Genomic DNA, 248,101 nt, shown 5'->3' with positions numbered 1-248,101 from the left:
CTGATGAAGGGTTTAGGCCCGAAACATCAGCTTTTGTGCTCCTGAGATGCAGCTTGGCCTGCTGTGTTCATCCAGCTTCACACTTGGTTATCTTGGATTCTCCAGCATCTGCAGTTCCCATTATCTCTGATCACAATGAAATAGTAGTCATTTAGGCTCATTAAGACCAATCTAGCACAGAAAGTAATCACCATACCTTTAGTTAAATGTTAAACCAAAACTGTAGTTTCCATGTGGACTGAATTTGACAAATATTTTGAAATCCTGAGTTACTGGTAGGCTTATTTAAACGTAATTGATTGTATTTCCTGTTTGACGAGAATGAAAAGCATTTCTGTTCAGCTGGTCCATGTATATCATTAGAATTGTCATTAAATTATTAAAACTCTGTGAACTAATACAAAGACAATTCAACAATTATATGGATTAAAACTGATTTAAATTCACAAAAGTCTGAGGTCTCTATGACTCTTCATACACTTAATTCATTACACATGATGAAGCAGTCCAAACCCAGAAGTCAACAAGTTCAATACAATCACTAATAAATCCAACGAAGAACTCAACTGAAAAGTCTTCACCCAGAGGCTGGCCAGAACATGGAAAGATCATGTGATGTAGATGAGGCAAATTATACTGGTGCTTTTAGCGGAAAGTGCAAGTACATGAGTGAGAAAGGAAGATGCTGTGGTTTCTATATAAATCACCACAGCCAGAATGAGTGAGTGTCTGTGCGTTCCCTTTATGTTAGCACTTGTAACATATGCCATAAAGACCAGGTTCTTGTTCAGACAGATGTCTTGAAGTTTATTAATGATTTTATTTAAACAGCTCTAAAATCACAGACATGTGTGTCAGCTGGGCTTCATGCTTCCTGACTACAAAGAGCAAAGATTTAATTGGTTAAGTGAGAATTTCATAAAGTTTCATTGCAGGTTTCTCTCCATGAACTCTAGTGATTTTGATTTTATTTGATTTATTATTATTTATTATTTGATTTATTAAGTACAAAGTGAAAAGTTCTGTTTTATGTGCAGAACAGGCAGATCACACAACACAAAGCACATATGAGTAATAGAACTGAGCGAGAAGTAAAATGTTATGGCTGCAGACAATGTGGACAAAAAGGGAGGTCAACATTAAATTTGAAATTTGAGAGGCCCATTCAGACGTCTAATAATAGTGAGGAAGAAGCTGCCTTGAATCTGCTCATACACATGTTTAAGCTTTTGCATCTTCTGCCCAATGGAATAGGTTGGAAGAGATTGTAACCAGGGCGGGAGGGGTCTTTAATGATGCTGACTGCCTTTCCTGAGGCAGAGGGAAGTATAGATGGAGTCAATTGATGGAAAATTAGTTTGTAGATGGACTGTGTTCACAACTCTCTGTAATTTCTTGTGGACCCGGTCAGAGCAGTTATAATACCAAGTCGTGATGCATCTATAAAAATTTGTAAGAGTTATCTTATGCAATTTTATGCTGCTCACCTCAATACATATGCATTACACCACACCACACCTCTACAGCAATATTCTTATACTATCGCGCATGGACCAGTATGGACATCCTCAACTGCTGGGATCTTTTCAGGTTCTACCAATGGACCATATTTAAAGGCCAACTGTGCAATTCATGTGCAGACTGCAGTATCTGCATTGGGGCAACAGGGGTGGTGCTGTTAAATCCTACTGCCCAGCCTGCAGCACTGACTTTGTCATAGGGAGGTGAAATGGTGTGATCTGCTACTGGTTGCATCAGGAACGCCCTTGGCACATCTGTAAGTTGAGGATTGAAAGAACCTCAATGAATCTTTGGAGCAGCATTTGCAGAATGGCAGAACCCATAGGAGCATTGACATTCAGAGGGATCTGAGTGTGTAGGTCCACAGATTTCAGCACAGGTATATAAGGTAGTAAAAAAGTCTTATGGCAAGCTAGCCTCCGTTGGAAGGGGCAGTGAATATAAAGGATAGATAAATAAATGCTGCTACTTTATAGAATGTTGTTTAGACCACACTAAGAAAATTACCTACAGTTTTGGTTACCACAGCAGCAGGAGGTGGATGCTTTGGAGAGGGTACAGTAAAGGTTTACCAGGATATTGCCTGGTATAGGGGATTTTAGCTTTAAAGAAAGGTTGGATAGATTGGGTTTTTTTTTCCACTGGAACACAGGAGGTTGAAGGGAGATTTGATAGAAGTTTATAAGACTGTGAATAGCATGGGTAGAGTGGAAAGTACAAGGCTTTTTCCCAGGGTGGAGGGTCAATTACTAGAGAGCACAGGTTATAGGTGCAGTGGGGGGGCGGGGGGGGGGGGGGGGAGAGAAGGGGGAAGGAAGGCAAGTTTTGCACACAAAACATGGTGAGTGCCTGGCACATGGTGCCAAAGGAGGTGGTGAAAGTAGACACAATAGAAGCATTCAAGAAACACCTGGACGAATACACGAATAGGAAGGGAATAGACGGATACAGATCCTGTAAGCGAAGACAGTTTTAACATGGCGGGACAAAATGTGTTGGCGCAAGCTTGGAGACCTGAAGGGCCTGTTCTCGTGGTGTCCTGTTCTTTGTTCAGCTAGTTGCGTGAACGTCGAGCACAGCTGTCACTTTGATGACCACCAGGAAACAGGGGGTACCCCAACCCTTTAGGTTGTCTGCCTGCCTCCAGAAGAGAAGACAATTCTGTGACAGTGCCCTAGGATCCCTCAGTACGTGGCAACAAAGTGCGTCACTCGTCAGCAACAAATGGCATTGAGAATGATAAACTCGGGGCCTCCTGTACGCCCTCTGCATTGTATGGGACTTCCAGCTGTGACCCTTTCATGTAGAAGCTATTCAGTAGCTGTTGGAGGTTACTACCAGCCATGCACGTGCTGATGCATCTGTTCCTCTATTTGTTTTTAGCACCACAGCTACAGTAATACTAACCCCTGCTATGTCTGGGTGGACTGGTGACATTTCCAATGAACCTATGGAATGAATATCAAAAACAGAACGGGCCCTTAGTAATGTGAGCAGTCAGCATTCATATCACACACAAATGATGGTTTAGAGTAAACCCTCAAACAGGGTAATATGAAAAGATTTGCAGGGTAGGTCATGGAATGCTTATACGTAGCAGACCTCATCCCAACATATGTAACACAAGATGTGCTGCATCAATACTGTAGGGGATTATAAGTACAATAGGGTTAATGAAACTTTGTTCCCATTCCCCCACAACCCCAACTCCTATCATCCCATCACCCAAGGAAGGCACAACTACATACATAGCACGTTGGTAAATACTTAACAGGTCAAGGTAAGAGGGAATCAGCTATATGCTTTTAAGCAGTTTATGACATATTGTGAATCATGGCTTGTAGGTGACACTTAAGTGGGGATTACTGTGAGTTCTTCTGCATCACAGAGATGACGATGATCAATTTGTAACAATCAGTGATCTGGTCCACATTACTTGCGATCAAGATTTGTACCCCATATAGTTCGCTTCATATCCAGGGAACAACGAATACATATATCATGTACTGTATAAGTGCCTGATTAATGCAATTCACCTTTGAAGGGCCTCACAAGTCCAGCTTGTGTTCAGACAGAAAATAAAATACATCTATTCCATTCACTATGTTCACAGCTATTTTCCATTGTTGTTGTGCTTTTGCAGTTGACAGGAGGAATGAGGACAACACAGGTCATGCTTCGCAGTCTCAGTCTCAGCATAATATTCTAACCCTTCATTTTCTTTTCTCCATTGCAATCCTTATTGACCCCATCCCCATCAGTCCTCAGCTTTTACACGTTGCCACCCAAAATTTACATCTTCATTTTCCAACATTAACTGGAACTTTGGGCCTACAACTTAGCCAACATCATACTGCAACTGGACTGCCTGTGAGCCACTCTGCCAGCCCACTTGAAAAGTCCGCATGACTGATTAGTGACTTGAACCCTGACTGACATAGCTCCCCAACCTACTTCCTACTAACCCTTGGGCTGGCTGCACTGGACCTGCAGGACTGAGCGCGGTCCATACAGGGGGTCAGTGATATGAGGTGCATAATTGTGACTACTCCAAGCAACCACTGGCCGTGCCTAAACTGCTGGATTGAGATTGCATGCTACTCTTGACTGACCACGACAACATGCTCTGACTGGTGACAAAAAAAGCAGCCAAATAAATGTTGATGCTGGAAATCAAAAAACAAAAACAGAAATTGCTGGGAAAACTCAGCAAATCTGGCAGCCTCTTTGGAGAGAAAGCAGAGTTAACATTTTGGGTCGTGACCGTTCTTCAGGGCAAGCAGTTCTGGAGAAGGGTCACTAGACCCGAAACGTGAACTCTGCTTTCTATGCGCAAATACTGCTAGACCTGCTGAGTTTCTCCAGCGAATTGTGTGTCCACTTTTGAGCAGTTGCTTTTGTTGAATACAGCTTTTAAATGAATGACTGTTCAGGATGATTTCTCATATTACTGAAGTTCATCTAGATTTTTGATCAGTGACTTTCTGAAAACAGTGAGCCATGCTCCACATCCAGCTAGAGCGGTTCCTGACTTAGAGCATCCGCAGTTTTTTCGGTTCTTATTTGGTTTATTTATTTATTTATTTTGTAGAAGTTTAGTCTAATGAGTGACTAACAGGCCATTTCAAAGGCAGATAAAAGAACATCAGTTAACCAGATGAGCATTCACCTTAGGCAATGGTCATTGTCACCATTTGACTAGGTTTTTAGTTCAAAATGTTTTTATTGAATACTTTTAAAGCAAATATGCTGCACTGTTATACTCATTGCTCATAATGAAGTCAAGGAATGCAGATTTGCTCTATATGAGCTTGCTGACATGAACAGCTCACACAAAGCCATTCTTCCCAGTTGCCAACAGTGCTCACGAGCTCACTCCTCAGTCTAAACGATTCCCAGACAGCCCAGAGAAGGTCAGTAACTCTATCTGCATTCTGTGTAGCCCAGTCAATTCAGCCAAGAAACTCAACAATATCATAATTTTTTTCTTATTTACTTGGTTATACTTAAAAGAATATATTTCATTAAGCCAAATAAATAATTGAAAGTCAATAAAGTTCTTGCAAAATAGTTCAGTATTTGGAACGGATTTTAAGTTAACTGGTTGTAAATCGAGATTTAATTTCCTCATAAATAATCATCTCACTCATTTGTATAATACTGTACAATATGCTTTATTGCCTGCTAGGAAATAATGATTAAGAATAACACTGCAGCAGCATACAGCATTATAACAGAGGAAAAAGGAAATGTGTTTCAATCACAAAACTAAACAGACAGGCAATAAACAGTACGCAATATAAAATGATCATCTGTCAAATTATGCAACTTTAATATAATTAGTGGCTTTAAACTCTTAATTATCAGTAGTAAAATTTCTGAATTCAATTTCTACAGAGCATATTAGTAAGAAATATATAAGGGACTCTGCTCAAAGCAATACAAAGGAGCTATATACACAGGCACCTTCTGTAACAAGAACTGATTCTCGTGTAATGGGGATATCCGAACATAATCATGAATTTTACTTCATGTCTTCAAAATTATACTTCACTGAAATTACTCTTCTAGGAACATCAAAATGAGAACTTACAGCAGTCTCCCAGTTACCATGAGTGTGTTTAACCAAATAGCTTACAAGATTAAACTGAAGATGCTGTTCAAGCACACCACATATCCTTTCAGTTAATGTTCTGAATTGTTGTACACTATTGATCATACAAATAAAGGCTCTATGTTATCTACTTTGTTGCCTGCAACAAGGAGTAAAAGGCAAATATTTCAGTAGAGCAATGATGTCACTGAATATTTAAAGTCATGACATCTGCTCTGTGCATGCCTAACAGTGTACTAATCCTGCAAGTAATTTTTAAATACCACTGCAATTGTTACCACACTTAGCTAGTCCTTTTCAGATAGAGTGGGGTTATCCAGAACAAAGTCTGTGATGACACGGGACCTTTACATCTTAATGGTTTCTGCAACAGATCTCAAGATCTCACGCTTGATATTACGATGGTTTGTTTGTCATTGAACAGCCAGCTCTTTGGAAGTGCACTGACTTGGACAGCTCAAGAAATCTGTTAAATAAGTTTATACAATACGAACAACAGCAGAGAATTAAATAAAAATCACTGGGCAGCCTCAGCTTGTGACATTTAGGTCTATATAAACAGACTTATTATGTGATGTAATTACATTGCTAATTTGGTACTTTTGTGAATTGTGATTTTATTAAGTGTTGGATGCATGAGTTTGATTAATGCAATTAGAGGTTTCAGCACCTTCCTGAGATATCAAACTGTGATGAAACATTTGCCACCAAACACTGCCATAATGACACTACTGGTATCTATGGTTACATTTACACATCTGAAACTTTTTTTTACATTTTATGAACATAAATAATTTGCAGCATACGAATCATCAAAGGCCTCCAAAAACTGAAGAACTGTCAACTGTGATCCGACTCATTAACAGAGGGATATTTGCAGTTTTGCTCTGTCGCTGATCGAGTTTTTGCATCAAACCCATTGGCTCATAGTGGACAGTTGTCCAGCTCCGTGAACCTCACACCCAAATAATTAAATCCCAGTGAACTAGGAGGATTTTTCCAACTACATCAGTAAAAGTTCACTTGCTGTGAATGTTCAAAGGAAGCATTCTATATTGTTCTATGCATTTGCAAAGATTAAACAGTTGGCATGACAGTTAAGATCCAAAATACAGTATGATAATAGCACTGTTGAAACAAGAACACCAATCTAGGCTTGAATCGAAATCAAAAGTTTGAAAATAGTATAAAAAAAGAGAATGAATGTCATTTTAAAACATCACAATGGTGACCTCCAAATGAGTATCTGCTGCAACAGATGTCAAGGCCTCAGACTTGATATCAGGATGGTTTGTCATTGAACAGCCAGCTCTTTGGAAGTGCATTGACTGGGACAACATAACTCAAGAAATCTTAAACAAGTTTGAACAATACGAACAATGGCAGAAAATTTGTTTTTAATAAAATAATCACCAGGCAGCCTCAGTGACAGACTTTTAGGTCTGTATAAACAGCCTTATTATGTGTGATGGTATTATGTCGCTAATTTAGATTTAAAAGATATAACAGTTAATATAACAGAAATTTTCTTCGCGATAATAGTTATTTTATTCACTGTCGGCAGACACGTGACTATATTGGGCATGTAACGGGGCAGTCAACAGCCAGGAAACAAGTGTAAAACTTAAAACTAATGGTGCTCCACTTTTCTTTGTTTTTACAAACTGAACATGTTTTTCTCTGTACAGTTTACTTTTATTTCCAAGTCAGACTATCTGACTGTTCAATTTTGAGCATTAACATCCCACCTTGTTGTGCTATTGAAATCTCTAATATGGCAAACTGAATAATTAAGTGCAAACATATGGCTGAATTAACAGAAGAGTGTATAACCCTATGTTTGTATGGAACACGTTGGGGTCTTCCTTTAAATAGTCTCAGTATTAAAATCAAAGCCTCGAGGTCACAGACATTCATAAAGACTAATGTTGATTTTCTGGGATAGTCAACATGGTATTGACCACCTTCTGGAATCTAATTATTTATGTCTATATTTTGTTTGTATGAAATATAATTTGCTTAATACTTGTGAATCAGGAAACATCCCTGCATTTTTTTTTTGGTTTTAAAATTAAAATCAATAATACATCATTAAACTAGTTCACCCCACCCTTCCACAAACATTAAATATTTCAGTCTATCAGTCAAACCACCATTTAAAAATATACTACTGGAATCATTTTGTTAATTGCTCTACAACAAACTTGAATTTATGAAATATTAAACTGTATCATACATTTGGTCAAAAATACAGGTGCATCACTTAGTTCTCTGCCAACCCCATGTAGGCTACATTCTACTGTTTCTAATGGTGGGCTATGCTTTATTACTGCATACCATTTCCACCATTATTTAGGTGCTCTACTGATCTTGCTACTTTCACCATGACTTGAAATCATGACTGAAAGGGTATGGCACAAACATTTCAGCTGGTACACATAACTGGGTCATTAGAGTTATTCTTAATCTTCCAAATCTCTTTCCCAAAAATTAAACTTTTTATTTATTTGGAATCAATATGTAGGAAATGCAATTATGAATGATCTCTTTGGCCACAAGTTGTTACTGCAGCAACTATATCCAGCACAATAAAAAAGTTTAACTTTTGCAAAGCCATCTTTGTCTCCAACACCAATTCAAAAAAATAGTTAAATATCTTACTAAACATTTTTTAAGGCCAAATAAAACAGTATCCTAGAATATGTTGCACATTTTGAGTTTGTTAAATGTGCCTTATTCTCGTTCATAAAAAAAACTTTACTCAAAGTTATATTATCCATTCTGTTATAATTCTAACTTCATTTAAAATAAACATCTACACTCAAAAATTGTGCATGTTAGATTTGAGTTCAGAAGTTACATCCACACAGCATATTTTTGTAACCACTATGAAAGAGTGGATCAACATCCTAGGTTCAGTTGGCTAAACAAAACAATAATTACATTGCAGCAATAATCTGTAGCTATTTCATTAACTACTCAAGAGTATGGTTTAAGGACAAACTAACTTTTGGCTCAGCAGTTGTTTGTTTGTATGACAGATGAACTGAGCAACTAGAAAACCTGGCCTGAAACAAAATTAATTGCGCTGTTAACAATCAGAATTTGTCAAATTTCCATTCTCAATTTGTCAGAAATGAAGTTACACCTTTAAGACTGTTGCACTGTCACCCCTTTTTCTGTATCCTACAAACAAAATTTGGAAACACACACACCATGCCATTCTTAGAACAGTCACATACCATTGTGCTCACTATGAACAGCGATGATGAGGGGCTGCAATAAACGGCGAGTTATTGCATTTTCTAATAATTAAAGCTCTCTAACTAGAATTCATCAGTACAAGTTAATTGGATTATGCTTTGCAAATAATATTTGCGTCAAAAAAATCAGATAAATCCTTTCTGTATAAATTGAGCTGTAACTAAATAGTCTATTCCCATATAGAATAACAGCAACTTTCAGGTGCAAATGGTCTTTCAGATGTAACCAAACTTGCATTAAAACTTTTCATTTTAGCTAATTCTCTTGAAGTCATGATCAGTGTGAATTAGTGACAACTTCAATGATATTTTAGGCTGCACTTTTTTGACAAGAAAAATATGACGGCGGCTTGGGAACTTTTGGTTGCCAAACATTTTTTTTGCAGCCCGTATCACTAACCAGCTGCAACTGAGTTTTGGCTTCAAATGCTTCCAAGTGACTCTGAAGAAAGTTACATTAAAAGAAAAATGAAACTGCGGCAGAATTCTCAATTTACCACGGGAATGCTATTAAACATAACATGTTGTTCACAGCTCTGCTGTTTGCAAGAGTAAAAGAGATTTAGGTAAAACCAAAACTGGTACTTCATCATGACAGTCTCACCAACAATTACAATTTGACTCTGTTGCCCAGTATATTCTTACAAAGAAAAAGTCCGTGATTTTGATATCCATCTTGCTGATAATGTATCGATTAGGGGCGTAAGAATTTAAAAATAGCACGTCAAAGTAGACAATCCAAGTGCCTGGCAAAGCATCATCCTGTAGATAGTTATAGATTTACTTCCTCTAATCTAATACTTCACTTGCAAATGAACGGTTAGACACTTATTTTCCTCATTAGACAGTAGGAAATTACACTATATAATGTAATGCTTGGTTTAGTGCATTTAAATGACTTACTCTGTGAAAATTCAACACAGTTGCTATAACTAATTATGTAACTTGTAATGCCAGCTGTCAAATGCAGCTCTATGGTCTTTATGTTGGGTTAGTCACAGCAATGTCTGTGGGGGCACAATCTACAACATGGATACAAACCATTGTTGGTGCCACATTTAACAGGGATATTACAAAGTTATTCCCCTGCAGCAACCTATTAAATTTAACTTTTAATGACAGGGCATGTATTGTCCAACAAGGTAAATGCATGGTTAAGTTTAGTTAGACAACCCTTATCTATTTAATGTTCCACGAATACTTAATTCTGTATTAAACATTAAAACATCAAAATAGACTCTAAGGACAAAATTATCCTGTTTGGAAACAACAGTGAACACTGAAAGCCCAAAGGGTTAATCTCCTGTTTGTTAAATTTCTATTTTGGGAATTTCTACAGGGATTTCCCTTGTTCTTCAGCTAAACAGACTTCATGCTTAAGCAAGATTTGTGGTAAATATCTGCTAACGTAATTGTTTTAAAATAAGAGAAACCTCAAGGAAATTTCTAGCACAGATCTTATCTTTTCCAAGTCTTAATTGGCATATCCATTTAAATCTGTCCAAGCATAAAATTTAAGAGTTTATTAATGTTTCAAAGAAAGGAAAATAAAGTGAGCCATTCCTGTAACCCAACGATATAACTCTTCTTGTCCGCTTCAGTGTTGAATGAATAATAAATTCACTCTGTGGTAACTCTTGCCGTTTTCAATGCTTCTGACACAATAAATTATCGCAGTAAAAACAAACTGTAGAACATGTAGATGAATTATCAATTCTCCTTGTTCCTCACTTCCCCATCCATGAATGTTAATGTGCTTCAGTATAAGTAAATGGGCACACTCCCATATTAAGCTGATACATATTATAGTAGCGCTTTTAGGAACTCACATCTATGTTCATATCCAAATCTTAGGACCTTTTCACATGCTAAAAAGTGATATCAAGTGCAACAAGCTATACTTCAATATCATCACACGCTCTTGTTACAATTCAAAGAAAGGAGATCATAGTTAAACTCCACATCCCAACTATTAATCTAATGGAAATGTCACTTAAAGTCAATTAAAGGTAAAGGAAACAAAAATAAATGCAAAAATACAACGAATTGTATTCTACTTGGTCAGGCATAAAAAGTAGACACTTTTTCTCATTATACTCAACTTTTGTGTAAAAGCATTATGAACATTTAAATACAGTAATGAGTGTACTTTTCCCATTTTTAAATATTAGCTAGACTTTGGGCAAAAGCTGGTTTCTACAACGAGGAAAAGACATTTCTAATGACAAGTAAAGGATGGCAATTGCACAAAAAGTTAACAAAACGTTCTTTACAGCTAGAATGACAGTGTAATGAGTAATTGTATAAAGCAGTCACACAAGGATCATGTTACCAGGATGGGCATTTCTGTTCTTATTTCAAGCCAATGGAAGAGATGTGCAAACCCCAAAACTAACTGAGAAACTGTCCTATCAATCTTGAAGAAGTTGAGTACAATGCAGCCTTGTTCCAATTAATTCTACATAGGTTGTGGCAATAAGTTACAATATTTCACTTCCATTTGCCTTAATTCTATAGTTTAGTTTAGACCCTGAATCCCGTTTAATTAATTTTACATAACTCAAGATTGATGTAAAGATCTCAGCATGGTTTAACAAAAACATTTCAGGATCTGTTTACATAAACAAACAGAAATTTTATGCCTCATGATAATTTGTGCTGTTCAGTATTAGTTCCTGGATAAATTAAAAGCACACTTCAGATACAAGTCAGGGGAAGGATTTTCACTTACAAGTTTGTAATGCTTTAAGAGAGGTGTATCCATTTCCTGGTATTCAACCGTGAAAACCAAAACTTCGAAATAAAGCAGATCAACAATACTGCAACAACTTTCTCAAGGTCCAAATGCCTACTTTGCTATGGAAATCTGAATATTCAATTCAGTGCTTTATCATGTAAAAGTTAAGTATGGATGGGCTGAACAAGGAGGAGAATATGGAGTATGGGGAGGGAGTAGGCAAGTAAATGCACCTTCTGAGCATTAATGTGTAAAAGCTGACTATTTTCACATTGTCAGCAAAATTGACAAGTTCATTCTCTGAATGACACCTGGAGATTCAAAGTGAAATGCTACAGTTCTTTGCAGTTTAGACTCTGTTTGGATCTAATGGATACCTATTCTTGCTTCTCCTCTCTATGCAAAGTTTGAGTATGAACTACAAACTGGCACAAAATTGCAGTGAGACCTGTATTAGGATGAATGCCTCTAAAAATAAAACTGTTAACCTCATGAACAGATGATTCTTTAAAGACAAAGAAGTAAACATTGGCCCAATCTGAAATAATTAGACTTATCCAGGTTTTTATGTTCTGCACATTTTAGAAAATTTACTCCTGCACATTGCTCTCTTCATTTTTCTGTCCTACTGCCCTATCCTGGTCAATTGCCTTGCTATTTTACACTGCGGACAACAGAGTCGAGGGTCAGTTTTGGTACCAATGAGTTCATTTACAGCAGTGCGTTGGACGCGCCCAACAGGTACAGGTAATCTCTGGGGCACCAAGGAAAAACCAGATTACTACAGAACACGAGGGAGATCAGCTGATGCAGCCCAAGATCGCAAATGAAAATTGCATCTTAATTCAATGGTGATTCATGAAGCCACAAAGCCATAATGGAAACTGATTTCTGTTTTAAAAATCCTGATCACGACTAATACTGACGTATTATTTGTATTTTCATCTTCTTCAGGGCAACCATTACACACCTTCCAAGTATCTATACCTAGAAACTCGTTTGAAACTAAATCAAATCCAATCCCCGAGGATCAAAAAACCTATTTATCTTATTGTCAAAATCAGGGTTCAAAGCAAGGCATTTTGAATAAATTTATAACGGTCATCATAGAGCTAAATGAGAGAAAAGTATATTGAAAAGCACTAATAAATTTAAAACTCAAAAAGGTGACTGTGTACAGATAGCTTTCTCTCCTACCACTACACCCTTCGAGATATTATTTTTTGAAGCACAAATCTGAACTGAGAAACCAACATTTCATAGATTTTTCATATCAGATTTACCAAAACTTTAACACAGCTGTAAATATGACAATTTATCAAAAATATTCAAGATTAAAATTAGACTAAATCTGAATCTGTTAAGAACATCTTGCCTGAGTCTGATTTTGCTCAGGTTTAATATGTGTTCAATCCAGACAGAAATAGATTTTGTATATCAACTATAGATTTGTTTAGTTCAGACGGCAGCATCTAATACATGTTTCATTATAACTGTGCCATGGTACTTATTATTAGCTTTCTAATGCAAATTCCAGTCACAATCTTCTGAAAGAACAAAACATTTCTGATGTGAACAGCATGTACTAATCCTTATGTGCAGCTTATAAAAACTGGGTATATTACATACAGAACACCAAAAAATAGACTTTGTCTTGCACAATTAATATCTTGTATTTGTTGACGTCAGGATGTTGCACTAACAATCACAATATCCATGCACCAACTGGTCTTATATTATTTCATGGCTTCATGGAAGTGAAGAACTGTCTTTGTGTGCTGCTGATTACTTCATTGACCCTCAAAATTGTGCTACTGCTTTGAAACTTCATTTACAGTCCATGTTGTTTGCCATTCTGGTAACATGATCTTCAACCAAATGGGAAGAAAGATATTTTGTATTCAAGCTAAGCAGTATGAAACATCAGTAATTCTAGCTGTTGGTCTGACAGAAGACTTTTTTTCCTTTGTGCTGATATACTTCTGCAACCTGAAATAAAACCTGAATATCTTCTCAGTAATTTGTTGAATTAGTAACCCTATAACCATCATAATAATCATTCACTGTAAAAAAAACACAGCAGTGCAACAGTTGGGACCTAAAAAGCTTTGCAGGATTTCTGCCACTATTAGTGCCTAATTGCTTAAAAAATAAGCAAATTACTTTACACATCTTAACAGTATATTGGAAAACAGTCACGTCCAGTAAACTGTCCCCTTGCAGGGTCAGTGAGGTTTAGCAAGAGAAAGCAAAAATAATAGGTACTAAATCATCATTGAAAACAAAAAAAGGAAAGCACAAAGATTGTGTGTAACAAAAGGTACTTACTGTCTGCACAGAGACATGTTGTGCTATTAAACTTAACTACAGATTAACAGAGATTTCAACTAAATAATGGTGCCATTGAAATAAAATATCTTAATGCAATGGGCAAATGTAAAGAACTTTCAATAATATTTTTCCTGCCATATCATTTCAGTAATCAGGCAGAAGTTCATGATTAAACAGTTTCCATGAAACTCAAAATCATAGTATGCTTTCAAAAAAAAAGGAAAAACAGAGGTTGACGATATCTAGTCACTAGCACAGTGCATCAGTGTTACTTAAGAAAAGCTAGAATTTGCAGCAAACGTGAGTGGCTCACACTGATCGTGTAGCGTGCAGTGGCAAGAATTGCCAGTAGGTTTCATGGGCAGTTGTTCTGTGTAACAGCTATTCTTTTTATATACCAGGTTGCCTTCAGATAGGGAACCAAAAGCTGAAGAAACTGGTTTAGCCCCATTCGTAAACGTTTGATGCCCAATTTCTGAGCCTGTCCATGGGGCTCCGCTGAACCAGTGTTTCCCAGCTGTTGTGTGAGGTACCCAGTCACGAGAGGATGACACTCTGACAACGCAGTCAATATTAGGTCGAACTGACCCATCTTATGTGTTCCAGGCTTTGTAGAGATACAAAATAATAATGCATTATTGGTCTGCACAGGGGATAAGTACTGAGGTTTGTGCCATTTCCTTAGGCTGTCCATCATGGTTTAGAGAAACTGCACGCTGGCCTCTGCAGATGGAAGAAACAAAGGTAATCAATACTACAGATATACACATTGATCAACAAAATCAAATGCCAGCATTAATGCCAAGCTTTTCCTGGAGACATGCATGCTGTGAAGGTGTATCTACTAACAACCCTTTTGTATTTGGACTGAAGTGAAGTACTGTGAATAGCACATTTACTTAGTATGCAAATCATTCACTTAGATGGGATAAACAGACCAACACTACAAAGACACTATGAAAGCTAGACTGCGAAACTAGAATCTTCTCAACAACTTTTAAAATGCCCCAATAAGATTGTCAGGCATACACTCTGTCTCCACGTGGACCATGCATTATAAAAAGATAGAATCTTAGAACCCCCTAAAATGTGGAAAGAGGCCACTCAGTCCATCGAGCCTGCAGCAACCCTCCAAAGAACATCCCACCCAGAGCCGGCCCTTACCAAAACACTAAGCCCGCATTTCCCATGGCCAATCTATCCAACCTGCATCAACTGGAGCACCCAGAGGAAACCCATGCAGACATGAGGAAAATGTGCAAGCTCCACACCTGGGTATCTGGCATTATGAGGCAACAATGCTAACCACTGAGCCACCACAAGTGGGCCCTCTTCATTGATTTCCTATTATTCTTCCTTAAACAGCCAAAATAATGGTACTATTGGAAACAAAGAAATAAGAGGCAGAAAATAATAAAAGTTGACAGGAAATGCTCACAGATGCAACACTGTTAATAAATGGGGGTTAGTTTCGTAACCTTGCCCCGAAGGAAAATTGATTTTTTAAAGCCCAATGACTAAAGAAGGAAGACTGTTGTATAGGACTCCTGCTTCCTTCAACTTGCTCATTGATTTGTTGGATTTTGGGGAGGGCGTGGGCATGACATGCGGTGAGTGTGGGCTGGGTGGTGGCGGGGATGTGGGCGATGAATACAGTTGGGACAAACTGGAAGATGAACCTGGTCTCTTGCCTAGTTTTCCTGGGACAAGGCTGCCCAGTGGAACCTGACATTACAGCTTTCCCATCTATTCCACTAACTAAAGACTAGAGGCTGATTTTTCATTACTGTGAAAACTTGCACCAGGTGATCAAAGGGAAATTCTGGGGCCTCAACTTTACATTTATCAGGCCATTGCTACTGTTCGCCTGTTTTCCCAGTTTGGGTAGTGGGTTGCGACCTGGCACATGCTTCAAATGACAATAGTGCTGCTATTTAAATTGTGTGTTCCGAATACAAGTGCCCCTTAAGTTACTATTTTCATTGGGGTGGGCGGGTTCTTGAAGATTTTGAGAAGCACACCAGATAAGCCAGTTTATGAACACTGGCAGGAGCCTGTAACGGAGACAGGATATTTTCAACAAACAAGTTTAAAAGTTCTTGCCAACATTAATTGCCAGAATTCGTTTTAAATGTTAAAGATGTCATTTATGCAGTAATGTAGTATGTGGCCTTCCATTCAGCTGGTTTTGTTGAAACAGTTGTGATACTCCTATAAGGTATAGGGAATGTTTATACAGCTGCAAAAGAAGCGGTTATCTTGTTAAAAGATTTCAGCACCTTTTACATTTCTTACCTTACTTTTGAATGTTTTTTCAAACACCTGTTTATTGCCTTTCTCCAGCAGTCCAAGCTTGCCTCTCTTATCTTTTAGATATCTAAAAAAACTTTTATAATTTTCTTTTATATTACCAGTTAGTTTACTCTTACATTTCATCATCTCCCCCTCACTGTTTCTGGCTTCCCACCACATTTCTTCACGACATTGCTTGCTTTTTCTTTTGGTTTTGTGCTGTCCCTGACTGCCTTTGTCAGCCATGGTCTCAGCACTGATCCCTGTGGAACACCACCGGTCGCAGATCACCAACCTGAAAATGACCCCCTTATCCCACTCACTGTTTCCTGCCCATAAGCCAATTCTCTTTCCATTCTAATGCATGACGTCCAACTTCATGGGATCTTATCTTATGACTTAACCTTTTGTAAGGTACCTTGTTGAACGCTTTCTGGAAGTCCAAGCACAACACATCTATTGGTTTCCCTCTATCCATTCAGGTTGGGACTTCTTTGAAAATCTCCAATAATTCAGACAAATGTAATTTCCCTTTCATGAAGTTGTGCTGACTCTGCTTGATTAGATTATGATTTCCCAAATGTTCTGCTATAACCTCCTTAATAATTGATTCCAGTACTTCTCTAACAATCCTGACTGTTTTTCTATGAAATAGCAAAGCCTTATTAGTCACCTCACCTATGTGCATTCTCCATTGCTGCAACTTCTGCCAAGGCAGCTAGACTGAAGAATGCTGGGATTGCAGAGGTTGCTTGTACTTCTGGAGAAATGCTGCATGCCTGTTCAGTTTCTGAATGACTATAGTTGACTCCACCAACAGAAGGGTCTGTCTTTAGTGGCTGCTTTTTCTTTTCTTGCTTACATTGTATCTTCTCCTTTGATAGATCTGCAAAAAGTGAAATGCAATGACGGCTTAGGCAATTTGTAAAGAGAGAAAAGCCAAAAACTGTTGATTCACTTAAAAACAAACTACTTTCATTGTTTTAGTTAGTAATTCCATTCTATACATCCATCTTTGACAGAGGGATATTGACTAACCTGGAGGTGTCTTCAAATTATTGCATAACCAACCAACTGCAGAAGGTTTTTGGTTTGTTCATGACCTTTTCTGTTAGGCAACTACCTCACTTTTCATGATTCCCTATACATGAGAGATCTGGAACCCAGATAGGTTTCTGCTACTATTTTGCTCTTTGTCCAGGATGGAGAAATATCTACCAAAAATACATTGTGGCACTGTCTTAGAGTTTCTAAGTACGGCCAGAGGATAGCACACTAATGCTGTAGCTTAACAAAAAAGAAATCGGTATACATTGGAAATCAGAGAAACAAACAGAAATTGCGAGAAAGCTCAGCAGGTCTGTGCAGAGAAATCAGAGTTAATGTTTCGGGTCCAGGAACCTTTCTTCATAAGGGCTCCTCTCAGGGTCACTGGACTCGAAACATTAACTCTGATTTCTCTGAACAGAAGCTGCCAGACCTGCTAAGCTTTCCAGCAATTCTTGTTTTTGTTTCTGTAGCTTACCAATCCTACTTACTAAGGTTATTTATATAGAATTCTGCAGTTTGGGTTCAACTTAAGCATTTTACTTCTGACCTTTTTGAGAGACTTACTCAGCAATTTTTAACTTAAACAGGTTCTACTTAAACATTTTGAGAAATAAGTGCATTTATCTGGCTTGTGAACATGTTTAAAAACTCACCATCTAGGAGCAAAGAACTGCTCAGGTTAATGTGTAAGCACAAGTAGTGCAGAGGGCATAATGCAGAATTGGTAATCCAGAAGTCTGAATCTAATAATCTGTGGACTGTCAGATTGTTGAAAATATCCAAAACCTCATGACGATCCTTCAGGATGGGAACCTGTCATTGCTATTCAATGGCATACCCGGAGTCATATCTCTTGCGTTATTGGCAAGTAACACAGATTAAGAAGAGTGGATTCAGTTTATGTGAAAACTCAGATTTATTCAATGGCTCAGGCTACAACTTGCAGTCACTAACAACAATACATGCAACTCACTTTTGCCAGACTGCATATGGTAGTTGGTCATGTGTTTCATCCTGGTCCCTGACTCGTCAGCATATCCAGCACTTAAAGCAATAACAAAAGATTCCGTCCTCAACCCCACCATTAAAGGATAGAGTGACATGTATTAAGAATGAAAGTGTACATACATTTGAGTAGTTGCAATGCTATTTACACAAAAAATAACTAAAAAAACTGAAGTGCTTTACAGTCAGTTTAACTTATAAGTAGCTTGACAACTCTCTGGATGGTGTAAGCGTCCAGACAATTAGACTTCACACATGGGTGTTCTCAACTTGTGAATGAGGTGAAATTTTGCCGGTTGTTTGCTGTCATGTCTGTCTATCTTCCTCACCTTCATTGTCCAAGCTTATTTTTGCATGCATTTTGTGCACAATTGGAATATTTTAGAGATCCAAGTTCTGTCTTTCTTTATGGTGCCCATTCGATGCTGTGACTTTATATGATCGAGGCTTAGTGCACACTTTGGGAACCTCTCTGGATATCCCTTGTGTAATGCTGAACACTTGTCAAACTTATGATTAGGCATGTGGATCATGTGCCATCTTTACTTTCTCGTTTTGTGAAAAGTTTTCACTCTGTGTCTCCAAGAACCTGGGACAGGATATGGCTTGAAAGGTTTATCCTAACCTGGTTTCCAAACAGGATCTCCCATATCCAAAAGGCAGAATGCAGTAACAAACCCTACACTTCGTAATTAGTGCTTAGAGAATGTGAACCATTCATTCAGCGAGACTACTGGTTCTGAGATAATGGGATGAGGCTGGTTTACACCCCATAGGGTTTACAACCCTATCGCATACATGATCCTGAAAAGTCTGCCTTTACAATGTAGCACATTGTCAGATATGATCTCTTCAGGGGTAGTGGTCAACATGAACACTGCACTCATTTTGTCTGCAATGGATATGCTTGAAATGTCTTTTAATTGACAACTGCAAATTTAGAAAAATAGCTGGGAACTAGGAGAAAATCATCACTATCTACAGTGAATAAATTAGTTTTAGGTTGAAGGTTCTTCCACACTAACTGGTCCATCTTGCTGATAACATCATGTATCTGGTTTATACTTTCGCAGGTCTCTGGCCAACTCCCTATTGTTGCTGCTACAATGATACGCATGGTTTTTCTGTGGCCATGTCTTAGCGTAGCCTCTATTTATATTTTTGGAAGCATATTTCTTGCACTGGCAGATCCAGTGTTCTTTGGCATTGCATAATTTGTAAAGATCTTGGAATGCAGGACTGTGGCTGCAACAGATTGCACACTGTCCAACTCGTCTCTGCACCCGCTGATAAAATGGTCAATTGATTCTCTTGCCTTAAAGAGGACCTCTAGGAGTAGAGAATTGTTTTCAGCTTTTATATTTATGTGCCCACACAGCTCAGTGTCTCAGAAAACAGTGAGGTGATCATACCTCAGTGTGCAGTAAAATGTGGAAATGGCAAAGTGCTTTCTGATTTATTGTGGTCTTCCTCAAGCTTTGCTACACCAGCAGCTCACTGACAGACATGACATTTGAGTATGTGAAAGAAACGAATATGTAGTGCTCACTTACTACTTTACTAAACATATGAGAGAAAAGTAGGGCTTTGCACATTCAGACGTCAGTGAATTTTTAATGGCATGCTAAGCTTTAATTACTGTTGGACAAACTGGAAATCTAGGTTCACAATATGGAGTCCCATTCTTTCAAACTTTAATTATTCCACACAAGCTGAGGTTACCTTGAAGGACTCTCCTTCTCAATGTAACTTCTCCCCTCCCCTGAGATGTAGAGATCCTCAGATTAAACCATCAGCAGTCATCTCTTGCGTATGAGAACATAGCTCTATGGTCTGGTAGAACTATGAAGCTTTATCTTCATTGTCAGAGAACTTAAAAATAAACCGTTGAACTTTTATTTTTTCATTTCCTCCCCAGTCCCATTTTTCCTCTAGTTTATTTTGTTTTCTGTTCGTGACGTAATATTAAATTCAATTGTCTCATTTATATTTCCTGGCTTACAGTCGGTTTGCATCAAGAAGGATTGTTCTACCTGATTGGTCTGCTTTGTTAACCTTATTCACAGGCCACAAATCCCCAGTAAAGGACTTGGCACGGGAAATGATATCTAAGAGAACTGTCACTCAAAAACTCACGAAGTCTGTATGCAGTTATTAAATTGTGAATGGTCAACGCTACTCCTACACAACGGATTACAAGATCTAGCCATTTTCCACTTACCCCCTGCAGGTGACAAGCGCCCGTCAGCTGTTCGGATTAAGTGCGTTATTTTTGTTTTTCTGGCCTTGCGCTTCTGGCTACCAACGAGGGGTTCTTGTGTCACAGCTGTTAGTGGGCTGCTTGGAACCGATGAAGCATGGTCAGACTTCTCCACATGTTCCTCGATGTTCAAATCTTGTGGTACTATGGCTGAAATGTAAGAAACAATTAAGACAAAATCTACCACTCTAACAGTATCCATTCACATAAGAGACTTCAGTCAGCTTGTTTGCAGAATACTGCTATTTATTGACCCAACTTCTGTAGCCCAGATATACATACAGTGGTTAAGTTTCCTTCTTTGATGCAAGTCTGTCTTTTGATATTTATTTATGGAGCACTCTGAACCACTTTTAACGTGCTCTATACCACTAATAAGTTTTATTTGGGTGGCCATGATGAGATACTCGCCCTGTTGTAACCACCTCACTAGTAAATCCCTGGACGACCCTCTTGGCCTACTACTAACCCTATCCTGTAGGAGAAATCAACACTTAGGTTTTCATTGCTGGATACCAGAGGAGCAGATTTTGATCTACAGTTTTTGGGACTCAAAAGCTGCCAGTCTCTGTTTGATTGGCAGTTACTACTGTCCTGGGACACTGTTGTCAAGGCTTATGATAGGCTCATAAACATAGTTATGCTCTGCTTGCTCTTAATAAGCTGTGTGGCACATGATGGATCTTGTTTACTTGAAGGTGGACGTGAAGAGTTAATCAAAATGGGAAATGTGCACAGAGTGTCTACAGTTGAATAAATGGCTTGATCTGAAAGGTAAACATGAAGTTCATGTTAAAAGAAAATTCACTGAGGTAACATGGTGTGAGGCTGGATGAACACAGCAGGCCAAGCAGCATCAGGGGAGCAGGAAAGCTTGATGTTTTGGGTCAGGACCCTTTTTCAGAAATGATGAAAAAAAGGAGATGTCCTTTGCAGGTCTGGGAGAGGGAGGCTCTGAGCTGGGGTAGGCGTAATTGCAATATTTGGAGACGCCGGCACATTGCAGCGAGTGTGTATTTCAGGAGTCGCAGCAAAAAACGCTTCTGTAGGAGATCAACTTTCTGATTGTAGCGGTGATTGTGGTTGGGGCCAAATTTGGAAGGTTTAAATGTAGACTTTAGTCCATTGGCGATTATCCGGTTCCGTAGGCAGGTACTGGGAAATGAAATGTGGCTGTAGTACCTGGTTTGCTTTAAGACGTGGTCAAGCAGTTTCAAGGCCGAAGAAAGTACAACAGTGTTGCAGTGGGAGACGGATGAACTGAGGTTTTTTTGGAGGGAGGAGGATAGCTTCTTTAAGGAAGGCATCCTTAGATGAGGTTTCGCAGCAGGGTTAAAATTGTTAGAGATAGTAGGAACTGCCGGTGCTGGAAAAGCTGAGATAACCCTTCTCCAGAAGCGTCCCGACCCGAAACGTCAAGCTTTCCTGCTGGCCTGATGCTGCTTGGCCTGCTGTGTTCATCCAGCCTTACACCATGTTATCTCAGATTCTCCAGCATCGGCAGTTCCTACTATCTCAGTTAATTGACTAACTGTCTTTCAAGTGCAACCTCATTATCCAATTCCCTCACTATTAAACAGAGATGTCAGAAACTTGCAGACTTTTTTTTCCTAGGTTCCAGCAAATTGTTAATCCTTCTAAGTAAATCCTTATAACACAAATACATGCCAGAAATAAAGGATTATAACAACCCTGAAATCTATAAATGACAGAGGAAGCCAACGATATTCTGTACAACATCGGTGACATCATTGATGACTGAAAGCACAACTTGCTGGATGATTAGAGCTCACCTTGGTCTTAGCACTTACAGCATCAAATTTAAAGACAAAGGCAATATCATATTAGCTATAAAAACTTAATGTAATATGTAGTGTTTGAAGTACATTCCAAATTTCACCAACATATAGGAAGAAATGTGGTTACTTTTATACTTCCGGCTTTATTCGATGACTGTGACTGAGTTGTTGAATGATTCAACAAAGTGTGATTCAAAGATTTGCCATATATTTTACGGTAAGTTAACTATGTGCTTACTGGATTAATTAGAATATTAGAAATTGTTAAATGACTGTTTTAATTGGATGCTGAGACATTTCTGAGAATGTAAGATTTGAGTCTTTTAAAAACACCATATCTGTTTTCGGAGCAGAGGCTGCACGTTTACATTTTAGCCATAATGAGGTAACCAAAGGATTTTAAGTAGCAAATATTTTATTAATAGGTCACTGAAATTGGAGAAACCTCAAACTAAATTTCAACTAATTTTATCTAGTCTGGTCTATTTAATTCACACAGGGGAGGTACTATAATCCTTATTTGCAATACCTAGACACTTGGCAAGGTCTATTAATGTCAAGAGAGTTTTATTGTAAGAATATCACTGCAGTAATCCATTTACTAGCCTTTACACCTGGAAGTTAGTTTAAACTCTTTCACAGTTAGTTAAATTTATGATTACGGTAATCTAAAAAGATTAACTGGATATTATTAACATGGATTTAATTATATTCCAACAGGCCACCATGCCACAAGATTCAACCCAACAGTCTCACTGGGGCACTTAGGCCATTATATACAAATTTACATGCATGCGTGACATCCTCTGGGAACAATTAAGGCATTTTATGTGATTTCTGTCCATGCTTCATTATGTGAACATCTGCAGTTATAGCTCTTACACAGAAGCTAGATCATACCGTAACAATGAAAGAGTTTAAGAGCTGAGGCCTCCTCTTCCCTTACCCCCAGTCTACATCAAGAAACATTAGTTCCACCATGTAGCAAAAATGAACCTTTATTAGTACCTTTATCAGTTAAATGATGTGTTCCCTTTTGGTGTTTACACTTGCTGACTATTTTCTGAGATGGAGATGATCCTAAAAAATATAAATAAAAATATATATATAAAAAAAGAAAATGCTGGCTTTCACCAAATGGGCTCCTAATTCCAACAGAATAATGGTAATTCCATAATCTGTTCTTGCTAATGGAAAATTAAAATACAGCTATGTCTCGCTCAATTTAACTCAATGCTTCAGTGTTGATACACTGGTCAATTTCAGAGGAGTGTACATCTGCTGGAGGAATTGGGGGAGATGATAGTGATAGCAGTAATAGCTGTTGTCAGATGTAAACATACTCATATATTTAACTTAGGATAAGTCAGAAAATGCAAAAAAACCAAGTGTTTTGACTACATCCACTGCCAGAGAAGAAAATCTGGCACTGTCGGTACCTAAGTACTAAGTTCATATACGTTCTTGTTCCTGTGTGGACACAAATGAACCAATTTTGTACAACATTGCACTCCAAACGTTTCAACAAAAACAAACTTTTCTGTTATGTATTAAGTTCTCCTACCTGAACTCACAAATATGTGAAAAGTCACAAAGTGTTGAGCAACAATGTTGTTCATCACTGGACAAAAGACAAATAATCCATTGAGAACAGTAATAGGACACTCCATCACAGTCACACAAAAGAAAACACTTTGATTTCAGCTATAAGGCTGCTAATATTTTCCATCTGAACCAGATGAAAACACACTATGCGCTGGCAAATTGAAATAAAGTACAGCTCATTCATTTTGAGTCTGATTTCAAGTTGCCACAAATTCAAGTTTATTACATTTCAGTCAGCACATACATGGACACAAATGTTACTTTTGACCTTGCAAGAAATTTGCTAGTAATGTTTGAGGTTTTCCAATACTCTGTTTTGAATGGTACCTTACTTCATTTTCACCCTTCCCTCCCTGTAGAATAGTTGACATTCCTCGTAGCTAGTTGACACTGTAAATTACTGTCAACCCTCAAGTACTACACTTTTCACCTCCAAAACTACAATCATCAAATACCTTCTCCAAAAATCCCTCTCACTGTGCTTGAAGTCTTTTGCTTTATCTTTAATTTCAGCTCACTTATGTATTTGCCAATCGTATTTTTACCAAAAGCCAAATGTTTGAACTCCAATTACATTTCTATCCCTGTCATAGTATAGAAACAACACAAATCAATGTCAAAAATAATATCCTTATGGCTTTGATGACAGTGTGATGAGATCCCATCTCCTTCTTGCCAACCCTTTGTGGAGTCTTTGGCATAATCATCCAAACCATTCTCCTTCGAAACCTTTACTTCATTATTGAGCTCAATGATAATGTCTTTTGTTACATCCTTATCTATCATATCAAAGTCAGAATATTTTCACCGATAGCTTTGATTCTATTCTTCACATCTCCTCAATCCATGAATCTCCTCTCAACTACACTGGCATATTAACCTCTAAAGGCAATGGAGTTAACATCCATATAGTTATGACACCTATCTCTGTCCTTCCAGCCCCTCTCAATCCCAAACTGCTTCTGTCTTATTAGATCCTGTTTCTGTTCCTGTTGAATATCAGGAAGGCCGAAAGCATCATCTGTAAACATTATCCAATCAACCTACTGACAGATGTTATTACACACCTATGGAACAGGAGCGACTTCAACTGTCTCCGGGCTCTGAGAGAGGAACACAATTGTGCCACAGGAACCCCAAGCCATCATCTTTCTTTTTATAACCAGAAGTGCTGTTATATACAACTGAACTACTTTTTGACATCACCAAATTACTCATGATATTTTTATTAGCAACCACCAGTAATTCACCCATGTTTCTAATTGAATAAAAAATGTAATGGAAAGCAAAGGTGAAAGGGAAGCAGGGAGAAGGGGAGGGGTTAAACCAAAATGGAGTTGGAGCAGAAGCTATCATCTTTGACCCACATCTCAAATCCCAAACACCTATCATTAATGTTAATCACACTTCCTGACAGTTTTTGATTCAGACTTGCTTGGGATCTCAGAATTCAAATCACACCCTCTGCTGATCTTCCAACCTCATAATCTATTCATGACAAAGACTGTTGACTTTGACCTCCATAAGCTCACCCATCTCCACCGCTGCCCCGAAAACCCTCGTCTTTATCACTGCCATCGCCTTTGGCACAAGGAATTAACTTCTCTCCTGGGTGGACTCCAACACCCATGATCTGTAAACATCATTCAAAACTGTGCTGCTTTTCTCTTGTCCCGCATCACACCTACTCACCCATCTCTTCAGCCTAATGTGAACGATCACGTCTTCTGTTTTGTAAAAGCTGTGTTTGGGATTGCCTGTCTACATTCCTACAACTCCCTTCCCAAATTTAAAACCATTGTTAAAACATGCCTTTTTGACTAAATCTTTGGATATTGCTGCAAGTCTCTTTTTTTGGGTAGGCAAATATTTGTGTCCAAGTACATCACTGTAGAATACATCAGGGCTCTCTATGTTGAAAGGTGTGAGAAGAAAACAAATTGCTTTTGTAGTTTTTTTCTTTGAAAAGGTGCAGTTTCCAGAAAGTAACCAAAATGTCTAATTGTTGGATATAAATGCAAAAGTGTTGTGGAAGCTGGAAATATGAAATAAAAATAAAATATGCTATAAATACTCAGCAGGTCAGGCAGCATGAGTAGAGAGTTTATTATTCAGATTGGTGACTTGTTAGTATAGACCTTATCTATTGTCTATTCAAGAAAGAGATGGATAGAGCTCTTAAAGATAGTGGAATCAAGGGTTATGGGGATAAGGCAGGAACAGGATACTGACTGTGGATGATCAGCCATGATCATAATGAATGGTGGTGCTGGCTCGAAGGGCTGAATGGCCTACTCCAGCACCTATTGTCTACTTAAAATGTCAATTCTGATTCTCCCCCTGCAGATGTTGCCTGACCTGCTAAGCATGTCAAACAATTTGACAAAACAAGTAACCTGAAATCAAAGTGGCTTTGGCATCAAATAGATGGCACATTCACTTCTATACAATTAAAACTAAAATATATCTAGACTGCTTTATGTTCCCCAGTCCTACCTTTATCACTTTTTTGTTGATCAGTGGATCCACTCCTATTCTTTTTCTTTTTTCTTGTCACTGTTGTGTTCTTGCGGTCAAACGTTACTGGACTGTATTGTGGAAGGCTGTTGAATTTCTTTGCAAACTCCTGCTCTAGATTCCCCAACCTAGAAAGAAGACAAGAAAGTTCTCAAGTACATTATTTCCACGCAAGAACAACACAAAAATTGCTAGTAAAACCCAATATGGAGCTTTGAAGAAGGGTCACTGGGCCGAAATGTTAATATTGATTCCTCTCCACAGACGCTGCCAGACCAACTGAGGTTTTCCAGCAATTTCTGTTCCAATTCTGATTTCCAATATCCATGGGTCTTTTGGTTTTACATTATTTCCACAGACTTGATCAGCCACAGATTTTCAAGACTTTTCCTACAGTTCCAAATAGACAAGATAAACTGCTTTTTTGGAGGGAACATTCAGCACAGAGCAATTGTGGAAAACAGCGCATGGGAAACAGTGTGCGATAGTTGGAAATTTGGTGCAAATAGGAATTCAGGGCCGGGAGAAAGGAGGTGTTTGCTGCTTTTTGCCTCTGATGTAGTGGTTTGTGTAAGTTTGCAATAGTTTAAAAAAATTATATAAATATATAAATAATCTGGAATAAGATATGGCAGAACGGGCTGTGGGCCTGGATATTATGTGGGAATTTGTGAGCACAGAGGTCAGCCTTGGGCACATCTAAAGTAGGTATTTCCATTTGGTTCTCTGGGGCTCCGAGTAATGGAGCTGGAGTATAGAGTGGAGAACTTGACTCAGGAGCAGTACCTGGACAGTTTGCTCCAAACACTGTTGGTTTACCCAAACCAAATAGATTACAGCAGTTCAAAGTAGCATCTCACTAACCAGGGGTGAATAATAATTGCCCATAATGCCGATGAATACCAGGAATGACTTAAAAAAAGACTTTGGTCAACTCTCTGGAGACATGCGGGTTTATGAGGGATTTGGAATGGCTGACAGTGTACAATGTAAGAGAATAAGATAACCCAGTCAAAAAAACAATGAGTTTATAACAAGTATAAATGCTACCTGTGAGATAAGCATAAAGATTTTCAGAAGGATAGCCAAAATGCAGACATGGCCGGTCAGAACAGGCGACTATCCACATAGGCAAGGAAAACAAGTGCAATAGATATTTGTCAAGGGTTCATTATTGTAGAGACAGTGTGTTCAAGAGCCTGTGCCAGGGTGAGTAGTCTCTATAGAAATAATTGAAAGGATAATGGCAGGAAGGGGATGGATCCAATCATTGTGATCCATACTGGGATCAACTCAGACAGAAAAGTAAGCACGGGATCCTGTTCAGAAAGTACCAGGAACTAGAGGAGCTAAATTAAAAGATCTGGTTATAATATGGATCATTTCCAGTGTCATCTGCAAGTTGGCGCAAACAAATTAGAGAGGTGACCATGTGACTAGGAAAACAATTCCATATGGGACATCGATGCCGGAAATGAGACATAAAGGAACTATTCTATTAGATTAGGCTCGAGCTGAGAGAAGCTGGTATCAGTATCCAGCCATAAAGGTTAAATAGAGTGATGAAAGAATTTTGAACTAGTGAATGGACGGATTGGGAGGCAAGAAGATTCAAATAGAGAAAGTAGTAGCAATAATGGTTCAACAAAACGTGACAGAGATTAGAAACTATGCTCTAGGCAATAAAAGTAAAGGGAAAAGTTCAAGATATAATATGATTAAACTAGGAAAGAGAAATAAGAAACATGCTTAAAGGTAAGAGTTTAAGAACAGATGAGGGTGTGTAATCCAAATAGGTGTCCTTCACAAAAAACATGGAGAAATAAGAAACAGACTGAATGAAATACAGTTGCAAATTCAACTTGGAGTGTATGACATCATAGCCATTTTTAAAGACATGGCTATAAATGCGGTCAGGACTGGAAGCTAAACATACCAGGGTGCATGGTCAGTAGAAAAGTAAGGTGCATTCTAGAAGGGAAGCAGCAGTGATTAAGGGCTTGTACAATGAGAGGTTATGAGAGATAGTCAGGCAATGGAAACTTTATGGGTAGAGGTAATCAAAAAGGTTTTAAGAATGTTGAAGGAGTTGCATATAAGTCCCTCCTGGTCATTGCTGTAAAGTGGTAGATTACATAAATGCAGGAATTAACCAAACATGCATCAATTATGGAGTGATTTTAATAGTTACTGGTTCAGAGGCATGCCATACTAGATTCAGTATGGAATTGTAAACCAGATTTAGTTAATACTGCATGAACACTTAGGTGTAATCATAATATTGTGGAAGAAACACCAAACAGATTGATTTAACAATACAAATGGCCATCAATGACTAAAAAGGTGGACGACAACAAAGAACCAAAAGAAAAACCACACAAAAATGCAAAAAACAAGAGAACAAATGTGAAACAACAAAGGGTAAGAAAACAGATAGAAAAGACTACAAATTGGAATTATGAAAATAAACTTGTGAGGATTATCAAAATCAACACACTTTTACAATTATATTAAGAAAAGTGAACTTCCACCAGAACACACTTTATAAAATCTCATGATTCAGTTATGGTTTACCAATATCAGTGGATATGTATTAAAATGGATAGTGCTAATACACAAAATAGAAGAAAGTTAGAAATACAGTGTTATTGTCAGAAGTGAGAAACTTAATAAAACCACAGGCAGAATTTTCTCCTCAATAAATAAATGCTAAATATTGTACAGTTGGAAGTCACACCACATCAGGTTTTAAAACGTAAGGTTTATTTGAAATCACAAGCTTTCATAGCACTGCTCCTTCTTCGGATTACTCAGTTATGGAAGGCAAAAACAACTTGTGCAACACTTTTCAAAATTATCTTGATGGCAAGATGATCTAAAAAAAACCTTTAACAGCTGACATTTTATTCATTTGCAAAAAAAAATTGCATTGTACGAGGCTGTCAGTCACAGTTATAAGCAAGTATCACAAAGAGATTCATGGTGTCAACGATATATTCTTATTTCCAAGATTCACTGTAAATCAGAAATCAGTGATAACTCTATTTTATAATGTTACAACTTGCAAGTCAGACACAAAAGACTGCTTGCCATACAAATCCATCAGCTAAACATGAATGGAGACAGGCTGCCAGGTTAACTCTCTAACATGAGTAGAGAGAAAGCAGAGAAAGAAATTGACTACTTACCCAAGAGCAGATTCATCTTTCTGTTTCAACTTCTTCAACTTCTTGGTTCCACTTGTCCCAATATTCGAGAATGACCAATCTTCCTCCTTCCAACATCCCTCATGGTCAGATGAACCCCCTTTTCCTGAAGCTTTCTTACCTAAAAGAAATGCAAACCCATTCTTATGTCATTCAGTAAATACACCAGGGAGTGCATCGATATTCCACCATAGCAAACCATCACTCCTTCAAAACCCAATACTTATTCCCAACATTGATCCGGCTTATGTCCTTTCAATATAAACTCTCCAAGGTTTTCTTTGTAAGCAATTGCTTCGATAGAGATGGAAATAATGTTATTAAAATAGAGGTTTAAACTGCCATTATTCCAATTTATTTGAGAATTCATTTGCAAACCTTTTAAGCCATGCAATAAAGGAATAATATTAGCTACATCTTCTGCCTTGCACTTTTGAACTACATAGATTCATCAGCTATGGTCTGAGATCTACAGTTCTCCATTCAGGAAGACTAACCAGCGCTGCAACCATTGGCCATGTTACACACAATAACTGTCTGCCAGCTGCCAGATCAGCAAAACACTAGGAACCGGTAGACAAAATGTTCCTATTAGGTGAATCTTGCCTCTTTCATTCAGCTATAAAGGTGAGCATTAAAGTCAGTACATCTTTGCCTTCAGTGACTTCTTTGGTAACCTCTGGGTCACTGATATCAGCAAAGTAGATAGTTAAAATTTATTCAGGGCACTCCGTATGTTTGAAAGCAGTCACCTGCTGATAAAAAGGGCAGGATCAACAGGGTCAGTTCCAAAAACGTCAGATTACAGCAAGTATTACTGGAGATAAAAATTTAGATTTTAGATCCTACCTCTGCAATTTGGGGACAAACGTTACCTGGGAAATATCTTGGGTGGCTCTTGTGATCTTTAAAACTTTACTTATTCATGGGATGCGAGTATACGATAGGACAAGGCTACCATCAACTTCTTCAACTTCCTGGTTCCACCTTGTACTTGAGATGGTCTCAGTGAACCACCTTCATAAACTGTTGCAGCTTGTATGGTAAAGGTACTCCCGCAGTGCCATTAGGAAAGGGGGTTCCAGGATTTTGACCCAATGAGTAACAAAATATTCATAAATGACCTTATGGAGGTTTACAAAGTCACAAGGAGCACGGATAGGGTGACTAGCCAAGCCTTCTACCCAGGGTAAGGGAGTACAAAACCAGGCAGCAGACATTTAAAATGAAATGGGAAAGATTTAAAAGAGACCTAAGGGGCAACTTTTTCACACAAAGGGTGGTGATGTGTGTATAGAATGAGCTGCTAGAGGAATTGGGGAGGCTGATACAATTACAGCATTTACAAGTCCTCTGGAGGGGTATGTGAATAGAAAGGGTTTAGAGGTATATGGGTCAAATGCTGGCAAATGGGACTAGGTTTATATAGGATATCTGGTCAGCATGGATGAATCGGACCAAACAGTCTGTTTCCATGCTGTATATCTCTATGATTCTAAGTTAGTTTGGTGTACGGCTTTGAAGAAAATTTAAAGGTGCTGATATTTGCATGTGCTGCTGACCTTGCCGTTCCAGTTGAGGGGGGTTTTGGAGTTGAAACAAAACCAAAACTTGCTGAAGAAACTCAGCAGGTCTGGCAGCATCTGTGGGAAGAAAGCAGAGTTAACGTTTTGAGTCCAATGGCTCTTCATCAAAGGATTCGGATTTGGTAGGTGCAGTCAAAGGAGCCTTGCTGAGTCGCTAGAAGGCATCTTACAGGTGGTACACACTGAAACCATGATGTGCGTATGGAGGAGGGAGCAAATATTTACATGATAGATGGGATGCCAATCACACAGGTTGCTTTGTGGTCCATGTTACTGAGATTCATATATATTGCTGGTGCTGCACTCTAAATGTTTAAGAGTCAAGCAATTTGTGATTTGTCACAAAGCTGGGATGCACAAACTGGCTGAGTAAATAGAGATAAATTGTGCCTGTGATAGCTTTTGCTCATGGCTGACTGTTTCAGCAAGTTAGGATATCTTGGTTCTTTGTCAGCTGGGATCATATTCATCTTATTAAATCATTGAAATTTCACTATAGCATTTTATGTCTTTAAGCAACAGTATTATTTTGTATTTCTATCGTTACTTTAACATAGTAAAGGGTGACAAAGTCAATCAGAGGACTATATTAAAAAATAGATACATAATCATCAACAAAGAGATGTAAAGAGGTAAGAACGTAAGAAATAGGAACAGAGTTAGCCCTTTGAGGTTGCTTTGCTGTTCAACATGGTTGATCTGCTACGTCAACCTCAAGTACCACATCATTTCCACATCTCTTGACTCCCTAAGCATAGAAAAAAAAATATCAATATATAGCCTAAATAAATCATGCAAATAAAATTCTCCTCATCCCTGCCCTAAGTGGCCAATGTGTTCTCAGACCGTAGTTTCTAGTTTTTGACTTGCCAGCCAAAGAACATATCCTCCTAGCATGAAGTACCCTAATAATTTTCTATGTTTCAATGATGATTAATTTCTCAGCCTAATTAATATGATTTAGCAGGACAATCCTCTCATCCCAGAAATCATTCAGGGTGAAACCTTGTTGCACTGCCTCAGAGGCAGATATATCTTAGTTAAGATGCCCAAAGCTGTACATAATACTACTGTTGCAGTCTCATCAAAGTCCTACACAATTAAATATAAACTTTACGTACCTAATATTCCACTCCCTTTGTAATAAAGGCTAATATGTACTTTCTCAATTGATTGCATGCCTGATATGATGTAATTGGGATCATGGAGACCTAGCTCCAGGGTATCCCAGGATGGGAACTCAACATCCAGGGTTATTCAATTTTCAGGAAAGATGGATGGAAAAGGAAAGTGAGATGGGGTACCGTTGCTGGTTAGAGGAGGAGATTAGCACAATATTAAGGTAGGACATTAATCTGGATAACGTGGAATCAGCATGGGTAGAGTTGCTGGGCACCAAAGAGAAAAAGATGTTAGTGGGAGTTGTGCGCAGACCACCAAATAGTAGTTATGAGGTTGGGGATTGTATCAAACAGGAAATTAGAGATATATATGCTGTAAGGGGATAGCAGTTATTACGGATGGCTTCAATCTACATATTGATTGGACTATCCAAACTAATAGCAATGTGTTGGAGAAAGATTTCATGGGATGTAGGAGGGATGGTTTCCTTGACCAATATGTTGAGGAACCAACCAGGTAGGAAGCCATCCTAGACTCAGTGATAACAAGGTGTTGCGCTGAATGAACACAGCAGGCCAAGCAGTATCAGAGGAGCAGGAAAGCTGACATTTTGGGTCTGGGCCCTTCAGAAATGGGGGAGAAGAAGGGGATTCTGAAATAAAGAGAGAGGGCGAGGTGGATGGAAGATAGATAAAGGAGCAGGTAGGTGGGAGAAAAGACGGACAGGTCAGGGAGGCGGGGTGGAAGCCAGTAAAGGTGAGTGTAGTTGGAGAGTTAGGATGGGAATTGGTCAGTCAAGGGAAGATGGACAGATCAAGGAGGCGGAGACAAGCTAGGCTGGTTTTGGGTTGCAGTCAGGGGTGGGGAGATTTTTAAGCTTGTGAAGTCCACACTGATACCATCGGGCAGCAGGGTTCCCAAGAAAAATAGGTGGTGCTGTTCATGCAACCTTTGGGTGGCATTGTTGTGGCACTGCAGGAGGCCCAGGATGGACATGTCATCCAAGGAGTAGGAGGGGGAGTTGAAGTGATTCACTACTGGGAGGTGAGGACATTTGTTGTGAACTGAGCGTAGGTGTTTCACATAGCGGTCTCCAAACCTCCGCTTGTGTTCCACGATGTGGAGGCGGCAGATTGGGAACAGCGGATACAGTATACCACATTAAACAGATGTTCGCCTGCACATTTGCCAATGTGGAAAGTCTTCTTAGGGCCTGGGATGGGGGTGAGGGGGGAGGTGTAGCAGCAGGTCTAGGACCTCTTGTGGTTGCAGGGAAAAGTGCTGGCGTAGGTGGGTCTAGTGCGGAGTGTGGGGCGGACAAGGGAGTCACAGAGAGAGTGGTCCCTCTGGAAAGCAGATAAGGGTGGGGTAGGAAAAATGTACTTGGTAGTGGGTTCAGATTGCAGGAAGCAGAAGTGGCAGAGGATGATGCTTTGAATCAGGAGGTTGGCGGGGTGGTACAAGAGGACGAGAGCAATTCTGTTTTTGTTGTTATTGCAGGGAGGGGAGTGAGGGAAGAATTGCAGAAAACACGAGGGGGTGATTTCTACCACTTTGGAGGTAAAGTTGCGGTCCTTGAAAAATGAGGACATTTGGGATGTCCGGGAGTGGAATGCCTCATCTCGGGAGCAGATGCAGCAAAGGCGAAGGGATTGGGAATAAGGGATGGCATTTTTGCAGGAAAGTGGGTGGGAGGAGGTGTAGTTGTGGGAGTCGGTCGGCTTGAAACAGATGTCGGTTTCCAGGTTGTTGCCGGAGATAGAAACAGAGAGAGGTATCAGAGATGGTCCAGGTGAACTTAAGGTTGAGGTGCAAGGTGTTAGTAAAGTGGATGAACTGTTCTAGCTCCTTGTGGGAGCACCATGTGGCACTGATACAGTCATTGATATAAAGGAGGAAGACATGAGGGATAGGGCCAGTGTAGCTTCAGAACAGGGATTGTTCCACGTATCCTATAGAGAGGCAGGCATAGCTTGGGTCCATGAGGGTACCTATGGCCACCCACTTTGTCTGTAGGAAATGGGAGGAATTGAAGGTGAAGTTGTTAAGGGTGAGGAGGAGTTCAGCTAAGCGGACAAGGGTGTCAATGGAGGGTGCTGGTTGAGCCTGTGGGACAGGAAGAAGCAGAGGGCCTTTAAGCCTTAAAGACTGGGCGTCAACGGTGAAGATGAGGTGTTGAGGACCAGGGAATCGGAAGTTTTGGAGATGGTGGAGGGCGTGGGTGGTGTCATGGACACAGGTGGGGATCCTAGGCTCAGTACTGGCTTATGACAGAAAATTAATTAGCAACATTGTGGTGAGAGATCCTTTGGGGAAGATTGACTATAATATGTCAGAATTCTCCATTAAGATCGAGTGACAGTCAAATCCGAGACTTGGAAAGCTAGGTTTGATGGTATGAGGCATGCAATGGCTAGGATAATCTGACGCAGGATACTTAAAAGGTTGCTGTAAAACAGGACCAAAAACTAGAAAAGCTCAGCAGAGTCTGGTAACATCTGCAAAGAAAAAAATCAGAGTTAATATTTTCGGTCTGGTGATCCTTCCTCAGGACACATGGAACGCCTGAGGCTCTGAGGAAAGGTCACCAGACCTGAAATCTTAACTGATTTTTCTTTACAGGTCCTGCCAGACCTGCTGAGATTTTCCAGCAGCTTCTATTTTTGTTCTATAGTTAAGGAGCTGATGGTGGCAATGGCAGATAGTTAAAGAACACATGGATGAATTTCAATGATTGTACATCACTGTCTGGCTTAAGAGTCATCCAGGGAAGGTGGCTCAAGCATGGCTAACAAGGGAAAGCAGGGATAGTGTTAAAGCCAAACAGAAAGCACACACTTTGGCCACACAAAGCAGCAGACCTGACGACTGGGTGAACTTTAAAATTCAGCTGAGGATGACGAAAGGGTTTAAATTGGGAGGGGAAAACAGAATATGAAAGTAAGTTTGTGGAAAACATAAAAACTGACTGCTGGAGCTTCTGTAGATATGTGAACAGAAAAAGACTGTTCTTCTCCTCTATCCATATTCGGTCCGCCTCCCCTTCGCTCCCTTTTTATTTCAGAATCCTCTCCCCAACCCCCTCTCTGATGAAGGGTCTAGGCCTGAAACCTCAGCTTTTGTGCTCCTGAGATGCCACTTGGCCTGCTGTGTTCAATCAGCTCCACACTTTGTTATCTTGGGTTCTCCGGCATCTGCAGTTCCCATTATCTCTGGCGAAAACAAATGTAGGTCCCTTGCAGTTAGAATCAGGTGAATTCATAATGGACAGCAAAGAGGTGGCAGACCAGTTGAACGAATACTTTAGATGTGTCTTCAGTAAGAAGGACACAAATAACCTTCAGGAGAGAGGGTGAAGCATGAGGAGGAAGTGAAGAAAATCCTTATTAGTCAGGAAGTGGCATTTCGGAAATTGATGGGATTAAAACCCAATAAGTCTGCAGGGCCCAACACTTTTTGCATCCCTCTTAAGGAAGTGGCCCTAGAAATAGTAGATGCACTGCTGATCATTTTCCAGCATTCTGTAGACTCTGGAAGAGCTCCAATGGACTGGAGATTAGCTAATGGAAACCTCTCCCACTTGTTAAAAAGGGAGGGGGAGAGTACATGGGAAATTACAGGTTAATTAGCCTGACATTGGTAGTGCAGGAAACACTGCAGTCAATCATCAAGGACGGAATAACTGAGCGTTCGGAAAGCAGTAACAGAATCGTTCCTAGTCAGCATGGTTTCACTGAAGGAAAACCATGATTGACCAATCTTCTGGAATATTTTGAAGATGTGACCAGTAGAGTGGGCAAGGATGAATCAGTAAATGTTGTGTATCTGGACTTTCAAAAAGCTTTTAACAAGGTTCCAAACAAGAGATTAGTAAGGAAAATTAAAGCTCATTGTATCGGAGGTAACATTCTGATATGGATAGAGAGCTGGTTGGCAGATGGGGGAAGGGGGGGAGCAGGGAGTTTCAATAAATGAAGACACAGAGGAAGCAGTGAATATCCACATTTCCTAGATTCTCATCATTTAATGAGGAGTCCACTTTCCAGTTGTCCAACCAGGTAGGCCAAGAGGAGTACTGGGCACGTTAGAAGACCAAACCTACCGAACAGACCTGCGCTGCCGATGGCAAGGCCTAAACAACATTACGAAATTCAAAATGAAACAGGCAAGATAGTATACAAAGATACATCACTCCCTAACACGCTCATTACTTTCTATGCTCAGTTTGAGAAGAATGCTGGCAGCACATTGGCACCTTCCTTGATAACCACAGACACACCAGTTGCCTCAGTCACCGCTGCAGACATCAGATCGGTTTTCCTGGGACACAACCCAAGGAAAGCGACAGGTCGAGACAGTGTCACCGGCCGAGCATTCAGATCCTGTGTGGATCAACTGGCAGAGGTTTTCATCAACATCTTCAATCACTCCCTCCTACAAGCCAAAGACCCAACTGCTTAAAGCAAACCACCATCATCCCTGAACCTAAGAAAAAACATGCAGCATGCCCTAATAACTACCTCCCAACAGCTCTAACCTCTATGATCATGAAGTGCTTCGAGAGTCTAGTCATGGCCCACATCAACTCCAGTCTCCCTGCCTGCCTCAATCCCCTACATAACAGGTTCACAAAGGATGCCATATCTCTAGCCCTGCACTCATCCCTGGAACATCTGGTCAACAAGGACACCTATGTCAGACTCCTGCTCTTTGATTACTGCTCCGCCTTCAACACCATTACTGCCTCCAGACTGATCTGAAAACTGAGACACCTTGGTCTCAGCTCTGCCCTCTGAAACTGGATCCTCAGCTTCCTGACGCATAGGGCAGAATCAGTGAGGAGGGGTAAGGACTGCACCTTGCTCCACAATAACACTCAACATTGGAGCCCCCCAAGGATGCATCCTCAGCCCCCTACTGTACTCCCTGGAAACCAAAACTGTGTTGCCAAATTCCAAACAAACATTATCTACACATTCGTTGACGACACCGTTGTAGCAGAACAGATACGTAACAATGACCAGTCAAAATACGCAAGGGAGATAGAAGGCTCGGTTACATGGTGCGATGAGAACAACAACTCTCTCAAAGTCAGCAAAATTAAAAAAACTGATCGTTGACTTCAGAAAGAAAGGAGGAGAACACATTCACTACTCTTTCAACAGAACTGACGGTGAGAGGGCAGAGAGTGTCAAGTTCTCAAAGTGATAATAACTGATAACCTGTCCTGGATTTCCCATGTAGATGCGACAGTCAAGAAGACATATCGATGTCTCCTCTTCCTTAGGCGGTTCATGAAATTTAGCATGTCCATAAGGTCCCTCACCAACTTCTACAGATGCACCACTGAAAGCATACCATCTGGGTACATAATGGCCTGGTATGGCAACTGCTCTGTCCAGGGCTGTAAGAAATCACAAAGTGGAGTACACAGCCCAGGCTATCACAACCTTCCATCCTTGGACTCTATTTACCTGGCTTACTGCTGTGGGAAGGCTGCCAACATCAAAGTCCCATTGCTCCCCGGTAATGGTCTCCTATAACCCCAACAGTCAGACAGAAGATACAGAAGCCTGAACACATGCACCAACAGGTTCTGGAATAGCTTCTTCCCAGCTATGATTAGGCTGATGAATGGACTCTCTAGACTGACATAATACTGATCTTGTTAACATAGATCTTGCCTAGCACATGCCCTTTGCGATGTAACCCGTTTACCTCTGCTGAAGTATTTTTACAACTAGTGATCTGTGCATCCTTGCTTACAATGATTTACCTGTACTGCTTGTAAACAAAGCTTTTCACTGTGATCCAGTACACGTGACAATAAATCAACCAACCCAAGTGGCTGAGTGCACATTTCTTTATAGAATGTGCCATTTGCCACATTCCTATCCATTTAGTGAACATATTTTTATACCTGTGCAACCTCCTTAGATTCTTCTCAATATTAAATTTCTCTTGGACTCATCACAGTCAGAATTCCCTTGTAAGTCAGGTTGCTCCTGTAGCTACAACCTGCCAAATCAAATTTGACCAAAAATCAAACAATCTAAGGATGCTGTAAATCAGGAACAAGAACAGAAGTTGCTGGAAAAGCTCAGCAGGTCTGGCAGCATCTGTGAAGAAAAAGTCAGAGTTAACGTTTCAGGTCCAGTGATCCTGAGGAATGATTGCGAAACATTAACTCTGACTCTTTCTTCACAGATGCTGCCAGACCTGCTGAGCTTTTCCAGCAATTTCTGTTTTAGACTCATTCATTCCTACTCTGCAGGATCACCAGAAGTTTGATCAACGGGGCAATTTTGAAGGACCGTAGTAAATAAGATTTTAAAAAAAGGTAGAGGTCAACAGGTTTGGGGAGGCAGTTCCAGGGGTTAGGATATCAATGATTGAAGGAAGTGTCAAAGTTGAAGCAAAAGAGATTAAATATGGAATAAGAGATATCTCAGAGCATTGTAGGAGCTGGAGGAGATTTCGGAGGTAGAGAAAGGTGAAAAACTGAAGCAGATAACAAAGTTTAAAATTTAAAATTGAGACATTGCTTGAAGGCTGCCAACGTAGGTCATTAAGCAAGTAATTCAAGGTAGAACACAGGCAACAGAGATTTCGATGATTAAAAAGGTCAGAATTTGAAAGGGGTCAGAGTTCTGCTGGAATAGTCAAGTAAATGTAACAATGTCACAAATAAGTGTTTCAGCAGTAAAAGATTGAGTTGCAGTGGACTCAGGTGATGTGGAAACAGGCAATATTAATGATGTGAGATTGCAAGCTCATCTCTGTTTCAAATATACAAACAAAGTTGCAAAGAATCAGAGACAGCAGGAACTGCAGATGCTGGAGAATCTGCAATAACAAGGTGTGGAGCTGGATGAACACAGCAGGCCAAGCAGCATCCGAGGAGTAGGAAAGCTGACGTTTCAGGCCTAGACCCTTCTTTCAGAAGAGACCTTCTGAAGAAGATTCTAGGCTTGCAAAGAATCAAGCGGTTACCAGAAAGAGGGATGGAAATGGAACAGAGAATGGAGTTTGCGGCTAATTGTCCAGAAAACCCTTTAACATTTGTCACACACAGGTATTATGATGAAAACATCTGTAATACTGCCATCTATTGGCCATTCTAATACTGGGTTTAGCAACACTGCAATTTCTGGAAGCTGCAGCATCATGGTCCTCAGTAATTATGAAACACAGGGAAACAGCTCCATGTTTTTAAAACAGCTAAATTTGAGGGAGAAACAAAGCTAGTCAGTGACAACCTTGGGAAAAATTGGAGCTGAAAAATCAGTACAACTCACTGTAGATATATGGAGCTACACTCACTGGAGTTTTACACAAATGAGAGGCACGGTGGCTCAGTGGTAAGCACTGTGCCTCACAGCACCAGGGACCTGGGTTCATTTCCAGCCTTGGGTGACTGTCTGGGTGGGGCTTGTACATTCTTCCTGTGTCTGTGCAAGTTTCCTCCGGGTACTCCAGTTTCCTCCCACAGTCCAAAGATGTGCACATTAGGTGGATTAACAAGGCTAAATGGCCTGTAGTATGCAGGCTAGATGGGTTAGTCATGGGAAATGCTGGGTTATAGGGATTGGGTAGGCAGTGAATCTGAGTGGGATGCTCTTTGGAGGGTCGATGTGGGCTCAATAGAGCAAATGGTCTGCTTCCACACCTCAGGAATTCTGTGGTCTATGGTTATTGAGACAGATTAGATTCTGAGGGGGATTGACAGGCCGTAATGGGGAGGATATTTCTCCTTGTGGAAGGATCCAGGAAAACTGGGCATAAGCTCAGAGTTAGGGGTCACCTATCTAAGACAGAGATGCAGAGAAATACTTTTTCTTGCAGAAGGTAGTGAATCTGTGGATTTTTTTTAAAACAGTAGAAGGTTGATAATGCTGGATCATTAAGTATATAAAAGGGGCTGAGATAGACGGATGTTTAATATGTAAGGCAAGGACAGTAGGGTTGAGATTACCAGATTGGTTATGATCTCATCGAACGGCCGTTTTTCACTCCTACATCTTATGGCACTACAGGAATTCCACGGAATGGAAGCAAGTGATGTAACATACACTAAAAGTGGCAAGTCAGTCCCAGTCAATATTTGAAAACAATCCGCAGGGGGTGAGCCCTGCAGTCAATGCAGCAGTTGATGGAAGAGAGTCCAATCATTGCATACTACAGACAAGAATTGCACAAGAACAAATACACAGCAGCTAGGGACCCATCCATGAGCAACACAACTGAGAGATGAGACAGGAGGAGACCATGGCAAATTAAGGGGTGACAGAAGGGAGAGAAGTTGAGGGTGTAATTTGGATTGAAGAGGAAAGAACAATGTCAGCATGAACTGACAGGGAATAGGGCGAGTGCACATCATACGATGGAAAGTGTGTGAGGAAACAGAGAGCGCCATCATGGCCGGACAACATTCGGAAGGTTTCAAGGCCAGGACAAAAACAGAACCAAAGAAGGACCAGCTTAAACAGGGTCATGCAAAAGGAAGAAGAGAACAATGCCAGGTTGAACTGAGAATAAGTTCTTTTTGATAGTGGAGTGGAGTGTCATGAAAGAATTGCAATGAAGTCTATTAGATTTAGCATGGTGATACAGCCAAACAACACGATGGAGGGTATATTCCCAATGTGAAGAGAGGATCTTTTTTACCACAATGACTGTGCGATGCTCACTCCTGATAATATCATTGGTAGAAGCATCCTGCCATTGGTAGATTAGTAATGATAAAGTCAAGCAGATTTGTCTCTTGTTCCCCATCACCAACAGATCGTTGCTAGGGAGAGGAATAGAACTGGTAGGAAGGAAGCAGGACTTTGAGCAAGGACTGAAAATAGTCTTCCCAATACTTATCTACAGAAATTTCTGCTAAATCCACATTGGATGTTTATCAAGGAATCTGATCATTTAGCAATTGGGGATGAGACAAGAGATATGGTAATCAGGTAGAATTAGCTGTCACCAAAACCAATATTATGCCTTCAAATGATGTCACTGAGGTGTGCTTTGCAGATGACAAATAGGAGCAGCCAAGGATAGACAATGAAAGTAACAGTGTGGGACCTGACAGAGAAGCCACAATTGATTCTCTGACAATGGTGAGACTGACTATAATGCAAGCAGCGCTGTTCACAGTGGAGAGTAGAGAGGTACTACAGGCAGATGATGTGGTCAACCATGTCAAAGGTTGCCAACAGGTTGACAAGGTAGAGCAGGGGAAATTTACCTTCCCTCATGATCCCACGGGGCATCTTTTGAGATTGATAAAAATTCGCAATTATCAATGCTTCATCTCATTACATATAACTTACATTCAACATGTCAAGCACAACACCTTGAGTAAAATTTTGACAAAGCAATCAATTCTAGATGAATACAAACTGACTTTGTGAATGGGTCTGGCTCCTAAGCCCATTTGCAAGTTAATTTAAGCATAAGTCAGAACACAATGCAAGACAATATACTGTAGTCATTTGTAAGTATAAGCAATGTTCATACATCAGATCTTTATAATTACATGCATGTACGAAATCACTTTCATGAGTGTTCATGAATTGAATGTTCATAATTTGGGGAGCCCCTGTGACCATCTTGCTCAGTAGAAAGTGTAAGACAATACTTGCCCTCGAAATTTGGTTGCTCAATGTGGAAAAAGAGTTCATTTCTTTTTCTGCCTCTCCGATTGAGACCAAGAATGAGCAGCAAACATATCGCTGCCTCATACATTATCGAGTGTATCAGCACATACAAGCAGAATCTGATTTTGAAACGTCATCACTTACCTCTGTCAACATTAGCCCGTAAAGATGTCAACATTCCTTCTGACACCAAAGTCTTATACAGAGCACCCTTACATGATCGCTCAGATTTTCTGGACCCAGATGCTTCTGTCTTTTTACTGATTTCCTTGTTTTCAGCTTTCACTTCACTTAGTGCATTATGGGAAAGTAGTTGCTCAGTGACAGAAAAAGTTTCAGTTTTGACTGGGCTGCTGGTAACTTTCTCAAGATCAGAAACCTTTGAATGTTTGTTGAGTTCTGAAATCTTTTCAGCAGGTAATTTTATTGGTTTTGGTTTCATCTTTTTCTTTGGTGGGCTGGAGACAGAGTGTAACAGATTTTCCGTTGACTTTGCTGAGCATCTGGCACTTTTCACTGGGCTTCCTGAAGGTTTCTCAGTGCCCCAGTCTCCCTTAGCAACAGCATCAATCGTGTACATTAAGCTTTCCATGTCAGACTCTGATGACTTCCGTTTCTTCCCGCTTTTTTTAAATGTCTGTTTTTCAGCTTTGGTAATTTCAAGTTTAACCTTTTTCTTTTTCTTCTTCTTAACTTTTTCACTTTTATTAAGACTTGTCACAGAAGTGTCAGTTAACAACGACAATGATTTGTCATTAGTAATCCAGTCCTGTGGCTTAATACCATTATTATCCTTTGTAGTTAACCCAGGATTTATGGTGGGCATCTCAGGTGTATGGCTATCCTTTGAGGTACACGTGGTGGGCTCTGATTTTACTCCTTCTGTTACCAACCGGTCCGAACACATCTGAAGCAAAACCAGGAGTTACAATTAAACAGAACTGCAGAGGATGATGCAGGGGAAAAAAAAAATCAGTCATTTAAAATAATTGTGCAAAGATGGCTGTTCACTCAGGTTGAGTCTATTATTGCAGCTTTCATCACATGATCGCGCATCTCCAGTCATCTCACCAAGTCTAAGAGCCTCCCGACCACTTTCCTCACCACATCACTACCCTTATCGTTTATAGCTAATTAATATGCTTAAACAATGAAGACTCTATGTGTCAATCGAGAGTCTGTTGATATCATCACATATCTGAGTGAGTTCAAGTTAGAGTCTAGAACGTCAATACAAAAAAGTCATGGCTGATGCTCCAGTGTGTTACTGAGAAAACACCGCACTGTTGGGAGTGCCATCTAATAATAAACCATAAAACAAGGCTCCATTTATCTTCATAGGTGGTACTCCTTTGAAGATGATCAAGGGAGGTGTCTTGGCCAATATTCTATACTCAATCAACATCACAAAAACAGATAGGTGATTATTTTGTTGTCAACCTTCTGTGCTTGACCTATATTACAAGGAAATAAGTCGTACTTCTTTGGCTGTACTGCTTTGAAACATTTTGTGGTCATAAAAAGCACTCTATAAATGCATGACCTTCTCTTTTCTCTGATGTTACGTCAGTTCATTGCACTAGTTCTAACTAACATCATTGTAACAACAATGCATCGTAATACCACTGTTAGATCCAATAAATTCTTGTTCAAAATTATGCAAGGATGATTGCGAAATGACATTTTTATGAACTCTGAGGAATTGGAACTAACCTCACTTCAGGATAAAAAGATTAATTCCAAACAGAGTCAACATCACAGGAAATATTTACTTAGCAATTGAACTGGAGGAGGAGCAGAACCATCAACCTACAAGGTGATTTTATATTGGGTAACAGCTAAGTTTAACTATTTTCTTAAGCATTTATGATCATAGCTAAATCAATAGAAGCTACAAACTATCACCTAAGGTTGATGAAATTTGACGTTCCTTTGCATTTAGTATATGCATTGCCAAAACCACAATCTAAGTCCAAGAAGACAAGAAAATAAAAAGTGAATATTCAAAACACATCAAGGGTTTACTTGACTTAGGTAGTCAAATTAATAAATTGAATATCAATCCAGTATTCCACCAATTGCAAACTACTGCGAAACATTTTAGATTTTATTTCTGATCTGTGTTTGCATAGGAAGATTTTCTTCTCGTAAGAGTGCACAAATGCGCAATCTCTTGAATCTTATGACCTACAAACCTCAAATGTGAGCAGTTTACATACTGACAAGGCAACCTACTTTCTTTTAGAACACTATAAATTCACACACTCATTTCAATAAATCAGAAGCCATTTCTGGGATTAACGTAAACGTCTTTCTTTATATGTTATTCAAGTGTCAGGAAGCATACCTCTGCTAACTGAAACAATGCTGAATTCCCACACTGCTTGGTTGAGTCAGGGACTCCTGACTGTGTTGTATTGGAGGAAATCTGTACAAAGAAAAAATAAGTTTCAGCTGAACAATTATAGCCTTCACTACAAATATTACATTTCTCAGAAGAGTAAAGAAAGAATCATAGACTGTGTCAGGAAATAGAAGTAACATGTTGAAACACTTAATCATCAGGATTGGCTAAGTGGGAGCTCAATTACAAAACCTTATTAAGAGCAGGCAAAGTCTTTATCAAGTGCCATCTATTATTTTGACACTGCCTTTGCAACTTCACAAAGAGAATTTGTAATGTGTAGCAATATTCTTACATTATGCTCTGAAGACTTCAGAGTTAATCATTTTTGTGAGCTAGCGTTTCAAAGATTGTGGATATCTAGATTATTCTTTTTCTTTAAAAGGGTCAATGAAAGGATACTAGAACACTATTTAACAAGGCATTTCTAAGTACTACATGTTCTGTGATAACAGCTTCAGTTTATATGTCAGGTTTCAGTGTCCACTTTGGGCATTGTTTGAAATAGTTGGTGATGAGTTTGTGACCAACAAAATCTTTGCTGTGAATCTAGTGTGAAATCTGATTGTTTAACTGAAAAGCACCCAAAAGAACTCAAGATACCGTGTTTCCCAGGGAAGCTGCATTTGCAAAGTTCCCAAGGACAATTGCCTTTGTTTGGTGACATCCAACTACACATAAGGGCACGGTGGCTTAGTGACTAGCACTGCTGCCTCACAGCACCAGGGACACGGGTTCAATTCCATCCTTGGATGACCATCTGTGTTGCAATTGCCCATTCTTCCCCTATCCATGTGGGCTTCCTCTGGGTGCTCTGGTTTCCTCCCTTGGTCCAAAGATGTGTAGGTTAGGCGGGCTGGCCATGCTCAATTATCCATAGTGTCCAGGGATGTGCACACTAGGTGGACGAGGCACAGGAAATTCAGGGTTACAAGGATAGCGTGTGTCTGGGGTGGGATGCTTTTCAGAGGGTTGATGTGGACTCAATGGGCTGAATGGCCTGAATCCACACTGTAGGATTTCTATGATTCAACACATGTCAGAACATCAGACTGATAGACATCTTTAGTCATTTCACATTTTATACTTTTTTGCTTTCAAGATCTAACCTTCAGTGGCCAAAAATGCTTTTACCCCTAAATCAATTACTGCAGAAAGGGAGGCATCCAATTTTTTGGCCTTTCCTGGTGTGAACAGGTTTGCAAATGCTTTGCAATATTTAGAAGATAGATATTTGAACTTTCGAACCATATTTTAATCAGCTTTACATTTTTGCCAAATAAATCATATCTTCACAATACCCTTGTCATTTGAGAAAATTAGTCATGAATCTTTTTATTCTAAACCTAACACAGATAAAATTGGCCATGGTGATAAAACAACACCCCAGTCACCCTCCCTGCCTTATTTCCCAGGAGTAGGTTACCTTCTCTAGTAGGTGCACCCACATACTGAATCAGAAAAGTTTCTTGTACACACTTAAAGTCTGCTCCATCAAAGCCCTTAACACTATGGCAGTCCCAGTCGATGTTTGGAAAGTTAAAATCCCCCACCATTACCACTCTATTATTCTCACAGTTATCTGAAATCTCCTTACAAATTTATTTCTCAATTTCCTGCTGACTATTGAGGGGCCGTTCTACAGTACAATCCCAATAAGGTGATTATCCCTTTCTTATTTCTCAATTATACCGAAGTAACTTCCCTGGATCCATTCTCAGGAATATCCTCCCTAAGTACAGCTGTAATGTTATCCCTGATTAAAAACGCACTCCCCTTTCTATCCATCCTATCCAATTATAGACCTGTGAGTGTTATATCTGTTATAGGAAAAATTTCGGAAAGGATTATAAGTGATAGGATTTATAATCATCTAGCAAGCAACAATTTGATTGGAGATAGTCAGCATGGATTCGTCAAGGGCAGGTCGTGTCTCACTAACCTCTGAGTTTTTTGAGAAGGCGACCAAGCATGTGGATGAGGGTAGGGCAGTTGACGTGGTGTACATGGACTTCAGTAAAGCCTTTGATAAGGTTCCACGTGGTAGGCTACTGGAGAAAATACAGAGGCATGGGGTTGAGGGAGATTTAGCAGTTTGGATTAGAAACTGGCTTTCTGTAAGAAGGCAACGAGTGGTGGTTGATGGAAAATATTCAGCCTGGAGTCCGGTTACTAGTGGTGTGCCTCAGGGATCTGTTTTGGGACCACTGCTGTTTGTCATTTTTATAAACGACTTGGACGCAGGCATAGGTGGATGGGTTAGTAAGTTTGCAGAAGTCAGTGGAGTGATGGACAGTGTGGAAGAATATTGCAGGTTGCAGGGAGACTTGGATAAACTGCAGAATTGGGCTGAAAGGTGGAAAATGGAGTTTAATATAGATAAATGTGAGGTGATTCACTTTGGGAAGAATAATAGGAAGGCAGAATACCGAGTCACTGGAAAGATTCTTGGTAGTGTGGATGTGCAGAGGGATCTTGATGTCCATGTACATAGATCCCTGAAAGTTGCCACCCAGGTTGATAGTGCTTTTAAGGCGGCTTACGGTGTGTAAGGTTTTATTGGTAGAGCGATTGAGTTCCAGAGCCATGATGTCATGCTGCAACTGTACAAAACGCTAGTGCGGCCTCATTTGGAATACTGCGTACAGTTCTGGTTGCCCCATTACAGGAAGGATGTGGCAGCATTGGAAAAGGTGCAGAGGAAATTTACCAGGATGTTGCCTGGTCTGGAGCGCAGGCCCTATGAAGAAAGGCTGAGGGACTTGGGTCTGTTCTCATTGGAGAGAAGGAGGCTAAGAGGGGATTTAATAGAGACATAGAAGATGATTAGAGGATTAGACAGGGTGGATAGTGAAAGTCTTTTTCTGAGGATGATGACATCAGCTTGTACAAGGGGGCATAGCTACAAATTGAGGGGTGATAGATTTAAGACAGATGTCAGAGGCAGATTCTTTACTCAGAGTGGTAAGGGCGTGGAACACCCTGCCTGCCAATGTAGTTAACTCAGCCACATTAGGGGCATTTATACGGTCCTTGGACAAGCATATGGGTAATGATGGGATAGTGTAGCGGGAGGGGCTTAGATTAGTTCACAGGTCAGCGCAACATCGAGGGCCGAAGGGCCTGTTCTGCGCTCTATTGTTCTATGTTCCATGTTCTTTTCCAGTGATGTTGTAGGCAACATAATAGTGGGATTAAACAGGGATACAGTGCATTCTAATTACCTCAGTCATAGTAAAATTTTCTAACACCCAGGAAATGACTGAACCATGAAATATTGGTAATTAGACCAAAATTTGAAACAATTCTGAATTTCTAGATGCCCACCATTCGAAAGTACTGAATACCCTTGAATCTTAGGTAGTAAAGAGTGGCAGGGAGACTGATGTGCAAAGGTTTTAGCCTGAGTACCTGCATAAATAATGACAGCACTACAATATTGTTAAGGCTATCAGATTCATACTGTCATTTTATACCGGTATCCTCAATCCCGCCGGAATAAATGAAGACTCTGTTAGCTACTGAAAAATCATTTCCAGTGGAAAATATTTAACAACCTTTCCTAAAGTATTAGTCAATGGAGGCTACATCTAGAGTTCAGCACAATCTGTGTTTGGCCATAAACCACAGACAATTGCCCTAGCACCTGCTGACAAATTGAATTTTTTCCATTTTCTTTGTTACTGAAAACACATATCAGTAAGCTTCAAGATTGATAGAGTATGAGTTTAAATTCCAGCAAATATTCAAAAGTGGCAAATCTTTCTGCTGCGTGTTGACAGATCTGCTGTTCTTAGTAGGAAAGGAAAAAAAAACTCCAAGAACAGGGCATGTTTCTTGCAGTGGAATGGAGAAACAACATCTGAAAACTGAGTGTTTTAAAAAGACAAAGTAGCACCCTCTACTAATTTATTTTCTTTATTCATTCACAGGGTGAGGGCGTTGCTGCCTAGGCAGCATTTATTGTCCATCCCTAATTGTCCAGGGAGTAATTAAGCGTCAACCACATTGCTGTGGGTCAGGAGTCACATGTAGGCCTGACCAGCTAATGATGAGCAGTTTCCTTCCCTAAAGGGCATCAGTGAACCAGTTGGGTTTTTTCTGACAATTGACGATGGATTCACAGTCATCATTAGACTGTTAATCCCAGATATTTTATTCAATTCAAATTCCACCATCTGCCCATGGCAGGATTCAAATGCAGGTCCCCAGGACACTATCTGGAACTATTAATAGCTGAGTGATAATACCACCAGGCCATCACCTCCCTATTGGAACTGTACTGCTCTACTCTAGGCAAATAAAATTAAAAATAAATGATGCACAATTTTAACAGCAGGAAAATGTAGTGCACGCACTGAAACAGTTGAACAGTGTGCAGACAGGGAGTTGTCCGGAGCTAGAATTAGATTTCCAAGAAATGTTTGAGAGCAACAAGTTTATCATCAAGGACACAGTTTGTTTAATGTGAATTTATCTGTAAAACAACTGTGCCATCATAATTCAAGGTTTCCCTTTATTATTCAGAATCATGAGCCACTTCAGTTGTTTTTACAGTATTTTTAAGTTTTAGACTAAAAGGCAAAACTAACTGCATAATGAATGCAGCAACAATGTATGCTTAAGTGCAGAAACGAATAACATTAGTCCATCTCACGTTCCAATACCAACTTTGAAAAGTAGTTCGTGTGTACAACAATGTCAAAGTCAATCGTATCAAGTTACCTCCTTTGCTGTCAAGGCATGTTCTCCTGCTAAGAGCAGCATGCTGAGTCCTCCCATTTGAGTGGGATCTATCAGTAAAGAGATATATGCATCTGTTAATCTTTCTTTAAGTAATTCCATTTTGATATGACCTTCTATCTCAAAGCAATGCTTTGATGGCCTAAAGTACATCACTAATGTAAAGAAATACAGCAACCATGCAGGGCATAGACAAGACAGACCACAAGTTACATTCTTCACTCAATTGACTGAACTTTGCCAGGAAAGTTGTGGGTGTCAGTGGATAGGAAGGGGGAAATCTGAGCTCAGAATTGTCACTCATTATTGTAATCTCACTACCTGTGTTAGAAAAGCGTTACGAAAACACGCCAGGCGAAATCAAGATTAGATCATGTCATGGATGCCCATCAGGAACAGCTTTCAAATACAGATTGCTATCTGACATTCATAAATAATACAACAGTCACTGAAAATAAACAGGTCACCTTGTGAAAACGTACTCTCATGTTCTGGGAGATTCTACTTTCTGTCTCATGATTACAAAGAAGTCAGTGCAGCAACTAATGGCTAAGGTGTGGATTCCAATCTTTTTATTCTTTTCAAAGACACGGACGTCAATGACGAGTTCAGCATTTAATCTCCAACTGCCCTTGTTAAATGGTGGTAAGTCAATTTCCAAAGTTTCGTACACATCACTGAAATTGATTCATTTGACAAAACAGTTTTTCTGATTCAAAGCACAGGAATACGCCATTCAGCCCATTGAGGCTGTTCTACTATTTAATGCAATTTTGGCTGATTGAAATTTTCAATCTTTTTACCTACACTATCCATATAACTCTATACACCCTTGGTAATCAGTAACCTATAAACTTGTACTTCAATTTATTCAAAGACTGAGCTTCCACAGCTCTCTGGGGTTGAGAATTCAAAAGACTCCCAATCTTCCAAATATTTTAAAAAATATCCACTCACCTTGTTCCAAAATGGCATTCCCCTTATTTTCAGGTTGTATGCCCCGCTTTCAAACTCTGCAACCAGGGAAATATCTTCCCTTGTCTAGCCCTTTAAACACTTTTTAGGTTTCAATGAGATCACCTTCTATTCTTTAAAGCTCGGGACAATACTGGCCCAGTTTGCCCAATCTCTCTTCATAGAAAATCTGGCCATTGCACGAAACAGTCTGGTAAACCTCTGCTGCATTCCTTCTCTGGCAATAATATTCCTCCTAAGGTCAGGAAACCAAATGTGCACACAGGTGCAGTCTAACCACGCTCCTGTACAATCAAAGCAGGATTTCACTTCTCATGTACTTAAATCTTGTGATAAAGCCTAACAATACCACTAGCCTTGCTAGTAGCTTGCTGCGCCTGCATGTTAGCCATCAGTTTCTGATTGACAGGGGCACCCAAGTCCCTTTATATAGCTACAGTTTATAACCTCTCACCATTTAATAAATACTTGACATGTCTGTTCCACCTATTAAAGTAGATAACCTCTCATTTTTCCACATCATGTTCCAGCTGCTATATTCTTGCTCACTCACTAAGCTAATACAAATTCTCCTGAAGCCACTTTACATCATCTTCAAAACGTACTTTCTCACTTAGCTTCGTATCATATACAAAGTTAAAAATATTAGATTTGATCCCCACATCCAATCATTGATATATATTGTGAAAGCTGGAACACAAGTACTGATCCTTGCGTTGCCCCCACTAGTCATTGTCTGTCAATGTGAATGGGCAGTTTGTCCCTACTCTGTCTGTTAACCAATCCTTAATCCATGCCACTAAACAACCTCCTGTAGGGGACCTTATCAAAGGCCAAATTCAGGTATATCACATCCAATGACTTCACATCATCAATTTTGAAAGTAACATCATCAAAAAAACTCCAACAGCTTTCTCAAACATGACTTCCCAACCACAAATCTACGCTGATTATGTCCAATCACATTGTTATTAATCAAACATCTGTCTATCCCATTCTTGATCATAGATTGTAGCATTTTCACTATTACGGAGGTAGGCTCACAGGTGTGTAGTTAATGTTCCTTTCAACTGTTTTTCCCACTGCATGGACCTCTGACACCCGTGTACAGCAGTGGTTTCCAAAGGAGAATCCAGTGCCTCAGCCTGTCAATTAGTGCATATGCAATCTCCAACTTACATGGAACATTGTTTGTAGTTCCTCATTTTCTTTCTCACTCACTTCTTGAATAGTGAGGTGACATTTGATAGTATCTAACCCACAGGGACCATTCCAAAATCTACAGAATTTTTGAAAATAAACACCAACGTACCAACTGTCTCTATAGCTACCTCTTTTAACATTCCTGGGACAAAGTAACTTCCGACCTAACTCACTGCTGCAGTACAACCTTCTTACTAGTACTAATTTCTTTCAAATCATCATTTTCCTTAGTGACTTGGATCTCTAATTCTGGGAGACTTTTTGTAACTTCTTCAGTGAGAACAGATATAAAATAATCATTTAGCTTCCCCACCAATTCAATTTTGTTGGTTCAGCAATGCTAAAAAGATTTTTTGGAGGGGGGGAAACAAGAGGAAAACAAAATGAAGAAACAGCTTTAGAGATCTTTAATGAAATGCTGAATTTATCATAGGTTTCATACATGTTTTATGGCTGCAATGTGTTAATGCACTAAATGTCTGTATTAAACACTTGAAGCTAGTACAGCTATGATTGGAATTCTTTAAGTTACAAAAGGAGTCAGGATTTAAGTAAACTCATATCAATGTTGACTCAAGTTAACTCTTTAATGGCATGGAACTGTCCTAGTCTTAAACATTTATGCACTTGTAATATGGTGTCATGTCTTAAGTATTAAATGGGAGAAGCGAGCAGCAAACCTGGAATTTGTGCCTACATATGTTGACAAAAGGTTCCTGTGAACTGAGCTCTGGGTCCAATTTTCTATAAAGTCAACGCGCTGCCGCTGCCACATTTGCGTCTATGATGCAGTGGACACCTTGGTGGTTTTCTCAAGATTGGGTACCAAGGGTAGGTTGCAAAAGATCTGGAAATTCTGAGCAGTGTATTCAAAGTGCATAATCCCTGCTTTAGGCAAATTACTTCAGGCTTCCAATAGGGCACTTACAGGAGTAGGATTTGGGCAGAGGATATCGCTGAGAGAAACTCATCCCACAGAAATTCACCACTCACATAATGCGCGTCATTTTCCCTTTTTAAAAAGTATTAGACAGACTACAAATAAATTAATTCATGGAGCAGTACGGAGCAAATAAAAGGTAGAATGGAGAACAGTCAATTGTTACTTACAAAATGCCATTGGAAAAATATCTGGGAGCAAGTCACCCATTAGGTCCCAAGGAGTAGGACACAGTGAGGACAGGGAGAGAAACTAAGGATGAGGAGACAACCTTAGTTCTAAACAAAAAACTAACTTTGAAAGGGGTAGTAGAAACTGCAGATGCTGAAAGGAATTTTGAAAGGGATTGCTTTCTCTAAACAAAAATGTCTTTGTTGCTAAGGTGGTAAAATAATGATGGACCTTAGTAAATCATCAATGGGATTTAGTACCTGCCATGGCAAAGTTGATTTGTGGCATTTCCTCAGCCTTTACCACCCTCTTGGTGATGGGAAACTCCTTGGTGGCTTCTGTTGGAAATGTCCAGAGCTTCTTTCTTGTTGTAACAGTTGGTGATGAACTCTTCAGTGGTTTGTTTGTTGTTGGACACCACTTATAACCAGGGTTAGCCTTCAGAAAGGCATCCTTATACTAAGGAAAAGATAATATTAGGAGTTAAGAGAAATAATCTAAAAGCATATTAAACTACAACATCCATAACATATCACTGCTGACTAAAAAGAGAAACATTCCCAAATCATGATAAACCTCAGCACAAATTTCAGAAAGCATTGTCCTGAGTGCAATTTTATTAAACATATGCACTCTAGAAAATGACAACTGCATTTTATGACAGACGTTTAAACTGTAAGCACAGTCCTACAGTCGATTGCATTTGAGTCTTTTGAGTCAATTATATCGTGTTACTGGGTGTCATGCTAATGGCTGCAATCACCTGTGACTTTGAACAGTCATTATCCAACAACTAGCAACAAATAAAATGTATAGCAAACAACGATCCAGGGGTTGCTTTCCAGTGAGCTGAGAGATTGTGGCTTTTGAGGTACAGGATTCTTAATACACCTTAGGTTTTACAGTTTGTAGTTATGCAAGATGTGCATGGTTTAGATTAGAATCCCTACAGTGTGGAAACAGGCCCTTCGGCCCAACAAGTCCACACCGCTCCTTGCAGCATCCCACCCAGGCTCATCCACCTATAACCCACACACACCCCTGAACACTATGAAAAATTTAGCATGGCCAATCCACCTAGTCAGCAGATCTTTGGACTGTGGGAGGAAACCGGAGCACCCAGAGGAAACCCACGCAGACACGGGGAGAATGTGCAAACTCCACGCAGACAGTTACCTGAGGCTGGAATCGAACCTGGGTACTTGGTGCTGTGACGCTGCAGTGCTAACCACTGCACCACTGTGCTGCCCCAACTTGTTTGGACGGAGAATTCAAATTAATGAGCTGAATTAACTCGCTATTCCTGCATGTATATGTACTTCAGCTGCTCACAACTGGATTCAGAATATAGGCAGTAATTTCCAAGTGCCAAGACAGAATCAATCCAACTTCAAAGCAGATTACAGGGGATTAAGTATACTAACCCAGGTCACACATGCAGGTATGATAATTCACTTTGCAATCCCCAGTCTGTGAAAAAAAAATTTCTGATCTCTGACCAATGTGTCCTTTCTGAATTAAGAAATAGAAAATGCTGGAGAAACTCAGCAGGTCTGGCATCATCTGTGATGACAGAAACCAGAGTTAATGTTTCAAGTCCAATGATTCTTCTTCAGACACCTGCTCACATTTCTTAGGGTTTTTATCTTGAAAAACTTCCCTCAAAGGGAATCATTTTCTCATAATGAAAGGCTGCTAAGTTATATTAAGTTGCATTCTTTTAATAAATAGACTCCCACCTTGAATAAATAAACACACAATGCCCCAAACACAAGATAAAGAAATAGCCAGTGGGAGATCTTAAAATAAGTGTCAATAAAAAATGCATTTCCATCTCTGCCTTTTTATTTAAAAATAATCGCACCTTTATATTATTAAAAAATTCTTTCCATCTACCTTTGATTTAAAATAGATTATTACAGCTTCTATTGATACGTAAAGTGAACCCTTTGGCCAGGAGAAATGTGGGGTCCATTACAAACAGATGGTGAAAAGAGAAATGGTAGAGAAGCTAAATGATTACTTGGTATCTGTCTTCACTGAAGATAATACGAAAACTCTCACAATTAGAGACAAAAGGGATTGAAGAGAATAAGGAATTAAAAGAGGTTAATAAGAAGGTTATATTGAAGAAATTAATGAGATGAAAGTTGATTGATCCTTGGAACCTTACACTTCATACTTCAGAGTTTTGAAAGAGGTTGTTAGTGGATGCATTGGTCATCATCTTCCACAATTCTATAGATTCTGGAGTGGCTCCTGCAAAGTGGAATTTAAACAACATCACCTTGCTATAGGAAAGGAGAAAAAGAGGGAAAACAGGGCACTATGGGTCTGGATTAGCCTTACATCACTGATACCAGAATCTATTTGAAACAGTGCATAAATACTGTATGTTGTAACAATTCTCTGATTCTATTAAAATCACAAGATATCAAAGTGTTATTACAAAGAAAAAGACCATTTGGCCCATCATTTCTGCACCAGCCCCTAAGAAGAGTATCATTATTTACCACCAATCTCCTGCTTTCTCCGCATAGCCTTGCACATATTTCTATGCAAATAATCATCCGATGCCTTCTTGAATGCCTCAATTTCCAAGCAGTGAATTCCATATTTTAATTACTCACTGTGTAAGAAGTTTTTTCTCACCTTGTTTTTGCTTCTTTTGTACATCACTTCAAATCTGTGCCTTCAGGTTCTTATGCTTTCACAAGTGGGAACAGCCTCTCCCTATCTACTTTATCCAGTCCCCTCATGATTTTGAAAACCTCAATCACATCCTCTCACATGCTTCTTCTCTCTTGAAACTTGGAAACCGCACACCAACATCTAGATTATTAATATATGATATCAGGAAAAGCAAGGGGCCCAACACTGACCCCTGGGGAATTCCACAAAAAAACCTTCACCAGCCTGAAGAATATCCAATGACCGGTACACATAGTCCTCTGTCACTTAGCCAATTTTCTACCCTTGTTGCAAGTGTCTTCTTTAATTCCATGACCTAAAACCGTGTTCCTAAATGTGTTACATTCCTTCAAAGAATTTCAGCATATAAAACTATACTGATCTTCCAAAGCAACCCACCTTTTTCCTTGTGAACACTATCGATTATCCTGAATAATTGTATACAGAAACTTCCCTATCACTGAAATTAAACTGCTGTGACAAATGGACACTTGAATAATAATAATTTCATTGGGACATAGCATGGTTTTGTGAATGGGGAATCCTGTTTGGCAAACCTGTTGGGAAGTTTTTGAGGGCATTACTAAAAAAATTGAGAAAGGAGAGTTGATGGATGCAGTATACTTGGATTTTCACTCCGTTTTTCAAGTTAAAAAGAAATCCACATTCATCATTCAAAATCCTCTTTGATGACATGAATTGCTCATTATCTTTTTAAAGGGGAAACATTCTATTTCACTGAGAACTCCAATTTCATTTATGCTGCTGAGGTTGAAAGCTGCAAAGGTTTTGCAGGTCTATTGCTCTGAAGTTAACCTGGCTGAAACACACAATTTGGAGTTGGTTGTTGTGCTAGCTCAATAAAAACCTCTACGCATGACTGGGCTATTATCAAAGGGTTATCAGCAATTCCATAGATAAAAATACCCATTTCAGTGGTTCCATTTAGTGAGTTAGCCTGATTTGTTAGTCAATAATCAAAAGAACACAAGAGCCCTGTGAAACTGCCCACCAGGGAGAATAATCTTTTTCCTGAATGCCCGACAAGTGTATCATCTTGAACTCTTAAAAGGGACAGATAGAGCAGATCAGGAAAGAATGTTTTCCCTCGCTCTGTGGTCTAGAATAAATGACTAACTGAGTGAAAATCCAAGTATACTACATCCATCCACTCTCCTTTCTCAATTTTTTTAGTAATGCCCTCAAAAACTTCCCAACAGGTTTGCCAAACAGGATTCCCCATTCACAAAACCATGCTATGTCCTCATGAAATTATTATTATTCAAGCGTCCATTTGTCACATCAGTTTAACTTCAGTGGTAGGGAAGTTTCAGATGAGGACAACTGTCTTCAGTCAAGGGTGGTGAGTCAGTAGAATTCCCTACCCCAAAGGCCTGTGGAAGCTCAGTCATTCATGAAGTTCCAATGCAGCTTTTCCAATGACAAAGGGTTTCAGGGACGGCATGGGGACATAGCATTGAAGCAGATGATTAGCCATGATTGGGAATGGTGGGATGGGCTTTAAATTGAACAGTGCTGGGATCAGCGTCCTGGCAAATCAAATATGGTGGGCTGCTGAGAGGGCTTTAAATTAACCGGAGTTTGGTGGTGGTGGTGAGGGTGAGGGTGGGGGTGGGGGTGGGGGGTGGTAGGAAGAGGGTTTGGGATAGGAGGCATGTAGGCATACAAAGCAAGAGGAAATGACAGCATTACAGGACAGTTATTTGGATACCAAAAGCCAAGTGAGACAGGAAACGGCACTAGTACACAAACATTGAAAAACAACAGTAAATAGGGTCAAAAGGGAGAAAAACATATGGTAAAACGACAAATCTAATGGCTGTTTACTTGAATGAGTGTAGCATTCAGAACAAAATTAATGGCACAAATATAAGTTAATTAGTATGATCTGATGCAGAAACACATTACAAGGAGATCAGAGCTGGGAACTAAATATTTAGAGGTGCGCATATTTTCCAACGGGCAGTCAGGAACAAAAGGATGGTGGGTAGCACTGTTGGTAGGGGTTGAATAAAAGTACTACAGCAAGAAATGAGCTCAGATTGGAAAACATAGAATCCACTGGAGTGGAATAAAAAGGTAAGATGACACTATTAAGAGTGGTCTATAGGCCCCCTACCAAAAGCCATATGGAGAATTAGAAAATAAGTTAGGAGATAATGAGAGCCTGTAAACAAAGGCAATACATTAATTATAAATGAACGTAACCCTCTTTGGAGGAGGATACTGGCAGAGGTAGCCATGAGGATAAATTTATAGAAGTGTTTCTGGGACAGTTTCAGAGAACAACATGTTGTGGATCCAAAATCACACTATGGCGATGAAACATTCAGCAGGTTGCCAACAAACATGGTTCAGATCTGTCACTTTGTTCACTAAGATCACTGAGCACCCAAGTTTCCTGGTGAGTTACACTCCCTGCCTAAAATGTGCAAGGACTTTGGCAGCATCCTGCTGAGATTAGAGAGGAGCTTGTGTTAAGGAAATTAATGGCATTAATTGCCCCAATGTATGAAAATGATTTTTGCACCTGTACTACAAACAGCTTCAAGCAACAAATTTTGACGTCTCAAAGTTTCCTCAATGGTTAAATGATATGTCAAAGCATTTTCTCCAGTGCCAAACAATCTGATTTGCTAGATGTCACAGTTCAAAATTATCTTTCAAACTTGCACACTACAATCTGCATCAATATGTTCTTCTGCAGTCCTTCACAATCCTACCCACAAATTTTTACTTTGGCATTATTTACAGTTACATTACACATAGCCAAATAATTCATGTATTTATCAAGTAAGAGCACTCTCCCTCGCCATCTCCCTCACGTAAACCCGGGCTCTTTCCCTCCAATGCACACTTCTGTTGAACATCATTCACCACATTTTTCAAGTTTGAGAAATTTCCTTTCATACCCATTTTGCAATTTTACTTTCCAGCCAAGTCTCATAAATTTTACATCTATTCTTCTGATTGTTAGCCTTCTTAAAGAACAGGAAAATGCCATAATCAATCCAACAATGTTTGTGTCACATTTCTGGCATGCACAGGGAAATGGAGAGCTCAGCCTAACTGCAAGCAGGACAACACGGCAGCCAGTTAGCTCTGCTATGAAAAATCCAGTGTTTCTAGAAACAGACAACTAAACCACTGGAAAGGTGGCACTTTCTGCCTTTAAAAATATGCACAGTGATTCTGACAGACAGCTGAGGAAACATTGTCCTACTGTCTTTCAAATAAAATAATCTTCAGTATATAGCATGAATGAATTGTGAAGCAAATATTTTTGGTGCACATGGTCAGCTAAAGCTTGAAATATGATGAAAGGATTTCCAATAAATAATTACAGAAGTACAGTTGAGAACTTTAATAGTTCAAGGGAGGGCCAGTGAGGTCCCAGGAGCTCAGATAAGATTGATTTCCAAACTCAGTTCTGTCAACAGAGCATTTACCAAATGTGAAACCAGATGTGACAAGGTCCTCCGCCTCAAGGATTTACATAATTAAAACCTAGTCCGATGGTCATTTTGCAGGGCAGTCAGAGTGTTCCCAATGGCAGGACGGTCCTCTACCACTGCGGAAGTCACCAGCTAAAGGATGTGGTCTCCCAGTGACAGTGATCAGAGACAAACTAGGTGGGGGGCAAGAAGAACAGACAGACAGAGAGAGCGCGAGACAGAGAGGCGAGAGAGAGAGAGAGAGAGAGAGGAGAGAGAGAGAGAGAGAGAGAGAGAGAGAGAGAGAGAGAGAGCGAGCAAGAGAGTGAGAGACAGAGACGCACACACACAGAGGGGGTGGAGCGGGGCTGTGATAGGCAGTTCAGTTTTTCACCATGCTATTCCCTTCAGTCAAAACTCACTGTAATCGTGATGAAAATCATTTTAACTACAAGTGTTGTTGTAAACTGTCACGTTTAAGGTTTACAAGTGCACCAGCCACCTTGTGCCTATTACCAACCAGTGGAAGCCCCCAGAGAACGATGACTGAAGGAAAGTTCTGGTCAGCAGAACAGTAATAAAGAACACCTCTACAATACAGCCTGGGAATAAAGACTACAGAACTTTCTTTCCCAGCTTTCCCCCCTCTGTCCAATAATACTTCATTCTGTTTGTCGGTCTGAGTGTGTGTAATGGGCAATTTACAAGGGGATTAGCGTTCTAATTAATATGCCAACCACTCACAACAGTTTATCTGCAGCTAGAGCCTAATTACTTGTAATAATTAGGAAAAAGAATAGTACAGCACAGGAACAGGCCCTTTGACCCACCAAGACCGCACTGACACGATTTCTTTCTAAATGACAAACCTGCCTCTATACTATTCGAATCCCCTATTCCCTGTATTTATCAAGATGCCTCTTAGATTTACGTTCAGTACATGAAGTTCATGTTTTCTATCAGTCTGGGTCTGACAGACGGGAAAATCGGGGAATTTTGAATACTTTTTTTTAAAAACACTGCAAGTAGTGGTACTTGATTTCCAGCACACAACAATAGACCCCAGTGGTGGGTTTTCCTTCTGGCTCTCAACTTTTCGGGAATTTAGCTTATTTTTAGAACTTACCTGCCTGACATCTACTGCATACCTCAGGAGCACCCAGCTCTTCTGATGGCTCTGAGGTTGTTTCACAGCTATCGGCGACATGATTGGGCTCCCAAGCAGCCAATTAAGGGCTGACCTATGACAAAGTTGCTGAGCAGATCCTGGGGCCGCTATGTACAGGCTCAGGATCCCCTTTCAGCCTGAATCAATGCCCCAGCATCCTTCATAAAATTCAACCTACGATAATCACACAATACACTGTATGTTGTTGGCATACTCTGGTTGTAAAATAAACACCGTATATAAATGCATTCACTTAAAGGAGCTAGCTTTTAAGTGCAGTCAATAGAAATGAATGAACTGAATGAGTGTGGGCACACAATATTCTAATATATCACAAGTGAAACTGCTGGTCTGCAGAGGAAAATATTAAACAGCAAAATCAACCAAACACATCACTGTAACAGTGACATTTTCCTGCACTTTACCAAACATGTACAACTTGCCTAGCTACTTATAAAAATAGGAGTAGGCACAGAAAACTGCTAGTTTGGTCCCATTTACTTACATCATTATAGATGAATACACCTTGCTTATTTCACATGTTGTGACATCTTCACTTGAAATCAATACAGTATTTGTTATTTTACATGGAGTGCCAGTGACAACTCTACATTCTTTCATTTTCCTCTGTATTATCTATTTTCCTCTTTTCATAATTACAGTCTCAGAAGTGTCCTTTATCCTTAAAGTACAGATATAGGGAACTAAATCGCCATAGCTCAAAAATTAAAACAGCTGATTCCAACATCCTCCACGTTATAACACTGTCTTAATTCAATTGAGGACTGCTGTCTCTGGTAAAATGGAGACTCATGAAATGAGGGGTTCCCAGGCTCCACTAAAGTTAATAGCACTGGCACAAGCTCACTCTGGGGAGGAAGGCAGCACACTTGTGTTTGGCTGATCTTTCAGAGACAGGAAATTCTGCGTCATAAATAGAAACATCACCACAGTGGGCATGAAGAAAGCCATGCAGGGTCACTGTAACTCCTCAAGCAGATTTACAATGAAGCCACCTACAGTTAGCAGTCTTGAAATTTAACAAGACCACTGAAAGTGTTTTATTAGAAACAAAACAAAGAAACAAAGAAACCTACAGCACAGGAACAGGCCCTTCGGCCCTCCAAACCTGCGCCGATCAAGATCCTCTGTCTAACCTGTCATCTATTTTCTAAGGGTCTGTGTCCATTTGCTCCCTGCCCATCCATGTACCTGTCCAAATATATCTTCAAAGACACTAACGTGTCTGCGTCTACCACCTCCGCTGGCAACGCGTTCCAGGCGCCCACCACCATCTGTGTAAAGAACTTTCCACGCATATCTCCCTTAAACTTTCCTCCTCTCACTGTGAACTCATGACCCCTAGTAATTGAGCCCCCCACTCTGGGAAAAAGCTTTTTGCTATCCACCCTGTCTATACCCCTCATGATTTTGCAGACCTCAATCAGGTCCCCCTCAATCTCCGTCTTTCTAGTGAAAATAATCCTAACCTATTCAACCTTTCTTCATAGCTAGCACCCTCCATACCAGGCAACATCCTGGTGAACCTCCTCTGCACCCTCTCCAAAGCATCCACATCCTTTTGGTAATGTGGCGACCAGAACTGTACACAGTACTCCAAATGTGAAGGCTGACACCCAGACATCCAAACTACTTAAACATTCATTACTATTTCTCATTTTAACACTACTTTGTGGTGCCACATCAGGAGTCACAGCTGAGCTCAAGGAAGCCTGCTGATGCCCTGGGTCCATTACGGGAGAGGATTTGGTACAGCAGGAGACCTCTAGCGCCCAGATTCTCTGGCACTCTTCCTCCCAGTCAGTGCACACTGGCACCCCATCTCACCTCTCGAGGGGAGGGGACATCTGGAGGTTGGTCAAAGTCACTTAGCTTCCTCTCACCAAGCCAGCAAATGAATGCACCTATGAGTCAAGCAATGGGGTGATGGCCCGAGCCCCACAGATTGGCAGATGCTGTTCTTCCTGTTGGTCCTGTTTCCCCACAGAGACAGCCTTGCTCTCCTGATGAAGCCATGACAGCGTACAGACCTTGGGCAGAATCCTCTGCGCTTTGTTCCAGTCTAAACAATGATTACTGTAACTTCTGCCAGACATTGCCCCTGTTTGCCTCTGCATCCCCATCTAACCATTAATGGCCAAGTCCAGAGGCCTGTAGTGGGTGCAGCGGATGCCTGTTCTCCAGCTGTCCTCAGTGTCAGAAATTTCAGTCATTTCTTCCCCCGCTAGCTGCAGGTTTGTGCTCACACTGTGCTCACCAGAATGCAAGTGTACTCTCCATCCATTACCCATCGAGACAAATGTCGCTGCAGTGGTGTATGGTGAGGTGGAGTGCCTTGACAGGGCTTTCTGAGGCTCATGGCTGTTCCTGCTCAGAGGAGTATTCAGTAGAGCTCAAAGAGATGGCTCTGAGAGCTCATTGTCTCCTTTGTCTGACCCTTGCTTCAGTCTGTAAACTGGAGGCTGCAGAGGAAGACAAAGATGTGCTCGTTGTGAGGTGCCACCCTTACCCAACATTTTATTAAGATGTTTCTGCTTGATGGATAGCTGGAAGTAGCTGCTTGGAGGAACACCCCCTAAGGTGACTGCACATATCTAATTTCCTATTCTACACAGATTATATTCACCTTGCTCTCTTTCCAGCTCAGGAGTCTGCTGCTGGAAAGTGGCGAGGGCTCTTACGTTAGGCACCCACTTGAGCCGCATCTGTGAGCATTTTCACTGGTTCAGCACTTTTATCCCTTGCAGGTAAGAAACATGAACAGACATTACCATTGGTATGTGAGTGTTTTATGTGCATTGATAGCTACAGACAGAGATCTCAATTGCTGAAGCTGCGATTGTCCAGCTGTGTTACTGTAGGAAGAATGTCTTAAATGGAAAGTTGAAAATTAAAGGCTTCTGAATGAGAGGAGTTTCAGTGTGGTTAAAGGGTTAGGGTTGACAGAGATCAACAAAGCTCTACATGATGTGTGCGCGCCTGATAATTGTACAGCTCATTCATCCTAAAGCGATATTTCTTGTTGGTGTCCTTCCCCATGCAAGCCTTTGGTAAAAAGCTGCATAATGTGTACGTTTTCCTGGGTGCAATGAAAGATTAATGAGCTGGTGGAGTGCGGGTTTAAGAATACTGGAGCTCATCTTCTGTTCTCCGAGAACGTCCTGGCAGATCCGTGAGAAGCAGTACCACTGTGAAGCAGGAATTGCAACACTAGTAGCTGCATTGCATTGACTGCCAGTGATTGCATGTGAAGCATGTGCTGGAGATGTCTAGCACCCAATCTTGTTTGTGCAGTGGCAAACTTACAATGCTAACTCATACTCACAGGAGAATGAAAAATTAAGGAAAAAGTAGCTTTTACCCTGGCGAAGCACAGCACATCAGCCATCCTCTTGCGACACACAGGTCATTCCTCTGGTCGCCAAAGACACTGACCAATGCAACCATCACCACCCAGGCTGTATTAGTAACTCTTGAAGCCTCTTCTTGCCATCCCTGGGAAGCAGAATCTCATTTCTTTTATGAGCATCCTCTGGTCCTGGGGTGCAGAGTGTCAGTGCTAGTCAGGAATTTTTTAAATATGGCACCTGGAAGGTGAAACCCAGTAGTTCTTCCCACTTTTCAGCTCAGCTCCATATGTAGCTGCACAAATAACAATTCTGCTCCAGGACTATTTTTCAGTTCCAGCAGGTTGAGGGAAAGGGAGCTGGGCATTATTGGATTATTGCAAGTCAACTGCACAAAATTGTTTAAAAAAGGTCTAGTAGGCAGAAATCAAAATTGAGATGAAAAGTTGGACCTGCACAAATGAGTACATTTTAGATTAAAGACATTCTGGTCATAATAAACCTGAAACTTAGTGCTGGCTGGCATTCAACATTATTTAATTATCAAGAATATGACATAATAGCTTTGTTTTCTGCATCTTTCACAGGATGCAGGTGTCACTAGCATCTTTTGGCTATGCTACAGACAAGGCCAGGTGGAGAAAGCCAGGTCACATGATAGGATGTGACCACTTGCAAGAGATAATGTACAGCCAAAATCAGAAAGCATCAAGCTTGAAAAAGCAGGAGCTAATAGATGAAAGCTAGTGAGGATTTGTTAGAATTAAATTGATTGAGCTCTTTGATGAAAGTGGAATTTGGCGAGAGTCACACAGTTGATGATATGCACATAGTCTTTCAAAATGCATTTGATAAAATACTTGAGAATATGGACTTGAGAGCAACATTAAAACGATAGTGACAGCACGGCTGAAAGATTGGCAAATGGACACAAACCAGTGAGTAGTGATTTACAGATGTTTTTCAGACAAGATAAACAATACAGTGGTGTTTCTCAAGGATCAGAGTCATACAGCACAGAAACAGACCCTTTAGTCGACTGTCAGCAGTATTGTTCCTTTTGATATGTACAGAGGGCATGATTTCAAAACCTGAGATAACAGGGAATTTGCATGTATAATGAGCAATGAAGAGAACAGTAACTGATCTAATGAGATCAAAAACAGAATAGTGAACTGGATAAACACATGACAGATGACATTTGACCTAGAAATCTGAAGTGAATAATTTTAGTAGGAACAATTAGAAGAGGCAATATGAACCAAACACTCAGCAAATCTGACAGGATCTGTAGAGATTAGCATCAAGGTTAATATTCTGGTCAATGACCTTTCAACAGAGCTGGTCGCCGATCTGAATTATGCACTCTTTTTCCATCTGCAGGTGCCACCAGAACAGTTTCCAGCATTTTTTATTTTCAGCATACTCGAAATCCGAAGCAAAAGCAAAAATTGCTGGAGAAACTTAACAGGCCTGGAAGCATCCCTGAAGAAGCACTTCCTTTGAGGAAGTCACTGGACTCAAAATGTTAACTTCGCTTTCTCTCCACAGATGCTGCCAAACCTGCTGAGTTTCTAATCTTACTTCAGATTACGCATATCCATAGAGGATAAATAAGGAGAAGCTGTTTCTAGGGGCAGAAAGGTCAGTAACCAGAGGACACAGAATTCAACATAATTAGCAAATGGACAAGAGGCGGCACGTGGAAATATTTATTTATTTTACACCGTGAGTTGCTGGGATCTGGAATTACAGTCTGAAAGGATGGTAGGTGCAGATTCAATGATAACATTCAAAAGAATATTAGATAAATGCTTGAAGGTTTAAAAAAAAACAGGCTTGTGGGGAATGAGGAAGGGAACTGATATTAATTGGAAGGAGCTTCCAAACAGCCTGCATTGGAACAACAAGTTGAATGGTCTTCTTTTATGTTGTATCATTCCATGAATCTATAAATAGCACTGAGCAACATAAATTATACAAACATTGTAACTAAGGTGACATATTGATACCAGCCGCAACCACAACATCCCAGTGCTACTGAAATTTAGGTTTATCACTTCAATTTGCACAAGCAAATGGAGTGCCGTTCACTACTTTTAACACTGCTGTTAATTTCACCACACTCATGTGCCCCACAGATGGGCCAGCTGATAACTAAGACTATACATTTTCAAGGCAGTTTTTATTGCCAAACGATAAATGTACTAAAGGGGCAAGTAGGGTTAATGTAACAATGACACGACGAATCCTGTAGTAATACTGTTACATATTTGGTGTGGGCCATGTCTGGAGAGATGCCAAAAACCAAAAGGGTAAAAAGCTGTCTTCATTTGATAGACTTTTTACTTGTCATTAGTCATAGGATACCACGGATTAAAATCAGTAGCTTAAAAAACTTCATTTGTCTAGGTAAAACTAGTTATGTACAGCGAGCAGTGTTAGAATATACATATTCAGCACATTGTACATCGGGGGCAGAAAGACCCTCTCTCGATAGGAAAATAACAAAGATAAACACCTGCATCTTTATCATTACATGGATGATGACAGATTATTTCTAAACAGCCCTTTGAAACCTTGGACATAATTTGAAGAAGCTGGAAAAAAATTGAAACGAGGTCGTCTCTAGGACCAAGCCACTTTCATGCATCTCAATTACACAACGTTAATCACTTTTTTTTTGTAATGTCATAGCAATGAAATATATTTTATAATATATGAACAGGTTTTTTTCCTGAAACAGCTTACTCTTATAACCCTGATCATTTTCTTTCCAGGTCAACCTGGAAGGACCTTACTGTGGCTTCCGCTCAGTTTAATCTAGCGATTGAATCTCAATGGTGTTATCGAGTCTTGACGTGCATATTGCAAAAAAGATCCTGCTAGCTTTGAGTAAGCGGCATTGCTAACTGCCAAGAGAGTACATTAAAATGCAAAAGCCCATTAGCAACAAGGATTTGAATCAGCCGCCATTCATACTGCCGTAACAGGCTGGAAATGAACCTGTGCAGTTTTAACTGCCTGCTCATCCAGTGTATCCATTGCAGGGAGGGTTAAGTATTCTATCAACTAGATAACTTGTACGTCAGAAGAAGTGAATGAGTAATGTCCTTATGACACTTAAAATCACTTTTGAGAAGTGCTAATTGAGAGTATTATGTCATGACTGTTTTTATATACATGTACGGTAGTGGACTTATGAATACTTAGTGTAACATTCAGTAGAGCACATCTGTCATTACACAGATCGACATAATCTAAATCATAGTATCTAGTTACTTCAATAAACCAAGACAGTTACATACGGGAGATGTAAAATATTTACTCTTTGATTCATCTTCTATTTGGTCCAGATTCAGCAGTGCTGAAAGGACGGTGCTCAACATCCACTACACTTACCTAACGAAATTCAAAAGGTTTTTATTATGGAAGTTGCAGCAATTAATAACACAAAAGAGCATGTTACCCTTCACAGAGGATCCGAAACCTACGTAAAAACAGCAAGCAACTCCTTAACCAGTCAGACTGAAGAACCTTTACTGAGCATGGAAGTCTGAATCATGAAGTCAAACTTAGAATTCTTCAGTCAACTTAAAATTGGAAAATGAAATGAAGAAAGGGGAATAAAGCGTAAGCAGAGAAATAAAAGCAACAGAAAGAAAAAAGTTTAGAAAGTTAAGTAATAAACATTTTATTTTTTAAAAAAATTATTAAAATCTAGAGGATTAATACATCATACTTTTGAAATTAATATGTATTGCCAGAGATGATATTCTGCTGTAATTCAGATTAATTACACAAATTAAAACTTGATTTACATTACCACAGAGAAGCTCTCATTTCTTGGCAAGTGTAGTGGATATCAAGTGGGTGCTACACCAACTTCATATATTTTAAAATATTGAGCCTCTCCACAAGACACTGCTATATGAAGGTTGAGCAGCAGAACAACTCAAACCAGCAACTTCTGATTACCACACCTATCACCAGAAGTCGCTGTCCAATTTATGCTTTAATAATGATGCTTCTTACACTGAAAGCTGGACCAACATTTGCAAAGTGGTTAGAGATACATCAGTTCCTCAATCCAGATGCCAGTAACACTGTGAAGAGAATTCCGACAGAATGCATCTGTTACTGATAGAGGTATACTGTGGTTGGTTCGCCGGTTCACAGATATTTCATTACTCTGCTGGGTGACATCATTTGTGCAGCCTCCGATGAAGTGCTGTTGTGTTTTCCCGCCTGGAGCCTGGAGTCCGCTGGATTTGATTACCTCATTTCCGATTTTCCTTCACAGTGGTGTATATACAAGGCCTAGTTCTATGTGTTTGTTGATGGCCTTCTTGGTGGAGAACCAGCCCTCTAGGAATTCCTGTGTTTGTCTCTGTTTGGACTGTCCTAGGATCCTTGTTTTGGACCAATCGAACTGGTGGTTTTCCTTATCTGAATGAATGGGGATGAGTGAGTATTGGTCGTATCTTTTTGTTGCTAGTTGGCGTTCATGCACTGTCGTGGCCAATTTGCTTCCTGTCTGTCCAATGTAATGTTTGCCGCAGGCCTTGCATGGAATTTTGTATATTATGTTGGTTCTGTCCATAGAGGGTAAGGGGTCTTTGGCTCAAGTTAGCAGTTGGCGTAGGGTTGACGTGCTAGTCTGATACCTAATGGTTGTAGGAATCTTGTGGTCAGTTCAGACATGTTCTTTAGGTATGGTAGCATGATGAGTGTGTTAGGGAATGTGGTATCTTTCTGTTGTCTATCATGCGATAGGCATCATGGCTCCATGGTTTGTGTATCCATTGTCCTTAAATACCCTGGTGGAGGTACTCGTCTTCATTTTGGTGTATGCCGGGTTGTTACAGTGCATTGCCGCCCATTTGAATAGTGTTTTCACGCTACCTCATTTGTGGGTGTTGGGGTGGTTACTGTTGAAATTCAGTACTTGTTCAGTGCGTGTGGCTCTTCTGTGTACCTTCATCAGGAAATCCCCATTGGTCTGTGTTCTTCCATGACATCCAGGAATGGGATTTGTTCATTCTTTTGCACTTCCCTGGTGAATTTGATGCTGGTGAGAGTGTTGCTTATTTGTTGGTGTGTCTCCTCTAGTTTGGTCTGTTTGATGATGATGCAAGTGTCGTCCATGTACCAGACCCATAGTTTGGGTTGGATTTGTGGAAGGGGCACACTTTTGAGACTCGATGGCCCTTCCACAACTCCAACCCAAACTATGGGTCTGGTACATGGACGACACTTGCATCATCATCAAACAGACCAAACTAGAGGAGACACACCAACAAATAAACAACACTCTCACCAGCATCAAATTCAGCACAAAGAAAAGGAAAAGAACAAACAACTCCCATTCCTGGATGTCATGGTAGAACGCAGGGCCAACGGGGAACTCCTGATGAAGGTACGCGGAAAAGCCACACACACTGACCAAGTAGTGAATTTCAACAGTAACCACCCCAACACCGACAAATGAAGTTGCGTGAAAACACTATTTAAATGGGCGGCAATGCACTGTAGCAACCCGGCATACACCAAGATGAAGAGGAGTACCTCCACCAGGGTAGTTAAGGACAATGGACACCTGAACAAATGATGTTATCGCATGAACAACAGGAAGATACTGCACACCCTAACACACTCATCATGCTACGATACATCAAGAATATATCTGAACTGACCACAAAATTCCAACAACCATTGGGAATCACAGTAACACACAAACCCACGCCAACTGCTAACTCGAACCAAAGACCCCTTACCCACTAATGGACAGAACTAATGTAAGATACAAAATCCCAAGCAAGGACTGCGATAAACATTATATTGGACAGACGGGAAGAAAATTGGCCACAAGAGTACACGACTACCAACCAGCAACAAAAAGACACAACCAACACTCACTTATCTCCATTCACACAGATAAGGAGAACCATCAGTTCAACTGGGACAACACCTGGGTCCTAGGACAGGCCGAACAGAGAGAGCATGGGAATTCCTACAGGCCTGGGTCTCCACCAAGAAGGCCATCAACAAACACATAGAACTAGACCCTATTCATACACCAATGCAAAGGAAAACTGGAAATGAGGTAATCAAATCCAATGGACCCCAGAGTTTAAATGCCAGGCAGGAAAACACAACAGCGCTTCATCGGAGGCTGCACTGATGATGTCACCCAGCAGGGGAATGAAACATCTGCAAACCAACAAACCTGCTTGGTGAGCAATTCAACCACAGCATCCACAACCCAAGCTCCAAATCTACTCAAGAACCTGATAGAGAAATATTATAGATAAAAAGTACATTAGATCTCTTTCCAGAGTGCGAGTTTTTTGTTTAAAAATGGCTGGCAAGTTGTTAGAGTTTCCAATAAATGTAGAAGAGACCTACGCAGATGGAAACGTGTAGACAAATTCTTGAATATTCATTTCAGTAATGTTAAATATTTACTTAATTGTTTCCACAATTAAAATATTTAGAAACCTACAGAAAAATCCTATAAATAACAATTATCAATGATATAAATGCAGTCAAAGTACTATAAAACAAAGGACTGTAGATGCTGCAGAATGAAGCAGATTTGAAGAATGGTCATTAGGCTTGAAATGTTAAAGCTGCTTTCTCTCCAGTAAGTTGTTTTTGTCAAGGTACAATTTACTTTCAACTTTAAGATTTGAGCGCCTTAATTCAAAGATCACCTGCTTTATGTAAGAGATGGAGCTAATTTCACAGACAACTGTCACACAGTTGACACTGAAATACAGCTACGCTGCCTCACCTCCTTTGCCAGGTCAGTGTACTTTTGTTTCTCCTTTGGATCTAAAACAGACCACCAGTCAGCCAGTATTTTGGTTGCACCACGATTGTCTAGGCGAGGATGTTGCTGACGAACCAGAGAACGATGACGTTTGCAGAACAAAAGAAATGCATTCATCGGCCTGCGAGCTCGCTGTTCAGAGGAGTCATCATCTTCTGTTTCATCTGCCTCATGTTCAAGACCCTCGGTGTTCAGCAAAGTTTCCTGTAATAAAAACGTAAAGACGCATGGAAATATATTTGACGAAGAAAACAAAATTCATTTTACTGCTAAAAAAAGTCTTCAGTTTCATATTGGTACTTGATTTGAAGGGTGGCATGTTACATAAAGGAACACAGGTCTCCTTGTAAAGAGCAATCCTCATGCTGAAATGACATTAGCTCACATTAAGAAGATTTTATTACTGTAGATATATTAATTGATTTCCTTATTTTCCATATCTTTTCTCCTCTGTGAACTCATGCATAAGTGTACTTACAGAAAATCCAATATACTGATGATTGTTTGAAATGCGATTACTCAGCAAGCTTCCATATATAACTATATATTAAGGCATACAATAACAAGTCGATTTATTTGCCTAATTACTTAAAATAATATCAGCTTTAAGAACGAATTTGGTTTCTAATTTAATCAAACTTGCTCTATTGATGCAAGTGAGTTGGAATGTAATCCTTGACCACCCAAATTGAAACATATAGACCCTCACTGCAAGAACAAGGACAATAGCATGTTTAGATCAGGTAGACCATGTCTGTAAGCCTGTTTCAGCTTTGATCCCATTTGCAGAACACAGATTGACATCTAACCTCTCCTCTAAATTGGCATGAAATGGTGTCATGCATTCTCTTACAAAATTATGTAACTTCAGTGTTATATCGGAAGAACATGTACAATGTTAAATGTTAATTGTGAAAGCCAATGTTGGACCTCGCTGCTCCATAGGCTTCACCCATGACAGTAGTTCAGGAGGTAGGCCAGGAGTTATGAAAGCGTGCTTCCTCAATTTAAGTAGTTAATGGTTAAGCAAATAGCTTGTTCCCTAACTGTGCCTGTAACATATCTGGATACAAGATCTGCTAAGAATAGGCTCTAGAGCTGAACATATAAGGGTGTGGCGGTGTCAGAAAAGTGAATGAATTGGTCTCAAGATGGCTAGAGCTATATCAATATTCTTTTGAAGGTTTGGATTGGGGTGCTAAAACAATGGTCTATTTGGATTCACAAACGAACAGTCAGTTCAACAATTTGATGATAGGTGCGTGATTAAAAGATAGTCAAATCCCAGCATTCTCACTTCAGATGACAAAGAACGAGGAGATTTGTTAGAACTTGTATCAAGGAAAAGGTGTGCATGTGTGTGTGCATGATTCTTGTCGAAGTTCCTTGTATCAGCTCCTTCTGGAGCTCAGTAAACATGCAGACTAAGTTATGAACTTAGGGAGAGATGGTGGTGTCACTGAATTGTTAACCTCTGGACCCAGGCGAATACTCAGGGGTCATAAATTTAAACCCATGATGGCAGCTAATGGGCCTTGATTAATTACAAAGAGCTGAAGGGAAAGTAGAATATTCTGCTCGAAATAAACAGTGTAAATGATCTTCCTATCTATAAAAAATTATGATCCTACACTGATGAGAGCATCCTGATTAACTAATGGGGGTCAAAAAGTGAAGGCTGCCCATGTGGACAACTAGGGAGGCTGATGGAAACTGTGCGAGAGGCTTGCATGTGCTGGAGATTAGTTTGACAATGTTAAAGCAGAGAAAATTACAAGTCATTCAAGACCTTTTATCAGAGCCACAGTCTGAAAGAACTGAAACAACTTTGGAATCAATGACGGTCATGGCAGCAGGCTGTTCAATATACAAGTGAACGCTGACTCCTGTTTGTAGAAGATATCACAGAGCAATTGTTTGTCTGTCAAAGTAGAAGCCCAGGGATGATTGGAGGAAACCGGAGAGGCTAAGGAGATTAAATGGTTACGTTGATAGAAATAGGAATGGACACAGAAAATGAATCACTTAGAATAGGCACAGAAAAACTGAATAGCTAACAACGTTAAAAATGGCTAATGGATAATGCAGAAAAAGGTAAACAAATATCTTTTTTTCTGCTTAACTGAGTTATAACTTCTTTAAGTATTCATAGCTTGTGTGCCTGCAAGCATTGTCAAATTCCTTAAACTACTGTCAATCAACACAGGAACAGGAGTAAGCAAATCAGTTCCCAAGTTTAAAAATAGCATTACGTAGTCTACAATACCAATTCCCACTTCTACCTTGTCAATATCTTCATCTTCCTCATCCTCCTCCTCCTCCTCAGAGAAGTCCAGCATCTTTTTGGCAAGCAGAGGATGCCACTGAAGACACTTTCGCTTTGGTCTTTTCCCAGTTCCATCGCCATCTGCTGAGTGGTCTTTATTTCTGCTGCTGGCTTTCATGGTGCTGTGCTGCATAACACAAATAGAAACAGCACATGATTAGTAATTCGGGAGGTCCTGATATAACGCAGCCAAGGTGGCGTATTCATCGAACCCCAGGTATGAATATTAATCTTCAAATTACAGAATTATGAACAATTGTGATACAGCTTATTGTTACAAAGATTCATAATATTCTTGTGGGAGACTATGAAAGCAACAGCTCCCTCTAGTGCACTGCTGTCAGCCAGTAACAAGAATAAGGGAGCGGCAGTCTCAGCACCTGCTCGCTCGCTGCAGAGATTCTTAAAGGGGAAATTGTCCTGCCACAAAACAAGTCTTTACATCTTGGCTGGATGCTTACTGGAAGCACACCATTGATAGTTGTTTGATTGGCTGCTTTTTACTTTTTTGATTAATTTCAGACCTTGTAAATTAGATTTTTTTAAAAAATATGAAAAACAATATTAACTATAATCAACAGCAACACACAGTCATAGAGCATCCTCAATACAAAAAAAATGCTGCCCCTGGTTTTATGGGTGAGAGTGTAGCCTGGATTGTGGGAAACAGAAATAAAGTTGCAGACACTAAGCCACATCTAGGGAAGAAGGCTTTAAGTGGTTCAGTGGCATAGAGGTTCATGGAGGGATAGATACCCTGAGGCGCCTGAAGATTGTGCCAACAGTGGATAACTTAGGAGGGGAATAATAGAGAAGCTGTGATGAATGTTCATTGTACATCGCCATTATTGCTTGAAATTTGACTTTTAAAGTGCATAGAACCATGTAGATTTTTAAGTTTGATATGTATGTTGTATCAGTCAGGAAGCAAAAAACATGGCTTTGGTTTTTTTTCCCCCTGAGTTCAACAGATGGAGAAGGGATGTCAGGGAAATTACTTTACTTGCGTTTAAATTTGTACAATTTCTATCAGGGCTTTTGAAAGCAATGTTTCCAGAACAAGAGTAGAAGACAGCACCGGAAAGGGCTGTTGTTCAGTAATAAGGTGTGCAATGACCAAGGAAATCAGACTGAATAAAATGTTTCTTTTTGAAAGACAGAAAAATGGTGGTGAATAAGCATGTAGGTTTCTTTTAGGGAGAGAAACTGGTCAGTCAGTCAGTCAGAAAAAGGACCATAACATAAGCATGCAGTTCAGCAGTTTCCAAAACAATCAGGGCAGAAGATTAAAAGTCCTTAGTGGTTTTGAAGTTAGTAAGTGCGCAGGGATTGTAATGAAGTCAGCCAGGTGGATCTCACAGAAGGAGCTCCCTGATTGGACCAGATTAATAGTCCCAATCACACAGCCCTGGCTGACAGATAAGAAAAGGATTGTCCCCCTACAGGGGCTGTTTGATACTGACTCTTTGGTCACATGGGTGATTTTTCTGGTGGTGGTATGTTTAATTAAAATTATTTGCACACGTGGTTTTTTTTTTTAAACTGAATTGCACACCTGCACTTGCATAACAAAGATGCTGAGGAAGATAAGCACTATTGCCGGATGACATTAGTGTAGGGGAACCAAATAAATATATAGTCAGGGATTCAGAATCTCCTCACTTTGGGGAACAGAGCAGGCGTGTCAGACATCCCGTGCACTCCAAAAGCTGGCTTGATATCAAGGAATCTCCATGTGTAAATAATAGGTGACTTGGTGATGGGACACTGGCCTCTGTGGAGTTATTTCAAAGCGAAGGTCTCCAGAAGTAGAATGCTTTCAAGGTGTCAGACAGAAGATATTCGACAAGGCTGTTGAATGCATGGGTTTAAGGAAAGCCTGTTGTGAGCTGTGTCGTCAGTCTGCTTAGGATCTTTGAAGAAACATTAACTAAACACATTAAATGAATGCAAAAGTTTGGCAAGAAGTTAAAAGAAAAATTATAGCCATGTCCACTGAACAAGGAACATTAAAGTGGAAACGGGGAATGCCTTCTGTGGGATTCAGATATCTCAAAAGCTCAGATATATCTCGAGGGCAAATGGATGAATTTTTTATTTTGATATTTATAATAACACTATCAATTCCTACATAGGTCACTTTTCTCCTTTTGTGTATAATAAACTTTGACGTTCTTTTGTTAAAAGTACATTGGCAAGCTCTTGTCAATGTGCTCAGTGACTAACCATTGCAGTAGGCAAATTTCAAAAGTAAAACTTAAGATCGATTAATCCAGATTTCACTCTAAAATCTGACGTGTCCAGTATTAATAACAACTGGGATCATATCAAAAATCAGAAAAGGAGGATTACTGCATTCATCAGATGCACCAACAACTGTAAGCTACAAAGGCATGGAAAGGTGATGAAGGGTAAGGATTTTTGACTCAATGTACTGAGGGACATAAAGCCAGTAAGAATGAGATGATACAGGAACTGTGTTTAAAGCATGAAAGGACTAAAAGTAGCAGAATAGTAACAATCAGATTTGAGCAAATTAGTGTAAAAGAGTATTAAGTGGGAAGTCCACAGGGAGAAAGGGAGAAAGAGGCACGCTAGGTGCTAGATTTTCAATGTCTATGTGGAAAGTTTGGGTGTGAGTGCTTAGAAAAATATTATTCACACATTGGTTATCAACCTTCTGATGCCTGTGGAACAAGCTGCAATGATCACAGTTGGGGGTTGGTTAGAATTGGGGGGAACCACAGCCCACTTGGCTCCAATTAATTATTCAGTTAGCTTGTGGAAGAGATTGTCAAAATCCTGGAGATGATGAGGTGGAGAATTGCAAAACAAGCATGAAGAGACATTAGTCTACAACCAATGAGCGCACACTGACTGGAGGCAGGAAAGATAATGTGATGTTGCTGCTGAATTAAAAACTTTTCATTTTAGTTAAGCTGGTTAAAATGCGGCATAAATTGTCATTGCTAGAGCATAGATCCTTGTGATTGACGGTTTGGCCACATTATCAGGCTGCCAAACCTCTACTTTCTCAGAAACTCCAATTTGCAAGATAATGATAATCACATTCAAGGCTGCCTCCACAGTCAGTTCTGATCCCCAGGCAGCACCCAGTGCTACCCAATCTTACTTCCAGTCCAATTAGGGATTTTGCTTTTTAAAATAACAGTGCATTAGTGATACTGACATGGTGTAGGAGAGAGATCCAGAAATAAACCTCTCATTGGGTTTTCAAATCCAGACTGAAAATTCAGCTCCAGGTGAGCATGTGGGAATTATGGATCTTCGGTGTTAACTGTCATAATCTTTGATGGAAGTTCTCCTTATCCTATTGGATTAGACACAATCGTGTCCTTATCCCATTGCTCAAAAACAATTAGAAAAAAAACAGTTCACAATCCCGCCGAATTACACAAATGCCTCCCGATCACTGAAGCTACCCTATTCATTCACACTGAGACACAGTGCTCCAGATATAATCCCACCTCATGTTGCCCACAGAATTTTAGGAACTGTTGGGTTAGAATTTACACCATCATACTGTACAAAAGCAGTAGTGATAGGGACAAAGTATGGATTGGGGGACTCAATTCCTCACACTGAAACTGGTGCACCAGCTAACACAAACCCTGCAAAGGTAGACAACAGCTACTGAACCTTTACCCACACAGCCACATTTAGTTAAAGAGAACTAGGGATGCTGTGCTTTGTCACAGCAGTACCACCAACACAGATACAGACAGGAGTGAACAGTACATGCTGGGGCAAGAACAGGAAGATTCATCTCTCAGCTCTGACAGAGGACAAAAGCTAGTTCGTGGCTAACGCAACCCGATTCCTATCCTTTTGGCAAACCTTTTGTGAAACAGGTTATTGAAATCTTGAGGACACCACCTTTTATTTAGACTGGCACTACATAAGATAATCTACTATGATAAATGATATAGTAAACTGCAGTGTCATGTAGAAATTAGGTTCAATCCAGAAAAGTAGGGTAGGTTCAGAGCAGGATTGAGGCAGTAAGTGGAAGACTGCCTTGATCAAACACCAGTTACAAAGCATGCTGAACACATTATCTTCGGTCCACAGTTATCTCTATGATCTACATCCAAATACTAATAGAGGTACACCTAACATAGAAATAGAAAACACAGCACATTTGTACCTCAAATGGAATGCCACTTTTAAGAGAAGCACTAAGTACAGTAACAAGAAGTGGAAAGTTTCATCAAGGAAACTACCAGAATACATAGTGGTAGAACAAGCAACAATCTGAATAAAGCACACCAGAGCAAAAAACACCAAGTGGCATCACAACTATAATGCTTGATAAGAGTAGAAATTGGTTTTGTATTAGTAATACAGCTAGTATAATGTACCTAGAAGCATTATTACATCAGCCACCTACTTTACAAATGGGGAAAACTGCTCAGTTATATCAGGGCACCAAACCAAGCCAGTGGTCACCCTTTCAGCCTACTCTCAATCATCAGCAAAATATTGAAAAGGACTGTCACTAACAGCCTGCTCATGGTCAGCTTGATCTCTAGAAATACCATACATCTACAAATCTCCAAATGTAGGTGAAGTGAGTCGAGCCTAGGATCACTATCTTTGACATCAAGACAACTTTTGCATGGACCCAAGCAGCCTTAGTAAAAGTGAAGTCAATTGGAGTTGAGGAAACTCCCAAGGAGCTTGAGTTGTAAACTACTTCAAAAGGAAGATGTTACTGGTTTTTGGACAGTAATCATCCCAGCCTTAGACCATCACTGCAGGAGCACTGAGCAGCAGCCTGTGCCTAACTACCAGAAGCTGATGCAGCAGTGATCCTCACCCCATCTGTGTCGTAGTCCGTTCAAAATTCCTCAGATGCCCACGTGCAGCCAACCCGAGTAGCATCCAATGTTGGCTGTCAAGTTAATAGTAACATTAAAGTTATACTTGTGCCAGGCTTTGGCCAGCTCCACCCAAAGAAATAACCTCTATTTAATACTAAAGAAAATATCACATGCCCCACAATCAAAATTCTCAGGTCCTGTGAGCAGGGGTATGATGGGTGGGGTTTACCATTGACCAAAAGTTCAACTAGACCAAACATACATGGCTTGGTATTATGAGGCAAGTGATTCATCTCTTGATTTCTTAAAGCTTCTCCACCAACTAGAATGGAGTATTCTTCATTTTCTTCAACAAATGCAAAAACGTTCAAGATGCTCTGTATTTTCAAGGAGAAAGCAGCCTGTTTGATTAGCACTTTACCCTAAGTATTTACTCCCTCCTAAGTGCATACCATGGTACTGTCAGTCCCATCACCAGGTTTCAAGGCAGCAAATTGCCAAGCCTACCTCAGTAGGTCTATAGGTCATAGATGCAATTCTTCAGCCAATTCCCTTCACCCTACATCATATCAAGAAATGGCTGGTGACACTGGATACTGCTAAGGAAATGGACCCTGAGAATATTTGGCCAACAGCACTGAAGACCTGCGCTCCATAACTTGTCCAGACTGCACCAAAAACTATTTTGGGTGCATAAATATAATTTAACAGTAATATGTGCAAAAATAATATAATAAAATATAATAGATGAAGAACCTCTGGAATTACTCAACAATTTCATCCAATTATTACCAGAATCACACTTCAAGGAAATCCCTCATTCCACCCAGTCTGTGCTGAGTAGTCTGTTCTCAGATGGAAAGGCAGTAGGGGACACTATGACTAGCCCATCCTTAATGAAACGACAATAAAGTGAGCCAGGGCAGAATTAAGTGTGCTCACACATAAACAACTGACATTCTGTATAAATTCCTGACCCTTTACTGTTACACTTCATTGCTTTTCACTGTGGATTTGTTTGAAAAATTAATTTGGAAATAGTGTACGTCTGAGTTCTTAGGTATTCTTCTAAACACCAATTTTGCAAAAAACAGCAAATTTGTAACTTTCCTTTCACTCAGTCACTCACAGGGAAGTGGACTTCGCTGGCTAGGCCAGCAATTATTGCCCAAAGAGAAGGTGGTGCCAAGCTGCCTTTTTGATGCCGTAGATGAATATCTATAATACGATTAGGGAGGGAGTTCCAGGATTCCGACCCAGCGAGGGGTGTTTAAATGACTGGAAGCCTGAGGCTAGTGGAGTTCTGCAGGGATCAGTTTTGCGGCCCTTGTTATTTGTGGTCCACATAAACTGTTTAGACTTAAACATAGGAAGGTTGATTGGTAAGCTTGCTGATGACACAAAAATTGGTGATGTGGAAAATAATGAAGAGGCTTAGATTAAAGGAGGATTATAAACCTGGTGGTCAGATAGGCTTATCAGTGGCAAATAGATTTCAGTCTGGATAAGAGTGAAATGATATACTTGAGCAGGATAAACAAGGCAACAGAATACATGATAAACAGCTGGAGCCTGGAAAGCACCAAGGATCAGAGGTACTTAGTGTGCACTTCCATTAGTCCCTGAAGTTGCAGACAGGTAGATAAAGTGGTTCAGAAGGCATTTGGGACACTTCACTTCATAAATCAAAGCATAGAGTTTAAGAGCAGAGAGGTTATGCTGGAGCCATATAAAGAGTTAGTTAGGTCACAGCTAGAATATTGCATTCAGCTCTGGAATCCACATTATAGGATTGTGATTGTACTGGACAGGGCACACAAATGAGATTTAGTGATGAAGGGAGAGTGGATAGACTGGGACTGTTTTCTTCGGAGCAAAGGAGACTAATGTGGAGACATGATTGAGATATATAAAATTACAAGGGGTTTAGGCTATAGAGGAAGTAACTCTTCCCCTCGGTGGAAGGATCAATGACCAGGGGCATGCATTTAAGGTAGAGGGCAGGAGGTTTGAATAGGGCATAACAAAAGTTTTTTTTGCCTAGATGGTGGTGAGAATCTGGAACTCACTGCCTATGAGGGTGGTAGAGACAGAATATTTGAGAAGTATTTAGCTGTGCAGCTGCAATGCCTAGACATACAATGTTTTGGACAATGGAAAATGGAATTAGAGGAGTTAGGCGGTTGTGTTTGGCTGACACAGACTCAATGGGCTGAAGGGTCTTTTTCTCCATGAGACTGAAGAAATGAAAATATATTTCCAAGGCCAGTCATCCAATGGCTTGGAGAGGAACTCGCACATTTCCATGTAGCTACCGCTCTTTTCCATCTTGATGGTAATGTTGTGGGTTTGTGCTGTCTGAGGAATCTGGGTGAATTTCTGCACTCTCTTATAGATGGTATGTACTGCTGCTACTGAGCATCAGTGGCGGAAGGACTGAATGGTTTGTGGATGTGGTGCTAATCAAGTGGGTTAATTTGTCCTGGATGGTGTCAAGCTTCCTGACCACTTTGGAGCTGCAATCATTGAAGCAAGTGGACAGTAATCCATTACACTCCTGCCTTATGCCTTGAGGATGGTGGGCAAGCTTCGGCAAGTCAGGAGGTGAGTGATTTGATGTAAGATTCTTAGCCTCTGCCCTGCTAATGTAGCCACAGCATTTAAATGGTTAGTGCAGTTGAAATTCTTATCAATGGCAACCCAGTTGACAGTCAGGGATTCAGTAACGCCATCAACTGACAAGTGGTGATGGTTCAGTTCTTTCTTGTCAGAGATAGTCACTGCATGACACTTTTCTGGCATAGATGTTACTTGCCATTTGTCAGCCCAAGCCTGATAGTGCCCAAGTCTTGCAGCACTTAAACATGGATTGCTTCAACACTAATTGCTTCAATCTACGAATCATTCAGAATGGTGCTGAACACTCTGCAATCATCAGCCAACATCCCTACTTCAGACCTTATGATGGAGGGAAGGTCATTGGTGAAGCATCAGAAAATGGTTGGGCCTAGTAGTCTATCCTGAGGAACTCCTGCAGAGATGCCCTGCAGCTGAGATGACGGATTTCCAACAACCACGACGATTTACCTATGTACCAGCTATGATTTTAGCCAGCAGACAATTTTACCCCTGATCCCCACTGAATCATTTGTTATGGGTGACATCAAAGTGGCCTTGAGGCCAAAGGCAGTCATTGTCACTCATCTCTGGAATTCAGTTTTTTTTTCATGCTTGGACTAAGACTGCATTGAGATCAGGAGCTGAGCAGCCCTAGCAGAACCCAAACTGAGTGTCAGTGAGCAGCTTATTGCTAAGTAAGTGCTGTTTGAGAGCACTATTGTTGACATTTCCATCACTTCACTAACGATTGAGAGTAGGCTGATGGGGCCAAAATTGGTGGGTTGGATTTGGTTTCATCTGAGTCTATTAAATGGTCTCACTGAATTGAGAGACTGCCTCTTCCTCTAAGTTTCATACATTCTTGATGCATGGAACACACAGGGTTATCTACAGTCAGAGATAACAAGGTGTGGAGCTGGATGAAGACAGCAGGCCAGGCAGCATCAGAGGAGTGGTAAAACTGACGTTTCGGGCCGAGACCCTTCTCCAGATCAACTGGAATGCATATTTTAATACAGCAGAGCTTTAAAGGCGTATTGTTTCTGCCTGAAAGGAACCATTTGTTATTTAAAAGTACACTAAAATTAATTGCTTCACCACTAGCATAAAATCTATATGGATTATATAAAGGCAGTCCAGTAGTCAAATTTAAGTGGATGTCTGCCATTGTGCTGGTTAAAAATACTGAAATTAGTCTTACTGAAGCATCTGCTCCATTTATAGAAGGATTTTCATTGTTGAAAGCACAGCCTCATCTCATCCCGAAAATTCAGAGTATAACATTTGGCACTGTGAACAGGACTATAGGGTCAGGTGTCCAGAAACACAGATTTAATTTTGCACGTGTAGATCCACACAAGTGTCCTGTAAGGTGAGGAAAATGGAGACTACGTGAAGAGCAAAAGTACAAATTTTAAAATAGAGGCAAAAAGTTTCATGCTACGGAGAATGTTAGTTTCTTTACTGCATTACAATTGAAAACATTGATTTCAGATTTTGGGTGCAAACTTGAATCAAAGTGATAATTCTGGTTCAAGGGGATGTGGATTTATTCCAGAGATCCCTAATACTGCAACATCCTGCACAGTGACCTGATGTTAATAGTTGGCAGTGACATTGGAGCTCTCTCTAAAGGCTGGCTTGATTATGTAAACAGTACAAAATTGTGACTGCAGCACCCTCTAGCTGTGAGTGAAGTTCTTCAACTCCATCCCTACTCATGATAAAAATGTCAATTCTCTTGACCACCCCGGAAAAAGCCATGGAAAGGTTAACCAATTCCAAAAGGCCTTCCTAAGCATAATGCTGCTTTAATTTCACATCAGCAATCTCTTGAAATAGGCAGGCTACCTATTAGAATTAAACAATAAAGATGTTCTTACACAGAGATAACGGGAACTGCAGATGCTGGAGAATCCGAGATAATAAAGTGTGAAGCTGGATGAACACGGCAGGCCAAGCAGCATCTCAGGAGCACAAAAGCTGACGTTTCGGGCCTAGACCGTTTTGTTCATCTAGCTCCACAAGACGTTCTTACACGACTGAGTGTATTCCACAGGAAGGATGTCAGTTAGCTCACTTGGCTGGACAGCTGACTTGCAATGCAGAATAATGCAAACAGTTTAAGTTCATTTCCTACAGTGGACGAGGTTGCCATCAAGGTCCTGCTTTCACAGCCTCTCCCCTTGCCTGACGAGACAGCAACCCTATGGTCCACGAGATCTATGGCCACCAAAATCATGGGAAAGATACAAAAACAAAACTGAAGCAGCATAGATGTTCGTCAGCTTACAGCTGGAGTAGCGTGTGCAGTCGTAGTCGCCACACTAAAGGAAGGATGTGACTGCACTAAAGAGGGGGCAGTGGAGATTCACCGGACTGTCAGCTATGCTGGAATGAAGATTGTGTAGGCAGGCTGGTTTGCTTTTGGAGGGAAGGCAGATGGGGGAGGTAATGAGGTGTTCAAAGTTCTGAGGGACATTGATAGGGGAAAGACTGCTTCCTGAACAGACAGGTCAATAATCAGGTTGACCAATTTGAAGGTAAGGAATAGGAGGGTTTAGAAAGGATTTGAGAATTTTTTCAAGCAGAGGGTGATGGGTGTCTGGAACTCGCTGCCTAAATGGTGGTAGAAGCAGAAACCCACAAGAACTATTTACTTGACCACATGAAGTGCCATAACAATCAAAGCTACTGACAAAGAGTGATAAAATCGGATCAGAAAAGAAGAACTTTGGTGGCCAGTGCGGATACAACAGGTCTAAGGGTGCCTTTTTGTCCTTTAAAAACTCTCTTGCTCAATCTGTAAATTTGCTGAGTGAAAGGCTGTTTCCCCTGATTTTTCATCTGGTTGCACAAGGCTTCAAGTTTCGCGCATAGCATCAACTTTCAGAACAGGAGGTCAATGCCACAATCAGCGTGCCAATAGTGATCACAGTGCACAGAATCTTAGAGCCGCACAGAAGTAATACTGGTGATAGACATCAGGGTACAAGTTAATTTTCAGACTGGAAAAAAGCTCAATGAGGTTGATACCAGCAGACAGCAAACTTAGATTTAGTACTCTCATTCTTCAAAAGCATTTATATAGATTATAAACGCAGCTAAGGCTGCAGCATTTATCCTGGTGGCACTCCATTCAACACATCCTAGCAACTTGAAATTGCCCCATATCTCCTTACTCTGCTTCCTGTGTATTAACCAATCCTCTATCTCATATTAGCCTCAATTAATATGCAGCATAAGGGCTCATATAACCTTTTACGTGGCAACTTATCAAATATTTTTTGTAGACCTAGATATACTAAATCTACCGTTACTAGTTTATCTGCTGTACTGGTTACAAATTCGAAACCTAATTAAGTTGTCAAACACGATTTCCTTTGTGTAACAATGTTAACTTTGTTTGATCATATTACTGATTTTCTAAACTCATTGTTGAGACTGTCATAATAAATTGCAGCATTTGCCCAACAACAGATGACAGTCTACTGGACTGCAAATTCTTTCCTTTAGTCGTGTTACATTCGTTAACTCGGATCTGCTGGGATCATAGGCTCCCTACAGTGTGGAAACAGGCCATTTGGCCTATTGAGTCAATACTGACCCTCCAAAGAGCATCCCAACCACACCCACCCCCTACACTATCCCTGTAACCCTGCATTTCCCATGGCCAATCCATCTAACCTGCATATTTTTGGATTGAGAGGAAACCAGAGCACCTGGAAGACACCCACACAGACACAGGGAGAATGTACAAACTCTACACAGTCACACACCCGAGGATAGAATCTAACCCAGGTCCCTGGTGCTGTGAGGCTCAATGCGAGCTACTCAGCCACAGTGCCAAAGTACGGAAAATCACAACCAGCCCCTCCAATTCCTGGGCAGCAATCTTGTTGCGAACTCAAGACGTAGGCCACTAAGGCCCTCAGCATTTGTTGGATTTAAGATTTTCCAGCTACCTTTTTGATAATATTACAGTGGAAGTCTAATACAATGCAGATCAATAGCCGACAACTTGGCTTTGTTTAGCTCGCTTGGCTGCATGATCTGACTTACCCTGCAACGAAACACTTACAGCAGAGATAATAGGAACTGCAGATGCTGGAAAATCTGAGATAACAAGGTGGAAGCTGGATGAACACAGCAGGCCAAGCAGCATCTTAAGAGCACGAAAGCTGACGTTCTGATGAAGGGTCTAGGCCCGAAATGTCAGCTTTCCTGCTCCTCTGATGCTGCTTGGCCTGCTGTTGTCATCCAGCTCCACACCTTGTTATCTCACCTACAGAGTTCACTATGGCGGTCCCACTTTCTCACCCTCACTCCTTGCCTGTTAGGCGATCTTCAGGTGGAACCATCACCACCAGCTGTCCCTCTCTCTCTAATGAGACAGCAGCCGTGTGGGTTCTCTAAAACATATCGACTTTGCCTTTACTGCAAACTTGCTTATAATGCAGGACTTCCCTTATAACTTAATGCCCCATAAAAATCTCCATCTAGGTCAGAAACGTACACCTATGCCTTAGGGACAATTTCAAGTTGAATTTAAAGATTTCAGTCAAGGTAAACATGGTGATAATTTTAACTTAATAGGGTGAGAATGGAGCAGCAGTTGTAAAATTGCATTTAGCTCTTTTTACTAATTGTTGCAGCGGCTTTTACAATTACAATGTGAGTCAAATCACTTGTGCAAATACTGCACCATGACTGACTGCAAATTGCAAAAGCAGCATGTGTACCTGTTGTTGGAACAATCAATCAGTTTTTGTTGTAAACGGATATTTACGTGGGTTCTCTCCTAAAATCTGATGGAAGAGCAGAAGCTCAGAGAAACAGTGTGAATAGTGTTATACAGTATCTGCGGAATTTTCAGAAATCTTATGCCAATGTTCTGACAGTCAAGTGGGAGAGCCTGTGCGTGCATTCTTATATGTTGGCTCGAAAACAAAAAAAAACTCTTTACTTTACGAGCGCTTTACATAGGAGTTTATCTACAAAGGAGATCAGTTCCCTTTATGTTCCTGACCATTTACACATTCTCCAAGGGGCCCAGAAAGCATGGATGCTTTAGGTTTGTTCCTTGACCAAAGTGCTCACTCCCCACCTTAGCCAACAGACAGCAGAGGGAAGGGATAGAGTAACACTTTCTCTGCAGGTTAACACCCATGTACGCAACTACTATAATAGAAAAAAATTGGAACCAATCTGCTTTCTAAGGTGATCAACAAATGACTTAGATTGTCTAGTTATAGGTCCTAAGTGCCATTGGGATTCCATTTGTACTTTAATTTCCTCTCTCTTTATAGGTCCTGACTTAGTTTCTGGTATGTGACCTTGTGTCTTCTACAGTGAAGGCTAGAGCCAAAATATTTGTTCACTATCTCTGCCATTTCTTCATTCTCCATGATAATTTCTCCTTTCTCTGCTTCTAATAAACCAACATCTACATTACATCTTTATAAAAAGTAGTTAAACCTTCTAACAATTTTTATGTTCCTGGCTGGTTTACTGTCTTCATGGTTTACTCTCAGAAATCAAATGCAATACACTCTAATTGCTTGAATGAGCATCCCTCCAATAACATTCAAGAAGCTCAATATAATTCAGGACAAAGAAAACTGCTTCATTAGGATTTTTTACATCACCCTCCATCACAAGTGGATATTCATCCCACTTCACTACTTGTGCCCTGTGCACCATCTTTAAAATAAAACACGCTAGCCCAAATCCTACCCAAATGATGTCCTTTGCCCACCCCATCGGTGCTACGCCAACTCCGTTCCAAGTCATATCAACCTCTGCCCTTCACCAACACCATTTTCCCGTGCAAGTACAATGCCAACTCACCCTGTATTCACCACGGACAGACATCATACCTAGATGAATTCGTAAAACAATTCAAAAGGTGTCTATTACAAGTTTTTTCTAAAAAAAATCTCATTCATAAAAATCCACTCACTACATTTACTTACCTTCACCACAAAATCGCTTGTAAGATTTTAATCCAAATGCATAATCCCTTACAAATCAAGCAACATTCCTGGCCCCATTTTAAAATGTCTATAACCATTCAATTGTCAATTAATCTGAAATGTCACTCTGCTGTGACAATGGAAGGTCATAAAATCAGTCATTGAACACTAGCCGGTAATGATAATGTTTATGTCAACAGACAGACTAAAATAGCAAACAATGATTTATTTTAACACAAGAATTTTCCGCAAGACTTAAAGGGCAAAAAATTTAATTAAACTTGGGAACTTAAACTGCCTTTGATATTTTTGACTGTCCCTTTGTCACTTTTCAGAGTTAGAATTAGCTTGATGGTTTATGCATTTTTTTAATACAAATTTATGACTACTTTACAGCTCTCAAGAGCACAATATCTTGCTCTTATGGCAACTAACCTCCTGCAACTAGAGGCCAATTATCTTAACATTCCAAAGATTAGCCGAACTCTCCGAAAGACTCCAAAAAATGTCAGACCTGTTCGATTCAGAGTTTCACTGACATATCATGTTTCACACAACTGGGTCCCCAGAATCAGACACAAGCGGGATAGCTGTTGATTCATCTGGATAGCTGCCTCTGTGAAATATGTATGCATGAAATGTGACATGCCCCACTTCCTACCCTACAAGAAAGGTGGGTGTCATGTCCCAGGTAAGATCTCAGTTTTTCACATCCCACCATTTTTGCAATGACAAGAGTGGCTCTCTGACATTGTAAAAAATTCAAGCTAACATATGTTGGCATGTTTGCCACTGGAGGCTTCAACAAAGTGAAGAACTCAATCTGTACAGGTCAAAACAGTAATCATTACTTGTTCACACAGAACCTGGATACTACCCAAAAAAAAAAATCAGAAAAGCGGTTGAAGCTTTCTGTCTTGCATTTATCAACATGGTCACAAAATACCAAAGTACAAAGAAAATAACAATTTATACTGCATGAGAAAGAGTGCTGTTTGGTAGTCAGGTAGACTTTGACTCATCAAGGTGCTTCCATGATGACTGCACCAGGAAATGGTTATGCCCCAAGCTTTCTTTAAATTTTAAAAAGGCATCTCAATGAGGAATTAATGAAGAATACTAGTTTTGTTATTGGAGAAAATGACTAGCTTCACCCTTTTCTGATGAAGGGTCTAGGACCGAAATGTCAGCTTTTGTGCTCCTAAAATGCTGCTTGGCCTGCTGTGTTCATCCTGCACTACACTTTGTTATCTTAGCTTCACCCTAATCATTTTTGTTTACTACTTAAACTTTTTTCTAAGTTTGTGATCCTGTCTACCATACAAATAAGTAATGGGACGTATGGATTTGAGTATTGATGTGATGCCAGATTCGCTCGCTGTATGCCCTAATGACTGGTGGATCGTACCAAAGATCACATTACTTTGGCCAGACACCACAGGCATCGTATTGCCTATAATCAACCTGCCCATGTTTGCAAAACTCAAAAGATAACACACAGCATTAAATGCAATTCTGAGATTGGGCAGCACTCACTCAGACAATCGATTTTGCTAAGAATTAGACTAACAACCAATTTAAGAGTAGTAAGCAGGTTTGAAATGCGGCTCATTTATGCTTGCGAAAAGATGTATATATTCATAAGCATGGCTCTGCCCAATAAAGTAAAAACATGCCCAAGCATTGTTTAGATTTAAAAGCAGAGTTAAAATTTTGAGTGAAACATCATTTCTTCAAACGCAAAATGTTAACTCTTCTTTCTCCACAGAAGTTACCAGACCTGCTAAGGTTCACCAACACTTTCTGTATTATTTCAGCTTTCCAGCATCTGTAGTAGTTTGCTTTTATTTGTGCATTTTTAAGTAAATGCAAGTTTCAAGGATAATGCTCCCAGGTACACTCCCCATTGCAATGTCTCAATTAGATTCTTTCTTTCTTAATTTAGGAAAAGCTGGGGGATAAATGTTTCTTGGCATCTTCTCCAATGGCAACACCTTAAAGTCCATTCGTGAACTCATCAGTATGCTTGTAATCTAGTGTAATCCATCTAGCATTCGGTATTCTTGCATCTGTCCTGATGTGAGGAAGATGGAAAGCTTTAATAGCATAGCTACTGTTTCAGCAATACTCAAAGCAACTGCACTCACTTAAGCACTCTATCCTTCAGGAAAGGTACCCAGCAATCTAACAAATACTTAATAAAAGGCACAATTAGTGTAATTGTACACATCCATCGGTTAAAAGTAGGATAGTCATTGGAGAAACTTCTCGGCAACGGTAACAAAGTGAGTGCTTTCTTCGCCCCCTCCCACCCGGTTTTAGGAAGCCTTTATTACAAGTACATATTTAATATCTAAGTTTAATAAATTCATTATCTAGAATGCAACATACAGAATGCAGGCTAAAAGAAAGCGAATGCACTACATCATGATTAAATTGCATTCCAATACTTGTTATTCTGTTTAAAAAAAAAATCAAGTGATCAACCTTCATTGTACATTATGACACAAGTCTGGTGAATTTCTGTAAGGCAAGCAAAGGTGTGCCTCTCAACACAAAACAAACATTAGGAAGGTCAAGAGGAACAATTTCAACAAAGGATTATTAAATCTTGGTGTGAGAACAATAAGAATAACATTACTTCTTTACTTAAACCAAAGAAGATCCCAATCAGCATTACATTATAACAATGCATTACTGCTTTCACTTTATCTTAAGACTAAAATGTTTTTATGGTATAATGACCTGCAAGTTAAACGGATTAAGTGACCATTCAGTTCAATATTACATCTCTTTAGTCACAGAAACCTGGATAAAATCTAGATATATTCAAACACAGCACGCTATCATTAAAACATTTATGAAATGTAACTACAGAATTCTTATTTAAGACTGACTGCTGTGAATTCATGAATAATGCGCTGCAGGGTAACTAACTACACAATCACAGTACATTGGTAGATTAATTCTGATGTATTTATAACGCATGCTCCACCAATGATTAGTTGCACTAAAATACAATTGACTGTCCCAATTATTAATCAGCCAGAGGATGCTGATGAACTGATTTAACCATGATGGGAAAAGGAAGGCTGAAAATTCTTTTGCGTTGCTTCCATACTCTGAAATCTAACCAGGCACAAATCTTAATGTTGTGATCAGAGATAATGGGAACTGCAGATGCTGGAGAATCCAAGATAACAAAGCGTGGAGCTGCATGAACACAGCAGGCCCTCTCTGAAGAAGGGTCTAAGCCCGAGACGTCAGCTTTTGTGCTCCTGAGTCACTGCTCGGCCCGCTATGTTCATCCAGCTCCACACTTTGTTATCCTACAAATCTTAATGTTACTGTTCCTATACTTTTAATCAAACTAAGAATAACCATGCTCTGAACTCCCACAATGACACTACAACATTGGACAAATGCCAATGAGACAGAGAATACATATTTGGATTGAGGAGATGATGACAGGACAGTCATTCCTGTTCCAACTCCAAACCAGAATGCTCAAGCTTTCAGAAAGCATTCATGATTTCAGAACAGTCCGTGCTCAACTAAACATTGGCTAGTGGACTCAAATCTCATGTAACTGAACCACTAAGCATCTGAAAGATTCAACCATAAAATCTTCAAAGTTTACTTCACATTGTGACTTCAATTATTTCCGTCTAAAACTGACCATAAATCATCAATACATTTCCAGGCACTGACACTTCTACTGGCCCAATAGATCCTGAGCAGTTACAGAAAGTAAAGGTTTAATATCACCACGTAGGGTTAATGCCATTTATTTTTGAATGTTAAACTATTAGCATTTCAGTCTGTGTGTTTGTCTGAAGTGATTTCGTGATTAATGTGCAAGTATTTCTGCAGCCAATGTGATTTCCTTTAATTCTGTGAGAGAGGGGGCAGAAGTGGGGGGGAAAAACGGGGAGAGAGAGAGGAGAGAGAGAGAGAGAGAGAGAGAGAGAGAGAGAGAGAGAGAGAGAGAGAGAGAGACAGAGAGAGAGAGACAGAGAGAGAGAGACAGAGAGAGAGAGACACACAGAGAGAGAGAGAGAGAGAGGCGGGGGAGAGCACAATAGCAAGAGATGTCCTGGATTTACATTTGGAGAGTTTACAAGCAAAGTTAAAAAAGTGTACTGCAGTAGCTTTTCAGATAAAAAAATTCTGGACTTCTTTTTGGGCTTAGGGACAACCCCATAGCTTGTGGAAAAAAAGGTTTTTTCAATTCAGTTTTGGGCAGTGTACAGAAGCCTTGACTGAAGGGGGTCATGTAGAATAGCTGCTCCTGAAAAAGGGTAGTAGTTTAGGACTGTTTAAAAACAGTTACTTCTGTATAAAGAGTTTTGTTTAAAAGCTCCAGGCCAAAGACAATTTGGTTAAAACTCCCAGGAGGTTATTTGAAGCTGAAAAGTCTAAAATAAAACAGAACTGCAGATGCTGGAAGTCTGAAACAAAAACCAACATTACTGGAAAAAAACTCAGCAGGTCCTGCAGTATTTGTGGAGAGAAAGCAGAGTTAATGTTGAGCCCAATAACCCTTCATAGATAACAAAGTGTGGGGCTGGATGAACACAGCAGGCCAAGCAGCATTTTAGGAGCACAAAAGCTGACGTTTTGGGCCTAGACCCTTCATTGTTACCAGACTCGGAGTCTCTCCAGCAATTTCAGTTTTTGTTTCTGAAACAAAATCTAAGCTCAATTAAGTGAAAGCTTGAGGAAGAGGCTATCAGATTCTCAAGATGGGAAATTGAAGTTATGCTTACATTAAGCCCTATAGGTACGAAAAAGGACGACCTTCTCCCTGGTGCGGGTATCACGAGGAGCAGTATTAGGTTTAATGTAGGAGCATTTTCCCATGCATTTCAAAGTTTTTTAATTCTTGTTAAATGTAAGTAATTTGGATTATTTTATCTTCACTTATTTTGTTGAATAAATTGTTTTATTGTAAAGCATGAATCTGTAGCAGTGTGTGTGTTTCAATGAAAATCCACCCTCTTAAAACCAGAAAGAAAATGATGAAATCAGGTTTCGGTCTGGAATTTGACTTGTTCAGATCAGCTGGGGTCATGACAGCGACAACAGGTGAACAGCTTGTCATACAAATACATGAACATGAAACATGAACAGAGGTGGGTTATTCAGCACTTCAAACCTAAAACATCAGCCAATAAGATACTGGCTGTTCTGTCTGTGTTTCAAATTCCACATTCCCCTCTACCCTGATAACCTTTGATTCGCTCTGCCTTATAAAAACACCCAGTGATCCCATATCCACTATCTTCCGGAGGTGGGGAGCTCCAAAGTTGCACAACCTTCAAAGAAAGGAATTCCGTCATCTCTATCTTAAATGGATAACAACTCATTTTAAAACCATGTCCTCTAATTTTGGACACACCTACAAGAGGAAATACCCTTTCCACATCCACCTGGCCATGACCATTCCGGAGCTAACAAACTACAATGAAATCATCCCTTCCTTTCTAAACACCAATGGAAACAAGCTTAGCCTATCCAACGTATCCTCATAAAACAACTCACTCACTCCAGGTATCAATTTAATAAATCTCCTCTGAACCACCTCCAATGTATTTGTATCCTTTCTTAGGTAAGGCGGGCAAAACTGTATTTGAGATCTGGTCTCACCAATGCCCTCTATAAATAAAACTGTCTTTTTATGTTCATTTCCTTTCATGATAAAAGATAGCTTTCTTAGTCATTTGCAGTACTTGCATTCTAATTTATTGTGTTTTTTGCATTCGAACATTTAGATTCCTCTGAATCTCAGAATAATGCAATCATTCTCAATGAAATAATACTTTTTCTTTATTTCCTGTAAAATGAACAAAGTTAAAATTTCCCATTTATATATCATCTGGCAGATTTTAGCCCACACACTTAACCTGCCTACAATTGGTCTGCACTACATTCTTCTAATACTATCTTCACAACATACTTCCTATCTTTTGAGCAGATGCCATTTTAGCCATCATAACTTTTCCCCCTGATCAGAATCACTGATATAAATTGTAAAATGTTGTGAACCCAGCAGAGACCCCTGTGGAACCTCACTCGCCACATATTTCCAATATGAAAAGAACCATTTACCATTTGTACATTCTCTCCTTTCTGCCAGTGTGCTAATCTATCCATGTTAGCATGTTACTACCTTACATCAGCTCCCATTTCGTGCAATAACCTTTTATGTGGAAGCTTGACAAATGCCTTCTTGAAATTAGTACAGTCAAATAATTAGGTTTGAAAAAGAGTCTCAAAAAAAAGAGAAGAGACAGGTATAGGATCTCAACAGAATTCTATAATGTGGGGCCAAAGTGTAGAGGATATGGAGGTCAAAGATGGACAAATCACAAGGGATATGCATAGAAAATTAGAGTGAGAGTGACCAGAGAGTGTTTGAATTCAAGAATAAGGGAAGTGAACACGTGGCTAAAAGGGTGGTGCGGGAGAGAGGGGCTCCTTTTCATGGGGCACTGGCATCAGGAGGGATCTGTACTTTTGGGTCAGTCTCCACTTGAACTGAGCTGGGACCAATGTTCTAGCGAAAACAGTAAAAAGGGAGGACAACAGGACTTTAAACCAGCAATTGGAGGGAAAGGAAGGGTAAAACTCCAAGGAGTATAATGGCCAAAGAGAAACAAAGCAGCAGGTTAACATCTGTGGGGGTGGATTCAACTGCATGTAAAGGAATGACGAAAATGAAAAGAAAGGAGAACTCAGGAGACGTTATTAAAATCTCCAGCACACAAAATAGGACAAAGTGTTTGGAAAGGGTCAGGAATCAAACTTCAAGCACATCAATAAATGAATGAGTGTGAGAACAGAGACAATCAATACAGGACTGAAGGTGTTGTATCTTAATGCAAGCAGTGTACAAAATAATATAAATAAGCTTCTGGCACAGATTGAAGCTGACGGCTATGATGTGGTGGGCATCACGGAAATGTGGCTACATGGGGATCAGGATTGGGAACCGAATATCCATAGATACACATCCTACCAAAAAGACAGGCAGGTGGGCAGAGGGGGTGGGGTTGCTTTATTAGCAAGAAATGAAATTAAATCAATAGCAAAAAATGAAGCACGGTCAGATGATGTGGAATCTGTGTGGGTAGAGTTGAGGAACCGCAAAAGTTTAAAGAAAAATCATAATGGAATTACGTATAGACCTCCAAACAACAGTCAGGACTTGGGGTACAAGATACATTAAGAGATGGAAAGGTGTGTAAGAAAGGCAAGATTACAGTGATCATGGGGAATTTCAATGTGCAGGTGGGCTGAGAAAATCGGGTTGATAGAGGATCGCAAGAAAAGGAATTTGTGGAATGCCTATGAGTTGGCTTTTTGGAACAGCTTGTGGTGGGCCCACTAGGGAACAGGCATGTCTGGATTTAGTATTGCGCAATGAGGCAGACTTGAGTCTGAAGGAACCCTGAGGAGGCAGTGACCATAATATGATAGAATTTACTCTGCAATTTGAGAGAGAGAACCTGAAACAGCAATGGCAGGAGTTTCTGGGAGTAATTTGGAAGACACAGCAAAAATTCATCCCTAGGAGAAAGAAGCATACTAAAGGAAGGATGAAGTAACCATGCTGACGAGGGAAGTCAGGAACAGCATAAAAGCAAAAGAGAAAGCATATAATATGCTAAAGGGCAATGGGAAGCCAGAGTTGGGAAGCCCACAAAGATAAACAGAGGACAACGAGAAAAGAAATAATAAGGGTCAAGATTAAATGAGGGTTAGTGAGCCTGTAATATTTTTAAAAATTGCAAGAGTTTCATTAGATATATAGAGGGCAGAAGAGAGGTAAAGGTGGACATGGGGCCACTGGAAAATAATGCTGCAGTAGTAGTAATGGGGAACAAAGAAATGGCTGAGGAACTGAACAAGAACTTTGTGTTAGTCAACACAGTGGAAGACACAAGTAAGATCCCAAAAAAGGGGGCAGAGATGAGTATGCTGGCCGTCACCCAGGATAAGGTGCTAGAAAAACTGCAAGGTCTGAAGGTGGATAAACCACTTGGACCAGATGGACTACACCCCAGAGTTCTAAAGGAGATAGCTGCAGAGATAGTGGAGGCGTTAGTGGTGATCTTTCAGGAATCACTGGAGTCAGGGAGGGTCCCAGAGGACTGGAAATCGCTAACGTGACACCCCCTGTTTAAGAAGGGAGTAAGGCAAAAGATAGGAAACTACAGGCCAATTAGCCTGACCTCAGTCGTTGGTAAGATTTTGGAGTCCATCATGAAGGGTGAGATTTCTGAATACTTGGAAGTGTATGGTAGAATAGGGCAAAGTTAGTATGGCTTCATCAAGGGGATTTGCCTGCCAAATCTTTTAGAATTCTTTGAGGAAGTAATGAGTACGTGACAGCAAGGAGAGCCAATTGATGTTATATTCCTGGACTTCCTGAAGGCATTTGATAAGGTGACACACAGGAGGCTGCAGAATAAAATAAGGGCCCATGGTGTTCGAGGTAAGGTACAGGCTCGGACAGATGATGGGCTGTCTGGCGGAAAGCAAAGAGTGGTGTTCCACAAGAGTCAGTCTTCAGACCACGACTCTTCTCTTATTACATTAATGATTTAGATGAAGGAACTGAGGGTTTTCTGGCTAAGTTTGCCGATGATACAAAGAGAGGTGAAGAGACAGGTAGCATTGAGGAGGCAGGGAGGCTGTAGGAATATTTAAACAGGTTACATAGAACATTACAGCACAGTACAGGCCCTTCAGCCCTCGATGTTGTGCCGACCTGTCATACCGATCTGAAGCCCATCTAACCTACACTATTCCATGTACGTCCATATGCTTGTCCAATGATGACTTAAATGTACCTAAAGTTAGCGAATCTACTACCGTTGCAGGCAAAGCATTCCATTCCCTTACTACTCTGAGTAAAGAAACTACCTCTGACATCTGTCTTATATCTTTCACCCCTCAATTTAAAGCTATGCCCCCTCGTGCTCGCCGTCATCATCCTAGGAAAAAGGCTCTCCCTATCCACCCTATCTAACCCTCTGATTATTTTATGTGTCTCAATTAAGTCACCTCGCAACCTTCTTCTCTCTAATGAAAACTGTCTCAATTCCCTCAGCCTTTCCTCGTAAGACCTTCCCTCCATACCAGGCAACATCCTAGTAAATCTCCTCTGCATCCTTTCCAAAGCTTCCACATCCTTCTTATAATGCGGTGACCAGAACTGTACGCAATACTCCAAGTGCGGCCGCACCAGAGTTTTGTACAGCTGCAGCATAACCTCTTGGTTCCGGAACTCGATCCCACTATTAATAAAAGCTAAAACACTGTATGCCTTCTTAACAACCCTGTCAACTTGGGTGGCAACTTTCAAGGATCTGTGTACATGGACACCGAGATCTCTCTGCTCATCTACACTAAGAATCTTACCATTAGCCCTGTACTTTGCCTTCCGGTTACTCCTACCAAAGTGCATCACCTCCCACTTGTCTGCATTAAACTCCATTGGCTACCTCTCAGTCCAGCTCTGCAGCTTATCTATGTCTCTCTGTAACCTACAGCTTCCTTCGTCACTATCCACAACTCCTCCGACCTTAGTGTTGTCTGCAAATTTACTAACCCAGGTTAGGAGAGTGGGCAAAGTGGTAGATGGAATACAATGTCAGGAAGTGAAGGGTCAGGCACTTTGGTAGGAAGGATAGCGGCGTGGACGATTTTCTAAATAGGGAGAAAATTCAGAAGTCTTAAGTGCAGAGAGTCCAGCTTTCTCTTAAGGTAAATTTGCAGGTTGAGTCAGTAGTTAGGAATGCAAACACAAGGTTGGCATTTATCTCGAGAGGACTAGAGGATAAAAGACTTCTCAGACTTCAAAACTCTGGTCAGGCCACATTTAGAATATTGACAGAAATTTTGGGCCCCATACCTCAGGAAGGATGTACTAACCCCGGAGCTGGTCCAGCGGAGGTTCACAAGAATGATCTCAGAAATGAAAGGCTTAACGTACGGAGGAACATTTCAGGACTCTGGGTCTATACTTGATGGAGTTTAGAAGGATATGGGGGGGGATCTAATTGAAACTTACAGAATACTGAGTGGTTTGGAGAGATCAGATGTTGGGAAGATGTTTCCATTAGTAGGAGAGACGAGGACCCGAGGGCGCAGCCTTAGAGTGAAGGGAACACCTTTTCAAATGGAGACAGGGAGAAACCTCTTCAGCCAGAGAGTGATGAATAAATGGAATTCACCGCCAAGATGACTGTGGGGGCCAGGTCATTGAGTATATTTAAGACAGAGATTGATCCCCTTGACAATCAAGAACCTAAGGTTATAGGAGAAAGCGGGAGAATGGGGGTGAGAAACATATCATCCATAACTGAATGGTGGAGCAGACTCGATGGGCCAAATGGCTTAATTTCTGCTGCTATCTCTTACAACCTTATGGTTAAGCAAGACATGGTATGTGATAGGAAATGTAAAACAAAATTTTGAATGCACTTATATTTATGGATGATGGAGGGTGAAAGGTCAGTAACATCAGAATAGTGGGAATGGAGGTAATGGTCAGACTAGGATTTCAGTGGCAGTTCAGTTGATATGGGGGTACAAGCAAGTTTTGTTGTCACGTGGATGTAAACAGCCGTCTTGGAAAGGTCAGTTGTGTGTTGAATAGGATGTCAGCGTCTAATCCAGACTGAAAATGACCAGTCAAATTCTGTGCTGGAGGGTGAAGGCATTTTCTTGGATCTTCCCAAAAGACTGTCAAAGACTTCCACTATTATGCTGTAACTTTAACTTCTTCTAGACATCCCAAACTGACTTAGAGCAAATGAAGCTTTATTTTGAAATACAGTCTATGTTATGATGAGGCAAACTAATTTGTGCAAAGCAACCTTCTCTCAAATAGCAGTGTGATAACCACCTGATGATCTGATTTGTGATGTTGATTATGAAATAAATACTAACTGGAATAACTTAATAATGATCAAAAGCTGGAGGACTGGTCACTATCACTATCCTGACAAATCCCTCATCCCGTCTCTGTTTGCAACTCAAAATCTCCTCTGATTTACAGAGGACCCATACGTGCATTTTCTTACATTTCGATTCTGTTAAAAAGATTATACAGCCCACACAACATTTTTAAAACTAATACCTCATTGTCTTCTCCCTCAAATATCTGTTTGCTTTTCAAATCTTACATTAGCCACCTTTTTAAAATCACTTTCAACATGTTCACCATCTTCTATGTAAAGTAATTAAATCCAAATCTGTGAACCCTCTTGTGCTAAACCTAAGCATGTATACTCAGTTTTACAGAATGTGATATCTATTAGAATTCAAATTTCATTCAGCATTGTTACACTTAAATAATGTTTCTCCTGAGGCTACAGCTCTTCAAAGTAAATAATTCCATGCTTTGCAATCTTCCCTCACAACTCACATGCTGAAAATTGATATCATCACAGTGGTAATTAACACCTCCCACAATTTCTGCACTTTATTTAGCCATATACACCTTTGGATTCAGTTAGTTTTTCTCATTATAATCATACATATTGACTTCACCAGCATCCCAGATCTGCATACTACATTTAGCATAGAATCATTTGTTTTACATTCCAGCTGGTAGTTAGAATCAGAGTAACACAGCATGGAAACAGGCCCTCAGGCCCAAACTGATCATGGTGCCTCCAACTGCCCACATTTGGTCCATATCTTTCTAAACCCTTCCCATCCATTTATCTATCCATTTCCTGAATCTCATTTCATTGCACGAAACAGCAATGGCCCCACCTGTTACTACCTGTTGCATCATGCCGTGAGGAAGCCAATCCAGTCCAAACTAGCCTTTGCATTCTCTAGCTTAGTCAACTTTCAATACAGATGATGCATTTTCAATTGTGCACCACTGCATTAAAAAAACCTTGCTGAAATCTCAACGTAGGCTACAGAATTTCCATCATCAACAAGGTCTATTAATCCCTCGAAGAATTCCAGCACACTTGTTAGGCAACATGTCCCTACTTAGGTTGGTCACTAAATATGTTCAAAAAAGTGAATGATAAATGTTTAGTTTTTAAAGGCACTGGGGGCATGGGCAGAAAGCAGGAACACATTGTCCAGTTACAGGGCCAGCCATAATCGTAGTGAATAGTGCAGCAGGCCCAAATGGCTGAATGACCTACTCATGCTCCTAGTTTGTATTCCTAACCAGCTTGAACTACATGTGACTCTAGACTCTCAATGTGGTTAGTGCTCAAATGACCTCTGATGCAGGCTAGGAAATCACTCAGTTCAAGGGTAATTAAGGATTGGCAACAAAGACTGGCTTTCCCAGTAAAACCCATATTGCAGGAAAGAATAAAGAAGAAAAACAATGTAATTACCTCTGGAGGAGAAAACAGAGTTCTGAGGAAGGGTCACCAGACCTGAAACGTTAACTCTGTTTTCTCCTCCACAGATGCTGCCGGACCTGCTGAGCTTTTCCAGCAACTTTGTTTTTGTTCCTGATTTACAGCATCCGCAGTTCTTTTGGTTCTTAACGCAATTCTCTCTGCCAGGCAATCCAAAAGGATATTTTGCCTGATTGGCGACCCATACAGAAGAGATATTTACAGGTGAAATAAGTGGGCAACAAGTTGGCAAATGGAGTATAATGTGGGAAAACGTAAAGTTGTTCATTTTTGAAGGGAAAACAAAAGAAGGGTATTATTGAAATGGAGAAACATGAAACACATATGGACATGGGAGTAGAAATGATGGGAACTGCAGATGCTGGAGAATCCGAGATAACAAAGTGTGAAGCTGGATGAGCACAGCAGGCCAAGCAGCATCTCAGGAGCACAAAAGCTGACGTTTCGGGCCTAGACCCTTAATCAGAGAGGGGGGTGAGGTGAGGTTTCTGGAATAAATAGGGAGAGAGGGGGAGGCAGACTGAAGATGAATGGAGAGATCCCCTGAGGTTGATCTGGTGGGAGGAGGGTGACTTCTTCAGGTTAGGCATCCTCACATGGGAGTACTTGTGCGCTAAACAAAGTAAGCTAGAACACAGGCACAGCAGATAATGGGATGTTCAGATACTTCAAGGAGGTTGGAGTATAAGAGTAGGGAAGTCTTACTGCAACCATTCAAGGTTCCAGTGACAGGACATCTGGAGTACTGAGCGCTGTTTTGGTCCCCTTATTTAAGGATAGATTTTATTTCACTGGAGGCAGTTCAGAGAAGGTTCTGTGAGATGATTTCTGATATGGAAGGATTGTCTTATGAGCAAAGTCTAAATAGGCTGGGACTCTGGGGTTTGGAAGAATGAAAGGTAATCTCATTGAAAAATAAGCAGCTTGACAGTGTAAATGCTGAGAGGATGTTTCCATTCATGGAAGAGTCTAAGACCAGAGGGCACAGTCTCAGAAGAAAGGTGCACCAATTTATGACTCAGGTGAGGAGGAATTTCTTCTGTCAGAAGTTTGCAAATCTTTGGAACTCCTTGCCACACAGAGAGCCATGGGGCAGAGGACTCTAGTATAGTTAGAGCGGAGATAGATTCTTGATCAGTAGGGGAATCAAAGGTTAAGGGGAAAGGCAGGAAAGTGGACGAGAAATGTCGGATTAGCCATGATCTTATTGAATAGTAAAACAGATTTAAGGGGCTGATTGGCCTATTCCTATTTCTTACGGTGTTATAAACAAATTGATGAATCAGTACATGAATTTGTTAACTTCTCTTCTTTGGCTCTTAAATATGACCTTAATTCCAGGGTTGTGACCTGTGAATTGTTAGTGCTTATTTACCACAGGCTAATACTTTTGGTAATAATTTCTTTTCAAAATGTTATTTACAGGGTTACAGTAACATTAATTTCAACTTCTGCCATTTATACTATGTTTCAGTAAATGTTCCTCTTGTTTTTTAGCTCTTAATAATTTAGCAATCTCTGTCTATATAGACTATGTTTTAATTAGTGGCACTACTACCACACAAATTAAAAAGATATGACAAGCTGAGCTTATGTCATGCAATACTGGAAATGTCACTCTATACAAAACGACTGAAGCAATGGCAAAGATATTTATTAAAATAACAAATGCATTAAATTTTAAACACCTACTTAATAATAATTCATTATCTGTGATCAATTACTTCATACTCTGAAGACATTGACTAACTCCTTGCTGGGACAAGGTTCTACAGTTTCAGCTGGCCATTAATTGCATGTGAACCTTGATAAAAGTGTCAGCAAGGTTTTCCACTACAGGCCAATCCAAGTCAGATGCTGTCCTCTTCTTACATCCATTCAAAAACCTACAGTCAACAGCACCAGATTTCAGTCAGGAATTGGAAGCTGATCAAGTTTCTCTGCCTTAATCTAGTGGCTCTCTGGCAATTTGGCAATGTACATTAAAGATTGCATGCATGACAATCATGAATAAAAGCAGCTATTCACACATAACTTTATAGCTGAAAAATGTTAGCAACACTAAGTTCAGGTGTATTCATTAGAAAATTTTAGGAAATGTACATTGAATTATTCTGCTCCTTTGTCCCACTGTCAAAGAGGAACTTGGCAAGTACTGCTGCATATTCCTCATTATTACGGCTTTACTGATGAACCCGGCCAGAACTTTCACATGTCTGAAACACACAGGGATCATAATTCACAGCAATCTATCAAAAGATCTACAAAGCCTCTAAACAGGAGACAGTCATAAACATCCCAATAACTTAGCTGTAATTTAGTTTGGACTTATTTGAAGTAGACTTCAGGCAAAGTGAAATTGTGAATGGTTACTGAGCATCTGTTAAATTTGAAAGAAAGAACAATTTCAGATTAGACTATAGAGCTTGAGTTTTAGACTACAGAGTTCTGAAGTTTGCCAAAATAAATATATTTTGAAAGTTACTGGGCAGCTAATAACATACAGCTTGAGTCACGGCCAAAGAATAGGTTTCAGGTACATGTGCAACATTGTGCATACCATCTTTAAGGTTCCTGGAGTGAGTGTTTTCAAAACAATCACCCTTATTCTTTCCATGTCTGCAAACATTTTGCCCAGCTTCAAAATAAGTAAACTTAATTTTCTTTTTAATGACTTTTGCTGACCTTTCCTATTCACAGTAACCCATACAAACATATGATTCCAAGTACAATAGGGGCCCATCATAGGCTTTCACAGGAGCAAGTTGTGTCTTTGTCAATGCTGGCTGGGTGTGGTGAGACTGTTCAACCTTTAGGAGGTAACTCAACCACATACGGATAACATTCGAAAAGCCATTTCCTAAGTGTCATTCAAAATGCGGAATTGTTCTTTTCTCTTCACTAATTCAAGTGAGTTTACCTGCTCAGCCATTGAAGTAGTATTATATTAGATGCTTGAATTTAAGTCCAAAGGAGAAACTTCAGCTTTTATTGTGATAAACCATACTTCATTGTTGTTGAAAAGATGATTTCGTCAAATTATTTTGTCTTGCACTCCACAGGATATTTTGGAAGAATACACATTAAACAAGGAGACCAACATTTATGCAGCATAAGAGGAGAGAGTTAGTTGATTGGCATGTGGCTTCTGATAGGTAGAGGCACTGCCATGGATGCTGATTGACGGTTAACTGCCAGGCTTTGCCACAATTTCCAATCAAACAGGTTGACTCTGACTGGTCAGGGAACTGTCTGAGAAATGAACCAGTGAATGGCTGTCACCTCTTCTGTCAAGTTCAAACAGATGCAATGTGTTCACACATTCTATTTGTCTGCAAAGAAAAGACTCACAACGCAAGATGAACCACAAGATGTTCCTTCCATCATTCATAAACAAGGGTACTGACCATACACACCATCCCATGCTTGCAAAATAGTGTCTAATTTTAGGTGTTTCTCTGCAATTGGGCAACGTTTGTTGGATAATCATGAATGAGACAGGAATTATGCTGACCACTGCCTTAGGTGTGTCAATCAGGTTTTCGGTGTGGTCCATTTGCACGCATTAGAAGCTACCCATATTAATGTAGGGTCTTTTCCTTTGCAGACAAGCATGCTATTTGGCAAGATTCTGTGCACAGAGTCCAAGTTAAGACGCTATACTAGTTTGTCAAGCAGGAAAACAGCAATAAACCACCAACATAATTTTTCAATTTATTTTCATAGCACTTCATTTAAATTATATCTAGTGCTTTTCTCTGCTAATATAAAATAAGGCTTTGGCACAGGAAAGTATAGGCATCTATGGTAGTTGAGTTAGTACAGACGTAGCTGTAGTTGGTTGTATTTTTAAAACACTGCATTGTACATTGTATAATAAGGTGCTGTACTTACAAACAGACTTCCTTAGCCAAAATGTATACAGGTGATCCAAAAGTACATGCGTTCTCAGCGAGGACACTATGGAATCGTGCTTACATTTGTTTCAATACAAATTGTCATTCCATACTGAGGGACTCCTGTGGCATAGTGGTAGCATTCCTACCTCTGTGCCAGGAGATGTGGGTTCAAGTCCCACCTTTTCCAGAGGTGTTTAATAACATTCTCTGAATGGATTGATGAGAAAATAGTTTTTCTTTGAGGGGCTTGCACAAAACATAACAGGCTATTCTGGAAGATGATCTGAAGAAAATATAGTTTTAGATCTCACCACAATGAACTTTACACGATTCTCACACGCTCAGCATCAATATTACTAGCCATCCAGTGACAAAATACATCCTAGATTTTGACAACAAATAAACCACAAACCATCTAACCTTTAATTATATACAAGCACTTTCAAAATAAATGTTAACCTGATAGAATTATGAATGATGGGCAGATAGGGTTAAAACACACTAACTTAATGGGCTCAGTTTGGAATAAGAATAACACAGGATAAGAGCAATCACAATCATAATAGGGTTAATCAGCTGTCAACTTTTGGTGTGCAGTACATATGCAGTCAAACACAGAAAGCAGGAATACCTTGTTCCTCCACAGGGTGCAGTCAGTCAGCACTGAAGTAACTGCAACAGCACGAACTTGGGAAACCTGCTCACTATTCTGGTGTCAGTCACAGCCGAGAAAATGAGCGAGGGTTGCTGCGTTCAGGAATAAGCATTTAAAGAAAAACAGAATAGTAAGTAATAAATGTTGCCAAGCACCCACGTTGAGCCTGGAAAATACATGAGCAAAAGAAGTGGTGAGGTCTCCGCAGTGAGTGAGTAGGAAGTTTAAAGGGCAGAAGAGGTTAGTAGTTTGGGAGGATGAGGTGGGAGAGAGCCAGTGAGTGGACGTAATGCAGACAATACAATGTAGTTCATGAGCCCTGGCAAGACGCGTGCTCAATGACAAAGTTCAAATGAGAAGTGGCCCTGCAGGTGTGAGGTAGCAGTCAGAAGATGACAGCATCTAAAGTTTGCCAAGCGCAGCAGATTATTGACCTTCTTGCTGAACTGTTGAGGTTGCCTGGGACACATCACAGGCCTGGGCTGCAATTTGGGCAAAGATCGGCTTAATCTGGTGGTGTGGCCTCCTGTAGCTTTCCTTTCCTCTGGGCTACGTTCTCAATTATATCAATCAAACCTCACAAGTCAGTTGCGGACTTTCAGGATTTAAAGTGGTGCGCAGCTGGACTCTGAATATAGTGCAGGCAGCATGCAAGCCAGGACTTGGTAGAATCAAATCACTACTTCTCCTCTGGCTGTGCAAATTTCCAAGAAAGTCATCCAAAAGCCTAGTTACACAATTCATAATGTAAAGAGTGAAAATTTGTATGAGAAAACTTCTGAGCCACGGAGGAACAGGTGTCATGAATCACACTCGACAAAATACTAACCTGTAATGGCAAAATTTCAACCCTTTAGTTGAGTACCATTGTGATCAGCTAACTTAATGGCTCGCTGGAGTATGATGCAGAATGACATCAATGGCATGGGTTCTACATTCACACTGTGATATAGCATTAAGGCTGGTGCTACTCTTGTGGAATGGTGCCCATTGTGCTTTTTCTAACCAACTGTCTTTCTAAATGACAGAGATGTCTATTCTTCTAAGATAATTACTTAGCATGTCTGTGATATTCTCTTGATCCACTGCTTAAATCTGGTTTAATCTCCTGAGAAGAAGGTAAGGTTGAAAACAACTGTAAATGGAGAAATGCAGACCCACTACTCCACATCTCGCTATTAGCAGAAAATGTGTTGATTCAATCATCAAAACTGGCCAATTTTTTCTGTACTTCTTTCAAATATCAAATATTTTCAGCAAGCTTCTTTAATTAACTCAAAATATTGAAACAAAACTTATTCTGAAAACAAGTGGCAAACACTGATTAGCAAATCTGAAGTATAATGCAAAATATAGTTAAAAGCACATAACACCTAAACTGTCAAAGAAATTTCAAAAACACTCTCCTGTGATGACAAAGACAATCAACTAATAACCATCAGTTCAGGCCCTGTGGATTATGCCTTAAAAGTGCAAAACAAATTTTGTGTATTTCTTTGTGGAATATACACAGGATGGGAGTTTAAAAACCAGCTTCAACTCTATCAGAAGGATTGAATACTCTCCTATCCATCAGCCTGGGACTGAGTGCAATGTGCTGTAATGATCATCGTCTAAGAACTATCCGCTAGTTACCTAAATTGCAGGTAAAGACCCTCTCAAACTCAGTGCTGCAAAAGAAAATAGGACAACAAAGGACTCTCTCTTGACATGTATGTTGGAATTCAATCACCATCGAAAGGAATCAGAACGACAGAATCGCAACCAATATCCAAAATCAACGAAATGTAAATTTAATTGTTAACTATTATCATCACTAACCACTCTTTGTGAGCAACTGAAGAACTAATGTCTATACCTCAATTCTTTTACCTTTATCTTTTTGGACTGACCTCTTATTTCTGGTGCGTGTGTGTTCCCTCACAAGAGAAGGGATTTTTTTTAAAATTAACCTTGTTGCACTTAACTGAAGGGTGAGTGAAGAAAGGCAAGAAGCCAGTTCATTTCAGTTGCTATTTGGATACCAGATTAAGATGCCAGAGCTGAAGGAAATCAGGTGTCGATCAGAAGGTTTCAGATCACAATGCTGTGAAACAGGGTGTTGCAAAGTTTTATGGGGACTACAGAAGTGAACTGGACAGCCTGATGCAATGTCAAGTGATTGCTGAGACAGGACAATCAGAGTGATCTGGCTACAACATTTTACCGTAAGACACAGTGTCATCACCACTGAGAGAAACACTGTAGACGCTGGAGCACCAGGCAGAAAATCATCATGAAAGTGAAACAATACCATAGTAACAAAGTAGATGAACCAGATTAGGGGCCCAAGGCAAAACTGGCATCCAGCAATCCAGAAGTCCAAGTCAGTGATACTGATAAGAAGCAAACAGATTACTGTCCAGAGGGAAAAGCATTGGTTCCAGAAGAGGTAAACACTCTCTAATCTTAACACAATGAGCAAGAGTTCCTGAGAAACAGGCAGAACACAACACAAGAGGAGAATACCAAATCAATGAATTTTGTGGAATTTACTAACAGAACATGCAATTGGAAATTGCAGGAAGTGAAATACAGAACAATAGACTGAAACTATTGTGGAATGTGAGGCACTCAAAATACCCAAAGAATTCATTTATCTAACTCAGAGTCAGGAAAATAATAGTTTGTTAAGTTCATTTGCAAAATCTATTGCGGTACATTTAGTAAGGTACGGAGTCCAAGCTGTTATACAACAAAAATCATGGCCATGTTTCTGGTCTGATAAGATTGGGATGTCATGATGACAGTTGCTGTGTGTAAACTAGTGTATTAACTACTGTAAGGTACTTGAATACAATGCTGTAAAGTACACTTTATACAAAACATAGAGTCTCTGAGCCTGGTTGGGGGGGGGGGGGGGGGGGGGGGTCAAGTGTAGAAAGTCAAATAGCACAGGTTTGAGGAGTTAGCCAGCACGGCAGGTTACCAAAACATCAGTTTTCCTGCTCGACCTGCTGTGATTGATCATCCAGCTCGACACCTTGTTATGGCAGTTTAAATGATGTGACACCAATTAGTTAAATCTGGGATTTGGTGTGTTTTGCTTGCAGACACAAAGCGTCCTAATTTATTAAAATGGGAGTCTCACTGAAAAGCTCTTGGACATACAAAGGCCAGTTAATCAAACTAGGCGCACATAAGAAACACAAGACCTGTCCTGACCTTTCATACTTGGATTTTGCCCCGTGAATCATATTCAAAAGCATGTTGCAGCCTCCACTTTTTGTTTATATTTTGTAATTCACGATACATACAAATGCCTTGGGTTTAGAAAAACGAGAAACACGCTCATTGAAACGTGAAATTCTTAAAAGGATAACAAGATAAATGCAAGGATAATGTTTCCCATTTACAACATCACTGAATAGAAGGTCAATCTTTTAGGATTGAAAGGAAGAGAAACTTCTTCACCTGAAATGTTGTGAATCATTGGAAATTTTCTACACCTGAAGAATGTGGGTGGTCAGAAATTGAATACAATCAAAGCAGATGTGGATATGATTTTGACATTCAGGGGAGTTGAGAAATATGCAGACAGTTTGGGAATGTACAGTTATGAGTGAAGACTTGCCATGTGATTATTAAATGGCAAAGCAGGCTCAAAGAGCTGAATATTCTACTTCTTGCCTGAGGATTCTCATACAAGATGTTTTGGAGCTATCAAATGTCACTGATTTAACAGCAAGTCCCTGTCTTAATGTATTTTGGGTTTTTAAAAAAAATTCATTTGTGGGACATGGGCCTTGCTGGCTTACCAGTGTTTGTTACCCATCCCTAGCTGCCCTTGAGAAGGTGGCAGTGAACTGCCTGCTTGATCCACTGTAGTCCACCTGTTGTGGGTTGAGCCACATAACACATTTAGCATCTTGCATTCAAAAAGCATAATTCAGTACCAGAAACCTTGCTGATAATATTATTTGGCATTCCTACCCCCGCCTCAATCTCCAGATAACGAGAGCAAATGATTTTCAATAGCAAAAACAAGAATTTCAGCCAGGATTCACTGTCACAGAAGATAAGGAACCTCCTGTACTAAACAATAAAACTCAATCTCTCCCGCCACATCATGATTATAAATACTGAACAGTGCAAGTTTAATCAGGGTACACAATCTATAAGTTGAAATTGAAATCTATTGGCAATATATAAGTCAATAACCTTTTAGAAAAGGAAACTTCTCAATGTTACAAGTATTTCCAGAAAGCTATGTATTTCTACATTTTTTTAAAATAACACACCCAGCTGCCTTCAGTTCCAGTTAGTAGCAGAGTTGATCTATTGGAGAACTTTACTTCAAGGGGCAATACTGACATAATTGTATACGCTAGAAACACAGTTCCAGTATGTGTTGGATTTAAAATATTCACAGAGAGCAAAAAGCACTGGAGAAGAGAGCCTTTAAAGGCTCAAGTAGAGAAGTGACCACTTATTGATTTAATTTTCAGCACAGTGATTTAATCTTTGTTGCCATTAATGAGGTTATCGTTAATAATGAGAATCAAACAACATAATACAGAACAATGGCCACTTTGACTTCATAAGAATGTAAAGTTAAAGAAAATTTCAGGTTTGTGTATTCTTGCAGGATATCAAAAGAAGTTCAATTGCATTAACACACCTTTCCAGGGCCTACTGACTCCGGAAGCAGCCCAATTGCTTTCAAAATACCTTAATCAGTTTTCAGAATCAGCACATCCTGTAAACTAGCAAGTTTAACTGTAACAAAGTTATCACTAAGCTCAATTAAAGTAAATTATGCAAACTTTAGAAGGCTGATTGTCATTCAGTGTACACCAAATTCAAAATTAAAGTACAAGATCAACATAGCAATGAGTTGATACACACGTTCACTGGAAAATTCTGAAAATCACCCAGGAAAACATCTCACCCATAGACTACAAAACAAAAGCCACTAAGAATTACTTGAAGACAACACAATATTGACTAGCTACATGGGTTCAGCATTTCCCCTAAAGTGCTGCTCAGAGGTTATCCACGTGCCAGCAAATTAGCTTCTGAAAGCGTAAGTTGTCACGCACAGACTTGAGGTTCTCTCAAAGGGGAGCAAAATTATGGAGAAACTGTAGTTTGCTATATGTCAATAGTTGTGAATTGAACAATACTACTATGAAATTTATGTATTTTTCAATAATCATCATTGAAAACGTAAGCAGCATAAAAGGAGCCATGTGGCCCATCGTGTTCACACCAGTCAATAAAAAATTTGACTACACTAATCCTATTTCCCAGCTTTTGGCCCATACCTTTGGAGGCTATGACAACATGAGTGAATGTCTAAATCCTCCCGAAATGTCAAAGGAGTTTCTGACTCAACCATCCTTTCAGCACCGAGTTCCTTACTCTCACCATCCCCTGGATTTAAAAAGAAATTCTCTTCACCTCTCCTTTTAGATTTAAAATAAGTGGTAGAAGTCTAAGTCCTTTGGTACTGACCCCACTACAAATGGAAAAAAAAATGTGCCTACCTATTCCCCCTATCTATGCCCCTCATAATCTGTATACCTCTGCTCCAAGTAAAGCAACTCCAGTCTATTCAATCTTTCCCAATAGCTCAGACTCTTCACCACAGCCAGCATCCTGGTAAATCTCCTCAGAATCCTCTCTACTGCAATCACATCATTTATGTATAAGATGTTAACCAGAATTTCTCACACATCTCCAATTGAAGCCGAACTAGCATTTTGTACAGTTTCAACATAACCCCCTTTCCCTTGCATTCTATGTAACGGCAAGTATCCTATATGCCTGCTTCACCATCTTAACTATCTGCCTTGCTAACTTCAGGTTCTGAGGGTTTGCCACCCTCTCATCCTCAACACTTTCCAGGGTCTTACACTCAGAGCATAATCCCTTGGTTTCTTAGCCCTCTCCAAGTCCACCACCTCTCACTTTTCTAGGCTGAATTTCATTTGCCACTGCTCTGACCACCTCAGCAGTCTTTGATAGCTTCCTGGAATTACGACTATCCTCCTAACTATTTACCACTCTACCAATTTTCTTGTCATCAACAAACTTATCACAAAAAACAAATCCGTCAAATCTGTACCACAAAACTATACTAAATCTACATTCTCCAGCATTAGGCCCATAGTCTTGAATGATTTTTCACCCAGAAAGTGGTGGGATGGTAGTTGAGATGGTTGACAAAGTATTTTCTTACATTCCCTCAGCCTCCTGTGTTCCATCTTAAGTGTGACCACTTGTTACTGATCCTTCAGCTAAGGATAACACCTTGATTATAGATAACAGACAACTGACAATAGGTGCAGGAGTAGGCCATTCAGCCCTTTGAGCCAGCACCACCATTCATTATGATCATGGCTGATCATCCACAGTCAGTATCCTGTTGCTGCCTTATCCCCATTATAATCCTCACATTTAGTTCCAAATCATTAAAAGGACATCACAACCAGTAAGGGCCCTAACCTTGAGTTCTGTTGAACAGAGTGGAATCAAACTTGCAGTCACAGAAACATCCTGTCTCTCAGCTATCTACGGACACATGGGCTCTCATTTTCTTGCCCAGCCTGCCACAAAGAACTTTTCTAAAGCCTTGCTGAAGAACATTTGACCATATCAAATAAATTACCCTAATCATACAAATGGTGACATCTATTATCAATATTTTTTTCTATAAACAGTGTTTTTGGATTCTCAGTCGAAACAAACTAAAGCACAGCTGCTCTAATCATCTCTTATATTGGACGGGGAGATTGTGCGCTCAATTCTGGAGTGAAGCTCAAACTCACAAAATTGATTCCAGCAAGGGTGTTGCCATGGCTGCCACTCAGGAGGAAATATGGGTAAGAGCATATTTCAAATTCGGAACAATCCTCAACTCAGGAAAGTTGCAGTTAGAGAGCAGAAACAATGTGCTGTTCTAATGTGATAATGGGAACTGCAGATGCTGGAGAATCCAAGATAACAAAGTGTGGAGCTGGATGAACACAGCAGGCCAAGCAGCATCTCAGGAGCACAATAGCTGACGTTTCGGGCCTAGACCCCTCTCTGATGAAGGGTCTAGGCCCGAAACGTCAGCTTTTGTGCTCCTGAGATGCTGCTTGGCCTGCTGTGTTCATCCAGCTCCACACTTTGTTATCTCTGCTGTTCTAATGTGAAGAGCAGAGACAGAACAGGACCCTTTTATCATCCAAATAAAATTATAAAGAAGTTGTCTGTAAAATCATGAATGAGTCTTCTCATGACATTGTCCAATGCCAAATTAGAACATCGCTTCCATGTTGTTAAATTAGAATGGTGCATGACTTAAGTTTCAAACTCAAAGCACTCAAGCAATCTCAACACTTCCTTTGTTATTTTCCTCTGTGAGGTGGCCAAAGTTAAACTATTGACTAAGCAGTAGATAGTCAAATAGATTATTTACATTGAGAATGTGCTAGTTTCCTAAGCATGCAGGTTACAATCTCTGTAAGAAATATAAATTCATAAATTTCAGCAAGTGTGAAATGTAAATACATTTGTGTGGGGGAAAAATCTCACTACACACAACCTGAATGTTTGTAACGAAACTAAGAATCAACCAAGTTGGTGGAATGGACAGATAAGTGGTGGTGAGGTTCAATGCAAGGAAGTGTGAGGTGATGCATTTTGGTAATAAGAGTATTGCTTTTCAATATAAAATAGGGGGTACAGTTCCAAGACGGAGTCAGGAACAGAGGGACCTGGGTATAAATGTGCACTGATCCATGAAAAGTGGCAGAATAGGTAGAGAGAGCAGTAAGTAAAGAAGATAGTATCCTCAGCTTTATTAAAGACAAAATAGAATACAAAAGCAAGATGGTGGCGTTGAGCTTGTAATATACAAATTTAAGACCTCGATTGCAGCATTGTGTACAGTTCCAGGTGCCACACAAGGATGTGAATGCACTACATGCCCCAGTGGCTGAATGGATAAGACCCCAGCCTCCAAAGCCAGGGATTGTGGTTTCAAAGTTCTGTCTGGGGTGAAGTGAGTTGTGCCCTGAAATACTCAAATGTATTTGTCACAGGGAAATTTTAGAGGGCTTCTTGTGGCACATCTCTACACCTCTGAGCCAGGGGTTCAAGTCCCACTTGTTCCAGAGTTATTTAGTAATGTCTCAGAAAGGGTTGCTTAGAAAATAGATTTGAGAGAATGCAAAAGCAGTTTACAACATTGGCTCCAGGGATAAGAAACTTTGTTTATATGGATATATTGAACAAGTTCAAACTGTACTCCTTGGAGAGAAGGCAAAGAGAAGCTCTGATGGAAGTTTTCAAAATAACGAGCATGCTGCATAGAGTAGATAGGGTGAAGCTGTTCCCATTCCTAAAAGGAACAAGAACAACAGGACATAGATTTAAAGGGACCTGCAAAAGAAACAAGGGTGTGATCAAACATTTTCACTTGGTGAGTACGAAGGGTGTGGAATGCATCGCCTGGAAGTGTAATGGAGGCAGGTTCAATCAAACCATTCAAGACTGCATTGGATGATTACTGGGATAAAAATAAGGAGCAAAAGGTACGGGTGAAACAGGGGATTAGCAGGGGGTAAATGATGTTCATTTGATGAGTCAGTGCAGGCATAACGGGCTGATTGGCCACCTTCAGCATCAAGCACTTCTGTGATTCTGTGAACCATGGTGATATTTAAGCCCTCTCCTACTTCCCAAATCCCCTGTTGCAAAAATTGAGTTTGGATGCGTCATAAATTCACATACCATTACATGTTAAATCAATCATCAGTAGATGTTTGACATAGTTGCTAACTTAGATTGCTGATTAACCATTGTTGTACTTCAAATTAATTTACTTCATGCTTTTGAGATGTTTCTGAATGATGTGGTAAAATGCGAAGCACATCATATTTTTCAGAAGGTCACGACAAGAAAACTTTACCTTTTATGATATACTCTTTTAAACAAACGTTTGCAGAACAACTGTGTACTCTATAACCTGGAAGAGCTCCAATTTAATATTCTTCCACAACTGAAAAACCTTTCCACTGCATAACAATTTGCATTTGTACAAAGCCGCATAAGAAAAAAAGCGAAGAGAGGTAGAGGAGTTTAGGGGGACAGTTTTTGAGCACCATTAATATGGGGTCCTCCACGGATGCAGACTGAGTCTTTCCTCCTTTGCTAATTTACATGCTCTACCTTCACAACATCAGCAAACACAGCAACACCAATGTTACCCAGCTGTACTTCCCCATCACCTCTCTCAATCCTTTAACTTTGTTGTCCAATAGCTCATCCTGGATTTTTCCATGCTAAACATCAATGTTGGCTCCTGCAGAAAACTTGCACCAACTCCATTCCCTTCAGTCACAGCCTTGAACAAAGTTTCTAGCCAAATTTCCTCTTCCCTTTCTTGGTTGCCCTTCTCACCATAAGCTTTTCTGGTCTGAAATATTTAATTGTCAATCTGGGCCAATGCCCCACGTCTTGTAGTTTTTCCAAACATGTCATGATTTTGACTACAACAATTCCACTAGTTCCTCTTGTAAGAAATTATTAATATACATTCATCATTTGTAATGCCACTTCAGCACATGGCCACATTTTCCAGAGAAATTCCCAATGACTGGGGCCAAGGCAGTGTAGAGATTTCCAGACACCATGAATAACAAGATCTGAAGTAGATCTGAGGAAAGCAGCTGAAGTACAATTACCGAGTCTAGGACTAATTTACTGAGGTGAGGGTTCGTAAACATGGTCTGTTTTAGGATTAAATATTGATCATTGTCATGTCATCTCAGACCTTTGTGGTTGTGGTCTTTAAACATACTGCCAGGAATAATCCGATAAACATCACATGACAGTGTCTTACATCAGTTAATGGAGAACAGGCTGAGGCCACAGTCAATTTTGAGGATTTGGTAACTTCTGTGTATTTAAATTTTTGACACTGCATTTCTAGATCATTCATCACTGTCCTCGTCATTTTTCTATTCCACTCCAAATCAACCACCTGTGTGGAGATAAGAGCAGCAGAAGGAAGACATATTCACCTTCAGCTGTGCAATCCGGCCTTGCTGTACACAAGGAAATTCCCAGTTCGATCAGAAAGTACTTGATCAGAATTCTTTTTTGCTGAATTGTTAACGTTGCCCATGGCCTATTAGCATTTCTGAACATTGCTACCAACTAACTTGATCTCACAATTTAAAGCAATGGAGAATATGCTAAACACATTCACAGGGGTGTTAATAGGAGTACCAGTTTACAGCTATGAAGAAAATCTTGAGAAATTACAAATTAAGCAGAAAACACTGGATCAAAATATTGTATTAATGCTTATAAACACAGGATCACTCACCATCTGTAAACATACAGTTTTCTTCAGAAGTTAAAGCTAAAAACTAATCATGCATTTGATGAAATGCACTCTTGTCAATATGTTTAGCATATTCTCCACTGCTTTGAATTGTGAGCTTGAGTTAGTTGGTAGCAAGCTGTGGACAATGTTAACAATTCAGCAAAAAAAATTCTGATCAAGTACTTTTTGATGGAATTGGGAATTTCCTTGTATGTAGCAAGGCTAGAAGAGACAGAATGGAGGCAGTTTGCTAGTTTGCCTAAATATCGTACCTCCCCAATGTAAGGGAGAGTGCATCACAAATAGCAAAAACAATGCTAGCATTGAGGATAAATATGTAAATAGCTTGGCTTCACCTTTGCGGTCCTATATATTAGTACAAGAGGATTTAGTGTGAAAAGAGTTAACTGGACAGTGTTGCACCTGCTTTGGTTCCACAGGAAGGTAACAAGGTAAAGACAAGTGGAAGTATGTGGTGGAACGGAAAAGATATCCAGGAGACACAAGTCCCGAGGATTGTTTCATGCATACTTCACATTTAATATGCAATGCCTGCTGCCCCAAAATGGAATTTCCTCTACACTGAAGAAGCCAAAAGCAGATTAGTCAATTAGTTTGAGGACTTCGTCCTTTTCTTAACTCTGGCCCTGCTTTTCCAGCAATATGTAATATTATTTTTCTGTGCGATTCTCACGCTGTCCTTGCTGCCTATGTTATTCTATCCAGAAACTACATACATTTCAGCGACATGATTTAATACTGTCCAATAACTGGGACTGTAGCTGTAAAGTCTGAGGGTTGGTGCCCATTTCCTTTAGGGCAATCAGTGATGGCCGTGCTAGTTAGTCTGTCTTTATTCAGATGAGAGGATTAACTTTTGAAGCTGTGGCCTAGTGCCAGCAGGAGGGATCTCCCTACACCTGCAATGCTGGCCTTATTCTACCTCCTCTTTGTTGGCAGCTTGTGTTTCGGTTTCAAATTTCTACATCAAGTAGGTTTCTCTTCCTCCATTTCTGAATGTTTCCGTTTGCTTTGTGTACAATGACATCTCCAATACTTTACCATCAGCTAATAATCATTGTTTTTGTTCCTTTGATGTTTCTCCATTAACCAAGAATATCACTGACAGATTTCCAATCAGCTGTAAATAGGTTACTCAAGCTATTAACTCACTTAAGTATCATTTCTCCCCACTTAACGTTTTCTTTGAAATCTTCTGAAAATTTCCAAAAAAAAGACACTTAATTCTACATTGAGCAGAGGGGATCCAAATTTGGAATAGCGTGCCTTGAAACCCCTGGTGAAAAAAACTCAGCTTGTTTAAGATTGTTGCTTGTATAAGAGCAACATTAAGGGATGTGTTTAGCAAGAAAGACCAAATTAGACAACGGTTGATACAAAAAGAAACATCAGTGTAAACTTGACAAATTAAATGGATTGTTCATGTGCATTGATGGTTCTGAGAGAGACAGGAACTACCACAGTGGTTCACTGATCAGTACACTTCATTTATTTTCCAAATGAAATTCTAAAAATTGTTGAAAAATATAAGCAGTTTGACAGAGCAGAACACATTAGTTTCTGCAAGTTTAAACATAAAAACCTTTATTTTCGTTTCTTCTTCAAACAACATAAAAACATGCCTAAGTACTTCCAAGAGGCATTACAAAATACAGCATGACGCTGAGGAGCTGTAACAGCAGATGATCAAAAGTGCAGTCAAAGTAGATTATAAGGAGTGTCTTGAAGCTGGAAAGTGTGGTGAAGACATGGAGAGGTATAGGAACAGAATTCCAAAACCAGAAATATCTTCCCAAAGTTGAGAATCTGATTCTTTTAAAATTCTCATCATATTTTCCCACCTTTGTCTTCATTATCCACATTGCTCAAGGCATGGGAAAATTCTGCCTGTTGATACCAACCTTATGAACGAGCAATGGGAACAAATTCTAAAGTCTGTCAAAGCGGGAGGGAGCAAGCAGTACTGCTTTTAAGGTGGAAAAAAATATCAAGAAATTGTGTTTTACAATTGCAGTATTGCAGAAGACGGAACTGGAGAAAATGAAACAATAGGAATACGGTGAGACGGTGAGCTTGAGTACAGACATTGGAGTAACGAGTTATGAAGAAAAAAATGAAACAGCTCAAGAACAATGGTTAAAAGAACAATTTGGCAATTTGGTCTACTCAAAAACTGATTGACTAGGAAAGGTGGACCTTATGTATACAAGAGCAAAGGAAATTAGTGACATTCAGGATAAAGTGCTGAAAACAGCAGCAGTAAGGAAGATGACTTCTTGAAAAGCCCTGATGAGAAAAGATAAAAACAAAACAAAAGGAACACGTTGGAAAGCCCTATGCAAAAAATAAAAAATCTATAATAATTGAGCTAGAAGTAGTGAGCAATGTTGACATGGCCTTGATTGATCCAAAAACACCAGGGAACGAGATGAGATGAGATCCAGGAAATGAGATACAAACTGGAAAAGCACCTGTTATTGGATGTAACACCTGCAGAGTGGATCAGAAATATAGGAAAGGATACAACAATGTTTACTAAGTTCTGCAAAGATATTTACATGTGAGGAGAACGGCGAGAGAATGTCATTCAGGCAAATAATGATCAAAGAAAGAAGCCAAAAGCATGCAGATATTGACTTTTGTTAAACTCGTCTGATTGCTACTGTATCAAAAGGTTATGCTGCAAATTGTAAAGATAACACTGGGATGGAAGATGTAGGACTGCCCCTTATGGAGTGTCACCATGTACTGAAAATTAAACTGTTACAAAGCTAGTTTCAACATCTAAATCATATTCATGAACACTCTTCAGGTTTCTCATCTTAATAGCAGCTACAGTAATATTGTTGTCCCTCAGTTGAATTTTTCTATTCATATACTCAAAGATGCCTACAGGACAGTAGGAGGGCATTTGGTCCATAAGGCCATGCTGTTCAACAAAGATCTGGCTGCACAAATCGCACTTCCCAGCTCTTGGCCTCAAGCCCTGGAGGCCACAGCAACACAAATTAATTTCTAAACACTTCTTAAATGTTTGCATTTCTGACACAAGCACCCTTTCAGGCAGTGAGTTCTAGACTCCCGTCTCCCTTGAACACCATTAAATTCTCAACTTTCTTATTAGGCTTCGATCTCTTACATGAAATCTATGCCCTCTGGTTAATAACCATGTATTAATGAAGAAAGTGTCTTCCTATCCAACCTACCACTATCATAATCCTACACATCTTTATTAGATCCATTTTCAAATGTTGCTGCTCCAAAGAAGTCAACTCCAGCCTATACAATCTTTCCTCACATCTCCAATCCGGGGAACAGCTGGTGAACTTTCCTTTGCAACCTCTCTAGTTAATCAAATCATTCCTGTGTGATGGCCAGTGCTGTATACTATACTCCAGTTGTGGCCCAGCCAGAATTTGTTGCAATTCCAGCATAACCTTCTTGCTTTTGTATCTTATGCTGTGTCTAAGACAGGCAAGTTTCCAACAAGCCTTCTTAATCACCTTTCTACCTGCCCTGTTACCTTCAGGGATCTGTGGATACATACGACCAGATGCATTGTACTACTTTTGCTTCATTTCCAATCCATCGCTCTCTTTCCTTTGTCTTTATTCACCTTTGCCAAATGCCTGACAACATAGTACAGAGCATTTTATACATATTCACAGATTTTAAAATCTACTTACAGACCATTAATCTACCTTCTGCATATAAACTGACATTTTCACAGCTACAACACAGTGCGGAGCTGGATGAACACAACAGGTCAAACAGCAGCAGAGGAGCAGGAGAGTCGATGTTTCAGGCCTAGATCCCTCAACTTCACCCAGTCCTCATGAAGAGTCTAGGCCCGAAACATCGAGTCTCCTGCTCCTCTGATGCTGCCTGATGTGTCATGTTCATCCAGCTTCACACTGTATCGACTGACTCCAGTATCTGCAGTGCTTGCTATCTACGATTTTGCTAGCTACCATCAGTTCTGACAAAGGGTCACTGGAAGCAAAACGTTAAACTCTGATTTCTCTTCACAGATGCTGCCAGACCCACTGAACTTTTCTAACAATTTCTGTTTTTGTTTCTGATTTACAGCATCCATTTATATATTATTCTAACTGGTTAAACATTTGAATCGCAAATACCAAAGTTATACGTTGGTCGGAAACTCGAAACACATAAAAGATTGTAGGGTGCATTAGATAAACTTAACCCTTAACTGCTAATTATAAAGGCCTATGATTTTGTCAGAACAATAGCAGCAACAGAGCATTGATAGCCCAAACCAAGGCCAGAAAAATTATTTCAAGTGTGTTTTAAAACATTTTATTAACAACTTGACATTTATTACGTGTTGCCTGATTGTAAAATTTGAGTTATCGTACATGGGTTTAGTGTCTAAAGCTCTTCAGCTGTTACAAATCCCTCAGTAGTAATATCTGGAAAAATTTGCATAATGTTGTCATTAGCATGCTGTGACATACATAGTGGGCTTTAAATGGCTAATGGGGGAATAGCGATAATTGAATGTTTTCATATTAAAAGTATTTTACGGTTCATTTATTGGAAGAACATTTCTGACAGCTTGACAGTTTTCTCATTCTTAATCTGTAACCAAGTCATTGTGACTAATCAGAATATAAACCGATAGACTTTCAATGTGAGTCCCTGCCTTATTAGCGTGAAAGTGAAACTAAATGATAAGGGAATATAAACAAAACTTATATTATTCACATTTAAAAAATACAAATTAATTTGATGTGTCATAACAAAATTAGAGATCAACTCAATTGCATGGGACTGCAATCTCTCGCTCATAAATCCAAGTCACAGGTCTCAGTCCCCTAGCAGTCTGGCACTGATCCACCAGCCTCAATCGTGATTATTTGGCAGCGCTGATAGTTTGATGGCCTTGTGTCACTGAATCACACTAACCTGCACGAGACATACATAGACACTACTAGTATAGGAACAGAAAAGAACACACCTCCTGTTAGTTAATTACAGTGCGCCAATGGGAGATTTGTTTTTTCACTTACTAGGTGTCATATATAGGTAGCAATTGAGGATAACTGTACAAAGACCTGTTTGATCCTTAATGTGACAGCAGAAAGGAGAGCAAGTACTGGGGTACCAAAAATGCTTACAGATTTAGAATAAGTGAATACAAGCAATGTCTAACTTTGTACCTGAAGCCTTTTGTTCCACCTAATGAAACTACAAACATATTGAGAGGGAGGAGAAACGGTGAACAATTTTCCAGTGGCATTCAAGCTTATTTTGTGGTGCCAACAACACGATCCTCTCTTACATTTGCTATATAGATATTGGTGACCAAATAGAAGGAGAATAAATGGGCATCTTATAAATGCAACTGCAGGCAAGGAGAAAGAAAAATAATCAAACAAGACAGGGGTATCACTACAGCTACAGGCATTGATGAACTTCTGTTTTGCAGGCTCCTTTCATTAAGGATGGCAATCCTGCATCAAATCACTTCACTGAAGATCAGAAAAGAAAACGATCAACTGACCAGTACTGAATTCTCTCACCTTGAGAAGCAGTAAAAACATTTTCTCTTACCTCCTGAAAAATAAAAGGTAGTGCCATTTAAAAATGGGCAAGTAGCCCCAAACAGATGGGCCAACAAGGCAGAAATAGAATTGCTTGCCAATTTCTAAGAATGTTTCTGTATTTATCCTGTTTAATTTTGGAGTTGAGCACTACATAACTTCAGATTACCCACAAAATTAGTCCCAGTGCTCCTGCCCAGTCTTTGGATCATTTGTAATTATTGACAAAACCAAGGACAGTACAGTGGCTCAGCATTACTGCCCCACAGCATCAAACTCCTGTGCAAACTCCACACACATTCTCCCCAAGTCTGCTTTGGTTTCCTTCAGGTGCTCCAACTTCCTCCCACAGTCCAAATATATGCAGATCAGGTGGATCGGCCTTACTAAGCTGTCCAAGGATGTGCAGGTTAGGCAGATTAGCCATGGAAAATGAAGGGTTATAGGGATAGGATGGGGGATGGGTCAGGTGGGATGCTCTTTGGAGGGTCAGTGTGGACTCAATGGGCCAAATGGCCTGCAGCCACACTGCAGGGATTCTAATGATTCTGTTAAAGATGTCACATTCAGGCCCTTGAAACATCCCATTGGCAATATTCTTCCAGGTAGATGACAAGCACTGTCCTGTTACCCTCCAAGTTCCATTGGTCAACCAATTACATATTCAGCACTCGCTTTTCCAAATGCACAGTAATCAAAGGGTTTACTGAAATTCTAGTAAATCAGAATGAATGCCATTTATACTCCTAGCAAGTTCCTTTGTGATAATTTCTAATAAAGCAAGTAAGTCACCAGGATCTTCCTTTCATCTGCTGACATTTAGCTATCTTTCATGATCATTTTTCACTTCAGGCACTCTATGACTTCAATACATTTTTCCATAACTTTATACACAATGGATGTCAAACTGACTTGGTTCACTTTTGCTACCTCTTTTAAAACCATCAACAACATCTGTGTTTCCCTAGTCCATGGACACCCCTCCAGCATTCTTGACGTTTGCAATTTCCAAATTCCATGCACTTACGGAAGATCTTTGCTAGATTTTTTTCTGAAAATTTTGTAACTCCTTCCCTTATCTCCTTAAATCCACACAAATGCATTTACAATGTGATCAAACAAAGCAACCAGAGACATTCTACACCATTAGCATTTCAAGTTCAAATTTTCTCAGACTTATTGTTCATTGTCATGTTTGAAATGGTCTATTCTAGTAATAGCAGCTTGGGCTGATTCAGTTCTTCTTCAAACTCAATAAAATAGATGGCAATATCCATCCATCTTTATTGGACTTGCACCCATCTTACACATACATAGTGCCTTTGCAGTACTAAAACATCCCAAGGCACTGCACAATTACATTATCAAACAAAATTTGGCACCCAGCAACATAAAAGGATATCACAGCAAATGATGAATGTCTTAGTCAAAGGGTTAGGTTTTACAGTGTGTTTTAAAGGGGAAAAGAGAAGTAGTAGTTGTTATTTGGTTGCACAGAATTTGAGATTTGCTGAAAAAAGACATATTTGCCAAATCAAATGTCTTAGAGTCATCAAGAGATATATTCACAGATCCCAAATATGTTACTTCTTTCAATCTCGTCCACTCCACTTACTGTGCATAAGGCATCTCCTCTACATTGAAGAGATAAAACACAGACTGTGTGACCGTACTGCAAAGCACCTCCACTCTTTGTAAGAATAATCCCCACCTTCCAGTCACTTGCCATTTAATAAACCATCTCACTGTCACATTAAGATTTCTGTCCTAGGTTTGCTGCAGTGGTCCAGCAAAACCCAATACAAGCTAGAGGAACAATACCTCATCTTCTGCCTAAGATAACAAGGTGTAGAGCTGAATGAACACAGCAGGCCAAGCAGCATCGTAGGAGCAGGAAAACTGAGGTTTCGGCCCAAAACGTCAGCTTTTCTGCTCCTCTGATGCTGATTGGCCTGCTGTGTTCATCCAGCTCTACACCTTGTTATCTCAGATTACCCATCATCTGCAGTTCCTATTGTCTCATTTTCTGCCTAAGCACCTTACAGCCTTCAGAACTCAACATTAATTGCAATGACTTAAAAACATGAAGGGTGTCCTCCGTTTTTATTACGTTCTCATTCCTTCTTTATCTTGTTTGCATGGGTGGTTTGCATTAACATCTATTTTTATTATATATCACTCCTCAACAGCCATTAGCACTCCCGTTCTCTTCTGCTTTTGGCATCCTCACGATCTCACTTGCTCCTCCTCTCCTTTGACAGCAGCATGAAAAGTATAACTTGTAAGCTCCCTGCAGCTCTAATGAAAAGGCATATCAGACTTGAAACATTAATTCTACTTCTCTCTCCACAGATGCTGCCAGATCTGCTGAGTATCTGCAGCACTTGGTTTTTATTTCATTCAACAGCTGCCTTGCTAAGTTCAATATAACGCAGCAAACTGGCTGATAAAGACTTAATTCAACTTAATTGTAAGTTATTTGAATATCTTAGGTACAAACCTACGAGGTTTGTCAGATTCATGCTACAGGGTAACAGGCCATTCAGTCCAACTACACCATACAGGGATTAAATCACTGACCCCACAATGTGCACATAGACCTGCCTCTACCTTGAGATCTAAAATTCTGTTCACTACCAATCTCAATTTCATCTGCTAGCAAAGGGGAGGGTTACAATGCCAATGGCGATCTCTGAAACCTCACAAAATGGTCATCCTTCATTTGTGAACCTGGACTGACTTTTGAAATGCAGTCTGATTACTGATGTTACAAGTCACAAGGCACTCTCTCTCAAACATCTCAACAATCATTATTAAATAGGGGCAACAAACAACAAACAACAATCAACCACAACTGAATTTTTGCCTCATGTCCAGGATGGTCAGCAACACAATCTTTTTTGAAGGCTGATCAATTTTCTATTTCGATGGAGTTAAACCACCCAAAATTTTCACACGTGCAGTTTGTTATTTACCGCTGTTGAATACTGCTAACAACTCGGGCTTAGGCCCACTCTTAGCAGATTTAAATACTATAAATTCTTCTAATCAATGCACAAGATATAGAGGAGATATTTTGCTTACTACCATCTTAGTTAAGGCTATCACGACCAATGTAGAGCATCCAAGATCTAATGATCACCAATGACTCCCTTGAAAATACTCAATCTATAACTTCTAAGACTTCTATTTACATCAATTTCATACCCACTTTAGAAGATTTTAACTTTTGAATAATTACGCTATCATTATGAATATGTTGCATACACCAGCCCACCACTTGTATGCTCCTGTCATTCTAATCTCTTAATGCCCTTTCAAGACAGAAATTGCTGGAGAAACTCAGCAGGTCTGGCAGCATTGAAGAAAACAGAGTTAATGTTTCGAGTCCAGTGACTCTTCATCAGAGCTGTTCATACCTCGGAGAATGTGCTTCTTTTGCTAAAGCCGACATTCACGTGTGGATAATGGATAGCAGGCCAGGACAGAATGAAAGTCAAATAGAAGATTACAAAAGCTAATAGTGAGAAAATGAGTGAGCTGTGCTGAATGCAACCCATATAATGTGATAATGGGTGACTGTGTTAAAAGCAACTCATAACATTACAGAGGTAGTGAGAACTGCCAATGCTGAACTAAGAGATAACATGGTGTGGAACTGGAGTAACACAGCAGGCCAGGCAGCATGAGAGGAGCAGGAAAGTTGATATTTCAAGTTGGGACCCTTCTTCGGAAATGGTTAGTGTTGGGGTTAGGATCCGAAACATCAACTTTCCTGCTGCTCGGACGCTGCGAGGCCGGTCCAGCTCCACACTTTGTTTATCTCATATCATAACAGGACCAGGTTTTTTTTTTGGGGGGGGTAAAAAAAAAATGGAAGACTAGAATCAGGTTATGTCGAGTCCCACAGGCTGCAGGGTCTCCAAGTGAAAATGAGATGTTGTTTCTGAAGCTTGCGCTGAGGTTGACTAGAACATTGCACCTGTGACAGAAATGTTGGCGCAGGAACGCAGGGGTGGAAGGTAACTGGTAGCTCAGGGTCATTTTTACAGACAGAACGTAGGTGTTCTGCAAAGTGGTCACCCAGCCTGCTTTTCATCTTCCCAATGTAGATGAGACCATACTATGAGCAGGGAATACATTAAATTATATTGAGTGAAGTACAGGTATATCACTGCTTCACCTGGAAGGTATGTCTGGGGACTTGTGTGGAGGCAGAAGGTAAGTGGACAGGAATGACACCTTCAGCAATTGCATAGGAAGGAGCTGTGGAAGTAGGAGGAAATGATGGGACTGGAGGAGCAGTGGATCAGAGTGTCCTATATGGAACAGTCCCTGTGAAATACTGACCAGGGAAAAGAGGGGAATGTGCATCTGGTTATGGCATCCCATCAAAGGTGATAGAAATGGTGGCTTATAAACCTTTGAATACAGAGGCTGGCGGAGTGGTGAGGACACTATCATTGTTGTGGGAGGGAATGGTAAGGTGAGGGCAGAGGTGCAGGAGATGAGTGGAACACAGCTGAGGACCCCATCAACCACAGAGGAGAGGAATCCTCAGTTGAAGAAGGTGGGCATTTAAGAGGGCCCCTGCTGAAGGTGACATCATCAAAACAGATGTGACAGTGACAGAGAAACTGGGAGAATGCGATGAATTCCTGGCGGGAAGCAGGTTGTGACAATGTATAGTCCAAGGAACTATGGAAGTCAGCAGGTTTGTAATGTGTAACGGTGGCCAGCCTATCCCCAGAAATGGAACAGGGATGTCGAGGAAGGGAAGGGATGATTCAGAAACGGACCAGGTGAAGCTGAGAGCAGGGTGGAAATTGGAAGTGAAATCGATAAGCTTTTCCGATTCTGAGCGGGAGGAGGAGGAAGACGCAGCACTAATGATGTTGTCAATGTATTGCAGAAAAAGTTGTGGGTGGGGGTCTGAGTGGGATTGAAACAGGAATTTTCCACTTATCTCATAAATAGACAAGCACAACTGGGGCCTTTGCAGGTACCCAAGGCCACATCTTTGATCAGAAGAAAGTGAGAGGAGTTAAAAGGAAAGCTGTTCAAAGTGAGGACAAGCTAATGTCCTTTATCTTGCACTATCAACTTGACATAATTTTCAAACTAGTAATTGATACAGCCCAATACACAAGTTAATCTCATGTCTTAGTTAGGAAGGCAAGTAGATCATAGCTGTCTAATGAATAGGCTAAAGTTATAAAGTAATCAATGAGGCAGTTTTTAAAGAAGTGGTTGGATATGAAAAGCCAAACAGTAGTGTGGCACTGATTATTATACATTTTAGGGTCAAAAAAGAAAATTGACTACATTGAATTAATTCTTTTGACAAAAAGATGAATTTCAACTTGCACCTGAGAAAAATAACTAATACGCTACTTAACACAAAAAGCTCAACGTTATGGGGTGATATTTAATGGAGGTGATAGGTTGTTGTGTCACTTACTTTTAGGTAGGCTAACTGATTAGTTGCCACTCAAGTGCCTAATTGAACAAAAATGTGCTGTTCATTAATGGCCCAACGGAGAATTCCCACCAACCCAGAACTGTTGGCCAATCAATCTGAGGCCAGCAGCACCAACAGGGAGATGGTAACAGCTGCCACAGTGACACCTACCCAAAGCCTGCTCTGGCCACTGGATCACAGGCCCCAAGTGATTGTAGGTGAGAGGGGAGTGAATACAGGACAGCGGAGGGATGAGAGGGTGGCAGCACAAGCTGTAAACTGGTTGTCAGCTTGTCCCCTTCGATCCTGATGCCGGGTCCTACAATCAGGCACCGAGTGTCTTTGAACAAGGGGCCCCTCCCGAGGAGACTTATAAATAAACCCAGCTCCCCACATTGAAGTCCCCAACCACCACTGTTAGTACCAGCAAGATGAAGCTCGTGAATGAATTATCCTCTTAAGAACCTCAGCAGGAAAGGAAGATGTTAATTAGGGTGGAGGGTGAAAAACAGCAGCAACCTTGCACCTGATTAAATGGTTTCCCTCCATCAAACTCTCAAATGTATAACAGCATTAAGTCCTGCAAATTCGTAAGATCATTTCAATGGATTGGAGATAAGTTAGCTCTGTCCATTATTCTTGTATGTGTTCTTATACCTGAAAGAGGAGTGAGACTCTGAAAGCTTGTGTTTTCAAATAAGCCTGTTGGCCGATAGCTTGGTGTTGTGTGATTTGTGACCTTGCCCACCCCAGACCAACATCGGCACCTCCACATCATACCTTAACATCCACAACACATTCTTGTTGTTCCATTTAAAGGAGTCATTTGTGAACATCTACTGCAGGGAAAGTTAGTGATAAACAAGCATGTAGTGATAGTAAACAAAAAAGGTTCTCTCTTATCTGGGCATCAACTTCAATCCCTTATTAATTTGCCTGAGGCTATTAGGACCAGCTTCATACCCCTCTCACCAACAAATCTAATGCAAGTATCAGGTAACAGCACAGACTTGAGCAATGTTCACACCTCCAAAATTAAACTAAAAATAATCACAGCATATCTACATTAATTTAGTCAAATACTGGTCAAATCTTCCTTGATATTACTGCACAAATGAAGTAGGATACCATCTCCTCATTCACATGCCAGCAGTGACTCAACAGAGTCCCATACAGCTTTAGTACCATGACAACACAGTCTTACACTTGATGACTTCATCATAATTCAAATGCTGTTTGGCTTTGAATTCTGGTGCTTCAAATAAAATTATGAGAACTCATTACCATCAGGTCTCTTCAGCCTTTTACTTTAAATCATCTCACATTATCTTCTACATCCAATGTTACTTTCTCAGAATATGTCCAGAATGTTGACTAGGTAGGATTTTTCTTTAAGTACGTCGAAAATCATTGATGAAACCATTTTCATGTAGTTTCTTCTTTACAATTTTGCTATTTTCACATTTGTCGATAGATTAGTTCTATTTTATTGAACTGTTTCCAGTTTACTGGGAACCACCATATCCTTGAAGTCCAAGGACCATACCCCCCCCCTCCATTCTTTCCATCACTGAAGTGGATTTGATTTGAGTGGTCTTTCAAATTATATTTTTCTCAGGTTCAGAAACAAACCAAAACAATAATGCCACAAACTAGCAATAAAATTTGAATTCACTTTTGGAGAAATATTTTACATAACAATATTGGTCCAGATTTTGTACTTAGCAGCAAACAAATAGTGGTAGTCATTCCTTATACTTTCAAACTTTCCTTGATTATTGTTCTGGAAATTGAAGTCTTCAAAAATCCCCAAAATCATAGGAAATTTTAGATTATCATGAACAGGGCTAACAACTATGTATCTCCTCAACCAGAGTGAGGGCCCCTCACAAAACCATATAAAACCAAACTCAGGAAGTATCTATTAGAATATTCAATTCAATGTTGGATAATGTATAGAAAGCAAGGTAAAGAACAGTAAAAAACATGGGGTTAAGTAGATGTTTTAATTTTAAAAATCCCTAACCAGTTAAAATTTGAAGCAATGAGAGTCAATAGGTACTCACATAGATAGAAGCTGAAATATCAGAAACACTTTCCAAAAAAGTTTGTGTACATGATCATAATGGATAAATATTACATTCCATAAATATTAGTTTTGTTGAGGGTCAGAGAGATAGTTCAGAAATAATTATGACTTAGCAGCTCATTAAAAACGATTTCTGTTTCATGGAATAAGATATAACTTTAAGGGTTCTTTTAGTGAGATAGAGAGCATAACAGTGGACATTTATGTCACTCAGAGAAGTAAGAACTGCCGATGCCGGAGTCAGAGATAACAGAGTGTGCAGCTGCAGGAGCACAGCAGACCAGGCAACATCAGAAGAGCAGGCAAGTTGACGTTTTGGGTCGGGACTCTTCTTCAGAAAGGGTCCCGACCCGAAACGTCAATTTCCCTGCACATTTGATGCTGCCTGGCCTGCTTTACTCCTCCAGCTCCACACTGTTATCTCTTAATTATGTCAATCGGGCTACTTCAAAAGACTGACATCTGCAGGGATTTAAATAGTGTGCTCATTGAAGGGGCAAGAGAAGTCACTGACAACTACTTCCAGATTTCTGCATTTATGTTTCTGTACACGTACAAATACTAGCCATTGCTTTCAGTTTCACGGTTGTAATGACAGCTAGCAGTAACAGTTTTTTTTTCCTCCATCTTTACAACTGCAACATTTGGGCCAACAAACCAACATCCATTTAAGTTTGATGTTTCTACATAACCTTAACTCAATAATTAACAATGAACAAGTATGCCAACATCTTCCTTACCCAAACAAATCCACTTAAAAGACATACGACACCACACCACACATTAGCTAACACGAAAAACTTGACCATCATTGTATGATGATGTTAAAGTACACTTTTTTTTTTAAACTGCTAACTTCCTAATCACTTAAAGAATTTTAAACATTGAAGTATGTCTTGCATCACCAGAGTCGTGCACTGAAGATTCAAGTCCCACTATTCCCACAGTCACGACAAAAGTTAAAGATTTTGGGAAGTACACAGAATTCCCTAATTTACTTGAATTTTTGACCCGGGTTGGCAGACCAGCTTTCAATACTTACAAGGATTACTGTTTAGTACTAATAAACAAACAAGAGTCATTTCTACCGAAAAATAATTATGAACTAACAGCATAAATTGAGAATTAAATCTCAAACCTCCTTCTCTCCTCTGCCCGCCCCCCGCCTCAAAAACTGTCCCTTACCCAGATACAGACAGGAATAAAAAACACAGGCACTACAAGTAAGAATGATAAAGCAGTTCAGTCATCCCAGTTCACAGGATATGCTGAGATGATTCCTGGGCTGATTAGATAACTACTTCTTGATCTTCCTTCTGTGGATGCTTTCACTTGTATGCAGAAGGTACAGGGTAACTGGTTCACACTTCTAAAAGTCTCTGATTTATTAATTAAATGTCACAGTCTACCGCAACCATTAAAAGGAAAAATAAACTGATTTTCTTCAGGTTTAAAGTGCTTTTTACAGCAGAGAACAGAGAGAACTCTGGAGCCTGTCAAGATTGAATGGCTTCTCACTATTTTGCTCACAGCATCAAGCTGTTTGGCTCCCAGGTAGCTGATCATATTGTTGTTGGCAGGCAGAAGGCTTTTGTTATCAAGAACTGGAAACTAGTCTATAGACCATTCAGCTACTTGAATTTCTTGCTGAATTTCTGTTTGTGCATGGCACTTAGCTCCAGCTCTTCTAAAAACTAGCTATGACTGCTTGAACAAGCTACTCTGCAAACAGCAGTGACAAAGGAGGTCAGGTTACTTATTTTCAAAACTGCAGTAATCCTTCAACAATCCCTGGCACTTTAAACTTTTATTTTCCAATTTCAGTCCACAATGAAAATTAGAGAAAAATAATAAAAACTAAAAATAAGTGAAACATTTCTGACATTGTATTTATGAGAATACAGTGGACAGAATCTTATGAATCTGATTAATGTGTGCTATGATGAAATGGTTGGCAGAATCGAGCAACTAGTCTGGCAAGGTCCATCTTGATGTAAAGGTCAATGTCGAATGTCACTTGTGATGGGTCGCTCAGGCTCATTTTGTTCCCCTAACATGAGGTCATTGCTGCAGCCTGGACAGGAAATGTCAGGAATATAGCTGGCTTCGCCCAGTTGCCTTCCCATCAACTGCTCACACATGGAACTGAGAGGGTCCTGTCACAAAGCTGCAGAATTTATCAACAAGGAGTTCCATTCGATTAATGCACAGACGATCTGTGATCACCATTATCACTTCTTGGAGGTATATGTCTGCTACCTTGGCAGCTGCCATGACTCTGACATCCTGCAGCACTCTCAAGTACTTTACAAATGAGAGGGTCCAGGAGCCTGACAAGACTGGTTACTGTCGGACAACGGCCACTCATCAAGACGATGGCTAATGACACCATTACACAACCCCCTGACTGACGCAGAGCGCACAGGCTTACTGCTGTCGATGCTTTGATGAGGGTCATGGGGAGAGCAGACAATAAGAGCTACCGAAAATGTGGTTCTGCTATTTGGACTTGTCTGGCAGGGGGCCCTTCAGTATACTCTCGATAGATTGTCTCACACCATCCTGGCATGCTGTGCTCTTCACAATTCAAGCTGGCAACAAGGCAATGTCCTGGATGCTGAGGAACGAGAGGAATGGGAGCCATCTTCCATGGAGGAAGATGAGGATGTTTGGGTTGAGCTCAGCTGCAACAGCTATTACAAGGATTGGGGTGGGAGTTGACATCATTTCGGTTCCCTCTTCTTTTTGGTAAATAAAGTTCATCTTTGTGTTTGGAAAAGTCTGAATGTTTGTCTGTTCTCCAGCAATCATTGAGTGGTGCTGACTTAGGGGCTGTTCAGACAGGACATAGATAGGAACAGGTAAACTATGTAGACTGGTGGTTAAACAGCAACTGGGATACATAATAGAGTTGCATGTGCAGGAGTCAGCTGTGCTGGTTGTGTACAAAGGGCAGCATAGTTTTGTGGTTACTGAGCCATGACATTACCAGTGAGGGTCAACGTGAGATTGTCAACACTTGTCCAGTTGCTCAGTGGCCTTTTAAGCATGGTGCAGGTGCTGCAGATTCTCAGCCATATCCACAGAGTAGTAAGTTGGGGTGGGGAATCTCTAATTAATGCACCAAGTATGGCGGATATGGCAAGAAATATGGCTGGGCTTCGTGGTAAAAAAACTATCCAAAAGTCATGATGTAACCCTGACCTAGCCCATAAAAAGACAGATGCAGGCCAGAAAATTCAGAAATGTAGCTTTTAAAGCATTACCAATGGTGCAGTATTATGGACCAGACTAACACCACCCGCCCCCCGTGCCCCCCCCAAAACATATTAAGTGGACAGCCTCGATTCCAACTTTTTCTTATTTTTAACAGCAAGTGTAAGGTATTGTGTTCCAGGTGCAATTGAATTGGTCAAATTATCAGGTTTAAAGTAAAAATACACTTTATTCGTACACTACAGTTAAAATACAAACAAACAAAAAAGAGAGAAGAATTGGAATATCAAGTCTACTGGAATAACAGATTATTTAACTACTAAACATTAACTGTTCCAACACAATAACATTCCATAAAAACATCCTTGGCAAAGGCAAATTCAGTAAAGTAGATTTCACAAGCAGTTCTCCAGTCCAGTAGGAAAGAACATCAAGAGAAAACAGTGAGTGAGAGAGAGAGCATAAGAGTGTGTGGGCTCAAGCATTCTGCTGTCGCAGGAAGATGCATAGCAGCTTCCAAACACCAACAGCTATTGAAAGCAGAACCAAAACCCTGATTCCTTGGGAGCTTGATCCCATCCTTTCAGGCTCCAAATTTAAAAAAAACCAAAGGCCTCACAAGCAGTTTATTTTACTGACTGGAAACAGATCTCTGTCTCAATTTCTCTTCAAGAAAAATAGACATGAAAAATAGACATGAAAAATGCACCTCTTAAAGCTATACTATCACCACAGTAATGTGATGAAATTCAAGGTTCACCCCTCCTTACTAATATATTTAACATTAGTATGACAATACACAAATTACATTTGTTTCATCTCATTGTAATATTTGGGTGGATTTTAAATTTATCCTGGATCACTTGCAGCAAGAGTTCAGGCATTATTTTTAATATTGACAAATGCTTAGCGGTGATCAAAAAATAAATTCAACAATATAAAAAAAATTAAGTCATAAAGCACAATGTCCATGTACTGAATAGTTAATTTTCTTGTAACATGATGCTGGTAAAAATGATCAGTATCATATTGTGAGATGTTTTATTTACATACCATTCCAAGTCTAACAGCTTTCTACCTTGCTTTCCAATAAATTCATAGAATTTTTAAAAAATCTTATTATACACAGCAACAAAGATGCTGTAAATGAGTCGAAGGCTGCAATTAAATCTCAGAATGCTGCTGACATTGTGATGTGACATCAATAATTTTTAAATATAGTTAATTAAAAATGCTTTAATCTATCATGATAGAAGCTAATTAAAAGAGTTAATTTTCTTCTGAGAACATCGTAAATGAAAACATTTATGAAAATAAACAATGCCTAATTGCAACCAAGACCACAAATGCATAGTGATACGTATCAGGCAGCAAGCTCTGTTTTAATATTGAGGTGCAGCAGTGACAAACCATGCACACTTTGGCCTGACGGTTATGACTTCATCTCAACCCCTAGATGGGTTTACAATCTCTTTCACACGCCATATAACATTTACTGCTGGAAGTAGTTCATTAAAATACCAGTAATTCAAATGAAATGATTCACCTTCACAGCAACTCATTTTTAACTAGTAGCATAACAATCCTCATGTTGAATCAGATATGTTACAGTGTTGGTATCAATATATGGCTGCTATTCAACAATATGTGGATAACAAAATATGGTGAACTGCAATCGGATAGAATCTCATCATAAACTCAAACTAAAAAGTTTGTTCTAATGTATAATTTCTTGCTCTCAGACTAACATGATGTGCTACTATTGTCACAATTATATGAAATATGGTTATTGTTTCTTTAATTCCATCATCCAACTTCATACCTAGGATTTTCATGGCCAGACTGTTCTTTTAAATAAACCAGAAACACGTGCTTACTATGGCCAAAGGTATCACCAGACCAGAAGCAGCCAAGTTTCAACATGGGCTAGATAACACAGTCAAGCTGAATATAACACTTTACTCAAAAGCAATGAAACTAGTCACGTGAAAATAAAAGCCCACTCCTCTTATTTCATATGTTAGATGAAAACAGAAATTATGAAGCTTGGAACCAATAACTTTAGACAGGGAAACACACAAACAAACATGCATTTCACCAACTATTTGTGGAAGATGATGGAAATTTAACAGAGCGCGTGCAATTGAGCGAGGGGGGGAGGAAGGAAGATAGGAAGGAAGATAGGAAGGAAGGGAAGGAAGGAGAAGGAAGAGAGAAAGTAAGAGTGCATGTGTATGTCTCCAAAATCTCTCAACCTTCAGAGAAAAAAGTGCTTCTCCATCTCTGTGTTAAACATGCACCACTTTATTTTAATCTGGTGACCATCAGTTCTAAATTCTCCCACAAGAGGAAATATCTTTTCAACTTCCACCTAATCAAGTCTTATCATGATCAAATAAATCACCTCTGACTCTTCTAAAAGACACAGGCCCAGTCTGAGTAGCCTTTCCTCATAAGGCAATCCACTCATTCCAGGCATTAGAGATAGCAGGAACTGCTGATGCTGGAGAATCTGAGATAACATGGTGTGGAGCTGGAAGACGACAGCAGGCCAAGCAGCATCAGAGGAGCAGGAAGGCTGACATTTCAGGCCTAGACCCTTCTTCAGAAATGGGGGAGGGGAAAGGGGTTATTCCAGGCATTGATTTGGTAAACCTTTTCTGAACTGCTTTAAATGCATTAACAACTTCTTGAAGTATGGTGACCAGTGCTATACTCCAGCAGCAGATATAAGGGAACCAAATTTTTAAAAAAAATCCTTGGATGGGGAGATCACTGGCTAGAGCAGCATTTATTGTCTATTGCTGGTTGCCTTTGAGGAGGTGGTGGTGAGCTACCTTCCTGAACATCTGTAGTTCATTTTATATACGTAAACCCACAGCGCCATTGTGGAGGGATTTCCAGGATTTTGACTAAATGGCATGGAAGGAACTGTGATATATTGTCTGGATGGTTTGGAGGGAAGCTGGCAAGTGACGGTATTCCTTGTATTTTCCACTCTCTTCACTAATGCCCCAGAAATTCACTCCAGCGAACCAGTGACTTACTAATGCTTCCTTCAATCTAGTCGATAATACTCACTCCTCACGACGCGGTCTTCTCTACAAAAGAAAGGTGAAATGCAGATCGGATGATTGCTCTGTGGAATACCATTGCTTCAGTCTGCAAGTACGACCTCCAAATATTCCAGTCATTTGCCTTTGCAATACACTACCTTGCTTTCATGTTCACATTTTTGTCCTTCAGTCTACTGAAATGTAGAAGTGAAGCCCAAAGAAAATCTCCAGTTTGCAATTTTCTATATTACTATAAATTTTCTAAGTCAGAAGTCACACCACACCAGATTATAGTCCAACAGGTTTATTTGAAATCATAAGCTTTCGGAGCGCTGCTCCTTCATCAGGCGAAGTGACTTCATCCGATAAAGAAGCAGCTCTTCGAAAGCTTGTGATTTCAAACACACCTGTTGGACTATAACTTGGTGTCGTGTTTCTTCTCATCTTGTCCACCCCAGTCCAACATCAGCACTTCCACTTATAGATTTTCTATTTAGACACTATACAACACTTCAACAGCTTCAAACCACGAACTCTGTCTCTATTTCCCTTTCATGGCACCACGCTGCCCCACTGCCTCCAAAAACCCAGTGTCTGATTTCCTTGGTTTCCTCTACTTTGTTTTCAGCAGAACTGACATATATTCTGTCATGAACTGCTACAGTGGATACACTTCTCTCTTACCTACAACCACATCAACTCCCTTTATATTTTGTTCTGGGACAGTATGATCTCTAAACTCCCTTCTTGTTCCACTTACTGTTCTTTATTTTCTGCACTATTAAACCCATCACTTTTCTCTGCCATTCTGAAAAAAAGCATTAACTCGGTTTCTCTCTCCATAGATGCTTCCAGGATTACTGAGTTTCTCCAGGACTTTGTTTATATTCTGAAGGTTGTGGTACCTGCTTGGTCACAAGCTGAAGGGCACCCCCTTGAGACTAGAGAAGAAACTGAAACGTAGAGGGCAAAGATCCAGTTGTTGCGGTCCGCTTGGAATCAATGATTTAGGCAGACTTTGAAACAACGGAACTCTGTCCTGATAGGAGATTTTGAAGAGTTAGGGTCAAAATAAGAACAGAACCTCAAAAACTATCTCAGAGATAGAAATAACTGCTGATACTGCAGTCTGAGATAACACAGTATAGAGTTGGAGGAACACAGCAGGCCAGACAGCATCAGAGGAACAGGAAAGCTGACGTTTCGGATCGGGAGCTTTCTTCAGAAAAAGCTGGTAAAGCTGGAGGCGCACTAACAATGTTCCCTAGCAGGGTGACATAACATCTGCAATCAAACACACTGGCTCAGCCAGCAAGTCTACAACTTCATCCCTAGTTTGTTAGCAGAGTACCTCAATCTGCTCCAACAGTGCTGTGGGAAGGAGGCTTTTCTTTAAATTTATGCAGCACAGGCAGATATCTGCAACATTGTTTTCTTGTTCCTTCAATCCTGTGAATGTGCTTTTACAGCTCCACATCGGAGAGAAACAAAAGCTGCATGGTAGCAATCAAAGCAGGCAGGGACTTAACACTTCTTACTTCGTACAGCAGAATTTTTAAAAAAGGTTAAAGTCACAATTATTGAACTTGCCAGTGGTCAATAATTACAGACTACAAATACTGAATAAGCACAATGAAAAAAATTCTAACTTTTTAAGGAAAGGTTAGTTGTCTTGAGAGTATGTATGACACTGGTTCCACTCAAAAGATGACAATGCACTCTTTACCGCCGAACAATTGCACACTCTAACCACCCTGTATTATGATGTTTCTACCATACAGATGGCAATGATAGGTGAAATGTTCAAAACTATTTCTTAATAGAATAACTTCAACACATCAATGAAACAAAAACCTCTTCTCTATTAGGCCACTGCGTAATATCAGTAAATTATTGGAGCTTGAAGTCTATCACACAGAGAAATCATTTCCATATAGAGTTTCCTTTAGGGAAACAATTGACAAACTCAAACCTGAAAGTACTATTTGCAATATTGCATACGTGAATTATGTTTGTATAAAATTCTTCCACTTACTAGCTTAAAATACACAGATTAATACTTGTATAAAGGAACGTCATACAACGTGAGACACACACACACACACACACACACACACACACACACACACACACACACAAACACATTACATAGATGGTTCTGTTTGCTTAGAAAAAAAAGTCTCTATAATCATTTATACAATAGTTGTGATCTCTGGCATGATGCCAAAATAAATTTCTGCAAGATAATGATTTCAAGTTATAGTGCATGTCCAGGATTCACCTTTAAGTGAAATATATATATTTGAAATTCAAATTTATAAAGTATTAAAATTCAACTATCAGAACATAGAAACAAATACATGGAGGAGCTATTTAAAACACTTAAGAAGCAGAAGTTTCTGATGTAGCACACATCAGCAGGATGCAGACTGGCAATGTATCAACTTTATTAGTATGCATAAGCACAATACTTCAAGATGAGATGTATAAACAGAAAGGCTTATTAATCATTTTCTGAAGAGATATTGCAGGGTTTCCTGATGTGAACTACTTTGTGAAATGAACCATCTTCAATATACTTGAAGAAGTTTAACTTGAATTAATCTAATTTGCATAATACCTGATTGTTGCCGGCCGGTTCCACTCACTGTTTATGTAGAATAAGCCATGCAGTAGCCATACTTTCATCAGCTGCCCACTTTGGTTGAAGTAGAAGTGGGTTCTACATGGTCCGTTGATATTCAGAGACAGTGCTGCCAATGCTGGAGAATCTGAGATAACAAGGTGTAGAGCTGGATGAACACAGCAGGGCAAGCTGCATCAGAGGAGCAGGAAAGCTAATGTTTTGGATCTGGACCCTTCTTCAGAAATGATTTTTGAAGAAGGGTCCAGACCCAAAACGTCGGCTTTCCTGCTCCTCTGATGCTGCTTGGTCTGCTGCGTTCATCCAGCTCTACACCTTGTTATCCCCATAGATATTCAGTTGTGTCACCAAATCTGAATCCCCTAGTACCAAAATCCTGGGGTGACCATTGCCCAGAAAGTGAAATGGACCAGCCAAAGAGATATTGCAGCTATTTGAACAGGTCAGAGGTGGACAATTCACTGGCAAGTAACTTGCCTCTTGTTTCCTCATCGCCTGTCCACAAATCAGTCAGAATATCTGATGCAATACATTTGCCAGAATGAGTGCAGCTCTAAACAACAAACAGGCTTAACACCACAGCAAGACAAAAACAGAAGGTGATGGAAAAATTCAGCAGTCTGGCAGCATCAGTGAAGGAAAAAAAAAATCAGAGTTAACATTTCAGGTCTGGTGACCCTTCATCAGAACAACAAAACATGCTAGTACCCTAATACACCTGGATGTGAGTTTGCTCACTGAGCTGGAAGGTTAGTTTTCAGACGTTTCGTCACCATACTAGGTAACATCATCAGTGAGCCTCCGACGAAGCGCTGGTGTTATGTCCCGCTTTCTATTTATCTGTTTAGGTTTCCTTGGGTTGCTGATGTCGTTGCCTACGTTTGGTGATGTCATTTCCTGTTCTTTTTCTCAGAGGATGGTAGATTGGCTCCAAATCAACGTGTTTGTTGATGGAGTTCTGGTTGGAATGCCATGCTTCTAGGAATTCTCGTGTGTGTCTCTGTTTGGCTTGTCCTAGGATGGATGTGTTGTCCCAATCAAAGTGGTGTCCTTCCTCATCTGTATGTAAGGATACGAGTGATAGTGGGTCATGTCATTTTGTGGCTAGTTGATGTTCATGTATCCTGGTGGCTAGCTTTCTGCCTGTTTGTCCAATGTAGTGTTTGTCACAGTTCTTGCAAGGTATTTTGTAGATGACATTCGTTTTGCTTGTTGTCTGTATAGGGTCTAAAAGAACAGGAAATGACATCACCAAACGTAGGAAACGACATCAGCAACCCAAGGAAACCTAAACAGATAAAGAGAAAGCGGGACATAACACCAGCGCTTCGTCGGCGGCTCACTGATGATGTTACCTAGAATGGTGACGAAACGTCTGAAAACTAACCTTCCAGCTCAGCGAGCAAACTCACATCCAGAACCTCAACCTGAGCTACAAATCTTCTCAAAACTCGCTAACCCTATACACCATCTAAAACATTAACTTCCAGCACCACTATTGCAGAGTGACAATAATGCAAACCATCTATCTTTTCCCTACACTATCAATGAACAGCACTAGAAATCACCAACTTAAGTAATGATCTGATGGAGTGTACAAAATGCACTGCAGTAACTCACAAAGACCCCTCACAACAGCACTTTTCAAACCTTTGACCTCTCCCATGACAGGAGCTGATGCATGGAACACCAGCACCTGCAAGTTGCCTTCCAAGTTCCACCATGACACGAGCAGTCAATAAATGTTGGTCCACCAGTGTCCCAAAAGTAAATAAAACCCGGTTATTTGAAAGAGTAACCTGCTCATGACCATATTCATCAGCTAATCTAAACATTTTATGGATTACAATTCCAACACATCATTTTGTTTGTTACGAAACTGGTGTTCTCTCACAATGGAAACATAACCTTCTTGTTGGCCCAGCAGACCAATTTCACACAGTTCTCTAATCAATGATATCTATGTCTTAAATCACAAAGTTTCCCCATTTGAACTGTGTGCAGATTTGTATTTCCAATTGCGCTTCAAAAAAACTTCCAAATGAACTAAAATATATGGATGTAGCACAACGATCCTTTCAATTAAGTAATGCAATCTGTTTAGCTCAGAATTTGAAGCAGTTTTCACTGTTTCAGCCACTTTGGGGCTCAAGGGATCACTCTGAGCTAAATATCCATTCATTTCAATCCAATGTCAGTCGGTTAGAAAAAAAAAGTGAGTTGATTTAAGTGTTAGAGTGGAACACTTCTGCAATGAATGGGAGTTCACTGTCAAAGTGCTCTCTACATAATTGGTACATTGTGCACTATGGAACCAATCACTGAATGAAGAAGCAACATCATCTAAAGATTCTTGCATCTTTTCTCTTGCATCTTATCTTTTGCAAGACAGCACCTACCATCTGAAGTGACACAGGAAACTTACAATTTTAAAACTCCTTAATCTCTTGAACATAACACATTTTCCAATTGCATTCTAAAAAGTTTCTTGATTAAATAAATAATAACTGCTGTATAATGTAACAGTTCCCAAAGAGGTACTGTTGAATAAAAACCAAATTGCTGGAAATCTGAACCACAAACAAAAGATGATGGAGAAACTCAGCTGGCAAAAGTCTGACACCCATTACCTCATACAATATAATTGCGTTTGATAGTGACCCATTGGTCGCTGGACTTGAATACGTGCTTCTCTCTATGCAGATGCTGCCAGAGCTGCTGAATTGCTCTAGCATTTTCTGTTTGAGTTAATGTTGAAAAATGCATTAGCTACATTCACTCTGCTGATATCACATACAGTCTGCGGGCAGAGGCAGTAAATTCTAAACTAGCTTTTTTAGGGAGGTGTAAGCCATACAGCTTTGGGGAGTCCTATTAATTACATCTGACTGGTAATGTTGTTGTACTTCGTGCCACCATATAATAAATCATTTTGTTAACTAAGCATGGTGTCTTCATTGTAAAGACTTTATGCACGTGTATTTTCTACCACTGATCACAAAGTGGGCCTTGAAACAAAGAATGGACAAAGGAGGATTGGTGGCAGTGAAATACCTTAAAACATCCCTTAAAACATCCCCTACACTGATTTACATACGTGCACAGGTGCCAGAGACCATGAGGTACACCTAGTGGTAACCAGCATATTTCATAATGAGCAGCTGGATGGATTTGAATTGTATGCAGGGACCACAACCCCCCCACCAACACCAAGAAGAAAATTTGGAAAAGAAAATTTTTGAAAAGTCAACTGACCACTTGAAAAGCATTACTGCTTAATAATAGTCAGCCAGCAGCTGAAACATGATTACTAACAGAGGGAGAAACAGTAACAATACAAGCAGCAACAGGGTAAGCTCAGCATGATTTATGCCCTATTCTGCACAACATGATCTGGCCAAATGACTGGTTGAGATGCTGCAACCAGAACTAAATGAATTTTCCACATTCACATGGCCAGAATTGCTGAGACCATACAGGACTTCATTTTGAGAGCACTATTTTGACATTGCCACCTTATCAACATACCACTCAAAGATGACATTGGCATCCGTACTATGTTATTTTATCATAGCAATGTAGATCAGCCAACAGCATCTGAATCTGTGATTATCAAACTCACGAACTGAGCAACTTGTGCAATTGAGTTAATTTCAGTGATACCATGTGTATGCTTAATTAGATGACACTGCCCTGGGATCCCTCTAGGCCCGATCCTTGCTTGGTAGTCAGTTACCATGAGAAACACATCTTTGATGAAATAATGTCTAACCTCCTACTCCTTGTTGATTTCTGTTATGTCATAGTTAACACATTTGTGATATTCAAATCCACAACAGCAAACAATTTCAGTACACAGCTGAATAAACACCATCATATGCTCAAATTTACCAGTGAAGTGAAATGGAGCAATCAAAAGACCTCACTTTCCCCAATGTATTGGTTGAGAAGTTAGTCAATAAGTCCTTAATTACTATCTACCAAAAGCCTACATTCACTAGTCAACATACGCAATGGGTTCCTACAAGCTAGAAGATGAATTTTCTTGGCTACCTCACGAATAAGACCCAAGCTATGTGCTTACTGTGTAAGTTTGAGACAGAGGGGGCATATCAAAACTATCTTGCCTGGCAACAGATATCCTGATCAGGGTGTGCTTGTTGCATTTTGTTTAAACTCATGGAAGGGCCAGTACCTACCACCTTTGATCCTGATCAGTGCCCAATCAACCTTAGATTACCCTGGAACAGGAAGGTGTTTGAAAAATATGAGTGACAGGTGAAGCTAGTTATCTGATGTTGCTACTTTGCAGTAAATTCACGATTGTTCTTCTCCACGACCGAGATGCTGCCGTCAAGCCAAAAAGACGTTGTGACCAGTTTCGATGCCAATGTGATGTCAGGTACATCCAAATGACTGGGGCACTGCATCAAACATTCACTCCTTGATCATTTGCAACTGGCAGCATATCACTTGTACTCAAACATCCCAAGCTTGCGAGCTTCATATATACATCATTAGACACGATTCGGCTGTTGAAAATCATTCATTAAATAATAAAGACTCTGCCAGGAGTTATACCAGAAACTAATTTAATAGCTTCAGTCATGCTCCTAATATAATGCTTTCGCACTTGGTGGAAGCTCCATCTACGCACTGTAGGGCCCTGTTTTATGGAGATAAAGGAATCACTACATTAACTGCTCCTTGTTCATTTAAAAAAAGCAAAGACTTTCAAGCATCTCCATGGCAACACCATGACCAATCAGAATGTACCTGCCTAACCTGAGAATTAAAGATGCGCAGTTATCTTTACTCGCTGCATCTCAATGCCATTTATGGCCCAACCAATCAATACTTTCTTCTCATGCTGTCTCAAATGTGTCCTTTCTTCCCCAAAGTTTGTTTGTTGTATCCTAGAGTTCTGACTAGTATTTTAACTTCTTGCCGCCTTGTACCAATGTTCAAGACCAGCAAATAAAGAAAATACCATAGTCACACTGAATTTAAAACATCAGTAAATGCACGATTTCAAAGCTCAAGGACCAGTAGACTACAAACTTTGACACAGACTTAAAGCAATAACTTTACAGTAATAATTTTAAAAATCTTGGAAAAGTAACGGAAAAAGCTTTACTTCCATCAGTTCTAGGAACGACGCCTGACCCGTAATGTAGTTGCACTAATTACTAACACATGAAGCTTGTTAAGTAAGAATGGTGTCTCTTCTGTAAAGACATTGTAAGTTGTGTATCTTCTCCCACTGACCACAAGATAGGCCCTAGAAATGTATGGACAAATGAGGATGAGTGGCAACAAACAACCTGAAACAACCCCTACTGTGAACACAACACAGGCAGAGGTGGTAGATGACATGAGATAACAGTAGTATCAAAAATGGGAAGACCACAACAACAGCAAACAGGAATGCCTCCAGAACGTTTGTTACTTACATCAACTAAGCTTTTTCTTAAAACAGGTCAACTCCAGTCAACTTTATATGAACAATGGTAGGCCTACCATAAGGAAAAGTCAGCATAAAAATTCAGTATGAAAGATTATTCTTTGTGATTCACAGGCATTTATAGATGAGAGGTTACAGTTGTGAGCTGAGAATCTTCTCAGGGCCACTTGTAAATAAAAGATTCCCACCAAATATACTACCTTCTTTTCTGTTTAAGGCACTGACTGACCTAAACAGCATTTGCCACTTTTCGTGTTTATTTCGGTTCTTCTTTTTAAAATCTAGACATCAACTCAGAGTTCACCTATTTGCAAATAAATCAACTTTAAAAAAAAACCAAAATGTTAAAAACAATAGTTCAGGCTTATCTGCTGTTATATTTTAGGAAGAGATCATTGCTGCTGATTTTCTTCAGACCATTCATGTTTTCAATTTTCAGTCCTTGTACAAAAGTACATGTCAGTTGGTACCTGGGTGCAATTCCTTTTCTTTACAATTATTTTTTCCAACAGGAGTTCTGATAAAAATGTTTATTGCTCTGGACACTAACTGTACCTCGGGGAGAATCGGCAAGTTCAACAACTTGCTATTACATAAATAAAATGGAAATGTGGAAGTACAGTTATCAGTCTACAGAGAGAAAATCATGATTTGACAGACGAACAGAATAAAACATGTAAAACCAGTAAAATACCTTTAAAAATCGTCTGAATGAGATAATGAGATAGAAAAGATGTGAAGTTGCAACACTGAGATATAATCAGGATGTGTTAAAACCAAGTAAAGTTTTTCGACAGAAATGCTAAGTGGACCAATTATAACAGAGTTAGATTACATCATCTTTGACATACTATCCCATAGTCAACATGACACTCCACATCATCATGTTTAAAAAAAAACAGACATCCAATGAAAACACAGATGAGGAAAAATAAACTCTCTCTCTAAGATGACTGACTGTCTTTGGAATTCTCTTCCTTAAAAGCCAGTAGATGCAGAATCTTTAAATATTGAAGTGTATTGAATTTTGATTACCAAGGGAATGAAAGAGTATCGTGGGTATGCAGGAAGGCAGAAGTGAGGATAAAAATTTGCTCAGCCACAATCTTATCGAATGGTGGGGTAGGCTCAAAGGACTGAATGGTCTATACGTTTGTATAAATTTGCTCTTTATCAATAAATTTGCAATGTTTTCCCTCAAAATTTTCCCCAATTGCTTCTCTCATACCATTCTTCTAAAAGATGTTCAGCATTGCAGGAGCACAATTTCACATAGGTGGCTTCCCCCTCTTTGTTGATTGCCGCGGTCATTATTCAGGCATGAACCTTCACAGTAAGTGTGGGCAGAATATTTGACTGACGTGGCAAGATTAAGGATGAAGGAAGGAGGCACGATTACCAACTCAAACTCATCTTTGCACATCAATCCCAGATACATTCTTCCAGCAAGAGATTACAGAATAGTCCAAATTGAGAAAAATTTATCTTTGATCTCAAGAGCAACTAAATCTTTAGACTTGCCTCACTGAGGCATTGAGGGAGCTCCAAGGCCATAGCATCTGTTTTCAGACCATTGTTAAAATTTTCAAAACAATAATTATACATTAATAGCCTCTTAAAAAGCAGTCTAAAATAAGCAGTTTCTAAAGCATGTCTTATGATTTGTCAACACACACACACACACACACACACACACACACACACACATATAGAACAATGACAATTCACATAATGTTTTTATTAACATTGAGAGTCATAGAAAAGGTAACTCACTGATAAATCTGCAAGATGGTGGAGGAGTACAATTCCTGCGCCAGAGCTCATCTGCTCCATCTGTTTCTTTTATTTCATTTCTCTTCCTTTTTGCATTTTTTTCCAGTTTCTTTTTAGCTGCCATTGTCAGGCAGTAGCGGCGATGTCCAGGGTGAAAGCCAGCGCAGATGCCTGGCTTCAGTGTGGACTCAGGCTCCTGGCCTCAAGGTGAAGCCCGGTGCAGTATGGGTTGGAAGAACTGTTATTCTGAACTCATTTTTTTTTCTCATTTATTGCTACTTAATAATCTGTACGTAGATACCCTGGTCCCTAGGATGGCGCCAATATGTGGCAACTTTAAACTTCTCACTGTATTCATGAATATATGTGACAATAATATATAATATCCATCATTTGTACATCTCCTTTCCACAATGCCAAAAATGTAGCTGGGGCAGAAAAAATAACATCGCAGGGAATTAACATATTTACATAGCACATGGTATTGTGAGAGCTGTAATGACATACCATTTATTTGAGCTTGCTGCTTATCATCAACGGAGAATATATTAAGCAAGTACAGCCAAAGTGCTTTTTGGAGGAGGAATGATCACACACTGTTGCATTTATGCAAATACAGCAAATAGCATTCACCATTATGTTGCAATGATGCTCAAATTACAACACACACGAAGCAAGTGAATTGCTTGCACTGGTTGAACAAATACAGGATAATGCAAGAAAAAGCACGTGTTACTGGGCATTTGTGCTTGCTGTACTATGACCTCCATCCCAAATTGATACTTACAGCAGTTTATGATGTGGAGGTGCTGGTGTTAGACTGGGGTGGGCAAGGTCAGAAATCCCATGACACCAGATTATAGTCCAATAGATTTATTTGAAAACGCAAGCTTTCGGAGTCTTACTCCCTCTTCAGGTGTTACTGAGACAGGTAGTATCAGACACAGAATTTATAATTAAAAGATCAAAGGGTAACTCCACTGATCAGGCTGCATTAAACAAACCTAAGACGCTGTTAAATCTTTAATAAGTTAGAAGGTTTTAGTTGATTAATATGTATATGTAAATCCCCAACTTCCTTTCAAGTCACTGTCCTGAGAGAGCTGAAGGTTTTATCAGCATAAAGATGTGACATTTTAGGTCAGACAGTGCATGTTAGGTATGAGGTCTTGTCAGAATCTGTTTGTGCTTTGGTTTGGAGTCAGGCTGGTTTTATTTCTAAAGTAGGAATTTAAAATACGCCACATTGACTAACTGTCTGTAAATTGTGTGCTTTTTGGGCAAAATAGAATGTATCTGCAAATACACATACACCCCATAGATTCACATATGTGTTTGTGCGCACATGAGGGAGTGAGAGAGGTGTGTATGCACATGCACGTGTGTATGTGCGTGTGGGGGGAGGTGAGGAGAAGAGACAGCAGTCTAGTCAGTGCACCATGTACTTACTCTAACAGAAAAAGTAACTAACTTGCACATAACTTGGAAAATCTAATACACCAGCTAGTTTACTATTGATTCGGGTAGAATGAAAACTCAAAATGGTGGAAATACGCGGAAATACTCAGCAGTTCAGGAAGCATCTGCAGATGTAGAACAGAGAGTCAATCATTTAGGTTCACTCTTCAATGCCTCTGGGAAAAGGCAGAGATGTGCCATGTTTACAAGCACAAAAACAGGGAAATGGAGCAGAGGAGGTGGTGTGGTAAGTAATCAAAAAAGTGGTGGAAGGCTGAAGGAATTGAGTGGCAAAATGATGATGGTGCTTGGTGAAAGGAGATGATAATGGGATAAGTACAGAAATAGAGAAAAGGAACTACAGAGGTGTAAAACTGAAAACCGAATCACCAACAGATGCCATCCAAATACAAAAATACAACAAAGAACACAATTTGACAATGAGGTATAACCTGAATTGTTGATCGCAGTGTTGAGTCTGGACAAAGCAAGTGTCTAATTGAAAATATTGTTTTGTGTAAAATTTCAGCTCAGTGACCCTTAGCTTCCATTCACCTGGATAGAGTAGACAGGGAGAACCTGTTCCTACTTGTAAATCTACATCTTACTCATTCTAAAATGTTCTGCAAAAGAAGCAAGGGTGTTGTAAGAATAAGCATTTTCCACAAATCATTAGGGTATGAAATGTACTGTCTGGAAATACAGTGGAAGCAGGGTCAATTGAAAATTCAGGAGACAGTTATTGGGATAAAAATCATGTGCAAATGCATGGGGGGGGGGGTGCAAAACAAAAAATAAGGAGGTAGCACTAGATCATTTGAATAGCCAGTACAGGCATGTTGAGCCGCCTTCTGTGCTGTAATAATTCTTTGGTTCTGAGATTTCATTTTACGACTCAGTCTGGCTTCTCTGTCCTTACCCTTCTAAACTATTGACATAAAGCTCAAATAATTATGAGATTATCCTTCTTATGTTTTTCTACCGGACCTTCTCATTTATTTTTCCCTTACTCGACACAGAGGCACCCTTACTAACCTGGAGAACAATGGTTTTTTAAAAAACTGGTGTCTAAGGGAGAGGCAATCCTTCCAATAGATACGCCTGAAGCTCATTAATACAGCCATGTCTTTTACATTGTGTAACTTATGGCTCCTATGCATGGAAGCTGCCTCGATTGAGCTGGCAGACTTTGTCGATGGCAGTGGCAAAATGGTGGACGGGCCACGGAACTGGAAATTCAACCACTTTAATTGGCTGTTGTTTCTACACAGCAGACAACAGATTCAACTCACAGGTCACGCTAGGAAAACGTCCCAACAGCGAGAATAGGCCCAGGAGGCATCACCATAGTATTTTCACAGCCACTTCTGCAGATAGAGTTTTACATCAACCCCAGGAGTAGGTTGTCTGGTCTGGCAACTGTAAATATTCCATGCTGCATCATCACCTAAATGACTCTGCAGGCAATTTACTCCTAGGGAGGTCTCACAACGGCCTGCTTATTGAGCAGCTTAGGTGAACTTTTTTTTTTAAAATTCATTAAGGGGTTGTGTGTGTCTTTAGCATGTGTAGTATCTGGTGCCTATTCCTGACAGCCAATAAGATGGCTGTCAATACCTCTTTGTGCTGCCAATAGCACACCAAGAACAACCACGCCACATGGACCTGGCAGCAATTTCTGGGCTGAGGGACCTAAATCCCTTTTATTCGGTAGTTCATTGACTCCACATGAACGCACTGCCCTGTCAAACCCAGCCACCACCCAACCCCGTCATTGCCTCCGGTTATCCTAGTTTTGGTGAAACCCTGATCCTTATGGCCATGCCCCGCAGCATGGTTTCCTTTCCTGTGGAGCATGTCTGTACTGTCAGGAGTGATTGTTGCTCATTGCTGCCACTGTTGTAATTGACTATCAACTCTGTCAAACATTTCAATCAGAAACAAGGTGACTGCCTCCGCATAAAATTCCAGCTATTTACTCTCCGTCTTTTCTCTTCATTTTTTAAAATCTTCAACTTAGTCACCTCCATTTCTTGTCTGGAGAAAAGCAGCCCCATGCTTTGCAGTTTTTCCTGATATCTATAATTTTTGGTTCTGGGATCAGCTGTACAGATTCTTTTTTGACATTTGCCAATGTCACAAGGTCCTTTTTGTAATATAGAGATCAAAACTGGCTGTGGCAGTCAGAGTCCTGGCTCAGTAAGCTTCGATACAAGGTATAATTCAAACACGCCAGAATTGAACTCAGGAGGTTTACCTGCATTTTTCAGCTTTGTTAATGTGTACTGCTTGTGAATCAATGACCTATGTACCTCTGCCCTGCATTTCTTTGTTCCTCTACCAAGTTTAGACACTTAATTACTGTGGAGTACGTACATTTCTCCTCCTATAATCTGTATTTAAATTCATTTGTTATTTACACAGCCATTCTGCAACTTTATTTATACTTTTTTGTATCCACAATCCTCAGAATTAACTATAAAACAAAAACTGATGTTAGATTTAGTGGGTTAAGTGGAATCTTCTACACATTGTTTGCCCATCCTTGTTCTTGAAATCTAATTTGATGCACACTGGAAAAGGAAATACAAGTCACACATACATAATGACAGGGAGATGTTTACTGAAAGAGGAAAAAGATTCTGGTGCAATAATTGGACCTTGCACAAAAAGTAACTACACAATCTAAGGCTGGTAACAAAATGAATGATAATGAAATGAACAAATAATGAAGTATGGCAATATATTTCAAGCGCTGCATTTGCAAAACAACTATAGTGGAAGTGTGAAATAGTTTCTCTTCAAATCTTACCTAGAGATGTGGTCCAACTATAGCTGAGAATTTCTTTCAGTATTATATACATGTTTGTATTGTTACAACAGTTGACCCATATATTAGCCTTAAATAATCAAATAATTTAAAAGCAATTACTAAGTAAAGTGATCTTAGAACTTCTGCTCAAAGAACAATTACAGCATATGGTGTTGGTTGAACAGTTAAGTTTACTGCCGTACTGACCACATTCACAACTATTGGTAAAGCACCCTACACGAGCAGCTAGATCTAACTGCCACCTCTGGAATACATTTTACATTTTCGAATATACAACACCTAGAAATGTGAATTACTTGGGATTCAGAGCATTGTACTAATTGGTTACTGAAATGGTCACAGATGTTTAGATAGGAAGTGAAACTATTTTTTTAATTATTTCTTTTTATTCCTCCATGGGTTGTGGATGTCAGTGACTGGCCCAGCATTTATTGTCCATTTCTAGTTACCTCTGAGAAGGTAGTCTTTTTGAATTGCTGCAGTCCATGTAGCGTAGTTATACCCAGTGTTGTTAACTATATGTTTTGTGGAGTTTATGCATTGTTACACTAATTATTTTAGTCAAAAGTATCATTATCAACCACAATTAATATCAACAAGCTTAAGAAGAATTTTCGCAATTAGTCCAATAAGTAAGTTTTGGTATCTCGAGTATCCAATAGACAAGTTACACACAACTCTCTCCTTTTATCCCAATTATTTATATCATCTTTACATTTCAATTTATATTGTTAGCACAATTATCATTATGTTATTTCCAGCTTCTGCTTTTCATTGACGTTCAACTTTAGCTCCATTAACCGCTATAACAAGCGGCATGGGATGGGCAACAAATGCTGACCTAGCCACTGTAGAAGGGAGGGGCAATCCTTCCTATAGCTACAGGTATAATGTAGAAGAATACATTTCTTTTTTTAAAAAGCCAGTTTCAGCCAAAAATGTCAGCATTTATTTTCAAATATATATTTTTAATTTCAAAATTTATATTTCTAAAATTAAGAGGTTGTTAATCTCAAATCTTAATGGCTTGATTTTTGAAACAAATATAAGCACAATTGATCTTTGCTGAAATTACTACTGTACTTGCAGGTGAACTGCAGCTCACTGGTATAGACCTTATACAAAGATACCCAATCTATGAGACACACTACACATTTATGATCTTCAAACAGATAATCCATATAATTTCAACACGCATTTTTCACTTAGAAGTAATGATTATAAATTCAGTGCATTGAGTACAGGAACTGAGAGGACATGTTGCTGCTGTGTAGGACATTGGTTAGGCTACTTTTGGAATATTGTGTTCAATTCTGGTCTCCCTGCTACAGCAAAGATTTTCACAGAATCATAGATGTTAAACTTGTAAGGGTGCAGAAAAGCTTTACAAGGCTGTTTCTGGGATTTGAAGGTTTGAGCTATTGGGAGAGGCTGATTAGACTGGTACTGTTTTCCCTAGAGTGTCAGAGGCTGAGGGATGACCTTATAGAGGTTTATAAAACCATGAAAGACATGGATAGGGTGAATAGCCGAGGTTGTTTGCCCACAATAGGGGAGTCCAAAACTAGAGGGCATAGGTTTAAGGTGGGGGGGTGGGGGGAATTTTAAAGGGACCTAAGGGGTTAACTTTTTCACGCAAGGCATGGTGTGTGTACAAAATGAGCTGCCAGAGAGAATGGTGGAGGCTGGTACAGTTATAACATTTAAAGGCATCTGGATGGCTACATGAATAGGAAGGGTTTAAGAGGGATATGGGCCAAATGCTGGCAAGTAGGACTAGTTTAATTTGGAATATCTGGTCAGCAGGGACAAGTTGGACTGAAGAGTTCGTTTTTGTACTGTACAACTATGACACTATAGCAGCAATTGTTTTCAAACAAATCAAGTACATTATTAGTTTGTTTCTGGCAATGTTACATAAACTTTTTGTTCCAGTTAATACAATTTCACATCTGTGTAGTATGCAAGAGCACATGTACCTGAAGCAGCTCAACAATAAATGAGCACAGTAAGTAACAGATCAGTCACATCACAAACAAGCTGAGAAAGAGAGATCTAAAGCAACGTTAACCCACAAATTACCGCATTTAGATACTTTTTGATGAGTTATCAGATCATGAAGTCCACCTGTCAAAATATTTTCTTCTTTTGGGCAGGTTAATGTTTATTTTCCAAAGATCAGAACAAGAAACACACTGGTTTGTATATCCATACTAATAACCTTTACTCTTTGACCCTGAATTCCAAATTTGTCACTGAGAAGCTCATAGGAAAAGGAATAATTGCACAACTACAAATCATGTGTTTCTAAAATTAATCTGTGCTGCAAAATGTACTTAAATTAACCCCACAATGGGTGACAAAGAAAAGCGCTTTCAATTGATTGAGTGATCGAGGAAGAGTGAAAAACTCCACCTTCCAAATATTCATCAACCACAGAGGGTAGAACCTGCACCAGCTACAGAACATGCCATTTCTTTCACAGGAATAAAGAATAAACAGTAATTAAATGCTAGCTTCAAAACTTGTTAAAAATCAATTCTCTCAATTTATTTTCTGGATCTGATCATTAAAAATTCTGGGAGTTGAATTTACTAAGCTGTAACATTGCAGTAATACGTTAAGCCAAAAAAGGTCGCGATTCAAACAAATAAATTAGTTTTGTTGCATTTTCAAGGCAGAATTTCAAGTATGCATAGCTGACAGTAATTGCATCATTCAACTGTCATAAACAACGTGGTGATATTTCCGTCAAGCCTGCTCCATCACTCAATACGATCATGATGCTCATGGGCTTCAAGTCCGCTTTCCCATTCAGCCCATTGCATTCACACTGTCGCTCCGAACAGGATCCCACTCAGACCCACCCCCTACTCGGTCCCTGTAACCCTACTTTTCCAATGGCCAACCTACCTAGCCCGCATATCCTTGGACAGTATGGAAAATTTAGTACAGCCAAGCCACCTAGCATGAACATCTTTGGGCTGTGGGAGAAAACTGGACGTAACACAGCAGACACAGGGAGAAGTTACCAACTCCACAGTCTCCCAAGGGTGGAATCGAACCTCAATACCTGGTGCTGAGAGACAGCAGTGCTAACCATTGTGCCATAATGCTGTCCCATGACAGCAGTGAAAGCTGCTTCATCATGCAGGCCTTTTCAGTCATTACTGCCAAATACTTCCAGACACCCTTTAAATGATATTAATCCTTCATAGATTTCCAATTTCCAGATTATGCCCATGGAAATATATCAGCTGTCTTTTGCACTTTCCTGTTAATTGTGTTCAGCGTGATAAAACAATGCTTCATACTTGACTTTTCCAAAATTACAGAATATTAAGGGCTGATTTGTGATCTAGTTTTCCTTAAAACCACAGGCATTAGGTAAAGTTTTCTTTCAACTTCCCTGTTAATTTGAAGTGTAACTCACATCATTGTGCTACATAATAAATTGATATTTCTGATTTCCATAATACAATCGGCACTTTATTGTTTTGTTTAAATTTCTTAGCGAGTAGTCAGGCACTAGAATGACATGGCTGACACAATCACTTACCACTTTGACTTTATCTGTAAACAGAGAGATGCCTCAATTTTGCCTGGTGCCACCTCAGATAAAGCATTGGTTAGGAATGCTTGCACTGAGAAAACTATACACAGATTGGTAATACAAAAGCATAGTGTTTATGCTGAAGATCCAAAATAAAATCAAAATGCTGGAGAAACTCTGGAGATCTGGCAACAACTGTAGACAGCGAAACTGAGTGAATGTTTTCAGTTCAATATGACTCATCCTTAGAACAGATTCACTGTGGGTCGGTGTGATTAAAAAACCTCTGAGCAAAATGGAAGTTAAGGGAATATTTATCATATTATGCAATAATCATACAGAAAATCTGACAATGTTCAGGAGGACTTCATTTCTACAATAATCAACAGTTCTTGACTCCACCAGACACTTGGCTCTCAACACCAGCTCCATCCCTCTTTGGTTATAGAACATAGAACAGTACAGCACAGAACAGGCCCTTCAGCCCACAATGTTGTGCCGACCATTGATCCTCATGTATGCACCCTCAAATTTCTGTGACCATATGCATGTCCAGCAGTCTCTTAAATGACCCCAATGACCTTGCTTCCACAACTGCTGCTGGCAACGCATTCCATGCTCTCACAACTCTCTGCGTAAAGACCCCAGTTAAATTGAACTCTTTCACAATCTTGATGTCTTGTTCGATCTCTGTCACGATTAAATCTCTATTCTATCCTACTTCTGCGACAACTCTAATAAAAACAAAAAGCTGTGGATGCTGAAGATCTGAAACAAAAACAGGAATTGCTAATGAAACTCAGCAGGTCTGGTAGCATCGGTTGAAAAGTTAACGTTTCGACGCTGGTTCTGATGCAGCGTCACTAAGCTCAAACCATTAACTCTGCATTCTTCCCACAGATGCTGCCTGACCTGCTGGGTTTCACCAATCTCTGTTTTTGTTCCACCACACAGTCATTTTAGAAAGATTGGGAGAAGCATGGACATATACACTAGGCTAAAATAAAGAATTCAAATGATTCAAGGGTTAACAAACGCATAGGTCAGAGACTTGGAGCCAATTGATTTTTAAGTCTTGAAAACTGCACCTATTCAACAGCATAGAGTGAACATTGCATGTCTAGATCAACTCTTAATAAAAAGGAAAGTAGTTTATTCATGTCTGTTACTGGGCAGCAGGATTTTCTCACCAGAACGTGGGATCCAGTGCTCCTGTGCATATTGGCTGCTATTGTAGAAGAGTAATTAATTGATTTGACAGTAGTTTTGCTTTTAACGTAAAGTCTGTATTTTGGGTTCATTAAAGCCAGAGGTGCAGGTATAAAATCATATTCATGACCACCAATCCCCTATTTCTCTCACCACCCCATAACACATAACCAAAAACTCCTTTTCCTGTGAATTCTTTGGATTTTTGGATCCCACACAATCAATACTTAGCAATCTACAAAGGCTATTTTCAGAACAGAAACTTAATTGAAGTTAAAATATTTTGTCTCTTTAGCAATAGGTGGCATCTTGCTGAAAGTACTTTCTGATTTACTTGTTTTGTGTTCTTAACTGCTCAGTAACACAGGATTTGCACATTATGATTTTCAGCTTCAAAGGCATTGAAACAATAATGTTTCTTCAAATTTTTGGGAAACAAGAATAATTACTAAAGGTCTAAGAACATAACTACATAAGAAACAGGACACGCAGCCCTCAAGCCTTTTCCATTTTTCAACAAAATCATGGTTAATCTGCACCTGGTCTCAAATCACCTTCCATTCCACTCTTCACAACCCATAACTCCATAGTATTTTTAAAACCTACCTACCTCTTCTTTAAATATTTTTAGTGATCTAGCCTCCACAACTCTCTGGTTGTGAAGAAACCCCTTTGCATACAAGTCTCAAGTGAATGGCCCCTTACTTTACAACAATGGGCAGAATCTTACAGGGGTCTGAACAATGTAGGACAAAGTGAGATGTGTGACAAATTGGGCAACAATTGCAGTGAGGCTCATCTCAACGTTGGGAGTAGCTCGTGTTACATAGTGAGTTGACTAGCTGGTATGGATTGTTACATTGCAGGTGGAGACCGATGTGATTCAGATTTGTGCTTTGCACAAGCTGTGACAAGTGTTATTATTTGGCAGTGGTGAGATGCCAATTTACAGGGATCAACACTTGTTAAACACCCTGTTAATACCATAATTCAGCTTGTTAATATTCTGCCTCTCATTTTATCAACCTCATTAAATAAATTTGACACCAGAATTCCTGACAAGGATACTCGAGTGCATACTTGACAAATTCAGCTCGGTGATAGCTCTGAAGGGCCTCCCGTGTTGGACCCAAGGCACCAAAATATCAGAACATACTCCATGAGCACCAGACACAGACCATATGTGCATGGACATTGGCATAATATGCGCCAGTCTCTGACAGGACACCTCAGCACCTCAATGATGTGCCTTGGTTTAAATATTTCCTGTTCACGTACCTATCCAAATGACCTCTAAATGTTGTAACTGCACCCACCTCGACCAACATTTCTGGCAACTTGTTCCACACATGCACCACCGTCTACATGAAAAAGTGGCCCCTCAACTTCCATTTATAGCTTTCCCCTCTAACCTTAAACCTCTGGCCTCTAGCTTTGGAGTTTCATATCCTGGGAAAAATACCTTGGCTATTTACCTTATCCATGCCCCTTATGATTTTATAAGCCTCTATAAAGATCACCCCTCAGCCTCAGATGTACCAGGGAAAATAGCCCCAGGCCATTCAGCTTCTCCCTGTAGCTCAAACATTCCAACCCCAGCAACATCCTTGAAAGGACTTAGAAAAGGTTTACAAGTTTAACAACACCCTTCCTATAGCAGGGAGACCAGAACTGAACACAGTATTCCAAAAGTGGCCTGACTAATGTCCCATACAGTTGCAACATGATATTCCAACTCATTTACTCAATGCACTTATCGGTATGGACAAGTGTACCATACACCTTCTTTGCTACCTTATCTACCTGTGATTCTACTTTCAGGAAACTATCAACCTGCACTCCAAGGTCTCTTTGTTCAGTAACATTCCCCAGAACCTTACATCAGACCCAAAATATTAACTCTAATTTCTCTTCACAGATGCTGCCAGACTGCTGAGCTTTTCCAGCAACTTGTGTTTTTGTTCCAGAAGCTGACCATTAAGTGCATAAGTCTTCACTGATTTGCCCTATCCAAATGCAGCAACTCACATTTATCTAAAGTAAACTCCACCTGCCACTCCTCCTGTATAGGATTCTTAAAGCTACACTGGAAGTTTTAAGGATGAGATAACTAGGTGTAGAGCTGGGCGAACACAGCGGGCACAGCAGCATCAAAGGAGCAGGAAAGCTGACGTTTCGGGTCTGGACCTTCTTCAAAAATAATGGCCAAATAACACGTCGATTTATTGTAGTAATGAAGCAGAACAGAGGGGATCAGATTCAAACTTCATAGTCCATTGTAGTGAAAGCCTGGTCAAATGAGGATGCTCACTCATCACAGAGGGTACAGTGAAGACTTTTAACATTTTGCAGGACTTGCTTCAGCCTCTTGTCCAGTCCCCTGCTACTCCCCTGCTTTTCTCTCGAACACTACCATGTTCAGACATTTTCTCCACAGACTGACATTTCACAAATTAAAAAAGTACCTCTAATACAAGAACTGGATGGGTAGAATGAACAATCCCATAACGTGAAATGAGAAAAACCTGATTCATGAGTATGATCTTCACTCTCATTCCATTTATTTGAGAAGGCACTGTGGGCAAAGACTGGTTGAATCATGCAAAGACCGAATTACCCTGGAGCGAGGGTAAAATTATCCTCCAAGTTCAATTAACACATAGCATCTCTTAGCCAGGCATGGAATTAGGAAATGATTTGCGGCATTGAGGTTATCTGGAGTTTAAATGAGATAAAGCTAAGCAAAATAATGAAAAAGATTTCTTTTTTCTTTTCACGTGGTTAAGACCACAGAATAGTTTTAAAATTCTGTTCATTATCAAGTGAAACTAGTGCTCAGGACGGCGAGGATCTGAGTTTTGATGTGAGGGAAAACTCCCTGGCCATCCTGGCACATCTTCTGGCAAGGCAGTTCTTGAGAGTCTAATTACTTTTGTTTAATTAAGTGTGACGACATCTACTGACTCAGTTTGTCTATATGGCCACACTGCCATCTATCTATAGTCTCACCCCAGTCTAATTTGCAGACAACTGGCATTTTCTATTAGTAGTTTTATTCTGGAGCTGTTTTACTGACAGAGCTGCGGTTTATATTTTAGTGTATATGGAAATTTGTACAGAATACAACATTTCAATGGGTTCCACTATTATACATACCTTCCCTTCTCTTGTCAGCATTCTTAAGGGGCTTTTTTATCCATGACACCCCGGCCCATTCCAACACCTCACACCTCTTTCCTACATGACTTTCCTGTGCAAACGCTGGTATTGTAACACTGCCCTTTAACCTCCTGTCTCCTCAGCGTACAAGGCAACAAAAACCTCCTTCCAGATGCATCAGTGGTGGCCTTGTGCACTTTTCAAGTTAAAATACTGTATTTGCTGCTCACATTATAGTGTCCTACACCTTGAAAGGGTCACAGACAAACTGGATCACTGTTCTGTTCAATCTACAAGCATGACCCTAACCTTCTGGTCATTTGCTTCTGTAATTTACCATCCTGTGGTCATACTCACATTTGCGTCTATAGCCTGCTGCAGTATTCCAGTGAAGCCCAACACAAAGCAGAGGGACAGTACCTTGCTTTCTTTTTAGGTGTATTTCAGCCTTTTGGATTTAACACAAAGTTCAACAACTTCAGCAAATGAACTCAGCCATCCATTTTGATTTTTTTTTTGCCAAAGACCAGTCTGTATTCACACCCTCAGTTCAGATGGAGTTGCCCGACTTTTCTACCATCAACACCAAGTGCAGAAATTTCCCACACAGTTGAAGTGCGTTGTCAAGTGAAATTAATAGCACCCTGTCTGTCATGGCTTGAAGGAACTTTTCTCTCACAATCTTCCCCTACACATCACAAATGACATAACAGGGTTCTTGGTGCCATTTTCAGGGAATCACGTGGTCAGAAAGACAGAAGTGCTCACCACAGCCAGGAGCTCGCAGTGATCACGTTTCTGAAGCGATATGTAAAGTGCAGCAGTATACTACTTCAGACGTTGCAGACGGAAAAAACACGAGCACACCATGGTCCTCAAGCCTCAATATTTAGACCATGGCAGAGAGGAAAGGAAAGCTCACTCCACATTTCATAGGCAGGTATCTGGAGATGTGGGTCCCTGGGCTGGGGGAAAAGGAGGGCAGCCTTTTTTCCAGATGACGGCCATTGCAGCCACTCCACCAGGCCGAGGCAGCATAGGTATGAATTACAGCCTGGTTCAGTGCTGTGTACCAAGTGAAGCAGGATGCCCAACAGTGCTGTCAGTAAAGTTCTGCTTTTCACCATGTTCTCTACAATGGTTGACATTCAGAGGGTCAGCACTCATTCTAACGCTGCTATCTGCAACTCACCAACTCTCTGTATTGTATGCATCATGCCCGTACAACAGCTCCCACACACATCATCCTTCCAAACAACAAACCTGTCTTGCTGGTTGCTTCTTTTTCGATAAAGGGCCAGCTCTTCTGTTTCTGCATTATCATTAACTGCTATTGCATCTCCTTCTGTTATATTTAACCCACCTGAGGTAGAAGTGGCCCACCCTCAAACTGACATCTCAACAGCACTGACTCACCTGTAATCCACTTACTAATTGAAGCTGATCAGTAGGACTGACCATGGACTGACCCCAGACTGCAAGTGCACAGATCACCCGAGTCTGGCTGGACCAAGCACCCAACTAAAATGCGGCTAACCCCACGAACTGGAATATTACAAGACCCGTGACCGAGTGTGGCAGTATTGTCCAACTGTTTATAATTCCACTTAACCCCACTAAGGACGACTTTCCTCTGACAACAGCATTTGCATAAAGCACTTGCAATGCGCTTGGTGCTTAAGCTGTTTGCATACGGTGTAGGTAATGTCACTGATGCAGCATGGTACGACACAGCTACATGTCGACTCACTTAACTGCCCAGTGCTTCCCACTGTCACAAGCTGCCTCTCTCGTCCTCTGTGCTAAAAAGCAAAGCAAGTCACAGGAGCTGGCAGCCTACAGCTGAGCACTAGATACCCTACACACTAAGAAAGCATTGTGACATACAGACAACCTGGCAACGTCCAAGCAAGTGGTAAAATGAGTGGGCACAACTCAAGAAAGCAACCTATATCTGAAATCGCAGGAGATGGGGGAGATACTAAATAAGCATTTTGCATCAGCGTTTACTGTGGAGAGGGATATGGAAGAGAACATGGGGAAATGAATGCCGACCTCCTGAAAAATATCCATATTATAGATGTGGTGGTGCTGGACACCTTAAAACCCATAATGGTAGACAGATCCCCAGGACCCGATCAGGGGCACCCTAGAACTCTGTGGGAAGCAAGGTAAGAAATTGCTGCACCGCTTGCTGAGATATCTATATCATTGATAGCGGCAGGCAAGTTGCTGGAAAACTGGAGGTTGGTTAACGTGGTGCCATTATTTAGGAAAGGTGGTTATGAAAAGCCCGGGAACTATACACTAGTGAGCCTGACATCGGTGGTGAGCATGTTGTTGGAGGAAATCCTGAGGGACAGGATTTACATGTATTTGGAAAGGCAAGGACTGACGAGGGTGAGTCATTATGACTTTGTGCATGGGAAATCATATCTCACAAACTTAATAGAGTGTTTTGAAAAAGTAACAAAGAGGGCTGAATAGGGCAGAGCAGAGAACGTGACCTATATGAACTTCAGTAAGGCGTTCGACAAGGTTCCTTGTGGTAGACTGGTGAGCAAGGTTAGATCACATGGATTACAGGGACGACTAGCTTTTTAGAAACAGAACTGGCTCAAAAGGTAGAACACAGAGGGTGGAGGTAGAGGGTTGTTTTTCAGACAGGAGACCTGTGAGCAGCGGTGCACCACAAGGATTGGTGCTGAGTCCACTGCTCCTCATCGTTTATATAAATGATTTGGATATGAACATAGAAGGTACGGTTAGTAAGTTTGCAGACGACACCAAAATTGGTGGTATAGTGGACAGCGAAGAAGGTTACCTCAAAATACAACGGGATCTTGATCAGATGGGCGAAAGGGCCAAGAATTGGCAGATGGGATTTACTTTAGATAAATGAGGCGCTGCATTTTGCGAAGACAAATCAGGGCAGGGTTTATACACTTATTGGTAGGGTCCTGGGGAGTGTCGCTGAACAAAGTGCCCTCAGGTTAATACTTCCCTCAAAAATGAAGTCACAGGTAGACAGCATAGAATCATGGAATCTTCACAGTATGGAGACAGGCCATTCAGCCCAACAAGTCCACAATGACCCTCTGACCAGCATCCCACCCAGATCCACCCCTCCCTAACCTATTCCCTGTAACCCTACGTTTTCCATGGCTAATCCCCACAGCCTACATATCCCTGGACACTATGGGCAATTTAGCATGGCCAATCACCTAACCTGCATATCTTTGAACTGTAGGAGAAAACTGGAGCACCTGGAGGAAGCCCATGCAGGCATGGGGAGAATGTGAAAACTCTACACAGACAGTTGCCGGAGGGTGGAATCGATCCCAGGTTCCTGGTGCTGTAACGCAGTGCTAATTACTGAGTCACTGTGCCACTCGTAAGGTGAGAAAGGAAAGATTTAAAAGGGACCTAAGGGCAACTTTTTCACACAAAGAATGGTGCGTGAATGTAATGAGCTGCCAGAAAAAGTGGTGGAGGCTGGTGCAATCACACCATTTAAAAGGCATCTGGAGGGGTATATGAACAGGAAGGGTTTAGAGGGATATAGACAATATGCTGGCAAATGGGACTAGATTTATTTAGGATATCTGTTCAGCATGGACAAGTTGGACTGAAGGGTTTGTTTCCATGCTGTATATCTCTGTGGCTCTAGGAGCAGCTTATGTCCATGTCAGCACAAAAGCATCTGATGTAGATGCGCAAGATGTATATCTGTCCCTGTGTTCAAAACAATATGCCAGAAACCTGCATGCCACTGGTGTCCCTAAGCTACCAACTGAAGTGTTTAAGGGGCTGAAATGGTGTGACAGTTGATCCATGAGGCATGAAAACTAGTTGAGGATAATAGTTTATGGTAGATGAAGTGTTGAGGAAGATGGCAGCCACACAGCATGCAGCAACATTGGACAGTGGAAACCTTTGGACGCTGGCTAGGACAAATCAGAGAGCTGTTGTGAAGTATTTAATATCCAGAATTTGCAGAGTCTGGTTTCGCAAGCTTATAAATAAAGCCAAGAGAGGCTTTAATAACACTTCAAGCTAAGATAAAAGCAAAAAAACTGTTGATTTGTTGCCCTGATACAATAACAAAGCGCTGGAGAAAAGCAGTTCTGGCAGCAACTGTGGAGAGAGAAATTGCTTTAACATTTCAAGTCCGGCATGACTCTCTTCAGAATAATCAAATGGGTCTTGAAACATCAATTCTGCTTCTCTTTCTAGAGACACTGCCAGATCTGACTGCCCCTCATGCTTTCTGTTTTGTTTCATAAAAATAAGGGCATTGTTGCTCAATGATGAAATTCAGAAGTTGACATAAAAGGTTTGGGAGGAAAAATGCTACAATTTTTCTCACATTTGGATGCTGTTTTTTTTGCATTCTCCCTGTATTTTAACCACTTTTCTCACCATTGTTCACATTGCATCCAGAGTGGGAAAAATTCCACCCATTCTGCAGATGACGTCTTTGTCTCTTTGCTACCATCACGGACATGTCCTTTGCTCCACGATAGCTTGGTATTCAATCCATCCTGGTTGCTCTTATATCCCTCACTTGCCCTTTGTTTCACCTATCCCTCCCCCTCGTTCCAACAGCATAAGACACTCACTTTCTGCCACTCTTCTGTTCTGAACAAGTGCCATTCTGGAAGCAAAACATTACCTCGGTTTCTCTCCACTGATGCTGCCAGATGTACTCAGTTTCTCCAAATTTTTTTTGTTTTTATTATTGGATGTCATGGTAAGACAAACAAATAAAAAGTCAGTCGTAATCTACATCTATTATAACTGTTCAAGATATTTCCACAAAACTTATACTGACAGCTAAATGATTCACATCAGGAGCCAATGACCCTGATTTTGCAGTAGAAACAATGAGACTATCAGCACTCACTGTAATTGAAGTGTAAATCAGACTGCAACATCTGGCATCAGTGCAGGTAAATGTGGAAAGAGGAAGTTGCTGCTCGAGTTGCCCTGTTTCTCCAGATTCTTTACTATAACAGTAACCCATCAACAGGGTAAACATTGAAACATGGGTAGTTGAACAAAATTTGGCTACTTATACAAGAGGTATATCATCCCTAAACATCCCTGAAATGGTTCCGTTTGTCCTGTACATATTTTTAGCAGCACAGTATGTCAAATACTGCAAAACATCCAATATCAAACTGAAAATTAAGCATCATATTGTGGAGGCTCATTTGTTCAAATTTTAATTAATCCTAAAGTCTCTTAACTTGCTCTCTGCATCACTCTTATCCCTTTCTTTATGCACATTATTCAGCATTGAATTCAATATTTTAAATTACACTTCTTGCACCACATCTACAGAAGGAATCTTATAGAAAGTATTTTTAATCACCCTAAAAGGACATGTTATGACACACCTCTGGGTGTTGGTCATTCTGTCCCAGTGGGAGAGATTCTACCACTGCACCTTAACAGCCTGGAAGGAATCATATACTCTGCAAATTTTCATGGGCTGGGAGCAGTCGGTTAAGGTAGGGCCTTTAGTACAATAAACAAACAGTCAGAGAATTTACACAGCATGGAAAGAAACTGTTTGGACCATCATCCCATCACATCTGTGCCAGGCACCAAATGTTCATCTAGTCTGAGCCCATTTTCCAGCACTTGGTCCACAATCTGTGTACTATGACGTTACAAATATTTATCTGAATACTTCATTAATGTCTTGATGATTCATGCCTCTACTACCCTTTTAGGCAGTTAGTTCCAGGCACCTACAACCCTCTGGGTGAACTTTCTTTCCTGCCCCCCGATCGCAGCCACAACGCAACGTGCCCCCCACCCCCCACCCCCGTCCCACTCAAATCCCCTCTCAGCCTCCTGCTCTTTACTTTGAAACTATGCCAGCCTGGTTACTGACCCTTCTGCTGTGAGGATATGTTTCTCCTTATCTACTCCGTCTATGCCCATCAGAACATTGTAGATCTCTCTTATTATCTTATAGGAAGCAATTAAGTAACATGTTGCCATGTAGTTACAACAGACAGAGGATTCCTCAGATAGGAGGCACAGTCAGAAAGTCCAAAACCATTAGGTGATGATGCAGGTAGGGGAGTGGAAGACCACTGCAAAATGCAAGCACTCACCCAACAGTTTAGCAGAGTATAGCTGCAGCTCCAGTATAAGTGTTTTTACTTTTTGGGGAGGGAGGTGGATTTAAAGGCAGCAACAATGGTATCCCACTTTACTACCAGGATGCCATTGCCAGGCATCCACGAGTCCTCTGTCCAGTTGAGGTTCTGTCTAATGTCGCCAAGATGCAGGCAACCTCATTAATTTGCATTCAAGTTGATAATTAATTAACCTAATTGGCTCCCTGCCATTCCTGGCTGGGTGGCCAGTACCGGCAAATTGCTTTAGATACAGTAAAAGAAATTTGCGAAAAAAAGAAACAAGTAAAAGGACAGAAAAAGAAAGTTTCACAAAATTTAAAATTTAGTCAACAAGAGAATTAAAGTCAAAGAAGATAAGCAGGAAATAAAATGAACAAAGATTCTTAACATATGAAGTACAAAACTAGAACTGTAGCAGGATTGCTTGGAAGTAGGAATGCATTGAGAAACTGACTCAACAATGCTGTGTCTGCACTTCACTCCTGCATCCAGACCCGTGCCTACAGGACTAGAAAGATTCCGTCCTGTGTTTCTCTATGCTTCAGTTTTGATTTAGGAGAAAACTAGTTGCTTCTGCTTGTCTTTTGTCACAGGTTCCAGATCCCCTGCAGAGGGTGCTGTTCTACTTTGGAAGTCCAATCAAGACACATTCCAGTGGAGAAGCATACAAGACTGTGAGCTAATTTAAATATAATTAACACCCGGCACCATTTATTTATCACAAACTCCAAAGTTAGTAACCGATTAAATACCACACCTGTTCAAGGGGTTTTCCATTTTTCAGACGAAGTCTGAAAGCCGGATGTTTCGTACAGAGGAGCTCATAGTCTATTTTGTTCAGAAAATGCACTGGATCAAGCATCAATTCGGCATATGATTGGCTGCTAGACAGGCTTTCCAGCAGAACTTCACAGCCGGGCCAAGAAGTCTCATCTGCCTGGAGCTGCAGGCACAGTTATATCACCACTGCCCAGAACCTCAGGTGCAGGTTCAGAAGAATGAAAGGCAAGTGTTGTATGGAAGGTGCTTTCTGGGGTTGGGGCTCACAGGAAGGAGTGGTGGGGGGTGGGGGGGGGGGGGGAGAGAAAAAGGAGTAGCCTCCAATTAATGCTGAGTGAGGAACTACCTCTCCCACCAACTTGACAGCCGTCCCACACTGGTTAACCAGCCAGGTAGTCTTGTTCTTTGTTGCCACTCATCCCTCTGTTTGCCAATTGACCACTTAATAGACGAAGGGTTAGGAAGACGTGAGCCTTCGCATTCAGAATTCACTTTTCGAGGTGGTGTATAGTATATCTGTTGTATGCCTTTCCTCACCAATTCTTGGAAAAGGAAAATTACATCCCATGAATGGAAGACAACTAAAAATCACAGTCCAGAAAATACGGTAACAGCATCTCTCTTAGCCAATAACATTAATTGGATTTTTAACTTCACCCTATATTTGGGCCACTAAGTTCTGTAATGTCGAAGTGGAAACAATGCAGCACCATTCATCAATAACATATTTAATGGTCTATCTCATTAAACAATAAAGCAAAAGGCTAAAGGAATAAATTAATTGAACAACGGACATAACCACAATGAATTAGATACAATAAAAGAATTAAGAAAGATAGAGGAAAAAAGGACAGAAAAATTGATTTACAAAATTAAAAAATTAATTAAAATTTAGTTAACAAACAAATCAAAGTCAAAGGAGTTAGGCAGGAGTGTGTGTGAAACAAACAAGGATTCTTAACACATGAAGTATAAAACGAGTCTCCTGTCCATCATGATCAGAAAGTTTTCAGAAGGGCATAAGAATTATTCAGCTTGACCAACTCCCTTCGAGTTCCTTGCAGTTGATTTCTACAATCTTTGAAACTCGAGATCCCAAAAACACACTTGCTGTTCTAGGGGCAGATCATTTGGTACATTATGCCTCTAGACCCACATATTGCTTTCCAAAATTATTTTCCTGAATTTGCACTTGTGTGTGTCAGAACAGCTTTAGATCTGAAAATGACTGTTTTCCCACACTAACAAGTATGTGGATGTCAATACTACCAAGACAGCAGGGCATCATAGACTATTTACTGTCCATTGCTAAGGGTAGTGGTTGGTGCTGTTCATAAATGGGTGGTTGCATTTCCTGATACGACAATCATGACCACACTTCAAACATTCGAACTTAACTGGCTAAAAGGTGCTTGGGACACCCTAATGTGGCACAAGACACTTCACATACAGAGCTTTGTTTTTAAATAATATAAGGGTATGGGGGGGGGATGTCAGAGGTAGGTTCTTTACACAGAAAGTGGTGGGTGTGTGGAATGTGTTGCCGGCAGTAGTAGTGGAGTCAGATACTTTACAGACTTTTAAGCGACTCGTGGATAGGCATGTGGATGTAGTAAAATATAGGGTATGCGAGGTAGATTGATATTAGCAGGATAATAGGTCGGCACAACATTGTGGGCCGAAGGGCCTGTACTGTGCTGTATTGTTCTATGTTCTATGTTCTATTAACAAGTCTGGCAAGGATAGTAACAATTTTACAGAATATTGCAAAATATCTCAAAAAATTGGAAATAATACACACCAAGGCCATGAGTAAGATGTCTTCTATGTACTAAATACAGGAAAAGAATGAACATGTTTGTGATTTCTCTACAAACAGTAAATATTTTCTGAAGTTCTAAATATGCACATGGAAAAAGCAATAGGCTCAACCTGTCCTTTAGTTCTCATTTATTTTTCCTACTAATCCAACTTCCAAATCTTTGGATCATGCAACTTTTGCTAGTGTCGCAAAATTCAGCATATAACACCTTGACATAGTACATAATTCGAGTCCATTCAAGCTGACATCAACACGAATACCTTCAGTGTAATAAACTGTGTATTTTAAAATATGAAACCATTTTTCAATGGTGAAAAATATGCAGCTTTGAAAAGCTTAATGTCACTTTAATATAAATTATAAAATATACTTTCTTTTGAGAACTGAATGGATCAATCTTCCCAAAATTCATTACTGGGGTCAGAATCACAACAAACCATTGTAAGTTATGGACCAGATATGTTTTCTAAGACAAATTACCTGAATGGGTAAGGAAGCTAAGAGCTTGCAGAGAACATTAACTTTTAAATAGATGATTGGGTGGCAAATGTAGTTTTCCTTTTTAAGATACATTGCACTTCAGTTAAAAGGGGACACCTCCCTCTGCATAGTCACTCCAAATCTCACCTCCAATACTTAGAATTCATATGTCAGAATCAAGTTGTGCTGGCAAGCACTTTGCTCTCTAGGATTCAGTGAATTGCACGAGCATATATTTGGCAACATCGTTGGATGTTGTCACAGATATGATCTCTGCTCAACAACTTGCATTTCTAAACATTTGGTTCCCATCATCCCCATTTTGACTGCCTTGAAACCTATTGTAATTTCTAGCATCCTTTGGTTCTGATAAAAGGTCATCAATCTAAGAGAGGCTACCTCGCCTGCTGTCTCCAGTATTTTCTGTTTTTATACTGTCAAAGAGGTTTACAGCAGGGAAACAGGCCCTTCTGCCCAACTTGTCCAAGCACCCAGTTTTCACATTAATTCAGTCCCATTTATTACAAAACTTGTGCAAGAATACCTTCCCATTCCAAACTGGTTGATGTTTGAAAATACACTCGGAGACATGTCACAATTCGTTTTGTGCTGAATACAAGGTTCATATTTAAAAAGTCAATCAAAATTACACAATTGTTTAATTGAGACACTGCAGTATAAATCAAATTTTGTTACACATGCTTTTACTTTTAGCTGAGTCTCCTTTTTTTAAGAACTTATTTTGCTTCATTCATAATTGCACCTAAAATTCTACTGTTAGAAATTTCAAGCCTTCTTTAGGATTTTTAAGTATTTTTCTTTTCAAAAAGATCTGCCAAAAATGTTCCTTTGTGTTGACTTGCATCCTGACAACAAGTATGGATTACCCTTCCTCACTTCAATCTAACACATGGCAACATTTGAATAAATATTTGAATTTTTAACCAAACAATTGATAAAAGACAGAACATATGTACTCTAATATCTATTGTTAAAAAGACCAGTGTATTATTTTCAATGTTTGACAGTAGTAACTTGAACATAAAGTGGATAATTGGAAACTATGCCAACTTTGTCACAGCTGGTCCAATATTACAACTGCTTCAGTGCAAACATCTTGAGCCTACAATTAATAAGAGTTGATTCAGATGAACCACTAACAAGAAATAACTGTCAAACCTGCAAATTTTCAGCAAGGGCATTTAATCGAGATTGTTTAACGCATCAAAAAGCTTTGTATCTTTCTTACCTAAATTATCAAAATGGATATGAAGTAGTTTTTTTTTCGGATTTTCTTCTCAGTTGATCTCAACCTGAAAGGAAACATATGACTCAATCAACAAAACACACAAGATTAATAATATGGGCATTACAATAGCATATTATATATTACCTCAACAATTGGATATACATTACTGTAAATATTTAGATTCCAAATACACCACACTGCCAAATTTTTTTACAATCCTCACTTCACATCATTTTACATGATTTCATCTTCATTCTTTCAACAAGCAATAAATCACACAACCTTTCTCAATTTAAGTAGAGCAATCTGGACCATAGACAGTAATAATGCATTGGGTATACATAAACCACCAACTGTAGATTGTGTAACCTAATTATGTTAAATGTTTTTACCATCAGCTGGTTCAAACAACAACAGTGCAAAACATAGTCAAAAGACATGCAGGTCTCTGACAGTAATCCAGGACACATTCATACATGGAGTGAACTGTCCTGTTTAAATTCTGAAGGCTGAAAAACATTGGGGACACTGCATTCAAACAGGCCACTCGATAAACCAGTCTCATGCCTATGTTTTACTGTGCATACTGCTCTGATAAAATCTACATACCTCATTCCCATAGTCTTTCAAAACCAGTTCCTTGATCCATCAATCCAATCTATCTTAAGCACCAACAGCTTTTGCCTATCACAAAACCTGTACAGCTATTTTGTTTAATATTGCATCAATACTCTTCCAACAGCTATAAACAGTCTGCTTCTATTTATCCTACTGCATTCTACCATAATTTTAAAGGTTCTGCTCTGTGAAGAGCTAGAAACTAACATTATCACTAAGGAGACAGTGCTGGGCAAGCTAACGGGGCAAAAGGTAGACAAGTCTCCTGGCCCTGATGAAATGCATCCCAGAGTACTAAAGGTGGTGATGGTGGGGAAATTGGAAATGCACTCGTAATTATTTACCAAAATTCACTGGACTTGGGCTGTTTTCCAATCTGCGGGAACCACCCCAATGTGACGCCTCTGTTTAAAAAAGGAAGTAGACAAAAAGCAGGTAACCATAGGCCAGAGATAATGGGAACTGCAGATGCTGGAGATTCCAAGATAATAAAATGTGACGCTGGATGAACACAGCAGGCCAAGCAGCATCTCGGGAGCACAAAAGCTGACGTTTCGGGCCTAGACCCTTCATCAGAGAGCTCATGTCTGTGTCTGATGAAGGGTCTAGGCCCGAAACGTCAGCTTTTGTGCTCCTGAGATGCTGCTTGGCCTGCTGTGTTCATCCAGCCTCACATTTTATTAACCATAGGCCAGTTAGCTTAACTGCGGCAGTGGGGAAAATGCTTGAATCTATCACTAAGGAAGAAATAGCAAGACATCTGGATAAAAATTGTCCCATTGGGAACACCCAGCATGGGTTCATGAAGGGTAGGTCATGTTGAACTAATTTGGTGGAATTCTTTGAGGACATTACTTGCATGGTTGGCAATGAGGAACCTGTGGATGTGGTGTATCTGGATTTCTGCATTTGACAAGGTGCCACGCCAAAGGCTGCTACACAAGATAATATTGCACGGTATTACAGGTAATGTATTAGCATGGATAGAGGATTGGTTGACTAGTAGAATCCAAAAGTTAGGGGTAGATGGGTGTTTTTCTGGTAGGCGGTCAGTGGCTAGTGGTGTGCCTCAGGATCAGTCTTGGGACTGCAATTGTTTACAGTTTAGGTGGGATAGACATGGGAAATTTAGGGGAATGGGTCTGGGTGGGATGTTCTTCGGAGGGCAGTGTGGACTTATTGGGCTGAATGGCCGGTTTCCACACTGTAGGGATTCTAATAATAATAATTTACATAGATGATTTGGAGTTGGGGACTAAGTGTTATATGTCAAAATTTGCAGATGACACTAAAAATGAGTGGTAGAGCAAAGTATGCAGAAATCACAAAGTCTGCAGAGGGATACAGATAGTCTAAGTGAGTGGGCAAAGGTCTGGCAGATGGAGTACAATGTTGATAAGTGTGAGGTCATCCATTTTGGTAGGAAAAACAGCAAAATGGACGATGTTTGAAATGGTAAAAAATTGCAACATGCTCCTATGCAGAGGGACTTGGGTGTCCTTGTGCATGAATCGCTAAGAGGAGGATTGCACGTGCAGCAGGTAATTAAAAAGGAAAACGGAATTTTGTCTGCCATTGCTGCAGGGATGGAGTTTAAAAACAGGGAGGCTATGCTGCAGCTGTATAGGGTCCTGGTGAGGCCACTCCTGGAGTACTGTATGCAGTTTTGGTCTCCTTACTTGAGAAGGGATATACTAGCACTGGAGGAGGTGCAGAGGAGATTCACTTGGTTGATTTCAGAGTTGAGACGGTTGGATTATGATGATAGACTGAGTAGACTGGGATTATACTCATTGGAATTCAGAAGAATGAGGGAAAATCTTATAGAAACATAAGATTATGAAGGGAGTAGGTAAGCTGGTGGCAGGGAGGTTGTTTCCACTAGAAAGAAGGTGAAACTAGGACTGGGGGCATAGCCTCAAAATAAAGGGAAGCAGATGTTGGACTCAGGTCAGGAGGAGCTTCTACACCCAAAGTGTTGTGAATCTGTGGAATTTCCTGCCCAGTGAAGCAGGTGAAGCTACCTCACTGAATATTTTTCGATATAAGGCTAGATAAATTTTTGAACAGTAAAGGAATTAAAGGTTATGGTGTGCAGGCGGGTAAGTGGAGCTGAGTCTCAAAAAGATCAGCCATGAGTTTATTAAATGGCGGGGCAGGCTTGAGGGGCCGGATGGCCTACTCCTGCTCCTAGTTCTTATGTCTTTATGTTCTTAGGTTATCTTTCTTCAGCTATCAATTCCCCTACATCCCCAACCCATCACAGGGGATATTTATAAAGCTCAACACAGGGCATTATCTTGCCTTAAGCCAATTAACAGCTCACCAACCATTAAGTTAGTGCAAAATGGCCAGAATGGGAGCAGACATGCCCCTGACACTTCAACTCAGAAGAGACCTCCACTCAACAACCTAGCTGTCACAACAGATCTCCCAACAGTTATCATTTGAAAGTAAATCAGGAGCAAGAAACCAGCCTATTTCTCCCTTCTGAATCCAGTAGAGTTGGAGCTGGTTCTGCTACCCCTTATATCCAACTCCAGCTTATCTGAACTGACTGACTAGACATCAATCCAGAACATATTTATAAGATAACTCACCAAAGTCATGGAATAATTTCAGTTTAATCTTGAATTTTGTTACAGATTGCCTGAATTTTCTTCTATTGTGTTAAAAATTCAAACTATATCCATACATGAAATGCCTACATACCACGCTTACCCCACAGCGAGAAAGTCTAATATGAGTCAAATCTATGGAGTACAATGCAGAATTCATAATTCAACAAAACAAGATCCTATTTCACAAATATCAAAGTGAAGCCCAATTATGAAAAACCCAACAGTCCCTTCCAATTTGAGAAAAAGTAAAAAATGAGACTGTACTGTTAAATTTAACCAACATTATCAGGAAAGACCTGTAGTCTTGATGAAACTATAAACAGAACAGCAGCTGAGAATATGTAATGATCATAATAAGAATCACAAGGGAGCCCTCTTCTGGCTCAGTGATAGTGTCCCTACCCCTGAACCAGAGGTATGTAATAACATCTCTGAACATATTGATTAGAAACATAGTTAATAAAATGAAGGAAACACAGAAAGCAGGTCTGTGTGATAATATTCCAAATTTAACTATATAATACAGCATCTTCATTTGATAATCCATTTATCTCTTTATCTAGAAGAGATTGTTTATAAAGTTACGTACTACGTCTAACTTCTCTCTCTATGACTGGGAATTTATGCTACTTTAGAATGAACCTGAGGACGTCTCTTACGTTAAATACAAGTTGTCATCGTTAGATCATAGAAGTAATGAACACAAGATGTTCCTGGGTCTCTGGCCTTTTAATACATTGAGTATTTAGTTTTAAAACAGGACTTTTACATGTCAAGGTTTCTTCTACTATTAAAAAACATCATGAACTTGTTTTGTCTACACAATGTGGTACACAACCAAATGGTACAGGGATTACTTATTTCAATCTGTTATCTATGCAAATTTAGACGACCACAACAACGGTGGTACTCTGGTGCTCTACAGTAAACAGACTGGACAAGGAAAACTGATCCAAAATAAACTTCAATCATTCCACATCTATGGGAGTCTTTTCTATCACAACTATAATATTGTGTACTTCTCTGAATAAGCTTTGCTCTAGTTCAATAAACAATGGTTACTCATGTTTAAAGTTTGAGAGCCTACCGAGGTGTATCAAACGAAGACCTTCAGTAACCATGATGGTTGCCCATCAATTTTCATAGTTGGAAGAATGCCAACTCAACTACCCCTGGAGTACAGCCCCAAGAAAAATGACCAAACTCTACACAATACATTACTTAAAGTCTCATCAATGCACAACACAACTGTAGCAAAACTTCATTAAGTTTACACTTCATCTTCCTTGTAATAACATTCCATTTTTCTTCCAAATTACTTGCTGTAATTACACGCTGACTTTGTGTTTCATATACAAGGGCACCCTGGTCTGATGGTACCATAGGGGTCTGCACTCTCTTCCCATTAAAATAATATTCCACTTTTATTGTTCCTGCCAAAGTGGACAATTTCAGATTTCCCCACATTATACTCTATCACCACTATTCAGTCAGAGTCTTCATCCAAATTATTAATAAAGATCAGCATTGATACATGTTGGACTCCACTAATTTCAGTTTGCCATGCCGAAAATAATCCATATCTCTTGAGAAGTCTGCCACCTCTTCTCATCAAAAATTGACGGGTTCATAACAGAATATAAAATATAAATAGAAAATAATCCCTCTCTCTGGCTTCTGTTAGCCAATTGATCCTACATCGATACCAATATCTCAACCAACACCACAAGCTCTTATCTTGTGTAACAATCTTTCCCGGCACCTTATCAAATGCCTTTTGGAAATTCAAATGCATGCCCGTACTGGTTCCCTTTATGCAGTCTGCAACAGCCTCAAAGAACTGTAATAAATTTGTCAACTTCCCTTTCATAAACCTGACACTGTCTGGCCTGACCTGACCTGTGCTGACTCTGTCCAATTATGAGCTTCTAAAATGTCCTACTACCACCACTTTAGTAAAAGACTCCAGCATTTTCTCAATGTCAGACAATGTAGTTTGCTGTCTCTTTTCTTTCTTGAACAAAGCTAATATCTGTAGTTTACCAATCCAATGGGGCCTTTCCAAATCTAGGGAATTTTGAAAAATTACAACCAATGCAGCTACCATCTCTGCAACCACTTCATTTAAAATCCTAGGATGCACGTCATCAGGTTCAGGAACTGATCAGGCTTAAGTTTCTGCAGCATTCCCATTACTTTTCTCCAACAACAGTGATTGCATTAAGTTCCTCTATGCCTTTAGTTTTTTTTGTGTCAGTTTGAAGATGGATACAAAATACTTGTTCAAAGCCTCTTCCTTGTTTCCAATTATTAATTTCCCAGTCTCATCCTCTAAGGAATCAATGCTCACTTTTGCTATTCTTTTCCTTTATACACCTGTAGAAGCCTTTTATGGTTTGCTCATGTATTTTTTGAAAGCTTTGTCTTATACTCCAATTTCTACCCCTGCCTTTTTTGATCACCCATTTCTAATTTCCAAAACTTTGACAATCTCTTGGTCAACTGCTTAGCTTTGCAGTATTACAAGTGTTTCTTACAATTTGATGCAACCCTCAACTTCCATAGTTTGCCTTGGATGGTACAGCTTTTCAGTAGAAACTTTCTTCCTCGACTCAGAGTTATGAAATATCTCTTGAAAAGTTTGCCACCTCTTCTCATCAAAAATTTACGGGTTCATAATAGAATGAATTAGAAACTAGCTATAAAATTTAATTTGTCCATGTCGCAAATACGTTGATAATTATACCAGCACAAAGTACACCAATCATATTTGGACATGCGCTAAAAAGCACACGTTTGAACTAATATTTATCTAGTTAATACAAACAGACAATGTTCACACCGGACCAAATTTACAAATAAATTCAAAAGATTAAGGCAACAAATTACCGAGTTAAAATTAAAATATCATGGCTGTATTCTTGGTTACAAAATCACATTTTGGTCATTCATTCGACATGAAGAATAATCAAGGAATGAATGAGGAAACAGCCTACTGAAATACCTTTTTTAAAGCCATTGCTAGATTTAAAAAGACACTTAGAGATACAGCTAACATCAACAAACTCCTAGTTACAGCTGCTTACAAAAAGCACCTAACAATGGTTGATTTTATGCACTTTCATTAAAATCTTCAAACATTTCAACATTGGATTTGACTAGGGTAATATTTATTCTGGAGGGAAACACCATATCAAATTGCTCTCTTTCTATGCACACAAAAGGAAAATGAATGCATTTTTACAAATGACAAAATGTTATGTAGCATTACTGATGTCATAGAGTCTGCATATTTTGATTTTAATTCCACCAAAAACTATGACTGTCCATTTTAAAAACCCATTAACAGGCATTCAAAGTTAGTTTATGAGGGTGATCAATTGTATAGAAGGGCTTTCTTTTAATTTTTGGATATATTAAAAAGTACTTTCCAGTTTTTTTGTCTTATCTTTGTTAAATGGAAGTTTTAGTTGTAGCTTGATTAATAGTTGCCTTCTTCTGAAGTTACTTTTGCAAAACACAAGTAAAAGAGTTTTTATAAAAGTAATACCTATTTCTAAAGATAGATTGAATAAATCAAATGGATGTCTGAATCTATCTCCCTCCCTCCACAGCAAGGCAGAAAACTGTATTGTTTAAAAGCACAGGCATCCAAAATCAAATCAAATGTGATGACAGTTAAGCAAGCAGGTAACTGTGTAAGTGGATTCAGCCAGAACCAAGGTTCTAAACGAAACAAATACTCCAGCCACAAAGGAGCTCATCAATCTGGTTTTCCAGAAACTGTCATTAATGTCCCACTGGAAAGAAATGAAAATAATTACACGATCAATGAGGACAAGCATAAAATTGGACTTGTTGCTAAGTCATCAACAGATAAATTCTAACCTATTTGGAATGCTGGATAGTCAATGGTATGAAATTGTCACCTATCCAGAGAGGTTGCTCCTTCAGTAAAAATTGAAAGAACTGTGGATGCTATAAATCAGGAACAAAAACAGAGTTGCTCAAAAACCTCAGCAGGCATGGCAGCATCTGTCAAGGAAAAAGCAGAGTTAACGTTTCGGGCCTGGTGACACTTCCTCACAACTGCAACCCCAGAACCTCAGTTGACTTGTTGTGTAGTCTCACCATCCTGAAATTGTCACTGAAGTCAATAAAATAATTTAATGATCAGTGATTCACTTAATACTAGGTTATAAAGATACAGTGAACTGCCTTTATAAAGCCTTATGCACTGGATTAAGTGAATCTACTGTCAATCGACAATTTGTTGTTCAAATTGCCAGATGCCATTGAAAGTGGGCAAAGCTAATTATGTTGTCATTATTTATTAGTATTTATTTGTCTGAAAACAAAATATCGCCAAAAAAGTAATCGATGATTTTCAATAAACTATCGTACACAGATAGGGTCAAACCAAAGGGAGAACAGATTGTAATGTTGAGTTGGCACCGCACACTGGTGGCACATGTTTCTCAATGTTGCCTTCACCTCCTTACCAATATAACTGAAACACATTATTCAAAATAACTAACAAACTTTGGTTAGAGTTTCTTTTTACTGTGACTGTATTACATTCTTAAAATGGTATAGCCACATCAGGTAATGTTTAGCAAAAGGACTCATCCCAGCATGCAGAAAAAGACTTGCACCTACATAGTATCTTTCACAACACCAGACATCACAAAGCAGTTCACAGCCAATTACGTACTTTTTGAAGTGTAGTCATGGCTATAATCTAAGAACCACAGCAGACAACGACAAATAACAAATTTCCCACAAACAGTATGGTGACAATGGTCAAATAACTCGTTTTGCAATGTTGAAGGATAAATATTAGCCAGGACACAGAGAATAACTCTTTAAAAGTGTTCCAATTTACAAGTATTTCCATTTTGGAGAAATCTTCCTTGCTAAACTCTCGCTGGTTCTTCAGGATTGGAATTGGGATTCAGCACCTTCTGAAGTGGTCCAGACTGGAGGAGCCAAAGGAGAGCTTGGGCACAGCCGATTCGCAGAAATGGACGGACAACTTGGGCACCACAGACTTTAAACTTCTCCGCACAAACTCCTTGCTGTCCTTCAGTCTGTCTGGCAGCTGAGGTTCTGGGATTAGTGGCCAAGGAGACCCGACAGCCCAGGAAAGGCCACATTCTCTGGTGAGATTTGACCTGGCAGGTTCTTACAGACAATGTGGGCTCAAGGGGACCTCAGCAAAACATCAGCTCTCACGGAAAACTTCAGTTGGTTGCGGGGGGGGGAGGAATTAGTTTCAGGGAGTTTTCAGCCATGGCATTAAACGGGCCTTATCAGCAGAAGGGTAGGCTGGATTTGAACCCCTAGAATGTGGTTGGCTTGATGGGCTACAGAAATTTACTTCTGAGCAACATGTTCACTCACATTATGGTGGGTCAATGAGATATCCGGATACATCCACCCCAGAGCAGGCAGACAGGATCACTGAACAAAAATGTCCTGCAACTCAATTTATTTTATGGAGAAAAGTGGGCTATCAATTTAGCATCCTATCCCAATGAGGGCATCTCCAACAGTGCAGGCCTCCCTCCATACCCTGCACTGGTGTGTCAGTTTTGTTTTTTTTGCGCCTAACACTGGAATGGAACAATAACTAATTAAATTGGAAACAATTCTTTAAGAAATGGGGAAAATCAGTTATTATTTTTCTTGCCTAGATTCTTACTTTCTGCTCTAGCTGAACATTGTATAAATTGTCTAGCTCTTTCTAGGATGTTGGAAACTTATGCCAGATCAGGCGTTACCAACTAAGCCAGCACAGCAATTCATTAAAGACAAAACTGAAAAAGAAATTAGATATTTTGAAAAATAAAATGGGAACTTGAAATTTGGTAAAAATTTACTTGATGCAGTCTTCTAGTCCAAACTTCATGTTAAATCAGGGTTTGTATCATACAACAGTTGGCAGTACAGACTGTAACTGCTAGTGTGCTTTGTATGACTGATAGAAAACATTCACACTGAAGAATTCATGATTGGGATGTCATTACTGCAAGCGTAATAAGAAACAACTTATTACCAGGCACTGTATATTTAATATTTTAAAGCCATTTATAATAGTTGTATGTTTGTTTGTTTGAGCAATTTTATTATGCACAGTATGCTTGAAAATAAATTACAAGAGAAAAATATTTAAATTTGAAAAAACAGCTACTTAACCAGCGTTTATATTTTCAAAACAAAATCTGAGCTGTGCTAACGCTGATGGTCATCAGGAAGTCCCTCCCTTGCAAAATGATTAAGTCAGTCATTGGTTCTTAATATCTGTCACTCAATATGATCTACAGTGCATTTAAAAAAAAGGAAAGTACATAATTCAGTGCACGACAGGCTAACTACAGAAATCAAACTAATTAAATTGGAAACAATTCTTTAAGAAATGGGGAAAATCAGTTTTTATCTTTCTTGCCTAGGATCTTACTTACTGCTCTAGCTAAACATTGTATAAATTGCCTAGCTCCTCCTGGGATGTTGGAAACTTCTGCCAGAACAGACTTCTGCCCACTCACATGATTCTGCTTGTAACCATCAGCATTTTCCTCAGTTGGGAGTGCAGCAGTGGGAGTGGGAGAGGGAGAGGGAGAGTTCTTGGGCAAACTCTGCTACGCGTTCAGGTCCCTGCTCCTGTGGTTTTCTCTGCCAGTGGGAAACTAACACATAGCTTTTACCTGGAGCATTTAAAGTGCTGATTCAGCATAGAGGCTCAAGAGTTTCAAATTGCTAATTAAGCCTAGAACAGGGATTCTAGATTGCAAGAATCAGGGAGCACCAGGTTCTGAAAGTTACCATAAAAATGAAGATTTTACACATCTGTGTAATGGGAAGGCAGAGAAAAATATGGTACTATTAAACAGAAAAGGAAATGTCAGACAAAATCTACAGTTGTTTATAGAAACAGGAAAGTACATATATGGAAAAACAGAAAATGTCTTTCAATTTGAAAATATTCCTAATTTAACTATGTAATAACGTCACCTACATGAGATCTCAAACTGAATATTAGCCATGAATTTCCAAGGTACTACATTTTTATTTTTTTATTGCAATTCATTAATTTCTAAAATAGTGATCAACATAATAGGTCAAAATATCAGATAAAATATTGCATACAATGTAATCAATTCTATGTGATTACATTATATGCATATTTAAGTCAAACAATTATTGGTAAATTTTCAATGTCCACTTGTTCCCAGTAATGTCATCCAGGAACTAATGCCACTATAAAAAAGGTATATAGCAATTTAAGGTTGGTTGTTCTGAAAACATTATTTTTAAACTTTGCCAATATAAGAGTTTCTTCTTTTGAAAAATAATGTGCTGTAAACATTGAACAAGAATTTATACAAGACCCAAGTGGCCTTCTTGGCATTATCCCCGTTCCACAAGAGCTCTGAGGAGCTTTATACAGGAAAGAAAACTTGCCACTGAAAGTTACTCAACATTTTGATCTCTGCTTATTTTAGGCAAAAATTGAACATAAACATAACACACAAGATTGGGTGCAATTTTTCATTTGACGTGATGAGTACCTTACAGGAGTAAATCTTAAGCAAGAATCAATTTCAAGTATACACTCAGTATCCCCAAATCAGGAATTCCAAATGTTAGCTTTTAAACTCTGAATTAAACCTGAAAAGGGGGTGTATTGGAGGTGGAAGACCAGAAGAGAAAATTCATGCTCCTTTGTTTAAAGTTATATTTAATGTTATTTGTTTCCACCAATGATGTGTGTTCAATTAAGCATGTCTTGCTGAAGGGCACGTAATTGATTGTCCCAAATCATTACCAGGTACAGATTAAAGAGTCACCTGTCTGTGCATTTCAATGGAAAGATGAAGTAATCTCCTATAACATTAAGAGCTTCAACTCACTCATAAGCCAGACAGTGCTCTGAAAACACAATTCATTGCCATCATAGTTGAGTTGTTATGAAGGATTTTTGTTTTAAATGCTGTCTAAATACTGAATTCCCTACATCATTATCAAATATTCTTGTTCTTCCTAGGCAATCACTGTACAAAGAGACAGCAGCATTGGATTGGGAGTGCCTCAGGGTTTCCAAATTGGCCCGAGTGTTTTATCTTAGTGAAGTGTAGAATTTGGACAACGTGATTCTCAGGGTTCTGGGAACTTCTCACCGGTGATTTGTAACCCCGTGGAGGTAGTTGCACTGCTTGCTGTCTCACTCAGGTTTTCACTCTGCCACGTAGAAATCCTCCATTCTAAACAGACAGTCTACCTGCGGCCAGAAACTCAGTGCAAGGGGAATCATAAGTTCACGGCCACGCCTTAACTGTTCCATGACATAGTATGTTAGCAAACAATGCATTGTCCCACAAGAAATTGCAAATAAACTACTTCCATTTTATGTTTTTAAACAAAAGAACTGTGCTAGAAGAATCATTATAAACTGAAAACATCGCAAACACTGATTAAGCATTCAGCTATATTTAATCCAGGTTTTAAAAAAGGCATAAAGGAACAAACTATAAACAGTAATGACAAAATGCCTACATTTAAAAAATTATGACATTAAAATATGCTTAAGACCTAAAAATAGACATCAAGAGAATGGTCACTTGTCAGGCTTCAAGATATATCAAACTCTTTGCGATAGTGTTAATGCCAACAGTAAAGTCAAATAAATAGTGAGGCCTTTTCCAGAGTTCCCAAAAGGTGAAATTCTTGTATTTGCCAAAGCAGAAAAGAAATACGAAATCAAACAGAATCCTGCTGATGCTGGAAATCAGAGCTAAAGACGGAATATATAATCTGGAAAAGCTGCAAAATAACTCATTTTTAGGCAGCATCTGTTTAAGAGTAGACCACTGACCCCTCAAGCCAGCTCTGCCATTTAAGTAAGATCATGACTGATCTGATTGTAAGCTCAAATCTTTATTCCTGCACACCAGCGATATAACATTTTACCTCCCTTGCTGAACAAAAATCTACCTGCCTCTGCCATAAAAATATTCAAAAGTACTACTTCTATCAGCTTTTGATGAATAGAATTTTAACTCTCAAGCCTCAGAAATAGATTTCTGATTGCTTCCTTAAATGAGTGACCACTTATTTTGAAAAGTGATCCCAAATTCTAGATTCTCCTGCAAAAGGAAACATCGTTCCCACATTCACCCTGTCAAACACTTCAGGTTTTGTACATTTCAATCAAGTCACCCAGCCTATTCATAAGACAACACATCAAGTCTAATGATCCTTCCCTGAACTGCTTCCAATGTATTTACATCTTTCCTGAAATAAGCAAACTAATAACTACATAACACTCCAGATACTGTTTAACCAATGTCCTGTATAACTGAAGCATAACCCCTCACAAAAAATGATAACTATGAAAACCTATAGTATGTTATCTGCTGTACGTGCGTTCTAATCTTTTGTGATTCATGTTCAAAGACGTTCAAACTGCTCTACAATCTCTGATCGTTTAATAATATGCCTCCTTTTCACTCACCCTGCCAAAATGGATCATTTTTACTCCATTTGTAACAACTTTGCCCAAACAATTTTTAAAAATTTGTTCATGGGACGAGGGGATCACTGGCTTGGCCAGCATTTGTTGCCGATCCCGAATTGCCCAAATGACATTAACAGTGCTGTGGATCTGGAGTCACATGTAGTTCAACTAGGTGAGGATGGCAGATTGCTTTCCCTAAACGTCGTTCCTGAATAAGATGGGTTTCCTCAAATCAACAATGGTTACATGGTTACCATTAGGCCAGCCCTTTATTCCAGATCTTTTATTCAGTTCAAATTTCACCACATGGATTCTAACGCATGTCCCCAGATAATTGGCACAGGGTTCGTGATTGCCAGCCCAGTGACATTACCACTATGCGACCAACTCCCTGTTTAACAGGTTTTATTTTTTGGAACCTCTCTTCTACCGCTTCACAACATACTCTCTTATCTATCTGTGCGTAGTCTGCAAATTTTGAAACTACATTTCATACCACTATCCAAGTTACTGACACAAACTGCAAACGATAGAGCCACCCCACCCATCAATCCCCACAATAGACCACTCATTACATCACATCAACATGAAAAAGATCCACGTACACCCATTCTATGCTTTCTCTTAACTAGCTAATATGCTACCCACTATACCGAGTTTTTATTTCATTTGATAATCTTTGAGCTAACAGCCTTTGAAAATCCTAGGTCAATACATCCACCAGTTGCACATCGCTTAACCTCGTAAAAGAACTCTAACAGATTGATCAAACTTGATTTCCCTTTCACAAGGCCACTCAAGTGCTGCATGATTACTTGAACTCATCCAAGTGCACTGTTATAACCTTTCTATAGTAGCCTCTCAATGTGTTCCCTTTAAGTTGAGCAGTGCAGCCAGTAGAAGGGTCCATGCACACTGCATGGCACACAGACACCTTTTGTTTCCAGAAGTCACTGTTATGCAAGCAGCAGGAAAACATGCGGTGAACTCTACTTCTAACATGTCACTGATGTAAGATGTTAAGCTAGTTGGCCTGTAATGTCCTGCTTTCTGCCTCCCTCCCTTTTTGAATAAAGAAGTCCCATACATTATCTTCTAATCTAAATGGACTGTCCACAAATCAAAGTAGCCTTGGAAAATTAAAATCAATGCACCAATTTTCCCTCTCTGATGAAGGGTCTAGGCCCGAAACATCAGCTTTTGTGCTCCTGAGATGCTGCTTGGCCTGCTGTGTTCATCCAGCCTCACATTTTATTATCTTTATCACTAGCCACTTCTTTTAAGGTCACATGATGATGTCAATCAGGACCAAGGCACTTGTCAGACCATTGCTCCAACAATCTATTCAGTCCCATTTCTCTGGTGATTGTGTTTTTCCCAGATTCCTCCCTTCCTTCTATTTCCTGGTTTAGTGCTGTCTTTGGGATGTTGATCATCTGATTTTTCCAATTTATCTGTAGATTAACACCCTCCATGAGTATCACAGTTCCTTTCTGACATTATTTCTTCCTTTATGCTCTCTCCTATTGTAAGGGTATTAGGGGTCCTGTACACCACTCTTATAGGTGGCTTCCTGTCTTTATCATTTTTCATTTCAAACCGCAATACTTCTATTCTTTGGGTTCTCGAAACTTGGTTCCTCCCTCTCAACTGTGCGGAGTGAAACAGACTGAGATAAACCTTCTGGCCTGTGACCTTTCGTGAGAATGATGTCCCAAAGTTCAAGGACCAAACTTTTTTTCCGTCTAGTAAGGGAAGTCAGTCAGCCTAACCTTCCCCTACAGCAATCAATGTGGCTTTCACATTACTGACTCTAAGGAATATCCTAAACAGCATAGAGGTTCATCAGCATTAACTAAGTACAACTATGAATTGTGAGCTTCTAAACAAACAGCTGTGGAATCCAACCAAAGTAATTGTAATTTAAGACAGATGTAAATGCCTAGAATTATGACAGATCTGAGTTTGGTTTTTAAAATGGTGTGAGGATTATAGTGCAATAAAACACTTTTCTGTCACCTCTGCAGGATCCACACTGACATGCATGGTTGTTTGCACCACAAAAGTAAGGTTCCATGAAACAGCATTTCAAATGTTAAGCTTCGCAAACATATTCATATGATTTTATGGATTTCAAAATTAATGGACAGAAAGTTGAAAGTTGTATGTTGACCTACACATCTTTGATGCATGCTATAATTGCTTAATGTTCAGTATAGAAAACATGAATTTATCTCCTGTAAAAGTGTGCTGGTACAGTTTCAATCCAGTTCCCATGGGTGCAAACCTAAAAGTTTAGATTTTTGTAAACAGTAAGTTGTCTACATTTCACTAGCAATCTCAGTTAACATGATAGAAAGATCTCATGTAAGAAAAGGAGAAACCTACACATTTGCATTTAAAGAATATGTCACAGTATCATTCATTGCCCAATCTCAGGAGTACAACACTGTAAAATATTGACAGTAAAGAATGACAACCAAGTCCCAAAACAATGAGAAAATATTTTTAAAAGCAAATCAATCAGGAGATATCACGTGGGACTGATATCGTAGACAAAAAGTCTTTGCAGAGCTCAGAATACGTAGAAGACAGCTTCAAGGGTGTCCAAACAGAAGAGCTTAGTCTCACAATTGAAGGGGGTACAACAGCATTTCTGCAGCCACAAGAAGGTTGAGGCAGCAAGTTTCCCTTTAAGACTTTAGGGCAGGAATGGGAGTTATAAAAACACAGAACCAAAGAGAGGATAAAAACCTGCATGCTGGATTGTGATAAAGACAGCAGTTTACAGAAACAGGAAAGAAAGATCAGTTCACGTGGGAGACACAAAGGCAAAAATAGTGGGAATCACAGGGGAAAGGTCAGAAAATGAAGGATGACAGTAAGAATAATTCTGAACACAAATACTTGAGAGGGATACAAGAAAATCTTCGTGTGAAACAGCAAAGATGATTTCAAATTTCTTAAAGGCAGGTTTTAGCAAAAATAGATACCTGTGTCACACAAATCGTATAATCACACAGAAAGCAAAATGTCCACCTTCCCAGAAACTCAGTTGCCCTGAACCATAGCTAATACTTAAACGGCAGCAATAATGCAAACTTATTGAAACAACAAACAACCTGCATCAAAACAAAGTGACCTTAGTGATAAATGATAAAGATTTAAAACTTTTCGATGAGAGACACAGCACTTCCTGTCACAGCTGTCTACTAAGTATGAAAACAACTGCTCCATCTGGTCTAAGTTGCACAAATTTTGCTCATAATCCATTTTTCAATATCACAATCTAGAAAGCATACAAAACATTATCATATTGATATTCCTCTGGCAAAAGTTTGGGCATTGCTAGTTTCTGGCAGTGGAAGCAGTCCATTGACATTTGCAGCGTATCTATAATCCATGTAAGATTTTTCTGACTTCCATCTCCGTATCTTCCTTCCCCCTCCATATCAGTTTTGCAGCTGGAAAGCCTTCAACATCTTTGCTATCCCATACACAAATGTTTTAGGTTTTAGAATTCTCAGACATGCATGTTGCTCTTTTCTGCGGTCCCTGCTTTTATAATAGATTCATGCAGAATGGCTTGAATTTTTCCATTTGGAAAAGGTAGCTTCAAATCTAAAAGTATCATACTCACAATTTACACTTGGCTTTGCTTTACATATTGGAGACTTAATGGTGTTGGAGAACATCACCAATTTGACTCATACATCAGACCAAACTTAAAGTTTTAAGATGCTTCAACATGAAAGGTCATTGATCTGAAATGTTAAGTTCTGTCTCTGCAGATGCTGCCAGACATACTGAGGAATTCCTGTATTTTCTGTTTTCACTTGCAATCATGTTGGTTTTAGATTCTTGACAAATAGGCTGAAATAAAGTAAGTGTATTGTGCCAGTAAGTGCTATATGTTACGTGAATAATTTTCAGAGAATTTTCAGTTAACCGGCACTACCTCCAGTGACTGGTACAATTGCCATTCAAGGACACTGGAGTAGAAAATATTTATTAAATGTTACATACAAACGTATAAATGAGCAAAGAGCAAGCTGCTCAGTCCCTCAAGCCCACTCCAATCATTTAACAGTTCATAGCTGATTTCATTAGTCCACATTCCCAAGTATCCTCAGAACCTTTCACACTCCACCCCCTCCCTACCTGCACCAACCCAAAATTATCAAGGGACTATTTACCTCTGGCTGAAATATATTCAATCTCCTTCAACACCTTTTCAGCACAAAAAAAAGCGTTTCAAAGATTCTCAAGTTTTGAGAGAAATAAAATTCTTACCTATATCTCAAGTAGGTGACTCCTTATTTTTAAAGGAGAACTACCAGTTTCAGGTTCTCCATGAGTGCACACATCTGTTCCACATTTATCCCATCAAAATCTCTCAGGGTCTTTTATGGTCCAATCACATCATCTCTTAACCTTCTAAGCTCCAAGGCCATACAAGTCTAGCTTATCCAACCTACCCTTGTAAGATGGCACTGTTGTTTTTCCAGGTACTAGTCCAGTAAATCTTCTGTCAATAACTTCCAATGCACTTATACATATCCATAATAAGGACATAAATAATGTACAAAGCACTTCAGATGTGGTCTCACTAATGCCTGGTGTAACTGAAGCATAGCGGTCAGCTAGCTAGTTGTCAAAATGAAACAGGGCAATAAAGGGACTCTCCTTTACCAGTTCATTCCTCCTCACCAAGGAGATTATCAACATGAGGGATCCCATCTGAAACAGTAATAACATTGAACAATCTGGTCATAACAAACTGGGGCTGTGTCAAGGATTTTAATTCAGACAAAAGAATTAGAGTCAGAAAACTGTCACTTGCAAACCACTTTCTTTAAACAAAAACTGCAAAAGGGTTTCACAATTTTGCTCAGCGACACAATAGAAATGTCTGCATTTGGTGTCTATGTGTTCCTAGCAGAATTATTGGAAGTTACTTTTAAAGACTAAAAGCAAGTTGTGGGGGCAACTGGGATTAGTATTATACCTGAAAACCAGGAAGTTCAAATTTTTAAAAAGTATGGCCAATGTTTCACTGATTTAAAAAAAAATTGAGAACATGAGTCATGGTGGGGAGACCTTAAAATTGGAGCTGTAGAAATTAAGACTTCTAGACAAAAGGAGAGGGGGAGGAAAGTGCAATATGGGAAAGATAGGAAAGACAAGAGTAGAGAGTTTCTGGTAAAAGCTCCAGATGAAGGGATTAAAATTTGTGCTGAGGGGCAGCAATCCTACTATTGTGCATGAAGGCATTATTGGCTCAGACTTCAGCACAGAGGCAGTTTGGACATTTAATTCCCAAGGCTGAAGAGGCTGAGGTAGAAGCTTTCTTTTTCACTTTCAAGTGGGTGGCACAGCAGTTAAAGTGGCTGGTCTAACAACATCCTTCTTAGTGTGGAATAAGCTTCCAGGGAGCGTGCATGATGTTTACTCCCTCCTGCCTGAGCAAAGCACTGCTGATTATTAGGAAACAAAAAAAAGGTTATCTAAGTACATATGAGTTAGTGCCCGCGGCGTACCACCAAATGTTCTATATTCTTATGAAAGGCCTCACCAGAAGTGTGGAATTTGAAAAGCTTGAGCAGTTTGCTTTTGACCAGTGGGCACGGGCTCTTCGCAGAAGCAATTTTGCAAACTTCTAAAAGAATTCTCCTTCAGGAATATTAAAAACTCCATTCCTATCCAAATAATCACACACTTTATGGAATAGAGAGGCACTAGCTCCACACAGGCACCTAAAACTAAAAGAAAGTGAACAATTGCCCAGGTATGTCCTATACATAAAAAGCAGGACAAATCCAACCCAGCCAATTACCACTCCTTCAGTCTACTCTCAATCATCAGTAAAGCAGCGGAAGGTGTCATCAACAGTGATATCAAGCAGCAACTGCTCAGTGATGCCCAGTTTGGGTTCTGCCAGGATCACTGTCCTCATTACAGCTTTGGTTCAAACATGGACAAGTGCTGAATTCCAAAGTGAGGAGAGGTGAGACATCAAAGCCACATTTGAAGTATAGCATCAGGGAGCCATAGCAAAACTGAAGTCTATTGGAAATGGAGGAAATTCTCCACTGGTTAGAGTCACACCTAGCACAAAGGAAGACAGCTGTAGTAGAGCTCGGTCATGTCAGCTTTAGTTCATCTCCAAAGGAGTTCCTCCAGGTATTGTCCTGGATCCAAACATCTTCAGCTGCTCCAGCAATGACCTTCCTGACATATAAAGGTCAAAAGTGGGGATGTTTGCCGACAATTGCACAATGTTCACCACCAGGCGTGATTCCTCAGGTACTAAAGTAGTCCATGTTCCAAATGTAACAACGTCTGGATCACATCGAGACTTAGGTTGAGAAGTGGCACATAACATCTGTGCCTCATAAATGCCTAGCAAAGACCATCTCAAGTAAGAGACAATCTAACCACAGCCCCTTCACATTCGATGGCATCACCATCACAGAATCGTCCACAATCAACTTCCTGTGACTTACTGGTGGCAAGAAACTGAACAAAATCAGCACAAAAGCAGGTCAGAGGCTAGGAATCCTGCAGCAAATAACTCAGCTCCTGCCTCTTTGAAGCCTGATCACCATCTTACAGGGGTGCAGAAGGTCCTCCAGCCTGGTTATTGGGTACCGATATCAGGAGTCCAGAAGATATGAAGGGGGTACAGTCAAACTTCTTTGGTATAGCACAACAAGTTAACCCACTATTAATAACATCAATAACACTGAAACTGAGGCAGCAGCAGTCCCTGAATGCTACTTCATTAAAAATGAAGTGAAGAAGATAAACGACGATCTCCCTCACAAACCTACAAATAAGGAGTGGACAGAGGTCAAACAGGTAGTGGTGCCACCAAGGTACTAGAGAAATGTTACAGATAGCACATGAACTTCAAATGGCTGGACATGTCGGTATGTGTAAAACCCAAGCTTATATTATACCCAAGATGACATTCATTGGAATTTAGCAGAATGGACGGGGGGGGGGGGGGGGGGGGGGTGATGATCTTATAGAAAATACAAAATTATGAAGGGGATAGACAAGACAGAAGCATGGAGGTTGTACCCACTGGCAGGTGAAACTAGAACAAGAGGGCACAGCCTCAAAATTAGGGGAATCAGATTTAGGACTAAATTGAGCAAAAAGTTCTTCACCCGAACAGTTGTGAATCTATGGAATTCCCCTGCCCAGTGAAGTAGCTAAGGCTTCCTCATTGGATGTTTTTAAAGCTAAGATAAATAATTTTTTGACTAACAAAGGAATTAAGGGTAACGGTAAGAGTGTGGGTAAGGGGAACTGAGGCCATTAACAGATCAGCCATGATCTTATTTAATGGTGGAGCGGGTTCGAAGGGCCAGATGCTCTCCTCCTACTCCTGGTTCTTATGTTCTATGCACTCGCCAAAACAATAAGGTAATTAATCCTTCATACCCAAGCCAAACAGTTCCACAACATTCTCCAAATCTTAACTTGGTGTGGACCATCCATCAAGATCCAGTTAGACCAGACTTCTCATTTCACGTTGATAATATTCCAGGAAGATATGGTAACTTGGCATAACTCAGCAGAAATATACAATGTATTACCCATGGTCACAGATGGTGGAAAAGGTACCACTGCAACCTAAGGAACAAAGATCAAGACATATAACCGCAAGTACCGTCAAGATTGGAATAAAGGTCCAGATCTTCTGTTTGCCACCAGGGACTCACCCAATCAACCCAATGACTTCACTTCATTTGAGTCAGTTTACAGACACAAAGTGCCCGAAACTACTCAAATAAAGCATTTTGGAGAACAAAAGGCTGACGTCTTCAATGGTACTATATAACAGAGCTGCAAGAACAACTCTCAACAAGCCTGTGAAGTTGCCAAAGACCAAGTGAAATTCTCACACATTGTGATGAAACAAAAATCAGGCAAATGTATCACGGCCTGAATGTTTTGGGCAGAAGACGACCTGATAGTGCTCCTACCAACGCCAGGTAAACCCTTAACATTCACTGGCCTGAATAATACTGTGGGGAGGGGTGGAGTGCAGAACGAGGGATGTTGAAGCAAGGAATGTGTCATGTTATCGTAATAAAGCAATACGGCCACTGCAAAGAGGCAGGCAATGTATGGTCTAATCTGTTGCCACCAATTTACAGGATGAGGATAGCAGACGAGATGAATTGGAGGGAGACACAGTTGAGGCCCTCAACTGCCTAGCTATCCCATACAGAAATACTAGCAAATGGAGTCGTCTTATTCTCCCACTTAAGCTCACTGCATCCAATGGCTGAAACAGAGACAAACCAGGCTGTATCACCCGATCTCTACATCATGTGGATCTGGGAGAGACCCCTACCACAAAGCAAAATCCCTATTGGCAAGGCCCAACAACACTGGCTCAGGTTCTGGAGGAGATGAACTACATGCTGGAGCACCAGCTAAGAGAGCTTAGCAGCAGCAGTCGGAACTCCCCAGCTGGACTCATGCCCAACTGGAAACTCCACAAAGGTCCTGCATTGACAACAGAAAGTTAAAGCAGTGAACACAGCTAACTCTGACACAAAACTGGAAGATTGTACATAAAGCTACCTACATTACCACGATAGATTTACTCAAAAAGTACTGATAGGTTGTCTTATCTGCCTACATAATGGAAATCATAACTCTGGAAGTGTTATATATGGAAGAGTGATGAGATTTGGTCTCAGAATTGCTGTAGCCAATTTTCAAAGGCCAGTGAACATAACGTTGCTATACAAAAAATAACTGATATATGTATTTTTATTGACATCGACTGAGGAAGAGACTGAGGTGAAATTCTTGTTCTCTTTCTAACATAATATGTTGTTAATATGCTTACGTGAAGAAGCTGGTGACACATAAGTTTCATGTTACACTCATTCTACTCGCAAAGAAGACCCTGAACTACCTATTGCCTACCACTTCAATGCACCACCCTGCTCCATGGCCAACATCTTTGCTGGAATACTGCAGCAAGCCAGAGACAAAGATGTTGGCCATGGAGCAGGGTGGTGCATTGAAGTGGCAGGCAATAGGTAGTTCAGGGTCTTCTTTGTGAGCAGAATGTAGATGTTCTGCAAGCAGTCGCCAAGTCCACGCTTTGTTTCCCTTGGCTTGCTGCAGTGTTCCAAAGATGTTGGCCAGGGAGCAGGGTGGTCCGTTGAAGTGGCAGATAACCAGTAGTTGAGGATTTTTTTTGCAAGCAGATCATATATGTTCTGCGAAGCAGTCGCCAACTCTATGATTTATTTCCCCAATCTTGTTTCTCCTCTACATTGGGGAGACAAAGCGTGGACTTGGCGACCGCTTGCAGAACATCTACAGTCTGCTCGCAAAGAAGACCCTGAACTACCTATTGCCTGCCACTTCAATGCACCACCCTGCTCCATGGCCAACATCTTTGTCTCTGGCTTGCTGCAGTGTTCCAGCAAAGCCCAATGCATGCTCGAGGAACAACACCTCAGTTCCCGCTTGGGGACCCTGCAGCCCTGCGGACTCAAAACTGAGTTCAATATTTTTCGGGCCTAAACTCTCCCATGTCCCAGGCCCCCCACCCCACACACAAGGCCTTGTTATAACATAACCTGTCACTACACACCCGTTGTTAGTCACTAACAGTCCCCATTAACAACTATTCACCCTCTCAGCCTGACCATTAGCAGCTCCTGTCTGTCCAACTGCGTCTCTCTCTCTTTGGGCTTTATCCTATCGTTTACTCCCTACCCTACCCACCTCCCTATTTTCTGCTTGTAAACTGACGTTTACCCAGCCACCATCAGTTCTGACGAAGCGTCATCAGACCATAAACGTTAACATTTTTCTCTTCCTCACAGATGCTGCCAGACCTGCTGAGCTTTTCTACCAACTTTGTTTTTGTTCCTGATTTGCAGCATCTGCAGTTCTTTTGGTTTTTAATCTGTCAATAGATATTGCTCAAATCTTCAGTGGTTTTCGGATCCACACCTTTCCCTTGCAGTTGAAAGTGCTAAGCATGAAGGAGTCTTTCTAATTTGTCAATAACATAAATGGAAATGGTTGTTATATTATCTGGACAATTATCAACAGCATTTTCACATGGGGTAATATTCTAAAGTAGTTACCATAATTGTGACCTGTTCCAATAAAGAAGGAAAACAAACCATAATAGAAATAACACAGTAATGGAACACAATATGCTTCAACATGAATTCAACGGAATGTGTCCTTCAGGTCATTTCACACAAAAAATACACTTCAACGTTTCATTTGTTTGAATGAATTCAGTATTTGGTACAATTTTAGAGGAAAACATATAAGGAAATTTGAGGCTAAATAAAAAGCAGATTCAAAATCCAGTCAAATAAAACTTTCAATTGAACTCATTGCTGAATACCTGTCAATTAAATCAATGCACCAGGGAAAGAATTTCAATGAGGTATTGCAAAATAACATTACCCGCACCAAGTTACTGCAATTTCACACAACTTCATTAAAAAACTTTATTTCTCCCACATCACATCGCTTGTGTTATCACTACTACTAAACACACGATGCCTCTGTGACATACACCCTTCAATGTGTCCATCATGTCATAAAACAATGCATTCAAACTCAGTCATGATATTCCTATAAATAAAACAATGCAAATCATGATTGACACTACACAACCAAGCATTTGACTTCTTTCCTGACTGCAAGTACAAATTTAGATTACAAACACTCCAGGCTGAATCTTACAATTTCTTCACTAAATCCAGTCGCATCAGCTTTTTGGAGGGATTATCTTCACAAGGCCTAGCACATTGTCTCATCCTGTGCCCGTCTCATCTCATTAATTTCCTACCCATCATTATGGCAGCTCTCACATTCGACTTCCATCCCATCTAACGCTGCAATGTTCCAGGAGAAACTCACCGTTGAGCAGATATTCCAGAATTCATTGGCATCCATTGTGCCCTGCATCATGTTTAAAAGCCTGTTACACACCCCTAAAAGCACTGTTGGTGCAGAGATGCTGTGCATGATTTCTCACATTTGTCCAGGACATGGCAGACACAAGAAAAATCAGTACCCTGCTTAGCAGGCAGGGACCTGGAGCTCTGGCTAGATGAGGAATTTTCTCGACCCCGCCCCAGTGCAGGCCACATCACCAGACCATACTAGCCTCGTCCAAGGTTGCCAACCGAGTTAGTGCAGTCTCAGCATTCTGAAGGAATGCCTAGCACTATAGAAAAGGAGGTCAATAAACCTTTTCCACTCTGCCAGCATAAACGTGTCACTGTTCCTCTTCAATACTTTGCACCATCTCTGCTATTTAACCTAAATCCCATCAAGACTCAGACAGCACGATTGTGAGTAGTGGCTGCAACACCTTCCCCAGTCTCCCTCACCCACCCCAACCCCTGAATACATGCTGCATTATTTACTCCCTCACTCACGACATATCCCTACCTGCGCCATCAATAATAGTTGTGGCATTCACTTTCATCACCGCCATTCCTGCTTCACTCTCATTCTGAAGGAAAAACAGCCCACTATATGGCTAAAAGAAAAGAGTCAAGATGGCAGGTGTCATCCAGCTCCTGGTTCCTTTTGACAGATCCTGACACTGACCAGCCAGGGAAGATCCTCGACTGGTATCAGAGGCTTCCCTTGAACCTCTGTGCTGGGACCTCCTGGGCAAAGTCTATCCCTCTTGACTTGATTAAGGCCTGTTAATGGCCATGACAAATTTCCTGGCTTTGTGTTGGTGCTACACTGCACAGCAAGAACAGCAGTAATATACGAGCCTCCTATTGGTGACCAAAGGGGAAAAATGCAGAAAAGGCAATGCAATGAAATCAGGGATGTTATGGCCACCCAGAGTGGATCAGAATGAATGTCTGCTATAATAGGAACGGACCAGAGATACAGTCTGATCCAGGCCCCTGAAAACGGTGCTCCTGTCGCACTATTACAATGATAGTTGCCAGTGTAGCCTTTAAGTGCAAGAGAGCACTGGAAGTAGATCAGAGATGTACCATGAGGGTTCTTTGAGGCTGGCACATGTCAGGTACTAATATCTGTTTGACCTGAGTGGGAGAGATGAGTGGCCAGTGCCCAGTGAGTGTGCTCTAAGACGTTTCTACCGAGTTTCCCAACATTGAAGTCATTTGCAGCAAGTGATGAGCTGAATCCAGCAGATTCTGGTTTCCTGGTCAAGCTTTTTCAATATCTAAATTTTTGGCAGATTTGGTATGATGAGAATCTGAATATTGATAAGTCAAGATGTGGCATTAAACAAAGGTGCTTAACATTATTCATCAATTTGCATTTCGCCACTGCCTAGTGAGAATCTTGCCATGCCGCTTGCGAAGTATAAAAAGATAGCAAGACGATCCTGACATACAGCTGGACCTCACTGCACTTGTCGCCCCATTCTGCCACACATGTCAAAGCCCACAGCGCTCAGACACCAATAAGATTTCACCCTAGATTTCTTCTGTGATTGCCATGATCAGTACAAGGTGTAACAAAAATTTCAGCCAGGAATGAATGCTACAATTCTAGAACATCAAATTACTGTACAAAGAGGAGAAGGTTCAGTGGGCCTTTTCTTACTCCTGATTCAATGTTCTTAAGTACAATTGATCATAAAAATAAATTAGCCATTTTAATAAAATTCAAGTATGCAATGAAGAAACCCTTAACATTATACTGGAGTTTGATGTAAGAAGTGTGATTGGTATTAGAGACAGTAGGAACTGCAGATGCTGGAGAGGCCCGAAATGTCAGCCTTCCCGCTCCTCTAATGCTGTTTGGCCTGCTGTGTTCATCCAGCTCTACACCTTGTTATCTGTGATTGGTATTAAGCTGGGCCAGTGAATAACTTTGGGCTGTGGTGTATGAAATAACTTGCCCAATGACAGTGATATCAGAATCACTCAGAGGCGAGCAAATATATTCATTCATGCGTAGGGTATTGTGCCAATGCGCAAGAAGCCTCATGTGTAGACATTTCACCACAGGGCCTTCAGGAAGCATTTGTACATGAGGTACAGAAAGTACATTTTTTGTTTCATTTTCAAGGAGCAAAGCTGCAAATATGGCCCTAATTTCACCCAATTGGAACTGCAGTTGCAAGCTGCCTTATTAATGTCTGGTGTCTCAGTGCCAAAGTCAACCAGAAAACCTCTCTGATGAAGGGTCTAGGCCCGAAACGTCAGCTTTTGTGCTCCTGAGCCTGCTGTGTTCATCCAGCCTCACATTTCATTATCTTGGATTCTCCAACATCTGCAGTTCCCATTATCACAGAAATGTTGCAACCTTCTTCACTCACATAGGGTCCAAGGATAAATCCAGCAAGTAATGGTCACTTCAACCAGTAACAGAAAAGCTTTCAGAAACAATAATCCAAGACAAAATTTACAGTCACTCTGACAAGTATCGATTAATTACAGAAGGTCAGCATGAATTGTTAACATAAATAAGATTTAACTATGTCGACTGAGTTTTTGCTGCAATTACAAAGAGTTGATGAAGGGAATGTGGTTAATACAGTGTATATGGACTTCTAAAAGGCATTTCAGAAAAGGCAAAATCAAAGACTTGCTAGTGAAATTGAAACCTGTGGAATAGAGAGGACAATGGTGCATGAATATGACAAAAAAAAACGCGAGTGAGCTGTGGATGCTGAAAACCTAAAACCAAAACAGAAATTCCTGGAAAATCTCAGCAGGTCTGGCAGCATCCATGGAACGAAATTAGAGTTACCATTTTGGGTCCAGTGATCCTTTTTCAAAACACTTCTTCAAGCAGCTCTGCAGAAGGGTCAATGGCCCGCCCAAAACTGTAACTCTGATTTCTTTCTACAGATGCTGCCAGACCTAAGATTTTTCAGCAATTTCTATTCATGTTGTGTGGATACAAAGTTAACAGTAAACAGAGTACAGTGGCGAATGGTTGTTTTTCAGACTGGACAAAGGAGTAAGTGCTCTGGGGCGGAAACTTTTCACAATGTATCTGAATGACCTAAACCTGGGTACGTTGGGCATAATTTCAAAATCTGCAAACAACAAGGAATTTGGAAGTATTGTGCACTGCAAAGAGAATGATAGACCTCCAAAGGACACAGACAGGCTGCAGGAATGGATGGACACAAAGCAGATCAAATATGATAGAGAAGTGTAAAGCGTTTAATTATGGTAAGAAGTCCCATATGAACAATCTAAGATTCTAAAAATTTAAGGTTATTAAGGGTAAAATTGTGAAGTATTTGGAAATTCATGATAAAATAGGACAGAATCAGCACAGCTTCATCAAGGGGAGGTCATACCTGACAAATCCGTTAGAATTCTTAGAGGAGCTAACAAGCAAGTTAGACAAAAGAGAGCCAATGGACATGATTTGTTTGGATTTCTAAAAGACTTCTGTTAAGGTGCTGCACAGGAGGCTGCTAAATACACTAAGAGCCCATGGTGTTAGGGGCAAAGTGCTGGCATGGATAGAGGATTGGCGGACTGGCAGAAAGTAGGAGATTGGGGATAAAGAGATCTTTTCAGGACAGCAGTCAGTGACCCAAGGGCACGTTGCTGAGTTTGCAGAGGACACAAAGATAGATAGAGGGATATGTAGTGTTGAAGGGGGGAGGCTGCAGAAGGACTTGGGCAGGCTTAGAGAGTGGCAAAGAAGTGGCAGATAGAATACAAATGTAGAAAAGTGTGAGATCATGCATTTGTAGGAAGAATTGAGGTAGAGACCATTTTCTAAATGGGGTAAGGCTTCAGAAAACTGAAGCACAAGGGGATTTGAGAGGTGAGGATTCTCTTAAGGTTAACATACAAGTTCAGTTGGCAGTTAGGAAGGCAAATGCAATGTTAGCATTCATTTTAAGAGTGCTACAGGACATGGAGAAGATGTTTCCAACAGGAGGAGAACTTCAGACCTTGGGCAGAGCCTCATAATTAAGGGGCAACCCCTTAGAACTGAGCGCAGGAAAAATTTCTTCAGCAAAGAGGGCAGTGGAGGCCTAGGCATTGTAGTTAAGAAAGAGATGGATAGGCTCTTGATTAGTAAAGAGATCAAAGATTACTGAGAGAAGGCAGCAGACAGCAGAATGGGTTGAGAAGCATTTCAGCTATTGTTGGATTTTTTTTCTTCATTCATTCGTGGGATGAAGGCGCTGCCAGCCAGGAAGCATTTATTGCCCATCTCTAATTGCCCAGAGGGCAATTTAGAGTCAACCACATTGCTATGGGTCTGCAGTCACATGTAGGCCAGACCAGGTAAGGATGGCAATTTCCTTCCCTTAAGGACATTAGTGAGCCAGATGGGATTTTCTTGACAATCAACACTGGATTCACAGTCATCCTTAGACTCTCAATTCCAGACATTTATTGAATTCAAATCCCACAACTGGCCCTGGCAGGATTCGTACCCAGGTCCCCAGAATGTTGTGTGGGTCTCAGGGTTAACAGTCCAGTGACAATACCACTAAGCCACTATCTCCCCAGAGAATGGCAGGGCAGTCACAATGGGCCAAATGGCCTAATTCTGCTCCTGTATCTTATGGTCTAAAATGAAGGGTATTGGATGTGAGTTTGCTTGCTGAGCTGGAAGGTTTGCTTTCAGACGTTTCGTCACCATTCTAGGTAACATCATCAGTGAGCCTCCGACGAAGAGCTGGTGTTATGTCCCGCTTTCTATTTATCTGGTTAGGTTTCCTTGGGTTGCTGATGTCATTTCATGTTTTTTTTCTCAGGGGATGATAGATTGACAACAAATAAAACGAACGTAATTTACAAAATACCTTGCAAGAACTGTGACAAACACTACATTGGACAAACAGGCAGAAAGCTAGCCACCAGGATACATGAACATCAACTAGCCACAAAACGACATGACCCACTATCACTCGTATTCTTACGTACAGATAAGGAAGGACACCACTTTGATTGGGACAACACATCCATCCTAGGACAAGCCAAACAGAGACACACACGAGAATTCCTAGAAGCATGGCATTCCAACCGGAACTCCATCAACAAACACATTGGCTCCAAATCAATCTACCATCCCCTGAGAAAAAGAACAGGAAATGACATCACCTTCACAGGAAATGACATCACCAACCCAAGGAAACCTAACCAGATAAATAGAAAGCGGGACATAACACCAGCGCTTCGTTGGAGGCTCACTGATGATGTTACCTAGAATGGTGACGAAACGTCTGAAAACTAACCTTCCAGCTCAGCGAGCAAACTCACATGAAGGGTATTTTTTAAATGGATACAAGGAAAATAGATTTTCGATGGTTATGTGCCTAAATTGTTGAAGGTTGCTGGTTAAGGCTAAGAAACTGCTTAAAAAAGCATGTGGGCACCTAGGTTTCATAGATAAAGTCAAAAAGAGTACAAAAGCTGGAGAATTAAGGCAAACAGATAAGACGCCGGTTTGGCCTGAAGTAGAGGAGGACTGTCTAATTTTGAGCACCACTCTCTTAAGGATGTGAGGCTCTATAGCAAGCACAGAACAGATTTAGGAGACCTGTTCCAAGAATAAGAGACTTCAGTTAGATGGATCATTTGGGGAAGTTGGGTAGCAAAAAGAATGGCAAGAAAAACAGAGATAATTTCTTCCCTCAGAGAACTGTGAATCTATGGAATTTTTTTTACCATAAAGGGCTGCTAAGGCTGGGTAATTAACTTGATTCAAGAGTTTTAGGCAGATTTTTAACCTAAAGGGAATCAAAGGTAATGGGGAAAAGGTATGAAGATGGAGATGAGGACTCTCAGATCTGCCATGAAATCACTGAACGATGGAACAGGTGGGCTGAATGGTCGACATCTGCTTTTAGGTCTTATAAAAGTAACTCAAAATCATGAAGCGTCTAGACAACAGAGAGACAGGAACGGTTATCACTGATGAAGAACTAGAAGGTACCACTTTAAAACGAAATGAAAAAGGAGCCAATGGCAATATGAGGAGTGCATGATGAAGGCAGATTCAATCATGGCTTTCAAAAGGAAACAAGACAGAAAACTTGCATAGCTACATAAAAATGGGACTAGCTGAGTTGGCTTGCAGCTAACCAGCAGGGGCACAACAGATCAAGTGATCTCTGAGGCTTTAACCCGATACTTGGGTTCTACGATTATGTAATTTTAAAATTAGAAGTTTAGCATTTCCGAGCAAAATCTGGAAGCAGATTTTCTCTAACAAAGTATAGTGGAAATGTGAAATTCTCTCACCTAAAAGACTGTGACAGCTGCAATAATTGAAATTTTAGGCTGAAATCAAGAGTTTTTTTTAAATTAGAGAGTTAGTCATATCAAGGGATATTATCAAAAGCTGATTAAAAGAAAATTTTGAAGTACATTACCTATAGCGGTAAGAAATTACAAGTTACCATCCCATCAAACTCGCAGTTATTCTATTGCTGTACATATGTCTACATTAAGTGCACATTTCTGAAAACTTCAAATTTCCATTATATACATCTTTCTGCTAATGAAAAAAAATCACAGAAAAAAACACTGGCATAATGTAAGCGCTGGATAAAGAATTAGTGGAACAGGTTTTCGCTATTTTCGCAAAGACTGATATCACAATATAATGCAAATCTCAATCACCATTATCAGTTTTGGATCAATGAAAAACACAAGAAAATATCTGGCCCTGTTTCATTATAGGGAATTACTCTAGGCTGCACTAAAGATAACCTCCTTCATATGGTAAGCAGCATATTAAAAGTTTGCTACTAAAAACAGTATAAACTTCAGCATGCAACTTCTGTGCTGCAATAAATGCATATGCCAAGCATACCCAACTTGACCTATATCCTGCACGTCAAATATTAATAAATTACTTTACTCCCACAACAAAGATATTAGGCCTCATTCGCCAGGAGAAACAAGCTTTCACAGATTAAAAAGCAGTAGCTGAGTGGCAATGAAAGGAGAGCCACATATTTCCGACAGGTAATTCTGATCGATGCTCCCTCAGAAACGTAGCTCTCCTGTAGTTCAGAACTGCTGGGATGAGCAAACACCATCCTCTCTGACCAACCAGAACCACTGTCCCATCCCTCTCCAAACTTAGAACAATCTAATGTGGTATCCTAAAATTTAACACTTGCCTTCATGGGTCAGAGCACTGAATATAGGAGTTGGGACGTCATGTTGCGGCTGTACAAGACATCACTAAGGCCACTTTGGAATACTGCATTCAATTCTAGTTGCCCTGTTATTGGGGAGATGCTGTTAACCTAGGGTTAACCTTATATAAAAAGTTTACAAGGATGTTGCTAGGACTGGTAGGTTTGAGTTGTGAAGAGAGGCTGAATAGACTGGGAGAATCAGAGGGGTAATCTTACAGAGGTTTATAAAATCATGGGGGGCACAGACAGGGTGAATAGCCAGGGTCTTTTTCCAAGGCTAGAGTAGTGCAATATTAGAGGCTGTAGGTTTAATGTGAGAGGGGAAAGATTTAAAAGGGACACAAGGGACAACGTTTTTCACAGGGTGGTGTGCCTATGGAAGAGATGTCAAAGGAAGTGGTAGAAGAGGCACAGTTACAACATTTAAAAGGCATTTGGACAGGTACATGAATAGGAAAATTTGAGAGAGATGGACCAAATGCAGGCAAATGGAACTAGTAATATACAAAATTCCATGCAACGACTGCAACAAATATTACATTGGACAGACAGGAAGAAAATTGGCCTCAAGAGTACATGAACACAAACTAGCAACAAAAAGACACGATCAATACTCACTTATCCCCATTCACACGGATAAGGAAAACCACCAGTTTGATTGGGACAACACCAGGGCAGGCCAAACAGAGACAAGCACAGGGATTCCTAATGGCCCGGTTATCCTCCACAAACACATGGAACTAAACCCTATATATACACACCACTGCGAAGGAAACCTGGAAATGAGGTAATCAAGTCCGGCGGACCCCAGAGTTTAAATACCAGGCGGGAAAAGATAAGTGCTTCATCGGAAACTGCACTGATGGTGTTAGCCAGCAGGGTAATGAAACATCTGCAAACCAACGAACCAACTCGACGAGCGAACAAACCACAGCATCCACAACCCAAGCTACAAATCTACTCAACAGCCTTAGGGACTAGTTCAATTTGGAGTGCCTGGTCATCATGGACCGAAAGGCCTGTTTCCATGCCGTATGATTCTAAAAATCCAGAATCACAGACAGCCATTTTAATAGCCGCTGGTGAATGAGAAGTATAAAATGCAGGGTACTGGCAGCAAGATTAGGGTCCTTGTTAAGTAGTCTGCCATCTGGTTCGGGGTTAGGTGCTAAGTGGGAGGGACGACAGGTGAGTGGAGAATACATTGTTGCGGGTAGAGTGACAGGGTACAGGCTGCCAAGAGGGCCAGCTAAGTGTGGCAGTTTTCAGGGTAGGTCAGGATAGGTAGGAAAGATTGGGTCCAGCAGGGAAGGGTGGTGTGGGTCGGTTCGGGTCTGGCCTGGCAGTGGCAGATGGGAAGAGGGCAAAAGCAGATCAGATCCAGTGCAGATTGGGTTGAGAACAGTTGGGGGTGAGGGAGGGGGTTGTTCACCCACGGTGGGATGGTGTGGTCGGGGAGAGGCCTTGCAACAGGTGAGGGATGCAAGTGATCTGGGGAAGGTGTAGTTCCAGCTGTGAGGCGAGTATGGGGTTCACTGAATAGTCACTCAAGAGACTGGACCTAATAGTTAACTTTTCCTGAGTATTTACTAATTTCAGCAGAACCCTCTAAGCTCTCCATTTAAATAAGAAAATAATTGGAGGGATCCAGCCACAGAAGAAATACATAAAAAGTTTCCCAGGCAATTCTTTCAAAGTCCAAGAGACGATTTTGAAGGATGTCCACATGCATCTCTCAATTACACTAGAACAGTGAGTTTGGCTGTTGGATAATCTGAGCCAATTTATATTTTAACAAAAGCTTGTCACTTTTACAATCTGTGAAGGAAGTGTGAAGATACCGTTGAATATGAGCAACATTCTGAAAGATAGGGGAAAATTGTTTCATTTTTACACCATTCTACAGCATCTTGCTTTTCTTTATATTCTTTATATGGAACCTGGAAAAATTGTCAACAAGTCATGGTGTCAGGAGCAGCATCAAAATCAACTACAGCAACTTGATTATTATCAAGAGTGGAAAGCGTGATCTAAATGAGGGATCATTTCAAGTTTGATGGCAAATAGTCCCCTTCTTCTGGAAATCAAAGCAGCACAGTTGTTTGATTTCTTGGATCGCCACCCTAACCGAGTGGAGTGGATGGCTTCAGTGCTCAGAATGATGCTGTTGGAAATGCTTTTTCCTGATAGGGACAAGACAAAGCGTGATCCAAAGACTGTTCAACAGCCGGTGAACACTCAGCTGAGAGGTAGAAGGCAGTTGCAGTAACAGTAACAAGGTGGTTCTAGTCATCATGGTTTGATGTGTCAACAAAATTTGACTACCAACCCATCAAGATTACATAGAAAATCTTGACACCCTAAGGTCCCCACATTGAACAAGTTAACGTACAAGCAAAAACAAAGTTGCTGGAAAAGCCCCGCAGGTCTGGCAGCATCTGTGAAGGAGAGAACAGAGTTAATGTTTCGGATCAGGTGGCCCCTCCTAGAATCCCAGTTCTGAGGAAGGGCCACCAGATCAGAAACGTTAGCTCTGTTGTCTCCTTCACAAATGCTGCCAGACCTGCTGAGGTTTTCTAGCAACTTTGTTTTTGTTCCTGATTTACAGCATCCACGGTTCATTTGGTTTAAATTAACATATAAGCTTCTACCACGGACCATTTGCCAAGTCCTGAGTTGATACAGGACTGCTGACATGGACAAGCCTGTGAGCCTAATAATCTCTGGTCTAGAATACACATGCCAGTGATGGATGCACATCGATTGATTGATGTCTGTGTTGGGACAGGGTTATCTTTGGACAGCAGCATTGTGACTGAACAGTTCTCGTCAGGATAACTTCTGCTCACCCCAAATGGTGACACAGCTAAAAAGGCAGACAAAAATTAAGTCATCCAACTATCTCCTGGCTGGGAAACCACATTCTGCAAGTTGTAACTTGAAATATTCGGACATTCACAGACTATGTCACAAGTGATCATCTGCAAAGCAAAACTGAAATTATGTCAATGTGAACTATCAAGGGTCCAAACTGATAGAGATACCCACAGTAAAACTGAAGAGGGTAGCTTCTCCTCGGAAAGAGAAGGCTGACAGTCATCCTTATATCCATGTTATGTTGGTTTTGCCATTTGGAACAGAATCTTGAAGGTATTGTCAGAACTCCCTCAATGAACCTTAAAATCAACTGTAAAAAAAATACAAAGAACTGCAGATGCTGGATGCTATTGCTAAGGATCAACTGTAACCAATATGCTTCAGCCTTCATCAGTATTTCACTGTGACGAAGATGTTGAGGAAACATTCTATCCTGATGCTGAAGTTCCCAACGTCAATCTACAAGAATATAAATCATCCTTCGAGATATCAATGCCAGAGTTGACCTTAACTCTAATGCCAGAGAGGAACCATTGACAATCCAGGATGATAAAAGCCAATCACAACCCCTGCTAACAAAGTGAGATCAGAATGACGGTGATGTAGCAAACATCTTCTTCCATCAGAAAGAATAACACAAACCATCATATCATTGGTGGACCCAAGATCTAAATGATTTGTATCCATGCAGGGGACTGACATCAGATCTGGGACAAATCTCAAATTTGTTTGATCAGGGATCAACTTTCACCTAGCACCATGACATCACTAAATTCAAAATTTCCAGTGGAAGAAGAATATCACAACCTAAAGCAGCCCAGCCAAACAGCAAAATTCCAAGCGAGCCTCAAAATCAGTTAGAAAAAAATCTTCACACATCCAGCTCAATTCCAGAACACTGGGATCAAATAAAGTTAGCTATACTCGACTCCATTGCCCAGATCATTGATTTCAAGCGTTCCTGTCAAAGGGCTGCTTCAATGCCAATAACACTGAAATATATGATCTCCCAGAAGCAATCCGCTTTCATTGGTTGGCAGTATAACTTAAAGTTGCAAGTCAAAGAGCAGCCATTCCACCAGCTCAAGGCTGATACTTAAAGACAAACCCAGAATAGAAAAGTCAGGCAGCCGGAAGAGAAAAGCCGAAAAATCCAATAAACACTGACCATCATGATATATGAATCTTTTCTTTTTGAGGTGATCAAGACCATCTATAGAACAAAGTCAGATCGGCAAAATGCCATTCACCGAGGATGGCATTTCCCATCTGGAGGATGACAATGCCATCTGTAAACACTAGAATGAATATTTTCAACAAATTCTTGACCAGAATCCTCAGTGGTAGCTCATAGTCTCCAGGCTATCCTGCAGGACCATGTGATAGAATATACTGATGAACAACCGTTGATGGGAGCACTGTAAAAGCAATCAAAACAGATGAGAAAAAACAAAGCCGCTGGCTCTAACAATATTATAGCCAAGGTCTTCAAATTTGCACGTACCAAGATTACTTGTAGTCCTTCTACAAGATTGAGGGGAAAAAGATACATTCTTCTCACCCATCAAACACCCCAGGTTCAATTCTGTGGCTACTGTAATAGTCTTCAAGAAGGAAAACAAATCATACTGTGGAGGCATTTCCCTCTTGCCCACAGCAGGAAAAATTCTGAGATGCATTCTCCTGAATGGTCTACTTCCTGTGGCTGTGGAAATCCTCCCAGAGACATGCTGCAGCTTCTGGCCTTTGTTGGCAGGCGAATGTTGAGAACACCACCAGGAACTTTTCATGGTATTCACCGGTCTGACCAAATTGTGAGGCTCTGTGGATCACATTTCAAAGATGTGGAAGTCCAAGAAACTTCAAAACACTTAGGAGGATTGTGCTGTTGTTATGACTACAACCGCTGAACATGAGATAAGAAACAGACACCTTCAAAAACCAAACTATGGTGTGATAACCCTCATACTATTTACAATTAGACAATAACTATTCACCTCAAGGATAACCTCCTCTCTGCTACCAGCATTTAAAACTACTTAGGAGGAAAGCTCTTCAACTGTAGTTACCTCCATGCCAACACTAAATAGAGCATCACAAAATTACCTGATCTGCGACTAGTGGTAACTCAAGTGCCACTGCACATTCTGCAACAGTTTTGAAAACCATTCTCTATTTCTTCAATTCAACAAGAAACTTTCTCTGTCAGTCAATGTTGCCAAAACGAAACCCATACAACCAAGTCAGCCAAAAGTCCCACCTTCCATAAATGCTGAAGCAGAGATTCTGGAATATGTTGAGCACCTCTCCTTGTTTGGAGATACCTCTTAAAAAGACCACCATTGATGAGGAGTTGCCAAAACAAATCAGCTGCACCAGCTCAGCTTCCTACAAGCTGCAGCAGCTGATAGTCGACAGTAAAGTCTTCTGCACGTCAACAAATGTCCAAGTCTACAGTGCAACTATTGTCATCATATTCTGTACTGTACTGTGATTTGTATTGTCAATAGCAACACACAGTGCAAGAGAAATTCCATCAGGAATGTCTCTTTTGCAAACTCTAGATTCAACGGGAGTACAATCAAATAAACACTACTGTCTTCCCTGAAGGCAACTCCATCAACATTCTGACAAAACTCCCACAAAATCAACTTTGATGGCCATCTGGACAGTGTCCAGTCCAAGCATCATCACCTCTAACAGGTCCTGCTTTCTCAAATCTCAAATCGCCAACTTTCCACGAGAGAGGAAAAAGGAAACATTTCAAAGATGCTCTGAACATCATCTTCAGGTGAAGCAGTTCCGACATTACTAATGCTGTAGATTTGCTCACCAAGTCGGTGTGTTTGGTCACAGATGTTTTGTCACCCTGCTCGATAACATCGACAGTGGCCTCTGGTGAAACATCAGTGCTCTGTCCTGCTTGTTATTTATATGACTCGGTTTGCTGGGGAGGTTGGCATTACTTCTGGTTCTGTTTTTCAGTGGTCTATATCAGGTTCTCTTCAATGTGTTCATTGATGAGTTCTAGTTGGAATGTCAGGCTTCCAGGAATTCCCTGGTATTTCTGTTTCGCTCATGCTATTATGGATGTGTCCCCCTGTCAAACTCACGTCATTCTTTGTCCATGTGTATTGAGACCAGTAAGAATTGGTCGTGTCTCTTGGTGGCTAGTGGGTGTTTGTGTATCCTTATGGTCAGTTTTCTTACAGGTTGGCCTATGTGATATTTCTCACAGCCCTTGCATGGTATTTTGTACATTACGGTGGTATTTTGTAGATTACGTTAGGTTTATTGGTTGTGGGTATGGGATCCTTTATGGTCATCAGTAGCTGTCGCAGGGTAGTCATTGGTTTGTGGGTTACCCTGATACCCAGGGGCCTCAGTAGTCTTGTGAAAAACATTACATAGGCCAAACTAAAAGAAGATAGACAATGAGAATACACAAATACCAACCAGACACCAAGGAACACGACCAATTCTCACTGATGTCAACACACACTGACAAAGAAGAACACAGATTCGACTGGGACAACACATCCATCATAGCACAAGCCAAACGGAGACATGCCGGGGACTTCCTGGAGCCCTAGCATTCCAACCAAAACACCATCAACAAACACGTTGAACTGGACCCTATGTACAAATCGCTGAAGAACAAAACTGGAGGTAATGCCAACTACCCCAGCAAACCGAGCATACAAATAACAAACGGGACAGAACACTGACGCTTCACCAGAGGCACACTGATGATGTTACCTAGCAGGATGACAAAACGCCTGCAATCAAACACATCTGCTCAGCAGGTAAGTCTACAACCTCATCCACAACCCAAGATACAAATCTTCTCAAAAATGTTAAACTGACATTAATAATTGGGAGGAGCTTTCTACCGATCACTCACAATGGTTACAACTTATCTAACAAACTACATGATGCTTGGAATACATCTTAATAATGAGGGACAGAAAAGGCAACAAATCCTGCTCTCAAGGGCCCACAGCTCCATGGAACATCCTAACCAATTGTCTAAATATCCCTGGGTTGAGAAATGGCCTGTTCAGGCATGGGCTTGCCAGAAACTCTCAACCTAAGTAGACATCATCCTCAAATCCATGGCCAGTCGAACAGCGCAGTTGCTTAATCGATCGAACTTTTCAGGGAAAGTTTTTTTTGAGCCATCCACTAACAACCATGGATTATCAGTGCACGTCAGAAAGTGAGAACATGGATTTCTATTAATGTCACTTTCAATTTACCATCTTGCAAAAACTAACAATAAATGCAGCCTGAAAAAAGGGTTTTTGCTTCAATACATTTATAGTGCATTCCATCAATTCCCTCTGAAAAACATATTTTTCATTCTCCTGCCCATCACACATATGGAAATATATTGTTTATTTTATCATGACATAATTAGAAATTAAATTCTCTTGATGCAAATGAATCTCATATACAGCCATTCCAATAAATTAAACAATGTAAATAAAGATTTTAAAAGTTAAATCAACTCTGAAAGGGTTTACACAAACTACTTGAAAGGCAGAGGTGTATTTGTATAGCGCCTTTCATGGCCCAAGGCTTTCCTATGCTCTTTACAACCAATGAAGTATTTTCACAAAGTCACTGACATTTAATGCAGGAAACATGGCAGCCATTTCATTTACACAAAGTTTCCACAAAACACATACACGACAAATAACCAGATAATCTGTGCAGAATGACTAAAAACTGGCCGCACCACTGAAGAGAAATTCTCCGATTAAAATCCAGATAATACCATGGGATCTTTTCCACCCAAGACGACAGACAGTGCCTTACCTTATTATCTCAAGTGACAGAAAGCTAAAGACAGACCACTTTCAAGGCAGCGCTACCTCAATACCAAACAGAAGTGTCAGCCTAGATCATATGCACCTAGATCTTGTTGTTAAAGGTATTATTCAAGGCCGAGTTAATAAAATGACACTATGTACCAATACACTAGTTAGAATCTTCTCTGTATCGATATTGAGAAGCCAAGGTAGCAGGACAAAACTCATCAAAAGACCAGTGATAATGGGAACTGCAGATGCTGGAGAATCCAAGATAACAAAGTGTGAAGTTGGATGAACACAGCAGGCCAAGCAGCATCTCAGGAGCACAAAAGCTGACGTTTCGGGCCTAGACCCTACATCAGTGAGACCCTCTCTGATAAAGGGTCTCAGCCTGAAACGTCAGCTTTTGTGCTCCTGAGATGCTGCTGGCCTGTGTTCGTCCAGCTTCACACTTTGTTATCATCAAAAGGCCAGGTTGGTTTATCAAACACCAAGTGTCTTGGAGTATTGTGAACAAACCTATCTGAGGTTTTGGATTATGAAAATCAACTTCGTCCCAATCTCCCATTGCCTGTGCCCCCAAGGGCCAGACACAATGATGCAACACCTTCCTCTTATTCTCCCAAAAATGAGTCACTAGTTTCTTCTTAAAACTTTTTGTTTCAGCACTTACTAGAGTCAGAGTCAAAGTCAAAGTCATACAGTACAAATACAGAACCTTCGGTCCAACTCATCCACGCCAGCCAGACTCCCAATCTGACCTAGTCCCATTCGGCCCATATCTGTTTAAACTCTTCCTATTCAAATATCCATCTAGATGCCTTTTAAATGTTGAAATTGTACCAGCCTTCACCACTTCCTCTGGCAGTTTATTCCATACATGCACCACCCTCACCCGAGACTGGAATCAAACCCGGATCCCTGGCGCTGTGAGGCAGTAGTGCTAACCACTGAGCCAGTGTGCCACCCTCCAACACGACCTCTTCTGTGATGTGGACTCTTTGGGCAGAAAGCAGATCTCAGAAACTCCTCATCAGTAGCATTTTAAGTATCACAACTCTCCATAAAACAGATGGGCACACTGCCAGCTGATCACAGAATGGCTATGCATCATACTCCATCATATGGAATTTCCACTAATTCCAGGACTAAAGTTTCAGCAATAATTTCTTCCCTCTCTGCAAAATAATACCAGCAGGCACTTGTACCTGAATCTGTGAATGCATAACTGCAGGTTCATCCATCAAATAACATCTTCCAACAGCTTGTTCCAAGTTGGAGCATTGTCACTCCTGTTGTACGTTGAGCATCTGTCTTCAGTTTAACAAAATGAGCAGTATGGAGTAATTCTCCATATGCTGGCTATTCAAATGTTTTAAACTTTTAAATCCATCATCTCACACCAGCCATAATTATTATCAATTAGCTAATCAAGTCTTCATGTGGAACACTTTCAGAAAGGAAAATATCCACGAGCTGACTCCCTCTAGACAGTGGAAGCCACAGCTTGCTTCCTGCCCCTCCACTTGCCACTAATCCACATTATGGATTAATTCTGGATCTTGCATAAGGCCATAGGCAGCATGCTTTTCCATGACTCAAAGCTTAACCAAGAACTACTATTTAGAAACGTATTATGTATGCCAGAAGCTTAAGTCACATTGGAGTTTTACTATTATCAAGGCAATGAGACAATAGTGACCTTTGCTCCTTCAGATGCAACTGTGTGCAACTGCCTCAAAGTGGAATTAGTTACCTACACAAACTTCAGATACTGATTTGAATCAACAATCGGCACAAAACACTTTGTACCTCCAAGTCAAGGTCTTTAAAATCCCCTCTTACACTGTACGATGATATATTATTGCACAGATGGCAGTACTCACTTCTTTTTCAGAGCTGAACATATGTACAAGGAGATCCACCAACATGCAATTAGTAAAAGCCAAGACTGGGCACTTTAAGACTATTCGCTTTTAACAAGACCTAACATTAATATTGGAGGCCACCTCGAGCAGGGTATATGACAATGCACAATCTTACCGCTTAAAAGCATAACGCTACCGTACCCAGATCTTGGACTTGAACAAGGGCTGCAGAAACAACTGGACTGAAAGTTTTATGAAAATTAGTAAAACAAAAAGTAACAGAATTTTCAGTTATGTAATGTTTGAACTTCTAAAAAAACTTAGGAAACGTATTCCTCGTGAGAACAACCTCCACAATCTTCCTTTCTTTACAAAACAAACCACAAATTCACCTAATATATACATCAAAATAACACAAAAGTCAAGCATCACTAACATCAACAAGATTATACAGTGATTTGCAGTTTCATATAGATTTCTACATCTATTCACTGATAGATCAAGAGCATGTAACACTCAGACAAAGTTCTTCTCCCTGGCTCATTTTGAGCCAGTTACCAGTTTTTCTCTCCTTCCTGACAACAGTTTTTCAGAATTTGGTATAAACGACACTTACATTTTCATGCTACCATTAGTGAAGCAATAATCCACCTTCCTAGAATGAACTCATTCATTAAGACCATTTACATGGGCAGTACACTCTAAGTTTTCACAAATGGGTCTCTACTACAACCATTTATACTATATCTTCAATTATTAAAAAGGTGAAATACACTGGAAATCTGAAATAAAAACAAAACATTGAAGAAATCTGGCACCAGCTGTGGAGAGAGAAACAGAGTCAACATTTTGAGTCAGATGTGACTTCTTTGGTGTTCTAAAGAAGATGTATATTGAACTCAAAATGTTAACTGTTTCTCTCTCCACAGATGCTGCCAGACCTGCTGAGTTTTTCCTGCACATTTTTGAAATATCTTCAATTATTAACACTAATCCAGCGCCGGACCACGATTTAGACAAGAGGAATATGAATCAGAAAAACTTAAGAATCACAGTACAATGAAGATACTGTAGATATAAAGCTCTGTTGCAATGGGTCACAGAGATTCTGGCGAATTGGAACTTTCATGGAGTTAAAAAGGCTGACATCTGAGTGGTGCAAATGGAAAGTATCACCATGGATCTACCTGTCGTTTGAATTAATGACATCATTTATTCAAAAAGTAACATTACCGGAAAAGACTAAATTAGGGATCTTACAAAATATAATAAATGCCATACGTAGAGATAACAAATGTCGGCAAGCAGATACATTGATCTCATATTGTTAATACAACTCATATTGTTCATAGCAAATGCTACTAACAGTACTTTTGAGTGTAGAATTCTCTTTAAATCTTTCAATATAAGCTTTTCTCCCCCCCAATCATACAACATCTTCAAATAATTGAAGTTATGGCATCTTTGACAAGGGCAGCAGGCAGAATTACTTGTAACATTCAATACATACTGAGATTTTCATGCATGCAAGACCATCAACACTAACAGCTGACATTATGGTATCTTTGAGAAGGAATCTGTTAAGATAACAGCATAGTTAGTGCACAATATCTTTAACTAGTATGCGCTTGTATCCCACTTTAGTGTCAAAATATCAGTCATTAAGATGTCTAGAATACATCAAAACTGCACACTAAAAGAAATTGCAGACTAGTTTCCAAATAAAAGGCACAGTTTTCATTTTTTCTAATAAAATAATGCACTTTGTCAAAACATATTAACATTGGAGTACAAACTTCAAAATTGGCCAGATAATGCTATAATTGCAATTCTTTTATGATTAATTGAGAAAGCCGGAGGTCATGTCCCTCTGAGAAAAACCGTTAGCAACTTACACACAATTTATCACTTGTGGGTTAGGTGTTTTTCATCAATTGTGAAATTGAATTATTTTATAAATAGCAATTTTCAATTCAGAAACCATGACCTCCAACTGTAAAACTTGTTCCTTAGCCTTACTTTTCTTCCAACAAGAACTCTTCACTTTCTTGATCTTCTGGTTATAACTGCATTTGAAGAACTGAAGTTTTGAAAACAAACAGTACACCCTCAGATTTTTGACACATTCATCTATACTCCAGTATCACACCTGTATTTAACAGAAATATGAATTAAAAGTGTGGAATGAAAACTTTCAGTGCACGCTGCAAAACTCATAATGGGTTAACGATATCATCTGCATTTAGTTAATAAGTCGAAGTGCGATGAATCTCGTTTCTGATCGACAGTAAATCTTGCACTAGCTATTGGCTCACTAGCCCCAGCCAGTAGTTACAGGACCTGTCAGCTCCACACGACAGTGCTATACATACTGGGCACATGGGACGTACACTACGCCTTACGTAGTAAAATAGTACAATATACTGTCATTTTGCAGTTTTCGGTGCTGAAGAATAATTAGAAAGTACTCAAAAAAATCAATTTGTTAGATAGCAACACAGGTACATTCAACCCACACGTCAAAACACGGGGTGTTCCGGAAAAGGACCTACTTGCAACACGGTGAGAGGGGAAAAAAAATCTCGTTTGATACAGGGAACTCGACAGAACCAAATGCAACAAAAAAAAGTACAGTGACCGAAGTTACAATTCAAAGGCGGTCGCCGGTAAAAAACGTTGTTCCCTTTTCCTCTAATCCCATCACCCTGTTTGCAGTGTAAAAGTAGGCCAAGCTCAAGTTTGCATCGCTGTGCAAAATGTCGATCCAAGGCTGACAAGACACAGCGAGAGAGTCCATCTTGCTTCGGGGAAACCAAGAGCAAAAAAAAACCTCACTCACAGAGAGCGAGGGGGAAGAGAGAGAGGGAGAGAGAGAGAAAAAAAACTCCCTCAAAACAAGCTGCCATTTCAGTGCGGGTTACTCCATCCAGCTTGACCCAAACTCCTCCTTAGTTACACGGTTAGATCTCTGGTGAAATATCACCAGGCCATTCAGTGATCTGTCCCTGGTTTTTCTGCACAGTAACAACAATTTGTTCGAAAGAGAGAAAAAAAAGTGCCCTGGTCTGATTGAGTCGATCAAACGTGTCATTCGCAGGACGTGGAATGGTTTCAGCTTCCACCTCCCCTCAACACTACATAAAACAAAAAAAAAGACAGACAGGGAGGGGGAAAGGAGTACCACACAACACCAGAATCACACTTGGCGAGGAAAGTGCAACACATTTTTAAACGATGGTAACAAACAAAAACAGCAGTGTGCCCGGGCTGTGTTATCTCGGCACCAGTATATAATTCAGCAGCAAATCTCGTCTGAGGCGGTTAATGGGATTTGATCAGAGAAAGCCAGGTACAGAGGCTGCACAATATTGTCGCTACCTTATTCACACATCCATCAGATTACCTCTGTGTGTGTGTGTCTCCAGTATGACTGTGACTGAAACTTAAACCAGAGGAAGAGGTAGCTGCAGATTTCTGGATATTAACCGGATTCTCTCTCTCTCTCTGACTGAGAGACTTTGCTGTGTTGAAGACACCAGCTGATCCTTTCGCCGTTACACACGGATCTCTCCCTCTCTGAAACCACCCTCCGATCCACTTCCTCCTCCCTCCTCCTCCTCAAATTATTATTTTTTGTCTTTTTTAAAAAAAAATCATGACAGAAAACCGAAAGCGAAAAGCAGGGTGCGAGCCCCGAGCCGGCTGCTTTCACTCCACCATTACCGAGAGGCAGATGAGAAAGCGGGGTTTAAAAGGACTAGGCCTCTCTCGCTCTCCCTCCAAGTTATTGACAACATCACAGTATTTATTGTCCAGTATGGAGACAGCTCGCCGCCGGCTCTAATCCCGGCATTTAACCCCCTTCCTGCCCCTTTCCCCAACATTTAGCCCTGACTAAAAGTAGGGTTTATGTCAGCACAACACCCACCTCCCTTCTCCCCCCCCCCCAACACAACCCCCAGCACTTTGCCCTGACTGGGAGGCACAATCCTTTCTCCCGGCCTCTGCCAACTGTTTCCTTTTCTTGTATTATTCTCACTTGTCTACAATCTCTCTCTCTCTCTCTCTCGCTGTGTGTTATAACACTGGCCTAGCGCTCTCTCTCTCTCTCTCTGGCCTACTTGGGTCTCACTCACTCTCTCTCACACACAAAAAAAACGCCACAACATGGATCTGTTGTTTTTTCTAAACAAAAACATTTTTTAAAAAGGCAAGACAAAAACAATCAATGAAAAGTTTACAGTCGCAGTGAAATGGTGGTTCTGGTTACACACCTGGTGCTGGGGTCCCGTCCGTCCGGCGGCCCTTTTAAAGCCTCTCTCTCTCTCTCTCTCTCTCTCCCTCCCTGTGTGTCTCTGTCTGTCTGCTCCTCTCTCTTTCTAATGAGTGCTCTCTTTCTCCCCCACCCCCGGCTCGGGGTGGCGTTGGATGAGAGAAGTTGTATGTTTAAAAAGTCTCTGCTTGTTGTTCTGTTGCTGGTTGTTGCCGTGCGGCTGACAGTCGGAAGGATTGAAGGAGAAGTTGGTGCTGCTGACTGGCTGCCCCCTCCTCTCTCTCTCTCTCTCTCCGGCTGTTTGGACGAGGGCGAGAAGCTGCCACTACAACAGGGACCCTCATTGGTTGCCAGGCCCGAGCAAGAGCCGAGAGCAACCAAAGAGACAAACCGTAACAACTGGGAGAAACCTACAGTGTTTAACTAACATTCTCTCGGTTATAAAAACATCTCTGTCTAAATGTGTGCGTGTACACAGCAAACCTGCATTTCTTTTTCCCCCTGTTGGTCACACGGGCACACATGCAGAAAGCACTGGGCTCGTTACAAGAACTCGTTGTTTTTACTTTGCTCAAATGCGAACTACAGCAGTAGAAAGGGGAAGGGAGGGTTTCAAAGGGAAACAAACAGCCCCCGAGGTACGTTGTTCAACCCAGCCCCCAGAAATGTACGGGATTTAGTCACATTTCTACAAAACGTATGCGAGAGATATAGAGAAACAGAGCTGGCTATACTAGGAACTCGTCATCAGGCATATTGCATGCGGTTTAACTAAAGCACGGGAAGGGAGCAAGCCACACAGAAAGCATTGGGACATTTGCAACAGATGCAACATACAGTATGTAACTAAATCTCTGGAAACAAAAAAAACCAATACAACCCAGACAAAGAACAATCTCTAAAACGGTGCAATAGAGGAAAAGTAACAGAAAAAAATTGACGTTGCTCATTTAAAGTAATCAACGGATGTATTGCATGATTGTATGTGAGAGAGGATCAAGCTTTGTAAGTCACATAGAAAGTGATAGCAATCTAAAACATGCTCAAGAGCTTAAAAACGGTGCTTTACATTTAATTCCACCATTATAATACCGGGAGACAGCCGAGAAATAAGAAACATGACAACGTGGAACAGTGCAAACCCCCTTGGCCCAAAGAGAAACCAACATATGCTGTAAACTCTGAGTAAATCTGTCAAGCTTGGAACAAGGTAGGCCTGATAAACCCCTTGAAATGCTTGAAAGGATTTTTTTCACTTTAAGTTGCTGAAGAAGACCGTTGTACCAGGTGGAAATGTCATGACTAAGCTGAAAATATAGCTATACAAAGTTGTTTAATGTTGATAGATTTTAGACCAAGTGGGTGCTTGCAGTCAGAAAAAAAGGTATTGCACTGTCAAAGCAATGTCAATGGTGAGATATCATAATTTCATCATTGAAGTAAGGGATGGTGGCAATACAATATGGAAATGGCACTCAACTAAAACAAATAACTACAGATACTGGAACCCTGAAACAAAACCAGAAATAGCTGGAGAAACTCAACAGATCTAGCAGCATCTGTGGAGAGAAAATAAGATAATGCTTCAGATCCCATGAAGCTTCTTCAGAACTGAAATGGCACTGTAATTAGTGGATATTGCCTTCACAAAAAAAATCACAAAAGATTTGGTGAAGAGCAAGAATCATGAACATTTTTTTGCCAAACATATAAGATTGGATTACATGTGAAAAATAATTTTACAAATCTTTTAAATAATTTTCAGTACATCGTATATTCAATGTTACCAAAGCAAACTTACAAAATAACCATCAGAATATGTTCTTTTCCGTACCATATGTTGGGTAATAAAAAAATTATTTGATGTACAGAACAAAAAGGATGTTCCCTCTGCCCATACCATATATTGCTGCCAACTTTTGTGGAATTATGTAAGTTTTCAGCAGATAGGGAGGCCTTTCAGTCAGTCATGCCTTTGCTGTTTTGAAAGAGCAGCTTATGCTTGGTTTAAAGTTCTCCTCTTTCTGTCTGTAACCCTGTAATTTCCACATTCTCCGGAGCCTGTGCAACCTCCTTCCAAGAGGATTAATGGAATCAGCACCCTCCAACATTTCATATCAACTATTTCAGATTCCAACAACTCTGACTGGAAAAGAAATTTCCCTCATATACTGCCTAAATCTCTCACCAATAATTTTGAATCTGTACTGCCAATTTATTGGCCAACTTGCAATAGAAAATTCTTCTACTCATATCAACCCTGAAGCATCACTCATCACCTTGAAAACCACTACTGAATCAATCCTTAACTTTCTTTGTTACAAGGAGCTCTGCCCTAACTCTTCCAGCCTTTACCCATAATTGAAGTCCTTCATGCCAGGTTATACATGATATCAAGAAATCGCTTGAAACACTGGATGCTGCATAGGCTATAGGCCCTGACATCATTCTGACAATGCTACTGAAGACTTGTAGTTCAGAACTTGCCACTTCCCCAGCCAAACTCTTCCAGTACAGTTACAACACTGGCATCTATCCAACAATGTGGAAAATTGCCCATGTTTGTCCTGTACATAAAAAGCAGGTCAAATCTAAACCAGACAATGGCTGCCCAATCAGTCTACTCTTGTTCTTTAGTAAAGTGATACAAAGTGTCATCAACAGTGTTGTCAAGCAGCACCTCCTCAGTGATAACCAGCTCAGTGACACCCAGTTTGGGTTCGATCCTGGCCACTCAGCGCCTGACATCATTACAGCCTTGGTTCAAATATGGACAAGAGAACTGAATTCCAGAGGTGAGGTGAGAATGAAAGCACTTGATATTTGACTGATGTGGAAGTGCTGGTGTTGGACTGGGGTGGGCAAGTTCAGAAATCACACGACACCAGGTCAGAGTCCAACAGGTTTATTTGAAAACACAAGCTCTCAGAGCCTCACTCCTTCAAGTTTTGTGAGAAAGGCAGTATCAGACACAGAATTTATAAGTAAAAGATCAAAGGATCACACATTGATGACCCTCTTGTAGAGTCTCTGTAGATCTTGTGTATGTTAACTTGCAAAGGCATTTGATAAAGGTTCACATAAGAAATTATTATTATTACCACGAAACAAACCTATGAGGAAAGTTATCACGCACAGAATGTAAAGGAGAGTAGCAACATGAATACAAAATTGGCTGAGTGATAGAAAATAGGGAATAATGGGCAATGACTATTTTTCAGGCTGAAGGAAGGTTTGTAGCAAGTTCCGAAAATACCAGTATTGGGACCCTTGCTTTTACTAATACATGGCAATATTCTAGCTTTAGATGTACAGGGGACAGTTTTAAAGTTTGTAAATAATATGAAAGTTGGAAGCTGGAAGGACAGTGTAGAACTTAAAAAGGACACTGCTTACTTATGGGTAACACGGTGGCTCAGTGGTTAGTACTGCTGCCTCAGAGTGCCAGGATTTAGGTTTGATTCCACCCTCAGGTAACTGCCTGTGTGAAGTTTGAATGTTCTCCCCATGTCTGCATGGGTATCCTCTGCGTGCTCTGGTTTCCTCCCATGGCCCAAAGATGTGCAGGTTAGGTGGATTGGCCATGCTAAGTTGCCCATAGTGTCCAGGGATGTGTAGGATAGGTGAATAAGTAATGGGAAATTTAGGTTAAGTGAGGAAGGGCAGGCGAAGGCTAGGTGAGATGCTCTTTGGAGGGTCAGTGTGAACCTGATGAGCTGAATGGCCTGCTTCTACACTGTAGAGATTCTGTGATCCCATGCTTGGAGGTATGGGCAGATGGGTGGATGAAGTTCAGTAGAGAGAAGTGTGAGGTAATGCATTTTGATAGTAAGAACATGGGCAGAAAATATAACATAAGGGGGTACAATTCATATCCAGTGCAGGAGCAGGGGGATCTGGGTGTCTATGTGCAGAGGCTATTGAAGATGACAGGACACATGGAGAGAACAGTTACTAACCGATATCATATCCTGGCCTTTATTAGTAGTGGCAAAACTTACAAGATCAAGGAGTAATGTTGAATTTGTGGTCAACACCTGTTGGACCTCATCTGGAGTATTCTGTATGGTTCTTGGCACCACACTTTCAGAAGAATGTGAATGTTTTAGAAAGAGTGCAGGACAGATTTATAAGGATGATTCCAGGGAAGGGAAACTTCAGTTATGTGGATAGATTGAAGAAGTTAGGACTGAAGGCTAAGAGACAGTTAGTGTGGCATGTGTTTAGCATTCAGTGGTTAGCACTGCTATCTCACAGCACCAGGACCTGAGTTCAATTCCACCGTCAGGTGACTGTCTGTGTGGAGTTTGCACATTCTCACTGAGGCTGTGTGGGTTTCGTCCAGATGTTCTGATTTCCTTCCAACGTCCAAAGATGCGCAGGTAAGGTGAATTAACCATGGGAAATGCAGGGTTACAGGGATAGGATAGGGGATGGGTCTGGGTAAAAGATAAAAACGATGTACAAAAGTTTGGGGAAATGCAGGAGATTGGCGTTAGGTAATGACACTTATTTAACAGGCTAGTACAGGCACAATGAGCTAAATAACCTCCTTTTACAATGTAACACTACTGTGATTATATGAAATAGGAATGGGCAATGTGACCTGTTCTGAATTCTGCCTAACAGTAGGCCCTTCAAAGTGAGGCCTAGATTGTGTGATAGAGGCGATGGCAGCGCTTGCTGGGTCCACAAGCATAAACCCTGAGTCTGCCACAAAAAAGATGTTGAAAGCCTTGGTTGTAAGTGAATTCACTGCAGACTGTCCATTTATGTTTATGATGAAAAAGTTGGAGTCAAGAATAGCTAATCAGTGTTTCTAACTGGATGCATGATTAATGTGTTTCATGTTGCCATGGGGAAGAAAGCAGAAGAATCCATTCTTTCAGGTCTGGTTACAGGGTCCTCACAAATCCATGAATACCACAGACTCTGAGAACTTTATGAGGACAGCAGAGAGAGGGGCTGCATTGGTTTTGTGAACTATCAAAGCGGGACTGAGATGCATCCTGTTACCATCTTAGAACTCTTGGAGACTTTTCCTATCATGGCTAGAGAGGACAAATCATTGGGACAGACTTGACTGCACATAGTGGATTTAGTAAAATCTCCAAAAACTCTGGGAAGCATCTGGAGGACATTGCTACTTGGTAAAATAGGAAGATTCAAATGTATTGGAAGCCAAAAACTACCTGTGAACTGTTTGCCATAGGACTATGATTTCATGGAGATTGTGATATGTGACAATTATAAAAGGGGCACATTCTTTTCCAAGCTTTAAAACGTAAGTTGCCACAAAGTTAGTGTTTAGTTAAGAGAATTTTCAATCACTTATTACAGTAAACCTATCAGTATTCCTTTTTCTCAAGAGAAAACAGACCCAGTTTGTACAATTAAAAAGATTAATGGAATGTTGTCCTTTATCTCAAGGGGGTTATAACACAGAAGTGAGGAAGTGATTTTGCTCTTGTACAAAGCTTTGGTCAGACCCCATCTGGTGTACTGCATTCAGTTTTTGACACCATACTTTAGGAAAGATATGTTATTGACCTCAGAGGAATAACATTATTAGTTCAGCAGAGTAATACTGGGAACGTAAGGGTTAAATTCAGAAGTCAAGTTACATAAAATTGATTTCTATTGCATTAAGCTTAAAAGAAAAGAGGATTTTTGATTGAGGTGGTTAAATTTATTGAAGGATTCAGCATGATAAATACAGAGAAATTACCTTCTTTTAAGAGGGAGTCTAGAACAAGGCAATATAATTTTATAATTGGAGCCAGTGCAGTGAGGAGTGAAAGGAAAAAGTATTTTTTTCATGCAAAAGATCGGGGAAATTTGGAGCTATCATCTCATAGAGTGTGGATACTGGATGAGTTGAAATTTTTATGACTTAGATCAATAGATTTTTATTAGGTAAGGATATCAAGGGACTTGGCTGAAACAGAGCTAAATAGCATTTAAGTAAAAATCAGTCATGGTTTAATAGAATGACAAAAAAAGCTTGAGGGGCTGAATGGCCTATTCTGTTACAATATTTTTACTACTGACAGTAATAGTATATAAATTATTTCTCAGAACTGGCACAATAGACGCAATATTAAAATAAATGTAAAGAATGCAAATGTCTACTTACATATCTATTTACCGATATATAATTTAGTAAGTGGGATGAGTATTTCATTAAAAATCCAATGGGCCAGATTTTGCTGCAAAAGTAGTGACGAAGTTAACAACATTCAAGATTATTGATATGCAAATTATGAAACACCTTGCATAACTGCGTATCCATATTTAACCATGGAAGTATAAGCATTGCTATCCAATAATCCCTGACCCTCCAACAGTTTTCCAAAAATAACATCTTTCTATCTAAATATGCCGATGGTGTAAAAATGCAGTAATCACTCATAGATGAAGCCTCCATTTGCCTTAAAATGGAGTTATCCATTCCAATCCAAGTACTATTTTGGTTATATCACAAATATTAATTACTGGCTAATAACTGCTCAGGAACTGAAAAATACTCACTTAACCAGTGTGGAGTCTCAGCTCCTCAGTATTTAATTATGGTTGAAGGTGTTTTGTATACAATTTAATACAAACTTTTTTCCCTTTATTTCACCTTCTATCCTTAGTTCAGTAATTAATTTAATATTTTAACTGACATTGTCTATCTAGATTTTATGTTACTCATTGGACAAATATGCCAAAGTCAGGCTCACATTAAAGCAAAACCTGATGGAATCTGTCCACGCTGTGAGCACTGTCGTGGCTTTGATGTGCCAGCACTTAACTTCTTCCATGGAGAGGGTTGCAAACATCATGAGGGGCCTGTCTGGCAAGTATTCATTTGCTGGCTGATATCTGCTTGGATCTGTACTCCATCACTGCTCGGCCTGGGTGCAGTGCAGCAATGGCTAGGTGAGAGATGGACCAGGCACTTCACCCTCTGTCCCAGGTGACCCTCTCCTCAAGTGTGAGCCTCCCTAACATGCCATTCTATATGGGTAGGGAGGAGAAATGCTACCAAGACACCCACAAGGATTTATCCTGAGAAAGTCTGTTAGCCCTACATTCCAATTGCCATGATCCTTATGCCTGTACAGGGCAGGCTGTCAGGGGTGCATCTGCAGCTTTGAGGGGACCCTCAGCAGCCTGGAGTACTCTAGATCCTAGATCACCACAGGATGGCCACTGAGCCATTTCCGGCAATGAGACACAGCAGTCAGCAGGATGCCTTCCCCTCAGCTGTGGATGTCAGGCTGCATCCAAGTGAAGAAATAGAAGTAGAAAGATTAAGAAAATATACGAACATAAAGGTGACACAAGTGCTGAATTGATGTGTACGTTACACATACTTCTAAATACCTGTTAATTTCTCTTCATTCATTTATTTTGTATTTTCATAATGTTGCTAGTTGCTCCAATAATTAAGATTGCTACACCTTATTTCTGATCGATTTCAGATAACGTGGGCCCAAAAATACACCATTTATTGTGTCACATCATCAGTCATGACATCTCTGAGTATTCTGCTGTTTGGGAGCGAACCCTGGGCATTATTTGTCAGTTGTGGTGTAGGAATGCAACACCAAGGCTGCTGCTTGAGCAACATCGGCAGCAAAGTCATTGCGTCTTATTGGTGTTCTCATAATCAAATTCTTTCTAATGCCCTGCCCCAATTTGGGAAATGTATCAGAGAGACATGAGTGTATCCCTGCCATATTATTACCCAGAAGGACAAGGGCAGCATATATATGGGAACATGACCACCTGCAATTTGCCCTCCAAGACACTCACCATCCTTACTTGGAAATATATTGCTGCTTCTTCAATGTCAATGGGTCAAATCCTGGAATTCCTTCCCTAACAGCATTGTTTGTCTAGCAGCAGCACATGGACTGCAACAGTTCAAGGAGACAGCTCACCACCACCTTTTCAAGAGCAATTAGGGATGGGCAATAAATGCTGACCTAGTCAGTGACACCAACATCCTATGAATGAATTAAAAAAAAGAAGGGTTCTTATGGCTTGTATGTTCACTGCATATAGCATGTCTGTATCAAGGGACTGCAGTGTTTTTCCTCTCAGGTGACATGAATGTGCATTGTTATGCAGATAGTGTTGTGCTTCTGCTGGCACCAATGTTATATAGTATTATCTGAGCAACTCATTTTGCACAAATAGAATGTGTTTAGTTTCAGCTTGGCCAATACAAAGGATTACAATGGGACCTGTTTGAATGTGAAAACCTAAAATTTAATATAATCACCAGAACATCTGAGAAATAAAGTGAAACAAAAATGTCTGCACTTGCAAGTGAGTGCCAACTTCCTCATCAACAGAAGATCATAGTTCAAATTTAGCAGTTGTATTGCCTCATTTAGTCTGGAAGCTGGTGGTGACCAGAGATTGTCAGGGGCCTGTCTGCTGTATCACACCTTTGCACTGGCTTCTGCCGGTTCATCTGCAACATCTACTCCTTTCTGCTTGTCAGAGGGCATATCTGGCTCCTCTATCTCCCTCTCTGCTAAAGCTTCTCCCTTCTGCTGAGCAAGGTAGTGCAGGATTGCAGCAAACCATAGTAATCCTAGACAGTCTGTTTGATGAGTATTAAAACACTGCACCACAGCAATTCAAGCTGCAGAGCCACTCTTGTTCTATTGTTGCTCTTGTTGGGGCATGAGCATCATTGCACATCTCCTTGACTGCACTTTGTGGGTTCCACACTGGTTTTATCAGCCAGGTCTTTGGCAAGCTCCTGTCACCAGTAGGCCATTACTGTATTCAAAGAGGTGGGGGACACAGTTGGGGCACTTGCACGTTCCTGGGTATGTGGGCATCATGAGATTTCCTTAGATAGTGGACACGTATGTGAAGGACTTGTTTTCTGTGATCACACATCAGCTGTGCTTTTCGAGAATAAAGCCCTTTTCTGTTAAGGAATGCAGCAGGCAGATACAAGCACCAGATATCAGCACCATGAGAGTACAGTCAATTACACCTTGTATTTGTGACAATCCTGTAATTGCACAAAACCCCATGCTCTGACTGCCTTAGTGCTGGGGTGATTTCTGAATTTTACAAAATGATTGACTCTTCTGAAGAGGGCATTTGTCACCTCCCTGATGAATTTGTACATGGCACACTGGGGTACTCCTCACATATCCTTGGAGACCCTAGAAAGAGCTATTGGTGAATTAGTTCAACATCATTATCGCTTCTAATGTAACAGAAATTCGACTGCCGTCCTGGTGAATGCAGCTCTTCATTGGAGTTGGCATATGTGGATTACCATGTCCATGACATCCAAAGCCTCTTCAGCATTGCCTGCTAAACATTTATGGAATTATAGAGTCATAAAGTCATACAATACAGAAACAGACCCTTTGGCCCAAATAGTCCATGCCAACCACGCTCCCAAACTAAACTAGTTCTACTTACCTGCCTTTGGCCCAAATCCCTCCAAACCATTCCTATTCATGTACTTGGCCAAATGCCTTTGAAATGTTGTAACTGTACCCAAATCCAAAACTCCCACTGGCAGTTCATTCGACGTATGAATCACTCTCTGTGTAAAAACGTTGCCCCTTATGCCCTTTTAAAACTTTCTCATCTCACCTTAAAAATATACCCCCTTATTATGCTCTCCCCCACCCAAGGGAAAAGAACATTGCCATTCCTCTTATCAATATCCCTCATGACTTTATTAACTTCTATAAGGTGTACCCCTCAATCTCCTACCCTCCAATGAAAACCTCATTATAACTCAAACCCTCCATTCCTGTCAACATCCTGGTAAATATTTTCTGAACTCTGTCCAATTTAATGATATTCTTCCCATAGTAGAGTGACCAGAACTGCATACAGTACTCCAGAAGAAGCTCAGCAACATACTGTACAACGTCAACATGATGACCCAACTCCTGTATTCAAAGGCCTGAGCAATGAAGGCGAGCATGGTGAACACCTTCTTAACCATCCCTGTATACCTGTGACACAAATGTTAAAGAATTATGTACCTGAACCCTAGGTCTCTGTGTGCTATAACACTACCCATGTCCGTACCATTAATCGTATAAGTCCTGCCCTTGTTTGTTTTACCAAAATGCAATACCTCACATTTATACAAATTAAAATCCATCTGCACTCCTCTGCCTATTGACCCAAAAGATCAAGACCTCTTTGTAATCTTAGATAACCTTCTTTACTGTTCACCAAACTACCAATTTTGGTGTCATCAGTTACACATCAATGCTTGCCATTGCGCAGACCCCTGGTTGTCAGCATCTCACACTTTATGACCCTCTGCTGCTTCTCCTTGATGATATTCAGTCAGCTGCTCCAATTGGCTGTGATCATCCTTCAGTGCTTCCTCTGTAGCTGCGCCATTGCTGTTAGAAACTGAGTTGTCTTGCACCATTCTCATTCTGCCTGACGGTATTTATGAAGAAATTAAACAGTCAGCATATTTGAGGCCCTCCCTCAATTCCTGAGCATTCCTACTCAATGGGAAGTATTGTACCGAGCCTCAGCCACACCCTGTTGTCTACCTAGTCCACCTTACTCAGTCCCAGCCAGGATCTTCTTTATTGATACAGCCATGTGCATGGACACCTTGTCCCACTTCAAGGTATTGCAGTTTACAGCACTGCATTAAGACCAACAAAATGATGTCATTTACCTTTGAAACTTGTTCCACCACCTTCTACCCTTCCTGGTCATTCACTAGATTTCTTCCTATGAACCTTGACTCACCTAATATAAACACTCATCTCCCCTATTTTACCTTTGAACCTCCACCATTCCCCTGAACCTTATAACCATCACCCTCTAGGTGCCTTTTCTCATTTCCAATCCTACACCCATGGACGTCCTCGTACTCATCTTGATCCTATCTCCTACAGTTATCCATGCCACTTGTTGTAATCCATTTCCATGACCCCTGCCTTGAAACCATTGGTACCTGTCCATGATGTTGACCCTAAATTCTACCACATCCTATTCCCTACTCTCACTGTCACTGTCTTTCCACTGTCCACACCCTCATTTCAAACCCAGGCTCAACCCTAATCTGTAGGACCATCGCTCTACCATTATCATTATCAGAACCACACCACTCCCCTCTCAGGACCCCAAAACAAATATTGCAAGGACCTGCCATCCCTATCTACATCTCTCCCTCCCATCTTTTGTCTCTACTCCAGACTTTCTCCCTTCACTCCTTCCCTCTCTATTCCAGGCTTTCTCCCTTTCTCAGCCAGCTCTTTGCTCTGTTGCCATTAGACTACTTCCACATAGTCTCAATGTTGACTTCCTTGAACATAGGTCCCCCAGGAAGAGCAATTAGTGGCTACTCACTCTAATTCCAGTGAGTTTCTATCTCACTTGCTGAATGCTGTTTGTGTGCAGTTGGGAATCTGATGGCTGAATTGCTCGTTCAAGGATTATTTAATTGGGAAAATAAACTAAATTTGGGCCAGATTAGCTTTTAATTAGAATGCATATCATGCAAATGAATTCAAAAGCTTAATTTGCATTCTGACTTCACTTAACTCAATATCTTAGTTCATCCTGCCATCTGGAATATGAGTTTTGGTCTCCCACTCAGTTGAGTTTCCCAACTTATCCTGCTTCCTGCTCATGAGAGAAGAAGAAGATTGCACATAGGTTTTATAAATGACATATCTCACAATACCAAGATTATATTTAGCTGTTGAAGTGTCCTTTGGTTCTTCTACATCTCATTAAATGCTTTAACTTTCTGCATCTTTTCCCAAAGCTGTAATTGTGTGAGCTGAAATTAGATAACACAATCTGAGCATCAATGATGCTTGTAAAGTTTCAGTGCACATCGGCTGTTCTGATGAAATTTTTTTCTTCCACAGCACAGAACTGGCCGGCATTTACTACCCACACCTGTTTGCCGAGAACATAGTAAGAGTCAACTACGTTGCTATGGGTCTGGAGTCATATGTTGGGCAGACGTGGTAAGGATGGCAAATTTCCATCTCTAAAGGGCATTAATGAACAAGGTGTTTTGTTAAAAAACAAAGGGTTTATTAAGTTATATTGCTTTTTCTCCCCAGATTTCTATTGCATTCAAATTTCACTATTTGTCATGGTGGGATTGAACTTATAGTCAAATAAATCTTAGCCTGGGGTTCTGGACTACTAGTCCAATGACAGTACCATTACACAACCACCTGCTCAACTGCTTAACACCACCAGCTGGCCATGAACCTTTCTTGAAATGATTTTGAGAAACAAGAGGATACCTTTCAAAAGCTTTATTGACGTAAACTTTACGCTCAGTTTTACTTCAAAAACATTGAAACAGTGCATATGTGCCTGTGAGTTTACAACAGTAATAGCTGAAGGCAGAGCTACCAATTTTGGAACAAATAGACAAAAAGGAAACCGAAATTGGAGGAGTACAGATAACTCAGAGAATTGTTAGCTGAGAAGAGATTGCATAGATAAGTGGAGTGAAACCAGGAAGGGATTTGAAAACAAAGATAAGAATTTTAAAAAGGTGGCATTGCTTAAGAGGGAGTCATTGTCAGTCAGGGAACACTGTGCTGATGGGTGAACAGGACATTGTCAGAGTGAGGATTTGGGAATCAGAGTTTAGGATCATTTTATTATCATGGAGGATGGATGATGAGAGCGCAAGTGGAAGCACATTGGATTAGCATGTCTAGCGATAATGAAAGAATGGATTAGGGCTTCAGCAGCAAATGATCTAGAACCAATGTGGAGGTAAAAATAAATGATCTTTAGAATAGAATCATAGAAAATAGGAGCAGGAGTGGGCCATTCAGCCCTTCGAGTCTGCTCTGAAATTAATGAGCACAGCTGATCATCCAACTCAGTACCCTGTTCCTGCTTTCTCCCTATAGCCCTTGATCCCTTGAGCCCTAAGAATTATATTTAACTCCTTGTGGAAACATTCAGCATTTTGGCTTCAACTCCTTCCTGTGCACAAAATTCTACAGGCTCACCACTCTCTGAGCAATCCCACCTCCAGCAATACCCTGGCCTTCACCTAGTCCACCTTGCTCAGTCCCAGCCAGGATCTTCTTTATTAATATAGCGATGTGCATGGACACCTTGTCCCACTTCAAGGTATTGCACTTTACAGCACTGCATTAAGACCAACAAAATGGTGTCATTTACCTTTGAAGCTTGTTCCACCACCTTCTACCCTTCCTGGTCATTCACCTATATTCCTGACCAATCCAGTTCTCATTTACATGTCAATGCTACCATTCCAGGAATCAGTCTGACAAACTGTTGCTGCATTCCCTTCATAAGAAAGAGACCAAAACTATATGCAATATCTGAGGTGTGGTCTCACACCTATATAATTGCAGCAAGACATCCCTGCTCCTCCCCAAACCTCTCACTGTAGACAGCATTCAATTTGCCTTCTTCATGGCCTGCTGCAGATTTAGACTTACTTTCAGTAACTTGTGTACAAAGACACCCAGGTCTCATTGCACTCCTCCTTTACCAAACAATATTGTTCAGATAATAATCTACCTTCCCGTTTTTGCTGCCAAAGTGGATTACCTCACAGTTATTGACTAAATGGACCACGAGTCATCTAATGAAAGAGCTAGCTATGATTCTCTGGGACTATGGCAATGATGGCAGCTACTGCTGTCCTACTTCATCTGCCATGCATTGGCCTGAGCTCTCAACTTGTCCAAATACTTCCTCGCAGTTTCACTCAAACATGCAGCTTTATGTCCTTTGCAAACTTGTTGATTTTACATTTAGTTACCTCATGTAAATAAATAATGTATGTTGTGAATAGCTGGAGTTTAAGCAGTGATCCCTTTGGTACCCCACTAGTCACTTCCTGCCACTCCCATTTATTCATAGAACATGGAACATTACAGCACAGTACAGGCCCTTCGGCCCTCGATGTTGTGCCGACCTGTCATACTGATCTGAAGCCCATCTAACCTACACTACTCCATGTACGTCCATATGCTTATCCAATGATGACTTAAATGCACCTAAAGTTGGCGAATCTACTACCGTTACAGGCAAAGCGGTCCATTCCCTTACTACTCCCTGAGTAAAGAAACTACCTCTGACATCTGTCCTATATCTTTCACCCCCCAATTTAAAGCTATGCCCCCTCGTGCTCGCCATCACCATCCTAGGAAAAAGGCTCTCCCTATCCACCCTATCTAACCCTCTGATTATTTTATATGTTTCAATTAAGTCACCTCTCAACCTTCTTCTCTCTAATGAAAACAGCCTCAAGTCCCTCAGCCTTTCCTATTGTTTGTTTCCTGTCTGCCAACCAGTTCTGTATCCATGTCAGCCAATTACCCCCAACACTATGCACTTTAGTTTTACATGCCAATCTTCTATGTGGCATCTTAGTAAAAGCCTATTGAAAGTGCAAAAAACAACATCCTTGCCTCTTCATCAACCCTGCTAGTTACATCCTTTACTAATTCCAGTAGATTTGTCAAGCATGATTTCTCTTTCAAAGTCCATGCTGACTCTGTCCAATCCTGATACTGTTTTCCAAGTTCTCTGCTATCAAATCTTTTACAATTAACTCTAGCATTTTGCTCAGTACTGATGTCAGACCAACTGGTCTATTATTCATTGTTTTCCCTCTACCTCATTTTTTTTTAAACAGTTGGTTTATATTAGCTACTCTCCAATCCATAGGAATTGTTCCAAAATCTGTAGCATCTTGAAAGATGTCCACGAATACATCCATTCTTTCTAGGGTCACTTCCTAAAGTATTCTGGTATGTAGATTACTGGGCCCTGGGGCTTTATCTCATCAATTTTCATGGCACCCCAATTTCCTTATAATACTGATACCGTTCACTCATTCCCTCTCACTAGTTTTACATTTCCCAGCATTTTTAGGACATTATTTGTGTAGCCCTTTGTAAAGACAGAACCAGAATATGTATTGAACTGGTCTGCCATCTCTGCTGCCCATTATAACTTTCCTTGGTTCTGATTGTAAGGGACATGTATTTGTCTTCACTAATTCTTTTTTTCTTCACATTCCTATAGGAGATTTTACTATCAATTTGTATGTTCCTTGCAAGCTTACTTGCATAATCTGTTTCCCCTCTTCTAATCAATCCTGTTGTCCTCCTTTGTTAAAATCTAAACTGTTCCAGTCCTCAAATCTCCTGCTTTTTGTCAAATTTATATGTTCCTTTCCTGGATCTAATATCATCCATAAATTCCCTTGTTAACCATGATTGGGCCATCATCCCCATTTTCGTTTTTGTTTTTTGACAGGAATTAACAATATTTGCGGTTCTTCCATGTGCTGTTTAAATTTGCCATTGCCTCTTCACTGTCATCCCTCTAAGTGACGTTCCCCAATTTATCATAGCCAGCGCCCACCTCATACCATTGTATTTTCCCTTATTTAGGCCATACAGGTGCATCGTTGGAAGTTCACTTCAGTATTAAACACCAACACCAATTTGTAAAATGACCCAAGGTGCATCACAAGAACATTATTAAGCATAATTTGACACTGAATCATGTAAGGTGCTATGAAGATGAATGATCAAAAGATTGGCTATGGTGTTAGGAGGTAAAAAATGTCATAAAGGAGAAAAGATTGGGAGGAATGCAAAGAAATTTGAAAATAAAGCTAAAAAAGAACAAAATAGCTGGTTGAGAAATTAAAGTCAGATGCTCAAGAGGTCAGATGAATACCAACCACTTGGAAGGATAAGAGAGAGGAGATTAAGGAGACAGGCAGGAGGAATCAAGCAAGAGATTTTAAAATGAAGAGGGTAATTTTAACATTGATTCACAATTTGACAGTGAACCATTAGCACAACAATGACAGGATGATCAGAAGTTGGAACTTATTACGAGTAACTACAGGCAGCCCAAGTTTGGGTCAAATGTAGGAATTTTGCAGAAAGTTGAATGTAAGAATTCAGTCAGGTGTGTGGTTGAATAGTTTAGTCCAGCATTAGAAAAGGAAAAGATGAGCCCCTCAGCAGCAGATAAGTTGAGAAGAGGTGGTGATAGAAATAGTCTTAGTGATGGCAAGGATATGTGGTCAGAAGTACACTTCAGGGTCAAATATGACTGCAAGGTTGCAAACAATCTGGTAAAACCTCAGTCAGCAGCCAGAGAGAGAGAGACAGAGTCAGTAGCTATGAAATGTATTTTGTTGTGGTGACCAAAGACAATGATTCTGGTCTTCCCAATAATTAGTTGGAGAAATGTTATTTCAATTACTACTGGATGTTGGACAAGCAGCCTGATAAACTAGAGACTGTTAGGGTTAGAGACTGGCGCTGCCATAGTAGTGCTGGGTTCTTTCTGTATACATGTGGAATCTATTTTTTAGGATGCAGTTAGATAGGATGTTGTGTAAGTGATAAATAGGCTGGGGGCCAAGGATAGATGTTGGGGGTGTGTTAGGGAGGATGGTGGATGGGGAGGCAGGTGCAGCAGAAATGACGTATGGGACCAGGAGGGAAAGCCATGCCTTTAGAAAATGTATTCAACTGAAGAAGCAAGAGAGATTGGGTTCAGAATAATAGTGAGACAAAGATAGAATCTCAATGCTTATGTTATTTCAATTTGAATATTGATCTAAACAATTACTACCTACATAAAAGTAAAGTACTGTATATTATGGAAATTTACTATATAAACAGAAAATCAAGAAGCACAACGCAGATCAAAAAGCATCAGAGAACAATTTCAGAGGCAAGAGAAGCAGCAAGAGATGGAAAGAACAAAAGAGAATTGAAATTATAATAAAGTGTGAAGCTGGATGAACACAGCAGGCCAAGCAGCATTTCAGGAGCACAAAAGCTGACGTTTCGGGCCTAGACCCTTCATCAGAGAGGGGGATGAGGTGAGGGTTCTGGAATAAATAGGGAGAGAGAGGGAGGCAGACCGAAGATGGAGAGAAAAGAAGATAGGTGGAGAGGAGATTATAGGTGGGGAGGTAGGGAGGGGATAGGTTAGTCCAGGGAAGACGGACAGGTCAAGGAGGTGGGATGCGGTTAGTGGGAAGGAAATGGAGGTGCGGCTTGAGGTGGGAGGATCACCCATCCCTTCCTCCCACCTCAAGCCACACCTCCATTTCCTACCTACTAACCTCATCCCACCTCCTTGACCTGTCCGTCTTCCCTGGACTGACCTATCCCCTCCCTACCTCCGCACCTATACTCTCCTCTCCACCTATCTTCTTTTCTCTCCATCTTCAGTCCACTTCCCCCTCCCTCCCTATTTATTCTAGAACCCTCTCCCCATCCTCCTCTCTGATGAAGGGTCTAGGCCCGAAACGTCAGCTTTTGTGCTCCTGAGATGCTGCTTGGCCTGCTGTGTTCATCCAGCCTCACGTTTTATTATCTTGGAATTCTCCAGCATCTGCAGTTCCCATTATCTCTGATACTCTCTTCCATCTCTCCTAGTTGTCACTCAAAAAAAAACTAAGGCAAGATGTTATGATGTGAAATCACTGCTGAATCTGGTGTGGTTTTAAATGGCCTAAATAAAAAAAAATGAGATTCTGTTCTTCCAACTTCATTATGTTTCATTAGAACAGTGGCAGGAGATTGGAGTGGAAGTGGAATGGAGGACTAAAATGACAGCTGACCTGAAGTGCAAAGTCACTTTCCAGAGTGAAGGAGGTGCTCCCTAAAAGTGATCATGCAAGCACTCTATATGTGAGACAATAAAATTGAATAAAAGTCCACGTAAATCAGTGTAGCAGGTATTTGGAGCCCCATAAGATGGGAAAGTAAAAGGGCAGATATTGCAAATTCTACACTTACATGGAGAGAGGACGGGGTATCAGGGGATGATTATGGAGGGGACCAGGGTGTTGCAAGGTGTTTGGACCCTTCAGAATGCTGATAGGAAGAGATGTAGTGGTCATGTCATCATGCTGTAGCGGATGGAAATGTTGCAGGATGGCCCATTGAATGGGGTTAGGTGGAAGGTGAAGACAAGGGGATGACTACTGTAATTTTGTGGGAGAGAGGAAGTGATGAGAGCATAAGTGCAGGAAATTGAATTGTCCTGTTAACAATTCTGGATGATAATCTGTAGTTGAGACAAAGGAAGCTATTTCAGAAGCATTGGTATGGAATATGCCATGGTCCCACATAAGGGAAATGGAGAAACTTGGAGGTTGAAATTGTTCACTCAACTATCAGCCATGGCTCAATTGCTGGCACTCGTGCCTCTAAGTGAAAAGATTGTGGGTCGAAGTGAAAGGATTGCTGGTTCAAGTCCCACTTCAAGTATTGAGTACAAAAGTCAAGCTAACCATTCAGTGCCTTATGAAAGGAATTCAGCATTGTTAGAACAATCTGTCAAATACAATGCTAAACCAAGATCCTGTCTGCTTTCTGGTGAATGTAAAAGAAAATTTCATCGCACCATTTAGAAGAAGATCAGGGGAACAAGCCACAGATAGTGCAACCAAGATTTATCCATTAATCAACGTCACGAAAACAGATTAACTGATCATTTTCAAATTGCTGTTTGTACAAGTTTCCATATGCAATTTGGTCACTGTGTTTTCTATAACATAACCTGGAGTACATTTCAAAAGTACTTACCTGGCAGTAAAGCAATTAGAATTATCCTAAGTTTGTGTAAATTCAAACTCTTTTACTTTTTCAACCAGATCCTAATTCCTACCCAATATTCCCAAATTTCCAGAGTTTTGAACTTCATTGTGACCTTTTATATGACTACCTTGTACTATTTTAAATGTCTTTGTGATTCTGCTACATACCATCTATGTTTTCTACTGTCAACATACGAGCATACAAAATAGCGCAGAAGTAGACTGATCGACACCTTGAGACTGCTGTACTTTTCAGTAATGAATAACCTGTTGTACTTCAGATTTCATAATCCCATCTACCCCGAGAAGCCTCGATTCCCTTGCCTAACAAGAACTTATCCACCTTGGCTTTAAAAATCCACAATTACCTCACTACTTCCTTTAGTTATTACTTTTTGTGATCTTTGTTAGTATATTCCTATTTTTAATTTTTTTCTCGCTGCATTTTCCTGCCATTCTTTGACCCTTACTTCCCAGATTATAATTTTCCTCTCTTGCCTCATCGCTACTCTTTAAAACACCACATCTTTCCACTATCTAGTTTAGAACTCTCTTTACTTTCCTAGTTATGCAGTTTGCAAGAATATTGGCCCCAGGTGCAGACTGTCCCATTGGTACAGCCCCTACTTTCACCAGTAATGGTGCCAGTAGCCCATGAACTGGAACTTACTTCTCCCACATCAGTCTTTGATTCATCTAATTGTATATACCTTATGCCAATTTATACACAACTCAGGTAAAAATCCAGTGTTTAAACCTTGGAGATCCTGTGTTTTAATTTAGTGCCTCCCTGCTCACGCTGTCTATGCAGAAGCTGTTTCCTCTTTGCTTTTATTCATTCATGGGATGTGGATGTTTTTGACTGGGCCAAAATATTTACTGTCTATTCCTAATTGCCCTGGACCAAGTGGTAGTGAGCTGCTTTCTTCATAGAATCCATACAGTGTGGAAGCAGGTCATTTGGCCCCTTGAATTCACACCGACCTTACAAAAAGCATTCCAATCAGACCCTGAAACCTGCATTACCCATCGCTAATCCACCTAGTCTATATATCCTTGAACACTATGGGGAAATTTAGCATGGCCAATCCACCTAAACTACACATCTTTGGACTGTGGGAGGAAATCAAAGCACTTGGAAGAAACCCATGCAGATACTGGAAGAATGTGCAAACTCCATACAGAGAGTCGCCTGAGGTTGGAATCAAACCTGGGTCCCTGGCGCTGTGAGGCCGCAGTGCTAACCACTGAGCCACCGTGCCACCTCCACTGGTTTCTTGAATTACTGAAATCTTTTTGTTGTTGGTACACTTACAATGCTGTTCAAGAGAGAGTTCCGAAGTTTTGGCTCAAAGATACTGAAGGAGAGGCAATAAATTCTCAAATCAGGATAGTGTGCAAATTCAGGTACTTTCCTCCTCCTTGATGTACCACAGTATTTGTAATTCATCTCCAGACCATAAACTCTGAGGCAAAAAAACTTTACTTGAAGCTGCGCGCTTACTGCAGATGTGTTTTCGCTGGATCATGGTGTTATTCAGGAACTCCCACAAGCTGCAGCCTTGCCAGATGACCATCCTTATATGTATGCATTTTTTTAATAGACTTGTATTAGCTTTTATATATTTTGTTGACTTTACAACCAATTTGTGTACTTATTTAAAATTTAAGAAGAGAAAAGATCTTAACTCAAAAAAAGTTATCTCATTTCTCTATAGTAGACCAAGAACTAATTCCAGTCAACTCTAATGAATCTAGCTTTGTATCTGACTGCCCTCCAAGAACTCCTTTTCTTGCCTGATGATGGGGAGATCGATTAAAAATGATGATCAATGTGAAAAGAGCAAATATGGCCTTTGGTAGACTTTGCATTCCTGTTTGTAATTAGCATTGTATCACTAAAGAACTGGAAGGCTGTTGTTTCTCCTCCCAGATTGTGTTGCTAATTCCTCAAAGAAATCAAGGGGTTAGCCAAAATCGTCTCCTCTAAAAACCACCTACTCAGCTATTAGAAGAAGTATTCCTTTCCTCTCCTTGTTTCTTGCTTCTGTATGTACGGACCAGAATCATTCAGAATAAAAGTACAGGTTCAGATTAGCCAAGGCACAATATACTTGTTGAATGCTCACTAATTACAGGACAGGCATGGAAAATAAAATCAAGCCCTTTGTACAGTATTTGTTGTCTTGACCAAGAATTTTAACATCATCACACAGATTGAACTTCGAAGATTTATGAAGAAAAATGGGTGTCTGAGAAGTTTTTGTTAGTTCTGAAGCAGCTGAATGACGAAACCATGGCAGAATATGTACTAATGGCACTCTAAAGACTCTAAGATGTAGGAGCAGAAGTAGACCATTCAGTTCAGAGTGTCTGCTCTGCTATTCAATCAGGTTGCGGCTGATCTGATAATCCTCAACTCCACTTTCCTGCCTTTTCCCCAATGTCCTTAATTCGCTAACTGATTAAAAATCTGTCTCAATTTTGAATATACTTAATGATCCAGCCTCAACAGCCCAGTGTGGTAAAGAATTCAAAACATTCACTACCCTCTGGGAGAAAAAAAAAATTTATCTCTGTTTTAAATGGGCAACGCTTATCCTGAGATCATGCTCACCATTCCTAGACTCTCCCATATGGAGAAACAACCTCCTTGTCAAGTCTCCTAAGGATCTTGTACATTTCAATAAAGTTGCCTCTCATTGTTCAAAACTCCATTTAAGTACAGGCACAACTTGCTCAGCCTCTCGTCATTAGACAATCCTCCATATCCATAATCAGCCTTGTGAACCTTCTCTGGACTCACTCCAAGTTTCTCCATTTTGAATGGTGTGGAGCAGGAATGTATGTTGCTTCCTACTCCATTCACACTTATTTATCAAAAACATACAACAACATGTCATACAACAGCAAATGTTCAATTAAGTATTGGACCGCAAATCCAAACAACAAGGAAACTGTTTGATCTATTAATAACAGTAGGATGAACTGAAATTTTCAAACAGGATTTAAAAGAACGTTTATGTGCTGATGACTGCATATTTGTGTGTCTTCTGAAGAAGACCTTCAGCCAATGCATGCAATCAGCTTCTGCTCATAGCCACAGGCCTACAATTAGTCTGCAGATGACTGGAGTAACATATAAGCCAATTCCATGGAAAGCCATATCTTATACTGCAGTTACAATTGGCGAAACCAAATCAAATCCTGTCAAAGAATTCACCTATCTGATAATGGGGGGATCGATTAAAATGATGATCAATGTGAAAAGAAAAAATATGGCCTTTGGTAGACTTTACATTCCTGTTTGTAATTAGCATTGTATCACTAAAGAACTGGAAGGCAGTTGTTTCTAAAGGTCTCGAATACAGATGCAAGACACTGCAGATGCAGATAGAGATTCTTTAGAAAATATATTCGAAAACTGGAAATGATTGACAGTTAATATCTTCACAGTTGACTGTGTAATAAATGGCAGGATCGCCATAACAAAGAGAAGAAACATATTATTACCATTATCAATGATGTTATAATAATCAGCGTTCAGTTTAGTTGTTTGGAAATATTGTTATGGTGACAATTGCGATGAAAGATGTGTGATTTACATAAATATAAAAAATATAAATACGGTCATTCCTCAGTATCTGCAAGGGTGCTGATCCTGAGAAGCCCTGCAAATAATAAAATTCACAAGTGCGGAGCTTGTTTAAAAGTAGGTTAAAAGTCACAGACATGCAAGTTTTGCCTGCAGATGTTGAATATTGTTGTTACTTACTTTTAAGCACAAATTGGCAAATTCACGATTCATGATTTCATTGTGTTATTATTGGAGTTTGAATTTCAAAATAGTGGCATATGAATGTTGGTTACTAAAGCTTTTTTTTAAATAAAAAACTAGGTCAGACAGTGCTGACAAAACAAGACAGAAAGTGCTGGAGAAACTCAGCTAGTCTGGCAGCATCTGTAGAGAGGGTAAAGTCCAATTATTCTTCTTTGGAACTCCAGGTATTAGAGGAAAAGTAAAGCCCACTCTCAGGAAGACCTATCCTACATTCGACAGCACCCTCGAAAACCATCATTTGTTCAGGATGATAAAATGTGAGGCTGGATGAACACAGCAGGCCAAGCAGCATCTCAGGAGCACAAAAGCTGACGTTTCGGGCCTAGACCCTTCATCAGAGAGGGGGATGGGGGGAGGGAACTGGAATAAATAGGGAGAGAGGGGGAGGCGGACCGAAGATGGAGAGTAAAGAAGATAGGTGGAGAGAGTGTAGGTGGGGAGGTAGGGAGGGGATAGGTCAGTCCAGGGAAGACGGACAGGTCAAGGAGGTGGGATGAAGTTAGTAGGTAGCGGGGGGTGCGGCTTGGGGTGGGAGGAAGGGATGGGTGAGAGGAAGAACCGGTTAGGGAGGCAGAGACAGGTTGGACTGGTTTTGGGATGCAGTGGGTGAGGGGGAAGAGCTGGGCTGGTTGTGTGGTGCAGTGGGGGGAGGGGACGAACTGGGCTGGTTGAGGGATGCAGTAGGGGAAGGGGAGATTTTGAAACTGGTGAAGTCCACATTGATACCATATGGCTGCAGGGTTCCCAGGCGGAGTATGAGTTGCTGTTCCTGCAACCTTCGGGTGGCATCATTGTGGCAGTGCAGGAGGCCCATGATGGACATGTCATCAAGAGAATGGGAGGGGGAGTGGAAATGGTTTGCGACTGGGAGGTGCAGTTGTTTTTTGCGAACTGAGCGGAGGTGTTCTGCAAAGCGGTCCCCAAGCCTCCGCTTGGTTTCCCCAATGTAGAGGAAGCCGCACCGGGTACAGTGGATGCAGTATACCACATTGGCAGATGTGCAGGTGAACCTCTGCTTGATGTGGAATGTCATCTTGGGGCCTGGGATGGGGGTGAGGGAGGAGGTGTGGGGACAAGTGTAGCATTTCCTGCGGTTGCAGGGGAAGGTGCCGGGTGTGGTGGGGTTGGAGGGCAGTGTGGAGCGAACAAGGGAGTCACGGAGAGAGTGGTCTCTCCGGAAAGCAGACAGGGGAGGGGATGGAAAAATGTCTTGGGTGGTGGGGTCGGATTGTAAATGGCGGAAGTGTCGGAGGATAATGCGTTGTATCCGGAGGTTGGTAGGGTGGTGTGTGAGAACGAGGGGGATCCTCTTGGGGCGGTTGTGGCGGGGGCGGGGTGTGAGGGATGTGTCGCGGGAAATGCGGGAGACGCGGTCAAGGGCGTTCTCGATCACCGTGGGGGGAAAGTTGCGGTCCTTAAAGAACTTGGACATCTGGGATGTGCGGGAGTGGAATGTCTTGTCGTGGGAGCAGATGCGGCGGAGGCGGAGGAATTGGGAATAGGGGATGGAATTTTTGCAGGAGGGTGGGTGGGAGGAGGTGTATTCTAGGTAGCTGTGGGAGTCGGTGGGCTTGAAATGGACATCAGTTACAAGCTGGTTGCCTGAGATGGAGACTGAGAGGTCCAGGAAGGCGAGGGATGTGCTGGAGATGGCCCAGGTGAACTGAAGGTTGGGGTGGAAGGTGTTGGTGAAGTGGATGAACTGTTCGAGCTCCTCTGGGGAGCAAGAGGCGGCGCCGATACAGTCATCAATGTACCGGAGGAAGAGGTGGGGTTTGGGGCCTGTGTAGGTGCGGAAGAGGGACTGTTCCACGTAACCTACAAAGAGGCAGGCATAGCTGGGGCCCATGCGGGTGCCCATGGCCACCCCCTTAGTCTGTAGGAAGTGGGAGGAGTCAAAAGAGAAGTTGTTGAGTGTGAGGACGAGTTCAGCTAGGCGGATGAGAGTGTCGGTGGAGGGGGACTGGTCGGGCCTGCGGGACAGGAAGAAGCGGAGGGCCTTGAGGCCATCTCCATGCGGAATGCAGGTGTACAGGGACTGGACGTCCATGGTGAATATGAGGTGTTGGGGGCCAGGGAATTGGAAGTCCTGGAGGAGGTGGAGGGCGTGGGTGGTGTCACGGACGTAGGTGGGGAGTTCCTGGACCAAAGGGGAGAAAATGGAGTCCAGATAGGTGGAGATGAGTTCGGTGGGGCAGGAGCAGGCTGAGACGATGGGTCGACCAGGGCAGGCAGGTTTGTGGATTTTGGGAAGGAGATAGAAACGGGCCGTGCGGGGTTGGGGAACAATGAGGTTGGAGGCTGTGGGTGGGAGGTCCCCTGAGGTGATGAGGTCGTGAATGGTGTTGGAGATGATGGTTTGGTGCTCGGGTGTGGGGTCATGATCGAGGAAGCGGTAGGAGGTGGTGTCGGAGAGTTGGCGTCTGGCCTCGGCGATGTAGAGGTCAGTGCGCCATACTACCACTGCGCCACCCTTGTCTGCGGGTTTGATGGTGAGGTTGGGGTTGGAGTGGAGGGCTGCCCGTTCTGCGGGGGAGAGGTTGGAGTGGGTGAGAGGGGTGGAGAGGTTGAGGCGGTTGATGTCTCGACGGCAGTTGGAGATGAAGAGGTCGAGGGAGGGTAGGAGGCCTGGGGGTGGTGTCCAGGAGGAGGACTTGTGTTGGAAGCGGGTGAAGGTGGACTTGTGTTGGAAGCGGGTGAAGGGTTGTTCAGGATGGCTGAGTTTACCTTGAGGGGTTGCACAGTGGGAATCCCACTTGGATGATCCACAAGCTGAAGGAAGAGAAACCAGAAACCAAAGGGAAACTAAATTAACTGGACAACACCATAGTGGGGGCAGATATTCCCAGCAGTGGCGATCCATCAATGCTATAAATGCATCACAATTTCAAAGGCCTTCCCCAGGAGCCCTCTCTTAGGAGGGTGCATTTCATCAAAAAACTTTAGAGGAGCTTCCATCATAGTTTCAATCAATTCTGCTCTCAAGACCTCCAGCTTGGAGAGTTCTGACTGTGGCACAGAAAGTGATCACAGCTCTCGAATATGACAGTGCTGTGACCTACCAGCTAACTTACAATGGACCTATTTATTGATCAAGTCACTAATATGTTCTTTTATAGAACAGCTCAATTTAAACAAGTTACCAGTGTTCATACAGGTGACTAAATGGTCCATCCATCAATTTTTTTTTCAGAATTGCTGGATTCCCCAAGAATGTCAAAGCTATTGATTGTTTTATTTGTACCTTTCAATTGTAAATGTCCACATTTATATGAAGGATAAGTCATAGAGTCATACAGTACAATAACAGACCCTTTGGTCAAACCAGTTCATGGTGAATATAATCCCAAACCAAACTGGTTCCACCTGCCTGCTCCTGGTCCATACTCTTCCAAACTTTTCCTATTCATATATTTATCCAAATGTTTTTCAAATGTTGTAATTGTACGATTCCACTTGTGCAATTCATTTAAGATGGTTGGGACAGCTCCTTGCATGTGAAGTCACAACATGCAGAGAGATGTCCTGATGTTTTATACCAAATAACTTTGTTGTCTAAGATCGTTTTCAATGTTGAAGACGAAGACCTGGATGGTTGCTGTATGACTTGACTAGGGGTACCCATTGTACTCCCAAAACTCATGAAGTTTCCTCTTAAGTCCATCATTGCTACAATAATGTGCAATGAAAACAAGGATAGGGTTTGAGCAAGTAATTGGAATAAAAAAAGGAAGTTTCTGGGTGGCTTAGAGGTGCCTTGCAGTATCTTCCCAACATTGATTTCCAAATTCTGGTTCGATATTTTGCACCTGAAAACCTTTCAATAAGAAAATGGTGAATAGTCGATAACACAATGGAATCAAGATTATCTGATAGTGATATTGCTTATATTGTGAATCTGGCCTATGATATCTCTGTTTGGTGTACCATCACAGATGAATTGAGTATTATTAATTGGAAATCTCAGTTCATCAAAGATGTGCTTCCTCTCACCAAACTCTCAATTTTCTAGGTAAAAAATTCACTAGTCATGGTTAGTGATCAGAATCTGACTTTCAGACACAAAGGACCTGCAATAAACATATGAGAGTTTCATTTTCTGGTACAGTCATAGGGACTGCTTCTTAAGTTGCTATGCAGCAGGCTTATCAATGCTATGGGAGACTGGTTAGCTTAGTTAGCTGGTTGGCTAGCTTGCAATGCAGGCTGATACCAACAGCATGGGTTCAATTTTTATACTGACTGAGGTCATTATGAAGGGCTCTCTTGCTCAACTTCTCCCCATTGCTTGAGACATAGTGACCCATGCACTAAACCTCCACCAGTTGTCTCTCTCTAATGGTCTGGTAAGACTATGGCAATTTTGCCTTACCATTATGGTTATAAACACCATATAAGTTGATTGCAATGTGAAGGTACATTGTTCACCATTTTCTAAAGTTCAGGTACCAGCTTTAGCTTCGTTAAGACCTCAATCGAACTAGAGTAATAGTTGATATCCATTTCCCTTTACACTCAAGTAGGTTCATTCTTAACCCCTCACAAGCCCTTAGAATGGAAATGCTGCAGTATTAGAGGTTCCTTACGATCTTTCAATGATAGCACAGAGTTGACACTTGCTGTAACTTTCCTTAATTATATAAGAAGTCCCCGGCCACCATTATGACTGTTGAGTTCTTGTACAATGTTTTACTGTTCTGAAATGACTTTTGGTGCAATCTTTGAAGTATACTATCAATTTTTCATGAAAGGCTAATAAGTCATCGATATGGTGAGATGCTTTCATTGTTCCCTTGTTAGGTTGTTAGGGATTGATGCTCATCATCCATTTCAAAAGTATCTGATAATCTAGAAGCATTCTTCATTTCTGTTTTGAGCTTCTCTAATCTCTTGCACCATTTTTCCTTGCTAGGCAGCTGTGAGTTGTCAATTAAGAAGGATTATAGTTTTGGCAAATGCTTTACTAATACTGCAATTTACCTCATTAATAATCAGTATGTATCTTATTAAATGTATCAAATAAGCTAGATTTGAAGAATTCTATAATTCAATAACCTAGAAGACAGAGCGGTTACTTGGCTACTTCAACTCACAACTGGCTGTGTTGAGCCTCCATGTTGATCAGTATAGACATTAACATCTGATGTATGCCACCTCCTCACAACTATAATTACAGCTCTCCAATTTAATAGGAGGCTGCTTTGGAAGTGCAGACCTGCACTGTAGGGTGCACAGGCAGCTAGCATTCAAATACTGCAGCAAAAACACTTTGTATGCAGGGATAGGCACTCAACTCATGGATTTGGCTAGGCCGCATCTTGGTGCTGTTCACTTTTTATCTTAGAACCCACTCGCTAACTACTGACCTGCATGCTTGCATGCCTTCCCATGTTTTATGTTGCTATGCCTATAATTGGATTGGTACTTCCACCAGACCCTAAAGGCTGTTATAACCGTCCTTTTTTCATGCCCTTTTGCACAGACATGCAAAACTCCCTTGCCTTGTTTGTCATCTTTGTTAGGAGGGTTCTGTCCTGGGAGGACATCTTGCTGTCCAGGTCACTGAGGTATCATTCTAACACCTACAGCATGTGCCAGCTGCACGTCCAGCAAACATTCTGCATGATTATTCAATGAAATGGCTATGTCAAAAAGTAGATGGAGGTTAGTTCGCAGTCCAGTCAAGGATAGGCCTTTGTCTCTCAGAGGCCTAGCTACCATCAGTCAAAAGCACAACTCACACAGAATCTAGGGGCTTGGCCATGGTCAGTTGTCCACTTGGGATGCTTAATATCAGAGGAACTAGCCAACTACAGTCTGGGATTACACCTATGACCACTGTTGCCACTCACTCCCTTTATTTAAAGAGGCTCTTACTGTCTGGTTTATATTATTTGCTACCTTGTCCTTAGAGTATATTTTCTCCATCTCCATTTTGTTTTTGGTCACCTTTTGTTGATTTTTAAATGTTGCCATGGTTTACCAGTAATCCTTTCTACCTAATATATACCAACCATGTTAAATTATGCCTCTACATATTCTCCCTGCCCCCTGAATCTCAACATTACACCTTAATGATACCCACCTTGTTCCTTTATATTCCTCTGTGGAGGCCAGTGGTCACTGGCATTAACTGGAGGGGAGAGAAATATACTTATACTAAAATACAGAGAAATCTCATGAGACCTCGCACTGGAAAACCCTTGAAATATTTCAACACAATTCACACTTGGTGAAGAAAACAAACTTCACCCCTTGTTCCTGTTAAATATAAAGTCTTTCAGTTATTTCTCTGCCTTTATACTTTAATCTTGCAACAATCTGATCCTGGACCTCCAAACTTGTTCCACCTAGGTCTTGCAGTTTTATTGAAGAATTAATTTGATTTGTTTTAATTATTTTAATTTTTCAGAACAATATACAAACACCAACCCCAGTGTCTAGTTTAAATTCAGTAGAATGTCCATCAACATCAGATTTGCTGACGAGTATTTATTGTGTAGGCCACAGATCTCTCCCAGGATTCCCCACTTCTGTGGCTGTGATTCTCTTGGTTCCTGGATTTAGTTCCATTTAAGACTCTATTGTCATTAATTTTCATTACTTGCCGGTTTAGATTAACAATACAGGCAGTCCCCAAGTAGCAAACAGATTCTATTCTGGAGTCTATTTGCAAATTGAATTTCACACAAGTCAGGACACAATGCAGGACAATGCAAAGCTGCCATTCATAAGTACAAGAAATGTTCATATGTTGATTCTTTAAAATCACACCCCTGCAGAGGACTGTGTTCATAAGTGTGAGTGTTTGCAAGTCAAACAATCATAAACTGGGAACCCCCGTATGTTTTAGAAAATTTTGTTTACCAAAATTGTAGCATACCGCTCCCCCTACTGGGCAGTCATCATGCTTATAAGCCTTGATCCTGCCACATCTGAAGCATTTCAAAATGATGGTTGGCATTTTAAAAAAAGCAGGACTTCAGCATGCTTTCTGGTTTCAGGCAAACAAATTGCCTGGACTTGGTTATTTTCTTCCATGGAGATTTGCACTTGCCTTCAACAATCATTCAGTTTTCATTCGAAATCTCAAACAGCCTCGTGAACTGTACTGCTTTTTTGAGCATTATATTCTTCTTTGATGACAAAAAAAAACTGACAATGCGTCATCTATTGCACCATTGACTATGCTGCCCGGAGTCCCTTCAATCATGACATAACAATTTTGTACTAATCCACAAAGGTTGTTGATGAAAGGATTGATGGACTCTCCTAGGCCCTCTCTTCAATTATTACATTTAGCATGTTTGATTATTAAGCTCTTATGGTTATTGAAATGTGTATCAAAAGCCTTCAGAATTTCATCATAGGAAATATGAAGTCTCATCCATCCCTTACCTGGTCAACATATCATCTCTGACTGATTGCATAGAGCACAGGCCTGACCAGATTGCATCAGTCCTTTTTGATCATCCCTGAGGCTGTTTAATTCCTTGTAAAATGTTTTCTCCAGTCATCATACATGTGCATTTGCTGTGGACTTCCTAAAATCAGAAACTGCTTTGGAGGTGGTATTTCTTGGTCACGTAGAACCTTGCACCAATGCCTGTTCAAAGCTCTACTGTTGTTTTGGGGCATGGACCCTGCTGCTGACCAGGTTACATCAGTACTCACTGGTGAACCAAAAAATGTTTTTTTTCTCCCTCCAATCTGTCAAAGTCCTTCTGTGGTTTGCTACCATTTTCTTTTAGTACTTGCTGCTTAAATTTTCAATTTTGTTATACTTGATGTGTTGTCACCATTCTACCACTATATTTTCTCTTCTAGCTGAATGACAGAGATCTGTTTGCTTCAAAAATGTCTGAAGCAGTCTTTCTACATTTGAACAATAACTTTTATTTAAAGTTTTGAGAAGACTTGTAGTTTGGGTTATGGATGAGGTTGTAGTCTTGCTCACTGAGCTGGTGCGTTTGATTGCAGATATTTTGATACCCTGCTTGGTAATATCGTCAGTGCTCCTCTGGTGAAGCATTGGCATTCTAACCCACTTGTTATTTGTATGCTTCGGTTTGCTGGGGTGGTTGGCATCACTTCTGGTTCTGTTTTTCAGTGGTTTATACATTGGGACCTGTTCAATGTGTTTGTTGATGGAGTTGTGGTTGGAATGCGAGGCCTCCAGGAATTTCCTGGCATGTCTCTGTTTGGCTTGTGCTATTATGGATGTGTTGTCCCAGTCAAATTTGTGCCCTTCTTTGTCCATGTGTATTCAGACCAGTATCTCTTGGTGGTTGGTTGGTGCTTGTGTATCCTCATAGTCAGTTTTCTTCCAGTTTGGCCAATGTAATGTTTCACACAGTCCTTTCATTGTATTTTGTATATTATGTTAGTTTTTTTGATTATGGGTGTGGGATCATCAGTAGCTGTCATGGGGTGGTTGTTGGTTTGTGGGTTACCTCGATACCTAGGTGGCTGAGTAGTCTTGTGATCATCTCTGATATGTCTCTGATGTACGGTGAGATGGCTAGTATGACTGGCCATGTTGTATCATCTTGTTGTGGTCTTTTGCAGAGGTAACGGTGGATTGTGCTTTTTGGGTACCTATTCCTTTAAAAACTCTGAATAAGTGCTCCTGTTCAGCTTTGTGCAACTCCAGATTGCTGCAATGTGTTGTGGCTTGTTTGAATAATGTCCTGATGCAGCTCCGTTTTATGGGAGTTGGGTCGGTTGCTGGTGTAATTAGGTATCTGGTCATAAATGTGGTCTTTCTGTATATGCTAGTCTGGAGTTCCAATGAGAATTGTTCGTGTCCCTTGGTGGCTGGTTTGTGTCCGTGGATTCTCATTGTCTGTCTTCTTCCAGTTTGGCCAAGACTAGTCAGGCTCCTAGGTATCAGGGTAGCCCACAAACCAATAACTACCCTGCGACAGCTACTGATGACCATAAAGTTTCCCATACCCACAGCCAAAAAAACTCATGTAATATACAAAATACCATGCAAGGACTGTGAGAAATATTACATAGACCAAACTGGAAGAAAACTGACTGTAAGGATACACGAACGCCAATTGGCCACCAAGAGGCACAACATATTCTCACTGCTCTCAATATACACAGACAAAGAGGGACATGAATTTGACTGAGACAATGCAGCCATAATAGCACAAGCCAAGCAGAGACAAATAACTCAGCGAACAAGTCTACAACCTCAATAACCTTTATTCCTGACATGCACACATCCTCACATACTCAAATCTCCATGAGCTCTCTCTCCAACATTTTCTTAGCTATGTCAAGTTAAATTATCATAACATCATGATCCCTTTGACTAACGCTGTTAACCAGTTACTCAACAGGGAACATTTACTCCTTGTTATGATCTCCTTCGTCCTGGGAAAGAGATAAAAGTGCAAATTCATACATTATAAACATATTCATTCACATCAACTACTGAACATACAAAGACATTCACTTCTCAACAATCCATTCAGAATCAAAACCAATCATAGACTTGGCTTCCTCTTTATATGGTGTTGAATTACAGATATTAGCTTGTTTCCCTCCAGCTGCATGATGTTCCATGGCATTTTTGCTGTCTTCTGTTAAAGGAACACCGATGAGAAATAAATATGGGGTATACAAAACTAGAGTACACTAGATGACTAAGGATATTGATGCTAAAATAAGTAGTATTAAATGGTTGCTGTAATTTCCAGATCCTACAGTCTTAAACTGTCAGGTTTGATAGAATAGGGAGCAAGGACCAAGATGATACTGCACAGCATAAGCATGCATATGGGACATAAATTACTGAACGTGAGTGCTGCTCAGTGACTAATTCTTACTTAAACACCAAAGGTCAATATTTCAGAATTTTTTGGGGGGTTATTCATGCTTCTCTATGGTTCAGTTATCTTCCCCACTGCTCTTCAGAAAACACTTTTGCCTTTGCTGATCTAGAGAATATTTATAGCTGATCTGTAAATTCAGTTTTGTTTTCTCCTGCTGAAAATTCTTGTAATTAATTGTAATGCTCCCAAGATTTAATTTGCACAATAATGATGATTATCAGTGTCTACAGATATATTGACAGGGTTTGTCATTATAAAACTATCTGTGACCTGATTTACTTTTGTGAAGAGACAAGGGAGATCCAAATTTCATGGATAAGTGCATCATGACAACTTCCAGAATATCTCTCATTGATATGTAGGATTCTTTGTATCCTGTTTTATACAATCTGTGCATTCAAGCACTGGAACTCCATTTTGCAGATGAGATTGTCCGTATGAGCATGAAAGGTAGCATGGATGTTATCTATTACATAATGTTTCTTGGAAATGCCTAAAACCATATAAAACTAAATGGCTTTATTTTCTTTCTCACTCCACGGAATATGGGCACTGCTGACTGGGCCAACATTTATTGCCCTTGAGAAGATGGTGGGGAGTGACCTTCTTGAACCATTGCAGTCCATATGCTGTGGGTGGAATCATATTGCCATCAGGGAGAGAATTCCAGGATTTTGGGTGAACAACTCTGTCTCACTGATCTAACTGTTCCCTCACTGTGTTACCAATGTTGACTTTTTCAAATATTTGATAAAATGTCTTAGCTACTTGACAAGTGTGCACTGCACATTGCCTGATATTACAGACATCCCTTGCACTGTCTGAAATGATCTTGTGTGATAAGGCATTTGCCAGTTTGAGGACCATAGACTGAACAACATGAGCAAAAACAGTGTTAGTTTGCTTCTGTAAGAATGTTCGACCTGATAATGTTATCTCCCATAACGTAAGAAAGTGGGGATGGATGTGGTGGCTGTGAAAAATCCAACATGAATCTAACACAAGAAAACATTATGGACAAACTTTACATTCTTTAGGTACATAAGGGTCTGGGTTAATATTGAGCTATTCATTTACAACAGAACAGCATTCTTCCCAGTAGAGAGCCATGCTTCAAGTGATTTGAAGTAAGATAGAATACAAGACTTTTCATGCTTACAATAAAACTATTACTGTCAAGGAAATTTTTTTTGCAAAATTTGCACACTTGAGTTGACAGAAATCAGAATTTACGCAAATTATTTCCTTGACTTAACATGATATGAGACCACCTGACATATTTAATATAATCATATAATGTAAATTTCTACAAGACAATATTTGCATATTGTTTTTGTATGTTTCTTCACAAGAAGTTTCTGACAGAAACATAGCAAGACAGCAACAATAAGGGCATACAAGGCTAGATTCTGCCCTAAGATGCATAATTATTTTTGCACAGTGTTTCAATGGAGAAGGTAATGTGTTTTACTTTTTGACATAGTATTTGATCGATTCAACCTATAGGCACCGATTTACACTTTGTGTTAAAATGATTTTACACAAGTGTAGGTATGCCTAGAACAATTCTACTAACAAAATATTAACTAGAGAAAGGAAAAATGGCAAAGCAACAGATGAATGACTATTATTTTGACATTGTCTTGGTGAAAGGTTATTTGCCGATAAAACCACTACTGTTGTGGAAACAAAACATTCTCAGAAATTTTGGTGTTGCATTTATTGTACTGAATGGTCTAAAAGCATACATTTATTGTTAATCACTAAATGTGTGACATAACAAAGAACACAACAAACTCAGACAGACTGAACGCTGACAATGTTACTGACTAGAACGTGGTGTGTAAATTAGGTGGGTTTATAGGGGGATGGGTCTGGGTGGGATGCTCCAGGGGGCGGTCTGGACTTGTTGGGCCAAAGGGCCTGTTCCCACACTGTAGGGAATCTAATATAATCTAATCTATCCATATTATCTCCTCCTTTGTGGACCACCACTGTAGCCTGGATGGACATGTGTGGGTTAACAATAACAGCTTGCATCTATAAGGCACTTTTACAATAGATGTTTCAAGGTTAAATGCTAAGCCAAAGCAGGAAGAAAGTAGAAGCCAAGAACCAGAAAGGTTTATATGTAGAAGCATACTACCTGGCCCATCAAGTATTTATCAGCCTAAAGCATATGCCCCTGGTCTGCTCTCTTTCGAGTGCCGTAAACTCCTCTGCTTCAAATGTTTATCCACTTTTCATTTGAAAGATCCAATGGTTCCTGATTGAAATATTGATTTTGGCAAAACATTCCATGTTCCAAAAGTGTTCCAGCAGTATGAATGGAGGCATGGAGTACCAAACGAAGGAAATTATGCTGAAACTATACAAACAGTTTTGGCCTTTATTGGAATATTGTTTCCAATTCTAGGCTCCACGCATGAAATACAGATATGAAAGCATCACAGAAGATGCAGAAAAAATTTACATGAATGGTCCAGCAGGTGGGAATATTCATTTATTTGAAGAGATTGATTGTGCCTGAGCCAAAAGGGGACAAGTATCTTTCCAGTAGGATTTGCTAGTGCTGTTGGTGGAAGTCTAAATTAATTTGGCAGGAGAATAGGGTGAAAAGTAGAAGTATAATAGTGCCTTCCTGCACAAATATAGAAGGAAAGCCAAATCAGTCTGGCAAGCAGTGTGCATGTAGTCAAGTTAAGACAGATGAAGCTCAGCAAAGCTAGGTGGCATGGGAGACTCGCGAGTAATGCAGATGAGTTGATTAACACAAGGGTACATGACATCATTGCATCATTAAGACTTAGTTGAGGGTGGACAGAACTGGCAGCCCAATATTCCAGAACCTTGAGGCAAAAGAAAGAGGGGTGTAGAGGAGGATGTGGTGCTGTAATATTGATCAGTGACTCAATTGCCACAAAAAATGGAGAGTGATATCCTAGAAAGCTCCCTAATTCAGGCTATACCAAGGGCTCAGAAAACCAAAAACCCTGGAGGCCCACAGTTGAGGAAGGGCACGGACAGGTCAGAGGACCTCCCTGTAGGTCTGCTTGTGAGCCTGGCCATTTGCAGGTTCAGGCAGCAGGCTGTGGAGAAGGCATCATTCGTTCTGCCTCCCGCCTAGTGGTCCTTGGAGAAGGATGTCCACTTCTTGACGCCTTCAGAGAAAGGTGGCACTGTAGAAAGTAGAATGTCTTATTTCTCCCTCCAGCTGCATTTTGATTTAGTCTTCTTCCTCTGTCTCCTCCTTTCCCTTACTTTTGTTATCATTGCACTGCCCCTGGTGGGCTTTACATGTATATTAGTCATGGAATCAGAAGCGTGGCAGATATACTGATGGAGGATAAAGGAAGAAAGTAACAGGAATGAGCTGGTGACGGAGGAAAACCGTTCAGTAGTTTGTAAAAGCAATTCTGGATACAAGAAAGGAGCTGTAAATAGTTAAAGGGATGACTTAAAAAGGACATTAGGAAAGCGAAGAGAGGGCTTGAAAATATACCGGCTGCGTAAGTAAAGGAAAATCCAAAGGCATTTTATAAGTATATTCAGAGCAAGAAGGAAAGAATGAGGCCTATTGGGGAACTACGTGACAAAGTATGAGTGAAGACCAAAGCTGTAGGTAGCACAGTGGCCCAGTGGTCAGCACTGCTACCTCAGAGTACCAGGGACCTGGATTCAATTCCACCCTCAGGCAACTGTATGGGTGAAGTTTGGACATTCTCCCTGTGTTTACACCAGCTTCCTCCCACAGTCCAAAGATGTGCTGGTCAGTTGGATTGGCTCCATTCACTTGCTCACAGTATCCAGGGATGTGTAGGTTAAGTGGATTAGCCATGGGAAATACAGGGAGAGGGTAGGGGATGGGTTTGGGTGGGATGCATTTTGGAGGGTCACTGTAGACTTGTTGGGCTGAATGACCTGCTTCCATACTGTAGGGATTCTATGTAGGTGAGCTCTAAATTAGTACTTTACAGCTGTATTCAAGAACCAAGAACAATGTAGATATAGAAATCAGGGAAGAGAACAGTGACACAGCTGAACCAATTACAGTTGAGGGAGATGGTATTAGCAGTTTTAGCAGGCTTAAAATTGGATAAATCCCCAAACCCAGATGAGATGTAACCCACTCCTAGGAGGAGATTGCAGAGGCCCTGACATTAATTTTCATGTAGTACCATTATTCAAAAAGGGTGGTAAGGATAGGCCAGTAAGTCTAATATCAACGACAGGGAAACATATAGATATATCAACAAGGATCAAGAATCAGCCACTTGGCCCTTTCAGCCTGCTGCATCATTCAATAAGATCATGGCTTTTCTGATTTTGACCTCAACTTTACATTCCTGCATACCCCCAATAATCTTTTATCCCCCTTGTAATCAAGAAATTATCTATCTTTACCTTAAAAATATTGAAAGATTCTGCATCCACTGCTTTTTGTGGAAGGGAATTCCAAAGACTCTCAGCCCTCAGAGAAAAAAATGCTTCCTCATTTTTGTTTTAAATGGACGCCCACTTATTTTTAAGCTGCGCCACCTTGTTCAAGATTCTTCCTCGAGGAAACACCCTTTTACCATACTTCAATGGGTCAAGTCTCCTCAGGATCACATATGTTTCCATCAAGTCACCTCTGGCTCTTCTAGAATCCAGGCCTACCACATTTAGCCTTACCTCATAAAGCAATATGCTCATTCCAGGTCTTAGTCTAGTAAACCTTCTTTGGACTGTTTCCAAAGCACTAACATGATTACATAAGTACTCTACACAGTACTCAGATAGGGTCTTACCAATGCCGTACATAACTGAAGCATAACCTATTGTTGCATTTTCTTCCACTTGCAACAAATAATAATGTTCTGATAGCTATCATGATTACTTGCTGTACCTGCCTATTAACCTTCTGAGGCTCATGTATGAGGACACCCAGGTTTTTCTGCAACTCAGAACTCTGCAACTTCTCACCATTTAGATAGTATGCTTTTTTTTATTCCTTCAGCCAAAATGGAAAATTTCACATGTTGTATTCCATTTGCCAGATATTTGCCCACTCATTTAACAAATCTATAACTCTTTGCAGGCTCCTTACGTCACCTTCACAACTAACTTTCCTCATATTTTTGTGTCATCAGAGAATTTAGCTACTATATCAGCTACAACTGGAGTATTGTGTGTAGTTTTGATCTCACCCGAGGAAGGATGTTCTTGCTATAGAGGGAGTGCAGTGAACATTTATCAAATTGATTCTTGGGATGGCAGGACTACAAAGAGGAGAGATTGGGTCCTTTAAGATTTTAATGGGGGAAGGATCTCATAGAAATCTATGAAATTTCAACAAAACTAGACAGACTAGATGCAGGTAGGATGTTCCTGATGGTGGAGGAATCCAGGCCCAGGGGTCATAGTTTAAGGATAATGGGTTAATCTTTTAGGACATTTCTTCACGCAAAGAGTGGTGAGCCTTTGGAATTCACTACCACAGAAAGTGATTGAAACCAACACATTATGTGTTATCAAGAAGGAGATAGATATATTTCTTGTGGTCAAAGTGATCAAGAAATATAAGGGATGATGGGATTAGTGTATTGCGCTCCAATATCAGCTATGATCGTATTAAATGGTGGGGCAGGCTTGAGGGGCAAAATGGCCTACACCTGCTCCTATCTTCTCTGAGTTAATACCCTTAATCCCTTTATCTATAGGAAAAAAGTCTGATGGACAAAATTAATCTCCACTTGGAGGGGCAAGAATTAATGACTGATAATCAATATAGCTTTCGTCAGAGGGAGATTATGTCAAACAGGTTAGATTGAATCTTTAAAGGAGATGACTAGATATATGTATGAGGGTAGTGAAGTGAATGTAATGGATGCACTTCAGCAAGGCTATTGACAATATCTCACATGGGAACTAGACTAATTTGGCAAATTGCATACAAATTGGCTTTGTAG

General features: G+C 40.3%; 1 protein-coding gene across 3 annotated transcripts; it reads right to left on the bottom strand.

The window, feature by feature from the left end:
* Nucleotides 1-5,187: 5,187 nt before the first annotated feature.
* Nucleotides 5,188-210,102, bottom strand: LOC125456993 (HMG box transcription factor BBX). Of its 3 annotated transcripts, XM_048540663.2 has the most exons (15): nt 209,844-210,102; nt 207,589-207,718; nt 165,101-165,164; nt 72,297-72,467; nt 69,976-70,218; nt 52,758-52,956; nt 49,191-49,258; nt 44,409-44,489; nt 42,206-42,968; nt 29,683-29,821; nt 26,474-26,622; nt 23,381-23,452; nt 20,535-20,723; nt 16,937-17,144; nt 5,188-14,689 (listed from the first exon to the last, which is right to left on the bottom strand). In XM_048540663.2, the coding sequence occupies exons 4-15, from the start codon at nt 72,456-72,458 to the stop codon at nt 14,602-14,604; spliced, it is 2,361 nt and encodes a 786-aa protein (XP_048396620.1). In that variant the 5' UTR covers nt 72,459-72,467; nt 165,101-165,164; nt 207,589-207,718; nt 209,844-210,102; the 3' UTR covers nt 5,188-14,601. The 3 variants fall into 3 exon arrangements, with proteins under 3 accessions (XP_048396620.1, XP_059506249.1, XP_048396621.1); XM_059650266.1 differs by lacking the exons at nt 165,101-165,164; nt 207,589-207,718; nt 209,844-210,102 and having other exon boundaries at nt 72,297-72,664; XM_048540664.2 differs by lacking the exons at nt 23,381-23,452; nt 165,101-165,164; nt 207,589-207,718; nt 209,844-210,102 and having other exon boundaries at nt 72,297-72,664.
* Nucleotides 210,103-248,101: the final 37,999 nt, after the last annotated feature.

Source organism: Stegostoma tigrinum, chromosome 12 (assembly GCF_030684315.1).
Source record: "Stegostoma tigrinum isolate sSteTig4 chromosome 12, sSteTig4.hap1, whole genome shotgun sequence".
NCBI lineage: Eukaryota > Metazoa > Chordata > Chondrichthyes > Orectolobiformes > Stegostomatidae > Stegostoma > Stegostoma tigrinum.
This window is presented reverse-complemented; position numbering and strand designations above follow the sequence as displayed.

Excerpts from the sequence above, each read along its gene's own strand:
- LOC125456993 (XM_059650266.1), bottom strand. The coding sequence starts at position 72,473 with ATGCAGCACAGCACCATGAAAGCCAGCAGCAGAAATAAAGACCACTCA. Across the intron at positions 49,259-52,757 it reads AATCAACTTTGCCATGGCAG|ATCCCACTCAAATGGGAGGA; the intron begins GTACTAAATCCC and ends CTTTACTGATAG. Across the intron at positions 20,724-23,380 it reads ACATCATTTAACTGATAAAG|CCATAGTACCACAAGATTTG; the intron begins GTACTAATAAAG and ends CTTACATTTCAG.